The 288,358-nt window shown below is 45.9% G+C and overlaps 4 protein-coding genes across 6 annotated transcripts; 1 reads left to right on the forward strand and 3 right to left on the reverse strand.

Moving 5' to 3' along the window:
- The first annotated feature begins 21,096 nt into the window (after window positions 1-21,096).
- Window positions 21,097-134,186, forward strand: LOC119393304 (uncharacterized). Of its 2 annotated transcripts, none has more exons than XM_049416197.1 (3): window positions 21,097-21,153; window positions 131,950-132,103; window positions 132,494-134,186. In XM_049416197.1, the coding sequence occupies exons 2-3, from the start codon at window positions 132,052-132,054 to the stop codon at window positions 133,165-133,167; spliced, it is 726 nt and encodes a 241-aa protein (XP_049272154.1). In that variant the 5' UTR covers window positions 21,097-21,153; window positions 131,950-132,051; the 3' UTR covers window positions 133,168-134,186. The 2 variants fall into 2 exon arrangements, with proteins under 2 accessions (XP_049272154.1, XP_037516175.1); XM_037660247.2 differs by lacking the exon at window positions 21,097-21,153 and adding an exon at window positions 129,904-130,342.
- LOC119393303 (high mobility group protein 20A) lies at window positions 116,215-129,625 on the reverse strand. The gene is made up of 8 exons (XM_037660246.2): window positions 129,281-129,625; window positions 129,134-129,183; window positions 128,187-128,393; window positions 126,203-126,320; window positions 122,358-122,404; window positions 120,573-120,657; window positions 118,614-118,829; window positions 116,215-116,602 (listed from the first exon to the last, which is right to left on the reverse strand). Exons 1-8 carry the CDS (start codon window positions 129,339-129,341, stop codon window positions 116,460-116,462), a joined length of 927 nt encoding a protein of 308 aa, XP_037516174.1. The 5' UTR covers window positions 129,342-129,625; the 3' UTR covers window positions 116,215-116,459.
- A 1,965-nt stretch (window positions 134,187-136,151) lies between the features above and the next one.
- On the reverse strand, window positions 136,152-183,218 carry LOC119393302 (serine proteinase stubble). Of its 2 annotated transcripts, none has more exons than XM_037660245.2 (8): window positions 182,682-183,217; window positions 146,090-146,217; window positions 141,080-141,250; window positions 140,196-140,272; window positions 138,911-139,011; window positions 138,041-138,309; window positions 137,455-137,612; window positions 136,152-136,943 (listed from the first exon to the last, which is right to left on the reverse strand). In XM_037660245.2, the coding sequence occupies exons 2-8, from the start codon at window positions 146,214-146,216 to the stop codon at window positions 136,785-136,787; spliced, it is 1,062 nt and encodes a 353-aa protein (XP_037516173.1). In that variant the 5' UTR covers window position 146,217; window positions 182,682-183,217; the 3' UTR covers window positions 136,152-136,784. The 2 variants fall into 2 exon arrangements, with proteins under 2 accessions (XP_037516173.1, XP_037516171.1); XM_037660243.2 differs by having other exon boundaries at window positions 136,153-136,943; window positions 145,946-146,217; window positions 182,682-183,218.
- Window positions 183,219-205,853: 22,635 nt separating this feature from the next.
- On the reverse strand, window positions 205,854-249,452 carry LOC119393299 (sodium-coupled monocarboxylate transporter 1). The gene is made up of 17 exons (XM_037660241.2): window positions 249,007-249,452; window positions 229,228-229,419; window positions 224,463-224,531; window positions 224,330-224,381; window positions 223,687-223,754; window positions 223,436-223,516; window positions 221,020-221,093; window positions 219,748-219,888; window positions 218,259-218,388; window positions 215,315-215,403; window positions 214,130-214,239; window positions 210,714-210,781; window positions 210,091-210,177; window positions 209,191-209,351; window positions 208,373-208,470; window positions 207,332-207,489; window positions 205,854-206,872 (listed from the first exon to the last, which is right to left on the reverse strand). Exons 1-17 carry the CDS (start codon window positions 249,151-249,153, stop codon window positions 206,762-206,764), a joined length of 1,836 nt encoding a protein of 611 aa, XP_037516169.1. The 5' UTR covers window positions 249,154-249,452; the 3' UTR covers window positions 205,854-206,761.
- Between the last annotated feature and the right edge of the window lie 38,906 nt (window positions 249,453-288,358).

The raw sequence follows: 288,358 nt of genomic DNA on the forward strand, positions 1-288,358 counted from the left end.
GGTTTTCTTGCTGGCCGCTCAACTACCACAAATCTTGCTAGTTTCATGACGCAGATCTCCACACCTATTTCTCAGAGAGGACAGGTTGACGTAATCTACTGTGACCTGAGCAAGGCTTTTGACGTAGTCAGCCACACACTGATTATGGTTAAACTTGCGAACTTTGACGTTGACTTGTCGATTGTGAATCTCTTGCACAGCTATCTGCTCAATAGATCTTGTTATGTTGCCGTAAATGGCCAAACCTCTTCTTTGTATAAAGTGACTAGTGGGGTCCCTCAAGGGTCGGTATTAGGCCCACTCCTATTTTTAATTTACGTTAATGATGTTTCTTTTGCCATTCGTAATTCTTCTTTCCTCTTGTATGCCGATGACATCAAGATATTTAAGGAAATTCATTCAGTTAACGACTGTCGCTTGTTGCAGTCAGATTTGTGTTCTTTTTCCGAATGGTGCAACGGCAATAACCTTTCTCTAAATACCGCAAAGACAAAATTCATGTCTATCACTCGCAAAACATCTAGCGTGTCATTTCAATATTTTGTCAATTCTGTGCCGTTATGCAAGGTTTATGAAATCAGTGATCTTGGTGTTGTTGTTGACAGCGCGTTAAACTTTTCTTCTCACGTTAAGCGTGCTGCTATGCGGGGCCTTCGTTCTCTCGGATGTGTTTGTAGAATATCTCGAGAATTCAGGTCTCCCATGGCCCTACACAAATTGTACACGGCAATATGTCTTCCGCAACTTGAGTATGCGTCCGTGATATGGAATGGCATTGCTCAATCCAGCGGTAACACCATTGAACGAGTCCAGAAAAAATTCCTCAGCATATATAACCATCGCTTTGCTAAAAATGACTCTGGATCTCGTTCAAATACTGCTGAGTCATTATCACTGCCATCACTTCACTGCCGACGAAATCGTTCTGATCTCTTATTTCTCTACAAGCTAGTCCACGGTTTCATATCCTGCCCTGTACTTCTCAATTGTGTTAATTTTCGAATTCCGCGTAAGTTAACCAGAGAGAACAGACCGTTTCATGTACCCGCCTGCTTCTTCCAACACTCTACCGTTCACAGAATACAAAGTCTTTATAATATTAATTTTCTTGATCTTGACGTTTTTCATAGTCCACAATCACTGTTTTTATCCGAGCTTTGCACTGTTTTGACATAGTATGGCACAGTGTACAAAGTCTTCCCTTCTCCGTCTTTCCGCATAGTTGTATATGTGAAATCTAATTTTTTATTCCCCTTCAATATTTCTCATATTGTCTTATTTTACTCCTCCCCTTTAGTGTTCATTTCTCTTTGTCTACGTGTTTTTGCTCTTTTTATTTCTGAAGACTGTCTGTATTGTATTGTTTATTTTTATTGATTTTATTTTTGCGTGCGCCTGCACAAAGACCTCACGGTTGTTCCTGGGCACGTTAAATAAATGATTGATTGATTGATTGATTGATTGATTATCATTATTATTATTATTATTATTATTATTATTATTATTATTATTATTATTATTATTATTATTATTATTATTATTATTATTATTATTATTATTATTATTATTATTATGACGTTATAATCCTGCTCAGTTCTGTGCCGTTTTATGCCACGTTCCACCGCGATACTCGGACAATGATGCTCGGACAAGAAAAGCCGAAAATCGTCGTTCAGAGACACTTCCCCGACGTTATCAAATGAAAAAAAAAATTGGTACGAGGCAAAAGCGATACTAAGGATCACCGTTGTCCTTGAAGCTCGCGTTTCCCTGCATTATCATCATTTTGGCCACGCATGTCTTACCCCATCCGGAGAAATGAATTCAGTTTCACTCCACATGTAGTCGGTGCTGTTCTCGTGAAGAACAATGGCAATTTCACTCGGTGTGATGTCGCTGAATGGAACAGAAAAATAGTATCGAGTGAGACATTCCATTGAATATGCGATAATGCTGGCAATAAGGAATACGTAGGCTCCTATAGGGTGAATAACAACGTTGCAGTTGCTTTTAGAACTCGTTACGAAATCTTTGTACCGACTTTCTAAGGAGTTTTGTAACGAGTTGTAAAGAAACTAAGATAAGCAGATATAGCTATTTCCCACTTGAGTTTGGTGAAATATGGACAAATCAGCGACACAAGTTTACTGTAAAAACCTCACCTACAAATAGCGTCAAATGTTGTGAAAAGGTACCTTCAGGTAATGAGTTCTCGGCGAGATGCCACCGATAAAAATACGTATCAAAAGCGTTTGGTCACTTCAGCTACTAAGCCGATTATGTTATCTTATATTACAAATCTTATACTGCAAATTGATTTGAGCAGTATAAGATTGTAAATGTACTTTTTATGTGTGATTGTCGCTTGCCCTACTGCCTTAGATTCTCACCGCAATGCTCGTACAATTTTTTGAAGACTCTTGCTGAACTTAAACGTCATGAAAAATGCTCCTACACCAGCAGGCCCGTAGCCGGGGGGGGGGGGGGGGGGGGGGGGATGACATATGGTGTTTTGATGACACATGGTGTTTGATCGAAAATAAATAATAAAAATAGGCATTTTTCTCACATTGTGAAGGCTTTCAGCAAATGCCCCCCCCCCCCCCCCCCCCCCGAAAAAAATTCCTGGCTACGGGCCTGTACACCAGACACTAACAAATACGGAACGTTCCCCGAACTAGGACGCAATACGGCAACCAAAACCTTCGTTTCACCTTACCGCAGGCCCGTAGCCAGGGGGGGGGGGGGCTAGGGCACTCCTCCCCACGAATTTTGGTGAAGCAGGCGTTATTACCAAAATAAATAATGAAAATAGGTGTTCCCCTCAAACACTAAAGGTTTTCAGCAAGTGGGACTTCCCCCCCCCCCCCCCCCCCCCGAAAAAAATTTCTCGCTACGGGCCTGCCTTAACGTACACATTAAATCATCACAGTGCAAACATTCGAAATATTTTTACAGCCTCGTTGAAGAACTTTAAGTCGTATCTTATTAATGCACTTCAGTCTTCCTTTTGTTTGTCTAGATGAACAGTGCCCTGAGAGCTTCACATTAGTTTTTGGCCACGAATCCGTGCACGCCGCTGAACGGTCGTTCATTGTTTTCTGGAATACCCATTTGACTTTTGATTTGCTTGCTTCACTAAGGCAAATGTTCGCTCTTTTAGATTTTGTCACTTTGCCGTGCACGTATATGTTCGCCTGTGAATGTGCACATGTTTCTGCTGCTTTTTTTCTTTTGTCTTTTTGTCCTATTGGGCCTCGTGCACTTCTCAAGCTACCATTGTATCTTTTTGTTCGAGGCGCATTTCCTGTATGTTGCTTCAATAAACATTCATACGTTCATAATATATAATCAGCTATCATATAATCGTATAACATATAATCAGGGACGAATAAAGCAGTACGCTATAGCGTACAGCACGGTATTCGGCCCATTTGCGCATTATCACCAAGCGTCAGATACATGGCCGGGAGAGGCTGGAAAGCGCTCAAGGCGAAACCGAATCACCTTTCTACGCAGTGCGCTGCTGTCACTACCCATTCGTTGCTAAGCAACGTGCCGCCGCAGAAATTATTGCCGATACGTCTTCCCGGCAGGATTCGGCTCAGGCCCACATTCCATGGGAACACGCTTGCTGTTACGGGCGCTCCTCCTATGACGCGGCCTGTGACCGGGAGATGCGACTGGCCACATTCTTGGAGAAAAGGGAAATAAAAAGGCAGGGGGGATTGAAAAATCGAACCGGCTGAAGGCAGCTGCTAGAGCACATTATTCCATGAAGCAAAATACGAAGTAGTTCGGCGTTGCCGGCAAAGTTGTTTGTTATAACTTATAGAATCTATTACAAGGGCTGCCACACTGACTCTGCAATGTGAATAGCTGAACTTACACAGTCGGGCCCGCCTATGCCACGCAAGAGAACGATTTAAGATATGAGGCCGAATTATATCGGACTAGTGCACGTCACACACGCTGTACTAATGCAGTTAGAAGGTTCTCGCAAGAATACTTGGGAATCAAAAGGAGAGGGCTATTGTTACTCCCAGTGTTATTGATTATATAAACTTTCCTCATAGGTGGACGCACTCAGCATGCCCACTGTTGAGACTTTTGTTGGGGGAAACGTGCGAATGAATTGTTTCCAGGGCGATGGAGAGTCTTGACACTCGAGAAATACGATAACGTTAAGGCCGTGATTTAATTCCACATCTTTGTTTCTCTTAGAGGAAGAGTGGTATAGTTATATCAGCTGAGAACAGAGGCAGAAAATTAGCAGTTGGTTGATAGTACGTTTGGTTGATAAAAAGCAGTTTCACAATACGTGACACTAGACCAGAGGTTGACGCTTTGGTATCACTGTAGAACTACTTATTTTGCGTCAGCTTTGCTCATCGCGGTCACAAAGGCGTGTTGTCTACAATGCCTTCGCCGGTGCATCTGTAAACCGTAACTTATGAAACCTGTTCTCCGAAGAAGCCCGCGACTCAAAAAAAGCACTAAACGTTAGACAGAAGACCTTTTATAGCGCTCCTGAGCACGTGTTTGCTTGGAAGCAAGTCAAGAAAAGTAAAGCTTATTCATAGCTTGACAGAGCAATGTTTTTCACCCAAAAATTGAGAGATTAGACGCGATTCCTGTGGGTCTGCAAATCAGTAATTGAGAAATGAGGTCTTTAAGAAGGTCTCGCTGAAAATCAATCCTCTTGAATAATGAAAACGAGAAGGGCTCGTATCACTTACCGGTGTACCCTTGCCTATAAGCGTCGCACATATATAGGCACCACAAGCCGAAAACAGTCAGCCATATTCGACTCATTGCCACCACTACCGGTCATGTCACTCTTGCTGTTAGGGAACGCACGCTGGTTTCCTACGACACCACAGCTCCATTTTCGGTATTTCCGTACGTGAATACATGCTCTTCCCTTGTGTATGATTCTACTGAAAAGGAAACCACCAGTGCAAAGGTCGGCTTACGCGAAAGAGTGTAACAGAGTATTGAGATGGATGGGAAGCCTAAAGAATGAGTTGGCGAAGAAGTGGGAGTTGGTGTGCCGCTGCGTGTCTGGGCAAAAGCTTACAAATTTCGTCGTGAATCCGGCGCAGCTGGGTCGCCGCCTTGAATACGTAAGTTGAAAACGTGCCGCGAATGCCCGTCTTAATGCTGCCACAAAAATAAAGGGGAGATGTGGTAGCGTGGGAGGACACAAGTCCCAAGTACTACGTTGTGACTTGAGTTTCTGGAGAAAGGGGCTATTCGCGAAGCAACTGATGTAAACATATAGCAAAGCATTGCCATTTTGGGCTTGCGCAGCCGGCAACAGTATTTGAATACACGGACTCTTGAAAGCGCAACAGAACAAAAAAAAAAAGAGAGAAAGAGAGAGTTCTGTCCACCAAACAAGCTTCAACAGGGGCGCCCTTTTCGCAGAAAAGTAAGAACACGCTATTTCGTGCGCCTGCATTTTCCAACAGCGTGCATACGTTCTAATTGTAAACAGCTCTACGAACCTTATCGCTACCACACGCAGCCGAATTTATCCAGAAACCTTCCTTTTCCTTAAGCTTTCTCTCTTCCCCACAGAAAACTCTTATAACTTAATACAAGAAAACCAAACCGAGCTTGTTTTGTAAGGTCACCTTAATTCTGCTTCAGTGATCTACGGCGAAAAGCGCAGGACACGCCCAGGTCGTGCACATGTACTCGTGGTCAAAAGTTAACGGTTTGAAAATGTCGTAAAGTGGTTGGAATCAACATCTTCGCAAAAAACAGCGCGCCAATGGAGCGCTGTTTTTGGCGGAGACTTCTAGGTTCTTACTTTCATGTTTATTTTAAAGTCTCGATTCCAAAAAAGTTACCCTGCGTGTTCTTTTTTCATTTTACTATTATTTTTCGCATCAAAACAATACATGATATCTGAGAAGCACGCGGTAAGAGCTATCTCCCGATAGCTTGACAACGCCGTGGACACCCATAACAAACACTTGGGCAGTATCGCATGAAAGCAAGCAAAAACGAAGTAAAAATTTCACAGAGTTTAAAACAGTAATCGGATATAAAGGTAGACACATGGAAATGCATCATTGAGCAACGAAGCAAGGAGATTATAATACAACTCCGTAATGTAAGTCGCGAACACACAAAAAAAGACGTGAAAAGGGCAATATAACGAATATACTAGACAATAAAACTGGAGACAATATAACCTATGCTAAAAGACAATGTAACTAAAATTATGGTGCTTTTCTTTAAGTGCGTGCTCAGCTGCTGATCCTGAAGTCGCAGGTTTCCTCCCGGTATCGACGATCGCATTTCGATGGAGGCGAAATGCTGGAGCCCGTGCACTGCACGATGTCAGTGCACGTTCAAGAACACCTGGTGGTTGAAATTTCCGGAGCCCTCCACCACGGCGTGCCTCATAATCATATCGTGGCTTTAGCGCGGAAAACCACAGATATTATTGATTTTAAAAGTGCGTAAGCCTCTACAAAGTTTTAACGTGCGAGAAAAGTGGTTGCACTGATGCTGATTCTTGGTTTGTATTTCTTGGTGAGCACGTGCCATGGCCATTGTCGTCTTTGCATATTGGCGAAGAAAAAGAAAACTGGCTTGCAGTGTTCCGCCTTGTCGCGTCCTGTGAGCAAGCTCTCTAAAATATATTCGTTTAATCTGGGTACCAGGACACAAAGGTTTGTTGTTAAATGAAATGGCTCATTCTTTAGCAAAGGCATCGCTTTTGGCGCCGATTATTCGTGTTTTTCCGGCTAACAGCTTACATCCGGATGGCAAGATTTCGCTCACTAACATTCAGAAAAAGTTTCTGAGACCCAGTATTCACTGCTCCTCCAGAGTATAAGCACCTCTTATTTTCCTTGCGCAGCGATTTATCCACGTCAAGAAGAATGGAAGTAGCCATAACGAAATTTCGTTGCCGAGTTACCTCCCTCAATTTTTGCTTACATGGAGCAGGTTTAGCGACTTCCCCACTGTGCCTCTTCTGCAATCTGGAGAAAACTATTGGTCATTTCTTTCTTTTAGGGGCGTAGCCAGAAATTTTTTTCGGGGGGGGGGGGGGGGGGGGGGTGTTCAACCATGTTTTATGTATGTTCGTGCGTTCGTTTGTATGAGTGCGTGCATATATACACAAGCAAAATTGAAAAATTTCAGGGGGGTCTGAACCACACCCCCCCCCCCCCCTGGCTACGCCCCTGCTGGCATCGCTGTTGCAGCTACTACACAGGTCAGAGGATAAAAGCACTGGCGTCGTTTGCGAGTGCCTTCAGCTAGCCAACGAGTTGGCGTAGCCTCTGCCTTATGGTGCCAGCTAACATGCTCTCTATCCGTGTAGACGACCCCCCGGAATGTCTCCTTGGGCGTCCTCGAAGACGAGATTTCTAACGGCCCTGCATCAGCCAGCAAAACTTCGCCTTCGGGCCAGAGGTCCTTCTACGAGACGTGCGTCGCGAGCTCCAAAATGAGCAACGTTCGCGAGGTCTCCTATAATGTTCTTGTCTGGATGCTGGGCTTCACCAATAATCGATCGACGTAATTTCTTTGACGGAAATGACGTCAGTAAAAAAAAAGCCACAGTTTCGCCGTAAGGGCGAAACAATGAATGCGATAGCAAGAAAAGCGGCCCCGTGATGACGCCCTGCTACGCTGCAGAAACATCTGCCTGCCCCCCCCCCCCCCCCCCGGCAGCAACCAGCGCGCGAGCAGACAGCGGAAGGACAAGGTTCTGCCTGCGCAAATATTAGAAGCGAGCGAGAGCTGGCTGACGACTTTTAAATGTGCCCGTTGCGCTCCTCGCGCCATCTCGCTGGTATTGAAGAAACGCTTATAAGCGCCTGCCGTCTCTGAGTCCTGCCAGCGTAAAGGGAGTGTATATAACGCTCGCCGTTAGCTACCTGAAGGATCTGCGCTTTGTGGCGTAGTGGTTAGCGCCACGCGCTGCGGAGAGGGAGGTCGCTGGTTCGATTTCACGCTTCGGAAACATTTTTCCGAATTATTTTTCTTTGGGACTTTTATATATATATATATATATATATATATATATATATATATACTTATACATATACGGTGCATGACGGCGGCGGCAAAACCCAGCCGAGACTGTCCATATAAATGCTAACGCAGTAATGTTTTTTATTACTGTGTGTTTTTCATTTGCGCATATTTCGCAGGCGCGTTCCTTGATGCAGTTAAGGATCACGCTTTCAGCTGCTCTGGACTGTGGAATTCCTAGATAGATGACTTCGCCAACCTGTGTGTCAGCGGCCCATACCCACTGTTAACGGCGGCAGCCCACGAATTGGCAGCCCACCATTTTTTTTTTTACGGAAACCAAGCAGCCCACGTTGGCATAGAATGTATACGATGCAGCTACATGTGGTTCGCGTCCCAGTTTTGAAACGAAACACACCATCGCTCTCTGATTAGTTTCGGCGTTCTGCTTGTCTTTCTTCTTTGTTTGAACATATTTATATATTGTCGAATAATCACCTAGCTTGTTCTTTCTATTTAGTGACGTCATTTGCGAAGCTAAGACCATTAAGAAGGTCGTCTTAGTACCAGAACAGCATTTGCGCCTGAGTTTAGAACTGACTTTTTTTTACGAAACTTAGTCCCTGCTTCACTGAAGACACTATAGTGTAAAAATCGTCAATGCATAAGGAAAGAAAAGGATGGTTGCTTCGTTGCATTCAGTTGACCCCACAACCAAGAACTGATTCATATTTCAATTACAATTGCATAACTCCACAACTTTCACTATGCGCAGCAGTATTGATTTGCAGCAATATTGTCATTTTTACGAGTGAAAAACAGCGCTAAAAAGACGGGACAAGAAAGGACACGGGACCACGCGTCGCTGACTAACAACCAAATGTGTTTTATTCCTTCAGTTAGCATAAATATACTTCACCACTATCGCAATGAAACTACAGAAAGTTGAAGACTCAGCCTGCGCAGAGGCAGTAAGGCGATCAATGGGACATGAATGCTATTTCCTTCGGATGGAGGGAAATCGAGGGGAGGCTTACACATGCCTCGCCGCTATTGTGGATGTGTCATTTTTTATTCTTTGAATCCCGGATAAGTACATGCATGGCATGTATGGTGAAATAAGTGTGATCTGTTGATTAGGATTCTAAGATTGATTGTATTTTATTTGGGACTCGCTCCATCAGAGAAGAGTCGGATCACACTGCTTTGACATTGATGACGGATTGCAACCGAAATGCAACACTATAGGGCTACTGTTCGCACATCCATATAACGTATCCATCCATATCCATACCTTAGCAGTAGCGCCATGAGGCATGGCGCTACTGCTAAGATAAATTTTGCCTTCGCAGTAAGCTCACGTCTCGCGTGCATTCGCCGTGTGCTTCGCACGGCGAGTGGGCAGCGTTTTAGGCACGTTTTTTTTTAATTTATATATGAAGAAACATGAAAAGGTAGGCTATGTTAGAGCCGACTGTCCCATAAACATAATAATAGTATTGAAGGAACGCACAAAATACTAAACGTGCGGACAGTTCTGCTCAGGTGGTACATATGGTTGCTCATGATCTTCCTGAAGTTGATTGCATTGTTAATCTCGTCACTAACGCGCGTAAAGAATGCTATGGAAATCAATACTTTTCATCTAGAGAGAGAAGAGAGATCTAAATTTTGCATTTCATTGTGATCATAACGCTTTCTCTGTGCGACTTCTATAGCATGACGTTGCAACAGAACACCGCTACATTTTCCCAGAAGCTTTTATTGGATATCTTTTTTTTGTTTGTTTGGGAAGAGGCACTTTGAATTTCGTGTAGGTGACAGTAATGTATCAGCGCTATCGTTATACAGTTCGTGAAAAATGTGGTCGCAGAAAATACTCCTAAACAAGTTAATGAGGCAGTGAAACATACTTTGAGTTTTCGTTAATTGCTTTTGTTCTTTTCTGCCCGTCTCAAGATGCAGATTCCAAAGAAAGTCGGTGTAGTAGTAATTAAAGTTATTATGCAAATGAGCAGGTGAGAGTCATCGCCCTCAAGCCGGCGAGACCGCATTGTTGTTGCTGTTGTTGCAGAGTTTCTTGTGTCCTGAAATTCCCTCTGTCAGCGACTAGCTCTTGCAGACATTCTGAAGCAAATCATAATCGAAAAGCGTCGTCTCCTGCACAGTTAAGACCTGCCAGTTCCAAGTATGTCGGAGGGAAGTTTTTGGAGTAGTTTGACATTTTTTTCGTTCATAGACCTACGCGAAAACGTTGCGCTCTATGAAACACCGAATGCGTCAAACTTTTTGAAGAGGAAAGCAGTTTACTTCTTTGGTCAATAGCGCACAGCGGTACTATTTACATTTTGCGCCTAGCGAACTTCTAAGAGAGCTCCTGTTCGTACTCTGGGATAGTAGAAAGACCGAGATGAACTGCTATCAAGATGACTTGGGCTAAGTGGTACATGTTAGGAAAAAGAATAGAGAAATGCTGAAAATACGAAAACAATACGAAAGAAAAAACGAGGCACGCTTTCGCGCACATTTAATGGGTTTTCGCCGTTGCACAATACCGCTATTAGATCTCGCTCTGTGCCGCTGTTTTTTATGGCGATTTGGCGTTTATGGCATTCGGTTACGGCGATTGAAAATCTTCACTTGCTACGAAATATGCTTAAGACTTCCGCCGGTTCACATGCTTGGCATACACTTTCGTAATTGATGGCGCCACGTTTTCATAGCCGCTACCTGCCCAATGCCGACTCCGTGTTTGCAGATGGGACAAATGCGAAACATATTGGCAGCTATATGTTGGCGTACGCGATCAATAACGATCTCGGTGATTCTCCTAAGCGGAGGCTTTGCGACTACACACATAGTCCGTTTACACGAGACGGCCTTATCTTCTGTCCTTGTGGTATCCCTGAAGGCTTGAAATACGGACGCTCTATTCGGACACGCCGGAATATATACTCTAAGAAAAAAAGTCCCTTGACTCTTTTTTGTGGCTTCTGACTTGCCACATATATAACTTTCTTTGAAGAGCCACATGAACTCTCTTTGGAGAGTCGTGCTACCCAAAAGAGACTTAACGTGTCTCTTTAAAGCGAGTCATATGTGGCAAGTCAGAACTCACGAAAAAGAGTCGCACATACTCTTTATTTTTCGTAGAGTGTAGACGACTATTGCAAGCGAGTATTCCGTCACGGGTCTGTCGATCTGGGTTCCGCAGGTCCCGCGTCGCTTGACCTCGTCTCGGCGTTCTCGCTGGTTATTCGCGTCTCGGCGTTCTCGCTGGTTCGTGTCTGGGCGTTCTCGCTAGTCCTCGTTCCTGCATTTTCGCTTGTCCTCGTCGGAGCGCTGGTACTGGGTTTCTTCTCCTCCTCGTCGGGTGAGGATGCCATCTGTTCGCGGATCCAGTCGAGGAAGTACGCCACCTCCGTGTAGACTCCGGGTTTTCCAGCGCGGGCGCACCCTTCTCCCCAGGACACGATGCCCACCAGCACGGCTTGGCCGTCAACGTATTGCACCGCCGGGCCTCCCGAGTCTCCCTGTATAACGATGAAGGCATTCCTGATTGAAATCGGGGCGTAGTGAATTTCTGTCGCCAGTATCGTGCTGCGAGTATCGTAACATTGAGAGTGCACGCATAAACTATGTTGCGATAAATTAAAACTGGTCAGAAACAGACGTTGCTAGAGTGTGTCCCTCCCAGTGACAGGCCGAGGTCAGTGGAGTTCAAGATTCTTTGATGCGTCGAGAACTGGAATATTTGAATCCACATGCGCCAGCAGCCAAAGAAAAACAGAGTCGATGTTGGCACATATACTGTGTTACGTTATGGCATGTTTGTGTTTCATCTGTCTGAAAGTTTGGCGTGGCTTTTGACGCTGTTCACTCATGTACCATTCCGGGTCCGTGTTCAACTAGCTGAAGACAATTCTGCGTGTGTAAACCATGTGACCTAGAACCCTGTATTTATGCGTGTGGCACGCAATATCTACTTGTCTGCATTCAAAATGCTATACTTTCTGAATGTACCGGTATATCATGATGCTATTGCGGGTAACACTTACATTTGCTTGATGTCACTCCTCGCTATGTCGGTGGAAGCTACCTACATTTAGGTTGCTATACTGGGGCAGACATATATTCTTCAAAAATGTTTCAGAAATGTTAACGAGCACAACCTTTTATATTTACTATAGTAGGCTAGCGCTGGCATGTGCCATTATTGAACAGCTTCGTAAACATACCTGGCAAGAGTCCTTCCCGCCGCGCCTCTCACCGGCGCAAAACATGCTGTCGTAATGAATGTTGCCGCCGAAGAAAAGAGACCAGAAGGAGAAGTAGCGGTAGTAGCACGTGCCGTCTCCTACAGTGGGCACGGACACTGCCTGCAGCACGTCCGAGGTGTAGCCACCTGCGACGGGCCAGCGATGTGACGCCGCAATCAATACGTCGTTCAGAGTACATATCGTGATTGCGGCTTCGCTGATATGTGAGGTAGTACATCTCTTTTCCAACTGTCTAGGGAGAACATTTTCTATGAGCTAAGAGAAGAACAAACAATTGTTTACCTACCCTCGGGAAGGATAGCAAACCTGGTAGTTGCATTTGACTAACCTCTTCGCGTTTCCGGCCACTTTGTCTCTGAGCAAGAAATACTTGTCGCCGTTATCAACGGCTTATGCTATATATAATTTGTATATTTTGTCGACACTCCTTCACAACTTCATCTGAGTAGAGCAGCGCCTCTCACCCACAGGCGTAACTGCGCCTCCAGTGGCTCTTCCTTACGACTTAAACGCTTCAGTTTCGACTGCGAGTAGTGCGAGTTTGTGTATGCGTGCTCCCGTGCTCCCCCTCTCCCTCTTTATCTCTCTCTCTCTATACCTTTAACTTTCGAACACTCCTATCCCATTCCCCAGTGTAGGGTAGAATACCAGCTTTTCTAGACTGGTTAGCATCCCTGCCTTTCCTCTCTTTCCTGTTGCTTCTATTCTGACAGCCTAACCCTCGTACTTTACGTAGAACATTTCGTCTGTTCAGAATTTCTCCTCGAATAAAACCGGAACTAAAAGAATTGATGACAGCGCCACCCTTTGACTGAAACTTTAACTTTCCGTGCGCTTCGGTGATGACTCGAGATGACCCCTGAACCAAAGTTTTCTAACTATATGCTTTCGGCGTACACTCAAAGGCACCAGGTGTTATGCTGTTTCTCATCAAGGCTACCCGTCGTAGCAGTGAGCGACGTGTGCTAATGAAAAGCAGTGCCTTCACACTTAGAGAGGCCGTGCTGTTCCTTACACCGTGAAATCGAGAAAAACCTTAGTCGAGCTTTTTCCTTTTTTTTTTTTTTTTGCACAAGAGAATCTCTTTATTTGCTGGTGTCTAGAGTCGTTTATCGTGCAAGAACGCGTCAAAAGCATCCTAAAGGTGTCGCTGAAGCATAGATACCCAGTCAAGGAACAGCGCTTCCGTCCAGCTGACAAAGTCGAGGAGTTCCGAGTGTACCAGTGCTTGTGAATGCGCCCATGTGTCACTAGTTGTTCAGAGGCACCACACATCATATGTGGTACAAAACATGCGTCAGCTTCAACACTTAGCTTTGTAGGCTTCTGGAGCAATTTTTTTTTCGTCCATAAATTTTATAGCGGAGGTGGTCTTACCTTCTCTCGTTGTACCCCAGCCAGCGATGACAATGTCGTCCTTGATCTTGAACCCTTTCGGAGGAAGGCATACGGTGCCTATGTAGCCTTCCGAGCCGGCAATGTCGACGGGAGAGTCAAGCTTAAGGAGGCCGATGTCGTTCCGAAAAGTCCAAAGACGAAATCCCTTGTGGGCGAATCGTTTGAGTCCCTGAAACGACAACACCAGGTTTGTGTCCTAGAAGGGTACCAACTACGGTAGCTCGTTCTGTAAGCCAGATTTTGTTGCATAGGTGTTGATATCCAGGCTTTCGAAAACCTTTGCGAAATGTTGACTCTTTCCGTTCTTTCATTTCTATAGACGTCGTTTCATGGTTGAGGGGACAGAATGGCAGAGAAGCCGCCTACCTGTCTCACTTGTTTCTGAGCATTGTCGAGGCTTAGCTTGTGAACGCCTGCGTCGATGCTGTAGTCGCCAGCCTCTCTACTGCCGAAAAACAAAAAAGATCAATATGTCAGCGCAACGCTTGGCCCTATACAGTCAGCTCCTTAGCCAAGTGTAGCTGCTAATGTCACGAACTCGCTCGAAGTGCGTCTTCGTTCCTCTACCAAATTCATCTAGTGCTTTTCAATAAAACCTTCTTGCACTTGCTAGCTCGAGCAGCCTTCAGACCGATACTGACGTTTTTACAACCCATGCTTTCTAAACAGTAATGTCAAACCTTTACAATGAAAAGGTGAGCGCGAATAAAACGGCACACAAGTAAATATTGACACAGGACGACACGCTACTAGCAACTGACTTCGCGTCGTCCTGTGTCAATCTTTTCTTGTGTGTTGTTTTATTCGCGCCCCCCTATTCATTATGAACCAACACCAACTCGCCCAACTTTTTATTATACTGAAACCTTTACAAAAAAGCACCAGGCCTGCGCTGAACATGCAGCACAGTCACAGCGAAAGCTGTAAAAGCGACCTTTCTAGAGCTTGTTGTAAGCTCTCTTGGGCAAACTAATACAGCATTAGGTGCTCGTTAAAGAACCTAAGGTGGTTAAAATTAATCTGGAATTCGCCACTACGGTGTGCCTCATAATCATGTCGTGGTTTTTGCACGTAAAACCCCGGAAATTGTTATTTCCGTAGCTGTATTTTACGCGAGTCATGACGTGTGGTCACACTCCTAATGTCTCGGGAAGTTAGATTTGTGTTGTTTCCCCACCCTCCACTTCATTCTCTCTACTCATCTCTATCTTGAAGATCAAATATTCAAGGTGCACTCATTGCAGCTGAGAGTGAGCGTGCATGGAACGACTGAATGCAGGAAAACAACAGAGTGCTCACTTCCTTAGGCAATGCGCTGCGGTTATCACCCAACGAGGGGCTATGAGTGCTCCACCACACAAATGCCGTCTTCCCACTCGGAGAGAAACCTGTAAAAAAGCGTGTGTATGAATGAATGAATAAAACATTTATTGCGGAAATTGTATCGTATACTGCGGTTGCTGCTAGAGAGGATAGGTCCCTATTCCGGTACTCTGTTCGACTGAGCTGCCTCCCGCGCCCGTTTCGCGAGGCACCGCTGATCCTCGAGACCTGGGCTAGACAACGCCTTTTCCCATCCTTCCACGCCGGCTGCGTAATTTTTGCGATGTTTCTATTAGACTGGCAGGACCAAACCATGTGAAACAGCGCGGCGTCCACTGAATTTACGCATAGCACTAAATTGTTCCAGATGTAGTTTGGGTCAGCACGGCCGGGCTGCTGTAGGACATGGTTTGGAGCCTGCGCAGACGGGTCTCCCCTACTTTAGTAAGCCTCTTAGCGGGATGAAGGAGAGTTTGTCTTTTCAGGCGATATAGCTGTGGTATACCTGCGTATGTTGTAGTCGGTGTTGGTTGTTGAATGTTTTAGCAGTGTATCTTGTGTATTTGGGGAATATACATAAACTAGAATACCTTTTCTCGGCTAACGATGCTGTCAGGTGATGTCCAAATATCAAAGGGTCAAAAAAGAATTCCTGATACGGTGGTCGAACTTTCTAACATCGCGAGTTTTGTCTTTGTTCAAGTGACAAAAAGGTTACCATCATACACTCTAAGAAAAAAAAGAGTCAAAAGAGGGTCATGGAACCGTGACTCTCTTCGGGCGTCCATGTGACCCCTTTTGGAAGGTACAGGCAGAGAAAAAGAGTTAGCAGTTCGGAAGGAGTCACTGGACACCCCTGAAGCGCGTTTCGATTGGCTTCCGTCATGAAAGAGCCGCCGTATACGCCATACATATCGCGCGCTTGCCCTTTGGCGCCGTTGTGGCGCGTTGCTCGCCAACGGAGACAGGGTTGGCGCCGGGGTGACGCGTGACGCGCCGCTTCTGCCTTCTCTCTCAGTCGTCTCAGTCGTCTCAGTCTCCTCGTCTATGCTATTGGAGTGCGTTGCTTTGATAGCGCGGGTTGCGTGTCTTGAAGTTTCATCAGTTCATGTTCATGCGCGTTTACGATGGTGTTGACGCCGGCTCCGCGCACGAAGTTACGCTTGCAGGGCGGAATATTCATGGAGCTGCGGATACGGACAACGGACGCCTGTTAACGGTGAGTGTACTGCTTTCGTAGGCACAAATTATACAGCTTTAGCTGGGCGTCTGCAGCAGCTCTGCGGAAGTTATCTGCCAGCCATTTCCAACAGCAGCCCGTGTCCGCGGGGCTGTTGCGGATGCCCAACTAAAGCTGTCGGTTAACGAGTTGCCACCTTATGCGCGTTGCTGTACAAGCTCCCATAAAGTGAGCGATGCAAACAATTATCAAGGGTCATTTCTTGCTGATCGCGCGTTGTGTCTGCACTACTGAAGGTGCAAGATGTCGTTTTGAGATGCACTTTTGTCTACTTCATAATATTTCCATCGACCTTGAGTGTGCTGCGTGCTTCCTCGCGTGGGAACGTGAAAAAAAAAAAAAACGTCTGTGTACAGAACGCTCAGACGCACTATATATAATGGTTTTTGTTGGCATAAAGACGGTAGCTTGAAGTGCAGATATAGTACGGTGGCTTCCAGAACGTATGCGGTAGTCATTCAAGTTGGGCACGCCTCGCCGGTAAGGCGAAAATGCTAGACTTTCGACGGCGCCCGTTGTTGCGGCCGTCGCCGAGCACCTTTTTCCCTTCGTTTCTGTTTGCTGTTTTCATGGTTTGCCAACATCTGCGATGACGCTATAACGGAATCAAGTGAGTGTACGTGATTGTGGGAGTTATGTGTGCTAATTCTAGCATATGACATGTCTGATCTCGACGTAGACGGCGTCCGCACGCGCTGGGTGTCGTTCGGGCCCTCGTACTCGCATGTATTTATCTGAGTATGAGTTACGTTTGTAAAACATGCGGTCAGTAACCGCTCACGGCGTGCCCCTGACTGCCGGAGGAAGTGTTTGGGTGTCGGGGTAAGCCGGCGCGAAACCGTGTTTATTCTGAAACCAAATTTTGAAGCGATTTCTCAGAAAAAAAGTGCTTTCATTCGTGTATAGCCAGTGCCTATTGCGAGACGAGGTTCCCGCTGCCTTTTCCGTGAAAATTTGTTTTCGTTCCTTCATTGTGTCTATGTGAACCACGTATTTTATAGGTTTTGCAAACCATTACTGCAATTTCATTTTCCCATCATAATATCACGTTCTGCTTTTCAGATACCGTTGTTCATGGTGCTCACGCTGAACAGGAGCGACAACCTAGCAAGCCACAAGTCTGAGACCTCCAGCCGTCACCACTTTTTGATTTATTCTTAATCATAAGGAATAAAGATTGAAACATAATGCCCATTTCTGCAGATTATTTTGCACTATATGACACTATGCACATCAGTCACACATTTTAGTTGGCTATACTCATAGAAGCATGTAAACGAGGAATACCCAAACTTCTTAATTGGAAATCAAATACCATCTTTTCGCGCTTTCTATATAACTTTGCTGGAAAATATGTGTTGTTTTGACGAGTTTTTTTGAAATAATGCTTAAAACTGAACTATTCCCTGTTTGCAGTCGCTGGGCAGAACGGCAAGTATTATTGGACATGCTAAAATGAATACTCCACTGTTTTCAACAGTAGTCGCGCAAAAGTAGAGCAAGGGTCAAATGAGTAGCTTAATATACTCGTGGAGTCGCTTGACGCTTCGGTGGGGGTCACGTGACTCCCGTAGGAGTGTTACCGGCAAGGGTCGTCTGACTCCCTATAAGTGGTAACGTGATCCTTCGGATGAGAGTCTTTCAACTCTTCCTAGAGGGTCGGGGGACTCTCCTAGAGCGAGCCGACCCTGACCCACCAAGAGAGTCACCGTGACTATTGAGAGTCCTATACGTGGCAAGTCAGAACTCTCCGAAAAGAGTCACGCATACTCTTTTTTTTCTTAGAGTGTATAATCCTATCAGGGGTCTCATCTATTAGTGGACTAATCAGTCATTTAAATATGTAATCGCCCATTGCATTTTTGTTCAACTAATATAGTAGTCGGTGTTAGTTAAGAGGATTGAAGGGGCAGCGTATTCTACGTACTTCTCATTGCCACTAAGTACATGAGGCGTGAAATGTTTGTCGTCCTTGATGGTTCGTCCTACTGCATACAAAGCTTCCGGGAAATGCCCTGCAGATAACATACCAGCCACGGGAATTCTCTGTAGAGCGCATCCCGGCCTCCAACAATCCTTTCCGATGCTGTTTGCAGTAGGTGGAGGTTAGCGTTGCTGACACCGCACTCTTCGCCTCCTTGAAAGGAAAGCAAACACATATGCAAAAATCGCACATAGCCATGTTTTTTTCATTGATTGATTGATTGATTGATTGATTGATTGATTGATTGATTGATTGATTTGTTATCCTACAGCTTCTCATTCCCTAATAATCTAATGTTGACGTCGTTTTTCTTCTAGAGATGCTGCTATTCTAGATTTACCCAGATAGCCAAAATGAACAACTTATTCGAGTGGACATATATGTCATTCCCGAGAACATTGGATCAGAGCGCATATGAACAAAGCGGGTAATTACGCAGCAATGGCTGCATCCAACGGCTTCGCTGGGATCAAAATATTGATTAACAACGAGGCCATGTCAGTGCCTGTGATCGGATCTTTTCGTATATTTTGTTACATGGCTGAAACGTATTGTAAATATATAGGTATATCATGACGATTATATCACTTAGCGGAATGATCTTGTGCGTAGCTTCATAAAATTTTAGGTGCTCCACTGGTGCGCATCTTACAAGTAATCTACGAGAAGTTAACCAATGTGATTGTGTAGCCCTGGGTTAGTTAAACTTGCAATAGTCAGTTATGACAACACTCTGAAGTAGCCAGGTTTGGGAGTAATAATCATCGTGCCCCCTTTATCTACTCTAACGCTTTAAATTTAACCACACGAGTCACTGCAATGAATATGAACATGGTGAAAAAGCACAGTGAAAACAGAATTAACCACGACTGCTACACAAACTTATTTGAGTGATCAATACCAAATATGGCTGCAGTTAATGTTCCGAACATTATTCGAAAGCTGCGATGTAAGCATATTGAGAACAGTATCGATTTTTTTTTCGCTCTCACCTGCGAAATGCAATAGAACCGCAATCGTCGACACCCCCAGTATCTTTTCACAAAGAAATGCCATGTTACTTCACGAGGTGCTCGCCGCTGTTGTGGTGGGTGGCACCTGGCGAAGAGGTGAGGTACTCTGGGACAATCTCTTAAATAGGTGACTGTCTCTCTCAATAAGGTCACATGAATAAGCAATACCGGGCCACTGTTACAGGCGCACACCATTCCACGACATAACAAGGTGACGGCACCCGTACGCACTCACGCATCTGGAACACGCCGTTACTTAATACCCTAGCCGCGCAGTCTTGGCAACCTTGAGCCGATTTCTGTCACAGGAAGACCCCGGCCATTGCACGCCTCGTTTTGTTGGTGTTTACCTCAACGTGTCAGCGGACGGCGGGTGTCAATGTGTCTATTCGGAAACACTATATCAATGCGATACTGCGCAGGGCAAGGATGCACGGTGTATAGATATGGCCGAGAATATTTATAAGTCTCGGATCGTTCGGGTTGTTTAGTTCATGAGTACTGTTTTGGGGCGCATGTTGTCTTTTGAGAGCAGGGCCGGCCCGGTATGGCCATAGAGAACGTGCACCAAGACTTGTGGAACTTGAGAGAAGTAGAGCTTGAGGAAGGGTCGATGACCATCGAAAATTTTGTCAGTTGTCAACTTATTCTTGTAAATGAATCTCGGCGTCGCTTTCAGGGCGTGCAATATATATATATATATATATATATATATATATATATATATATATATATATATATATATATATATATATATATATATATATATATATATATATATATATATATATATATATATATATTGTGTGTGTGTGTGTGTGTGTGTGTGTGTGTGTGTGTGTGTGTGTGTGTGTGTGGCTAAAAACAAAAGAAAACGTGGTTATTCGCCCGCCATGGATCAATAACCTGCATAGCTAGGAATCCAACCCCAGAACGTAGGCAACACTGAGTTGCGCGTATAGGCACGTGACCAAGGAAATCGCCGTTTGCTGATAGTATCTCGACACGTGTGACTGGAACGGTGATATCAGCCTTTGGCACCGCTTTCTTTCTTTTGTTTTTCTTTGTCCATCTTCCAGCTAGTCACTGTCTGTGATGCCCGGCGCAAGAGAAGTTTGCTGAGTCGTAGCGGTGCCATGCGCGCTCATTATAATTTCGGGGGTTTTACGTCCCAGAACCACGATATGATTATGAGACACGCCCTAGTGCAGGGCTCCGGATATGTCGACCATCTGATGGTCTTTAACGTGCGCTGACATCACAGAGTAGATGCGCGGTAATTGTAAATACTAAAGCAAGACTGGTAATTGAGACAAGACAAGCGAAGTGTGTAACATTATATTTATACTTTGCTACCGTCTACGTGGTGCGCATGTTGTGTAATAACACCCGCTGCTCTAGAGCCTTCTTCCATGGTTTTAGAAGGGGCGCCACGCTTTGGCGTGTGCGAACGGTAATCTGGCTAATGAAAAAGAGAGAGAGAGAGAAAGAACTCTGCAAACCTATACTCAAACACACCCTATACAACATAACATAGGTATATCTGCAGACCAAACTAAGGCAGGCCGCGTAGCTTAAATCGTAGCGCCGTCATGCAGCTTCTTATTTTACGCTACCTATTCTCGATTTTTAAACATCGAATGAGGTATGCCTTGCCTCTGAAACGACGGCGTCCGCTTCCGCGGCTCTAAAATGCGTTCGCTGAGACGGTCTTCCGAGCCCGAAGTGACTTGACGAAAAAAAAGTAGATTTGAGTAGTGACGTATTTTCACTCGTATCGCAACCAGATGGAACTGCTGTCGATACGATGGCGCCGTTTCATCAACCGCACGACGCTACTTTTGATAATCGCTGCTGCTCGTGGCATATGTGCTCGTAGGATTTTCGTCATGGCGACTTGGACCTTGTCAGGTGTGTATAAGTTTGTCTTATTTCTGCCCCTGCTGCGACAAAGAAAGGATGCACAAACCGAACATCTGCTGTCTGGGGATATTAATTAGTGCGGTCGTTCATTCGCCCTGTTCTTCCAGCGGTTGAAAAGAAAAAGCTAGTAGCCATTTCCTCGAAGCGCGATTTGGAGCATAAGGGGGCACTGTTGGTCTCTGATTTTTTTTTTCACGGTAATAGTTATCTTATTTGATCTGATCAATGTGACAAGCCCAGTTATTCGTGCCGTGCTTACGGAACTAGGTCTGCGGTGACATGCCACAGCGAAGAATTAATAGCTTCTTGCGAAGTAAGGGTTGCGCTACTGTTCGTGAGCTTGCGGTAGTTTACTTGTTCCGACGTATCTGCATGGTATACGGATAGCGACGCTGCTTCACCATAAAAGCAGTGCGAAGTATTTCCTGATTGTGGTCAACATGATCCACGTAAATACTTAGGTGCGATCAATCGGACCTAGCACTGAGAGCGCGGACTTAGGCAGCTACGACTCAGGCTAAATATCGCATAACGATGTATTTTTTTTTATTTTGGTTTTTATTTCTCTGCAGTAACGTCAATCACGATTAACGCATCAGGAACGTTGCACAACTGACACATCAGTGTTCGCACTTACCTTGTTCTTTACGTTCAGGAGAGTTGCTTGTTGGGCAAGTTGGTACATACTTAGTTAACTGCAAAAGAAGCCACAAAACGTCGAAAACGGAAAAAAAGCAGAGTGGCAGAAAACAGAGACAGAGCGCAGAGACGTGGCACTAACAACTGGCGTTTATTTCAGAAAAACCTTCCCCCCCAGACCGTACGACGCATGCGCGGATGACAAACAAAAACCAAACAACCCAAAAGCCAAAAAGCACAAACAGCTACTCCAAGCAGATCACCTCTGTGCTAGAAACAAAAATTCTTTTCTGCTGGAAGACCAGTCGCCTGGTTCCACTATTGAAGCCTGGCAAGTCACCGTTGGAGCTCTCATCCTACCGCCCGATTGCACTTGCCAGTTGCGTAGGCAAAGTTATGGAGAGGATGATCCTCGGACGCCTGGAGTGGTACTTGGAGGGCAGCAACGTCTACCCAGATGCAATGGCAGGATTTCGACGTGGTCGATCATCGATTGATAACGTCGTTGACCTGGTCACCTTCGTTCAACACGAGAAAGGCCGTAAGCGTCTCTGCGCTTCTTTGTTCCTCGACGTCAAAGGGGCGTACGACAATGTTACACACCAAGCCATCCTCACCGCTCTCGAAGAGGTAGGAATAGGTGGTCGGATGTATCGCTGGATACGTAGTTACATCTCAATGCGATCCTTTTTTGTGAGCACCGAAGACGGCCAAACCTCTCCACATTACAGCTACCGTGGCGTCCCCCAGGGCGGCGTACTCAGTCCTGTATTGTTCAATCTTACGCTGATTGCCCTCCTTGAGCACCTGCCAAGCACAGTGAAGATATCAATGTACGCGGATGATATCTGCATTTGGACGTCCGCCGTAACACGCCTGCAGTTGCGAGCGAGAATTCAAAGAGCTGCCGCTCAAACTGCCCGTTACCTCCGTAATCGAGGCTTGGAGCTTTCTTCCGAGAAATGCGCCCTCGTGGCTTTTACGCGCAAACCTATGAATCATTACGGCGTATTCATCAATGGCCAAACTATACCGTATATTCGGTCGTACAAGTTTCTGGGTGTCATAATCGACAGGGATCTCTCATGGAGCCATCACGTATTGTACATAAAAAAGCGGTTGATCGGCATCTGTCATCTATTGAAGTTCTTCGCAGGCAAGACTTGGGGAATGTCACCAAGTGCTATGCTACAGCTGTACAGGGTACTTTTCCTCGGCTTCCTGCGCTACAGCTTGCCCGCGTTAACCAACGCAAGCAAAACAAGCCTACGAATACTACAAAGTGTTCAGGCCCAAGCGCTCCGAATTTGCCTAGGCTTGCCTCTTAGCGCGTCGACGGTGGCTTCTATAGCGATCGCCAGAGACCACCTCATCAAGACACATATTGATGTCGAAGCACTCAGGACACATATAAGGCATCTTGCTCGGACTCCCCGTCACCACCTAGCCTCTTTACCAGTAGACCGACCATGCACCTCTTTTTGCCGAACGGTAGCCGCATATCGCGAGTCTTTGCCAACAGGCTTCACGCCCGCTGCGAGACCTTCAGTTCCTCCGTGGTGCCTGACTCAGCCTATCATCAGCCTGGCGATACCCGGCATCCGTAAAAAGGCAGATATGTCGTCACCGGCTCTTAAACAGCTCGCTTTGCTCCTGTTATATGAGAAGTACCGAGGCTCAATGCACGTATACACCGACGGCTCCGTTATGACGAACAGTTCAACCGCAGCTGTCGTAATACCTTTGAAAGCCACGACAATCAAATTTAAGACCTCTCACCTTACGACATCGACAGCAGCAGAGCTCGCAGCGCTTCTTGCCGCATTACGTTTCATTACTGATGAACGGACACAAAAATGGACGATCTTCAGTGACTCAAAGGCGGCACTGCAATCCCTTCTGTCACCTTTACGCCGCGGCCCGCACGAGCAACTGGTATTTCAGATTGCAGAAGAGACTCACCATTTAATTGAGAAAGGCCATGAAATAACCTTTCAATGGCTTCCAAGTCACTGTGGAATTATCGGCAATGAACGGGCCGATCAAGCTGCCCGTTCAGCCCATACAGAAAGCAGTCAAATAATAATACCGCTCTCTAGGACTGACGCTGCATGGAAGCTCCGCGTGCTTGCTCGTCAATGCACCACGTCGCAATGGAACGAGCCGCACTTCAAGCATGCGCGACTATATTCCCTGGACCCAACTCTCAGCCTTCAAATTCCTCCAGGCCTTCGCCGACGTGACGCTACCCTCCTGTGCAGGTTATGGTTGGGTGTCGCATTTACGCGCGCATACGCGTGCCGCATAGGAATGGACGACACCACATCATGTGACCACTGCGGCAGTGATGAAACAATTCAACATATTCTGTGCGACTGCCCACAGTACTCTTCACAGAGACAGTCACTTTGCAACGCGCTCGATAAGTTGGACGACCTCACTCTGTCGGAAGAAAGAATCCTGCGCCATCGACCGGACCAAACGTCACAGAAAAAGGCTGTGCAAGCGCTACTGCGCTTTCTGCGTTCAACTGGTCTCTCAGAACGGCTCTGACTGGAACGTCTTGCGTGTGTGTGCATGTGTGCATTTTTTTTTTCGTTTTCATTTTATCTCACTCTCTCTCTGTCCTCTTTCCGACCCCTATATCCCCACCCCTGTGCAGGGTAGCAAACCGGTCACTCGCGCCAGGTTAACCTCCCTGCGTTTCCTTTCCATCTATTTCTCTCCCTCTTTTCTGGTAAGATAAACCGAAGCCGCGCTAACGCATTTGTCTGGTCCAAGTTTCCAGATATGGAATGCCTCAATAATCTCCCGTTCTCGCTGCGTCTTAGCCTTACCTAAAATTGTCACCTTATCAAACAGAGGCGAACAACCACACAACTTGCAGTGCAGCGGCAAGTTACCACCGGTGCCCGTGGGTAGAAGATTTTCATGCTCCCTCAACCTAACATTGACACATCGACCCGACTGTCCAACGTAAAACTTGTCACAACTTAAAGGGATGCAATACACCACACATGTGCAACACGCACGGTATTTTTTGACATGTTTTATGTCACAAATCCTGCTCATCGTGCCACGCTGCACAACCTTATTACAAAGACTCGCGAGTTTGCAGGGTGCAGAACAAACCAGTTTTACGTCGTTCCTGCCCGCAACCTTCTTCAGTTCATGTGAAATGCCATGAACATACGGCATGACCACAAGGGCCCTCTTTTCTCGATCACCTCCATCACTTCTTTGTTCTCCAACACCACCATCACTCCTGTGTTCTGCCTTGAGGCGCTGAATACCACACTTGGTTGTCATCCGCGCATGCGTCGTACGCTCTGGGGGGGGAAGGTTTTTCCGAAATAAACGCCAGTTGTTAGTGCCACGTCTCTGCGCTCTGTCTCTGTTTTCTGCCGCTCTGCTTTTTCTGTTTTCGACGTTTTGTGGCTTCTTTTGCAGTTAACTTGTTCTTTACCTATTCAACCACATGCGGCCAGCCACGAAATAATACGGACCACACGCTGGCAACGCATTCGCCAGAGCAACGCTCTCGACAGCACACGGCTCGCCACTAGACGGCGCAGGCAACAATTTTGCCACGCGCTCACGTGGTCCGTGTCATTTTGTGGCCAACTGTGTACAACACTCATTCCGTGTGTTTGCACCTTAGGTGGGGCAGAGCTGCACATCGACCTTCCTTAGAGCAGTGTGCAGAGGTGGGTCGGTCTTGTTGGCTACCTCACACGGGGGAAAAGAAATAGACAAACAAGGAAAGATGATAGCGAACGAACGAAACCGTGCACTCAACACAGTGGTAGCGGAAAACCACATGTGGCATGCGACGATAAGCCTTCGGGACCAATACGTTATGTTTGTATCGAACGGATGCCACGCAATCATGCCAATTGTTGTCAATTTAACTACGATAACTATTAATAGTAATAATTTCTGGTGTTTTACGTTCCGAAACCAAGACATAATTATGAGGCAAGGCGTACTGGGGGGCATCGCATACATTTTGACTAACTGGGGTTCTTTAACGGACACTTATATGTGAGCGCACGGGTGCCCTTGCACTCCGCACCGATCGAAATGCGGCCGCCGTGTTCGGGAATGAAACCCGCGTCCTTGAGCTTAGCAGCGCTACAAACTAGGATGAATGACTTGTCTAACTCCAGCGTATTCGAGCAAACTTAGACAATTTTATCACTAACGAAATGACAAATAAATCAGCGTTTTGATGCAGTCCGGCACTTCACGTAATTGACTGCACTGTTGAAAAGCTGCACGATCAAATTGTCAAAGCTACAGGAGGTGTGGTAATCGACCCCTTAGGTGTGCGGGACAATCTGATCAGTTGATTTCTTGCCAAAAAAAATAGGGTTGATCTTGTACAACAGAAATCTGCGCCGATTCAAGAAGACTAGTATGTGGTTACGTGCGTCACATGTCGCGTGTATTTACTTTTCTCAGCGCTTTGCCGGACTGGTACTATATTACGTTTAATGTGAGGTGCACGCGCGAGCCGTAGCCACGGTATCCCCCTTTTTTTTAGGTAAAGGCGGAAAGAGATCAAGCGCTCCAGCAGAACGCATAGTGTGCATAGCCCCGTGGTTGCTTATCGTAGCGATATGCTTGCCTTCTAATCATCTAGGACAGTCTTGGCCCCTAGCGCAGCGTGCTTCGTCATGGCGCACCGCTGCCTTATCTTCGTAACCCTATTCTCTTTTTTTCTTTTATTCGTGAACTGCTCTGCAGGCCAGCGCAAAGAAGGCACGACGGGAAGTGGGCCGTATGCGAATAGGTGGATAGCAAAATCGTGGTCCTTGCAAAGGATTGTGGGCTACGGCGCCCGTCTGCATCGACTTCCGTTTCGACAGGCACTGTTGCTAGTGCCGTCGCTTTGTGTGTGTTCCATCTAGCAGTCGCGAGCCCCTTTTCTCACAAATTACTGCGTAATACTTTTGGACTGCTGTGCAGCTTAGTTGAATAAAACAAATTCAGTCACTACGAGATTTTTGAAAGGTGCGAACGGTCATTTCTGCACCTCGGGACACATGCATGTTGTTTAGCAGCAAAGGGTGTTTAGCGCATGTATTGTGACCTGTAAAGATTTGTTGCACATCATAGTGTCATGAAATATCCGCCCAATCTGTTTTCATGTTGCGAACTCGTAAAATTATTTACTTACTTTTGTGTGGCAAAGATACCATCTCGGGTTCGATGTAGTGAATGACAATAGTGAAAGGTTTCTTATTCTAAAAGGGAACAATTAACTCTCGCAGTTTTCTGGTTTTTCTTTAGAGCCTCTGAGTCTTCCTTTACGTGAGATGTCGTTCCCTCGCGCACTCGGGCATTGTGGTTCAACGCATGTGAAATTATGCGCACTCAACATACATTTCTCTTTCGAGTTCCACTAAGGGGTATTGGCACTTCCCGCTTGCAAGTCTCTTAAATACTAGAGACGCCATACCATGCAACTTGTTGCATCAAAAGCGACTTCGATCGTTTTACGTCCTACGATATCAGTAACTGAGAGGCCGTTTTGTTCCGTTGGCATTTTACGCGCTCAGCAGTATTTATAAATTTGACAAAAACATGGTTGATCCCGCCGTCATAGGAATCGGAATAACACGAAAGTAAAACGTGCCCTTATAGAAGTAACTGAATGTTTACTGTACATTGATATAAGAGAGCTTGCACAATATATATTGATGTTTGGCAGCTATAGCACAGTTTAACGTGGATGCACCCACTTTGATGCTTGGCGGTACACCTCCATGCCGACAACTAACGTTCATGTTCAATGATTAAACAAACCCTTGTGGTAGCTGTAGTAGTTAGCAGTGAAAGCGTAATCAGATAACGAGTTGTGATAGCCAGAAGAGCGTCGCATATTGAACGCAGAATTTGGTCGCCATCCTGCGGCATGTTAAAATGTGATTGAACACCGCGGCCGCACTATAGAGGGAAACGCAAAGCGCGTCGTGCCGCCCCGGTAACCCAGCCGCAATTTTTCTCGGGGCGAGCCCGTAAGGCAGGGAACGCGGTGTTACAGCCAGGTGAGGCAGGCACGCGTCGCAGAGCTATTTTTGGTTTGATTAGCGTGATGCTATGAGCGAGGTCGACGCTTTTACGACGCTTGCGTTAAGGTCGCCACCTCGCGGTGTGTTAAGGCATTCAGAAAATTGTACTTCTATTGAAAACGCGCCGAATGGGACGAACTGTAACGCGTTGCAGGTACTAATCGCGGAAGCCACAGTAACGATGAATTACTTTACTTTGCCGGTCCCAGAGGGCAACACCACCCCAACGACCGGGAGAGTGGTAGATATAAAAGGCGCGTTTGTAAAGCTTCTACAGTCTGTGACCACACAACTTTTGTCTTTCTTTCATGTCCTTATTGTTTGATGTACATGTCTAATAACAGGCAATAAAGCAAAAAAAAAAGACCGTGGCGCAGTGGATAGCGTGCCCGGCATCTGTTCTTGCGGACCGAGCGGTCGTGGGTTCGATCCCCGGTGACGGAACTTTTTTTCTTTGCCATCTGATCGTGTACATTTTTTCGACGTCATTTCCGTGACGGAAATACGTCACTGAAGTCTTGGTGGACCCCGGCATAAAACACTTTCGTGTTAAAAGTAGGCAATGCAGTATACGCAATGCAAGTATACTATATCGGCGTACTCGATCGGACAGAGCGCGCATACTTTTGTCGGAAGTCTTTAAGTGATTTGGGAACGTACTACGTATATTGACATTTGGCACCATGTGTGTGAGCGACTCTGAGGTAGCCACCGTTTGAGCTCGCCCCGCCACGGTGGTCAAGTGGTTATGGCGCTCGGCTGCTGACCCGAAGGTCGCGGGATCGAATCCCTGCCGCGGCGGCTGCATTTTCGATGGAGGCGAAAATGTTTGAGGCCCGCATACTTAGATTTAGGTGCACGCTAAAGAACCCCAGGTGGTCGAAATTTCCGGAGCCCTCCACTACAGCGTCTCTCATAATCATATCGTGGTTTTGGGACGTTAAACCCCAGATATTATTATTATACCATTTGAGCTTGGAAATTCTAAATCAAACTAATTCTTCAAGATATTACTGCCTGTTTTAAAGCATAACCGTATACATACACTCGCATGCTGCGCTCGAGACCCACCTCTCACCGTTCCTCGTGTTTGCCCATTTCTACTTATCGCTTCGTTCTCTAAACTGCAAAATATCTTCTAACCATTCGCAAAATAATTCAAGAACACAATCACTGGACAACCTGCAACAAACGAGTCGCAGAAGTGCACGCGTTTCCTTCCCGATTGCACTGAACAGCAGGCACCTTGACGCAACGAAGAGATAGGCGTCGAACCGGAAGTACCGTAGCAGACGACGCACACTTTTGCTATCCACCTATGGCTGAAAGAACGAAATCTTCAACACCTGTTTTATTTTTTTTTTTGAGGGGGGGGGGGGAGGGGGGAGGGGTCGTCATACGAGCCAAGGCTATCACGTTGCGACTCAATGAACGCGATAGTAATAGCTCTGCTGCTAAACGCGGTGCAGTGAATGAACAGTACTACAGTATTTATTTAACCATTTCACAGGCTTTAAATACATGCTTCGATCATCATTATTATTATTATTATTAGTAGTAGTAGTAGTAGTAGTAGTAGTAGTAGTAGTAGTAGTAGTAGTAGTAGTAGTAGTAGTAGTAGTAGTAGTAGTAGCAGTAGTAGTAATAGTAGTAGCCGTTAGTATGTAATAACAATAAATTTGCAGTTATAAATGTCTCAACAAACTACATATTCTATGATGGATATCGAAGCGAAACGTATAAGCTAGCACTTTCGTGGGGCTGTTTTTCCTAAAATTTGATAAAAACTTTCCCCAAAGGTTTCGCATTCCGTTTTCAACCAGTCATGGTAAAGAGACGACAGCTATACTGACGGCCTGGCCCACGCAGCTGTTGTGCCGGGAGTGTTTTATTGATACAATTCTGAACATCATTTCTTTTTCACATATGTGTTTCTAATCCGGAGCTCTGGATTCAACAGTGCCACATATTTATCCATATGAACTGATATAATGGTACTTACCGCTTTAGCTATGTGACAGTACTCTTCGACAGTGACTTGTTTCGTGTGCAGCGCATAAATTTCTTCCTGTACGCACTATCAATCGACAAAGTTTTTGAACCATGCTCTCATAAAAAATCACAAATATTCGCTGAAGTTGGTAACAGCTGATAGCCAGGGAAGGAAAACTAAGACGGGAAACACATGTAAGTCTTTATTTACCTATGTAATATATATGGTATTGAGAGTGAGTAGGCTTCGGTACATGATACAAACAGATAATTATTACTTATTACAAACGACGCAAACCTAGGTCGTGCTCAAACAAGTGTGCTCTGTAGTATTTCGCAACACCTGACCACAAGGGAATACACATAAAAGTTGTATTCGCATGCGGAGTGCCTACTACTTACTACTGCTACTGCACTTGAAAGTTGAAACATAGGAACGACGGCACACAAACACAGACGACTCACCATGTGATGGCACAAGTACAACTTTTATTGAACACATTGCAGCTCTGCCAGCAGAATGTCAGAAATCTCTTGTGGTCTCACCCTGCCAGCATGAATTCCGTGGGTGCCCGTTTCAGCCGCATTAAATGCATACATCGCCCCGACGACTCGTTATCAATTGTTCTCATGCATGCTTTCTTAGTGAGGCAGGCGCACTCTTCGAGTCGAGCAAGCAACGTGCTTAGGCGGCAAGTAACCAACGTGGCTACGCTTTTTATTAATCGAAATGCTGCCAGGGAATATAGGTGGAACAAGGCTGCGTTGAATTTGAGAGGTGAACGATGTTCTCCCTTCAATGTTGAGTCTAAAGCGCTGCTTGGTGAGATTCCGAGTTTTCGATCCGAACCTCATCACTGTCGGAACACTCGCCTCTGTCTTTTTTTTTTTACGGATGTTGGTAAAAGTCTCATATTTTATGTAGTAGGCTCGCTTGTATCACAGACTTGCTTAACTTTTGTTGGCGTTTGACGATTGCTAGTACTTCCAACATTTCTTATCTTGGCTTTGGGCACTTACATGTCAACCCCCCCCCCCCCCCCCCAATTCACATACTTTCCAAAACAACGAATGTCATGAGTTGAGGTTTCACACCACATCGACTAGAATTTTAGTAAATGTTTAAAAACACGTCACGCTGTTTCATTATTGTATTTACGGAGCAGCATTCATAAAGACTCCAACGAAATATTGCCTGTACGCTTTATGAAACGCCGCGTTTTTTCCAGCGTTTAACTTAGTTCAGATTTTTCCGAAGCGAGTGTTACTCACAGTTCTTTTATGTTATCTGTCAAGGCCGCGAATGAATCACCAATCGCGTAGTCAATGCTTTCTCTCGAGTAGTCTGAAAATTATCGCTATTGATACCACGTGTATAGAAGGGGAGCAAAGAGAAAAAGAGGAAAGAGAAAAAATACCGGGAGGTTAGCCAGCATGCGTACTGTCTGGCTTCCATGTACCGCAGATTTTGGTAAATTGAACAAAGAGTGGTAGAGCAAGAGACGAGCTTTAAAAGAAGATATGAGAAAAAAAAGTAATGTGAGCACACAAACATGGTATACAGCATGCTACAGCCTGTCACGCAATCCGCGTGACTGCAAGTCACTGGCTAGTGTATTCAATCAAAGACGTTGTCCCGTAAAAAGTTGAACGTTTAGACGATCGCACCCATACATTCCAGCAGGGCGAAACTGTTGCTTTGTTGAAAAGAAAACCGGATGGTAAAGGAGCACGAGTACATAGAGATGGTGAGAAAGGGCTCGTGAATGAACTGTGAAAGCAGTATCTAAGGGCTCTGGTGATAGCCAGCCAATGTCGTCGCCAGGGTTCAATTGGCGGCGGTGATGGAATTCAGAACCATGCTTTTCCTTAGATTGGGAAGTGACTGGTTATTGCGGTTCATTCACGAGCGATTCATAAAGAACCGCTTGCCATCTTAATGCCATCTTAATGCCCTCTTCTTTTCCATTCGGGCTATAATTCAAGCGTTGTTGCCCAGTCATTTTACAATACTTGACCAGAGACTCGCAAAATACAAACAGCTTCCACGTGCTCAGCCAATTTAAGCTGACATTCTCCCGTTCTTCATGATATCTCTGTCCCCCGTTGCCATGTAAGCCATGCTTCAGGAGCGTGAAGAGGAGAAACAGTCTTTTCGGCGCTATTCGTTCCTCTTTCTTTTTGTACTCTCGTGCCTAGCCTTCTATGAAGCACTTCGCAGCAGCTATCTGCCAAACTTCTTTGAGTTGTCCCGTATCCAGTCGACATAATGCGAAACCTTGGTGTAAACCCCGGCGTATCGCGCTCGAGCACAGCCACGGCCGAACGATACGATGCCGACGACAATCGCCAGTCCTTTCTCCGTTTGGGTCGCTGGGCCACCGGAATCCCCCTGGAAGAACATATTCAAATCAAATCATCAAGCAGATGTCAACTTTCTGCAACGCCATAAATCTTGTACGCAGGATGTAGAAGCGGGGGCTATGGGTGGTTTTCATTTCTTCTTTTTTTTTTTGAGAAGCGAAGTAAAGAGTTAATGTTTCTCTACGCTTTCGGCTTTTGTAAACTACATCACTTGGAAAAGAACAAATAGAAATTGGCGTGTGCAGTACGAGTACAGCTCGTGTGCCATCTGTCCTCGTTATGTGACCTTATAAAGCAGGAACATTAGGTCAAACATTACGTGTTTGCGTTTCGTGACACCACCTCTGATTTTTTGCACAGTGAACTGCCTTCTGTTTTTTTTTTTTTCCTTCTTACCCATTGCGGCGTAGCAGACGAGATGTGTGATCGTCTAGTTAACCACATGCACCAATTATGTTGTTAAGTCCAATTTTTTTCTCTAACTTGTAATGTCTGATATCAGGGGTAATTGCAATGACTGCCCTTTTTCTACAGTCATCTCTTCGTTGCAGTAGCATTGTTTCAGAACAATCTGAATTGCCATTAGGTTTTATATACCCTGAAGTTTCCCCGATACGCGAACTTACCTTGCAGGACCCTCGTCCACCCAGCAGCGCCCTGGCACAGAACATGATCCTTCGGTCATAGAGCGAGCTGAGTGTGATCAGCTGACCGTACTGGTAAGTGCAGAAGAGGTCGCTTCCCACAGGGACTGTCACCACGTGTAAATCCTGTGATATCTTTCCGGCTGCGAGTAACGGAAGAAAAAGTAATAGAGAAATGACAGGACACCCCGCGTGTTTTATGTTGTTCGAAAAAAATTCTTACGCGCTAATTGTGGTCTTATCTGGGGTTTATACAATCATAGCTTCGACCTTGAGCATGAACGCGACGTTTTATTTTGCCCTATACCAAACCCTTAAGGAAACACTTCTAATTTGCTGCTTTACATTCAGCTAATTGTAACATTCCTCAATATTTGTTCGTTCGCTGTTATGAAGTCAGATATGCATTTCAAGTTTTTGGTCTGTCCGCATACAAAAGTGTCGTGACGTCAGCAAATGTTGTACTTGCATTTGTTCATTTAACTCAACGTCACGTGGCCATTGGCGAGTAATCAATTATATGGATGTGCCTCTCCTGTAGAAATGTCGAACAATGCAATTCCACCCGTCACAGCTACGAGATGCGCGGGAGGCAGGAATGAGGAAGTGATTGCTCATCGCAGTTCAGACAGTCAATCCCAACACATTCTGAAGCAACAAACCCTACCACAACTGCCGACGGAAGCAAGGACGGCAAACACGACCTAGCTGTCCTTACACTCCCTGGTCTTTCCCCAGCCGGTGATTGTGACGCTCCCTTCCATGCGGTGGTACTTGTCCGGCAGGCACACTGGCGCCACGTAGCCGTCGGAGCCCGCGAAGTCGAAAGGCTCGGCCAGCTTGAGCAGCGCTATGTCGTGGTTGGCTCCGTCCGTGCCGAACTTAGGATGGCGTCGGATGCTCGACACCTGCACGGTGAGACGCCGTATTGTAAACGAACGTCAGAATGATGATGACTGTTACTATTATTGTGTAATCACTTTAATTATAATACATCTTAACACCTATAGCGCACCAAAGAAACGTCGTTTCTTTGTGTTCCTGTCCCTTCGGTGCGCCATATGTGTTAAGGTGGATCACCAACATGCCCAAGCTCACGTTCTTTCAAGTATAACGCATCTTTGCACGATGATCAAATGGCGAAAAAACCGAGTTTTTGCTTTGTATCACGTAGGAGAGCTTTAAGTAATTGCTTTACATAAAAATCAGCAGATCCCACGTACCGTGGGAATCAAAGTTATGCGAAGCATCGATGGTGACTGTGGCGTAATTTTTCACATTGAGCGAAACGTTACGGAATGACGCTAGAGAAATATGGAAGTGGTATACACACACTCATATGTTGAAGAGTTGTATATGTATTATATAACCAGTTGTTTACAGTTGCTTAACGATGCCAACAGCAACATGGGTGTTACCAACACCAGGCGCGGTAAGCTGATATGTAGTGCGTATATTCTTCAATACTGGAGAGCTCGAATCCGAACAGGACAAAGGAACACAGATGCACTGGACAGGCGTTACTCGCAACTAAGATTCATTCAGGAAAGTTTCCCTAGATATATACACAGCCGAGTGGCACGCGCAGGCGCACTGCGCGTAGGTTACAGTCAAGGTTACATTTGTTATGCTTACATTTGTCCGTTGTGACGGAGAACGCGCGCATGTTTCACGCACCCGTGAGTATGTGTATAGAAGGGGTTCTTGACAGTTCTTGAACAAGGTCATCATCACCGTGATCAGTCAGCACCAGCAGCCGGACGGGACTTCTTAATCAGATCCGTTCGTGATCGCGGCTATGAGGAGTTTAAATGCAGTGAAGTGCGAGGTATAGTGCAGCTGGTGGAAATCCTGGATGCCTCTTACGATGAAATGATCTATATGATGCCTCCTGTCGTGAACGTGGCAGCGAGGTCTTTTGATGCCCTCTCGACATCTAATCCGTCTTTCACGCAGTATAAAGACCGAGCGTTGTTGAGTCTTCATAAATCAATGTTGAAGACACCGGGTAATGATGAGAGGCCTCGTTCTCTCGGCAGGTTTATTGTAGGAATCATTGACGCCGGTTTTTGCGTAATCCACGTGGTCCGTAACGTGGACCACGTGGACGGGTAGATGGTAGTTGAGCGTCTTCCAAGGGGTTTTCTGTCTTCAGTTTCCTCACTTTTCTTGCGTCCGCCGCGGTGGTGTAGCGGTTAAGGTGCTCGGCTGCTGACCCGAAGGTCGCGGGTTCGATCCCGGCCGCGGCAGTCGCAATTCGATGGAGGCGAAATGCTAGATGCCCGTGTTCTGTGCGATCTCGGTACACAGTAAAGGATACCCGATGGTCATAATTTCCGGAGCCCTTCGCTATGGCCTCTCTCATATTTATATCGTGGTTTTCGGACATAGAAACCCAACATTTATTATTATCCCTTTCTTTGAGTGTCAATGTGTGTTCGCGGTTACTGTGTTGGTTGAGACCCTGTATCACCTGTGGCACATACCCGTATAATATTAACTCTGGTTTACGGGTATGTGCCACACGTGACTGAGAGAAAAGGTTTCATGACGTACGCGACAGGTATTTTGCGTTATTCATGTCATGAGCAGTGAATCGTGTTCGTCATGCACTGATCCCCTGCTATGCCAATTTTGGTATATTACAAGTTATGGAGACGACCAGGAGAGCGCCCAGACGTAGGCGGCTAGATAGATAGATAGATAGATAGATAGATAGATAGATAGATAGATAGATAGATAGATAGATACGTAGATAGAAACGGCCAAAGTGCGTGAGGTTCGCTAAGAAATGCTTCGCATTTAATAGGCTTGTCTTTGAATTGCAATAGCTATGGTTGAATCGTGAGATGCGGATTTAAGATATGCGAATATGGATATAATATGGTTCTAACAATTCTGAAGCGCCTCTCCGTCTCCACGTGTCCGTATGCGGTACCGTGTACAACCAATTCACTGGTTTTTGTCGGGATCACTGAATGCGTAGTGTGACTACTGTCTTCCTGCTTCGTCCTATTGAGGATAACCAAAAAAGAACACCTGTGTTCTTTAGTGGATTTCCTGTTGCAAAATGTTTTTCATTTACCGCAGTTTCTTCGCTTTATAAGGCTTGGCGATCTGAGCGCGGACGACGCCACAGACCAGCATCACATACAACTAACACAAACAGCAGTCGGGATACGAGAAAACTAAGTTCATTCAACACTTTCCTAATTTCGCATATGATTCAGTTGGGAGCTACACTACAGATTGTAGATTCTGCCGAGATCGTAACTCGGCCTTAAGGACTGCATGTGAAAAGTAAAAAAGTATAGATAATATATTCTTTGAGCCGTGTATTAAAGATTAAGATACCAGCTCTTTCACTTCTATATATTCTTCCGCCTGAAACCAACCCATACTTTTCTCGCATAATAAGACTAACGTTTTAATGTTTTACTTACATTTCGGCGTTGGTAATAACTGGTTCTTTTTCCAAGATTGATAATACCAGCCACGACAGAGAAGCCATTGGGAAACCTGCGGCAGTTTAGTGTTGAAGTAATTTTTAAATTATATGTTGATTGGAAGCAGCGCCGGCTACTCCTTCTCAATGATGACATGATTATTTAAAATCACAGCCATCAAAGGAGATACTTAAAATCGCAAATAGACACAGATGGTCAGGCAAGGCATAGCAATTCACATAATCACGATGCCCATTCACAGAGTGACACTAAAGACGACACAAAATACAGTCCAGGCCCATAACACCAGACAGAGTTCACATAAAATGCAGTCACAAGGACGCCAATGTCTTAACAAGTAACGCTAAATGCAACACATCACACACATAAAACATAAAAGCACTTGCAAGTACCAAATCATAGCTTATTGTGCTCAGCTTAATTACTAGTTTGCTTACTAATAAGCTTACTTACTAATAGCTTACGCAATAGTAAAAGCTTACTTACTAATTACATTCAGCCATGAGACGCAATTGCTCAATTCAACATACTTACATAAAAAAAATCTATGAATTACGCAACCTTTGCTTCAACCCACCGTGTTATTGCGAATCAGTCCTTTATAATAATTCCGTACATAACTATAACCTTCGTCAAGGCCTACCTGCGAACACAGTGTGCAGCAGTCAGGACGATTGTAGGTTCAATGATTGAACCACCGCAGAAGTGATAGCCATTCTTCTGTAAGGACACCTACAAGGTAGACGCAAATAATACATGAACAACAATACACAGCGATCCGTTACGCACTTATTCCTGACGTCATCTCAAAGTTTACACCAACTTAGATTTCTAGGAGCACTAATTTTTGAGCTAGTTGGTATTCCACCACCGATCACTTAAGCGCGCGCAAACAAGGACAAAATGTGTTGTCGTCACCTCCCTAAGGGGGGCGCCAAGTCTGCTAATCACCTAAGGGGGGCGCCAAGTCTGCCCTAGTGGTTTACTCTATACCGGACCTATCGCGTCATTGTTTACGGCGCAAGGTTACGGCCATGCAGATTTTTTATAATAATGGCGGCCGAGGACCGCTGATGTTGCTTTGCAAGAACTGTTTGCTTCACACCTTTACTTCAACCCCGCCCACACCCCCTCCCCCGGGAGTAAAGAGGACCAAAGGGAGGCCGTTGTGGAAGAACGTCATCGTTTTTTTTTTGTTTTTGTTTTTTATCCATTGTTAGGGTGGACAAGTGGACGTGTTGTTATTGCATGATCCGAGGTAAAAGGCGCAAAGGCGACGACTCACAAGAGTGTGTGTGCGTCTCTCTCTAGTCCGTCGTCGTCTTCGCGCCTTTTACCTCCATTGCGAAGCTCGTTTTCTTTTGGGCGCGACCGGGGGAAGGGGGGGGGGCGGGCGGCAATAGCTGCCCCCCCCCCCCCCTCTAATGTAGAACTCTGCGCACGCCTATGCCTATAGATCTGCAACTGCCTTAATTTAACGGTTCCGTGTGTGATGTTCGTGCATAGCACTACAGGTGCAAAACTCACCTGCCATGGCGCTTCGCCTAATCTTGCTCGCGAGCCGCCGATGATTCTCGATTGAATGTCCCTGGTGACTCCGCACTGAACTGGAACGAGATGAAACGTCAATAACTATAGTGTTCCAGAAGAAAAATTTGCGCGAGTTGGTGAAAATTCATCTTTGAAAACCAACAGCGCTAATTAGACGAGGAAGGAGGAAAGAAGATCACGACACGAACGCAGTCTCACAAAATTGGTTATGTCATAACTGATGTCAAGCCTCCCAGGCGTTCACACACCCCATAAACAACCGGGCGCCTGGTGGGAGGACGCCTTTTGCAGTATACCAGTAGGATTCGAACCACCTACCTCAGTATAGCCGAAGCGGACTCCCTACACACTTGGCCATGGCTACGGTAAATGTTGAGAGACAGCGCTCGTGTTGTGATCATCTTTCCTCCGTCCTCGTCTAATTAGCGCTGTCGGTTGTCAAAGATGGACTAGTGCTCGCTAAGAAAAAATTCACGGTACACTTTACTTTGAACATGCGCTAGTGTGTGTCTAACTGTTGATTGGTTAATTATAGTGTCTATTTAAGCGTCTAATTATTGAAACTTCGAGCACGCACGATGTCTAGGTCGGGTAACTGTAACACAGTGGCTATAAGAAATTATAAAAAATCACAGCATATCGAGTCGAGTCGAGTCGAAAAAACTTTATTGCGAGGGAATTCAGGACCGCCCAGGCCCCCTGGGTCCCCGCGCGACCCCACCACACTCAAACGTTCATGTCTAATAAGTCCATGACGTTGGCAGCCCGGCGGGCGGCGATCTTCTGCCTTGCCGGGTCCGTGGAGCGTAGCGAGGTCTCCCAGTCCTCCCAGGTCTTGAGTGGCACCGACCCGCCGGGAGGAGGAGAAGACGGACAGGCCAGGAGAATGTGGGTTAGGTTTGCCCTCGGTGCATTGCACAGAGGGCAGGAAGGTGGGGTGGGTCGGTAGTGGGAGAGGAGGGAGGGGGTAGGTAAAGTCCGCGTTTGCAGACGGCGCCATAGGTGCTGTTCCCTGGTAGTAAGGGAAGTGTGGGGGGGTGGGTATATTTGCCTTTCAGCACGAGCATTTGCAGTGAGCTCAGCAAAGGTACACGCACGCTCCTTCGAGAAACCCTCCATGAGATCCACCTGTGCCCGGTTTCTCGACCCTCGGGCTAAAGAATTGGCGGCCTCATTGCCAGGGTTTCCCGAATGCGCGGGCACCCAGATGAGCTCAGCGCTGCGGGAGGAAGGGGGGTTTTGGGTCAGCATGTGGAATGTGGTAGGGTGAACTCTGCCCCTAGCATAATTTAACAATGCAGTTTTTGAATCACTGAGGATGTAGGTCGCATTGGAACTGCCGAGCGCTAGCGCAATAGCGATCTCTTCTGCTTCTTCTGGTTTTGTTCCATGAGGTAATTCTTTTATTAATGGAGGGGTGTTCGGTGTGTAGGCCACCGCTGTGGCTCCGTGCTGATCGCATGCAGCATCCACCCAGATAGCATCCCGTTCCCCGCCATACGCTTTATGGAGAGTTTCTGCTCTGGCTTTCCGTCGCTCGCGGTTTCGGTCGGGGTGCATGTTACGGGGGAGCGGTCGAACACAGAATGTTTCGCGAATTTCCTTGGGTAGGGACTTCAGGGAATCATGATTGGCGGGGATGCGAATTTGGAGCTTTGAAAGTATATGTCTTCCGGTAGGGGTGCTGGCTAGTCGGAGATATTGTGCCTGCAGATGTGCCTCGGTTAGTTCTTGTATGGTGTTATGCACACCTAACTCTGCCAGGCGTTCGTTACTGGTGTTTTTTGGGAGGCGGAGCGCTGCCTTGGTGGCTTGTCTAATTATAGAGTTTATTGTTTGGATTTCGGTCACATTAAGGTTGAGGTAAGGTGTAGAATACAATATTCTACTCATGGTATACGCGTGTACCACTCGCAGAGTATCTGCTTCTCGCAGGCCGTGATCTTTACCTGTCACTCTGCGTATTAGCTGCGTGGTAGCTGCCAGCGTGCTCTTTAAGCGTTTGATGGTTTCGGTATGCTTCCCATCTTGTTGCAGGTAGAGCCCCAAGATGCGAATGGTAGGAACCTGAGGGATCTCCCTACCCTGTACGCAGATTTTGATGGAAGTGTGGTTTCTGTTACCTTTTGGTGGAATCAAGAAAAGTTCTGATTTTTCTGGTGAACAGCTGAGGCCTACCTTGGCGACCTCATCCTGTATTACCATTGCAGCTGTCTGTAGTGTTTCTTCGATTTGGGCGTCCGATCCATATGTAGTCCACAAAGTAATATCATCTGCGTACAGGGTATGGTCAAGATGGGGGATGTTCTGCAGCTTCCGTGCAAGCGGAATAAGTACTGCATTAAAGAGGAAAGGGGATAGCACAGATCCTTGCGGGGTGCCTATGTTAGCTAGTGTGTAGCGGCGTGTACGAAGATTGTCTACACACATGGTGGCCGTTCTGTTTTGTAGGAAAGCCCTTATATAGTTATAAGTTCTCTGACCAACCCTTAGGTCTGTCAAAGCATTTAGAATGGCTTCATGTTTGACGTTATCGAATGCTTTTTTGAGGTCAATTGCCAGGACAGCTTTGGTATGTGCAGGTATGAGGGGATCCAGAATAGCTGTTGTGAGCTGAAGCATGGCATCTTGCGTGGATAAGCCTGATCTAAAACCAATCATTGAGTCTGGGTATTGACCGGTATCGTCCATGTGACCGTTAAGTCTAGCAAGAATGACTTGCTCTAAGAGTTTACCTAGGCTAGAAGTAAGTGAAATAGGTCGCATATTTTCTGCGGTAACTGGTTTGTTAGGCTTTGGTATAAGGATGACCCTTCCATGTGTCCATTCCTCTGGCAATGTGCCGCTCCGCCAATGCGTGTTGAAAATATCAGTGAGATCTCGCAGGGAGTTGTCATCTAGGTTTCTAAGAGCGGCATTTGTTATGCGATCTTCGCCTGGAGTGGTGTTGCGGAGTCTATGAAGGGCTGCTCGAACTTCTTCTATTGTGATGTCCCTGTCCAGCTCACTGTTTGGTAGGCCGGCGAAGTCCGGCAGAGGAATGGGAGTGCCCGGCGAGGTATGGAGGGTCTTAAGCTTCTGTAGTAGTGCTTCTGTGTTGTATTTATGATCGTGTGTTAGTCGAGCAACAAGATTCCTATTATGGTGTTTACTTTTCATGGGATCAAGTAGATGTTTTAAAAGATGCCATGCGCGAGTGGTAGTAAGATTGCCTCTGAGATTCTCGCATATCTGCTGCCAATTCTGCCTACAAAGTTGTTGGCTATATTCGTGAATCTGCGTTGATAGCCCAGATATCTTACTTTGGAGCTTCCTATTGCGTTTTTGATGAGCATATCGTTTCATGAGACTTTCATGTGCTTCTATCAAATGGGCCAATTTTGAGTCCATAACTGGAACTTGGTGTTCCGGGATATACTCCTTCGTGCACGCCGCTTGGTCTTCAAGAACCTGTGCTGTCCATGTGTGCGCATCCATCGGCCCTGTTTGCTGATTTCTTTCCCGCTGCTTTCTAAAGTTATCCCAATTAATTAGTTTATGTTTCGTTCTCGCTCGAGATGCCTGAGGACCACTGAGTTTAACTTCAATAATATAGTGATCACTGCCTAAAGTATGTGTCGTTCTATTCCATTCTAGGTTTTGGATGCGCCTGCCCATAGTGAGATCCGGACTTGTGTCCATCATTCCTGTTGTTCCTTGTCTGGTTGGACAATCAAAATCGTTGAATACCGTGAGCTGTGACTGCTGAGTTTGTGTCATGAGTACCTCACCTCTGCCAGTGGTTTTCTTGTATCCCCAATCGATGTGAGCGCAATTAAAGTCTCCGGCCACTATGAGTGGAGTCTTATTTGCCGCTGCGGTGATTTGTGCTATTAGCTGGGCGCAGCGCGTTGCTGGCATGCTAGGTGGACTATAGATATTGGCGATAAGTAATGAATCTTGTCTGATGTCGATTGGGATAACCTCAAGGACAACATTTTGGACTATATGAGGGAAATTACGTTGTGTATGCCTTATGACGCGCTTGGTAAATGTGGACACAACCGGAGCACTATCATTTGGCGAGTGATAAGCAATGTAGCCTGGGAGCGATATGCTAGTCTTAGGGTCCTGTAGGAGAATCAGATCTGGTCGGTGCTCTTCGTTTAGTATCAGCTGAATTAGCGCTTCTCGCTTGCGGCGTATGCTGCGACAGTTCCAATGCCAAATTTTTAAAAGTGGAGGTGTTTTAGAATTAGGTGAATCACCTGCCATTCTGCTGCCCAGTAGTATTAGGAATAGGAGGGGAATATGTTGTGTGGGGTGGCGACGCCGCCTGCACATGGTTGCTTGCCTCCGCCACCATTACGCCCAATTGTGCCCTGAGTTGGGCACAGAAGGTGTCTAGTTTGTTATCTAAAATTTTGAAGCGTTCATCAATAATGCAGTCGATCCGAGCTTCGAGAGTTGGGAATCGAGCCTCAATTGTTTGGAGACGATTTTCGAGGAACTGCTGAAAATCATCGTGCATCTGTTTTTGAAAATGTGCTAGTTTCGCTGTTAATTTTGCCTCAAGTTTGGCTTCAAACTTAGCCTCCAGCTCAGCTGTTTTGCCTGATTGCTCCAATTCAGCTGGTTCTTCTGATGACGGAGGAACTTCCTTTCTTTTCTTTTTTACAGGTGGTGTGGGGGTTGGGGATTCTGTGGCAGGTAACATCTGACTGCCTATGAGTGAAGGGTGACCAGGGGGTGGTTGTGAGGGTTGGGTAATGGCCTGTCGCAAGCCTCTTACCTCCTCTCGAAGGCGGGCCAGCTCCTCGTCCCGGGGGTCTGGTTTACTGGTGACTCGTTCTGCCCATGTGAGCTCCTCGGGGGTCTTCGAAGGGGCTGATGGATGCCATCCTTGGAAGCCCTCTTGATGCAGCTGCTGTCTCCCGGTAGGTTCCCTGCGGGCTGGTGGCTTCGTTGTGATCTGTCGCTGTTTTGCTTTACACCACCCGGTTCCTGTAAGGTGCTCTCCACCGCATAGGATGCATCGGGGCACGCAATGACGACTTCTATCTTCCCCGTGATCTTCACCGCACCTTGGACATCTCGGTTTCTTCTGTTCCGGGCACACATCATATCTGTGTCCAGGGGCTCGGCAGTTTGTGCACGCTTCCGGTCGCGCTCGGTATGGCGTGCACAGGTGCACTCCACCATAGTAGATTATTCTACGGGGGACGGGTCCCTGGGAAAATGTTATAAGGATAGACTTGGACTTGCCCATCCGTCTTGCTAGTAGGATTCCCGCTTCCGGATTTCTCGCTTGCAGTTCTTGTAGAAGCTCTTCTTCCGTTTCATCCCAAAAAGCGTTGGATATCACGCCTCGTACAGTTTCCGCTGCAGGGGCTATGTACGCGGCTACCACGTACGCTTTTGAATTCAAGGTGATGCTCTTTATTTTCACCAGGTTGAGGGCTGTTTCCTGGTTAGTTGTGGCTACTGTGCACGTATTGTTCGTTGGGTGAACGCGTATTTGCACTTCTGTGTCCACCGGTATCTTCGCTGTGGCGCAAAGGCAACGGAGTAGCAGCTGCGGCTGTATGTTGGGCATGAAGAGGCCTCCCTGTGAGCGGAAAATCACCTTGATGGCATGCTGCAGCAGTGGAGCCATTTGCCGACTTCTTCGCGTCACTTGCTGCGTTGCACGCAGCTGCGCCGGGTTCGGGCGGTACGTAGGACGCCATGCCGACGCGGTGAGCGTTTCGGTGCGTTCCTCCGGTGCCTTCTGTTTGTCGCTCGCTTCGGGTAGATCCTTCATGCGCGCTTTTGACTGGGACTTGCCTCGATAGGTGCCGATGATCGTAGTCCAGTCTGCTGCGTCGTAGTCTTCTTCCCGGAGGGTGGTTCCTTCGACTTGTACAACGTCCATCGTATCGGTGCGCCGCCGAGCTAGGCCTCGCGCTTGGCTCAGCGCGGCCTGTGCGGCGTGCCGGTCTTCTCAATAAATCGGGCTGGTTCGGCGCAAGGATAACCAAACTTGGTGGGTGGCCTCCACTCACCTTCCGGTAGCGTAAAACTAAAATTGGTGATCCTTGATGCTAATTTACCAAAGCGGCCGCATCGGTTTTGCGGAGCCGATGTAACGTGCATCCGCACCCGCCGACGATGAGACGCTCTCCCACAGCATATCCACGGAGTGAATGATGATGAGTGGGCGAAGCTGCGGAGGTTCATCGGTAAACCGTGAATCTTCCGTGAATTCTGCCCAGTACATCATCACCGACGTGAGATCGGGCGCGTTTATACTAAAGGTTCGATGAGTTATGACGACTTGCAGCTCACTTTAATTTTACATGTACGCTGTGAATTTTTATTGTTTAGAAAACCATTGCTTTAGAAACATCTGGCGTTCTTTCGTTTTGCTTTTACAAAACATCTGGCGTCTTTCGTTGGTTTAGTTCATCAATCAACGGCGTTTTGAACAAAATTTTTATTGTTTAATCACGCACAGGAGAAATCTCACCAGGCACTACCTTGGAGGTAAACAATGGCTGCTAATGGGAATGAGAGACAGAAGAAGTCGGCTTTTAGCTAACACTTACACTTCTACTTCTACTAACGTTTCCTACTGGAACATGCCAATGGCTGCTAATGGGGAATGAGAGACAGAAGAATTCGGCTTTTAGTTAACGCGCACGCTGCGAATTTTTTATTGTTCAACAAAGCACAGGAAAAATCTCCCACCGGCACCACCTTGGAGGTCAAAGCGTAAGACTGGTTACGCACTACGACTACTACGACTACGACTACGAGGGACAAACGGGTGCCGCCTTAAGGAGTTTCGCCCCTAAAATTTTTAGCTACACGTTTGATGTAGCCATAGAAAACCGACGCTTTCGCCTCCTGTTTTGTCACAACCCTTCATTCAGTTTTTGCACTATAATGGCTTACGGAACTTCGCCACCGAGATTGCTTGACTCGTGTCCAGCCCGTATATCCCACACTTCAGCTGCGACCTCGTGGTTTAATGCTGCTATGGGAGCCCGCGTTTCTTCGACCAAAAGATGGACACCGTTGGCCCACGTGGTCGCAGCATCAGTGACCCAAATTTAGGGTCCTATAGATCACTGGATAAGTAGAATGGAAATGGTGCTCATCCGCTGAGTATGAAGTCGAAGGCTCTGCTCCCGGTCGTGGTGGTCGCAATATAATGGGATGAAATTCAAAACAGCTTATTTACTCAAATATAAGTAAGCAATTAAAGAAAACGGTTTGTCGAAATTATTCCGGCGTCTTTCACAATGGCACCTATCACCTCGTGTATTACTTCGGGACATGAAACCTTTCATAAGCCTTTCTTTACTTGTTTTTCCCCCTTTTACGACAGCACCAAATTCCACGCGAGTTGGTGTGCTCTCTGTGTAAAATTTTGTTAGACCTCTGAATCATGCTGAACCTTATATCTTCATCCTGTCGTCGTTATCGTCATCGTCATCACCTTTCTTTTAAATGACAATTGCCGAAAAACTGCCACTGTAACGAAGATCGGTGAATGTCTGTCATAGCATAAATTCCTGTACAAAAAAAGAAATAAACAAACAAGCTAAACACTTATTATGGACAATCGCTTACCTTCGGAGCTGTTTGATGATTCCGCGGTAGCGGCTGCGGCGACGAAGAGCAGCGCCACAGCCCACATGACGGAAAAGGCATCAATGACGGCACCAGCTTGCCTTTTGAGAGCCTGTCGAGCGCACTCTGCACCCGCCCCTCGCATAACTTCCTGAATTGCGCGCTGGGATGCGAGCGCGCGTCCCGCAAGTCTGACGCTTTTGTGGACCGTAAGTGGAGCGTGAAAGTGCCGCCGCCGAATTCGATACTTTGCTCCGCGTGAAAGTGAGGTAACCATGCTTGAAACAAGACATTAGACATAATGTATACGGCTTTTGCCTATATACTTTAGTTTTTGTTGTTGTTTTTGTTTTGTTTTGTTTTGTTCTTCTATAACAGTGGGCTTCGATGAACGCAAGCGGAATATTTGATTACAAAATCTGCGCTACAGTTACTGCAAAATACGAAGTTAGGGGGAGACATGAAAAACCAACTAGCCCAATACCTCACTTTACTCAAGAATATTTGAAGGTTCTCGCTAGTCTAGGCCACTTTTTTCAAAGAGATGTGCTTGGTACACCTGAACTGTACTACACAGCATGATTACTACTGCAAAGAAATAATTGTAATCAGAAGCGTGAGTGCCCTCTCTGGCCTCGTACACGGGGGAACCTTCCGCACTACTCTTTCCGGGTCACATTTATTAGCAACCCTAATTAGCATTTGCATTTCGCTATTGACATTTTGTATAATGTTGGAATGAACGTTGCACAAACAAACTTCCACATTCTGATCACAACAATGTCATATTCATTTTATGTACCCATTCTCCTCTCAATGAAGTCAATCCGGCTTGACTTTACCCACGATCGACACCGTCTGGGTTGCCTACACTGAGCAAATGGGAAACTGTGCGTCTGATTGCACTAGCTTCTGCATTAAACTGTATCCCAAACACCAGAGAAGCACTGAACGACCTTCAGTTTTCAGTGTTGCGTTTCAACTGGTATCAGATGGCGCTTTCAGTTTTTCAGTTTCAGTTTATTTCATTTAAATACAGACATTTTAGTACAATATAATAGACACTGGGAGGCATAAAGTCGCACACTGTAGAGAGACGTCGTGAAAATAAAAGCACGAACATAACATTCAAAAGAAAGCAACATGAAATAGCACGTTGAAAAGTTTATAAGCCGAGAAAACAGTGCGTTTTTTTTCTCTCTCTCCACTTGGAAAGCTTCCATACGCGATTGCAACGTCATCTTTATAATGTACCAACACTCGAGTTAAAAATTGTTATATTTGTTTTTTCTTTATTTTTCACACAAATTTAAACAGCTGTTGACAGCGCCTGTGTGTGGGCATGCACATAAACATTTGTCGATTGGCATTCACTTGTTCTTGTTTGGCGCAAATGCCCTAAGGTTCAAGCAAAAATTATGAAAGTACGACTTGGTGGCAGCTGAGAAAAATTTAAAGGATTGCTAATTTATCAAGCGTGGTACAGTGCGTCTCCAAAAATCAATGTCGGTATACATTGAAGAGTGCGCTGGAACAGCTCTCATCTATTTCTTCTTAACTCGCTGAATGAAAGCCAATGTCTTGCTAAGGTACCTGGCATAATTGAATTATTTTTTTTATTGACGTGATGTCAGGAGATGTTGGCGCACAAATAAGGCACCGGCTGCTCCTTAGCTCATGGAGTACATAGGGTCCATAAACATAAAGTACATAGGGTCCAAATTTTTAATCACAATTTACCGTACATACAATATACAATTTAGAGTAACAGTCAAGACACAACATAACGGTCAAAACAACACATTGAATGATTCATTTGCGAAAACGTACGGTAGCTGTCGCGACATTATTCAGTCTATGCTATACAATAACAGATAGATAGATAATAAACACTTCATTCGCATGGCTGTTTTTATCGCTCCCTCTTAAAACCCTGAAATCTTATCGACGCCCCAACCTTCCTTAGCTTCTTTGACCGAGTCGCGATCACGATTGCGGATAACTACAACAGTGATTATTTATTTATTTATTTATTTATTTATTTATTTATTTATTTATTTATTTATTTATTTATTTATTTATTTATTTATTTGTCTCTTTTCGTGAGTGTTTTCTCTTTTTCTTTAACGTTAAGGAAAGGTTCAAATGTGTTCAGCGTAGAGAGAGAGAACCGTTCTACGCTGAGACTATGATCAACACTTCTTGCGCCAAATTTCTTAGACAGCGGACGAAACAGACACGGACGAACAAAGGACAGTTTTGTCCATTGCCTAAGAAATTTTGCGCAAGAAGTGTTGATCATGGAGTACCAACTAGCTCGAACCCACACCTCGTTACGCTGAGACGTCGGCATGACGCTTGTGCGCACGCGCCATAGCATTCCTACTAAGCTGTTACTGCTAATCGCTAGCGTGCAGTCTTACTAATCTATAATGTGAACCTAGTGAGCCGAACGGATTTTCAGCTTGCCGCTAAGACCACGGAGTTTGGGCTGAACTACCTGTTACTCTACCTCTCAGCACTTTATGTGTTCCAGTAACCGTTCAACCGCGGCTTCACCAGGCGCGAAGATCGAACGAGGACGAACGGGGGTCCGCAGAGTTGCCCGTTTTCTGTGGGTACGAATGCAAATACGGGTATTTACACTTTCGCTCTCGGTGAGGGATCGAAAGTTACATCCGGTGGTGCACGCGAGCTGACCGAGTTTGTGGACGCGCATAATCGCGCTTTTCCGACGCCCTTGCGCCCCACACGCAGATAGTCAGCCGTTTATGCAGGCCGCGTGAGTGCGTGTGTTTCCGGTTTCCGTCGCGTGCCTGGATGCACACACACACCTTTCCCATATGAACACCTCCCCCCCCCCCCCTTCCTGCAAACCCCCTTTCTCCTCTACACGTCCTCTGCTCACGAGACCTACATGATCGCGAGCGCGTACAAAATCCCGGGAAAAACGACTTCAGCTGACAGGTGCAGTTCCTCGATTTGGTTTGGTCACGTTTATGCAGAGAGTGCAGCGCGAAATCACGATTTCGCTATGGAAATAAGGTTGCAAACTGATGGTGATAAAAGTTTCGTTTCCCTTAGGTTGGATACATAGAATCAGGTCAGTCGAGGTGAGATTGGCAAGGAGTTCAGAACCGAAGTTAGTGCTCTACGCTGCACTTGATGAACAAATATGACAGACTCGGTCTTAATATTGCGCTCAAGCTGGCAAAGTAGCTACGTTACAATCGATCTACGAGCAGCGTATTTGTTGCTGATATATAGAGGAATGGTCCGTTTTGGCTACCTGTCGGACACGCTGGACACAAAAGCGTTGACTAGACTTCGTCTTAATGGCGATGAGGCTATAGTTAACGTTTGTTCATTTTGCTACCCTCCATGCGGGTAGATAGAGCTAAACAGAGAGAAAGAAGGCAAGTGCTTTGATTGGTGGCTTTTGCTCGACGCAGTGCAACGTCTCTTCAGATGGGCACTCAAGCCTATCGCTTCCGAGTGCTGTAGAAGAGCACGTGTGGCTTTCTGGTCTGTTAAGCTGTGAGGACAGGCTATACAGCAGGACCGTTGCTTCGGTAAAACTAATCTTCCATACTGGTCAAGACACGCTGGAGATCTCGGCGGAGTTTGTATAAGCATAGAAGAAATTTCCTTTCTTTGGCTCTCTCGGCGATTTTAATGGTCGGTGTTCGGAATTTCGCCGCCACTGCAATGGCTCTGATGTAAAAAGTGCGTGCTCGTACGCAGCCGAGGCCAAGAACGAGTTTCATTGATTAAAAAAAATTAACTTTAATGTAACTTCATTAGATTAAAAAAAAGCATTGTATCAATTCTAAGTGGGGTATTCTCAATGTTGAAATTGTTACTTGTAAAATTTCATTCAGCAGCCATGGCTATTAAGAGGATTTGAAATAGACAGTGGGTTACAACACGAAGGTCTTGTTCTTTTGCAGACATACCTTCGTGACGACGTCGTAGTTGTTCACACCGATCCACTACATGCATAACAATTGCTTTTGCATCGTAGCGATAAACGAGATTCGCAGAACGTCACATTTCTCTTAAACAGCTCATAAAACCGAGAACTAAACTCATAGCAGACTGCAAACCGAGAAATCAGGCTGGAAAAGCGAGCGCAGTCGCGAAGTTCATTCTTGTTAAACTGCTCGGGTGCAAAATGCGTCGCGTTACGAAATCGGGCTTATGCAGCCATGCGACAAAGCTTTCATCCGATATCCGAGCGTATAACTCGATGTTTTCGTTACGTAAATGTATTTGCTTGAGAAAACGGCGAGATCGTCTCTAGCTGCCGATTGTAAGAAATATCAGCGGGGTAACCATGGCGGGAAAGACTCGCTCTGAGCGCTTTGTCAATGCAACGCTAATTGTGAACATAAGTCAGCGCAAGCGCCGGTGGCTCTCTATCCAGTCCAGGTATTGGGAGACCCTAGTGTAAACGCCAGGAAGACCCTTGCGACCGCAGCCTTCTCCCCAAGAGACAATGCCTGCCAGAACGACGCGGCCTTCGTGCATCTGCATCGCTGGTCCTCCGGAGTCTCCCTGTGTGCGCAGGAAAGGAAATCAAGCTACGATGAACGCTGGCTCACTTACATCTAGCACCCCTGATTTCGCATAAAAGTAATACGATAACTAAGGGTTTGCTACACCCACTGCTGAGATGAGCTATTAAGCACCGCACTCATAAGGCGGGTCTGGAATATAATTCGCAAAATGTTAGTTCACAAAGCTTGTTCACTATTAATTAGTCATCTGCACAAGTAACACATCCATCATTTGCAGTTAATAGCATCTGGTATTGCTTAATGTATTGCCGCTACTTCCTTGTGAATGCAGATCCTAAGAGCTGAATGCACAACTCTTTTAGCCATTAGTGTTGTTAGCTATTAATCAGCCGCCACAGTCACACAGGTAAGGGCAGCGTTGTTGCATTTTCCCCTCGTGACAGCTGACTTTCTGAGACGCTGTCGTTATAAAGCCGAGCTTCAGATCTAAAGTAAATTGTTCTGAGAATTTTGGAGAAAAGGAGTGTCAAGTTCTTTTTTTTCCAACTCTACCTTGCACGAGTCTTGTCTGTTGACAAAATCGGCTGCGCAGAACATTGTCTCCGGATGGAACCTCCCACCGTAAGCCTTGTCGCAGGTAGAGTTGGGTAGCACAGCCATCGTGGCCACTTGTAGCACTGGCGACAACATGTTACCATCTGAAATGCCGGCATTTGCGATGTATCAGAAGAACAACGATGTTGGAGTAGTAAAAGTCTTTCTGTTTCTTAATGCGAGCTGCAACAAAATTTATTTTTTGTTGAATTGACTTAAATTGGTAATACGTACTACCGGAGCAATCCTAGCAGAGATTCAGGGCTGATAATAGTGCGCTTAAAAAAGAACGAACGACCATTTAGCGTACTGTGTATTTTAGCATAGTAGGATGCGGCAAGCTGTCCCTAACTGTCCTAAATTGAAAGTAATAACTACTAGCAATTGCCTCATTTCTCTGCTGGTACCATGAAATAACACGCGGGTACGATCAGCGCATGGTGACACACCCCCACTATTAATGCATGAGAAATTCAGGCGTTAGTATTGCCGTCTACGTGTGCCAAGCAAACTCCGCCTGTATCATCATTGTCACAAGGCGTGGGTTCGAGCTAGTTGGTACTCCATGATCAAGACTTCTTGCGCAAAATTTTCTTAGACGATGGACGAAGCAGACGAGAGAGAAGTTTGCGCCCGTCCGTGTCTGTTTCGTCCGTCGTGTAAGAAAATTTTGCGCAAGAAGTGTTGATCATCATTGTCATCATCATCATCATCATCATCATCATCATCATCACCACCACCGCCACCACCATATGCACTACCTGAAGCAATGCCTCTTACGCAACCCAAATTTGTGCCGCAATAGTGATATAAAGATGGCTATACTCGCCGACAACTTTTCTTGGCACTGAAGGGAAAGCTACGGGGGCGGAGCGTCTGCACATGTACTGCTACGCGAAGTAGTCCGGTTTGGCGCGCGTCTCGTAACGCCGTGGAGTGTGATGGCTAGCGTTGCACTTCGACGCAAACGCTGCTTAGCGTCTAATGTACGGGTAAAAGGCGCGACTTTTTCACGCACGCAAAAACGCAAAGTGACAACGTGTAAAGTAAAAGAAATGCAGATATCTCGCTTGTGTGCGCTGCGTTCCGTCACAAAAAGCTACATGTAGAAAATGAAGGAGCATTTTATATATCTCACGAAGAAAATACGGACGCAATTCTGGGACTACATTCATTAGCGGTAGGATACGTGCATTGTGGCTCTGTAGCCTTCGCTTCAATGCCAAGAAAAGTTGTCGGCGAGTATAGTGCCTCTATTCTACGAGACACAGCGCGGGAAGGTTTCAGTATTATTGTAACCTTCTGAGGCCCTCTTTTAACCTCTTCGGAGAGGCTGTGCAACAACTTTGTAACAGTGCAACTAGAAAAGAATATTGTCTTCATAGTCACTGCCTGCAATCAGTATGCGGACAATAACAGGCTTGTCAGTGTACCTTCTTTTTGCCAGCCGAATCCGGAAATGGACATCAGCCCGGACACGTTGTAGATCCTGGGCGGTAAGCAGATGGCTCCTATGTGGCCACTGGCTTCCGCGAAGTCAAACGGCTGCTTCAGCGTCAGCAGCCCGATGTCATATTTCTGGTGGCCGTATCTTCCGAAAAATTTTTCGTGTCTAAATCCTTTCTTCACCTAGAAAAAAAAGGACGCCAAATTTACAAGCTTCGTAGGTCGAAGTGCACTTTTGGAATCAACTTAAGGCAGGCAAGTGCGTTGCCCCTTTCACGATAGCATTCATGAATAGGCCTATACACAATTATGCTTTAAAACGTCGCTGCTAGCGTGTTGCTAGTAAGCTTAATTTGATCGCATAGTATACTGCAGTCGTTTCGGTAAAAACAGCAGATTGCACATGAAATTTTGACGAAACCCCGTTCCCCAATATTGTCAAAGTTACGCAACCCTACATGGTTGGCGTTTGCCTGTAGACAATTAGATTAAATGGCCGACAAGAACATTGTTTATGACGTGTGAACATTGCTTTTGTGAATGGACATTTTTGTGCGTGAATTCTGCATTACTTTGTTATTATTGATAACTACATGACGCAAATTATTATGTAAGAGAAGAGTAGGCGGAGCCGTACCTAGGCACCAATCTCTCTCAACACATTTAATAATAAAAAAAGAAGTTTAATGTTCCGAAAGACTACATAACGCATCGCATTATCACCATCAAAATATATTTTGAAGAAAGCGTCTGATGAAATTATTGTGATTTTCATTCGTTTTTGGCTTCGTCTCTTTCCTTATTTTTAAAGCGAATGCTTGTTTGCCTTATTGTTCCTAAAACAGCTAAAAACTCGGTGACCTGCGCTGTGCCTGATGAAAATTGTTTCTTTAATGCGAACGGTTTCGCATATTATAACTCTCTTACTGATCACCTAAAAAGCGTCAGTATGGCCTTTTCCTGCCGTTTTAAATGAATTTTCGGCAATCTCAATCAACTGCAGTCTCGAAAGCGGCGAAATGCTTTGTTGTTGAAATGTTGATTTCTTGCAGTTTCTGTAATTATGTGCGTCGCCGCGAATGTTGGTGTCGATGCGAAGGGTCATACACTATTTTCTATTAATTTGTGTGCCTAGACTAAAAATACCAACCTTCCTTTTCTGAACGAAGTCGTCGTCCAGCTGACTGGTGACCGGATGGCGCGCTCCAGCGATGACGTCTAAGTCTTTGAGAGTGTAACTGAAGAAAAGAAAAGCGATATTGAATTCATTCACGTCAGCGCCGGAGTTTTAGATCAGATGCAAAAGACTGCCAATTTTCAACTCACTGTCGCTGTTGGACCAAAATTTTGGTATTAGTATGAAAACGCAACTGTGATTGTCGTACTGTTTGAACCTGACAGATAAAGTTGTAGTGGAACTGACCCTCGTCTTGATATTGCCAGAAGAGACACTATGAAATTCTTACTTGTTCAAAAGACACTTATTTGCACAACGCTTTCACAAGCTGGTAACCTAGCCCGTTTAGTTGTATGATGTAAGTTGTACGTGTGTGCTTATTTAGACGTCATAAAACACACTGAAGGTGCTCACCCAAATAACCCTATATAGGGATATATATATATATATATATATATATATATATATATATATATATATATATATATATATATATATATATATATATATATATATATATATATATATATATATATATATAATTGGCCTTTCAAATTATGCAAGGTGTTTTTGTCTGTTATACGAGAACTTCCGTTATTTAAGTAGCTTTGCGGCCGATTCGAATCGGACTTATGCAACTGTGGTTTATTTTTAAGTACCATTGTCGATTCGCGATAGTTATTTGCAAGAGATGGCTGACATTTAGGAACGCGCATAGTTTACGGAAGGCGTTTTTCAGTAGCGTTTGTGGGCTATTTGAACAGTTACTTTGGCAGCTATGAATGATAGGAAGGCAACGGCTAGGTTTGCTGAAAAGGCCCCGCCACGGTGATCTAGTGGTTATGGCGCTCGAGTGCTGACCCGCAGGTCGCAGATCGAATCCCGGCCGCGGCAGCTGCATTTTCCATGGAGGCGAAAATGTTTGAGGCCCGTGTGCTTAGATTTAGGTGCACGTTAAAGAACCCCATGTGGTCGAAATTTCCGGAGCCCTCCACTACGGCGTCTCTCATAATCATATCGTGGTTTTGGGACGTTAAACCCCAGATATTATTATTATAGGTTTGCTGAAAGCATTCTATTTAATTACAAATATATGTAACATGGTGCATATTATACTGCAAAAAATATTCACTCAGGCAATATTCATGTCCGAAATACCTGAATTTGTAGTTTTCTTCTTCGACTATTTTTTTGTGTGTGGGGCATATCTACTTATGTGCTCAGTTTTTCTCATTTTCTTAAATTACTCACTTGGTGATGCAGTGCGCTGCCGTTACAACTTCATTTGGAGAGATCAGGCTACCGCCGCAGAAGTGCTGGCCTTTCCAGACAAGGCTCACCTAAACACAACGTTAAAAATGAGTTTTAGAAGTCACAACTTCACCTTGAACAATTTGTTGCTGCGGATTTAGTTAAATTACTTTATGTAACTACTATGAAGAACCTGCGACGAAGAAAAGGCGCATATTACATAAATACCACGAATGCGTCGGCTCCTTATAATAGTCGTCTAAGCAATCAGAGTCGATATATTGCAGGCACTTCTATCGCTTGATTCATTCTTTACTCATGCTCCACCACTCACAACCAACCGATAATGATGATAGTAAATATTGAGCGTCACACTGACCACTTACAAAGCGCCAAAAGATGAGGGCTTGGAATAGAATCATTATATTATCCCGCCACTATTTTCACAATGCTGTTCCGCATTCATTCAACGTAACACCCCGGCTTCAAGAACGCGAACACCGCTCGTAGTTAAGCACAAAATGAATGTTAGAGATGTCATCTCAAACGTGGACAATATTCGCAGATATATTGGACTTGAATTCTCATGCCACAGTTTGCTCCGATTTACCTTAGCGAGTAAATGGAATTGATTCTAACCAACTGCTGCCCTGCGGACGACTGATCGTTTGCATCCTCAGATAATCGGCATTATCTAGGTGGCGGGTGTATTTCTAAGTGGCAGGTGTATTTTAGAATTGTGGGACGAAGTTCAAATAAAACTTCGTACGAATTAACCCTTGTTAGGTTTTCATGTTACGTAACAATAATAAAACGCGTCAATTTCTCACTTTACAGATGTATGTTCCTAGCTTTCTCACTTCTGTAGATAAGTGGAGTCGTCTAATAAGCGATAAGGAAGTCAAGTATGTCAACTACTTTGTCACGTCGTTTTCAAACATGGCTCAGATGTGTGCTCAGTCGCTTCATCGTGTAAGAGGGACCAACTAGTATTTTGTATACAGGCTGCAAGTTCGGGAGAACTTTCTATTTCGTTACTTGTTACAGTGACAGTTCCCGTCATCCTGCAGGGAACAATGTTATCAATAACCCAGGCGAGCTTGTTTATGTGTGATAATGTCTAAAAGATTGTAACAACGCTCTCTCGTTATCATACCTGCCATGGAAACTCCCCGGCCATAGAATCCCTTCCTCCTACGATTCTGGCCATGAAATGCCTGCTCCTGCCGCAGAAGCTTGCTGTAACGAGATAATGCAAGATCTGCTTTACTTCTGCAGATACTTTCGGTATACTCTTCCTTGAAACAGTGATTTTTTTATAGGTATGAGTGAATGACATATATTTTTGTGTTATTTGTCTCTCATTCCGCAGTTATTTTATTGTCATGGGGCCGGATTGCTGCCCTAAATGGCTGTTTCTAAGTTTGAGAACTTGCGAATAGATTGTTTCTTCATTAATATTTTATATTAATCCAACATCTTCCTACAGCCACGAGACATGTATTTCTCTATCCACTTGGAAAAAAATAATCCTTTAACGAAAATTTTTTGTACTTAGCTAGACTTTTGGCTTTTATTGTTAACAATATTGCTGTGATAGCTGCGCAAACTCGGCTTTTCCAACAGTATAGATACCTGTCACATTTCGCGCTGTTGCCAGGCGGTACGTCTATACCTTGCCTGCATGGGAAAGTTGTGAGCTCTACGATAAGCACGTGATAACGTACCGACTGTGATTTATGTTATATCTCCGTCTGACGCCTTAATACAAAAACAGCATCAGAAACCTTGGAGAGCATATGTAATAAGCCGATATAGCTATACAAGAACAAGCCATGAACACTTACCGGCCATTAGCGGCTTGCTTCCGACGATCACAAAAACACAAATTACAAAAAGATACATGTTACAGCTGAATGCGACTTTCGTTTGGATAGCAACTGAACCTTCATGTGCTGCGCTAGTGGCACTGTCTGAATGTGCCCAAAAATGTAGGCTGGCGCGTGCTTAAATAACGGCGGTGTTACAAGCGAAGCTTATTTGTGTCACCGGAAAGCGACAAACTAAAATGTTGTTTTCTCTCTAAAAATGTGTGTTCTTCTGTTTACTGTTGACAAGGCCGTGTAGTGACAGAAGGAGGTCATTGCATTCCCGGTAACTGGTGTCGCGTGGGAGCCATACCTGGCAAGGGCAAAGCTGGGTCGCGAGGGAAAACCACATATCCTTCGTTCTTTAAATGTCTCTGTGGCACTTTAATTTTTTAATGCACATTACACTAAAATGTTCACTTGTAGTGAACAATACGAAACGACGACGAAGCAGCCAAGAAAGCAAGACACAGTGTTAGTGGTAGCCACGAGACCCGAGCTTGCGTTTGCTTGGTTTTTGTGCCCTTGATGTTCCTCGTCGTTCCTTCACGTTTGTACGTGAATAAACCACGTGACACAATGAACAAATACACAGCGATCTCATTTATTATGTCAAAGTTATCACCATGTATATAATTTTTTTTCTTAAAGAAGGTACTTTCACCACGGTATGCTAAAGATTGCCATTTCTGGTATACGCTATACTAAGCGACAAGGCATTTTTTTTTTCTTTATGCGTTGAAGATACTCCTCAAGTGCGCCTGAAATGAGCTGCAACCGTGCATGAAAGGAATCAGTTGGTACCAATCATTTTAAGAAACAATACCAGTGACTGTTTTATCCTATCCGGAAACGCACATTCAAAGCAATTTGTCTGAAACCAGTATTTTACGGTAAGCGATGCAAGAACATTTCTGTGTGCACTGCTTAGACAAGCATGCGTGCATGTTTGTGGATTGCAGTTAACATTCAGGCTTGTTTTTATAATACCAGTTGTGATACTAAATTTATTATGTAATACTGTCCGGATATAAGAAACACGGAAGTTCTTCCCATGATCACAGCTTGTCGGCGTGTTCTTGGATCCAGTCAATGTAGTTGGACACTCTTGTGTACACGCCCGCATGAGTGAGGCGAGCGCAGCCTCGTCCAAATGAAACTATGCCCACGAGCAGCGCCGTTCCGCTTTGATACTGGATTGCAGGTCCACCAGAATCGCCCTGCGAAGGAAGCACGGTAAAGCTTTTGACATCCCAGTGCAGCGCCGTAAATTGAAACAAGCGCGTGCTTAAAGGGCAAAACTTACGCAAAACGTCTCCTAAAATTACTTCTTAAAGGTGCAAGAAATTCTTGTGGTAGCGAACCTCTACTACCAAACATTTGACGCAGTTTCGATAGGCGATCATTGACATACGTCGCTGTGCGTACCTGACAAGAATCTTTGCCGCCGAACAGTTCGCCGGCGCAAAACATCGTCTCTTTGTCGTAGGCAGTGCTTAGAGATACCGGCTGTACATACTGCATGGCGCAGTATACGTCGTCGGTCACGCGAACAGACACAGCTAGAAGTTCTGTTGAGAGACGGCCCCCTGAAAAAAAAATATTGAAGGACAGTTCACCCCTGTCAAGAAACAAATTGTTTGCCTGCTTTGCTCCATAGCATGTGTTTTTATGCTAATAGCAGCGAAAATACCCGACTCACCTTCGCGCGTGGTGCCCCAACCGGACACGACGATAGCGTCGCGCATCTTGCGGTCAGGCTCTGGCAGGCACACCGCGGACACGCAGCCGTCCGAGCCCTCAAAGTCGAACGGCTCCTCCAGTCTGAGCAACGCTATGTCGTCCCTCATTCCTCGCTTGCCGAAGTTCTCGTGTCGAGCGGCCGACTTGACTCGACGACGCTGGTAGTGCGCGCTTCTCTTCTTAAGGTCGACGTTGCCCGCAACGACGTCTAAGGTAGTTGGGTCTCTCCTGCAGAAAATATTTCGTTGTGCGATTCTTTAAATGAGTGCTAAAGTGTAACATGACCATTTTTAACCAGGTTTTCCTTCGAAATTCAGTGCTCTTTTTATTTAATTACGCTATTATAACATAAAGTTGACGCCTACTCGTGTCACTAATTGCTCGTCGTCGCATGACACGCAATATCAAATCACCAAAAGCATCAGGAACGCGCAGCTAAAGAGCACGAACACATGCAAGTTCATGCACACGAGTTCTTGGAGCCATATACAGTCGCACAACATGCGCAAGTAGCTAAACGTATATACACAATTATTTCAGTATAGAACATAATAGCTCTTTAACTAATGAAAGAGCTAGTGCGACAGACAATATAGTCAACTCTTGTGCCTGGTGTCGTAGCTATATTTCTCCATTTCAATTATTTTGCTTAAAAATACTGATTACTAGTGGAAAAAATAATCACTCGTCTCCACTTTCTTAAAGTTCTTCCCCAAACTTTTACCGTCAGGGTGTCAGTTTGTCGTCACAGATTCCAAATACGCGAAATTCTATTCTGCATCCCTAATCTCTCATTTTCCATCCTTGAATCGGATAACGTCTCACACACATTTCATCCGATTTCGTTCGAGAGACGTCGGAGTCTCCCTCTATGGCGTGCCTCATAAACATATCGTGGTTTCAGCTCTTAAAACCCTATCAATTATATTATTATTATTATTCGAGAAACGTCAACGGAAAATTTCTTGGCCTGGAATATTTCGTGCGAGCTGAGATCTAGAATATGAAACATTGGTTCACGTAAATGGGTCAGTGATGGAAAGGATCGACATCAACGAATTTGAATGAAATGGGCACAGACAAAGAGGAGCTCACTTTCCGCCGAGGCAGTGCGCAGCCGTGACGACAGTGTCCGGAGAAAGGATCGATCCTCCGCAGAAGTGATAACCGTGCACTTGGAGCGATACCTTTAAAAAATGGATAAATAAACACGACAAAGAGTCATCGTAAACGTAGCGCTGAAGGAAAGTAGTCGTGCAAAGTATGTTGGTGCACTGCGTTTAAGAAAAAGCGAGCGCAGATGCTTCTGCCTAGGCCAGAAATATTGCAAGGCAAAGAATACATGACAGATAGGTAAAGCATCGAGTTTCTCTGCTTGAAGATGCTTCTACGAACTTACCATCTTTAAAATTGAAATCGTCCGAAACGATACGACACATCCAACCGCAAAATGCCTGGTACGAGGCGAAAATGCTTCTCGTGAAAAAAAAAAGTCATACGTGGAAATCCTTGCGTAGTTGAGCAATTTCTTGCAATGTCATTTGTTCGGTTCACGCAAAAACCGCTGCTTATCGCTTTAGCATAGTCTCCAAATGCCTACTATTCTTGTAACATAAGAAGCTACAGCCAACCGGGGCGCAACGTTGAGCGGCAATTCAAGAGCGTTTTATACATGCCAGGCCCGTAGCCAGGGGGGGGGGGGGAATTTTTGATACATGGTGTTTTACCGAAAATAAACAATGAAAATAGGCGTTTTTCTCAAATACTTTAGCCTTTCAGCAAGTGCCCCCCCCCCCCCCCCCCCCCGAAAAAATTCCTGGCTACGGGCCTGATACACGCTTAGCGAAGGCACGACTTCAATACGCAAATCAAGGAGATTCCCTGCTTTTTTCTTGCGATGCCACAAAGCAACCACAATAAAAAAACCACGTGAAGAAGGAATGCGTACCTGCCAAGGGAACTCGCATTGCTTGGCTGGCCTTCCTCCGACAATCTTTCCTGACGAAATGTTCCTCAGACCGCAGTCACCTGGTGAAATGAATAAGGCCAGAATACAGTATACGTTTTTTCATGATGTAAGAAATCACTGCTGCGGCAGTTATATCGTGCAGTGCACAACAAAGCATGCTGAAATAACAATCGACATCAAATAAAATTACGGCGTTTTACAGCCCGGAGCAACATGTGAGCTACAAGACACATCGTAACGGGATGATTAGGAATAATTTGGCAAGCTGGTGTTATTTATTGTACACCTGTACGAAGGTTGGTGCAGCAACTATGATGGAACGCATAGGGTTATTAGTGCGAGCTTGGTGTTACCGTAAAAAGGTAAGCTTAATGTGGATGAAACAGAAGATATGGTTCATGAAAACGTGTGCCTTTATGACATTACATGGTGGAGATGCGGACAGCGGGGACAAATAAGTTAACCGGAAAATTTCTGTAGTAATATAATTGGTCTCATTCATTGGGCTCTTATGCTGACAACCTATGGCGTACGACATGAGAAGCTGTTTTTACTATTACGTAATACATTATGAACAAGGCTGGGGTACATTATGGAAGCCTGAAAACCCGTGTTCAAAGTCCTTTCGCTGTAATCGTGCAGTAGAAATACATCGCTTGTGTTATACTGATAACGTGCAAATCTCTAGTTTCTTGGCCAACTAGGGGAAACGATAACACGTCATAAGTTTAAGATCAGCAAATAAGAGCATGTATAATTATCATATTAGTTGAGGTAAATCTTAATCATAAATAATGCTAAAGCGACAAAAATGTGCGCGGCACACAAGTTTCTTGGACGAATAAGTTTCATGCGGTATACATTACCCGCGGCAATTCCGAGCAAGCAGAGCAGTGCAACAAGAGTGAACGCATCGCGGCTTTCCATCGCGACGACCATGGAACGCGAGTTCTTTGCCGATCTGGCCTAAACTCAAAGTAACCTACCTCGCTTCTCTAACGCCTTGTCCAAAAAAAAAAAAAGTTCAATGACCGCTAAATGCTTGGATTCGTCTCGGTTCATCCTTCTTGTTGGTCACGACAGCGCTGGTACTGGCGTAATTTATCTGTGTAGCCAGCATTGTCATTGTACGCTAGTTTACGGTTGTGATTCTGGCCATTGGAGGAAACATGAGGGCTCTACGTGACGAAATATCTCTTCTCCGCCTCCTGTCCGTAAATATAAAAAAGGGTAGGCATGCTGGTTAGAAAACGTACGTGCAGAAAAAACTGTTTGTGCTTCCTCTTCTTTGTAGCTATTTCTGTTTCGAGCAGCGAAAGGCCTGCAAACACCTGAGTGCATTTAGTGACATACATACATACATACATACATACATACATACATACATACATACATACATACATACATACATACATACATACATACATACATACATACATACATACATACATACATACATACATACATACATACATACATACATACATACATACATACATACATACATACATACATACATACATACATACATACGTGCTGTTGTGTGTACGTATGTACGTTCTTCCATGTTGTTGAAGTCTCTTTGTATAGTTCGTCCAGAGAATTCCGCATATAGCAACCTTCGTATAAAGTACCAACGTGTGCTTTCTCAATCTTCGCGCTTGGCTACATAATACATCAGTGTCATATTCTCCTTTCCTTTCTTTTCTCTCTCTCTCTTTCCTTTTCTTGCTCTCCTTTTTTAACACGAAAGTGTTTTATGCCGGGGTCCACCAAGACTTCAGTGACGTATTTCCGTTACGGAAATGACGTCTAAAAATATACACGATCAAATGGCAAAGAAAAAAAGGTACCGTCAACGGGCATCGAACCCACGACCGCTCGGTCAGAAACATCAAATGTCGAGCACGCTATGTACTGCGCCACGATTACAGTCTCTGGAGGCTTTACAAACGCGCCTTTTATATCTACCACTCTCCCGGTCGGCTATGTGGTGTTCACCTCTGGGAGTGGTAAGGTAAAGTAATTCGTCATTGCTGCGGCCTCCGCGACTAGCACCTGCAACGCGTAACGCGTCCGTTCCGTTCGGCGCGTTTTCAATAGAAGTTGAATTTTGTCAATGCCTTAACACACCGCGAGGTGGCGACCTTTGCCCAAGCGTAGTAAAAGCGTCGGCCTTGCTCATAGCATCACGCTAATACAAACCAAAAATAGCTCTGCGACGCGCGCCTGCCACACCTTGCTGTAACACCGCGTTCCACGCTCACGCACTTGCCCCGAGAAAAAACGCGGCCGGGCTACCGAGGCGGCACGACGGACTTTGCGTTTCCCTCTAGTCCGGCCGTGGTGTTCAATCACATTTTAACATGCCGCGGGATGGCGACCAAGTTCGGCGCCCAATATGCGACGCTCTTTTGGCTATCACACCTCGTTCCCTGATTACGCTTTCACCGTTAACTACTACAGCTACCACAAGGGTTTGTTTATTCATTTAACATGGACGTTAGTCGTCGGGATGGAGATGTACCACCAATCATCAAAGTTGGTGCATACACGTTAAACGATGCCATTAGCTGCCAGACATCAATATATATTGTACAAACTCTCTTATATCAGTGTACAGTAAGCATTCAGTTACTTCTGTAAGGGCACGCTTTACTTTCGTGTTATTCCGATTCCTACGACGGAGGGATCAAACATGTTTTTTTTGTAACATCTCTCTTCTATCATCTTTTAACCCCCTTACCCTTCCCCCAGCACAGGGTAGCCACCCGGTCTAAGAACTGGCTAACCTCCCTGTCTTTCCGCTTGTTTCTTCCTTCCTTCCTCCCCCGTCTCTCGTAACGTGTTACCTTGGGCCTGCCTGACAGCCAAGCGCTAAGTGGTACTGAAAATAACAGGAGAGCAGTTCGTTTAATAGCAAAGTCCGACAGCGTCATCACGTGCAGCCTAAATTTGTTGCATTTTCTTCATTTCGAAGCTATATTAAATAGAACAGATGAAATGACGCTGTTTACCATCCCCGTGCGATAAAAAAAAAAAATGAGGAACGCTGTAAATTATTGGACATTCCGGTACGATTTCTTCACCTTGAACACATATGTTATACTCAAAAATAATATGTTGGTTAAGTAACACAGCGACAGAAATTGTCCATGCGTTGCGTTTAGCAGGCTACAACGAAAGCACGAAGCTTATTGCATGAGTTACGCTCCGTTTTTATTGGAAATCCTAAATTCGGCTTTATATACCGATATATCTGACACTCAATCTGACTGCGCATCTTGGTGGCGACCGAATGAAGTGGTTATTCAACTATGGTCGAAACGGTTGAACATCCTGTTTATCGCATCCAGACTGATGGTATGGAGGAACACAAAAGGGGTAGCACGCTTTCTGTTCTTGTCGACATTCATGGTACAAGTAGAACTGGCCGTATATGTTATAGTAATTAGCTGTTACTTACAAAAAACACTTGTCAGTGGGAGCTTGTAGACGTAGGATGACTTTACTACTTTCGATTCTTTGCCGTGCTGACGCAGCCTGATTGTCCTTAAAAGCCATGAGGTTATCTCGTTATGGTGTGCTTTCGAAAGGGGGGGGGGGGGCGTGTCTTTTACAAAAGTATGCGAGGACAGTTTAGTGTGCAGCACAGCTATCATTGCACCTATCTCATTTTGTATATTTCGTAAATCGTGTTTTGTTTGGAACGAGCTTTATAATAACAGACATTGTTGAAGTCGACGACTTCGGAGAAGATGTCGGCTGCTGTCTCGAGCACCTGCAAACGCTTATGTCTACGTTCAGGTAAAGACATGCCCTGGTTCGATGGCAACCTTTCCAGCGGCGCCGTCCCACAATGAGGCCGCCTCGCAAGAAGGGCGACTGCGACGCGACTGCGACTCCCCTGCAGGCTTCCACATTAAGCACGACGACAGGCCGTCTCGCTCTTCCTACCATAGGTGCCACGGTTTCATAAGCACCTTCCAGGAAAATACGGGGTTCAGCACCCCCGTCCAAGCGCCGAACCCCAGGAAAAGCTTTCTGGCGGAAAGGTCCATTCACAATGGCGTCTGCCATGATGAATTCCAGCGCCATATGTAATAGTGTGATAGCTTAATCACTTATACCTAATAATAACGCAGACCTAATGGCGTATATCTGAGACCACAAGTGGCCTACTAGCATCGCGGCTAGCACCTCAGCCCACGACGTTGGAGAACAGAGATCAGCCCACCACATACAATGAGATTTCGCAGCACTTCTACCTAGGCAGGAGGGTCTGCCCCCCTCCTCACAGAAAATTACACAGAGCCCAGGCAATGACAGACTCCTACAGACGGGTTCGCATTCAAATTTCACTTTATTTCACAAAATTTATCCGGATACTTACGCTAGCAGCTCGTGCCCCCGTTGCGGGGAGGTAGCTGATTTAGAGCACATGCTCTGGCGATGCCCCTCTTTACTGGGCAGCGATCAAGCCAAGCAAGCCAAGTGGTGCTCGGCCATCAGAAGTCCCAACAACGGGGATCAGCTTCGGGCTGTCCAGAGACCGACCTTGTGTCCTTGTCCTTGTGTGTTACACGCGCTGTTCACGTCACTATGGAATACCAACTAGCCCGGTCACACACCTTGCTTCAGACCACGACGGTCAGGCTTAGCCTGCCCGTTCCAGCGTGGGAGGAGCCCACTGCGCGCTAGTCGCGTCTCTCAGGACTCTTACTATAATGTTTGACCAACCAGCTAGCTTACAACTGTTTCATTGTTGCGGCTGTCTGAAGTCAAGTATTGAGTACTGATTACTCGACGTCTTCTTTGAATAGGACCAAGCCGGACTTTAGAAAACTGAAACAGTCATAAGCAAGTTAAATTCAATCAAGCTTGAGCTAAATATAATGTATTATTTGTTTATTTTTATTTTACCCAATATTTTATCCAACCAATCCATATCGGCATGATTACGCCTAGTACGTTTTCTATGAGGTATGTACCATGTTTGGCGCATATTGTGGTGCGAGATCGTCAGCTCGAATTATACATGCGAAAGGTGCTCTGCTTTGCATTTTTCTGTTTGCGCTTCATTTTCCCTAACTGTACAACGTTGGTACGTCCCTATAAAGCAAGTCCGCTAGCGTGCGGAGGAATGAGCATGTATCCTGATTGTTCAGCAAATGCCTTAGTCACTGTGGTAACTGCGCATCTTCTAAGCACGTCCTCACTGCTCCCGATTGACAAAAGATAACTGGGCAAAATAAAGCATTTTGTTCACGGCATATTTCACTTAGCATTGAGTAATTTACCGCAAGCAATCAAATTCCAAGAAAGTTCTTCCTTTATAATATTCAACTATAGCTTGTCAACTATGTTGAACCGGCCGAAATTGGACCTACGCGTACACGTGTGTTTCGTGTGTGTATATGTGTACACGGAAACCGAAATGGGCGGCTGGGCAGGCGGGCGCAGTCGAGTAACATTTCATGCTCGATACCTTAGTAGGCATAAATTTCGGTGCGGGCACGTGACTGGTGTGCCACCCGCTTACTACGCTCCTGGTACACCATGCGCCTCTGTGTTCCATCTCTGTTCTGTTCTGTAAGAGAGGTCCTAGATCTGATTGGGTGTACGTTGCACCATTGCAGCGTTGCACCAGAGTGAATCTGATCGATTCTGCACTCTTAAATGATATGCTTTTGCTATACTAAATTATACTTTAAAAAAGTTTATTGGTCGATTTTCTGCGACGCCATAAAAGCATGGTTGTTCAAGAACTTCGGTGTAGTGCTGCAAGTCTTTTCCTCAGCGCTTTGCAGTAGTAGCCGACGTGTGCTTTTTGATCCATGGTACGTAGCGGGACACTTCGGTGTACACTCCGGGGTAGCGCGAGTGGCCGCATCCCACGCCCCACGAGACCACGCCCACCAGCTGAGAGAGACCTCCGCGTCGCTGCACGGCGGGTCCTCCCGAGTCCCCCTGCGAAAATGATCGTTGATATAAGTGAAGGAGGCTGGCACAGAGCATGTACTGAGCAGTACTAACTGTAATGGCGAACACCGGTATACAAAATAAGCACGCATAGGGGAGAAAGGAAGGCAAAGAGAACGGACTACCATTTATAAAGCTCAGGCAACCCTTTCTTTTACATTAAATCTAACTGTTGTACTGATCAGGCACCAGTATGCAGTAAAAAGTAGCCACGCACTGCTAAAATCAAGCGAAAGCACATAGAGCCATTGCCTCCGGAATAATGCTGAATGGTGTACTAAAACTGGATGGTGGGCTGAGTGGTGCACTAGTATTGACAACTGCAGAACGGAAGTTCTATGTTCTCTCTTTTGTCTTCTTTTTTTGATGTCGCAAAGCGAAGCAACGATGCACATTTTCAACATTCACGATACCCGAGTGCTGGCAAATGTTGCTTCCGTGTAGGTGCGCTTTTACGGTTATACTTTGATGTCGACCAAGCGAAGAGATTTCTTGTCTTTATTGTTCTCCAGAGAGAAGAGAATCAGCCTAGGCTGGCGTATTTTTTTTACAGTTCTTGTGCTTCCATGTACCCTCTCCGTCGGAGCTAGCGTTCTAGCATTCTCGTAAAGCTACTTTCGATTTGTACATTTGCTGTTGTCCTGATTGTATATTCTGGTGCGATAATCAAGTTCAGTGTCACAGGTGGCAGAGCGATAAATTGGGCTAGTTGGTGGGGGTTCATTATTTCTTCTTGCACTTCGGATTACAAGACGGGGACGAGACAGGGACTACGGGACAGGTGGTGAGCAAACTCACAACTCGTTTATTCACATCTAGTTGTGAGTTTGCGCACCACCTGTCCTGTAGTCCCTGTCTTGTCCCCGTCTCGTAATCCGAAGCGCAACAAGAAATAATGAGCCACAGGTAGACCGTCAAATTCACCGTCATATAGCTGTCAAAAAGCGCAGCTCTCAGTGCTCGTAGTCGTTACCTGACAGGAGTCCTTCCCTCCACCTTCTTCCATGGCACAGAACATGGCATCAGCGTCGAAAGGGTTCGGTTCACCGAAGCTGGCGAAGGCCTCCTTGTAGATATGGCCGCATTTGCTGTCGGGTACGACTGGTACGGCCACCGCCCTTAGCTCTCCCGCCTGTGGTCCGCCTTGACGAGAAAATCAATTAACTATAGTTACTGAATGATTCAGTGCTGGCTGATTCGTTTGTGCTACGAACGAGTAGCTAACAATTCCCGAAAAGCTAGGTTTGTATTCACAGTTCCTGCGCTACAACTCTTCTTGTTAGATCGTTCCAGCCGATATAAACTTTGAACAAATTCTTAGCAAAGGCATACCACCAACGGCAAGCGGCTCTTACGGAAGCAAGAAAAATGCTATGTGAGTTCAGCCCCTCTTCTCTTTTGTCTCCTTCTGTCACTTTCCCATTACGCAATGTAAAACAGCACACCAGATGCAAGCCGCCCTGTCTTTCATTTGGGTTTTCTCTGTCTCGTTCATTCTACAGCTTCAATATTCAGGGTGTACATAGGGACTGTGTTGTTGCGCTCAGTTAGTAATACCGCGGGCATTGTGTAGTTTACGGAGCATAAATTTGAACACAAACGTTTTGTAAACGACTTGTACGCGTTGTCAAATGTCCAGGTTCGCCTGAATTTCAACAATGCCAAGAGCGACCCTCCAAAAGATACATTTTAGAATATTCTGTGCTTATAGAACCCCTGAAAATCGATTGTATGTCGCACTCCGTTAACATTACGCCGAACAATATTTCTAACCAGTCATTGCCTCTTATCACTTCGGTTTGTGGCCATGGCATGCCTATGGCATAAAAATGTTCACTGACAATTTTTACAAATATGGTGTCAGGTAAGAATGGAGATATAAGTATAATTAGTTCATTCTTGTTTGTTCTGAAAACCTCATACGTTCCATTTATTAGGACCTCACCGGCGAACAACGTGCCGTAGCCGGATACAGTCAGCAGGGCCTCGGCTCTGTAATGCTCTTGGGGCAGGCACACCGGCCCCACGAAACCGTTTGAGCCTTCGAAGTCGAACGAATCGTTCAGCTTCAGCACCGCAATGTCGTTGCTCAGTTTGTCGTTGCCTACGTAGCCCTCGTGCACGATTATTTCTTTCACCTGCATTCATTAACACACCAAAAGTTGGCGGCAAAACAAACAAGCGATGCTTGAGTTCAATGGAACGTTTAAATATCGTAACTATAGATTTGGTAATGATGATGATTGTTGGAGTTTTAAGTCCCAAAACCACAATATGATGTCAGATGCCCTGGTGGAGGGCTCCGGAAGTTTGGACCACGTGGGGTGCTTTAACGTGCACATAAATTTAAGCAGACGGGCCTCTAGCATTTTTCCTCCATCGAAATGCGGCTGCCGTGGCCGGGATTCGATCCCGCGACCTTCAGGTCAGCAGTCAAACACCATAACCACTAGGCCATCGCGGCGGCTTGATTTGGTAAGCTTGACTCCCATTGTATACAAAAGATAACAACCACTGCTTATTTTTGTACAGCGCCCTTTTTATTATATTTTTCACCCCTTCTCATGTTTATTGACTTCATTGTCAATTCGAGTACTGGTTAAAACAGAAAGCGCTGCTCATGTGGAGGATTATTAAGCTTATTATATCAAAGAGTTGTGCTTTTGCGAATCCCCAGAATCGAGATAGATATTTATCCCATGCGTAATTTTTGTGGACGTGGCTAATACTGTCTATCCGTAGGGAATTATCACCTCTATACGAAGCGGAATCACTCCATCAAATCGTACAGAACGGTGAAACTGGGAAATGGTCGAGTACGATTATACAAAAAAATATATATACATGTAACAATCCATGACGTTGGCATCAGAGTCGAGGCCATTTACATTATTAGCACAGCCACGTTAATGGGGTCGTCAGTTTTGGTGAACCCTTTCTTTTTACTTTTTGAGCTGGACTTCTGTAATGATCTCTCTGTAGCGGTGTAGCAATACCTTGAATCTAGCATCCCTCCAATCTTTCCGAACCATCAGTTATCTCATGTACCTCCTCCCGGTGTCTTCGCTTAAAATATTTGGAAGGGAGTCGCTAAGAGTTCATGTATTACGGTTTTACTTGATAGACGAATGTGAGAAACCGTAAAGCGCATAGATTCCTTTTACGCAAAAAAAAAGACATTTAAAAGGTTTGCAATGTCACAATCGCGCGAGACACACTGAAGGTAATCTGTAGCTATTTTTCTGTTTTACTCGTAGTAGTTTATCGCGTAATTGCTCCTTACCCCTCTCTCCTGAGCAGTGTTGTCCAGTGGTTCAGATCTTCTGAGTGTGCCAGCCAGAACATTCAGCCTCCTTGCACTCATTCTGCGTACATAAAAGGCGCACATGTAGCCCTTGCAGTAATCAGTGTCTCCATATAGCAAAGGTCCTCGTTGTAATAAAATCGAAGTACGCGCGGCGTCAACTGCTCACAGCCCAAATGCGTCTCTGGCCGGAATAATCTGTGTTGGCCGAATTAAGAGGCAGGCCTAATGAATGCAAGCATTAGTTTGAAGTTAGCGCTCGTCCCACCTGCATTACTTCCCTGCGCCGTCGTGTTTTCGTGCATCTTTACCATTATGTGATGTATACTCACATCGGTCATGAGAAGATATGCATCCTTTCAAGACAAAAAAAGAGGGTTTTGAAATTCGAATGCAAATTCTTTAACAATAAATGGTAGATAGAGAAAACACTAGGAATTGATACACCTGGCTGTATTGCGCATAAATGTGCTCCGAAGATTAGTTAGAGAAAATCACCACTCTGCACACATATATATTCTTTGGCCCGACTAAAGTCAATATACTCTCCTTTAAGAAAAACTGGTTGGAACCTCAAGAGAAAGAATCTAGAATCTCGAGTGACAAGCGCGTATACATTTATTTTTTCTTCTTTGCGTCGAAGTACACTAGCATTCATAAGTTTCGGTGGTACTTTCTTTTCCGCATCAGAAAAATTGTCTGCACATGACTGTGAAGCCCTGTCATTGTCATAGAGCCCTACTTCACTGGTGGTTCCTACAGGCAGTTTGAAAGCAACCATTTGTCCTACTTGCTCCCTATGATAATCGTGAGCTAATGCTCCACGATTTCTAACGGTAAAAGAAAATCTTCAGGCGATAGCTCAGACGCAGAGGTGCTGGAGCGATATTTCGGCTTTCGACATTATCAATTTCCATGAAAAGCGATATATTAGCCCAGGATTTCGCACCCTTGAACGCAGTGTGCTGCCGTGACCACCTCCGTTGGCGAAACGATTGCTCCTCCGCAAAACACGAATCCCCGCATTCTGAGTGCCACCTGGAAAAAAGATAAACGACGTTCAGCTTTGACGGTCCAAATCTTACTGCCCCATGGATTGCTTTTTTTTTTTCCTGCGAGGCACCAGATAATTAAGCTGCCATGGAAAAAAAATAAGGCAACTTCGCACTAGTGGAGCCGAGAGGGAAGGATGTGCGGAGCTGGGCAGCCCGCCTTGTTTCCCTTTATTTTTCTGTTACTTTCTTCCTCTCTTTCTTTCTCTCTGTTTTTTGTATCTTTTTTTTTGTCTCAGTTTATTTCTATCGCTCTCTATCTATTCCTTTTTCTTTCTCGCTCTTTCTATCTTTTTCCTTTCTTCCCTTTCTTACTCTCTCTATTTATTTATTTCTCTGTCTTTCTTTGATTATCTCTCTTTCTTTCCGTTTTTCTCTCTTTTTGCTATCCCCTTTTTGTATCTGTTTCTTTCTATCTATTTCGCTGTCTTTGTATATTTTTCTGTCTTTCTACCATTTATGTCTCTCTAATCTTCTCTTTCTCTCTGTACCCGTTCTCTCGCCCATCAGGAGGAGGAGGAGGAGGAAGGAAATTAAGGAAAGGCAGGGAGGTTAACCAGACGCGCGTCCAGTTTGCTACCCTACGCTGGGGGGAAGGGATGAAGGGATTAAAAGAAAGAAAGAAGAGGGAAGAAGGCACTGCCAGGGTACATATGCACCTGTCCATGGAATGCCTACAAGCGGTCGTTTAAGCCGGTCGATTTTAAAAACAGCAGTAATGCTCGCGTCGCTTTGCTGGCCTGCGATGCGTAGGGCCACGATCCGAGGATCTTCTCTTCGGAAAACGGTCTGTCATCTAACTTGTTCAGCGCATCGCGCAGAACGTTTTGTTCGTTCACAAAACGTCCACAGAAACACAGTAGATGTTCTATCATTTCGTTGCTATTGCACGAGTCACATTTTGAGGTGTCTGCCATTCCTATGCGAAAAGAGTACGCCTTCGTGAAAGCTACTCCTAACCACAGGCGGCACAGTAAATTTGCATCACGGCGGGGGAGGTGCGATGGAACTTGGAGCTTCCTCGATGGGTCTAGTTCATGCAGGCGACGGTTCCAGACACTGGGGTCACTCAACCAAGTTTGCGTCATGGTGTCAGCGAACGAGCGTAGACCCTTTGCAGCGTCTGTCCTCGACAAGGGTATTGGGGTTGTCTGGGCATCCTCGTGAGCGGACCGAGCAGCATCATCAGCGAGGCTGTTACCCACAATACCACAATGTCCCGGCAGCCATTGGAACACAACATCATGTCCCTTCGATAAAGCTTGGTGAAGAGCTTCTCTCATTTCGTTCACTAACTGCTCGTGCACCCTTCGTCGTAATGCTGATTGCAGACTCTGAAGGGATGCCTTAGAGTCGCAAAAGACAGCCCACTTTTGAGGCTGGGCTTCCGCGATATAAAGGATAGCAGCACGTAAGGCGGCAAGCTCCGCTGCTGTTGATGTCGTCCCGTGTGACACCCTGAACTTGACAGTCACCTGGCAGGCCGGAATAACAACAGCACCTGTGGAGCTGTCGGCTAAGACTGATCCATCAGTATAAATGTGTGTCCTTTGGCCATACTCCTCGTTGAGTAGTGACAATGTCGCCTGTCGTAGAGCCACTGTCGAATGAAGGCTCTTCTTCGTTATTCCCGGAATTGTGAGGCGTACCTGTGGTTGTTGTAGGCACCACGGAGGCGACAGTGGTCTTGCTGTTGGAGTAAAGCCCGACGGAAGGCATTCTCTATGAGTCGAAACAATCTTTGAAAACATGGCTTGCGGTCTCTGAAGTGGCAACGCAGCAATATGGTGACCGGGAACTCGGCAGAGATGTCTAATGTGTGCTCTTAAATTACTTGAAGAGAAGACTAATTTCCATAGTTCACATAATGCGGTTCCTCTGCGGGAAAACTTGGGGCACATCGATACGTTCCATGATGCAGCTTTACAGAGCACTGTTTCTGGGATTTTTACGTTACAGCTTGCCGATGCTGGCCAATACATGCAAGACGAACATCCGCACCCTCCAAAGTTTGCAAGGCCAGGCACTACGCACGTGCTTAGGATTACCACGCTGCACCTCCACGCACGGGACAATTACGATCGCAAGAGAGCATCCGATTCCAACATACGTCACTACTCGCCCATCAGAGTTATTGCATCCCACGCAGGACAAATCGTCGCCCGTGTTCTGGTAGCGAAGCAGAAGATGAAGAAGAGGACGAAGAAAGTGCGCGCCGGTTCATGATGATGATAGTTTTCTGTTCACTCTGCACGGACGTACTATCGGTGGGCTTAAAGAGCTCCGCCGTTAAAACATCGACGTACGTCAAGGCAATCAAACTAAATGGCCTAGCAGTCATCATATAAGCTTCTCACAAAGTTATGGAGTTGTTTGTGAATCCACAGTAAGGTGCTGACTAAAGCGACAAACTTTTGTTGTAATACGCATGTGTTAAATAACGGCATAAATGCGAAACACGTAAAATTTCACGATGATGTTGCATTTCTTTAACTAATTGCAGTCCGCTGTATGTAAAAGGTAATGAAAATTAGGCACTCTTAACGTGATTGCCGCTGACAAAGCAACTTGCTTCGATTCAGTCGCTGAAAATTTTGGGCCTGTCTTGCTTTCTTTGGACGCGAACAATTAACTTCGTTCTGAGACTATGAATGTTCCTTGTCCGAATTGTCACAGCCATATAGTATTATATTTTAGAATTATAACGGGCAGTATGTGCCTTACCAATTTTTTTAACTGTCTTCCCCTGGTTATTATTTTTGAGTTATTCGTCTCGTACGTTGCAATAGCCCTCCGCATCTATGGAATAACTGCCGTACTCGGCGCTTATGCCGTTCCGAGTAAGGCACGGAGTAATACTCGAAGGGATTCAAAGGGGCCACGATAGCTCCACGCAACCCCAGTTGGCTACTACCAATAGTCGCGTCTTACTAGTGCCGTGCTTTGTGCATTATAGATCGCGTATGCTTCCTCTGCTTGAACAACCATTTCAAATTAACATTTTAATTTATGAGCGTCTGACGATCTAAACCTTATCCCTGAAAAGAAGATGTCCTCGTTTTAGTCTATTTTTATATACAATGTAGTTCCAAAACACCGGCTCTACAGACACGAAGACGCTACATAGCAACGACACAGCACTGGGCACAGCACTGGGCACAGCACTGGGCACAGCACTGGGCACAGCGCTGGGCATTACACTGAACACAACACTGAATACAGCACTGGACACAACACCGGACGCAACACCAGACACAGCACCGGCAGCACAGACGCGAAGACTTCGCAGACAAGCGACTGCTTATAAAACGAAAAAAAAAAACGGTAGGAAGTGGAAGATGGAAGCTTGCGATGAAAAAATCCGTAAACAGGGGATGGGTGCTCGAGCCGACGTTTCGACAAGTGGACTTGTCGAAACGTCGGCTCGAGCACCCACCCCCTGTTTACGGTTTCTTTTTTTCGTTGCTTATAAAACGATGGCTTATCGAAGCAAAAGATGAGGTACTCTCCGCTTTATGAACTTTATTACTAACCAGTTTTACATTACGCCTCCTGGGTATTAATTGCCTCCAAAGATAGCTCGCCATCAAAATACATCGCCGGATACAAATAGCGTTTGCTCTGTCTACTGCAAGCTTCCTCTTTTCATGTTTGTTTCTCGTGCTTACGAGGCAGTCCGTACCTGCCATGGAAATTCGCCGGGCAAAGCCTCGCGACCACCTACGATGCGCCTTCCGGGCGTTCGGCTCTCCCCACACTTAGCAGCACCTGCGTGTGAAGTAATTCAAAGTAAGATTACGGGGTCGATTTACCGTACCAACACATCTCTTACACTTTGCGTTTATACCGTTGTACTTGCCATGTTCTGTACGAGCTTCAGCAACTGCCAGCGTGTGTGTGCGTTCAGCTGCCCTAATTTGCTCTGGGTTTTAAAAAAGTGGACTGTAAATGACGTTTCGCAGTTTCCACAGAAAGATTGCGACTATACAGCAAAGGAAAGAAGATATTGAACTAATAAAGATTCTCAACGAGGTGACGCAATTGTGAGAACACATCGGGAAATGGGTACCACAAACATCGCTCTTGACATAAATACCAATGCATCCCATGCATCCCTGTACGTTATGCAATAAATACCATGCATCCCTGTACACTGTGTCTTCATGGAAGCAACAGTTCGCTGCGCTTTATATAGGATAAAAAACTTGCTTTTTTGTGACACATGTCTCCTAAATTTCCCAGTAACATTGGTACCTGAATATACTAATATAATGCTCATAAATGGGGTGCCAAATTTTTGAAATTTTTGCAATAAAAAAAAAGCCTTGAATTGCATGTGGAATTTTGCGGCGCTCTGATATCGACAGCGTGCTGATGTCGTTACATATATGAGTACTGAAGCTGAATTTTCCGGCCATACATGTATTTCTTGCGCTAAACAACATCAACAAATAGCAAGGCACTCCTGCCTTTATGTATCATTTTATGCATTCAAATAGTACTTTTAAACCTAGCTTTGGATATAGACCAATGAAAACGCATACGCCAATGGGCATAAGCAAAAATGAAACGCTGCCTTCCTTACCATGTGTGAATCGTGTGAGCAAAAGGAACAGGAGAAGTGATAGCGGAGTTCGGTAAGACATATTTAAACCCTTTCTTCTAAGCTTCAATTCACTTTTAAACCCTACGGCGGCCACAGTACGGAGAACTGGCTATGAGTGGATCTGCGGTAAACCGAGTGACGCAGCACGAGATTGGACCTCAGTGATTTTGTGTGTTGTTCTTTCAGTCGCAAATATAGGGGCACCTGAAGCGAACGGAAAACTGCAACTTGCAAGAAGCCAACCATGTGAAGCAAGCAGGCCTCTTTGTACCCTTATCGATTTGTGTGAAAGGTGAATGACCTCTATTTCTCGCTGCATGAAAGAAGCGTCTCGACCAGCTGTCGTAGAGTATATAAGTATGCTTCGTGCGGGCACCCTAACTCTCTCCAAGTCAAGTTTCCTCGTTTATTTTTCTCTGTCGCACCGCTTCCAAAAATACGCTTTTTCATTATACTGCCACACGATATGCATGTCGGCCTTTATACTGTAGCACAGAAACCGCAGTGTCACCGCTGTTGCAGAGGAGATGAAGGGTAAAAACATGTATTATGAGTCTCGTGCAAGACATAACGCTCTGTAACAAGTGACAGACTCTTGATTTCTTTTCCGTCTGGTCATTCCGTTCCCGCAGACCCGTACTATTCATACATTCATATTTTTTATTCCTACCACTGCTCAACAGCGCTTAAAGCAACTTCTTTGTACTTTGTTGGTTATCATAATTGAGAGATAGTTTAATGTTAACTGGATAAGTTACAGCCCATAGCGACAAGCTTTACGTGGTACGCCAGACAAGACAGTGAGGAACGAAAGGGCATGCTGCGAACAAGCAGAAAACCCTGACAATTGTTTACAAAGCACGCGTGGTGGAAAATAGCTTTTTAACCATTTCTTATTGCCCATTTCTTAGTACCCCTTTTGTTCCGAGTATTGAAACAATATTTGCCATATATATCCCGAAGTGTTTTTGAAAATCGTATACAGCCAGTTTATTGCCGATGGTGAATCTGAATATCCGGTTAGGTTCTCCTGAATATATTTGTACACGCTAACATTTCAGTATTATGTACTGCGAGCTGCACCACTCCATTCAGAATGTTTAGTGGAAACAATTTTTTTTCACTGTACTTGCATTATTCAGATTGTTGCTTGTGATCGAACAACTGTGAAAGTGAATAATTATTATTCAAGTTTAAGAAAATATAAATTAATATAACTCACCAGGCGCCAAGCAATAATACAGGTGTGTATCTCTATTGATGTGGTGCTGAAGACAAGTTTAACACTAGAGTGCTTAATTGGGCCGGTTGGTACATGTTCAACGAAACAAGAAACAGCGCGAAACACAGCACGGTGAATGAGACGGACAATTTCTGCATCGGCTCAGTGGTCAGGAACGCACATATGTGCTATAGCAGTAAGAAAGCAAAGCATTTGATTTTCAGCTCACTTTATTCATTTCCACAATCAGACACAACCTATTGACAATCGCGGTTTGCGCATCACATCAACGTGGTATTTGGTCCTGGTCTAACCCACAATAACGCTAAGCCTATGGTACGCCACAACGGAGTGCTGGAGAACGCGTTCGTATTTTGTGCTACATCGGTAACAGGCTTGCGATATTCCCTACAAAAAATTGGTCTAGTATACAAGGCGAAAAGAGTGCGCCTGCCTTAAAGGTTTGCCATACGTTGAACTTCGTATCAAGCGAAGATAGAATTACGAATTTAATACAATGGCCGATGCGATGGGGTGAAGGGGAAGATGGCGAACATGTGGTGATCCCTTAGAGGCCAAGCGTGGCGACAAACTCGTCTGCGGAGTTGCACTGCTGCAGCTGCGCCTGCCACGACAGCAACTCCTCGAAGTCTGCGCGCTCGGCACGCGCTCGGGACTCGGGCACCTCTGAACGCAGCTTGTTCACCATGCTGTCCATCACCGCGCCAAGCCACATCACATTGCCGTAGAAGCGAGGTGTCCCGCTGCCGCTGCGAAACGAGTCCCACGGCATGTGAACAACCACACTACGTGTGAACCATCCTATGAGTAAACAGCTACATTGTAGGGCGTTCACATACACGAGAAACACCTCATTAGTATGCAGGCCGATATAACTTCAATACTTATGTTCTACTTAAAGGGGGATACATCAGATGCGATGAGCTCTTAAATACGAACGCGGGATCGAATCACGGATTTGGCGGTCACATTTCGACGGAGGCTAAATGCTAGAGGCCCGGGTACTTAGATTTAGGCCCACGTTAAAGAAGCCCAGGTTTTCAAAATTTCCGGAGCCCTCCAATACGGCGCCTCTCATATTCATATCATGGTATTGGGACGTGAAAACCCCTGAAAATATTATTATCCCGAATGCGAATGAGCTATTTTTTCTAAAAGTGGCCGACCCTATATGGCACATGAGCGTGAACTCCGGTGCGATGCTTCTTCAATCTATGTTTGCTTATTAAAACGACGGTGCGATGTTTCTTATGTCGGTCGGTGCAAAGCTTGCAGCGATACCGCCGTGCCGCACCACAGAGCTTCGCTAGTCGCCCAGCTTCACACAGTGGAATGCCTTCGGATTTTTTCTAATAGAAAGAGAGGTACCCAAACCCAGCGCTTTTTGTTGTGGGTACTCAATTCTAGAGCATGTAGCCTCACTTTTCTGTTCTTTTTTCACTTCCCTTTCCTCTCCCAACGACGACGCTGCGCCGTGCCCCCTTATAGATGGCAGAAATGAGCGTCTCTCCTGCCCGCAAGCCGCTACTGTACACCTCAACTTCGCGTTCTGCGAATTCTTGAAGATCACTCCACTAAACATGCCCTGCCGTTCTTGATGTGAAAAACGGAGCACACACTCCACCGGAAGTTGTCAGTTTCACTATACTGCGCTTTTCGGCACTTTTCTTGCTCTGAATCTGTGATCGAGTGGCCTTGGAGTTTAAACTATACTATCGGGCACTGATGTAGAGGGGCGTTTCTTAGTCATTCTTCATTATTATTATTATTATTATTATTATTATTATTATTATTATTATTATTATTATTATTATTATTATTATTATTATTATTATTATTATTATTATTATTATTATTATTATTATTCCGTTCTCCTATGCCCTTCCGAAAATTGTACACCGCGCTATGTCTTCCTCAACTGGAGTATGCGTCCGTGATATGGAATGGCATTGCTCAATCCAGCGGTAACACCATTGAACGAGTCCAGAAAAAATTCCTTAGCATATATAACCATCGCTTTGCTAAAAAATCTCGTTCAAATACTGCTGAATTATTATCATTGCCATCACTTCACTGCCGACGAAATCGTTCTGATCTCTTGTTTCTTTACAAGCTAGTCCACGGTATCATATCCTGCCCTGTACTTCTCAATTGTGTTAATTTTCGAATTCCGCGTAAGTTAACCAGAGAGAACAGACCGTTTCATGTACCCGCCTGCTTCTTCCAACACTCTACCGTTCACAGAATACAAAGTCTCTATAATGTTAATTTTCTTGATCTTGACATTTTTCATAGTCCACAATCATTGTTTTTATCCGAGCTTTGTACTGTTTTGACATAGTATGGCACAATGTACAAAGTCTTCCCTTCTCCGTCTTTCCGCATAGTTGTATATATGCAATCTAATTTTTCATTCCCCTTCAATATTTCTCGTGTTGTCTTATTTTACTCCTCCCCTTTTGTGTTCATTTCTCTTTGTCTACGTGTATTTGCTCTTTTTATTTCTGAAGACTGTCTGTATTGTATAGTTTATTTTTATTGTTTTTTTTTTGCGTGCGCCTGCACAAAGACCTTACGGTTGTTCCTGGGCACGTTAAATAAATGATTGATTGATTGATTGATTGATTATTATTATTATTATCATCGTTGTTATTGTCGTTGTTGTTGTTGCCTTGGGGCTCTTCATAGACGTTCATTCTTAATTTTAAGAGTGTGTGCTTTTTGGGGGTCTTTCTTCGGTCAGTAAATATCGCACTCACCCATGACCACCCACTCTTTCTTTTCTTGTCTATAAGTGACGTCACATCAAACAATGCACTTGGAAGATTACACTGTACTTACAGTCCCCAAGGTTATTAACTATCACGTTGCATAAATTTACAAACCTGTAGTTCGAAGCAGGACTGTCGTTTGCGTCTCCTCGAAACGCCGACTCGTCGTTTTTCTTGTCCCCTGCAATGAACGAAAGGTTGGAAAGAAGAAAAACGAAGCACTATGGTTCCTTCTCCTCGAGTGTCCCTATATAGAACGTTCTCCATGGTTCGTACGGTGTCTTTGACACACGTAAGGCAGCGCGGGTGAATCGAGACATTCCAACATTTGGAATCTAAGGAGTCTATCAAAGTGAACTTTGCTTTTCCCCGTGGACTGGCATTTGTGACAGTTTTTCTCGACGGATAGTAGATATATATAGACAAATTGAATCACTCGGTATGTGCCCGAATCCACAAGTTCTGCGCTGTGTATGTACGTATCTCACGGATTCAAACGCGACAATTTAGGGCTAAATAATCACGTACTTTTGTTTCCGCCAAACTTATTTCATGTCATATCGGCGTAGTTTTGACATGAACACTTGCATAAGAGGCAACATTAACTTTAGCGACATGACGCGGTTATCTGTACGCATTTCAGTCTTTACACAAGGTATTTTGATACGGCGTTTCGCACTGCGCGACCGGGTATATATGACACTGGGTACGTGCTCACTTTTGCTCGTAGCTCAAAACTAAAAATGCTCGAATGAGACGTGCCTGCCGAGTCGATGTCGAACGACAGGCATCCGGCCAGGTGCGCTTTCAGGCCGGCGCTCTCGATTGAGATGGGCGTCGTCCTATCGGGCAGCCTGTACTCGAGGCTCGCCTCGTCGGTCACGGCCACCAGAAGTTTGTCGGCGTCCACGCCCGTGTGCCGGAATCCGAGGGCGCGTTCAGCCACGGCCACACAACAAGCCGCCTGCTGCACCAGGCTGCGGCCTTGCACCGCGCTGCGCAGCTACACCATAGAGACAATTGGTGGTCAAAACTATAGCATAATCAACCAAGGAGGCTTGGAAAAGTTATCAGTGGATCATGCGCGATGTTGGGGGAGAGGGGTTATCTGGTGTTCCCTCCTCCATCTCTTTTCTCTTTTCATTAATGAATGAGATAGCGACATAGGCGTGCGCAGGGCCCTCCATTAGAGGGAATCATGTTTCGCCGCAGCGCCCGCGCTCACTCCCCCCCCCCCCCTCCTGTCCTGAACACTTCAGTACGAAAAGAAACAATAGCAGAACAGACTGTTGGGCTAGTTGACTGTCCATGAACACCATTTCTTGTGCTTGTCGACTTTTATCGCTTATTCTTTTAGTGTTAAAGGAAACAAGCTTCGCAAACTCATTATCAAAGAAAGTTGAGCTAGTTAGTTCCAATGCCAAAAACTCACAGGAGCAAAGTGTGGGGCAGAACAGAGCGCTATACTTAAGCTGGCAAATTTTACTCAAAGAACATGCGAAGAAGGCTCAAAAATGCTGGCACAATCGATACAAAAACGAAAATGGAGCGATCGCGGTCTCCGGCTTTCCAGGCGTAAAGGTGACCAGTAAAGAGTTCTTGGAATGCAACATCAGGGTCCCCGGCCGCCATTATCGTTAAAAACCTGCTTGTTCATTACCCTGCACATTAAACCTGCACATTAAATAATGACGGGACAGATCTGACTAAGTAGACTTAACGGCCCCCGCCTCCCCTCCCCCCTGTGTGCATGCCTATGTATATCACGACTCTCACTCATGCTATCGTATAGAAAGGTTCACAGTTGCACTCAGAGCACACTCACCGATATCCGCGACAGGGGTTTTCCGGCGTAGCACAGCTCAAAGACAATGAAGTGTCGAGTTAGGCAGCATTGATAAGCGCCTGAAAGGAGATCAACAGAAGGCATGAGAAACTAGTTGAATAAAATTATCTGTAAGTCGATAACTTACTGTTAAAGTCCATATTCTACATCAAATTTAGACAGACCGCGGTGACGCGTATTTCAGAACCTATACAATCTAAACTTCAATATAGCAAAAGATATGGCGTTACGATGATAACGACTGCATGTCGCTCCCCGGACTACGCGATTCAAACTTGTCAACTTGTCTAGAAATGGCATGATGTTTGAAATTATTAGCACACACTTGTGAATTTTGATGTGATGCCCTTCGCAACACATCAGTAATAATTTACATTTAATGTCCCTTAAATGCCTTAAATAAACATTGTCCGAATGACAATGGTCATTTCTAAAATAAAACCTAAAAGCTGGTGGAGCTGCCTGCTTTGCACTAGCTCGGCCGCCACGACCGCAATGTTTTAATACGATCAAGCAAGCCATGGTAAACAAAAGTTTCTTTGAGTCACCGTGCTGACCAAGGAGGAGAAGCAGGAGAGCAGGAGAATTATGGCTACATGTGAATATAGCCTTGAAAGTTATTCATTCTTGCAATCGATAACTTACGCTTACGTTTACAGAAATTAGAGCCTGGGATTAGTGACTAACCGCGCCGAGATTAAGTTTAGAAGTTACAGCTTCAGCACAGTAGCCTCGTTCGCTCTCAGTATAAATTTCCATCTGAAAGTCGGAGTGTCTTTTTCAACCTTTTATCAGCGCCTTTAATATACTCTTTACTTTTTCTTTATTACTATACATGAATTAGCATGTCCTGCTGGAGTTGTTACAACATGGTTCGATATATAAAGCGGACCTCGTACGTGCCTGCAGCTTTTAAGTTATCGCTGTGAAAAGTGACTAGTATCCGTACCCTTCCATGGGCGGAAGGCCGCGAACAAATCGGAGGCGTCGGAGCTGCCTTCCGTACGGGCCATCTCGGAGGCAAGGCTTTCGGCCAGAGACTCGTTCGAGGAGTCGAGGCCTTGATTGCCGCTGCGCAGGAGCCACTCCGGGAACTGATCGAACACGCACACGATCCTGCATGCGGAACGCGCGGAGATCAGACGCAGCGAAGATGCGATGGAGGAAACCGCACTCACGCGACATGCATACTCGCGTGTGTTCACGCGTGATACGAGAATATGCGCGAACTATTAGGCCGTATGGCAATGAAACGATAACACGAACATTCAGGAAGTGTTATGAACAAGATTGTGAAAAGAACGATCGTTGCTTTATAAGATGATCGTGGCTTAATGCGGTTGGGACTATAGCAAGGTAAGGGTTGCGTGTCACAAATCAACGTCAGATCGCCGTTAATATGCCACAAAAAAGTACAAAGCCAAAATGAATGGGCGTGAGCTTGTACAAGATACACCTATATTCGACAACTTCGAAATTATACTGACCTGCACTAACAGAATAATGACCTTCGTTTTGCAGCGCTAACTTTGAAATCTGTCACGACGCTGAAGATGCGAACTAAGCCTGAAACACACTCCAAGGTGTTAAAGCAAGAACGTCTCGCCTAATGCGCAACAAAAAATATTAAAAAACACAGGCTTTCGTTACGATAGATATCCGAGTGATAATGAGGCCGACCGTTTCGTAGTGACCGCGGCTACGAAGCAAACTAAAAATTTTCTAACCTTTCAACCTCGATGAAGTTCGGAGCCCTGTAGGCCATGCCGTGCTTTAGAGCACTCAGCTTGCTGTAAAACAGAAAGATAGTTATTGTTGGCAAAAAGACGTCTTCTATGTAAGGGTTGCCGTATGAATAATAATAATAATAATGGTTGGAGTTTACCGCCCCAAAACCACTATATAATTATGAGGGACGCCGTAGTGGAGGGCTCCCGAAATTCCTGGGGTTATTTAACGTGCACCTAAATCTAAGTACACGGGCCTCAAGCATTTTCGCCTCCATCAAAAATCCTACCGCCGCGGTCGGGATTCGATCCCGCGTTGCCGTACGAATACATTTTCATTTCTAGCCAGCCAGCTGTAAGCGCAAGCTGTAGCGTTCCACTAGTAACAGGCGGCGATAAGCAGAAATAAGGTTGGAACACATTTGTTGCATTACAATATAAGCATCAGGCACTGCATCGCGCCCTCTACTTTCGTGTCATAACACAAGGCTTGATATCGAAACATTCACATTTATTTTATTTAGATAATACTCTTTAGGTTTTCTTCTTTTGCTTTCAGGGAACCTTTACGCTTGCTGCATAACCGCGATAGTTAACTAAAAGGCCTGTTTTTTTTTAATGGCACCAGGTTATTCAGCCAAAAAGCCCAAACACTACGATATTGTTTTTAAAACCCTCTCGCCGTGCATAACAACGCATAAAGAGACAGCGTTAGTCGTGAGTCAGAGTTGTTAACATTTATGCCATTGCTTAATCTGCCAGGTTATTCTAATCATGAACCTGTTCAGTGTGGTAAACAATCAATCTTGTAAGAACAACGTTGGTACTATATGACACGACAGTTAACTTCTACGCAATAGCATCGTTCCAGTATAGGTTCCAGCTACAACTAAAAACTTTTTTGTGTAGAGTTTCCTCTGCTATGTTAAATCCACCTTGACCGAGATTAAGAATGACATAAGTTGGTACACAGACATAAATAGAAGTTATATTGAAAAAAAATCTGTTTTGTATCTTGGTGTAGTGCAGACAACTTACAGGCAGCACTCAATGGCAGAAACGATGGTGTCGACCTCTTGATCTGTAAAGATTCCCGTGACGGGCAGCGATCTTGAGTACGGTCCGCCTCAGCAGCGAGGCCACCCGAAAGACCTCACTGTGGCGACCGTGCGCTAACCATTTGGAATGGTGCTGTCTCCTGGATAACCCAGCAATAAAAGTAATGACGGAACACGCACATATGTTTCCAACAACAAGCAGTTGCTTTTACGGAAACCTGCGATGACGTATAGAGTCACTAAAGAACTACTGAAACAAATGACATCTTACATGCTAAATTATGCTAAATTTTTCAATGACCACTGCCATTAATTTAACGCAAGTGGCTTACCCACTGGGTAGAAGGGCGTGGAACGTCAGTGGTGCATCCTGGTTGCACAGGTCCAGCAGTCGGCCCGGAAATACCTCGATGGGCTGCGAAGCATGTATATAAATACGTTAGTTTCCCGCAAATCGACCTCGGTCGGCGCATGGAGGGCGCGTGATGGTGCTGTTCTATCCCTTTTTCTGTGCTTAAATGGTAAACAACACCGCACAGTATGTTCATACGCGATGACGTACCACAGTGGCGATGCCAACAGTTCATGAGCGCGATCATTTGAATACGTGTGTATTTCAATCCTTGTTTCATTCTTTGTTTCTTTCTGCACAAAAACAGAAAACGGAGCAAAGGCAAAAGGCCTGACAAAAGCCTTTGCTCCAAATGCAGTGAGGCGCGCAGGCCATCATACACACTTTGTAAACACAATTACTAGGAATGAGAAAGAAATAAAAAAGACGAATGTGGAAAATAATGTAACGCATGTAGTAACAATAAAGCATCACTAGTGGTGTGTGTGTGTGTGTGTGTGTGTGTGTGTGTCTATATATATATATATATATATATATATATATATATATATACACACAATATGCACTATAGCACTTGTAACGTTAAATATTCTAGAAAAACGCTATATGTGAGTGCTCATCGCTCATATATACAGCGAAGAGAACGAATAAACACAGAGATGGTTGGGGAAAAAAAAGTCACAGTTTCGCCGCAACGGCGAAGCAATGATTGCGATTGCAATAAATTGTAATGTAACGCGAAGAACGGAAAGCAGCTCGAAATTGACAGCGCGTCGCTCGAGCCCAAAGGACGCACGAAAAGAACGCACACAGGACGAGCGCGAACTAATGCGTCACAGCTCGACACTTGAAGCGCACTGCTCAAACATAAAGCAGGACGCACGAAACAAACGAACAGGTACACACAAGACGAGCGCTAACTAATTGTCACAATTGTTACTTATTTCTGTTTGAACAGCGCGCTCCTTTCGCAAACGCGGCCGCTGCAGCGAGCGAAGCGAAGCACCCCACCGGCCGCCCCTTCTTTCCTTGAGATAAGCGCACGAAAGCGACGACGCCCTGTGGAGCGAACAGCAACGGCGTTCGCAGGGGCGGGGCGACGATCTTTAAAGCGCGCAACACGCGCGCACGTCGCGCCATCTATGTGGCCACTAAGAAAGCATGCTGAATTACATGGTGTATATAAATAGCTCGCCGTTAGCAGGCTGAAAGACGGTGTTGTCGTGGCCTAACGTCTAACGCGGCGGGCTGCAAAGCGAGAGGTCGCCCGTTCGATTCCGCGCGTGGGAAAGAATTTCTTAATTTTTTTCTTTGTGGCCTTTCTATATATATACATACTTATACATATACGGCGAATGACGGCGACGGGGACGGACATTTTCCAGCCGAGACTGTCCATATAATTGCTATCGCAATAAAAGACAAAGATACATTTAGGAATAGTCACACAGTATAGTATTTGCTCCAGTAACAACACATGAGATTCAACATAGGCGAATAGGAAACATAGAACAATAGTCAAGGAAATATAATGTTATTTTTAATCAGTACCAACCTAATAATTTGCTTGGAGCCTGTGCCATTTATATCTAGAAGACTCAATTTTATTTAGAAAGGTGGGAACCTGAAATGATGTGTGCTGCCGTCCGTAAATCGTTCGAATCTTTGGACGTGTCACCAGATCACGTTCGAGCGCCAGCTAGAGCGCTTAAAACCACGGATCGTAAATTTCGCACTGATGCCAAAACATTTTTTTTAATATTAAGTGAGGAGTTAATGCTAAAAAATGTTCGTGGTGCCCTCAACTGAATATGGATGTCCTCGAACGTTATCTACAGTGAAACCAACGTTCACCAATGGCTCATATAAGTCGTGTTCAGTGTGTATGAATATGCTCACATACCGCCCTACCTGTATCGTTTTTTTTTTTTTTGGTCCCCACCTTGCACCGCGCGAGATATGTTGTTACAACTGGCGATTACAATCCAAAAGTAGTTATACGCTATTCTTTTTTTTTTTCAGATTTCTCGCGAGCTCTAGCTGTTGTTAACACTTAATCAATTGATCACTCTCCGCTTCCTTATTCACAGCATCGAGGAAATGAGACCAATGAAATAACGGGCCAGGTTGTGGGCGTAATTCACTGATGAACTGATCATATTAAGCCAGCTTGTCAGAAAATGTATATCTATGCACATCTATTCTGAGTAAACGTGTTAAGTAAACAAAGGGCTAATCAGTTTCCTTCTGGTTGTTAATGTAACCACAAAAGGAGCATTAAAAAGCATTTATCATCAGGCATGTTCGTCACAACCTCCCTGCTGCCAAAAATGTTGCAGAGTTATCAAGTCTCTTGCTCACCCGTTTGACGGACGGTTTACTCTTGATGATTACTTGGGGAGGCTCTGAAAATAATCAAAGTGGAATAACGACAGCTTCACAACAACAGCAAATCATGATACCGATAAACAGTTATCTATATGAAGCACACATAAGAGTATTTTATAGCATGCAATAACCTTTCTTACTGAGTGAGCATACACAGATCGCTTTTAACCGTGCGGGTACTCAGAGGGTACTTAATTTTTTTCATGTTCGACGAAGGTGCTCTTTGTTGTTGGTGGTGGTGATGGCGGCAACGGCAAGATGACAGTTGAATGGCTTAATATTGACTGGTTTTGCGATGCCTAAGAAGCTGATTTATATATGAAAGTGAAAGCCTTAGATCCATGATCAGACGCGAAAATTGACCGTCGGTGGCGTCGGCGTCCCGTGTCGGCGGCGTCCCGCGTCGGCGGCGTCACCACGACTGACGCAAAATATCATCACGTGATGACGTCATTATGACGGAACATATCGCTAAATTTGTGACGTCTTCACATGACATCTTCAAAGGCGTCCTGACCACGGAGACAGTACAAAACCACGATAGGTGCAGAAAGCTTTCGGAAGTGGATGGGGAAGCATCAGTACATCGACCGAGAAAAAAAAGAAAACGGCTTTCGCCTTCGAGTCGTCTTAGGCGAATGCATTTAAGGGACCCCGTGATTTTTTTTCCCACGTGACAACCGAATAGTACCCGCAAACATTAACTAAGAGCCTTTATATTCACGAGGATATATGCACGTACCTCCAGTAAACGACCATGTCGTTGACCACGGTCCTTCGCTGATTTCCGAAGGGCTGCAGCCAGCGAAACTAGATGCGCGTTCCCCGATTTCACGCTTCACTGCCGTGGTGCAGTCGAGCACGTCTTCGTTCTTTTCTGCGACCACAGGTTCGTTCTCGTCGTCCTCATCGGAGCTGCCTAGGCGTTGCGTCACCGGTGAGTCCTGGCCGATTCGCAGTGGGCTCCGATCGAGAAGCGGATACGACTCGGCGAATTGCGCCCACGACGCACTCGACACTGGTCGGCCTAAGTGCGATCCTCGTCGGCCACCGTAAGCTGTTACCAGCGTAAAAGCGAGCACCAGGCCCGTCAGCAAGCAGGAGCACGCTATGTAGATGACGACCTGCAAATCGTTTTGAAGGATAAGACTGTGGTTCTACTTCCCCTTGGATGTATATGGCTCTGAAGATTAAAAAAAAAAACAAAAACAAACTTAGCATTGTTCAAATATTTTCATACGCCTGCTTCAAAACCAGTAGAGAAGGGTCAACGAGCACGTTTTTATGACGTATGGTGTCCGACAAAGCATCGGGATGTAAGCTAGCTATTCTAATTCACCTACGCTGCCGGCTTAATTATTCTGCATCAAGAGAAGAGAAGAAAGTCTTCTCTTCCCCCTATTTCACGAAATGTATTTTGCGCCACAGTCGAGCATAGCTAAGCAATCTAAGCACCAATTCGCCCAAAAGAAGTCATTATGAACGTGGTGTAGCGCTCTGCTAGATCGGTTCACTTTTGACCACGAGGCGATAGCACGTGACGAAGTCATCAGATGACGTCATGACACGACATCACTGATGAGTTCATGTCACGTGGTTTTGGTACCGTTGTCAACGCTGGATGCCGGATTTTTCTACTCATGAGACATACAAATATGACGCACCTGGTTGGTGCGGAAAAACTCTTGCAGATCTACTCGACTCGTCGTCTCGTCTGGGCGATGGGTGGCGACGACTCTGCCCCGGGAATGGAGGCCGCCACTGATCACCACCTGTGTGTAGTAGCCAGCGCGAATGAAAGTACTTTCTCAGGGTACGAGAATCTCACTCGCGCAAGCTATAACAACTTACACAACAAGAGGCAGGTATACACTACGATGGAGACAAGCACATGTGTACATTTGAACCTGTAAATCATGCAGCCTGTGCAAACGTAGTGCGTTGCTTTGTCGTGTATCGCTTTCTGCTACCTATAGACAAGACCTCCAGTCACACCATTCGCACTTTCAAACAATAAGTACTAAAATAACTTACACGCTTTCTTTAGGTCGCAACTTAATCCTCTAGTCAGAATTAGTGCGCACCTAAGTGGTCCATAGTTAAATAGTGACGTGCGTATAGAGTTCGTATAAATAGAAACGGGGACCCGTAAATAAACTAAACACGTCAAATATTTACCTGCATCACTTATCTTTAAACTGTTGCGGACGCATCGAACGTTACACAAGTTCCTATAATGCTAGATGTGCTTTGAGTGTTTTCTCGAGAGACTGCAATTGAACCGAATGCCATCAAGTATTTTCGCGTCATTCTGCTTATTTTTAAAGGTATTCAGGTGAGCATAAGTCAATCATCTAGGATAAACCTGGCTTTTTTTATGAGACCGTAAGGACAGGAAAGCTTTCTTCAGTAGTGTTTGTATGAAAAGCCTCGAGACTGACAGCTTCGGTGAAGGAGTCCTCACCCCTCAAGACTCAGTCAGTGTAGCCTATACTCATCGTAGCGTACATGAGAAGTGCTGTCCGCGATCGAACAATGTGATCGCGATACTCTCGTTACCAGCTTGATTATCGTCACGAGTGATGAACAAGGAGCACTATGGAACAGATTTGGGTAAAAAGAAAATACAGCAAACCCTGCTAGATTCTGGTAAGCGGTGACTGGGGAGCGGGACCATGCGACCGCTTTCGTTGTCGCCTTCCTCCACGAATAGCCTGTTGTGCACTCGCTGCTGCAATCCTCGGTTCACTGGGAGAACGTGGCTCGCGTTGAGCGGAAACTGGAACTGTCGCCTTGTGGGCGATGGCGCCTGGAACAGTGGGGCTGGAGGATGCGTGACGGCGGAGCTCAGGGCTGTTATTGAGACCAGCACGAACGACAACGCTAGTGAGATCATTGTGCCCGACGAGGACAAAAACCGTGGCAACGGCAGTGCAGTTAGATGGCGACTGGATGAAGTGTCTTGGCCACTGCAGCAGCGGCGATCATGCGCGAGCTCATGGTGATGATGATAAGACACACCGGGAAATTGCCCACATTGACGGATGAGCCAGTTTAGGTGACCACACATCCCGCGACTCGCGGGACTGTCCTGCAGTGAGGGCTATTAAGGCGAAAGCCTTAGATGCTTCAGCAAATGCGAAAATTGACCGACGGAGCGGGCAACGACGCGAGTGATGCAAAATATCATCATGAGGTGATGACGTCACCATACAACATCATATTCGTCTTATACAGGTCGCCAAAACTTGTGAGGTCTTCATGACGTCACTGTGACGTCATGAAGACGTGGGCCGATCACGGAGTTAGTGCGAAACCAGGTGAGGTGCAGAAATTTTACAATGCCTCCTATCCTGGTAGCTGTACAAAACCACGTGAAGCGCAGAAAGTTCTAGAATGTGGAGGAGGATCTACACATCGACTGAGAAGAAAAATTAGATGGCTTTCGTCTCCAAGTAGCCTTAGGCGAATGCATAAGGCACCATGTGAGATTTTTCCCGCGTCCCGCAAGAGATGCAAAAATATTCATGTATACTGTATGTCCCGCATTTCACACTCTATTATAATTGTTAATTAGCATCTTGTTAGCTACTATCTGGCCATCATGTTTTAGGATGGAGGTGGTGGTGGTGAAACTTTATTGCCCAAAAAGGGGTCCTGAAGGACACTCGGCTCGGTGCCAGGTGCAGAGGGCATCTCCCACGTCGAGACAGAGAGCCCGAAGCTCTCCGCCGCCTCACGGGCCTAGGATGTGTTAGCTGCAAGCGCTCCAAGCTTCCGAGAAAGTCAGCTAGCCGCGCGGTTCAAGACGACGACGAATGCTTCTGGCGACCCGCCGTTCCTTCCTATGCGGACGGCGGGCCCTCAGAACGTTTGAACACGCGCGCGCCGTCGCGTCGTACTACCCGCTGGCAGTGTCCGAACGGTGGCAAGACAAGCGGTGACGTGTGGAAACTAACCCATAGCTGTTTTGTGGGCGGCTGTTTTTTTAATCCCCGAATTTTTACGTTGATATTGATAACATTCTTTCCTGTCAGAGCATATTTTTATGTATAAAATAGTTTTGTTTGCACCGATATGCATTTGTACTTCAACTTGTGTCATTTACTTTATTTCCTGCAGGTCGGGGCATATCCCAGTCCCGCACTCTTGCACAAAATTTACCCAGAAATTTAGACGTCAAACACATGCGCGCTTTGCTCAGACTATGCCAGCTTTGATCATATGCTCTGGCGGTGCCCTGCGTTACGGATTCAAAACGTTACATCGTCAAAGTGGGATGCTGTGCTACGCAGTACGGATTTACGCAGCTATGGGCAGTCCAACGGGCCCACGACGTGGCGGACAGGTTAGGCCTATCTGTCCCGACGTGGGAGCGGCCCGCTACGTGCTAGTTCACGCCCCGACGGACCTAAATAAAGTTTTTCCATACCATACCTGTTTCAGAAATGACAAAACATTGCAAGGGAAAATTTCTTTGGCAAAAGTAAAAAAATAAATTATTGTGAACTTCTCATCGCACTATGTCAGTTCATCGTGCTGTGTGAGTAGCGCTCTAAGCACTGACATGGTTCCGCCTATTTTCCCTCAAATTTAGTGCGACTACTTCCCCTTTTACATTCTCGGATTAAGGTTCTTTCATTAAGCGGGCGTCTTCCCGTGATGGCGTTCCTCGATTGACATAGCGTTGCATTTTTGCACGGCCGGGCCAGATTAGCAAAACCGATGCAACGGCCGTCGTCAAAGACGCGAACGGTTAAACATTTCTGGTCGTTTTCTACACCGGTCACTCGTGTCTCCCACATCTTAGGAAACTGGTGCAATCGTGACATTTTTTTTCTATTCTTGAGGTTGTCTTTCTTGTGCCTATTAAATCTCTTTTCGCTTCAGCAAGATCGCTTCACGAATAGAGTACCAACTCTCCCAGGAAATCATCCTTCTGAACTTTTTCTGTTCGCTATTTGTTTTTTGTTGTGTTATTTCTGCTATTTAATTCTACTCTCTTATTTTTAACACGAAAGTGTTTTATGCCGGGGTACACCAAGACTTCAGTGACGCATTTCCGTCACAGAAATGTCGTCGAAAAAGTATACATGATTAGATGGCAAAGAAAAAAAAGCTACCGTCAACGGGCATCGAACTCACGACCGCTCGGCCCGCAAAAACAGATGCCGGACACGCTATCCACTGCGCCACGGACACAGACTCTGGAGGCTTTAAAAACGCGCCTTTTATATCTACCACTCTCGCGGTCGGCTGGGTGGTGTTGACCTCTCGGAGTGGTAAGGTAAAGTAATTCGTCATTGCTGCGGCCTCCGCGACTAGCACCTGCAACGCGTTATGCGTCCGTCCCGTTCGGCGCGTTTTCAATAGAAGTTGAATTTTGTCAATGCCTTAACACACCGCGAGGTGGTGACCTTTGCCCAAGCGTCGTAAAAGCGTCGGCCTCGCTCATGGCATCACGCTAATACAAACCAAAAATAGCTCTGCGACGCGCGCCTGCCTCACCTGTCTAGTTCACTATACTCACCTGGCTGTAACACCGCGTTCCACGCTCACGCGCTCGCCCCGAGAAAAATCGAGGCCGGCCTACAGAGGCGGCACGACGCGCTTTGCGTTTCGCCCTAGTCCGGCCGTGGTGTTCAATGACATTTTAACATGCCGCGGGATGGCGACCAAGTTCCGAGTCCAGTATGCGACGCTCTTCTGGCTATCACACCTCGTTCTCTGATTACGCTTTCACAGTTAACTACTATACCCCAAGGGTTTGTTTAATCATTTAACATGGACATTAGTCGTCGGGATGGAGACGTACCACCAATCATCACAGTGGGTGCATACACGTTAAACGGTGCCATTAGCTGCCAGACATCAATATACATTGTGTAAACCCTCTTATATCAATGTACAGTAAGCATTCAGTTGTTTCCGTAAGGGCACTCTTTACTTTCGTGTTATTCCGATTCCTATGACGGAGGGATCAACCAAGTTTTTCTATTCGCTATTTGTTCTTGTTTTTGTTTTGCTAGTGAAACGGAGAAAGAGAAGCAGTAAGACTTGTATTGACAGAAATATTTATTTTGCTGACAATCAATTACGTATTCACCTGAATATGTTTAATGCACGGATGTCTTCCTGTTGAGTGTCTATCGGTTGTTTAATTTTGATGTCACTGCAGTTTTTTTCGACCCGTCTTACAACTGTTCTAGCTTTTTACGTGACTTGCGACCTCTCTTTCTCGGTTCTATCGTTACTGTCGTTTGTATGTGCGAGATCAGGAAATTAGTAATCAAGAGCACGTGCCCTCAAAGGCATTTTGTTCCTAATCGTTTGCTTCTGGGTCATTGTTGTTTATGTCCAAAGAAACATTAAATGCAGTCACTGTAGAATTCTTGACATGATGTTGTTACAAAGTGCAGAACATTCTTCGGTTGCTGTAGTTATAATTATCTTGCGTAAGATCACGCTATGTGCGAGTCCAATGAACAAAGCGAGTGGCTGTCCGCTTGCTGCTGTCCAGTCACAAGAAAGCACGGCGCTAACGGCACCGCGTCAGCAACGGTGTCCGGCTAAGACTGCAGCGCTGCCACGTTTTGGGTGATCCAGGGAACGTAGGTGGGGACTCTGGTATAGAACCCGGGCACGATCCCGCATCCCAGGCCAAACGACACCACGCCGACTAGAGCGTAGAGGCCGCTGTTGCGTTGCACTGCGGGACCCCCGGAATCTCCCTGAAGACAAAGAAATGAACAAGGTTTGATACATGCCCTTCAGTGAAAGGCCTACACGTGCGTGTGCTCGCCACTTGGTTTTGCCAGCCCTGTCCAAATGCGCCATAAAGACAGTCACGAAAATTGAGCTAAAATGAACCCTTTGCGTACGTAAAGCGGATCTATTTGGTTTCTTCAATATAGTTGATATTGCTGCACACAGTCACATTCCCGAAGGTGCGCTATGATTGGCATATGTTTGACAGGATAACCGATGTTCGGCGTTCGGTAAGTAATGGTGGAAAAATTGCTCTTTCATTTGCGTAATGACCCGCAACCTGAAGTAGTTATCTTGTTCATGTGCCTTGAATAAGGTGACTAAGTTTTACCGATTTAGAAATGCAAATTTCATAAGAAATAGTACGTGTTCAATCAGGGAATGTCGCTGGAGTCGATGTTTCGACAACTGTACTCATATTTGCCTTCGTCAGGCTGCCATCTCCTTTCTTCAGCAGCATATGTGTAAGAGCAAGTTTTTAAACACTGCAAATAAGGTAGTTGCTGCACTAACGCGGATGTGTCCTGTTGTGGAAACGTTGGCTTCAGCGACATTATTTTTTATTCTGCCATCCATAGTCGCTTCAAGCCTCCGTCTACCTATAAACTTCTGTTCTTACTTCAACGAACGCGTATGAATATATCGTAAGTCGATATTTAACTACTCTGTATTCCCGAAGACTCGCTCGTATATATGTAGAAGACGGCACCCCACCGCCTTGAATATCTCTCTGGTGTTTCCGGCGCCTTGAAATAATATAACGGAACTTCGACACATTTATCTAGATGTCTATCATAATTCGCGATTGAAGCGCCTTTGAGCTGTGAAACCTCTATAGACGGGGCGCTGAAGGCAGCTAACACCTGCTTGACTAAGTGTAAAAAATCTACATTCTGCGTGCTGACCAGAAAGACGCGGGTTCGATCCCGACCGTGGTGGTCGTATTTTGATGGAGGCGAAATGCTAGAGGCCCGTGTACTGTGCGATGTTAGGCGGTCGAAATTATCCGGAGGTCGGCAATACGACGTCTCTAATAGCCTGAGTCACTTTGGGACGTTTCAGTTTCAGTTTTAATATAAGATGAACGTACAAGAATTCATTACAGATATAATGCAGACGACGTTAAACGCCGTAAGCCAACCAACCATCCATATCCTATGCTTTATATGTGTGTATTTCTTATTAACACTCTGAACTGATGAAACTGGCGCAAGCATGCATGCAGCTATCGTTGTAAGCTCACCTGACAGGAATCCCTTCCAGGCACGCCTGCGCAGAACATGGTTGTGGAGTTGTAGCTGCTCAGCCCGGATGCTGTGCAGACTATGGTCCCCTGTACAGGCACTGACACTGTCATCAGCTTGGGCGATCCGGGTCCACCTGAAACACACGCGAAAGATCCCGCACTAAGTATTCACTATTATATCTTCTTCAGTTTCTCGTTGATGCCTGCCATTGCCTAGCGCTCGATTCTATTAGTTGGCATGCATTTTGCAAATTGCGTAGACATGTACTCGTCCTCGTCTATCGATAGAGACTCCAGTGTCGGTCATAGCCAAACTTTCTGTCTGTATGTGTTAAAGTGGAAAGTTGGGCAAGTTGGTACAGATTTATGATGTTAAACAGCGCAAATTACAATGGACTGGTTGAACAGAAAATAGGACAGGCGCTGACTCGCAACTAAGTTTAATCAGATACGGTCGGAAAATATATACAGTGGCTCACAAAACACAGAAATAAAAAAAAAGAGAAGAATTGTGTATCTATGGAAGGGAAAACTTTCATGCATACTTATATTCGTAAGGTGTGCGTATTCTGAAAGACAAGCAACGTGAGCAGGTATAAAATAAACTGACATGTGGCTATTATGGGCGTCGGCAGGGGGGTGCAGGTGCAAAAGGGGCACTTGCCTCCCCCTTGCCCCCAAGTCACACCAGCGCCCCCCATCCCCTTCCCCGCCGCGATTCATCATGGATTTGCACACCCCAAGACAAAATCCTGTCAACGCCCACGGTGGCTATATCGCTATCTGGAAGAAGGGTTTCTTGCCTTTCTTTCTTTTTCACAGGCAGCTGAATGATCCTTCTCACTTCCTAATGTTATGTATGAGCTTATATGAGGTCGACAAGAGTGTGTAGACTTAATCGACAAATCGTGTGCCCACGTAGTCGTTGCAGGATAACTCATTTAGATTGCATCCGTACTCTCTGTTTCATTGCGAACACTAGCGGAAGATCCATTGCTATTGTTTATTTTTGTCAACGATGAGGAGGAAAGAAATTAGCCAGTTCCACGTCTGTGAAATCTGAGTAAGCAGCGAACCTTCAAGCAAGCAACACCACCTGGCAAACGCAGATTACGTTCTTTCTTTCTTTATCTCTTTCTATATCTTCTTCTTCTTTCTTTCATCTTTCTTTATCTTTTACTATATTGCCCTCCCTCCTCCTTCCCCTCCTCCTGACCCTCACATCACTCCTCACCCTCACTTCTGTTTCCCACCCCTTGCTATGCTGTACATGGCTATGCTATCGTTTGTCCTCTCACCTCCCCTTTTCACCTTCCTTTACCTCCTTCTCACCCTAACAAGACTTCCCTTTGCCATTCCCTTGCTAAACTATGCTATACAAGGCTATGCCATGCTTTACCCTCTCCCTTCCTTCTTTCCTTCCTCTTCACCTTCACACCACTACTCCTCTCCCACCATACTGCTGTATGGTGGGACCTGCTTTCTCACCTCCTCCTTTCCCTCGTCCTCAACCTTACATCAGTCCTAATCACCCTCACTTTCCTTTCACATTATCTTGCTAATTATACTGTACTAGGCTATGCCATGCTTTACCCTCTCCGCTCCAACTTTCCTCCCCCTCATCTTCACATCACTCCTCCTCACCCTCACTTTCCTTTCTCACCGCCTTGCTATACTATACTACGCATGGCTATGCTATGCTAGGAGCTGCTTGGCACATACGCGCTTTCTGTGGCGCATAAACACCGAGTTTTCTGAAACGGCGGCCGGCTCAACCACACGCTTAAACAGCTCCGAAAATATAACCGGTCACATGGCCAACGCAAACGCCGTAAAATAAAGTAAGCGCATGCGTGTATACGCACCCATTCGTGTCGAGCCCCATCCAGTGACGACGACCTGGCCCCTGAGGCGGTAGTTTGTGGGAGGAAGGCAGACGGCGCCGATGCGTCCTTCGCTTGTGGCCAGGTCGAACGGGGTCTCCAGCTTGAGCAGCGCGATGTCGTTGTTCACATCGTTGTAGTTCTCGTGCACGACTATCCGTGAGACCTGTTTTGATAAAATTTCTATGTTCAGCTTGGCGACGGAAGAAGGGGATCGCGAAAGACATCCAGGAATAAACGCACTCAACTGGATAGTGCGAGATAACGCGAGTAAGAAATCACTTGTTGTGCTTCTTCATCGTATAAGCATCTTCACTTCTGACGGTTCGTTCATTTATTAAGTCCATTCGCTCTGCGGGTTTTTTCTCTAGAGCACGATGACAGTAACGCCGTTGATGACGGGTGTGGAAGAAAACGAAGTGAGAACGCGGGATCCTCACCCAAACTAAAGGTCCTGGGCATAGAACGTAAATTAGCACTAAGAACTCGGAAGCAATATTTTTGTAACTTGTTTGGTACGTAACTATACTCGGGGACAACTTTTCTTGGCAATGAAGGAAAGGCTACGGGGCGGAGCTACTGCACGTGTACTCCTCCGTGAAGTAGTCAGTTTCGGCGCACGTTTCAAATTTAGTTTCGGTTTGTGAACCTTCCGTACCTCCTGTGACGGCCTTTCCATTATTCCAGCGGCCGTGCTCGAATAATAACACTGCATATACCATTCCATTTCCTTCGTCTGCTTAGACAGCCATTTGTTAGTGAAACTTGCCACAAGCTCCTACGGCGAGTTGTCGGAAAAGCTGGAGGGTGACGAGCGCTCACCTGAAGACGAAGGCGACATTTTGACTGTGAGGTGCACGTAAAAGGTGCGACGTTTTCACACGTGCAAAAACGCGAAATAACACTGCATAAAGTAAAACAAATATAAATATCTCCTTGGTGCGTGCTGCGCCTCTTTTCAAACAACGCCCTGTAGAAAATAAAGCAATGTTGTTGTTCTTTCATTCTCACGCTGAAAACACGGACGCAATTGTGGGACTACATTCTTCAGCGGTAGGACACGCGTAGTTAGTCTCTGTAACCTTCCCTTCATTGCCAAAAAAATTTTTCCGCGAGTAGAGCGTATGTAATGCGGTCCTGTACAAAGACTTAGCGGCCACATACGTCATTTCTTTTAAATTTTGGCTGTTTGCGCGGATGTCCCGTCTGAGTGCCCTTTTGGCTCAAGGTTACTTGAAAGCCACCGACAATGAGAGCTAAACGCATTTCATGCTTAAAGTGTTTTTCTCTCTGTCTTAAAGGGCAAATGTCTGTCACACTTGTATTCTCCTTGTCAATTCATTCAGGCGACCATTACAATCATAACTGCAGACAGTGTTTATACAAGGAAAATCGATATGTCAAATATGTACGCAATGCTTTGTCAAAGGGATATTCACCAGCTCCGATCAATATATAAAAATCACTGAAGGCTTGACTGTATGCATCTTTCTTAGTAATGTATATTGCGTTCATTATTCCAAGATTGCTCAAGTGGATAGGTGACCTTTATTATCCAATCAATGGAAGCCTACACGGAAGTCACAAGCAGCAAATTCTGTAAGTAAAAAAAGCACAGCATATCCACGGAGTGAATGATGATGAGTGGGCGAAGCTGCGGAGGTTCATCGGTAAACCGTGAATCTTCCGTGAATTCTGCCCAGTACATCATCACCGACGTGAGATTGGGCGCGTTAATACTAAAGGTTCGATGAGAGCACGGTGTAAGAAAAATAATTTAGGTGTGGACACTCCGCCCGACGGCGCGTCCACATAATGTTCGCCTCTTTCCTCCTCTCGGCCCATAGAGTTTCCTACAATACTTACTAGAGGGAACTCTGGCGCTAGTGTCTATGGGGGCTGCAACGCATGGCGCTTCAGCCAGCATGGGAATGATGGGTAGTACACAAATTTGTCTAAACTTCGTACTTTCGGCTCCGTTTGGCTCCGCGTCGGCTGCGTCCGCTTTATCGAAAAACGAAGTTCAGCAAAAGTCAGCAGTTTCACTCCGCCGCTTTAACTTCTTTAGGCTCAGCAATTCAAATCTGGTCACGAAGTTCACAACGATCCATTCTTTTATCCGAAAGAAAGCCAAAACATAGCAATAAACAAAGCCACAAGTACGTTTGAAGCCGCAAGCACGAAGACTAGGCAAATTTGTGTACTACCCATCATTCCCATGGTAGCTGAACGATCGCAGCGCCAGAGTCCCCTCTAGTTAATTTTAGGAAACTCTATGTCTCGGCCCCCATGTCGCAGCGCCTCCAACGCAACCGCGGCCGGCGCATGTACTATAGAAGACGAGCTGCGTGCGTAGCGTCCGTAACGGCATTGCGCACGTGAGAAGTCAGCGAGCACAAAGACTGCTCACGTGCTCTAAGCAACACGCCGCGCTTTTACGTACGCGACGCTCTTAGGGAGGCTATGTGCGTCGGGTGCGCCGTTTACACCGTGGCCGCATGAAAACTCGCCGTGAAAAAATGCAATGAGGTGAAAAAAAAATGAAGAAAAACGCGCGTTCGCCTCGTCGCAATAGGTTTTTTAAGCCCCCATGTCGAAGCGCCCCCCACGAAACTGCGGCCGGCGCATGTATTAAAGGCGAACATTATCTGGACGCGCTCTCCTTCGAGGCGGGCGGAGAGTGTCCACACCTAAATTATTTTTCTTACACCGTGGATGAGAGTTATGACGACTTGCAGCTCACTTTAATTTTACATGTACGCTGTGAATTTTCATTGTTTAGAAAACCATTGCTTTAGAAAACTTCTGGCGTCTTTTCGTTTTGCTTTAGAAACATCTGGCGTTCTTTCGTTTTGCTTTTAGAAAACATCTGGCGTCTTTCGTTGGTTTATTTCATCAAACAACGGCTTTTTGATAGGGGTGTGCGAATATTCGAGTTTCGAATTCGAATCGAATAATAGCTGATCGAATAATTCGATTCGACTTTCGAATAGCTAGTATTCGAAGTTTCGAATTATTCGACAGGACGAATACTAAAACGCGACAAAGGCCAATGGTGCAACTTGGTTAGAATGGGGTGGCTAAAACTAACGCTAACGTCGTTGCAATAGGCCTTTCCTTAACCCATATATGCCCAGTGTCCTACATATAGGACGCTTCTTTGATGCACTCTAACATCGCCATTCCTTTAGCTGATGACTAGCACCAGCTACAGCACATCAAGCAGGCCTCATTCTCAACGTGTGCAAGCATAGACATGCTTTTCATGCTGCTACGTGCCGACCGCTTTCTCCGGGCAAACGCATGATTTGTGTGAAAGACGTCGCGGAGAGGAAGAACTGCAATGTTGGTGTGCACGTGAAATGTTTCAAGGCTTACCACACCCGCACATAGCACCCCTAATGGCCATTGTCCTGTACGTATAGGACGGCTTGAAAAACTGTGTTGCGTTTACCTGGCACTAAATAAAGAACTTGTGCTTTCTTTTGAGGGTAGAAGTACACTTTTTGTGAATTTTTTTTGTTTTGTCCATTTTTCTGAATTTGGGCATATATGGGTTAAAACTTACCGATATCATGGTTCGAAAGTGAGCGCATGTTTATTTTAAAGGAGATTATGTCATTTGTATATGTAAAAAAAAGAAAGAACACATGAGATTAACTGTCAAGCCCTTCACAACTTCGCTTCCGAAATCAATCCACGGACTTCTTGTGTAGTTCGGTCGCCTATGCCGTAAGCTCCGTAAAACGTCCCGACTTTGGCCTGCAAAACCCTCGGTGATTGCTTCACATTTCAAAATTTGTTCTCGCTGTGCACTCGCCACTGCCGCACCGCACCGTTCGTTCAGAAACTCCCATCGTTCTTGCGCGGAATTAAAACACTGCTGTCAACGGGCGCCCGAAGATGTTTAAGCCCACAGCACCCATTGCGTTGAAGCATAACATCACCACTGTAAGATGAGCCATATTATGCTACCATATATGAGGAAAAAACTAGCTACCGTACGCTCTTCTGTTTACCGTTAGGAGGTTAGGAGTGGCGCTGCTTACTGGGATGGCGGCTCCTCTATAAACATGCTTGCGCGCCTATAAAAGGTTAAAAAAATATCTCCCGAACAAGCGCGTAATGAAGCTGTCGCCACGCCATAGCGTCAGTGATTTTACCTTTGTCATGCCGTAAATGGCGGTACACCTTTCGTGTAAATATACTATTCGATATTCGATTCGATATTCGATATTTTTGGTCACTATTCGGCACTATTCGATTCGAATTCGATTCGAGATGAAATTTCACTATTCGCACACCCCTACTTTTTGAACAAAAATTTTATTGTTTATTCACGCACAGGAGAAATCTCACCAGGCACTACCTTGGAGGTAAACAATGGCTGCTAATGGGAATGAGAGACAGAAGAAGTCGGCTTTTAGCTAACACTTACACTTCTACTTCTACTAACGTTTCCTACTGGAACATGCCAATGGCTGCTAATGGGGAATGAGAGACAGAAGAATTCGGCTTTTAGTTAACGCGCACGCTGCGAATTTTTTATTGTTCAACAACGCACAGGAAAAATCTCCCACCGGCACCACCTTGGAGGTCAAGATCTGGTACTAGCGTTACGACTGGTTACGCACTACGACTACTACGACTACGAGGGACGAACGCGTGCCGCCTTAAGGAGCTTCGCCCCTAAAAAGTGTGCTCTCGCAACGAACAAATGCGAAAGGAGATAATAATAATATCTGGGGTTTTGCGTGCCAAAACAACGACATGATTAGAGGCACGCCGTAGTGGAGGGCTCCGGAAATTTCAACTACCTGGTATTCTTTAAAGGAGTACTGACACGATTTTGAAGTGCAGCAAAACGGACGTTTTTGGTTTCCTTGGCATGTAGTGTTAACGCTTTCCCCACACCGCATCCGGGAAACACGTATACATATTTAACTTTGATTTTAAAGTTTTCGTCTCCCAGCATCTGCAAGGCAGCTTCACCGCATGGAGAGCCCTATGACGTTTCAAGTCAGCTCACTTGGTTTGCGAAATCTGGGTTCTGCATGCAGCCTAAATCACAGAAATCGCTGTCGGAGGCACTGGACGACAGTTCACTCATCATGAACCACGTTCGACTGACAGCAAAGGACAGCAGGTGCATATTTCGTGGGTTGCAGTCTGCCCGTGACGTCACGGGCCGACTTGACACGTCACTATGAAGCCGCCGTCTCGAAACCGAAACCGTAACTGCTGGTTGAAAGAAGCGGTATTAAAAATATATGCAGTGCATCCCCAGGCACCACGACACTCTTTTTAGGGTTATCGACATCCGTGCTTTCATTTAGAGCAACAATCCGAAAAATTTTAAAATTCATGTCAGTACTCCTTTAACGAGCACTGACATCGCACAGTACACGGGCCATCGAAATGCTACCGCCGCGGCCGAAGAGGCGTCTTTCAGGCCAGCAGCCGAGCACTGCAACCACTGTTCCACCAGGGCGGATAAATGTGAAAGGAGAAGCTGAAAGGACGGTACACTAGTACGTCAAACCAACTATAATTTTTTTTTGATCGCGTGTAGTATCAAGCGAGCACGTTTGCCAACCGACTAAAAAGTGTTTGAACAATTTTATAAGGCTGATTCACTTACGGAGCGGCGCTGACTGTAACTCGGCGGGTCCCGCAAGTCCAGAAGCCCAGCTTGAACAGAAATCGTGTCTGGAGACGTTCTGCGATTGGTAAAGGTCGTTGTTTTGCTCGTTGTCATTCTCAGTGAAATTAAGTCAATAAAGTCTCATGTCAGTGAAATAAAGTCGAATAGATTATTCAGCGCCATTATTATGCTAACCGTGCTATAGTGTATAGGCGCAGCAGCGTCCAAAGGGCGCCACAGCACTTTGACTTACTACACAATCACCGCCAACCGACACCAGCGAAAATGAAATTCTATTCCAAATGACCTCGAACAACGCTTCATCGCTCGCAATCTGACAATCACAGACCGTTATGCAGTGTCGCGAATGTCCGCGCCTCGGTAGTCGACCTCAAACGCATGTCCCGACATGCGCAGAGAATGCTACGACATTTTTTAGCCGCGAAAGAGCACATTCACAGAGCATAGAAACACACTATTTTTTCCTAGCTGCAAAGAAAGCCCGCGAAATAAAAAAAGAAAACCACGTGAAAATCATTCGCGCGCAGCTAAGGTGCTGCTCTCAGCCGTAGTTTGAGCGAACGAAATTAGCTGCGGCCGCGACTCGCCGGCTCCGTTGCAGCGTAGGCCGATAAGTGAACGGTGGTTTCTTGGCCCGCGCTCGTTACAACTTGCACCGTCATACGCGCCAACTGGTTGACGCGGGCCAAGAAACCACCGCCAACTTATCGGCCTACCGCTGCAACGTGGCCGGCGAGTCGCGGCCGCAGCTAATTTCGTTCGCTCAAACCACGGCTGAGAGCAGCACCTTCGCTGCGCGCGAATGCGCTAGTCACGTGTTTTTTTTTGTTTTTTTCCGCAGGCTGTCTTTGCAGCTAGGAAAAAATTGTATACGTGAGACTTTCTTTATCGCAAATAATGCAATGGGGGTTTCTGAAGCCGCTCTCGAACTTTGCGAGTCGCATTTCTTGCCTAAAGTTGATATTTAGCAATTTAGTTAAATAAACCTAATTAAAAAATAATTAATTACAAAACAAAAAATTGTCTGTAGTGCGCAAGGTGGCTGTCAGCAATTTGCAACTGATTTCACCCGCCTGCCTCAAATATTGTATTTTTAACCCTTGGCTAAAGGTAGCTGGGACACCCGGTGTGTATATATATATATATATATATATATATATATATATATATATATATATATATATATATAGTGAAACGCTCTTTGGGGCACCCTAGAAATACATAGTAAGTGCTACAACCGCCTTACGAGTCAACGCAATGCCCTGCTGTGACAATGATGTCGGGAGCGATGACGCTGCCTCCACAAAAGTGAAAGTTGTCGCTTTTCCTCTGGACGGATACCTGCGAACGGGTAGAACAACAATTAAGGAATTAGAGGAAGAGCATAGCGAGTTGCGTTTCGTTCCCTGTCATTCGTTCTCTCATATGCCAGAAAATTAAGAGAAAACGTACATCTCACCTGCCATGGGTACTCGGAATCTTTAGCCTCCGTGCCTCCCACGATTCTGTCGTCCTTGAACCGACGGGAACTGGAGACGCCGCATTCGGGTCCATTGTCGCCAGCTTCAGAAATGACATACTTTATTTGTTTATTAGCCAGTGTTTCTATTGGCTATTGTCAACGTATATTGAATAAACAATTATAGGGTACCGACAATAAGAAACACGCGCTTATCTTATCATAGGCCCGTACCACTTCTATTCATATCTGCTTTACTGTAAGATATATCTGCGTATACTTACATTACGTCTGATATACGTCGAAGCGTCATGTCGCTTTGTACATTGCCGTATTTTTCGTATAATAGTCTCACTGTTTTCGCGAAGAAAGATGGTAAGTAGGAGGCTTCGATGATCACAGGAAGGTCGAGGTGGGGGCTTTAAGTTTGAAAGAACCTTATAGGCGCTCAATAAAAATGAAAAAAAAAAAATCAATACCACTGTGAATCGAGATACCAGCGTTAGACACTGTAAACTCGGACAAAACATTGCTTCCAAACAACACTTACCTTAGCAATAAGAGGACAGCTTTTACAGAAGCGGGAAATGCAATGTCATTTGTTTATATGCACTAGCTGCAGGGGGACGTAGCCAGAAATTTATTTCGGGGAAGGTGGGAGGGGGTGCTCCAATCCCCCTTTAGGCATTGTCGTGCGTGTGCGTGTAGTTGTGTACATATCTTTGTCCAGAAATCTGCGATTGGTTTACAGAAGGTGATCCCTTCCGTAGGCACTGTAGGTCCCATTGTAGCCGGAGCTGCCCGCGTAGAAGCTTTGGGATCCCTTGGATGAACTGAAAGCGCCCGCATTGGATTGGCGATGATTGTGAACATGCTTCAAAAGATTTCAAGTGCCGTGATCGCTCGGTGGCATAGCCGTGCGCAAGGGAGGGGGGGGGGGTCAGGGCGGGGGCGGCCGGCCCCTCCTATTCCCCTAAGAGGGGGGGAGCGAAATCTGCCCCATACATTGTCCCCCCAAGTCACCTAAGAGGGGAGGGCGCAAAATCTGCCTCGTACATTCAGAATCAGAAACAAATTTTATTGTTATTATTGACTTAGTAGAGGGGGGGGCGCTGCGATGAACCTTCGCCCCCCCCCCCTTCCCCATGGGAAGCTCTGCGCACGCCTATGTTCGGTGGCCTAAATATTTGCTAAAGTTGTTGCACAATATGAGCTACAGATATCCCATTTTTCCGATAGGCCAAGCATTTCAAAAGCACCGAAAAAGTAGCCAAGCAGGGGCGGCGCCAGGGTTTCTTTACAAGGGGGGAGCAGCTGCCCCCCCCCCCCCCCCCCCTGCGCACCCCCTACGCCCCCCGCTGGCGCTTCCAATAGTCTGGAAGAGTAGCCAATTTGGCGCAAAGTTGCCAAGTCTGGCAACCCTGACCTATAGTCACCGGAGGTACGGTTCCACTTTTCGCTAGTTTTTCATTCGGAGTGGTTCACTACGTATCCTGTTATAGACCACATCCATAAGAAATTATCTTCAGGCCCACTTCTACATAGATTTCTAGGGGGCACGACTAGCAAGCTTCCATCGGAGACATGAAGCACCTCCTTTCTGGACTGTTTCACGGGAGTACAAAGACTGACGTCTCTGCCTCGGCAGTGCACTCTTGGGGTGTCACGCATATTTACAACAGCGCGGAGGAGATTATGGCAGCTCCCAAGAAGCCCTCGTTGGAAATGTGCATAGGCGGCATAGGCTAGAAACCGGTGAGGTCCAAAGCGATCGCCTAAACATTTCGGTCAATGTACAGTGGAAGTAGTGAATAAAAAGTAATAAAGGAACAAGCCGAGAGTACCGAACGGCATTTACGAGGAACGAAGTGTGACCGATGAGGAATGAAAGTCCGAAGAAAAATACAAGAGACGGCGGAAGGGAAAGGCTTGAAAGACTGGTATGCAAGGGCTGCAGCAGATAGTGCCATCTTTCCACTTCCTACACAGCCACCTCTCACGAAGACGAGGACAAGTCGCACGCCCGGCGTTCTCACAAGCGCGCAAGAGTCGCTGAGTGGCAAGACGTGCCGACTTCGTTTAGAGCCCAAAATGTGACAGTGCGCAGTTGCAGTGAACGATGCTTTGGAGGAGAACATGAGCAAGTGTCTTGTTTTCCTTGTACACCACCTGTCATCCTATTTTCACGCAAGAAATATTTAGCACTTACCGCACGCAAGGGAGCTGGAAGACAACGTTAGCAGAAAGCACAGGGCGAACATGTCCCCTCGTGGAAAATGTGCTGCCTGAAAACGAACTGCTCAGTGTGGCACACGAGGCGAGCCGAGTTATGCCTCGTCGCCGCTCAGGTCCATCGATTCCCAAGACGTATGACGTCCCGGACATATTATATAGACGTACAGTAAATGCGGGTCGCATAGTTCCCGCACGCTTTCTTCGGTCAAGGGGCGAAACACGTGCTCATCTTCCGAGCGCTCTGACGCGCCGATCCACTGTGCTCCAAAAGGTCTCACGAAATCGATCGATTGAGCAGTCAATCGAGTGGCATTACGAAAATGCGGGTATCGTTCAATGACTTATCACTAATCCGAGTGCTGCGCTGTGCGGGGTTAAACGTTCCAGAACTGCACAATGGATTATGAGCGTCACCGTATAAAGAGATATACGGATAAATTACGCGAGCGTCTCAATTGCAATCCGCCTCCATAGGCGCGCGACTGCCGCGGCCAAGAATCGAAACCATATCCATGCGCTTTGCAAAAAGCCCGACGCCGTTGTTCTAAACTACCATGGCGGGTGCCGTGAAAAGGAACGGATCGAAGAGCATTTTCGCCCTTGCATGTTTCTTTTCTTTCACTTGTTCGAATCGGGTACGTTTGTCGTGTTTAACCTACCACGTTTTTAGTCACCTTAATATCTTGCTTTTCTGCGCTGATTTGGGAGGAGCACGCGAATGTGCGCACTAACTTTTTACATAGCGATAATTTCTGATTTCAATATGATTCGACAATATTCCATGCTCATCTGTATATTGAACTATGTTGTCACCCTGCTTTTTGTTTAGGGATAGCAGTCATGATTGTTGTTACTGGCTACTTTTGTGCGTGTGGCGTCTTGTCAGTGGTGACGAGTGACACTATAAAAAGCACCTTTATAGAATAAATCTCAGTTGGTAGTGCAGCACTGGTTCTGTGTGTTCATGTTTCTGTCGCCCTTGTCCTGCATGCTGTTTAACTTCGCAGATGTCGCACCAACTTGCCCAGACCGAAGCACTCCTAAAAGGAAGGTTATTAGACTAAGTGACACGTCTCAAATTTCGCTAACCGTTTCGCGAGAGCGTCTACTTTTGACTACCCTCAGCCATAGGCATGCACACGAGGGCGGTGTGGAAGGGAGGCGCCCCCCCCCCCTATTAATTTAGGGGGGGGGGGCAAGTCTGCCCCCCCCTCTTAGATGTAGATGTAGATTTATATTTTGATTTTTGTGTCCCCAGCAAAGCTTGTTTCCTTTCGAACTTGACCAACGGAGAGGGGAGGAGGGCTGCGGTGAACTTTGCCCCCCTTAACGGTGAACCCTGCGCACGCCCATGCCCTCGGCGCACCGTTCGTGTTTGCGTGAAGTGACACTACGGTGTCGGGCTCTTGAACAGCGATCCGCAAGAGGTATCACCATAAGCAAGACATCATCATGTAACATATGAGGGGAAAACTCAAACATGGTTTCCAACCCCATTATTTTTGCTGGATCCAGGCACAAATAGCAGCATTTCAATTATCTTAATTTCCACCCCCGGCAAAGTCGCATTATGTATGGAGCCTCTCCCCTCTGGCAACTAACTAGGCGTATCTGTCTAAAAACGTTAAATGTACGTTATTTTGTAAATGTTAAGCACACGGTTTACAAGGCATGGGTTTATTTCATCAGAACGGTTAACCGGGCAAGTTGGTGTGCTTTCATCTTGGACGAACAAACAGCGCTGTCGTTCCTTTGCTAGTCCTTGTTTTTTTCGCGCTGTTTATTCGTTCAACATGGGTTTATTCTTCCGCGACCAAAAAGCCGCGAAATGGAAGGCCGCCGGGAGTCAATAAAAATGCAAAATAGAAACAAATATGTGTTCAACTCTGTATCCAATGGAATTGAGCACCTTCTGTGACATACTTGTAAAACATGCAGGCTAAGCGTGGTTAGAGATATGGGATCAAGCTGAAAGGTGCGATGCGCCTTTCCCAACGTTCCACTCGCCTGTTATGCCTACAGGATGAAACGACTCTGTCCTCACGTACGACAGGGTGATCAGACATGACCTTGATAAAAACCACACGGGCACTTGTCTTATCTTTCCACAATTTCGTCATAGAAGAGCAACTTTTAAGTTGTTCTATACTAAATAAGCCTTCACATGTACTCTCTGAGAAAGTCAAGGAGGGAAAAGACGGGAGAGCCAAAAGCGCGTAACGCATGAGGGCAGTTCCATGACCTCAGGCTCAATCAATTGTGCTTGACAGCGCCACGCTAGCCAGTTCGCGATGGCGCTCCCTCGTCGTTTGTTGTCGCTGGGTCAGGCCTGTGCAAGCTCGTGGCTGCTTATCTAGACACGAGCGTACTGTGTGACCAGAGGTTAAAAGAGGCATGCCTCCTTGGCGCAGCCTGACGAGGGTGAATCTGGGAAACATAGGAGTAGCCAGAGGGAGTTAACTTCTCCGCCCCCGAAGTTTTTTATTTGTGCATGTGTACGTATGCATGCACACAAACACACGTACGAACATACATAAAGGGTGGCTGAATCTCCCCCCCCCCCCCCCCAGAAAAAAAAATATATATAAAGGGTGCCCCATCTGTCTCTAGCCAGAGTTTAAAAATGTGGCGACGCGCCAAATGCATGTTGATGACTATTGCATGGAGTAGTTACACTATTCTTGTTTTCTTCTTTGACATTTTTAATTAACTAACTTTTCAAGCAACAGAGCTGGGCAAAACATTCTAAAGAGAAAGTTATAGAACGCTTTGCACAACGTCCGATTAGACAGTTTCTATTTTTATATATATGGGGTGTGTCCAGATAGATCGAACACGAGGTCCCGGTCACCATTCCCGATTTTGATGAAATTTGCTGTAGATCTAGGCATTACACTCAAAACAATGGTTTCGAAGTTAGTTTTGCGAAAAAAATTTTGTTCGCCTGAAAAAATAAATACAGATTTTGGCCGCAAAAAACACTTTTCCGCCAATTTCGCGATTTCTGAATTTTTTCGCGATTATCGTTTGTCAAGTCGATACGCCTGTCAAGTCGATATCCTCATAAAGAGAGAGTGCAAGCATGACGCGAGAGCCGAAAAAACGACGCGAGCATTTCATCTTGCTCCACAGTGGTCATAAAGCTCAGCTAGCTGCCTCGCGTCTTAATCGGCGGGTGATTCTCCAGCGGCTCGGAGGACTTGACTCTAACCTTCTCAGGAAACAGTGTCATGGCCGTATAATTTCTTTTGTAGCGTTAGCTACACTTGCCAAGTCGGAGCCGATTTCGCGTAGAGGGTCATGAGCCGCGCTGCGCATGCGCGAGGATCAGTGATGTCCCACAGCTGGGTCACCGGAGCTTGCATCTCACGCGCTCTCCGACACCGCCGCGCGCGGCTCGCCGCTGCTGGTCTGCGCATTCGGGAGGAGTGGCGTCGTAGGCGCGGCAGACACGCTGGCGCCGGCGCGCGCGCAGACTCCGCCACCGGCGCGCGCGGCTCACCGCTGCTGGTCTGCGCCGCATTCGAGAGGAGTGACGTCGTAGCCATAGACACAGTGGCGCCGGCGCGTGCGCAGCTGTTCGCCTTCGCTGTGCAGTCGCCGTCTGACACTGCGCTGGGGCCGCTTGATAGCGCCTCTGACTGGCGTTTGCAGGTGGGTAACGCCATGGAGAAGGAGAGCGCAAATGCTGCTTGACGACGCAGAAGAGCCGAGAAGCTTATCTCATCGGATCTCGAAGTAGTTGCCTGGCAATTAGCGGTTCAGCGTACGAAGAATGAACAAAAGAAGGCTAATAATCCTAGACAATCTGGAAAGCTAAGAATAATCAGCTGAACCTTTGCTAACGCTACGTATATCCTGGCATAGCCGAGCTAAGCCACTGCAAATTTTTTTTTCGCACGCCGCAAACGTTTGTTCACGAAAGTACACGGCTGCTACCAGGGGCGCAGCCAGAAATTTTTTTCGGGGGAGGGGGGGTTCAACCATACTTTATGTATGTTCGTGCGTGCGTTTGTATGTGTGCGTGTATGCATACTCAAGCAAAACTGAAAAAATTTCGGGGAGGGGGGGGTGTAGTTGAACCCCCCAACCCCCCCCCCCCCCTTGGCTACGCCCCTCGCTGCTACTGTAAGCATGTCATATCAAAACAACAATCATATGATTCGTAGTCCACACCGCAGAACATCGATAGCGTGTACGGCTTCGTTTCGGAGTGCATGTGGACCATTATTCATCTTTAACATGACAGAATGAGACTTACCTCGAGGTAAACGTCTACACGGTGTAATCGCGACTTGGGAAATGCATTTCGCTTTGAGTCGGGCGTCGTCGATCGTCTGCTCTTCACCGTAAACGTGATTGACGAGCCTTTCTCCTTTTATCAAGTTCGCTTTTCGGAAGTGCCAGTCAAGCTTGAAGTCCTTTTGAAGCCGCACTGCAAGCGGTACATTGTGAGGCGCCGCGAGAGCTCTGCCCGTGCACGGAAGCGAGCGGCAGCGCATTGGAGAGAATGGAAAACGCGCGTTGGCCTGCACCCAGTTTGTATTTTTATGCCAGAGATGGGATTCCGAGGAGATACGGCGAACACAGCGGTGGCCAGAGCGGTCGACGTCACAAAACAGAGATTGGTGGAGTGGTGGCGCAGAACGCGCAGACAATGCCGACGCGCAGACAATGTAGACGTTCAGACAATGTCAATGTAGCCGGTCTACAAGGAGACACTGGCTGGCTGTTACAAACGTGTCACTTCGTTATGTGTGCGTCTACCCCATTTTTTTCTCTTTATTTTCTTTCTTTTTTTGGTTAAGGCACTTGACAGCTGCCTACCCGTTACAAAGGGCAGGACCACAATTCATCATCATCATCATCATCATCATCCACTTGGAAGAATGATGATTACAAAGCCACCAGCCGTTTTGGCTCACATAGCCAAAGTGGGGATTATTTCCAAGCTGGGGATTGTGACTCGCATGTACACTCAACCACTAAGAGATGCCAGCAGAGCTACCACAGCTTCGTCCGGGCAAGAGAGCCGCACATGCCTTTCACAGGCACTATTTACAGAACTGCAGCATCCATTTCTTGTGCAGATTTATAAATTTGTAGTATTCATGCTTCTAGTTTCTTAAAACTTACTGCTTTGTGTAAGACGATCGATTTTCGAAGCCTATGCTCTGCATTTCAAGTTCCTGTAACTGAACTTTCTCTGTCAAATGCACCAGGCCAATGGCTGACACATAAAACCATATCTGGATGACACAAGCGTTTATATAGAGACCCTGGAGTTGATTTTAAGTTTCTTCCCAACGAAAGCAAGACCGAACACTGACCAGAGTAGTGTGGTTAGAGGGATTAGAACACGTTTAGGCTTAGCAGAAAGCCTTCTTACAAACTGTTCCGTAATCCATTTACCATAATTCATTTGTAGAAAGTATAAGATATGGCCTTACTTTACCCACTTCAGCAAGGCCCACTATGTTGCCAACTGTACTGAGGTCTAAAATTTGATCATGTAGTCAAGTAAATCATCAAGTAAAGTTTGATTATGCCAAAGCAAGTTTATTTGTTTTTTTCTTTGCTTTGGTACCTGCTTTGCCTTTGCAATAATTACAATAAGGTAAATATGTAAGTAAAAAGAAAACACCTTGACAAACCAGTTTAAATGTACTACACAGTGCAGAAAAAACCTGCATTTGACAATTTGTGGATGGTTTCTGGTAGAACTACTTTCCGCTCCCTCATCTTCGAAGAAAAGGTTAACATAAAAGTGGACAATAATTATGTATTTTATCAGCCAGTCAGCCCATCTACTAAGAATGAAATGCTCTGTAGAGAAATGCGTGTATTTGGTTTAAACCTGTGACGTAGTGCACAATCATGCACACGCACTTAGCCGGCCGGGAGCCGCAGGGGCGTAGCCAGGGGGGGGCGGGGAGGGGGGCAAAAGAGCAAAATGTTGCATCGCTCGAAGCCAATGCAGGCAGAAGACTTCTGGTTAGAAGCATTGTCACATAGCAGCAAGAAAGATGATCGCTGGACTGCAATAGTAAAAATAGAAGAAACGCCCATCGTCTGCAAGCTTGACACAGGCGCGAACTGCTCAGTCATATCGTGCAGTCAACTGGAAAAGATAACGAAAAAAAGCCCCAAAACTGTGCCGTCGTTCTAAAAACTTGTTTTGGATTTCAGAAACAAGCAACAAGGTGCATTTGTCTTCAGGTGACCGGCCCTGGGGGAGCGTTTGAAATAGAATTATTCGTCGTGGAAGACAACGTATTCGTGACACTGAGCGGCTCAGTCACCTAGAAACTGGGCTTAGTTCGTCGAATTGCTTCAGTGGAGCAACGAGACACCTACGACGTAGTGAAGCCTCACATAGACGTTTTCACCAGACTGGGAGAGCTTAAGGGCGTCATCTATACCACCTGAAGCTGAAACCGGGTTCACAAGGAGTGGTCAAGTCAGCACGCCGGATCCCATATGCAGTCAGGGACAGAGTAAAGGTGGAACTAGACCGCATGGAAGCAGCTGGAGTGATTGTCGAAGTGACGGAGCCAACAGAATGGTCCAGCCACATGGTTATCGTCATAAAGAACGACAAGGTACGGATATGTCTTGATCCATTGGATTTGAACAAAGCGCTTCTAAGAGAACATTATCCTATGCCAACGCTAGAAGATATTGCACCGTCTCTGAACGGAGCATGGTACTTTTCAACTTTGGATGGTGCTACCAGATTTTAGCAGATAAGACTGGATGAGGAAAGCTAAAAAATTTGCACTATGAGCACTCCGTTTGGCCGCTATAGATTCTACGCATGCCGTTCGGTATTTCTTCGGCTCCAGAAATATTTCAACGTGCCATGCACAAAGTTTTGGAGGGTCTTGCAGGCGCAGCAGTCGTTATGGACGACATTCTAGTCTGGGGTCGAACTAAAGAAGAGCATGACAAACACCTAGCCAGCGTGCTGCGAAAATGCCAAGAGCACAACTTGAAACTAAACTGAAAAAAATGCCACTCCTTGCAGGAAGCTATGAAGTATCTCGGACACGTGCTAACGCGAGAATGGTTAAGCTTGGATGCAGGGAGGCTGGAAGACATCCTTCACGTGTCGGCGTCTGGTAACCGTAAAGATCTACAGACAGTCTTGGGTATGGTGAATTTCGTCACCCGCTTCATTCCAAGCATGTCAACAATCACAGCTTCGCTCCGAGACCTCTTGAAAAAAAAAAAAAAAACTCTGCATGGGTTTGGGAAGACAGACATCAGGCCAGCTTTGACGCCTTGCGTGAGGCACTCGCAAAGGCTCCCGTATTAGCGTACTACCAGAAGGAAAAACCAATCATCCTATTGGTAGACGCCAGCCAAAGTGGAATTGGTGCCGTGATTATGCAAGATGGGCACCCGTTAGCTTACTCGTCCCGTTCGCTGACGGAGACGCAGCAGAGATACGCTCAAATTGAAAAAGAGATGCTTGCAATCGTCCATGGCTGTGAAAAGTTCCAAGACTACCTCTTTAGACAACCAGAGGTCATTGCGGGATCTAATCACAAGCCACTCGAAATGATTTTCAAATAACCGCTTTGCCAGTGCCCTCTCTGCCTGCAGCGTATGCGTCTGAACTTGCAGAAATACCATGTAACTGTAAAGTGCCGACCGGGAAAACAGCTCTTCATTGCTGATGCGCTATCGCGTTTTCCAAACCAAACAGAACTTGATGAAGAGTGTGCTCATTTTCATGTTAACGCTATTGCGTGCCTTTAAGTTTCAGACAGACGCCTGGATCAAGTCTTGAAGGAGACGGACAGTGATCCAAGCATGCTACAACTTTTCCAGTATACAAGCACAGAGTGGCCGCACGACAAGGCTGACGTCATTCCCGAACTACGGAGCTACTGGAGCTTCCGCGACGAGCTGCATACTCAAGATGGCCTCGTGTTCCGGAGGAGTCTCCTCATCCTCCCGGCCAGGCCGCGTGGCGAGGTACAGTCGAACCCGGGTATATCGAACTCGCCAAAAAACGTTTTATTAGTTCGATATATGGCATAATTCGATATAGGCCCGCTATAGGATTTTGACACAAAGGCACATAACAATAAGAAAAGTACTTTATTAATATGGTGGCTTACTTGCGTGCCCTACTTTGGAACAAAATAGTCCTGGATTTTCTTCTGTGTCAACGACTTCGCTGCCTGCGACAGCACACACGCCTCCACGTTGTCCAACGAGTCGGAGCAGCTGAGGCTGCAACCTTCCACATTCACGCAATAGCGCCGGACCAACGCAAGTGCACTAATCACTTCGGAGGATGTAGGCAATGGGCCATCGTCAATTTCCTTATTGTTGTCGCTTTGGCTCGTGGTCGGCACGACGTCTGCAACGTAGTCCTCATCTTGTAGCTCACCCATGGTGGCGACATCATCGTCCGCACTGACGAACTCGTCGAATGTCGATCCGTCGATAGCTCCCGGGAACTCTGCCAGCTCGCTCCAAACTTCGGCGGAAACACCTGCGGTGTTTTCAGTGCTGTCATCGGAATTTGGGGTGTCATCACCAGGCATGTGGAAGCCGGCACGCCTAAAGCAGTTCTGGATCGTCTCCTTCGTGACATCTGCCCACGATCTACTCAACATAGAAAGAGCTCCGAGCAAGTCGATCTTAAGCTCCCTGCCGACACGAAGGTTCACAGAGCACCAACAGGCAACACCACCAGCACGGACCACGCTGAATGAGGACTCGAGGAAAACAGGCAGCTGCAGGCACACAAGCATAAAGAAAGAAAAAATGGCGCTCACTTCTACCGCCTCTGTACCTCGGAGAAAGCACGACGGCCTCTGATTGGCTGTAAGCGCTGCGAGCGGGCCAGGATCATTTCTTGCAGGGGGGTGTTCGCCCGTGCACAACCAGGTCTAAACCACTTTTTCTAGGGTGGCGCCGGCAGTTTTCCCCGCCACCGCGAGGGAAAGCCAACTTGCTGGGGCACTTTTGAGGCACATGGAGTTTGATATATCGGTTGTCGTTGCTATTTTCGTTCGATGTAACAGTAACTTTTGCTATATATTCTCAATGTAAATTTACCGTGTTTAGAAATTGTTCGATATGCGGGATAATTTGATATAAACGGGTTCGATATAGTCGGGCTCGACTGTACTTGGTTGTCTTCATGCTGCGCACACAGGATCAGAAAAAATGAAAGCATGTGCTCGTGACGTAATCTTCTGGCCAAGTATAAACAGCAATATTGAGGAAGTAGCCCTACGTTGTCAAACCTGCCAAAGATACAAACCAAGAAATGCGCGACTGCCGCTGCTAATTAAGTCACGAGATTCCAACTCTACCTTGGAAGTCTGCTGATATTTGCCATCATGACGGCGCCGAATACTTGGTTGTTGTCGATTTCTATTCTTCCTTTTTTGAAATCAGACTCGTGCAGGCGTCATCAGCAAACAAGGTTATTTCAGCATTGAACGACATATTTGCAACACACGGCTTCCCGAGGCGAATTTGCACGGACAACGGGCCCCCATTCAGCAGTTCAAGGACTACGTCGGTAAGACTGGTCTGCAACACGTCCGTTCTAGTCAAAGTTACCCTCGCTCGAATGGAATGGCAGTACAGGGAGCCAAGAAGCTACTTAAACGGTGTCGTTTCGGCACTACTGAATATTGTGCTGCTTTGCTTGAGTGAAGAAACTCTCCTCGTGACTCTTCTCTAAAATCCCCAGTGCAGAGACTCATGGGCCGTCCGACAAGAACACTCCTTCCGGTACCAACCAGCCACCTACAGCCACGAACAGGGCCACCTCCGAATGTGCAACGACGGCTTCAAGACATTAGTTGTACACAACGCCATTTCTACAACAGTCACACGGCCCGTTCCAGAGCTGTGCACTGGCTCGACCGCGGCAATGTATAACACGCATTCAGGGACTTGGTCCCCTGTCACTGTCGTATAACTGGCTGAGACCCCTCGAGCATACATGGTTGCAACCGAGGACGGGCGACAGCTTGTTTGGTCTGAAGACCACGCGACACCTCTGCCGCCGGTTCGAGACAACGGTACCTACGTCCCATCCGAGTCTACAGAACTCCGCTGAAGCCAATGCAAGCGTCAGCCGCCACGGAGATACCCAGAACCAGAGTTCTAACACTTTTTTCATGTTCAAAAAAAAAAAGAGAGAGAGAAGGGGAGATGTGACGTAGTGCACAATCATGCACACACGCTTAGCCGGCCGGGAGCCGCCTCCCGTTCTTCCATGTATATAACCACCGCCTTCTGGAAGAAACGTTCTTCTTTGATGCACCATGCTCAGGCGCATCTACAAAACTTTGGCTCATTGCAAGCCTGTGTTTATTTCATTCGTTTGAGTTTTACCCGCTCTCAAAGCGTGGCTCACTCGAAAGAGAGGGCGTAGACATTTCTGTTTTAAGTTTAAACCCACTCTCGTGCTCCGCAGATGTTTCATACTTAGCACACAATCGCACCCAAGCAATCTATACACTGCTTTTTTGTTTGCAAAGCAGAAACATGGTGAAGTGCCCTTTAAAGAAAAGATGTGCACAGAGGTAGGTGATGAGAATGTATTTATTTTATCACTTCGACACGGTAAGCATGACTATGTACAGCACGTGAATGCTCCTAATTCATTTGCATCGGCACACTATAAGCAACTTTGTATTAAAACCATACATGAAAGTTGACAATGAAGATGTACTTTATCAGTAAGTTTAGCGATTTATTAGGAATTAAAAGATATGTACAGCATGCAAATGCTTATATTTGTTTTGCGTTAGCATATTACCGGGCTGTGTTCATCCTTGGTACTCCAAGCGATTAGCAATCTCTCGAACAGAAGCAATTAATGCTTCATGCTCTTGTGGTCGGTCCAAGATGATACCGTGAAGTACAGCCATATAGCTGTCTATGTTTTCCAGTGTAGCTGTTTCATTTGTTCCTGCAAGAGTTACGAAGAATATACATGTTTAAACCCATATGCGTTGGTTTGCTGATTGCTATGCTTGAAATTCAGCATTTCAAAGTACCAGCCAGTGACAAAGCAAAAAAAAGTATGCCTAAAAAGTAGAAAAGTGCTAAGTGAACAGCAACAAGAACAGTAACTGGGACTGAACATTCCAGAAACACATACCTACATATTGAACCACAAAGGACACTGCGAAAGAGAGCTCTGCAAAGGAATCTTGACAAGTTGAGGTTCTTAACATGCATCTGGATCCAAATACATGCACAAGCACTTTCTACGTTCTTTCTCCATGAATGTGGCTACCAACGTCTTTGAGCCACAAGAACTTAAACTACATTATACTTAAAGTTGATGCACCAGAGCACAAAAAACTTCGTAAAAGTATGAAGTTTTATTTTCAGTCAGACAAGGGAAGAGAAGTGAAGTGTCGAAGTATGAAGACGTTCTTTTGGTTTTCGCATTGTAAACATTCGCGGGATTCAAGAATCAATTGTGTGAAACATGTGATGGTATCTCTAAGAAACATAATGCATGACTGAGAAAAAAATAACAGAATTAGCCATGTGTTGCAGCAAAACAGTGATTCTAAGAGCTCGACTGCCCAACTGGTGCAGGAAAAGAATGAATCCCGTGGAATGGGTGAACCAACGAATTGGAGGTTTCACAGACAAAGGAAGCATGAAAGCACTGTCCAAAGCTTGCTGTATGTTTCAGAGTGATAATGGCTTTGAGTATGCTGCCAACCATGCAAAAAACTGACAAAGGAATGCAAGCATTTACTTTATAATATAGCTGAGTAGAGCTAACGATCTCACATTAACAAACAAAATGAGTATTGGAGTTGAAACCCCGTCAAAGGTTTTCGAAAGGGAGCAAACAACGTTGACCATCATGTTTGCAAGAAAAAAAAAGAACAAGAGTGCATAAAGATACACTAGACAGTCACTGAGTCTATGCCTTGTCGGCTACAAAGATCAAAGCACGACATTGCACAGCAAATTGCTTAGTCAAACCAGACACATTATTGAGCAGGTCCTGCAAACGTAATTTTCAAAAACAAAATGGGGCAACATCGCAGTGTAAAAGCAGAAAAAGTTTGTAGGTATAACTGAAAAGTAACACAATTACTGAAAAGGGCAAATAAATAATACAGTTTTTAAATATTTGACATTGGTTAGACGTACCCTTCAAAGCACTATTTGTCTAAACATGGCAGAAATTTCACACACCTTACAAAGCACCAGCCAATAATTCAGACTCCACCTGCTTTGCCATGTGCTAATTCAACTACCAAGCCAAGCAGAAAGAGCAACGTATTTGATTTAGGTGCCCGTTAAAGAACCCCAGGTGGTCAAAATTTCTGGAGCCCTTCACCATGGCGTCCCTCATAATCATATTGCAGTTTTGGGACGTTGAACCCCAACAGTTATTATTATTATTGATATTGTTTTGAAACAACTGCACATCCTCAAAAATGAGTCATGCACATGCAGAAAAGGTAGTGAATCCATTATGTAATTACCAATTGCACCCATAGCCAAACCGTGGGGCAAGTCAAGTCAAGCAACTAAGCAGTAAAGGTTGCATTAGTGGTTTGTGTGCTATGTATATTCTACACACCCAGCATTTGTTCCTTTGCATCTTAAATAGTGACACTATTTTGGGTTACTTCCTTGGCTGATTAAACAAATTTTGTAGATTGGAATTAAGCACCTTCAAGTGCGACGAAGTCCACCCCCAACCTCTGCCCCTTCAAGGGTGACGACAAAGCAAGGAAAGTAATGAATAATGACTTGCGGTAAAGAAAGTCATGGTCATTCGGTTTTCACAGCACAGCTGACTCTTGTTCAGGTTGACAGATGCTGATATAGCTTTGGTTGGCGGTACTTTCAAACGGGTCATTGATATTTTTGAATACATAGTTTCTGGCAAGTGTGAATTGTCAAATGGCAACTTTATTTTTCACTAATGTGGAAGGACTCACCAGGCAATGGCAGGTTCGAGAAACTTGCAGCAAGTTTTGTGCGTAATGTGGCCAAGTGCTGCTGCAGGGCAACATTGTTGTTCTTCTGCTGGACAGTCTCCACTTCAAGTTTTTCGATTGCTGCCTTCATGGTATCTATGTGTTTGCCTAGAATGGCGTTCTGCTCCTCGTACTCAGTGTTGGACTTACGCAGCTGTCGGAGTTCTGCCTCACACCCTGAAACATTGTTAAAGTGACTTCAACGACAATACTGCGACACAGCAGTTGAAGCGCACAATACGATAATTTAGCATATAGGTACCACAGTCACGGAATTGAGCATCACAGGGAAATTTCGAAGTAGAATGCCTAGTAAGTTCAATTAGTACTCTAAAGTGCCACGTTTCACTGCAATGCATCTGGTTGCTCACAGTTGCAGGCGTAAACTCTAACCTAAAATGCCGAAACTGTGCCAATCCAGCAAAGTGGAGAGGGCCTATGCCAATTCAGAGGAAACAAGTGACTAGTATTAGTATAAGTTAGGTCTAAATTGACATGTTTCATTACATTAAGATTGTGGGAATCGAGCACGCCCTGCCCTTTGGCGGCTCGTTCCCCAGCTAACGCGTGTGCTGGCCCCGTGCGGCTCGAGCGCCGGGAATGGCCGTTATTCGGCGACATGGCTACCGTGGCTACGCCGCCAGGCCTTTCTGCTTGGTGCGAGCCATGCATTGGTCTTCCCCGCACTGAGCCATGCATCCGGACATGTTCGGAGAATGCTCGCGCCACCACGCTAGTCTACGTCACTGCGCAATGCCTGTCCTCATTGGCCGCCAGTGACAAAACCCTTTCCCATGAGCTCGCTTCTGTCTGGCGCTAGCTTGCCGCGTGAGATGCTCTCAGGCCTGCACGAGAGGTTGACGCGCTGCTCTGGCAGGTGGCTTCTTGTCCGTGCGCTCGACTGCTGCCCTTTGTGCGATAGTCGTAGCGCCGCTGGCAAGCGTACTCAACCGGCCTTGCGGAGTTTCCCTTTTCGGCCTGCAAGCCCGTGATTGTCGCACTGTGCTGCATCTTGGGTTAATAAACCCGTGTTTGTTGACAACCTGCCTAGAGTGCCTTTTCCGCGCCGTGTCGGAGAGTCGACGAACCCGGCCGTAGCACCTTTGTTTGCTGCGGCAGTGGAGAACGTCGCGTCCCTTCCTGGTCGCTTCATAGGGTAAGCTTCATGCAAAACCTATCTCCACAAGATAGTACACACCGCAGAGCCACAGCAGTGCTTGAATATGTTTAGAAAAAGAACCACCCTATAGAGGCATCATGTCGGGCGAGGAGTCATACTATGTGGCAGAAGTGTAGAATCACACCAGGTGTCACACCATGTGAATTGCGTAACAAGTGGATGGTTTAAAGCTGTCCACCGATAGCACAGGGCTCAACCCTGCGTAATGGGTGGGATTTCTGTCGGTGGGATCCCACCAATGGAAATGATGATTTTTCATTGACTTCAATTCATTTCAATTTACATCCCAACTAGTACACTACAGTTAAAAGACAACAATTAATGTCCTGTATGCTTTCCCTGGCCTAACTCTCTGTTCGATTTGGTTGTTATTATTGCAGAGTATTACATAACAAATACAGCAGCAAAAGTTTGCGTATTTACCAATATGCAGAAAAAATAACCAATACAGATGTCCAAGCAGCGTAAGGCAATGGGCTAAAGGAAGCTTTTTTGAAAGTCTACTGAAATACCGCGCAAACATAACTCACAATGCCTTTTTTTTCTTCTCAGTTGGTCCAAACTAATGCACTATCTCACTGTGTTAGGTCTGTGACTCACTGCATCATTGTTCCATATTTGTCGCACCAGAGTTTATTTTACCGTTTCACATTTAGCCACTTATTAAAGTAAACAAACAAATCAATGAACTAATGAATCGGTAAGACCAATGCCACTAGAGACTCTTAGTGGATACTGACCCTTGTTGTGTTCGAGGAACTCCTCTGTGAAGATTGGAATGTTGTAGCCAGGTAGTTCATCCTTCTTGCTGTCTTCAATTACAACCTACAAAACAAGAAAAGGGTGAGAATGTTTTAATAATGGTAGTGTTTGTGCTCTAAAAGTGGACCCTCTACTCATGTAGTAGACCTATCATTATGACAGGTCTACTACTACAACTACTACTACTACTACTCCTAATAGAGAAGAAACTGCCTGCATGGCCCTGTCAAACACAACGCCAATTAATAGCATACTGCAAGTATCAACACTTTCATCAAGACAAGATGTCAAAAGAACAATCAGCATCTCTTGAACCTTACTTAAAGGCCAACTCCGGCGATTTTTCGAGGTCGATGGATCTCAGTGAAATTCGCTGGGTACGTTCTTTTGCACGTTTCCGTCATTTATGCCAAATTACAGGCTTGAGACATGCGCAGATTGTTTGCAAATGAATTTTAAAGATTGTCTGCAAACGCCCTCCTGGCTTCCCACAGTTATTGGCAACATTGCGTCTGTGACGTCAGTATTGGCAAGGCGGCGGAAGTGACGCAGCCGAGGGCACTGCTAACTTCGGCGCTTAGGCCGCTACAGCGAGCGTCTGCTGTGCACAAGGCGACAGACAGCGTTGGTTTGGCCGTCGCTTCGCTGGTCGTCCCGGCTGTCACAGTTTTCATACTCCGCGCCGGCGTGACCGGAATGCCTTGCACGACTTCCGGTTCGTTCGTAACAACGTCTACGTCATACGTAGACAGTACACTCGGTTGGGTTTCGGTTTCGGTGTTGTGCTTTTTTGCTTATTTAAAATTATTCTCCAATTTGCCGAGTATTTCTGCTATCGGGCCCGTAACAGGAGCGTCTCAGGAACATAAAAGCACCATTACTTTGACATGGCCAAAAAATCGCCGGAGTTGGCCTTTAAGGCTAATGCAAATTAATGTTTGGCTAAGAGTCAATGTTTTTTTCCAAGTTTATCCTACTATGAATGCATTCATTTGGTACTATGTAAGAAGACCATGTTGCATGGTTTTGTATTACGTAGCGCTTGCACTGGTGTGCATTGTGCCCCTCTTGGTGGCACATGTACAGGCATACTTAAGAGGTTGTTCACTGTTTAAAATACAAAATTGTTCAGAGTTTTTCGTTAAGTCACACAAGTTGTGCACTTGTTAGAATCGAGGTTTGAAGTGCTCTTTTACCTCTTTTTCTTGTTTTGGTCACGAAAATCGGGTTCACGTTAGAATTGAGGGCTCATTAGACGCGGGTAAATATGGTACCTTTTTATACAGGAATACTGACAAACTGCCATTTATGATCTGAGAATACCTGCCAAATGCACTCCACCCCCTCCTAATTCTTTTAATTACTTTAGTATTATAGTTTGATCACTAACTGCCCTAGGTAGATGCATTCGCTTGCCACTTCCAGTGCCTTGCTACCTATCACAAGCTTCTGTTCTCTTCAGAGACTGTTGAACATAACTTTAGCCTTCTGCATTTTAACGTCTGAACCAATAATTCTGCATTGCCTGTCCAATTCAGTGATCATGCTTTACAACTGATCCCCTAAGTTACTTAGCAAGGCAATGTCATCAGCAAAGTGCAGGCTACTAAAGTATTCTCCATCAACTCTTATCTCCAATTGCTCCCAATCTAGGACTCTGAAAACCTTCCATTAGCATGACAAATAGCATTTGACTATTTATCTCGTCCTACTTTGAAACCGAGGGAGGAAGCAAGTAAAATGCTACCAGAATCAACACTCACGTCAGCTGCTGTGCCATTCGTCGTTGCTGCTGCACTGCCATCATCACCTGAACATGATGCAAATGAAGTGTTAGACAATAGTTGTTCTCTGGTGCAGCTTTCAACAAATAGCACATGCTGTAAAGCACCCAGAACTACTTGTGCAATGTAAAAAACAAAATACATTTATATAAGCATAACTTCTTTGTCCACGAATATGGGAACCAGGAACGAGAGCTGTTCCTTGTTCATTACATACGGTGTATGCTTCAGGACAAGTCCCACAATTATGAAAAAACAAAAATGGAGTTGCACTGACTTTCAGTTTTAAAGATAATAGCATTAGGACGTCCATGTCGTCCCAGAAGATGGCAAAATTTCATGGCATCCCAGAAGATGGCAGAATTCGAGCGCATTCTGTGCAATATAAAATTTGTTACTTCAGTTCTTGAATGTTGCAACTGCACTGCAGTGTGGCAACCATGAGTGGTGGCGAAATCAACGGATACTCCAGGGAACGACTCTCTCAGACACAAAAGCAAGTCTCGAATGCTATGCTTTTGACCAGTGCAAAATCAGGAAGTGCTTGCTAGAGCTAGAAAAGGCCAAGACTGCCATGCGGCATCCTGTTTCTTTCATGTGCATTGCAGCAGTTTGATGCAGTATTTTACTTCACATATGAAGGAACGGTGGGCTAAATTCAACGGCAATGCCCTTACAGTGCAGTTAGGTCCTAGAACATGCACAGCAATATATCCAATGTGACCTTGCACAATTTCTAAGTAGACGACACAGCGGTGTCTTTTAGGGGCGAAGCTCCTAATGCCGTGGGTCTGTCCATCCTCTGTTTGTAGTGTTGTAGTAGCCACCTCTAGCTCGTGAAAAGCGCGCGTTCTGGTATGCAGTAGAAGAAGACGACGACGTTGACGAGTGTGACTCTCGTGCATGTTCGCCTGTGTGGCATTCTTTCTTCTTTATTGCGCGCGTTCTGGTATGCAGTAGAAGAAGACAACGTTGACGAGTGACACTCTTGGCACGCTTTCTCTTTAGCTCAGAGTCGCCAGATGGAAGACAAGGCTGCGGAACGGAGGGCACGGAAGGCGGCGGCAGTGCGCGCTCGCAGACAGAATCCTGAGGTGAGAGCCCGCGAGGCCGAAGCTGCACGTCGACGCCGCGAAGCACATTCCGCCGTTCGAGCCCGCGAAGCCGAAGCTGCTCGACAAGCTGCACAGCTGCGGCAAGAAGACCCCGCCGTTCGAGCCCGCGAGGCTGAAGCTGCTCGACAAGCTGCAGGGCTGCGGCGAGAAGACCCCGCCATTTGAGCCCGCGAGGCCGAAGCTGCTCGACAAGCTGCACGGCTGCGGCGCGAAGACACCGCCGTTCGAGCCCGCGAGGCTGAAGCTGCTCGACAAGCTGCAGGGCTGCGGCGAGAAGACCCCGCCATTTGAGCCCGCGAGGCCGAAGCTGCTCGACAAGCTGCACGGCTGCGGCGCGAAGACACCGCCGTTCAAGCCCGCGAGGCCGAAGCTGCTCGACAAGCTGTACGGCTGCGGTGCGAAGACCCCGCCGTTCGAGCCCGCGAGGCCGAAGCTGCATGGCTGCGGTGGGAATCGGATCTTCAAAACGTGAAGCACCGTGAAGCGGCGAGAAAGCGCGCGTACCGGCAGGCAGAGCCCGAGGCTGTGCGAGCACGTGAAGTGGCTGCAAAACGCATCAGGCGGGCTCTGCCCAAAGGCGCCGACGCGCGCTTCCAGCAGGACTTTCTTGATAACAGTTTCGGCGATAGTTGCGGTGTGTGCAACAGATTGTGGTTCTCAAACAATCTAGTCACTATATCTTCCATCAAGAAGGACCACGCTCGCGCCAATGCCATCACCGTGCTGCAGCGCGAGTTCGCTTCGCCCCACTCATCATCATTCACCACGTGGATATGCTGTGATTTTTTAATTTCCTTATATCAAAGAGCGAATGCCAAAATGGCAGTCACTGTTGGTGAAAAGAGTTCAGAGGCACTGCTTTGAAAAAGAAATTTTATGGTAAAATCTGCACTCGGAGCTCAGTTTGTTGGCATAGAAGAAAAGTGTAATGGACATGCCACGTCTCATTCAGAAGTTCAACCCTTTCTCATTTTTACACGGCTTTGCTCCTCTTTCAAAAAAAAAAAAAAAGAAAGATTTGATTGCGAAGAATGGACCTTTTCCAAGCACACGAGTGCCACCAATGGGAGTGCAAGTGCTCATGGGAAGAGCGTGTATGCCGCAGCAGCTAGCACGCGTGCCTCACGCTTTAGCTTTTCACCCGCGTCGTGTGATCACTTCTCAGATCAAGTGAATTTGGCAAGCTGCAACATATTACTGTGTAATTTGATCATGAACTTCTTCTGTGTTGAGCTGCGATGGCCTCTTAGGAACGTTACACAATTTCTATTTGGGTAACATTTTTGTGCGCCACAATTCGGCCAGCTGAGCGTTTCCAAAGCTTCATTTTCTTTTTTTTTTTTGCACCAGTGCGCCCTACCAAATAAATTAAAAAGATACAACTCAGTTTCCTAGACGAAGTCCAGGAGCGGTTGATGCAATTCATGGATCCATTTGAAATCAACGTCCATCGATATTGTCGACAAGCACAGGGTGAAGTTCTGAGATTTAAAGATTACACGAGAGAGTACAGTCGGCATTTAGTAAAATAAGATAAACTGATTAGACAGCTTGAAGGTAAACATTAGACAGAAGTCCGTCTGGTTGGGTAAGTAAACTGAGAAAACTTTTATTTTATCTCCAACCAAAGTCACGTGAACACGTAGAAACCCGACAATTCAGAACTGGCTTGGTTCCTTCCTCAGGGGGGACTGTGGCGACTTTGCAGCGGCGTCTTGTAGGCACTCGCGCAGCGGTCAATGACCCCACGCTTTGCCGCGGAGCGTAGTCCGTGCACGTACACCGGGGGGAAGGGTTTTGAGGGAAGTCGCCGCAGCAAAGTTGCCACAGTCCCCCCTGAGGAAGGAACCAAAACGGTTCCGAAACGTCGGGTTTCTACGTGTTTACATGACTTTGGTTGGAGATGAAATAAAAGCTTTCTCTGATTAAACAGCTTGTGCGTTGCTCGAACCATAGGTAACAATAGTAACAATCAATAAGCTTCTACCACCCCTTCGTTGACACTAACTGCAGGTGTTGCGGTTAGTGTCAACGAAGGGTAGTAGAAGGTTATATACGGCCGTTGTGTTTTCGCGTGTTGGCTCGCAGGTGACCGTATATACTGTAGATATCCACTGTCATGAGCAATATGAAAAGGCGCACTAAAATTACCTCTGAAAGGGCACAGCGGCTAAATGCAGGTTGCAAGTGCAAAAGTGTTTGTGGCACAAAATACTCAAGCGAAAAGTTATCTCTGGCAATTCAGTATGTCACATTCACATCAGTGCATTACAAGTAATCCTTAAATAAACATCAATTCGGTGTTCCAGCTCATATTCCACACGCTAGAACGTCTTGCCGGTATCGGTACGTGATAAAGCGCGTGCCGCATAACTGCTACATGTGATAGACATTGGCTCAGTAATACGTATACACTGACTGTGTTATTCCTTTAGCATTTCATGCCGAGATACACGCGGATGCGTTCAGATATGTGTAGTATTTACGATTTAAGAATAGTCAAGAAGCAGCGACGTGTTCCTTTCATTTTGGGCTCAAACGGCACCAACGAGCAGTGGGCGATCAAACAGCCACCTCGCTCGACGTACACACATTTCCCATAATGCTCCGCGCCCCCTTGGGGCGCCCTGGGATTGCTTGAAAAAGGTCAATTTGTCACACATCCACACAATGTGAATTATAGGAGGAAATTAATATGCCTGCAAATACCTTTTGCTTTTTTTTCGTGCTGCTTCTTTGTGAAGATTCTGTATGCCTCCGTCTGCTGGTACTGCTCCAGTTCCTTCGAGTAACGCTCCCTGTCTTTCTCTGCTTCATCCAAGTATTTCTGCACAAAGCAAATATAACTGTTCAAATTGCTATAAAAGAAATGTGATAGGAAAGAGACAGATGTTTATTAATAATTAAATAAACAAAAGACAACCCCTGCGATGCTCCCGGCAGTGAGCACCTCACTGAAAGCACCACAGGTGTCGGCAACACAACAGTTCTATTGAATTCAGTCAAAATACAACTTCAGAAGGCTCATTCACCATCCCATGAAAAGCCACTTCACATTTGGCCCATTTATGGCTGTGTTAATCAGAAGTAAGCTTTTCCTTCTGTCAATAAATATCTCGAATGGTATGCCATGAAGAGTGAGGTATTGGGAAGTACATGTTGGCATAGAGGTGATCTAAGGTGTGTATCAGTAAGTGAACACCATAAAACAGTCGTGCGGCAAAGTGGAAAAATATAGAACACTCTTGCATGTCATATGTGTTTCTTTGTGTTTCTGTAATGTGTGTTTCGTCTTTGCGATACAAGGCACTCATTTACTACAGATGCAGTCAGCAGGTGGTCTCACAGTGCTGCCTTCCCATACTTTAATGGCAATTGTTCAATATTGGAACATCATTTCGGTGCATGGAAGCACCATGATATGACCACAGAATATGCCGAGTGTAACGTAAATTTGGCTCAGTATGCCTGCAGTATGCTAGGCATGTCTGCACACAGGTTGCACATTGCACATAAATCTATGAACGCACTAGAGCCCCACTTGAAACCTGACTGCAAGTGTGGTCAAACTTGCACCAGTGTACAAGAAAGCAAACAAAAAGAAACCTTGAATGATGCTGCTTTATTGCTCTACTAGCAATGCAGAAAGTGTTAGAAAGGATCACAATGCATGAAGCCATTGTCTTCTAACAAACTTGTTCACATCAAAAACAAAATTGTGCGGCTTAAAGGGATGCTAAAGAGAAGAGATTTGAGCTTGCAGCATTAGTAAATTGGCCTTTACAATGCAAAAGGGACACTATGACTGCAGGATGTTTGGTAAGCCGAAAAGGGTAACGAAAGATGGGTGGCACCGATGCCACCTTGAACTGCCAGCAACGGATCACTGTGAAGTCATGGATTTTGGCAGCCTCTGTTCTGGCTTGTTAGATTTTTTTTATTGGTGAATCTTGATTACATACAACACTAGAGGAAGCAAACTGTAAATTTAGCAAGCTTCAGAAGCATTTACTGAGTCTCATATAATACCCCAAACAAGAAAAAAACAGTTCTTTAAAATCTGCGCTGTAATGCTCATGTACCAGGGCTACGTACACAAGGTAAACATAAAGATTCTTAAATTTTACAATAGCGGGATTCGAACTTTGGGCCTCTATCACTTAAGCTCAGCGATCTAGCCACTGTGCCACAGGTGTCTGATCAAATAATTCCTTCGGTTTTACATGCCAAAACAATCATATGATTATGAGGCACGACGTAGTGAACTTTGAGCACCCGGGGTTCTTTAATGTGCACATAAAGCGAAGTACACAGATGTTCTTGGCATTTAATCTCCAACGAAATACGGCTACTATGGCTGGGAATCGAACCCATGTCCTCAAGCTTAGCAGCGTCACATGTCTGATCAGCTGAATGAATGTCTGCATGCAAGCACATGTGTTCAGACCGTCACAGAATTTTCACAATGCTGATGGCCTCCTAAAGGACCTCGTTCATGTAAGTCAGTGCATTGACATGCTTGGCACGTCTTTACAATGCCGATAGAGTGTCGTCAAGTTGCAGTTGAATCAAGGGTGGGTGCACATATGTATTATGAGAAAATGACTGACAATTATTACACGGTTTCTGTTGTAGTTACTTTTAAATTATGTTTGCTAGATTACAGTGCATTATGTACTAAGCGCTGCCTTGCCTGTTTCTCCTGGGGACTAAGCTTGCTCCACTCAATGGCCAGGAGCTTTGTGACATCTGGAAAGTTGGCCGTAGGGTTCGCAGCGCGAACAGCCTCCCGCCGATCGTTCAGGAATCGGACGTAGCCCGTGAGTGGTCGTTCGGGAGCGTTGACATCACGGGCCCTCTTCCTCCGTTTGCCTTTAGTCCATTTAGTCTTCTTCTTTGGCTGAAAAAGAAACGATAATACCACGGTTATTCCTGTACTCAGCTGCAAGTATCCCAAGAGTGCCTTCCCAATCTTTTGTTGGGGTAGTTCTAGCATAGCTAAACAAACCCGTTGCAGCCCTCCCACTTATTCCACTGCCACTTTAATCGTTTGTCAATTCCAAGTAAATGTCCGTCAGCAGAAATGTGCCCTTTTTAATCTATGAACGGGCGAGGCAATGCACAAGATGCCACAAAGGACGGGAAACATCGAGAAAAAGCAGGAAAATTCAAGCAATCTTGTGAGACTATAAGTCCACGACCTCTCGACTTAAATGCACGAGTGAGTGAGCTTATTTCGAATGTAAACAAGTGCGAGGACTCTTTAATGGCGCCAGAATTATGATTATCAACCAGATGGCATGCAGTTACTCGTAAATACACACCACTTAAGTTTTCTAGAAGATCTGAATGTAAGTGCCAAAGTTGTCACAGTTAATGCAGTTGATATGAGCCTCAAAGCCCGAGTTACGGATGTCATTCGGGCCATTTCAATCGCAACAGAGCTCATTCGGCAACGAATTTCTCGATCACAATTGGTTCCTTACCGCAAGCTTTGAGATGGATGGTGCGAATCGTTATCCAGCACTTAAATCGCGATCGAAAGTGCTCCGTGATAGCGGGGTGTACATCGTTTTGACATCAACGTGAAACCTAAACTGCTACCTTACTGCTTCGCTGGGCCAACTAGCTTTCACTTACGTCACTTGGCTCTGCAGGATCCGTCGCTGTGGAAGCACCGTTATCATTACCTGCAGAAGGATGGTAAGATATCTTGTCAGAGAACGGGGCACAACACGCACCTTCGGGAAAACATGTTAACAGCTCAAGCGAACGCAATGACGATACCTGAACATCCCACGACTGCTGGCTCTTCGCTCGTTGCTTCAAGGTCTTGCGATTTTTCCATCTCGCTCTGACGATTCAAAAACACGTAAATGCGAAACCAATATGTTCGATTTTATGCGAGACACTGAGATCAGCCTTTGATCTGTTCTACACTGTTTAGCGCTGCACTATGGTTCAGCACGAAATGTACCATCTAATGCACAACAAACAGTCACCAACGTAATCTAGCAGCTTCAGCCAAGTACACGCTTCGTTATTTGATCGGAGATTGTCAGTTCAATAGCACCTATTCAAAAGGGGACCGAACAATGCGGACCTTTTCGTGCCCGCAATGCCCGCAATGCTTGAGCTTGGCGTCCTGTCAGTCTTGGCTTGGATAAGCTTGGTTCGAGCAGTTCGAGTTTGGCTCGAGTATTTCCAAGATCATAAAAAATAAGCCTTATAAAAAAAATATACCTAGATTTTTTTATTTAAGTCTTATCAATGAAAATCGGTCATACTGTTGAGCACTACGTTTATTACGGCTTATTCCCTGCCATGACAAAAAAGAAAATATATGCACTACTTAGTTCCAGTTGTTCCCCGGTATTTCCCTAGTTTCTTCCCTAGTTGCATAAGTGACAGCTGTTTCCAAAGGAAATTTCTCTGCGTAGTGTTTACGTTTTTTAACTTATATGAGCTCGTTATCACCAAGCGTCTTCAACTGCTGCTTCAACTTCCGATTGACGCTGCGGGCTGTGCACCACATGTTTTTCTGCCGGCACTTTTCCGCCGGTTTTTCTGAACAAGTATGCAACTGCGAAGCCGCGTCTCTTTCAAGTTGCTCGGCCATTTTTGAAGTGTTGCTGACGTGACTGCGTGCGTGTCGCTGGCGCCCGCACGCAGCAGATTGCCGGCAGTATCAGCGACTAAAAACAGTGACGTGATGCCAATGGTGAGGCAAAATATCGTACGACAAAAATGCACAGCTAGACGCGTTAGCGTGCTGCAACTGCTTCAGCAAAATTGCGCTGTTTCGGCATTTGCTTTTGAAGTCGGAGCCACGCAATTCAAGACATGATGGTGAGTTATGCGAATTGCACTGCATCAAAGACAAAATGTACAGTGACCTTGGATGTGTTTGTTCAGTGACACTTATTTTCATTATGTATACGCTAACTTGCGCACGTCACGCGCTGTGATTGGCGGCGTTATATGGGCGCGAAGCCGTGGAAGATTTAAACCGAGTAATTCGGATCTCCGCCTTGCGCATGTCTAATGACTGTATCAGAAGGCAGAATTTTACGCCATTTACTGGCATGATTCGGTATGAAAATTTCGTATTGGTTCGGCCTCTGAATTAAACCCCTTTCCTACCTACGCGCCAAGGGCGTAGTAAGAAATTTTTTTGTGCAGGAGGGTGTGGGGGAGGGGTTAAACCACCCTTTATCTATGTTTGTGCGTGCGTTTGTGTGTGTGTGCGTGTATGCACAGACATAAAATCATCGAAAGTAACTGCTGTGAAAGTTCACTTCGTTGAGCTTTCGTGTAGTCTTTGTGCCGTCAAATCACGCTTATTTGCGAAGCAAATATCCTTAAAAAGTGAGAAACTTCATTTATCACCGTCAGTGATTCGATCTAGCAACTTGCAATGTTACAACCTGCAGTGTAACTAAATCACTGGACTTAACGGCAGATGAACCAGAACACTCGGTGCTGAACTCGCAACAAACCTTCAATGGCTAGACATGCATATCCTTCCGTGAACCCCAAGTATGGTATGGTATGAATAACTTTATTGGGGTCCTGAGGATTCAGTCCGGGACTGATGCGGGCCGCTCCCACGTCGGAACAGAGAGCCCAAGCCACTCTGCCGCCACACGGGCCCTCTGGACAGCCCTGAGTGGCCGCGCCAAATTTTCGCCTGCCTCCCCGCCCCTTGTATAAAAATTCTGGCGCCGCCCCTCTAGAACCCTTATGTCATGTCGCACATTGCTTTCAATCTTCGATTACAGATATAGCGAACTTGCCACAGCTAGCACAGCTCCAGAAACGCTGTCGGCCATCATGTATCGCGATATCTCGCGACAGTGAATCCGGACATCGTCTAATTTCGCAGTGTCATATTCACCTTCGTGTCAGCTCTTATTGGTCATTAGTGCTGCCTCTCCGACTGGCTTATAAAGGCGTCATTACTGAATTTGCCAATGCTGAGAATAGCATCTTATCTGGGAAAGTGGTCGCCCGAGAATATCGCCTAAGGTTTGTACATTCTCGGATGTATGCGGACGCCAGCAATTATTCGAGAATGAAAAGTGCATTCATGCGCCTGTAGCGGACGCAGGTAACCCATGAGACATTGACGCCTGACGTCTGTGCTCTCCATTGTCTCCTTGATTTCAGTGTTGCTTCCATTTATGGGTACTCCTAAATCCTGCATAGTACTCGCAGTTTATCGCTATGTACCACGTGACAATACCTTCAAATTTCGCTTACATTCTAGCCTTTTCGAAGATAGTTTGTTAATTTATAGGGGCCTTCTTTGAAACCTACATGTCGTGTGAGTTATTTCACGCTGTTTTTGGTTTTACTATGTTGAAGAAGGAGATCATGTGTTGGTAATCTGAGCGCTCGCACTCATTATCATATGAGCCGTGGTTGTTTAAACTTTGCTCGTTGAACACTTTCAGAAACAATTTCCTTGGACCTCGGCCGCGACGAAAGGACTGATCTTGTTTTTTCGGGACCATGAGAACTTGTACAATCCGGAACACAAATTGTACAAAAACCGAATGCTTCGTGACAAGCATTTGAACGCTATTTCTGCGATCATTGGTTGCACGCGTGAGTAACACGTTGTTCCTACTTTTTTTTTGGAGCGGAGGACGGGTCGGAGGGGGTCCGCAAAAAAACATTTGATTGCGATTTCTCTGAATATAGTAACTCGTTTTAAATCAGTCAATCAAACGTAGTCAATGGTCAATGAAAACCAAGGAAACCATAAAATAAATTTATTTTTTTATTTAATAGAAACGACAAAGGGGAGATTAGAGTGGACGCAAAAGCTTTTGACTTGTGGGATCTGAACTCACCTTTTCGTATTATACCTATGATGTGTAATACGAAGTGAATGATGTGATGACAGGATACGATGCATGACTGTCATGGCATTCAGTCATAATTGTGCTCGTCGTGGAAACTCGCTCTTTATTCCTTTTTCGTTCTTTCTTTCAGCCGAGGAAGCGAAAGCGCGGTTTCGAAACCTGCGAACGTACTTCTTCCGGGAGAACCATAAGGTAACAGCTTCGAAGTCTTCCGAAGCTGGTAGCTCCTGCGGAGAGCCTTACTGCTCCCAGTGGGAGTTTTTCGATGACCTGACGTTCCTGCGCAGTTGCCACCACCCTCGAAGTAACACCGACGCCACTGGGCCCGGTGGCACTGCTCAAGGAAGCGACGAGACTGATCTCATAATGGCGAACGACGAAGCCTGTAGTAACGACGCTGACGCTGACGCCGTTGCCGTTGAAATTGGCGATAGCGGGGGAGAGTCCGGAGTTCCGCCGGAAGGCGACGCGTACGGCGGCGAGGGTGCGAACGCCGCAGAAGTTTTAGCCGTACTCTCGCAGGAGCCGCCCCTGAAAAAATGGCGGAGGCAGTTCGAGGTGGCGGAGAACTTCAGAAGAGAGGAACCTCAGCAATCGGTGCCGCCCAGTCGGCAGGACTCGACCAGTGATAGCTCCAAGGACGAGAATTACTACTTCGCCATGATGATTGCTCAGGAGCTTCGTCTCCTGGAGCCGATGAAGAGGGACATGCTGAAACTCAGGTTGTTTGAGGCGGTGCTGCAGGCAAAGCATAATGTCATGTTTGAGCGGCCAGCTTCTTCTGCCTTAAACCCACACGGCTGATCGGTGCTGGGGGCCATAATATTGGTCGTCACGCTGTTTATGCGATGCGCTCTTTTGTTGGGCCACTTTTCATAGAAAGGATGTTTGTACATGGTTTCGTTTTCCCCCTTACTTTTGTATAGTACAGATAGACATGAAGCTGCTGGTTGTACTTCAGCATAAACATTTTGTCAGCACTGCTTCAGTGCTGAGGCCACTATGTGTTTGACTTTCCTTGAACAGTAGAACCCAGCTGATACGTTTTTCGCGGGTCCGTGAAAATAAATCGTAAGAGCCGGGAAACGGGAAAAAAATGAGAAATTAGAGTTGTGATGTGAAGCACACAATTTTATATCAAACCTTTCGCTTGAAGAAATCGTGCAGCGTCGCCTGGCGCATTTTCTCACGCCCATCAGTACAAGGCATCTGTCAAGCACCTGCAGTGCCATGTGGCTTTTAGCCTCGTCACTGCGCGCAAATCTCCGCAACAAATCCAGCGCTGTTACAGCCGACGAAGCTGCTGGCTCCGCCAATGCGTAGGAGGCGCTGGCTCCGCAAACAGGATGACTCCGGGCTACAAGCGCTAATCTCGAAGTCCGTACTTTTGTTAAATAGATCAAAACCAATTTTTAGCACTCATGCATGTCATAGACATGCATTGTTCAGATGAAAAATACAGATCTCGGAGGTCGCGTTTCTGGTGGCGGAACATAAATATTCATCATAGTTGTCGCTCTCACTGCTACTGGCGGCCAATTCGATCGTCAAGCCACCAAGCGTACCAAGCCAAGCCATGTGAAAAGTCAACGTGGCCGCCTGGGCCGTCTTGGAGGGCCGGTTCGCAACGTACAATGCGGGAACGGTTCCACACTCGCGACGTTACAGCGAGGTTCCCAATGCATGGGATCCTACGGGAGCTATGCCGGGGCCAGCCGAAAATGACGTAACAGCCAGGAAAACGCAGTACCCGGGAACGTAACAGCGGGGCTCTGTATACATGTATACATGTGCCTCCGAACTCCCTCTATAAGCAGGTACCAGACAAGTGCAGATTAAGGAAAACCAGCAATGCGTGCAAAAAACACAAATAAAAGAAGACACGCGTAAGTAAGAACATATTGCCTTCGTCCCGTCTTCACATACGTTGCTATTTCCTTACGCGTTAAACGTAAACCTCCCAATTCATGCCTTGTCGCAGCAAGAGATACTTCGGTTCGTGCTCCAGTTATTAAACTGCACCAAAAATTAACGCGGTTTCCGGCACCCTTCAGCAAATCAGCAATACATGCCCTTAGGATGTGGACGCTCTGAGACTGAGGTTGGCCGACACGTTCTCCAAGTACCTGCACTATACTCTGATACCTCTTTATGCAGCACATATCGTGACGAAACTTGTGCTCACTAGTTGTCACATAAAAGCCGCAAGAACACAAAAGAAACCCACTTTAAAGCCAAAATTCATTTTTATATATAAACGCGAAAGCGACAAATCAGAAGCATTTCAAAACAATTTTATTTACAACCAGGAAGCACGGATAAGTCGCTTGTTACGACAAACAAGCGCCGATTTTATGTCTTGCCGTGTCGACACATGGACTAACCGTTACATCACGAAGCTGAGCCAGCGTCAAGAGTTACAGGCAAGAAATCGCGTTAAGCACGGACAAAAAAAAAATCAATTCGGTAAATCGCGACACGGAGCGGTTATTGGACGCTTTCAATGTCTAGTAATTATGCGAGAGTGGTTTGTACAATGGCATCTGATGAAGAATTTGACATAACCCGTCGTTCTTTGGCACGTCTTAGAAAGTTACGGACATCAGCGGCCGCATACGATTTCGGCAGACCGACGTAACGCGGGCGATATTTTTTTTTTACTTTGCTTAACCGTTTCTACATGACATAGACCATAACCAACGTGCCATGTACCTGACAACTGCAGTAACGACAGAAAGCTTCTGAACTGCGCGGCGAGGACTTAAACAGTACCGTCTTTTCGTTGCTATTGCCAAATATGCGTTGGCTGTGTGTACTTGTGCTGTCTGTGTCTCTTACTAAAATTGCCGTCAATATCGCTCGAGTATATATGAGTTCATGCATTTCACTTGCGTTTACTGGCCTGCTTTCGATAAGAAATATGCGTTTTTACTGTAAAGAATCAAATCGATCTTTGAAAGTTTTCAGAACAAGGCTCCTCCTCTCCTGAATTCGCAATGTGCATAATTTCTCATATTCCTGGTACGGATGTTTGCGTGCATTTGAGAGAGATTGTAACGATTCCCTCAAAGACCGCGCTTATTATTTTTTTTACTGTGTTCGGAAAGTGTGGGAGCGCTCTGTTGGGACCGCTAACGAATTTAGACGCAACGACCCTGCAAAATACGAAAATAACCTTGTGATACAACTTCATTTTTCTCTGCCGCGCTGGTGTGTTTTGGCATGCAACTTAAAAACAAAGCATTCCCCCAGAAAACGGGAATACTAACAACCTAAGACGCGAAGAGTGCCACAACATGTAAACGCAATATTTTCATAAGAAGCCGCACAGTATATTCAGGGAACGAGTCCGTATAAGCCCGTGACCCACAAACAAGTCCACTGTCCTTTAGACGATGCTTGTCCTGGCACGCGAAGCACTACTACGAAAAAAAAAAAAAAGAAGGAAAGAGAGACGATCACTGCACACAAATTTTGTACAGAACTGTACACGAAAAAAATCGCGGCGCCCATTGTCTTCGCAACAATACAGTCCTCGGGCTGCCACGCAGGATACGTAATTGAAAAAGTGCTGTACACCTAAAACAGCCAACAATTTTTACAAGTTCGCCAAGGCGCCAAAAAGACACGTGTCAACTGCCAGTGTTGCCCGAGAGCACTTGACGCAGCACTATTCTCTTGCACTGTCTTGAGCATTCAGGTCCCATCATCAGTGGGTTCATAGAAGTCACACTTTCGAAATACATCTGTTCCGTTTGCAGGGACGCTGAATATTGGCGTGAACTACCCGACTCTGAACTGACAGCCTCGTTACAATGGGTGGGCTTCGTACCAAGGAAGCTTCGAGGGCTATATTCATACGAGTCAGATCCTTCTCGCGGCTTCGCATCCTGCTACTTATGAAATTCGAAGGCTGACAACACATCCAGTGCTCAACGACCTTCTTGTTGTAACCTGAGATGTTACAGCTGGGTTGGATTTCTCGTAATGCTGTGTATCATGGCTAACCTGAGATTTTAATGTGGTCAAGTTTGCAAGCATTTGTCCAGCTGCGAATGATTATTAGCCCTTAAAATAGTGGGGGCTGTACTTGGTCTCAGATTACGTATTTTGTTATGAACCCTGTAATAGGTGGCTTGTCTTACACACAGCTACAGTTAATCCCTAGCCTACGAGGATTTATGCCGTAATTCAGTTTGATGACTTGTCGAAATTCCGCCGATTTTATCTCGCAGAAAACCGCCAAGGTGTCCCGTAAAGACTTAATCAGTGCTTGACTTTGTCGCACCCACGACATTTTTAGGCATTTTGCAATACTATCACAGCCACTGTCAGCGGTCGCGCGCACTGTACCACAGAAACACTATAAAGGGGCTGCGCTGGTCGGGGCAGGAATCACTTCACGCCCTTCGACGGAGCTCTCAGTTGTTGACGTAAATGTTGACCCAGTCGACGTACTCCGAGACCCGCGTGTAAACACCGGGTAGAGAAGGTAGCGCGCACTGGACTCCCCACGAGACGAGACCGATGAGGTAGACGCGGTCATTCTTCTTGAACGTCAGCGGACCGCCCGAGTCACCCTGTCGGAGTAAGCAAAGATAGATGAAAATGACGTCGGTATATATGCACGGAGGAATGAGCATTACAGATCACAAGTGACACATTGACAGTCAGCTCAAGTCAGCTCAAGACGTTATCGTGTCACGGTAAGTTTCAGTGTTTTCCACCGCCGCGACCAACGCACGTCCTACCAAAAAGAAAACGGGTTTGCAACGGCATCGCGTGCCTGCCAGTTAACTGTCTGGATCCGAGACTGTCTGAATCTTTACCATTTACAGACTTCGGTCATGAATAGTGAGTGAGTGAAACAACTTTATTGAGGAAACCCGCGGATTGAAGCCTGGGCCTATAGACCGTGCCAGGGGCGGTGGAGAGACCCTGTCTCCCAGCCGCCTCTCAGGCTCGCTGGATGGCGCATTGTTGTTCTTGCAGATCTGAGCTGATGAGCGTCCTTTAATTTTGCCCGCTGCGACAACCGCGCACCACACGAAGCGACGTATTTATCAAAGCTTCTGACATGCCAGTTCTTACCTGACACGAATCTCTTCCGCCGTCCTTGTAGCCGGCGCAAAGCATCGTGTCGTAGATCTGCTCCTTGCGTCCCTTGTCCTTGAACCACGTCCGGCACTTTTCATTCTCCAGCACCTCCACGCTCACTTTTTGCAGGACGTTCGGTATGTAGGACTGCCCTGCAAGCGGTGTAGCAGGAGTAACAAGAGTTCTTTCATTGGCCCCTGCCACCTTATAACTGCTAAGTGAAGCAAGGTCTGCTTGCGTAATCTCTGCTTATTGACTCATTTACCGATTAACGGCTTAAAGCAACACTGGGGCTATGTGAACGCGGTAGTGGAGGACTAGATTGATGTTGGCAGTGTGGTGTTCTTTGGTGCGCGTCGAAAGCTATGTATGTACAAAGGCGTTTTGCACGTGGTTTCGGCCACATCCAAATGTGGCTGTCATGGCTAGGGCTCGAACCTGCGACCTCGAGCTCAGCATGCTGACCTGCCGACATTGCTACATTACACGATGTTGCATGTAGACACCAACTTGATGAACCACATACACCGTGCGCCTGTTTTTGTTTCTGTATAGTGTAGAGCATGTTACAAGCACGTACCGTACTTGAGCCTTCCCCAGCCGGAGACGGTGGCGAATCCGCCCGTGAAGTTCTCCCCCTTGCTGGGGAGGCAGATGGGGATGATGTGCTCGCGGAATACGACCGGGTGCGACAACTCGAGCAGCGCTATGTCGTTCTTGAAGTTGCGCCTGTCGAAGCCCTCGTTGACGACCTTGCGCCGAACCGTGTACTCCTCGTGCGGGTAGCGCTCCGCCGTGTCCCGGATGCTGTGCTCACCCAGGCGGACGCGGAGGTTTGACGCAGGCGTCCTAATGAAGGAAACGTTTCAGACAGTCTCTTTGTGGCGGCACTTCACGTATACATATCATGATGGAAGAAGTCCTATTTGTGGCTGAGTAGGAGTAAGCGTAACATTCGAACTTATCCATATTCAATGAACTCGCAGTGTCAGAGAGAGAGAAGGAAAGGAAGTGATTCCGAAAAGGAGGTATCAAAAGCGAGAACGTAGAAAGTTGGTGATACAAGTCTGCCCACAAAACTCCACGGCAGCTGCCCCGCTGTTTCTGTTCTTCAAGATATCGTCCTCGAGAGGCACCGATATTAAAATAACTTCGCTTCCGCGTGACGTCAAGGGAATATGAGAACGTAATTGACTGACGCGTCAATTCGAATTGCCAAAGTTCGACAGCGTTATCCATCGAAATCTTATGAACATCGTCAGCGACCGCATAGTCGCCTCCTAGTTACATTTTCTGTATAGTTCGTGGACAAAAAACTATGAACAGTTTCTTTAATTTTTAGTCCTGAGGACGCCACAGCCAAAGGAGCATCGTTTTCAAAGGGTATGTTCGGAGGCCTCGTAATAGCATTGCAACCACTACATATAGCGTTTTCATCCGCAGCGTTTACCTGTCGACGCAGTGCGCTGCTGTGAGCACCCAACGCTCATGCACCAGAGCACCTCCGCAGGAGATCTTTTGTGACAGGAAGCTCCTCTTCACGACAGCCGCCTGAATTAAAAAAAAAAAGGAACAACAACGTAAATGCATATTTCAGGGCTACGGTTGTTGGGAAAATACCAGCGAAGCGAAAAAGTGGTGGGATTCGCACGGCACAGGATCATTCGCGATAGTGCACGCGAACGTTTCGGAGAGGTCAGCGAACATCACGGACGATTGCGTCTAAACGTCGAAGAAATTGTGAGCTGGGCTGGTTCGGCGTCATTTCCGACGAGCAGTAATGACGCTTTTTTTTTTCTTCGTTAGTTTCTGAATTGGAACCTTCTATTTTTGCGAGCGTGTTGTAACGTAACTTCTCCATTTTTAAACGTAAAGTAGTGCACTGAGGTTGTTCTAAATCTCTTCGGCCTTTTACGCGGTGCAGAATCTCGTTACAATTGGCCTTTATTGCTCTTCCACCACATCATCTGCTGACCGAGTAAATCGACAGAAAAAGGGTCATTGACCGATATACAGACGTTCACACTTATGTTTAGCGCTCTCTGGAGAACAAAGAAAGAGCATTATAGTACAACAGCTATTATGTTCGCCGTACCGAGTTTATTACCATTATGTCGTACCGTACCGAGCGTTCTTGTGGCTTGCACTGCTCATGAGCATTCTATTTTAAACCGGTCAGCAATGCACTGATGTCAGTTTCTTTGTATAGCAGCGCACCAATCTAGCGCTCTATACGGAAGTGCGTATGACGAATGCACTGTTTGTGCAGCCACGCCCATAGTACATTGCACGTATTGCCGAGTCAGTCGTGCAACCGATGAGCACAGCAAGCGTCTTGCGTGAGAAAGGTTCGCTCCCCCCCCCCCCTCGCGTTTTTCCGTTTAACGATATATGTCCCATGGCTCGCAAGCATGTTCTTTAATTTCCGAGAAATGAAAGTACGTTTTAAGATCGTTGAGCGCGGAGAGGTTTTATCTTTCCTGGAACGCCTTGGCACATTCGCACTAGAACATATCAATGCTAATGAATATTATGTGTGAAAATGAACAATGAGGTGTTGACATGACGAACATGTGCGCTGAGATTGCGGACCATTTCCGATATCCTCCTTCCAAGTGAGGCGTCGATGTGTCAGTGACAATGGCAAAGTCGGGGTCGAAAAGAATGTATATGCTGTTAGTGCTCTGAATGATTTATTGCGTCTTGATGAGCACAATAATCAAGTCATCGCTTACCTGCCATGGCTGCTGACCAAACTTAGCGTTTTCGCCACCAACCACTTTGGAATTGCGCAGATAGGTTTTGCCGCACACTGAAACGAAGTTGGAATGTGATAAACATACAGAAGGCAAGCAGGTAAAGTCGGCTTAAAACAACGCCGTGCCAGCTTTGCATAGTGGGCATCATAACTTCATAGGCACTGTTTAAAATCAGCATATGCAAAAACGAGTCATTATTACACATTTGAGCTCACAATGATAACGCACTTGTACAAGCTGAACAGCCGCTTTAGCAGTTTCCTCAAGGATAATAAACAGTCGGGGATGATAACCTGATGATAAGCGAACATAAATTACAGACACGGGCCTAAAGCAAACTAAATATTGCCGCACGCTTCTTAACGTACGTCCTTGAAAATGCACTTGACCACACAATTCACGTATGCGCTAAAATGCGCACTGAGTTTGTTTTACTATTTCTTTTGCGCAAATCTCGAGCTTTCTTAGGTCACGGCAAAAACAAAAGAAAAACATCATGTCAATAATAAATTTATATGATTTATATGATATAATAAATTTATATGAACTTGGCACTGCGCGTCTCGAAGACGCCCTACAACCTTTTCAATTAACACGGGCTCACTCAAATGAACACAAAAAATAATAGTAATAAAACAAAAAGGTCTACATATACTCCGCGAATACTCAGAAATTGCATCGATTTTTGAACAAGCGTATCGGGTCGAGTTGGTAGCAAGTTGCTAAACCTAGCAACTTATCGCATGACTTAAGCCCTGTAGCTTTCGCCCCGTTGCACGGTGTTAACGAGGTTTAACGCGGTGAAGGTATGCAGATCATTATCAGTAGCACTGAGTTTGAGATGTTTCGGCAGATCTTACAGGCGTCCTTGACCATGCCGGCCTTGGACGGCTCGGCGTTCCTTGGGACACAGCAACTCCAGATGACGCCTCCGTTGCACAAGTCGACGGGCCTTTTGCCTTGGATCCAACAGCTGATGCCGAGGCCGCACGAGTAGGCGTTGCCGCGGTAGAAGCACTTCTGCGGGAACGCTGCTCACGGTGGTAGTCCAATATAGAGAACAGGAGGGAGGGGAGTGAGGAAGAGAGAGAGGGGGGGGGTGGTAGTGAGGAAGGAAGACAGGAAGGGAGCAAAGAAGAAACGGGCAGTTAGAGCCAGCCTCGCTCCAATGTAACCATCTATGACACAGAGCAAACAGACACACGACTCAGATGCTTTCTGGTGTAGTCTTCACGGCGCGTGCATAACTTATAGGCGACTCTCTAGCATGTACTTTGTTAAATGTACTCAAGAGCTGTAGCTTCGAATGATAAGCATGACAGGTGAGGGGCGCCACTTGGGTAAGTTATGAGAAATGCCAAATAAATAGCCTTCGCCCGTGAAGTGCGACTTGCTGCACCGTCCTTTCGCACTCTTCAGCTATGAATAATACTTTAGGTAACGAATACCTCCAGCAAGCCAGTCACTCATCACCCCGTCTACAGAAATTCCTACATTGCCCTCTTGCATACTCGTAATGTAGCTGCTATGTTGTACTTTTGTACTTGTGTACTATACAAGAATCTGGTTAATATGCAGTACCTGCAGTGTAAGAAACAAACAGAACGTTGCTCGAAAGTGCTGTAATTTATACAACATGTACTTGCCACCCTTACTTGACGTGCTTTGTTATTCTTCGACTGGTTTAAGCGACCGCTTGTAGGCGTCCAATGGACAGACACATATGTACCCTGACAGTGCTTTCTTCCCTCTTCCTTCTTTTAATCCTTTCATTCCTTTCCCCCAGTGTAGGGTAGCAAACCGGACGCGCGTCTGGTTGTCCTCCCTGCTTTTCATTCATTTTCTTCCTCCTCCTCCTTTGGAAATAAAAAAAAAAACGCCAGGCCTGCGCTGAAACCGCAGCGCAGTCACAGCGAAAGCTGGAAGAGCGGCGTTTCTAGAGCACATTGTACGCTCTCGTGGGGCTACTAATACAAGTACTCTAGCAAGGTACCCACTACGCCATAAATCACAATTTGTGTGAAGTTGGGAAGCACCTAGTAAGCCATTATTCTTAATTCTGCGGAGAAGCGAGGCACCAGCTACACGTCTTTAAGGCATTACGTGCACTTTGTTGACGCGACGACTGATGACGATGAAGAATTTTGGCTCAGCCCTTTGTAATGGGTTGGAAGCTTTAAACAGCCCACCAGTTATGCAATTTGCATTGGGTGACGCCCGGTCGCTATTTCCCTCTCCCGCAATGCTGTATAACATACGTTGACGTGGGGGCGAGAGGCGGGGGCGGGGGGGCGAAGGACTTTACTGAGACCCCGAGGAAATGGATCATGCGCTTATGGGCTTCCTTGGCAAGCAATACAAGTGCACCTGCAAGGAACCCACTACGCTATAAATCATCGTAATTTTTTAGAAGTAGGGAAGCAGGCACTATGCCATTTTTCGTCATTCTACGGAGAGCCGTGGTACCTGCTAAACGCATGTCAGGCATTATGCGCACTTTGTTGATGCTGTGCCTGATGACGATGAAGAATTATGGCGGAGCCCTTTGTAATGGGTTGGAAGCATTCAACAACCCACTCGTTGCGCTATTCGCATTGTGTGACGCCTGGTTACAGAATTCGCGTTGTGCGACGCTTGGTGCTTATTTTACTCTTCTACCACGCTATATTGGATATGTTAATGTGGTTCCTTCCCGACATGAAGCCTGTATAGGACGTTTTTGCAAAGCAGTTTCAAGCACAGGCATGGCTCAGAAGTTGAATACTGGGCTCCCACGCAGAGGGCCCAGGTTCGAACCTCGTTCCATCCTGGAATTTTTTTCTTATTTCGAGCGATAGTGGTTACGGACACCGGCGGCGGCGGCGGCGGACAACTACGGCAACAAAAACGGCCGCTGAAATGATATCATAACAGCTTTCGCTGTAAAAGGAAACAGCAAACAATATTCCAGAATCGAACAAAATAATACTTCTATTTTACCTTCGAACCAGCTGTGGTAGGCTAGCGGCTATAGTGCTGCATTGCTATATGCACGGCCGCGGGTTCGATTCCAGGCCTAGGCTGCCGCATTTCTATGGGGGCTAAATGCAGATTCACCCGTGTATGTTAATTGCCCGTTAATTAACCCAGGCGGTCACACTTCTTTCGGAGACACCACTGCGGTGGGTATTATAATCACATCGCAGTTTTGACACGTAAAACTCCAGGGCCTAAATTCACAAATTCTCTTTTGTAAGAGCGTTTTCCAATTGGTCAGCCGGCTTCGCTAATGATATGTCTCGCATCGCGATTACACAAACATTTAGCGTAAGACGTTTTTGTGAATACTGGCCGAGAACTTTTTCTATACCTTCGGCCAATTTATAAACATATTCATTTATTATTTACTCCTGCACTCTGAGTAGCTATATAGTTAAGTTCATCTGGAGAATGAAATATTCCGTCATAGTTCTGGTTGTATATACAATGTAGTAGTCTTCACACTTTCAGACAAACATAGCGAAGGTACTAATAAAGGTACAGTTTTGGAAGTCGTTGAAACGCAAGGAAAAACTGCGCAAAAAAGTATATCGCGACTTTGCGTGTCCTTCCATCTAAAGGTTGAACGTCTTAGATACGTCTGTAAATTGTTTTTGTGGAGACGCCTTTGATACTATTGAGCATTCTGAGCTGGGGCTCTGTTGCACGCTTGCAGAGCTTAGCATTTATTTTTTTACAGCGAAAGCTGTTATGAGATCACAAGGGCCGTTTTTGGGGCAGTAGTTGTCCGCCGCCGCCGCCGCCGGTGTCAGTAACCACTGTCTCTCGAAATAAGTAAATTCCAGAACGGAACGAGGTTCGAACCTGGGCCCTCTGCATGGGAGCCCAGTTTTCTACCTCAGAGCCACGCCGGTGCTTGAAACTACTTTGCAAAAAGACCCTATACAAACTTAATGTCGGGAAGGCACCACATTAACATATGTAATGTAGCGTGGTAGAAGAGTGAAATAACAACCAAGTGTCACACAACGTGAATTCTGTAACCAGGCGTCACACAATGCGAACTGCGCAACGAGTGGGTTGTTGAATGCTTCCATCCCATTACAAAGGGCTCTGTCATAATTCTTCATCGTCATCAGCCACAGCATCAACAAAGTGCACATAATGCCTTACTGGTGTTTAGCAGGTACCGCGGTTCTGCGCAGAATGACGAAAAATTGCATAGTGGGGCTGCTTCCCTACTTCACAAAAATTATGATGATTTATAGCGTAGTGAGTTCCTCGCAAGTGCACTTCTATTGGTTGCCAAGGAAGCCCATAAGGCTCCCATGATCCATTTCCTCAGGGTCAATTCACTCTTTCTATCTCTTTCTCACGTTAGCGTATGTTATAAAGCGTGGTGGGAGAGTGAAATAACGACCGGGCGTCACACACTGCGATTTACGTAACTAGTGAGTCTTTTAAAGCTTCCAACCCATTACAAAAGGCTCAGCCATCATTCTTCATCGCCATAAACTGTCGCATCAACAAAATGCACATAATGCCTTACAGATGGTACCTCGCTTCTCCGCAGAATGGCGAGTAATGTCGTGGTGGGTGCTTCCCAACTTCACAATAATTATGTGGCGTAGTGGGTACGTTGCTAGTGTAGTTGTATTAGTAGCCACAAGAGAGTTTATAACGGGCTCTAGAAATGCCGCTCTTCGAGCTTTCGCTGTGACTGTGCTGCGCTTTCCGTGCAGGCCTGGCGTTTTTCTTTTTTCTTTCTCTCGGGTGTGGGCAACATTTAGGGGACTAAACTTCGGGCAAGTTTGTGTGAAGGGTGGGCACGCGTCACAACCATCGATCATTCAACGCAAAGTTGGGAATCTGGGACAAAGGTGCCTAATACATGGGGAGCAACTTATGCGCATCCTCTGAGGTACTCGGAACCTAACATGGAAAAATGTAAACTGCGCAAGCTACGGTTCGGGGCTTTGAACGAAAGGAAGGGAATTTTTCCGAGGGGCTTGTTTATATGTTACACACAACCTGATGAATCGAACAGACAGTTAGGCCAGGGAAAGCACACAAGGCGTTAATTGTTGTCTTTAACTGTAGTGTATTAATTGTGACGTGAATTGAAATGAATTGAAGTGGACGAAAAATCACCCCTTCAGTCTGTGGGATCTGAACCACAACCTTCGAATTACTCGTCCGATGCTGTGTCAATTGAGCTATGACGGAAGGCTCTTTCTCGTCCACTTCGTTGGGTATTTCTGTGCGTGTAATCCCTGGGAGTGCTAGCCAGCGCCGCTCGTAGCCCATGGGCGGCGAATTCGAACGTTGTGGGATCTGAACCACAACCTTCGAATTACTCGTCCGATGCTGTGTCAATTGAGCTATGACGGAAGGCTCTTTCTCGTCCACTTCGTTGGGTATTTCTGTGCGTGTAATCCCTGGGAGTGCTAGCCAGCGCCGCTCGTAGCCCATGGGCGGCGAATTCGAACGTTGTGGGTTCAGATCCCACCAACGGAGGCGATTTTTTTCGTCCACTTCAATTCACTTCAATTTAAGCCACAATTAGTACACTATAGTTAAAGACAGCAATTAACGTCTTCTATGGTTTCCCTGGCCTAATTGTCTGTGCGGTTCATTTGGGTGTGGGGACTTTGTATTATTACACGGCGGGGCAGGTGGCAGGTAAGTGTTTCAGGGTATAGGGGAGGAGCTGGGCAGGTTCATGCACGCATCTTAGCAAAACTCACACAAAATATATCGCGCCACGTTGATGATATTGGTAAGCGTTTGGACATCGACCGCCTTGCCGCGGGGCTGCGCCGCCGTCATGGGGTGTGGGGAGATCCAGGGATTGTCGAACGGACCGCCGGTCAGGTGCCAGGCGCTGTTACCTTGGCGCAAGAGGCCCTCGTGGCTGCCCGCTTGCACGGTGGCCAGCCACAGCGCCGCCAGTGCCGCAGTCGCTGCCACAGCCGCCGTCAGCGATGACGTCGCGGCCGTCCGGCGCCCCGGGCACATACTGTGGAGAGAAGGGGGCGAAAACGTGGTGTCAGGGAATGGAGTTTCACTATTGCATAAGTGACAACAGTTGCGCGGGGACTTCTAAAAGCACGCTTAAAGGGGTACTGACACAAAAAAATGTACCGTGTTAGTCATAACACGGTACATTGTTCGCTGCAGCGTGCGACAGATAATTAATTACAGGTTCCTCATTACCGACCGGTCTCAGTTTCGGTTTGAGAGAGCTCCAAAAAACGACAAACCGCCGGGTGCAACTATCACCACCTAGCGTGTGCGACGCTCGACCACGTCAGCACGCAACACTGTGACGCACATCCGCGCGGTCCTCATCAAGAAGTCCTTTCAAACTGGAAATGGGAAAGCAGTGTCGCCAAACAGAACCCTGGCTCCCGCTTAGTGCGCCTCACAGGAGCTGTTTGGGGTAACATTGGCTGTGTTTCCTCGACGAATTGTTTCCATGAAACAATTCGTCGAGTGAAGAAGGCAAACTCTGACTCGAATACGTATTTAGACTTACAGCAGCGCACAATCGTGATGTCTGTACTAAGAACGACAATCCCTCCAGCATGCCCATCACACCGTCTATTATTCCGCCATCAAGGCCACGCTGCCGCAAATAGAGGAAGCCCTGAAACATTATCGCTCAATTCCGCAGAAATCACTTGTTCAATCTTCTCGCTTCACTACCCGCATCGTAATTAATTGCCGTCCGTCGAAAAGACATGCATGATTTCCGCGTTATCTGTTGGTTCATTTGAATACGAACATGAAACAAACTCGCATAGCGTGCCATACACATTTTCCCTTTATTTATTGTATACGTATAGAGAAATCGTAGTGTTTGTAACAGGCTCAGGTTTTCTTATTTCCCGCATAGGAGTGCATGTGCTAGAGCAGTTTAGTAACATTACTTGAAATTTATAATGCGTTAGAGTTATGTGAAACTAACCGCTACAAATGATGTTTAAGAATTTTTACCCGTAACGCAACTGTAACTTTTTTATTCTTTCTTCTAAGGTTATAGCCCAGTCAATTCCAGAGGGGCGAGCGCTTTTCGAGCATTGTTAATGCTTGTTGGTTGGCTAGTTGGTTTTGAAGCATTGTAGCGAAAAACAGCGCAAGAAGACAGGGACGGAAAGAGGCACGCACACGATCGCTCGTGTATGTGCCCCTTTCTGTCCCTGTGCTGTTTTTCGTTACAATGTTTCGGGCATTACTGTAACCACGCGGCATTCTTTCAATGCTGTTCACATTCACTCAGTTAAAGGCCCTGACACAAAAATTTTCGGTTGTCGTTTTTTTTTTGCGTCAAATGAAAGGCCAAGTCCTCGAGAGCCTAGAAAATGTTGTTCTAAGCGTGAGTGTATCATGAAGAAGTAATTCAAGTATGCTTTAAAAGCTAATTTTGGTTTCTACTGTACCCTGACGTCACAACACGGTATGAGCTTCTCGTCACATGCTCGCTCATGATGTCGTGGCGTTTCCACAGCCGCTCCGCTCCCTGGCTTCGTTAGTGGCGCACAAGCAGCCATTTTGAATGTTTTGATACCTGACGTCATCACAACTAGCCGTACTGGTGCGCGAAGCCACCAGAACTGACACTGTAGCTTGACGTCATGATAGTGTTGATGTAAGTAGGTGCACCATGGTAAAATCGACTTTAATGCCGAAATAAGATATCTTATCAACGTTTACTGAGCGTCACACTTGCGCAGAGCCGACTCTGAATTCAGGACATTTGTATGGCAGAGTAAACCCGCTTTCGAAAACTGGTGTCAGTGCCCCTTTACGTAGTAGGGCACAGCAGTAAGCCATCATTCTTGAGCGTCGCAGTAAGTAAACGGCCGGAAAGGGCGGTATATGTACACATGAGAAACAGACAAGAAACCTATATTTTGAACCGTACACAAAAACGCTTCGTGCCAGAACGAGCGAACGATGCGCCTGCTGCTCAGCGTTTACTCAACAACCGGAAGCCTTTAATTTCCACATCGCACCTGCGGTCATTTCGTCATGACTTCAGTTTGCGCGAGCATCGTCACGATGCACCGTATACGCGGTCCTGCTGTGACAAGAGGCCTCGCTTCAGTTCACATCAACAACCCTTTGAAGGTGCATGCGGTGGCAGCCGCATCTTTGCGGAACGCTGCATGGTTCGCTTCGCTGAGCTCTTGAGTTCCCGTTGTCTCAGTGCGATGAACACAGCCTGCCGCTCCGCTCAACTGCGAGTTACAGTATTCGCCGCTACTGCACGAAGTATATATTCACGCATGCGACCAGGAAGTGTACATTAAACGGAACTGGTGGTGCAGTCCCCATGTAGGTGTGCTATTAACGGCTGTTGCCCACGCGAGGATGGTTGTTCCGGTACTCTGTTGTATCGCGCTGTTATTGCAGTGAAGAGCAAACAGCCCGAACAACGCAACAAAAACTTGGAGGACGTTTGAGCTTCGCCTTCAAGAGTAGAACGCGATAACCTAATTGGGTATCGCGCGCATCGCCTTCACAATTGCTACCCTCGCTTCGGTTCTCGGTGCATGCCCCAACCGCGTCGCAAGGAAACGAACGTCTGGGCGCGTAACATTAGCCGTTTTAAACTATATATCCTATAGAATGCCTACTCCAAGTACAGTTTCACAGCGCCCACTACGCCACAATTCTTTCTTTTGTGAATCAGCGAAGTGCCCACAACGCGTACGTAAGGCAACGCGCGAACCTAAGCAGCTGCTCACTTTTTGTATGCTTTTGCTGATGATGATGATGATTATGTATGAGCGCTTTGTAATGGGTGGTCCTTTAAAACACCCACTCGTTGCGCAATTCACATGCTTTGGAGCTGGGCGCGATTCTACACATCTGCCACGCAATATTACATGCGTTAAGGAGACTCCTCCCGCTCCATGACATTCATAGGGTTTTTTTCTGAAGCAATTTCAAACAATGGCGTGGCTCTGCGGTAGAACGCCTACTTTCCACTTAGACGGCCTGGGCTCCATTCTCACTCGAGCCGACGATTTTTATTATTTCTTTTAATTGTATCCTTCTCGATTTTTCGCTCACAACCAACGAAGCCGACACCGGAATTTCTGCGAAACGAGCTCTTTAACGCTATCGCGTTAAAAATGTTGTCGGTCCCTCGACTCGCGTCTACTCTCATTGAAATTTCAGGAAGTTACCTCGTTGGCCAATATTTTGCTGTCATTCCATGAATATAAAATAGAACCTGATTTACTTTGCCAACAGGTATTTTGCATTACAAGAATTTAAAGATAAGGTGCGTCAACATACAAACGTTAAAGCAAACATTAGTCCATGCGAATACTACCGGGAACAAAGCCCCCTTGCATGTTTTGCAGATTTTGCGCGGTCCTCGGTTACCAGAGACCTTCAAGTGGTTCCATGTAGTATACACACAGAGTTAACTCACAGCCGTTTATAAGTGGCACGATTACGAGCGAATTAAGGCTGTCACATTTTTCTAAACGACAGCAAGTGCATCCGCAATGTCTTTCTTTGTTTTGTGTAGAAGTTATTGATGAGGACGTCGGCATCCTCGTGACAAAGTTGTAATCAGCTGAATACCGGAAGATTTATATTCTCCTGGCGCTGAACATGAGGTGGAATAATGCGATGATTTTATGCCACTGATAATAATTTTGGCGCTTCGTTATTAACAACGCGTTTGTCTGCATCAGTTATCACTAGGATTGGCCTGTCCTGAATGATGGATGGTGATAATGGAATAAAAAATTACACCATCTCCCGCTAAAGGGGACCATGAGGCGATGCGAAGCCAGAGCACTTGCACGATCGCGTTTCGTTGGCGTTCGTTGGGCATGCTACCGACCTCGCGTCGTGGAACGCGAAGAGGGACGCTACGCGCGTCGTATCTTCCATCTAGCCCGGCCGTTAATTCTCACAGGGCGAGCGGGCAACGCGTTCGACAGGCGGGCGAGAGTGGGGCAGCGTAGGAGAGGAGGGAGAAGGGGAGGGGACGCGCATGCGCTCGAGCTCATCGCGGCGTTGCGCAGGAGAGAATTTCGGCATGTCTAGCCCGCGTTTCAGTGGAAGAGTTGAAAGGGGGAGGGGAGAGGAGTATGGGAGAGGGGGAGGGGAGAGGGAAAGTGGAGAGGGGAGGGAGGGGAGAGGGAAAGTGGAGAGGGGAGGGGAGAGGGAAAGTGGAGAGGGTGAGTGGAGAGGAGGTGTGTGGAGAGGGTATGCGCATGCGCAGTAAGGGTGGTCACGCCGCACACCACCACCACGACCACCACCACCACCGGATTGAGCTCCGCCTTAAGATACTTCGCATCTAAAATCGAGAGGAAGGAATCATCTTTAGATTACACGTGCCCATTCTTGTTTCACACAATACGCTATAGTAGTGAATCGTCGACAAATTACGATCGCGCCACAAGGAAAAAAAAGATAACTTACCCTTCCGAAAACGCAGCTTCTTGAAACAAAGGAGGCCGCGGATATTAGCGTGTCGACAACAGACGCATAGCGCCTCGCACGGCTAGAGCGCATATGCACGCACTTCGGACGGCGGAGATTCGATGACGCGCGCGGGGACGAAAACACTGCGTGGTCGGGACGTCGCCGTGCAAGGTGCGCAAACGCAGCTGCACACAGAGTCCTACATTTCCCTCTCGATTTTCCTGCTCTCTCTCTCTCTCTCTCATTTTTCCCCATACAACATTTCCCTTCTTCAAAGGGTAAGTAACCCGTTACAGTTCCTCTTGTGTGCTGGTCAGATGAAATTACTCGCTGTCCACAGTATAGCGGCCCGTTAACGACGCTACCCTTTGTTCGCTTTAGAGAGCGTAGAGAAGGAAGGAGACGATGGGGGACGGTTGTGGTGGTTATGGAAAGGAGGTTATTGGTGTAAGACTCCGTATTTAGCGGGGAAACCCCCAGAGCGAGTTGAGTGACCCCAGCGGGGCTTTCTCCGCGGATTACAACCGCGCAACTTGGAGGGAAGGGCGTGCGTGGAAGTCGGTCAGTGCGATCCGCTGTGTCGTTCACCCGCCGCCGCCGCCGTCCGCGCGGGGAAAACACGTCGTGTTCGCGGATGCAAGATTATCGGAAAGAGGACACACCGCTCGCTGTGTGGATTCAGAAAGTTGGCTGCGAGATAACGACGCGACTCTTTCTGTATATATATTGTTATTCTAACAGCGGAGCTCTTTAAAGGGACACTAAAGAGCAAAACGCTTTTTCTCATATTAGTAAAGTACTCTTTCACGATACCAAAAACACCACGCTTGCTTCGAGAAGACGCTTAGTAAGCGAGAAAACGCGCAGAAACAAAATGTGGGTGGCGACGCCACCTTGAAGTTTCCGCACCATTCGCCGTGACGTCACATGTTTTGACGGCGCCTACTAGGGACTACGTAGTTCCTAATCGGTAAAAATGAAGTACATTGTCCTCTGAGGGGACCATGAGCCTAACATACCAAGTTTGGGGTAATTTTGTTGAGCCAATCGAGTCAAAATACGATAAATACAATTTAAAATCCGTGACGTCACGCGGGAGATTTCGGCGCGAAATTTAAAAATGAAGTTTTGAACTTGATTTTTCTCCTCTATTAATAAACCCATGATGACGAAATTAACGACATTAGAGTTCTCAGAACACAATTTATCGATCTAAACTGATTCATTGTTTCTCTTTAGTGTCCCTTTAAGCTCGCCGTGAGTCCGTGATGGGTGAACAGAAACGATCCGTCATCATGAACCGCCACGCGCTCTCTTCGACCTTTTCGTCCTCCCTCTCGGAATGCGTGCGCCGATATGTCCGGCGTGGGATGCGAATGCAGTAGCTCTGATGGGCGAGCGAAAGAGTAGGGAGAAAGGGAGGGAGAGAAAGAAATAGAGAGAGAAAGGAAGAGATAGAAAGAAACAAAAGGAGAGAAATTCTTGGCGAAAAAAAATTTCTCGGTGAGGAGGGATTCGAACCCGCGTACCCTCGATCCGAAGGCGAGCATCGTAACCACACGGCTATCCATGCACGCTAGCAGAGCATAGCGTAGCCTTGTGTAGTATAGTATAGCAAGGGGGAGGGAAAGGGAAGTGAGAGTAAGGAGGTTATGAGGGAAAGGAGGAGAGAGAGGAAAGCATAGCGTATAAAGAATGATAAAAATATAAATAAAGAGAAAGAGAGGCAGAAAAAGAAAGAAAGATAGATAAATAGACAGAGAGATAAAAAGATAGAGAGAAAGAGAAGGAATAGAAAGAAAGAAAGAAAGAACAGAAAGAAATATATATATATATATATATATATATATATATATTATATATATATATATATATATATGGAGATAGTGATAGAAATAAGTTAAATAAAATATATAGAGAACAAAAAAAAAGAGAAAAAGAGAGGAGGAAAGAAAGGGAAAACTAAAGAGAAGCCAAGCCCGCCCAGCTCCGCGCTTGGCACCACTAGTGGCAAGCTGCCTAAATTTTTTCGTACTTTTACGCCGTGTATGCGCCGGACTGAGAAGAAGGGTGGAAGAAGATCTCTCGGCAGCGTTGTCCTGTTTGTCATTGCAGTGTTTATTTCATACGGTATCTACTATTTCATTTTTCGCTTTATTTATTTTTTTATCATTCTTCATAATTCAAGTTATCTTGTTAAATTTTAAACAACAAATTCTTGGCCAATACCCCGGAGTTGGTATGTGCCATGGTGTAAAAGGAAAAACAAACAAACAAAATTTGTCCTGTGCGGTCTGGTCATCCAAGCCTTTTTTTAATAAACCCCAAACCCCTACTGTGGACGTAACAATTTTTGCTGTAACTTGCCTGTGCAGCACTTCATTTCATGTACACTTTCTGTAATATATCTACATTACGTGCGTATTGTATATTGTATATTGATTATTTTATATTTCTGTATATGATTTCCATATGTATATTTGCATACTGATTGTCAATTTATTATTACGAAAATTACATTGTATAACTTTTTGATCACTGCACTGGATTCCTGCTTTTGTTTTGTTGTACTTGCATGTCCAACCTCTATGCCCACCTGCTATGGTCTCGGAAAGAGACTGGCAGTATTGAATAAATAAATAAATAAATAATTAAATAATATTTTCTCGATATTTAATTGTGTGTAAAAGAGACCGGTACTTCTATACATACCGTCTGCTTCAACTGAATGCCGTTTAAAATGAGGAACAACGTAGCCATTTTGTAGGCATCTACATGTGATATCTACTCAGATTCCGCACTGATGTTTTTGTACCTTGCGTCACCTTTCTGCGTCCGTTGTTATCGATGCTATTGCTCTGCGCAGTCGCGCATAGGCATACCTTTGTCACATCGCTTTTGCTTAGTCTGACTTCTCATTTGAGTTCATTTTTGCCTTTTGGAAGTGCGATATTTCCTTTGTATGTATGCAACTCCTGCCTTGTCCGCAATGAAGCAGCTAGGTATCATAGTGCACGCAGCTATACCATGAAATCGGAGAATTAATTTAGGAGTAAGCTCGGCAGTGATGAGAAACCGGTGAAAAAGTGGTGCGTGGCACCTGTAGTGTAATATCTGGTCATAGCTGCGCCATTATTTACATTTTTAGAGGTTTACTCAAGGAAACGCTACTAATTATGTAACTTCGTACCGCAATATTAAAAGAGAGTTGTGTCAAAGCTAATCAGGCAGATGTGTCCAGGCGAAGAAAAATAGCCGTGACAGCGCTGCCTCACGACCAAACAATAGCAAGCAAGTTTTACTATGCTTGTGTCAACGCAATCTAAAAGGTATCATGAGTGAATTAGGCACTAATTATTTCGCCTTCGCTACTTGCTTAAGCGACACTGGCCCGTAGTTATCAACCAAGAAAGAAAATCAAACTAAAAACGATTGAAACGATTGATTTGTGTTGCGTAGTAACGGACCAAATACGGGCATAAGCTTCGCAGAAAATCCATTATCCTCGATTAGGTTTAATTGATTTAGTTATTTTATTTATTACATAGTGCAGACCCTTAGGTCCAAGTGGTTGGGCAGTTTCCATATCGCATGATTAATACAGAAAGCGACATAAAATACTTACTTAAGGACGTAAATTCACAGTAAAAGTACAGTAAGTATATAGCTTGCTGCTGAAGCGAACGTGACGACGGTAAGTTTTGCTAATTTTGTCCACTTCTACGTAACTTGTCGCGCACGAATGCCACAATGCAGCGAACGATGATAGCCGTGGTCAGTTGAACGCAGCTATACATCATGCAAGAATGCATGTTTGCTAGCTGTTGCTCTGAAATTAAGAATCTAAGAAATCTGTCAAAATATTTCACTTAGCCTATACGAGAAGAGCGCGAGAGCAGAATTTTGTGACGATTCACTTCACGTTACATTTCCTAGTTCCTTTTAACATTGTATAGGGAATTGCTGCAGCTTTCATCACAACCGGCAGCTCGAAGCGGCGGGTGATTACAAAATGGTCGCTACAAACAGCAACGCGAGGCACATTAAGCGGTTCATCTGCCAGTTGGTAGGCGGCCACCGCGTCATCGTTTTTCCCGAGTGCGAATATTCCTGAGGCGCTCCGCATCGCATGCGTTGACCCTTCTCAACGGGTGCACGCGCTGCAGGTCAAGCGGGCTAGCGTGGTTTACAATTGATCGTGTCACGCTCGATCGTGCGCGTTGTACAATGCGCGCCATAGATGGGTACACGCGTACTACTTTGTGGCCAATATGGCCGTAGCACGGATACCGGTTTCCTGCGGCCTTCTCCGTTTGCGATTCAAGAAATGGTGTGGCGCCGCGTTCTGCTCCTGCCGAACTGCAATAAGACGAAACGGGCCACGGAACTGGGGTGGCCAGGTAAGCACGCGTGACTTTCTGCCTGCTGCATATGCTGATCTGCATGTTATTCGTCAGTTGAAATGGCTACAGTTTACGCGTATCACGCTAATGGCCGGTCAGCGAACGTTATAAATTTCTTTATGCCAAGGCCAACATCGTACATGCGCGCACTGTGCCCTGAGAGAATGGAATAGTTGGTATGCCTATAGACTATGTTACGTAAGGCATATGCGCGCCGCCATCATGGGCTGTTAAACGAATGTTTTCTTATTTTTGTATCCCCTGACGCGAACTGATAAAGTCAGGAAACTCCGAATGCACCAACCCAACAGTTTTCATGTGTATACGCCCACCGTAACACTGTTCGCTTAGTTGTTCAAAATAAAACACTGCAAGGTTAACAACCCAGCATGGCGGCACCGAAACCCGTCCGTAAAATAGGACAGCCTTCTGGTCGAATAATCGTTTTGCTGTGTACACTTTTACATTTTGCACAAAGGACACCATGAGTGAAACGAGACGAACAAGCACTTTGCGTGAAAGGTGCAGCGCAGAAAAAACAGGACGATGTCGTATCAACCCGCCCATATTGAAGTCTTACTTAATTACAAAGAAATGTTCCGGAAGCCGTTCATTGTTAACAGCGGCGCTGTTTAAGCGCGAAGAAGCCCGGTTAGTGGCGAACAGAAATTAACATATGAACAGGCACGCCCTCTCTTCGTCCTCTTCTACATCACTCCCAGAACACGCGCGCCTATTTGTCCGTCTTGGGATGCAATAACCCTGATGGTCGAGTGAACGAGTACAGAGGGAGAGAGAGAAAGAAAGAGATAAAAAGAAAGAAAAAGATAGAAATTCTTGGCGAAAGAAGTTCCTTGGCGAGGCGGGATTCAAACCGGCGTACCCACGATCCAAAGGGGAGCGTTGTAACCACTCGGCTATCCAGGCACACTAGCAGAACAAGCATTCATGGGAACCATATGATTGCGTTGCTATGGGCGAGAGAACGAGAAAAAGAAAGACAGAGAGAAAGGAATAGAAACAGAGAGAGCGAACGAAACAGAAAGTGAGAGAAAAAGTATAGCGTAACCATGTATAGTATAGTATAGTATAGTATAGTATAGTATAGTATAGTATAGTATAGTATAGTATAGTATAGTATAGTATAGTATAGTAAAGGTGTGGGAAAGGGGAGTGAGGGTGAGGAGGAGTGACGTGAGTGTGACGAGGAGGGGAAGGCCAGCGATCCGCTGTTTCCTCAGTTTTCGCGCCACTAGTGCTCAGGTTCCCCAATTTTTTTGTACTTTTATTCATTCCCAAACATAACGCTGCCACTCAACTGCTTGTTTCTGTCAACACAGTTACGTTGAAAACAAGTAAAAGAAGTATACAGCATGCGCGCATTGACTATATGTCATACTTAAACGTGATACCGGCATGCGAAGCGGCGCATGCCGGCTCGGAATCTACCGATTGAGCCGAGTTGTTCTAAGTCGGGTTGTTCGTAAAAATACGGAGCGTCGCGCGGCTAACATGAAAGATGTAGCCACTATATCAAATGAAAATCGGAACTTCATTTCCTACTTCGCAATCTTCAGCCTAATTCCGAACGGATCCCCAAACGTCGTTTTATTCTATTTTGGATTGGTTAGTGGCCTGTTTATTAACAATGCCTTTACCTGACCATACGGTATTCCGTGAAACTCTCGACTACATCAGCCCAATTACGTGCACGGTACAGCACAATGACCACTCCCAGTTCTCACATTTTTTCCCCGGTAATTCGTCAACCGCATCGTGCACTGCTCGCGTGCTGAACTTTTAATTCATTCGTGTATACCTACGTACATGTGCGCTCTCATTTGCATTTGCCTTCTTTTCTCGTACAAGCGCAAAGGAATCGGGTTGCATGTAAGAGGTAGCGAGAGCTGAAGTGCGGCAGAATTTCGGATGGAGGAAGTGAATGTCACGGACAGCTGAGCATTCAATTCTGAGCATGCCACCTCAAGAGCAAGAGGAGGTTAACCTCATTTTACGCTCCATGCATACGAAACATCTAATGCATTCGATATGCGCTTCCTTATTGGCCTGTGGCAGAAGTGAGGACGGCGTGGTCAGCTACATTATGCAAGAACGTGAAGCAGGAACACGATGAGCAACTCACATTTTTTCTGTTAAGATCGATAGAAGCTTTTAGTGATATAGTATCGCCTGGCTTGCTACTCCAAGTCTCCAGTGATGACTATATGGCAGATACAGTGATCACATATGCACGCAAAAAGTGTAGTCACACACATACACATGTAGACAACAGTTTATTGATAGTGATGCCCTTTTTGATCCTTTTTTGAGCTCTTGAGTGCCTGATAATGCACTACGTCAGTCGGAAATCGAAGTCGAAGGATGACCTTTTGACGTCACATACGTCCGTCATCGCGAAGCAGTATCGAACAGACAGTGGAACATTATTAAAGGGGTCCTGCAACACTTTTCCAAGTAACCAGTGAATGGCTACACTAAAGGAATTTATTGCCTCACGAATCGACCGCCGCGAATTTTTTTTTTTTTTTTTGGAATACGACAAGTACAAGCGAACTTGTCGCACGCTGTGATTGCTTTCTCTCTTCCCTCGTCCCTACGAGCACTCTGGAAGCTAAGCGGGGAGGGACGGCACAGGGTAAAGAATTTACGTCACGCGGGCGTCGTGACCTTGAGATTTTTTTTTTCTTTTTTTTCTTCGAACGACGCGGCTTACTTTCAGTGTGATAGCGAGCGTGCACGCGGGCACGTGGCGGTGTCCCGCGGCGGCCGCAGTAACTATGCAGCCCACAATGTCCGAATCAGCCAATGGTTGTGAATTTGGGTATATGGCATGGTCATTTGGGCATATGGTATCATTTGTAGAAAGAAGAGGGAGCGATTTGTAGCTGACTTTAAGATTTAATCATAAATTCCAGGCCGCGTGCTGCGCTATGTTTGCCTCACGTGTTTTCAGGAGCCTCGACTACCAATTGGCAGCGTTTTCTGACCATGCTGAAGAAGTGGGGCTAGATCCCTTTAAGGGGAAAAGGGGATCTTGGAGCCTCTATGGTTGGGGCCCAGGGCTCCACTGGCCTTGAACGCCCTCCGGACTTGATCCAGGAGCGCGAGTTGCACTCCGTGGTCCGAAGTGGTGAGTTGTGCCATCCACTGGTCCGTACTATAGAAGCAGTATCGGAGGCTTCCACAAACTTTATCATTTCACAGATCGCCGAGGTGCACTTCATGACTTGTGTTCTCCACCGAGGTGGTGCCTCGATGGCATACGCCACTACATATGCGTCTTATCTACAACAGGCATTCGAATCTCTGGAGCGCCCGCCCTGCCGGAAGCGTTCCATACACGTTCAAGCAGGAGAACCCACGCTGCGTGTGCTTGTACACGCTTCTCACGGTGCTGCACGTGCCAAACGGACGCACCTTCGTGCCGCTTCGTTTCCTGGCACGTCCGTCTATGCAAACGCGAGATCGTCGATGCACGCTGAAGCCCGTGCACTGACGCGCGAGCGCAGCGGACAAAGGCGCTGCTGCGGCATCGAGCGAGCGGTGGCTGCGGCTACTGTTCCGGTTCCGCACTAGAAAACCTCTGGAAGCCCAGAAGGTATAACACGGGCACACACGGCGACCACTTTCCTTCTCGGCGGGCGACCATACGAGCGCACGGCCTCTCCGCTCTAGATACTGCCGGCGGCCTCCTCCTACTGCCACGGCGTGGTCGGCTCGGGAGCTATGCCAAGTTCAAGGTTGTCTGTCGTGGCAGCGACGCGTAAATACCTGGGTGTGCGTAAGACGAGCCTTGTGTACTTAAAGCCAATAGCGTAGTAGACACAACAGTGGATGGTTATTGTTGCTTGGTGATAGAAGACAGTATCCGGTAATGATACGGTGACTTGAATGAGTAGATAGGGTTTCGTGTTCCGAAGTCTGTGTAGTAAGTAATTAGGGACGCATAGTGAGCTGCGTGGGAGCACTTTTGAATACATGATGTTCTTTAACGTGCACTTAAGTCCAACTGCTATGCACAAGTTCTTATTCTTTTCCCTGTTTCTTCCTTCTTTATGCGCTCTGTCTTCCTCTGAATTTGATTTTCGTGAGTTTTCCAGATCAAAATTTCAACAACAGGGTTGTTAATGCTTCTTTGCTTGCCTGTAAGTATTCGGCGCCGTATCTAAGATTAAGATCATTGTTCAACGGAAGCGAAGTTATACCGGTCATGCGTTCCTAGAACCTTTGGGAGGTACTAGGGATGGGTGCTATATAAAGAGAGAAGTAATTGTGTCCGTGTTCAACAGAGATGGAGCTGTATGGTTCCAAGATGTAACTGCACTGTAGAAAGAAAAAGACAGGACGCCGACCAAGGAGGTGGTCGGCGTCCTGTCTTTTTCTTTCTACAATGCCATTACATCCCGACCAGACGAGATTTCGTCAAATTCTCGATTTCATGTAACTGCACTGTTGCGTTCGATGGCGGTGGAAAAATATGAAGTAGATACGGTGTATGAAATTGACGGCGCGTAGGAAGGTGAAGTCAGTATAAAAAAAACTGCCGAGGCGCCGCACGGCGCCTTGACAGAGTTTCTTCTCAAGTGGACTAAGCGTGTGTGGTTTGCAGAGACTGGTGGGGGACATGATGTAAGACTTCAGGCGCACTAGACTGGCGCACACGCTTGTGTGCCATGGAAGACAGCCGGAATAAAGAACTCCGAGAACTACAGGCGCGTGCGCGCATTCAAGCCGAAACGAATCATTTCAACGTAATGGAGCGCGGCCGTACTCTGTATACGCTCAGCGTCTTTCCTCGCGCGCGCAGCTAATGCCATGGGCGTGTATGTTTATTTTTCGCACAAGCAGAGACATCGCGGCGCCCCCGGCCGCGCGTGGCTTTGGTAAGCCGCAGAGAGCGTCCGAGCTCTTGCGCCGGTGTGTCCGGGAATTCACGAAACGGGATCAAGGTCGCTTGCACTCACCTCCCAGGGGCCGGGAGATTGCGCTCCGCCTACGTCAATCACGTCCACCCCGCCTGATGTGCGCTGCGCATGCGTTCTGTACATACACACAAATACAAGAAACATTTTCTTACGAGTCGGCGAAAAACTAGAAAAAGGTCGCTCACTCGGAATGGAAGCGTGTTCTGCATACGGCTTACCTAAATGATGTTATGGGTGAGGACTCTGGCAACATTGTAAAGAACTAGGCGCAGTCAAGCTGGAGTAAAGCGTGGGCGGACAAGGAACTACAATTGCACAAGCAACAGTGCGTACCCATTTTTCAGGGTGGGACCCAGCTAAGAGAGGTTTGTGTGTATAACTCTGTCGGGTGTGTTTGTCTTAGTGGCTGACCTTCATCTCCCTCGAGCTCTTGGCATCAAGACGCACTAGACTGTAGTGTTACTATTTGGAACACGTCGGTTTCCGCCTCGAGGAAGGAAATGAGGTGTCACTCGCGTATTAGTTCACCTGCGCAATGAGAAAGGAGGAAGCCTTTGAAACGGAGCAAGACACGCATGCCTATTGTGGGAGAGCTGCAGCAGATCAAAATCAATAGTATGTGGCGAAAAGGCTTGAGAACTAAACCAGCACAAGACTGCTGTGTCATGGCAAGCACTTTAGCAAACGTCCCGAACGGACTTTCAGTGGTGAGCCGCGGTCAGTCTTTTACTGTGGCAGCCAAGACATTTTTTTTTTCTGGACCCGAATAAAGTTTACTACCTACCTACCTACCTATCTTCTTGACTATTCGTTTTTGCCGCTCTATAATCGACGTATGTACGATTACGGCCGCCCGTGCAGTCATGGTCTACGCTTATGCCTAAACAACAACGTACACTTCTTTAATGTTCATTTTTTAGTGTACTGGAACAAGACATTATCGGATGACCTAAAGTTCCCTAGATTTTTCATTTTCTACGAAGAAGAGAAAAAACCTTAGGGACTTTAGGCTGACCACATCCGGAGCAGTGCGCAAACTTACGAACTGCCTACAACCATATTATTCAGCGCGCATGTCCCTAGCTTTTGTTTGCTGGTGTCCGTTCGGCTTTAATTTAGACATTCTTCTTACTGCTGTAATGTTTTCCTTCTTATGCACTGGAACAGACCTTATCGGCTGGCCAGATACAGAGTCAGAGCAAAGTTGGATAATGCATCCAACAATATTAGTCCATGCTTCAGTGCTCATGAGCTAGCTCTTGTTTGCTTACTCCCTTTTGCCCTCGATCCTTTAGTCATTCGCATTAAAACAAACGGGTATATCTGGAGAAAAACGCGAACTGCGGAATCCGTAGTTGCAGAAGGGAAGCAATAAAACGGTCACCCAGATGGACCGACAACGGCTCGGCAGTGACGGTGGACCGGTTCCGCGAACAGGGGGGCGAGGTTTCTGTGAAGCGCGTTTATCCAGCTGACACAGTGGGCGTTTACACGCAACCTTGCCGACGTAAATCGTCCGGAGACGCCGCAAATAGGAGCAGCAGTAAGTATATGTGAGTCTGAATTCGGCCGTATGAAAAAAGTAAAGGAACAACCTGCAGTAAAGGTGTGGTGCTGCACCGGATGGTGCAAGGCGGAACAGCACAAAAATGTGTAGCCAGAGCAAAATAATGGCTCTGGCCGCACTGTTTCCCGCATTGTTTGTTGTGCGATACATCGAAGGCAGCGTTTTGGCGCCTCCTTGGTCCACGTCTAATGTTTATGAGTAAAAATGAGGGGGATCTTTAAATAAAGTTCTTCGTACCGTAGATGTAGTGAGGCTTGTTGGTATACGGTATTATTCGCAGGGCAACACAGGAACTACTCTGAGAGAACATGTAGGTATGTGTCCCGTTTTTCTGGTGAAGCGGTAATCTAGAGATAGCGTTAGTTAATTGATATCCAACAAAATGCAGCAAGTTGTAACCTTAGTACATGATAACAATAGAAATGTTTAAACGCTTGCGAACATATATGCAAAAAAAAGCAAAATTGAAAGCTTTTGGTCGGATTTGAACAGATGAGCTCTAGCGCCGAATCGCAGTACACTGACTATTACGCATACGCCGCAAGGGTGAATAGAACGCTCTTAAAAATGCCCAGCGTGCAAGCTATTGCCTACACACGCTTTGCGCGTTTGAGTTAAAATCACGGACGAATGGGCCCCACCAGCTTTCAAACGCGCGTCAACAATTTGCCCAAGATTCGCATTACGTAAAGTCAAATGAAACGAGAATAATAAATTACAATGTGGAACAGCTTCCGCAAGCGATAACTCGAGAGCACGATCTCGCATCGATAATTATACGGTTGCCAAAGATTGTTTGGGCGCCACACTGAGCGTGCAAGGCGAAATCATGCCAACGTTAAGCGCACCGGTGAAGATAAAACGAAGGAGCGTGTAGTTCCATCTCGTTCATATTTCAATTGTCCGTGACTGTACGTGTCACTCATATATACATTTGAGTCTGTCGTACGCGTGAACCACAGGCGGTGATTACGAGGTTTTTGGAATTTCGCTCTGCGGTACAACTTCCCCGATCGTGCAGTGATTCACACTACGATGATTCCTCCATAAGTGGAGTGTCGATGTTAATCTTTAAAGTAGGCTTTGCGTTCTCAAACCGCTTTGAATACGCCCATTATACCCGGCTAGGTACCGCGTAGTGACCCTTCTTTCTCTTTTTTTTTTAAACTCGTAGAAAACACAGATTAACAGCGGAATGAAAGAAATACAAAGCGTGCCTTGTTCTTCTCCAACCTTCGGAGACCCCATAACCCACGACCCTTCAGTTTGCAGCTTCAGATCTCGCTTTAAGAGGAAAATCCAAAGTCGCGGTTGCGGTCACACGTGTTGCGTGGAAATGCGTGCCTTACGCAAGGGGCGTCGGCCTCTCTTAATATTTGTGCTGGCGTCCTTCCTCCGTACTTTCAGCGTCTACAGGCTGCACATGCACACGGCCGCAAGGAGATTATAGAAAGTTAGTCGCGGCTAACGCCCTCTCTGACGCATGGTCCCTACGCACGCTCCATGCAGCGACCACAGCGTTGAGTGGCTGTAATCTGCACCTGATACGTCCATTACAGGACCACGTATACGCCAGGTACGTGTGCACGGCGTGATTTCGGCGGGTATAGATATCGGGCTGGATATATGCGGCCTCCGCCGACATGCGGGGTCAGCAGTGTCACAAAGTGGCGTCCGCTCCGAAACGGATCCGGTCCCGCTTATCTGCCAGGCCGCGATCTGCAGGCAGCGGCGGTCCGAGGATGCAGCCGGGAAAAAATTTTCTCTCGTGACCCGCTAACCCCGAGTTGTGGTAGCTTGCTGCCGCGCACAGCAGGAGAGCGTGAGATAGAAGAAAAAGCTACAGACCTGTGTGTTATGCGTGCAACCGCACTGTTCTCTGCGTGCTATGGCGTCATGAACGAAGGGTGCGCCCTTTTGTTTGTGTTTTCTTTATTCTGGCCGTTCTTTCGCTCGTAACACGATTTGGATTCGAGCCGTGTCTACCAGCGGCAGCCAATACATCATCGGAAGGAACCAAAGGAGGAAGTAAAGAACGAAGGGCTAGTCACGGAGCGAATTACCGGAAGCGTTGCGCGCTGTAAGGGCAAGGGGCGCTTGGCTGTGTCGATCCGTGCGAGACCTCTATGGGATGGAGGCGAACCGCGGTACACCTTCACGAGGAAATGAGTTAAGCGTCACGGCGTATGAACGATGTGATGATAGTTCGTGACTCTGGCTTCACCGCATCACTCTTCACAGTGGCGTCTGGAGTGAGACGAATGGAGTCATGTGACACCCTACTGCCCATTCCCTTGTAATTAGTGGAGCGGTTAGGTAATCCTAGCAGGTCGTGTGGTCAGTTTTATTGGTCGCATTGAAAATGGCTTAACTATACGCTTCCAGACAAGCCTTTCGTACATGTGTACACCACTGCTGAGGCGTGTGCAACGTTGATTAACGCGGTAGCCTCACTGTCACTTCTCGATAAAATAGGAAAATTCCAGATTCAACACCGGGATATATCAATTGTCAGAGCAGCACAAATGAAGGAATAATATGCACAAACCGCGACAAATTACTGTTGATACTATAAATTGCATATTCGCGTAACTATAGGAAATACACACACACACACACACACACACACACACACACACACACACACACACACACACACACACACACACATATATATATATATATATATATATATATATATATATATATATATATATATATATATATATATATATATATATATATATATATATATATATATATATATATATCAAGAGTACAGAAACAAGTCTTTCCTACTAGCCTAACGAGGAGTTATAATGTTAATACATTTCGCTCCAAGAGAAGTTAGCATAAACGAAAGGTAATTTTACGTTTATTTTGCCGTTTCAACGTTCAGTCACGCATTCTACGGACAGTTTTGTGCTTATATTAAAACACTCATGAATGAATTAATGAAACAGGTGGCATGCACCGCACTCGTGCGAACTGTCTCTCATTAAAGCTCGCACTACGGGCTGTGGCTGCCAGCAAACCTGATGTTTTTGTGGCTTCCATGTTCTGAAATTGCCCGTGTCCTTTGTGCGGATAAAACTACACGCGAGTGCGACCGATTTTACAGCGAAAGCTGTTATGAGATCGCGACAACAGCCGATTGTGGTGGCGTAGTTGTCCGCCGCCGCCTCCGGTGTCGGTAACCGCTATCGCGCAATTTGTCAGATACCACGCGTTGTGGGAATCGGTTTCATGCGAAGCAGTCAGCGAGTAGCTGTCGATGCTGCATTTTTTGGCTTTGAGCCAAGCGTTACGAGGTGGATCGACGTGTTTCTTTTTTTAAATCGAGTATAGTTCTGTGCACATCGTGGGCTTACCAGACACGTCGACTATATACACTGACGTTTAAAGGGTAACTTATGGTCTGGTGAAACGTCAACATTCACGTTAGAGCACAGACGTCAGTTTTGTCGAAACGAAGTGGACGCTACGGTGCGATGATGGGAATAGCGCATTTTTCTGGGGTTAAGCAACTTTAATATAGCTTGCTGAGTCAATATGAGTACGTATGTAATGTTTATTAGGCTGTTATAAAAGCGGAGCCAGCACTGGAAGCACAATTGACGTTAACCCGGCATGACACTTGTATAATAAGAGCGCATATGTATTGTTTATTACCTGGTTATAAAATTAGACAGCGAGCACTTCAACCACAATTGACGGTGCACCGACTTGACGCCGGCATAGAATCTTTCCTCAAAGCAGTTTCAAGACATGGCGTGGGTCTGTGGTAGAATACTTGATTGTCAGGCAGACATGGGTTCGATTCCTGCTGAGATCTTGATTTTTATTTTTTGCATTCGTCGGGTCAACGCTAACGATGCGCGATTTTCTTGACATTCTCGCGTTTAAATTACCAATGTCTGTTCTCGCCGTTCCTGGGTAGATATAAACTTTGAATACCTGTTGCGCATACCCACATACCGCAGCCCGTGGCATACGCGTATGTGCCACACGTGATTGGGATTGAACAAACGATTTGAAAGAGGCTAGGCCTTTCCCATAGCTCATATATGGGCCATTTCTGAAGCAGATTTGGCGCCAGAGGATTCGAAAAAGATATCGATGCCGATCTTCAGAATGAGTAAAATCTGGACGCCGATTCTGTAACATAAAGAGAGAAAGAGCAAAGGAAGGCAGGGAGGTTAACCAGAAGGTTTGTATCCGGTATGCTACCCTGCACTGGGGTTGGGGAATAGGGGGTTGAAAGCGAGAGAGAGAAAATAAATAATAAAGGAAAAAAACAATCACAACCACCCACACGAGAGCGTTCCGTGCAGAGGCGCTCTGACAGGCCAGTGGATCGCAGAAAGGCTAGTAGTGCTTGTAAAGCCTTCTTCTGCGACGTTATGTCCGGACGATGGCGTAGTAGTCTTTCTTCAGATAGAGGCTGGTCGTCTAACTTGTTGAAAGCATGGCAAGAGATTGTCTCTGTGTGCTATACTCCGGACAGTCGCACTGAACATGTCGAATTGTTTCTTCGTCGCCGCAGTGTTCACAAGCGGTGGTGTCGGCCATCCCTATGCGGAATGCGTACGCATGGGTAAACGCGACGCCCACCCATAATCTACACAGAACGGTAGCGTGACCTCGGCGAAGTCTTGATGGCAGTCGAAGGCTTAACGTCGGATCAAAGGGATCAAGCTGCCCGTTCAGCCCATACAGAGGACCGCGACCTGTCGATACCTCTTTCTAGGACAGACGCTGCTCGGAAGCTCCGCATGCTCGCTCGCCAATGCACCATGTCAAATTGGAACGAGCCACATTTCATGCATGCACGACTACACTGTAAAATAAAGTTTTTGTTGAACTGCATGGGGTGCCTCACGATAAAAAAAAACGCTTGTAGCCAGTCACGTCTGCGTAATATACCCGAACAAATCGTTATTAATCGAAATAGACGAGAAAAGAATGCGAGTGCAATTTAGCAGTCACCAAAGTTCAATCACGAGTCATAAAGAAATATGGGACGAAGACAGACAGGTGCGGGTGCGTGCCGCAACAAGACGGTCCGCGGGCCGCGTGTTTGAGAACCCTGGCGTAGTGGGTATACCTTGCAACTGTACTTGTAGTATAATTACCCCAAGAGAGTTTACAACATGCCGTAGAGAGGCCTCTCCTCTAGCTTTCACTGTGACTGTGCTACATGTTATGCGCAGACCTGGCTTTTTTTCTTCTTCTTTTCAACGCAGAAATTTGGACTAATTGGTGGGTGTAGAACATGTGCATATTAGCAAGCGCAACAAAACAAACACAGAAGAGACACGTAAACGTAATCTAGCGCCCGTCCTGTTTAGGTGTCTCTTCTGTGTTTGTTCTGTTGCGCTTGCTAATATGCGCAGTTTCTTCTTATTATATTTTCTTTCTTTTCTCTCTCTCTCTGTCTATCTTCTTCTTTTTTGTATGGCGGTCGGGAAAACTGTTGAGATGTGTTCAAGCGTCGAATGCAGCCGTGCGCTGTGCCACGATATTCCATAGCGAAGCTTCATTTCCGAAGTGCCAGATGTAGAGTGCTGGCTTAGCCGGTGGCGGAGTTTACATTTTATTCTAATGACCGGCACCATTTCCAAGCTTCCATGCATGTCACGGAGCAAGGTACAATGTATAAAAAAAATAATGTAGTGAATGAGTGGAATGGGGCAGCGCAAAGTCTGGCAACAGGGACAGGACACGGTGATGTCACGGTTCTGCGAGATGTGGCCGTACAGAAGCCAGGCTCTATTATTTCGGCGCTGCCGGTGGGGCCTCATTGTTTTATAGGCCCTTGTGTTTGTCGTTCCGGCCGACAGCGCAGCGTGATCATCGTGACTTGCGTAGTGATGCCCTGAATTATCGACGCACAACGACGCTGTACGGAAACGAACCCGAGACGATGTGTCTCGCGAGGTGTAACCTCTCGCGACACGAGAGAATTTCTTACCAGATTTCGTGTCGGCATTGTAGATGTTTAATCTGGTGAGCGCGAAATGCTTAGCGGAGTTCCAGTCCTGCTTTTGTAGACGCGTCGGTTTTACATATTTCGCAGAACTATTAACGCGAAAGCCTGAGAGGCCTCATAAAACGCGAGAATTGACCGTTGGCGTCAGCGTCGTCGGTGTCAACGCGAGTAATTAAAAAAAAAATCATCATCGCGTGATGACGTCACCTTATGACGTCACCATGACGTCACAAATCGCCAAAATTTGTGACCTCGTCATGACGCCACCATGACGTCACTATATCGTAACATAGCATGCCGTCACGTGATGTCGTCATCACATGACATCGCTTGGCCAAAGGTGGGCTTATCACGGAGGCTTTCCAAAGAAGCTGAGCTGCAGAAGTTTTCGGGGGGGGGGGGGGGGATTGGGTGGATCAACACATCGACTGAAACGAAAGAGAAGATGGCTTTCGCCTTAGAGTCGTGTCAATCAATTGCGTAAGGGACCCTGCGAGTTTTTGCCAGACAACCTTCATCACCGGCCATTAGACAGCGAAGCAAATCAGCGAAGAAAATTCCGCGTCACTGACAAGCAGAGTCGGGAATCGGGTCAAGCACATTTCGATCCAGCGACTCAAGCTTCTGTCATGTTGCTGCTACTTTCAAGCTTCTGTTTGAAGGCACCATAAATCCATAAAAATATAAAAGAGGAGTGTAAAAGAGGAATGATAATTTTAAGCTGAATGCGTCCACATGGAGTACCGCGTATCACACCTATATTATGAGCGGAATAGGTGAGTTGAACCCGCCTGCAGTAAATGGGCTCACTCGATCCAATCGATTGCTGGGATGCTTGTAAACACGGTCGTGCCGGGCTAACTCATTTCGAACTTGTTATTCGACCTGCTCTCATCGATTTAATATAAACGAAGCTTGTGCGCGCCAACGGCAAGGACACTGCTGACAGAGGGCGTTAGGGGCAGAGCACTGCAGCGACTGAAGTCACAACGCTGTGGCGATGAAAAGGTAATTCAAACTACGAAAAGAATGAACCGTGATGCGTGACCGCATTGTAACAGTGGTTCAATAGATCCATAGTGATTATGCAGATGATGTCTCGGTCTGAAGCCAACTAGGATACTTCTGCTCGTCAGCACCGTGACTGCTTCTGTACGGATGATAAATGTCCTAAATAGCGTTACGGGCTGTCTCATGATGCTACGTCCTTCATACATGTAATTAATTACAAGTTCCTGTAGGTAAACATATTTTGAAGTTTACGCGCTATTACAATGCCCACTTTTCATCATGCGATTGCATCGGAAACGGAAGGAAAAGTGAATTACAAAAAAACGCTGCACGCATTGTTGGAGTCAGACTGTCGGCTGTAGAGGCGGAATCGTTCAGCGTGCGCATCAAGGCGCGCTTCCGGTTTGGCGTACGTCCCGCTTCTAAAAGCACTGAGGTGAGAAAGCGAACCATGCTTTTATAGTTATCTTTTATTGCTATGTGAAAGAGAAAGACACCCTCGTTTATGCATGTGATTGTTATTTAGCGCAAAGAAACGGGCGTTACTTCAGAAGTTCGACATAGTGATCATGACTAATTGCAAACTGGTTCCACTAAGAATGCGGTGGGATTGGGTGCGTTAAATTATGTGGGAAGACAATAAAGCACAGGAAAACCTCAACATTTCTAGCTGCGGATAACTTAAGTTGACGCTTAACGCTGTAATGCCTCTACAGAGTTCCACATCAAGAAAAATTAAAGCATATAGTTCAGTTTTATTTCTCGCTACGATAAATAATTTTGATTTGTACACGAGAAAATCAATGTTTGCTTTGTAAATTTAATACAACATCAAATGGTAATTAAGAAATTAATTAATTAGTTAATTAACATCAGAACATGAAAATACTCTCCAGCTTATCAAAAGTGTTACTTTACCGGTCATGTTAATGTTTCCCATGTATAAATCAGAATTTAAAGGTATCGAAATAGCGTACCGTATGTGGTATATTGGCTCTTATATATAGGGTTAAGTAGCTCATGCATGGTCACGCAGCCAGTGAAACCAATGCAATCTTAGGGGTAATAAACATATACCGAAAGTATTGGCTTGGAGGAGAACGGAGTGCCGGCACGCAGAGAAGGTACACAATCTCTCTCCCGGTGTGAAGCGCTGGAGTTTTGAAAGTGTGCGGCTGCTTACAGTCCGTTCAACGGCATAACGATGCAAAGCACGATAGATACACGGTCTGTCGTCGCTTCTCAGTTTCACGAGTCGCACGTGGGTGTGTCTGACATTCCAGTACGGACATGAATGGCGCCGCCGGGACATAATAGGCTGTCGCAACGGCTGCGCCTAATAAGAGAAATAGAGAGAAAGAGAGAGCGAGACAGAAATGCTTTAATGACATGCTGGAGATGTTAGCCTGACTATCCGCCTGACATGCTACTCAAGATTCTAGGTGATGATTATGATAACCCTTAAACAGAGGCGAAACAGCCGAGCTGCGGCATAGGTGGGCAGGCACGGACTGATGCAGGGCCGGAGCCTGGGCGAACTCCGACCGTGGTGCCCAGTGGTGTAGCCGGGGGGGGGGGGGGGGGGCACACCGGGCCCGTGCCCTTTCCCGAATATTTTTTTTTGCCATGGCATACACAGCACAAAATGGCACTCGACCACATATGCCTGCCCTGACCCACTTCAGATCATGCAGGTGCCCCCCCCCCCGAAAAAAATTTGTGCCTACGCCCCTGGTGGTGCCTATCCCCAGTTTGGTGTTAAACGCCTATATTTACAACCCGCAGCGGTGGTCTAGTGGTTATGGTGCTCGACTGCTGATCCGAAGGTCGCGGGATCGAATCCCGGTCGCGGCGGCCGCATTTCTATGGAGGCGACATGCTGGAGGCCCGTGTACTCAGATTTAGGCGCACGTTAACGAACACCAGTTGGTCAAAATTTCTAGAGCACTCCCCTATGGCGTCCCTCATAATCAAGTCGTAGTTTTGGGACTTAAGACCCCAACAATTATTGTTATTGCAACTCCCCCCACTCCCCCAATTCATGGTTTATTTGGGTATTCAGAACCTCGCACATCACCCCAGTGCGTTCCTTTCATTGGCCTCCTTTAGCAGCTTGCCCTCCTCCTGTTACCCTCTCTCTCATGTGGAAGCTTCCTACCCTAACGAATGAATTCATCTGCATAACCTTGTTCGCATCCCTGTGAAAAGAGCGTCATGGCGCTGTGCGGGGCGTCCCTTTGCTGAAGCAGCACTACACCGCGAGGAATATGTAAGAGTTCACCGAGGTGGCGGTTGGGTTTTCCTCTTGGTCACGAGGACGCACAAAAATAATATAATAAACGCTCCAAACGAGGAGAAGAACGCAACGCGGAAAACACGAATGTGAGAAGAAAAAAAAAGAACGTAAGAAGCATACCCGCGGCTGCCGTCGAATGTACAGTGGTGTAGTGTAGTGGGCTGGTGTGAAGATCGCCCCAGATAAGTCCCGCCGTGAGTGTGTTTATATCGTACCTCATATCCATGTCCGCGTAGACTCGGACGATGCGGCGTGCATGCACGGCTGAATGCAAATGAAGCGCAGTGCAGTTTACTGCACGCGTCATGCTCCTTTTCGGAGTCTCAGTTGAGTGCAGCGTTGCGCTGATGAGGAGCAGTCAGCATGTACAGTCAGCGTCGAAAGTTTAGATACCACGATACACAATGAGAAGCTGAATATTCCCGTTGACTTGAATTTACACTTCTGGCCTGTTCTAAAACGAGCTAACAACATGTACTGTTCAGTTCGACCGAGTATAGTCATAAACAGCTGCGAAATTCAAGGTTTTCTCAGACTTAGAGATCTATCAACTTTTGACACCAAGTTTGTGCATAGATCTCAGTGCATTTATATTGGACTGGTTCTCAGGAGCTGCGGTGTTCGTATGTACAATTTTCGGCATAAAATAAATAAGTGAAACTGTATCGTTGCAAACACTCAGCATCCTGATGTGCATTTTCGAACTTTATCTTTTTAAAGTTTCCAAGGATTAGTGTGTGTGTGTGTGTGTGTGTGTGTGTGTGTGTGTGTGTGTGTGTGTGTGTGTGTGTGTGTGTGTGTGTGTGTGTGTGTGTGTGTGTGTGTGTGTGTGTGTGTGTGTGTGTGTGTGTGTGTGTGTGTGTGTGTGTGTGTGTGTGTGTGTGTGTGTGTGTGTGTGTGTGTGTGTGTGTTTGTGTGTGTGTTTCAGGACGTATGAAGGCAATAAGAACCTTCGAATCTGCATAATCACTGTGAATAACATGAAATATTTTTTTACGATGATCACTTTGCAATGTCACAATGCCCCTGTGAAGAGAGAAAAACAAATTTAGCCGTATCAACGCATTGTACGTAATTTCCCGTGATATGTGAATATCCACGTTTGCCAAACTCCTAGACATTTGTATCGGAGTTTCCTCTGGTAATTTTTCTTTTCATAGCGTGTTTGTCACCACCGTTCTTTATTTTATTAAGCAGAGACTAAACATCGGTTCTGAGATTTTTTTGAAAACTTTAAAATCGACTTTATGACCTTCAGCGTTACTTCTCTTGCGATCTGTTTTCTCCAATCCTCTTTCTTAGTTCATTTTTGTGAGACAGATATTTCCTTTGGTGTTTCTTTCGTTAAGACCTGAAAAACACTTGGTGCTGCGTGCAACTGGTTTCGCGATAGCGCAAGCACCGTTACCCCGAACGTCCTTATAATTCATCGCGCCGCGCTGCGCACGTGCGCGAGGTGCAGAAACAAAAGGAAAGAGATCGAATCGGGACGGACAGCTCTGACACGTCTATAACAACGGGCGCGCGTAGCACACAGCGCAGTTAAACCGTTTTGTCGGCGCGGTAAAAGTGGAGTAGGTTGATACGCGTGTGCGCACCCGTGCTCGCTATAGCGGCGTCGCGTGCGTAGCTATATACTTTACCTCGCTTACTTTTGTTTTGTTCATTGAACGCACGGCTGAACGAACTGCGTAATTACAATGAAAGACATGTCCCGGCTTTACATCGCAGGGTTCGATCAGAACACCTTGACTACATGGAATTAGTAACGGTGCGCAAAATTATTAACGGAGCGAGCTAGAGAGAGGTACATTGAAATGACTAGCTCTGTACGCTGGGGATGTATAACACGTCTGACAGCTCTTTTATTTTTGTTTTTGCTATGCTTTGACTAACAGAGACTGGCACATGCGATTATTGTTATCGGAGATTCAAGTCGAATGACTTGAGCGGATTGAGACTGGTTCTTTTGCACTGTTTGGGGGAGCGGACGTTTATCGAGAAAGGTAGCTATTTGGGCCTGTTGGTGTAACGGCGGTACACATCACGTGACGCGCGTTGCGGATAAGACAAAAAAAATGGCAAGAATTGATACCCACGGCGTGCCGTTGTTTCATTTGTTCTTTCTGATACCGTCCGCTATAAGGTTCTTTCTGATACCGTCCGTTCATCGAGTCACTGATAACACCGCCTGCATTCGGTGACTCAAGAGAGATCTTGGTGATGCAGGAGTCCCGGCTGCAGGAACAGAACTGTGATGCGTTCGTTGATAGAATTTTTGTAGTACAGCAGTGATTAAAAGGGGGAGTGAAGCCACTGCTATATACTTAATGTATGGCGCCAGGAGAGGTTGCTAATGATGTTATCATAAAAAAAGAGAAAAAAAAGAGAAATGACACAACTTTGCACCTAGAATAGCATGCCAGGCCGTCAACCAGGTGAAATCCCTTCTTTCTCTCCCTTAATTTCCTTCCCCCAGCGTAGGATAGCAAACCGGACACGCGTCTTGTTAATCTTCCTGCCTTTCCTTCTTTTTCTCCTCCTCCTCAGTTTCCTTACAGACGGCATCGCGATATCTCACAACCACGGTGTGTCATATAGGTAGTGCCCATCACTTTCCGTTCTTTTACAGCGAAAGCTGTTATGAGATCATTTCTCCGGCCGTTTTTGGCGCCGTAGTTGTCCGCCGCCGCCGCCGCCGCCGCCGGTGTCCGTAACCAGTATCGCTCGAAATAAGAAAAAAAAAACTAATTAAGAAAATAATTCCAGGATGGAACGAGGTTCGAACCTGGGCCCTCTGCGTGGGAGCCCAGTATTCAACCTCTGAGCCATGCCGGTGCTTGAAACTGCTTTGCAAAAAGGTCCTATACAGGCTTCATGTCGGGAAGGAACCACATTAGCATATGCAATATAGCGTGGTAGAAGATTAAAATAAGCACCAAGCGTCGCACACCGCGAATTCTGTAACCAGGCGTCAAACAATTGCGAATTGCGCAACGAGTAGGTTGTTGAATGCTTCCAACCCATTATAAAAGGGCTCTGCCATAATTCTTCATCGTCATCAGGCGCAGAATCAACAAAGTGCGCATAATCCCTCACATGCGTTTAGCAGGTATCAACGCTCTCTGTAGAATGACGAAAAATGGCACAGTGCCTGCTGCCCTACTTCTAAAAAATTACAATTATTTATAGCGTAGTGGGTTCCTCGCAAGTGCACTTGCATTGGTTGCCAAGGAAGCCCATAAGCGCATGATCCACTTCCTCGGGGTCTCAGTAAGATTACAATGATTTATAGCGTAGTGGGTTCCTCGCAAGTGCACTTGTATTGGTTGCCAAGGAAGCCCATAAGCGCATGATCCATTTCCTCGGGGTCTCAATAAAGTTCTTCGCCCCCCCCCCCCGTCTCTCTTCCACGTCAACGTATACAGCATGACGGGAGAGGGAAATAGCGACCGGGCGTCACCCAATGCAAATTACATAACTGGTGGGCCGTTTAAAGATTCCAACCCATTACAAAGGGCTGAGCCATAATTCTTCATCGTCATCAGTCGTCACGTCAACAAAGTGCACATAATGCCTTACAGACGTGTAGCTGGTGCCTCGCTTCTCCATAGAATGACGAATAATGAATGGCTTAGTGGGTGCTTCCGAACTTCACAAAAATTTTGATTTGTGGCGTAGTGGGTACCTTTCTAGTGTACTTGTATTGTAGCCCCAAGAGAGCTTAACGGGCTCTAGAAACGCCGCTCTTCCAGCTTTCGCTGTGACTGTGCTGCGGTTTCAGCGCAGGCCTGGCGTTTTTTTTTGTTAACGCTCGAGAAACCCAATTTTTATGGTGTTATGCTTAAGTTACATTCAAACAAGGGGCGAAATTCGGCCTCGTTGGTAAGACATGAAGCGCATAGGCGTGCGCACGGGGGGTTGGGGGCAGGGGGGGCGCCCCCCCCCCCCTATTTACCTAAGAGGGGGCGCAAAGTCAGCCCCACACATTGACATAATTGGGAGGGAGAGTGCTGCTACTCGGAGGGGGGGGGGGGCGCAATGTCAGCGCCATACATTGACATAATTGGGAGGGGGGGCGCTGCGACGAACCTTCGCCCCCCTCTGAAGGGGAACACTGCGCACGCCTATGATGAAGCGATATTCAGCGCAAAGTAACACGAGGGCGAGAAGAGACGACACGTATCTAGCGCACGTTTTGTGTCCTTCCTTCTCTACCTCGTGTTACTTTGCGCTAAATAGCACTTCGTTGCGTTTAAGCTTCAATGTATTATATTTGAGCTACACATACTCGACCCTTAGCCTATAGCATAAAGAGGGCATTTTCCACGACTGCAATAACGGTCTCCACGATTACTATACTAGAAACTGTAACAGTAAGCACCCTAGGGTGGTGGCTTACGTACATTACCCTGTCGCAATCAGCCGTCTCTCACAAACTCGCAAGCAGCCTGTCGCCATTTCAGGGAAGGAATAATTAGCACGCCCGTATGGATCACGGTGAAGAACCAAGGCATCGTTAAAACGTGCATTGTCTGTACTCCAATACACGAGTGCCAGGTGGGAAACCACGCGGCTCTCGCTGCCATTCGAGAACGTGTACACCGGGCTACGTCATCACGACCACGTGTTCAGCTAGAACCGGACGAAAGGGCTCAATTAAAGGACCTCCGACGACATTTTATAACGTTGTAGAACAGACGGCGGTACCCAGCCCCACACTGCAGCTTACCAAAGAAACAAGCCGTGACACAGCGGCGACTTCAAGTGGGCAGTCATACCTACACGGCCCTAGCTCTATACGTACACACGCGCGATGTATACCGCTACATATGCCAGAGACTGCGAATTCTGCAGTATGCCAAACGCTCTCTACCGTGATGTGTGGGAATGCAACAAAAAAACCCAGAGACAACGCCCATCTAAGCACCAACTGAAGACCAGGGGGAGGACCAGCAGACAAGCCCTGAGGAATAACATAGCGCTGATGAACAGAGCTTTGTTACCAGCACTAAACCCACGTTTACCTGGAACGACGTCGGAACCCACTGCCGTACATAAAAAACTTGGTCTCCAAAATAATTTATTCGCTCACCTTGCCTTATATGTGCCCTTGCTCGTACGCAATAAACGTGATATGTATACCGATAATAACTTTATCAGTCCTGTGAAAATTTTGGTACGATTCGTTTGCATAAATGTTAATTTTGTATTGCTTGCTTTCGTTCCGTTTTGTTGTGTGCTACTTTCATTACCTTCAGTATGACCTACCCCTCTCGCGGTTGTGGCTCGGTACTGAGGCAACAACAGTCAACGTGCTCCGCTGGCATCTCGACCGTGTCGTTGACTCCGTGTCTAGAAAGCGACGGAACAAAGAACGGTTCTTCTATACGCATCTCGTGCGCAGACGACTCAGTGTAAAAGCAACAGCGAATCGAGCCAGCTAGCACACTGTGGGTTCAGTGGCAGACATCTTCTGCCGCACGTGCACAACGAACGTCGCATTTGACGCATACGTAACTTACACGCGCGCGCAGGGAAGCGAAGGCGGACGCAGAGAAGCCGCTTTCGTGCGTGAAATCCGGACCAGAAGGTGCGTACGGTGAGGCAGAGGGAGAGGGAACCATGAGAGGGCTTCCTTTTGTGTAAAAGCAACACACACGCACGCACGCACGCACGCACGCACACACACACACACACACACACACACACACACACACACACACACACACACACACACACACACACACACACACATCGTCTTCTTTTCGCAGCGGCGGCTTCGCGACCTATATGCGGATGCCCCACTGAAACCATTCCGAGTGCCCCCCTCACCTGCCACTCTCTCAAGCCGACTTTTTCGCGACCATCTCTTCTTCGCTGCGATAGGACGCTCCATGGCCGCGCTGGAGCCTTATTTTTTGCTTCGCAATCTTTCATTTTTTATTACTTCGCAGCCAGAAACTGTACCTGCATTTTTTAATTTTTTGTTTTTTGAGTTTGCACTTGCGGGGTCTTCGCTCTCTTCAGCGGACGAGCATCTTGCAGCGCGCCTCGGCATCCCGGCGTTTCCGAAAGGTTTCGTTGTGCCACTTTTTCTTCGTCTTCGCTATGCGGCCTCGCTCCCTCGTCGGTCGCGTTCGCCGTGGCGGCGATGCTATAAGCGTTACGTGTCTCGGGCTTGCCTTGCAAAAAGGGATAATGACCTTGAACCACAACGGGTCTCATCTCCTCTCTGCCTCCTCGCCTCGTTTCGTACTATGTAGCCCGCCACACTTGCATCGTCGAATAGCGGACAACAGACCACCGCGGTGTTTGCGTAATGGGACGTCTTTCTCTTCGTGCAGCGGGTAAGGAATATCGGGTCAGCCAGGGGCGTAGCCAAAACATTTGTTTTTTTTTGGTGGGGGGGGGGGGGGGGCCAACCAACCGTTATGCATGTGCGTGCGTGTGTATGCACACACACACACACACACACACACACACACACACACACACACACACACATATATATATATATATATATATATATATATATATATATATATATATATATATATATATATATATATATATATATATATATATATATATATATATATATGCAAAATTCACAATTTTCTGGGACCTTTGAACCTCTCCCTCATGGCTACGGCAATGGGGTCAGTGGTTGGGGTCCAAAGTTCAGTGGTGGTGCTTCGATTTAAAGTGGTTGGCGGTCGCGGTAAGAAATCCGTTCATTTATCATTAGTTACGTATTAAAGAAGGCAATATAAGGAGATTACTGCTGACTGGCACTCTAACCGTCTAGGTGGTACGCATTTAGGCTGGTTGGTTCATGATTACAAGTGAAAAACAACGCTAAAAAGACGGGACAAGAAAGGACACGGGACCACAGCGCCGTGGTCCCGTGTCCTTTCTTGTCCCGTCTTTTTAGCGCTGTTTTTCCCTCGTATTCTAGCTGTAGTTTCACTTCACTTGTATGCGAATACAATCTCTACGAATGTCAGGTCGGCCAATAACGTAGCGAAAATAGGCTTCAATACACTGAAGGCAAGAAGTACGAGCTTCATTATTGCTTATTATGGCGTCTATATATGAAATTGAGGCGCGAAACCCTGCCGAAGGTTACGATAATTGAAGACCTTGCAGCTACCCTCGCCGCCATAGCGTTTACATACATATCCAAATGCGGTGCTGCATGTGCGGCCTTTAACGCCACATAGTGCAAAATCAGAACAATGTTGAACTCCACAGTTCTTCTAGGTATGGCACAAATTATTTACGTCGTGCAGAGCAATATTTCTTCGCCATCAGGCATTACGTCCTTTATACTTTAGTGATGAGCTACTGAAAGGCGTATAATATCTGAAATTCTTGTTTAGTGGGAACGCGACAATTGTCGAAAGCATGATTATTGCTGGGTGATTCCTATTGGATAAAATAACTGTACACAAACACTCGGAAGATGATCATCTAAGTCAAGTAACAGATTACCTACAGACCTGTTGTTACACGTTGTTGGGGACACTTATTGTTTATCTGGATTAGGTTGCCTCATTGGTCAATGCTACGAAGCTCCTAGGTGTTATCAAGTTGTGAAGCCTCCGAGGTCTGCCCCTGGTATAAGACGCATTAAAACCACCACGAGAACGCATATCGGGGATAGCGTAGAACCACTGAGGCAACAACTTTGTTTAAGTTATCTCCGAAAGCAACTTACTCAGCCAAACATCCGTCCATGCAAATTGGAGGTCTCCGCATTGTCACCAGGGCCACACCGGCGATAAAGCTTCTGAACAGGCGCCTATAGGGAACTTTCCAGGCAGAAGCGAAGTGCTTGCAGGTAATCTATCACAATATCAGCTTATGCAAAAAGAAAAGAAAGAAACTGATTTTGCTTATATCTTTTTATGTCTTTCTGCGTATGTTGCTTGGCGGGCTAAAATATTTGGTAAGGAGAATCATCTGACTGTGATCCATATAGCCACTCCATAGCCACTGCAGCACTTCCGCCGAAAACCGTGTCGCGAAAAAAAAAATAGATACACAAAAACGCTACGTGTCGCTCACAGCCCGTGATGAATTATCTGCAAGTTGAAGGCTTGCAAGGAGGGGGAGAAGAAAAACGGAAGGCTTGCAAATTTTCTGTTGTCTATATGAAGGAGCCAGGACTCTTGAAAAGAACCCGACGAAAGCCAATTGCTAGTATTTTTAAGCTAAGTGAGATTTGGAAATGTTACACAGGGTGCAACTGCACAGGATGTTTCAGGCTGTTTCAAGAAATGTGTCCAAAAATTCTCAAAAGTAAGGGAAGTGCGTTATGTGCTCGCTGCCTTCATATTTACTTTTTTCTGTAGCGGTAGACACATTACGATGACTAAAGGCATCAATATCGGCGGTAATTAAACAGCGTCAATTAATTAGCTTTTAATTAGTGGACAGCAGCGGTCGGGTGAAATCGGATAATTGTAGCCCTTCCTGCAAAGAGCCCATTGCCGCTTTGAAATTTCGAAAAGCGGCAACTTGTAATTTTAGCAGAGTGATGAAATCTCACCAATTTCGCCGGAGAAACAGAAACCGAAACGCGGAACAGCGCAGCTGCCATATTATTCTGAGACCTCCTGAATTAGCGAGAATCGTTATATCATGTGAAGGCAGGTAGCGCAAAGAAACACGGACACAAGCGAAGAATAAGTACACGGGATTTGTGTCCGTGTTTCTTTGCGCTACCTGCCTTCACATGAGTTCCCACAAACTAGCCCAGTTATCCGTTCTCGTTACATCAACCATCAATCGACTTCGCTTCGTGGGTGTGCGGGCTGCGCTTGTATAACACGCATGGCGCACATACGTTGACGAATGCATACGAAGTACCACCATTGCAGTCGTTGTCGTGGACAGTGGCATCACTCTGGTCGACCCTTAGTTCCGCTCATCGGCGCTTTGGTTTGTGTTTCTAAGGTGAATTTGGCCAAATTTCATTACTCCACAATAATTACCATAGACAGTTTTTTTTAAATCTCAAAGCGGCAATGGGCTCTTCGCAGAAAGGACTTCGATTTTCCCATGTGACCTGACCGCCTGTTCCCGCTAATTAGAAAGATAATTAATTTATTTATCTAATTACTGTCGTAATTGATGTCTCTATTCGCCTTAAGATGTCTGCCGCAACAGACACATTTCTCGAAACACCTCGCTTGTATATGTTTTAAGATATCTTTAATTCTAAAGCGTTGTATTCTCCCGGGGCTTGGTCGGCGAAAGCCAGGCCTCTGTGGTCTGTTGAGGAAACGTCAGTCGCACAAGATGTGTCTCCACGTTACCACAGTAATCACAAGCAGCTTCGTAAGCCATGTTTCGTACGCAAGAGTAAGGCAAGAATGAGAGACTGTTGATGCCGTCAGATATACTTTTCTACGAACTAGTCATGACGCCATTCATATCGACTGTGTCCACTCGATCGTATAGCGCAGGGGTCTCAAACTAACCTCGGCTAGCGGGCCGCAGTCACGAAATCTAGCCCCGCAAGGGCCGGGGCATCGAAAAGGCGACGAAGGTAGGAGAGAGGAGGGTGGATGGGGGCCGAAGAAAATGTAAGCTAACATTGCCATTTGAAAGAAGGCCTTTCTCATATCTCGTATAGGTGACATTCCTGAAGGGTATTTCGGCGTCAGGATTCCAGAAACGTATCGATGCCGATCTCCAGAATTAGGAAAATCTGAACGCTGATTCTGAAATACAGAGTTGTTGTACCACGGTTGTGTTTCAACGTATGGTGACCGCATGAGATGCGTCATGAAAAAAAGAAAAGATTGAGACCAGTCACGTTTGCGTATGATAGCCGAACGAAACGTGATTAATCGCAATATACGAGAAAATAACGCGAGTACTATTTTGCAAAATCACAAAACTGCAGTCACAAAGTCAAAGAAAAGATATGGGACGAAGACAGTTATGTGCGGGCCGGGCCGCAAGCAAAAGGATTGTGGTCCGTGTGTTTGAGACCCCTGGTATAGCGTTTTTTCGTTGTTGAACGATTATATTGCATTATATATACAAACAAAAGTATCAACCCAGAAAATTTAGGTATTCTAAATATGCCCCAGGCCAGCTCTAATAGAAAAAAAAGATCTGAATCAGTGACGTCACATTGACTTACTAAAACTGTTGTTTCAGCGCGAAATTCAATAAAGGCAAGTTTGTCCTCTGGAAAACTTCTTGTTGGGCAAGCTGGTATCTGTTCATATTATAACTCCTTTAGGCACTAAAGATTCATGCACGACAGAGCAGCGCGAGGGAACCGATTCTCCTACCTCCGCCTCACTGCCTGCTGTGGGTGACTGCAACTGTCCCCGTGTTTAATCATTGCAAGCGTCAGTATAATAATAATATCTGTGGTTTAACGTCCAAAGACCACGATATGATTATGAGAGTCGCCGTAGTGGAGGGCTCCGGAAATGTCGACCGCCTGGGGTTCTTTAACGTGCACCTAAATCTAAGTACACGGGCCTCAGACATTTCCGCCTCCTTCGAAAATGCAGCCGCCGCGGCCAGGATTTGATCCCGCGACCTTCGGGTCAGCAGTCGAGTGCCATAACCACTAGACCACCGTGGCGGGGGCTTGCAAGCGTCAGTAAAAAGTGCAGGCAGTGTAAATTGTAGGCGTTGATTGATGTGTCCTTGAAATATGCGTTCCATGCTTATTTCAAAGACAGTAAATGCGCCAAGAAATAGTAAGTGGACAAGAAAATATTCATGAAATGCAGAAGTGCTTTCGTGGGGCAAGTGACGGATACATTACTGCTAATGTACACCGTAGCATATACAGGATTAAAAGAAAAGAACCGTGGCCCTAAATTTACCTGGAGCGTGTTAAAATGATATGTGTGGTAATCTGCTTAGAACTTGATAGAAATATTTGATAGAAGCTGTGGTTTTTCGCTTATACGTGAAGAAAGATATTAGACGAAAGACAGGGAGAGATTTCCCTGAACGAATTTTCTTGACTTCAGTGTCTTAGTTTTTTTTTTTTCCTGCACTGTTATTTTTGCTATGAGCATATAGTGAACCCAACTACACTTTCGCGTACAGAAAACCAATCTGCACTTTAACAAGTGTGGGTCAAAAGCATCAAATGATAATTGGTTAGCGGTAGATGCTGCCTTAATTAGAATTACTTCGTTTAGAAGAGCTTGGACAAGTGCTACGGAATCTTATATCGTATTGCCTTCGTTGCGAAGAACATATATAGTAAAGTTATCTGCATCGTTTTCTCAGGCTAAATACCGCTTATAAATGGGTAGTCGCAGTCGCCCTTCCCTACCCTCTACACGTATAGTTTCGTTTTCTTCTGCAAGGCCAAGGCATGGCTTTAAAAAAATAAGTATCAGCAGGTATTTTTCGAGATCCTGAAAACATTCTCTCAGAACTAACTGCAGAGCTGGTTTAACTATGCGAGTAGTGTGGCAAAAACAGCTTGCAGCGCGTACGCATGTGTTTTGTAAGCATTATTACGGCTTCTTAGAATGGCTATATGCCTGCACTTTTAATGTGCGTACTTCTCAGTTTCTATTCGCTTGACCCATGCCACAGAGCTGGGTGCATTCTCCTCGTGTCAGTCATTCCATCATTCTAAAAATATCAGTATGATTTAACTCATAATCTGTCCAAAGACGGCAAATGACGATCTCGACGAATCGCAAAGGTACCACATACTGCAGCGAAAAATCTACCCTACATTTCACAATACTGAGAACGTCCTCGGTGGCTAATGCAGTTGGGGGCAAGTAAAAGTGCTCTTTGCTCACCTTTTCGACGGCTCCTCGCACGCATGAAGAGCACAGAGTCAGTGAACGCCTGGGGGCCACAGAAGAAGCACAGACATGTCAGACCGTCCGATGACGGAACACTTTCATAGCGACAGCGACTCGAACACCGGCTGCCACTCCGGCAGCCTATGGTCCGGCCGGTGTCCCACAGTGCGGCGACGCACGGAGCCGTACACGTGGTCGACCCCCGCGCAGAAGCTGCCAGCCTCCAGTTGAAGTGGAAACCACCACTCGATCGCGACGAGTAAAAACCAGCGGCCACTTTCTTCGTCCCTCGCAGTGGCTGGCGGGGAGCACTAAAGAAAAAAAAATGAGAGCGCTCCCTCCTGACGGTCTACACCGCCGAGGGGCAACCAGCGTACGTCAGCGGCACGACTCCTTCAAAGACGATGATGGCACGCCACTCATGAGCGAGCGGCCGTCGCAAACGACCGCCGATGCAAGGAGGGCTGACTTCTCCGGGAGCAGGAGGAAGACCTGCCGAGGGCGGGCGGGCGAGCAAGGCCGTGGCTGAGGACTCCGCTAAAAACCGCGGGCAGGATTTGGGTTAGTGCTGCCACTGCCGGCCTGTCACTCGGTCAAGTGCACGCTCGGCGCGCGCGCAACGCGAGAGGGCGAGGAGGTGCGTACGACGACGGGCCGACTGCGCGCTTGCGACCGACGGCGTGGTAGAGTGTTGTGGCGGAGCCGCTGCGCTCCCGCTGCCCCGCGCCGGCAGAAGAGAAGGGGGGTCAAGCGAGGAGGGGAAGCCCACCGCCACACGCTGTACTTCTCGAATCCAGGTCAACCGACGGCTTCGACCAGAGGAGAGCCCGCTACCTACCATCAGACAGGCTCGCATGAATCCCCCCCACCTGCTTCTCACTCACCCATCCACATCCTCTCCGGTCGTCTGCACGTTCCTCCGTCAACTGCATTACGTTACCTCGCTTATGCACTTGGTTCCTTCCTCTACTTGTTTCGCTGTTTGCTGTCGTGGCACGGAGGTTACGGTGCGAGCTGACCCCTCGTTCCTCGAGCCTGTGCCTGTTCGCTTTTCTTCCACGCTGACACGCTGGACTCTACAAGCGCGGCCTCGGCGCATTATTACAGCAGCCACACACACCCCTATTCTAAGCGCCGCCCGCTCTTCTTATTCTCTTGGTCTATTTTCCATCTCGGCCGTTAATCTTGGCGTGCAGATTCTATTGTTCGGGCCGTTCTTGTTTTCTACTCACGCAGTTATGATCGTGGTCGTCCCGTTGGAGAACCGGCCCTCGGCGATGCCAGAAAGGGAACGGATCGTCGGCCCAGCGTCGTTTGTCATTCATGCTCGCTCTAGTTTTCTGTTTCTTCGCCCGGTCTAGTTAGTCAGTTTCTCGGCAACGCAACGCGTATAGATGGCTTAGTGCTCGTGTAGCGAAGGGCTTGATTTTATATATGCGCTCGTGCGCGTGGCCTCGTTTTCAATCGTTGATGGTGGTTTTGATTACCCTCTGCACTCACTGTTTATTATTCCTTCTTTCTTTTTATGGCTCCTGAAACTCTCACGTGCGCCATAAATGCGTCCGTCCTCTACGGGGGATAATTTTACATTGCATCTGCTTAATTTTCTTGGTCATATATTCACCTTAATCTGCAATAATGTCGCCTCCCATGCAGCCTCACAAAAAATACTGTGGGAGCCTCGTTAATTTTTTCCCGTACACGTATCATTTAAGGGTCACCTATTAAAAGAAAAGTGCATTTCATAGTGTATAACAGATGGGCTTTGGAGAAAGCGTGATTTATCTTACTTCGTCGTGGTCTAAGAACAGATAAGCAGAGGATACCCATCTATACCCATTCAAGTACGCAAAGAAAAGCTCCTTTGTAACTCTCGACTTCGACTGAATGCAAGTGTCACGCAATTATTAGTAACGCAGTGTGGGCAAGCCTTTGTTTCTTTTCTGGAAGAGGCAGTCAACTATCGGTGTTCATTGGCTGGCATGTGAACCCTTCCCTTCAGGTTCACTGCAACGGTTTGGTGACAGTATGCTAGAAAAATCTAAGGAGATAGGGCTAACCTTGACTCGGTGCGTGAACCCTGCACGTTTTGCATCATGGCTAACCTCCCTGTTTTTCCCCCTTTTTCGTCCTTACTTCCTTCCTTAACATTTCAGAGCAACGCAAACACCGAAGTGCTCAAAGTACAAAGCTGCGCCGTTCATAAAGCTTGGCTAGCAGCAGCGCTCAAAGACAAAAAGGGAACACAGACAAAACATTATACAGAAACTGCGGGGACAAGTTTACGGTTACTGCGCCGCTATAAAGCAAAAATAAAAGCGAATAGTAACACAATGCGCCTTCCTTTAGTTTTTCTTTTTTTAGGTATTGTTTTTGTTCTCTCTAAACGATGCCACGAACGTGAGTAAACAGAGGTTAGAGGGGAGAAGGTATGAATACAATTAAGAGACGGCAGTGTTCATCAAATTATTTGTTTACATGGGCGATGTGCGTACAATATCTGGGCATATACACGTCACCTATGTAACAATGTGCAGACCTGTAGGTGCGGCAACCCTTCGTTAAAAAATGTCAAAAGCGCTCTTATTGCTCGCAGAACGCTTTCACTGCTTTCTAATGGCATATGGTCTTCAGCTTTAATGAGGATATCCAATACTTAAAGAAAAAAATTCATTGCATATGCAGCTTTTCTGGACACCAGCGGCCTAGTTCGCGTGAACGACACCACGTGGCGTATCGACCTTAAAGAATTCAAAAGTCCCGCCATGACGTATGCAGTGACGCGGCACTAAATAAAAGAGAATCAAAAGAAACAGTACACACGCCCAGAGACTGTCGCTTCATCTGGTTGCGCAGAAAAGAGAGCGCTGTTTGTCGGCGTTGTCTCGACGGCGACGACTGGCAATGAATCGGCAGTTTTTCTAGACGTACCGTGCCAAATGTCTGGCTGCTATAGACGCGCCCACGATGCATGAAGAGAATCGTGTTTTTATTTCTTTGTTTGTTTGTTTGCTTGTTTGTTTAGTTTCTTGCGCTGCCGTACCAGTGGGATATTGGAGCAGCATGCTGCTTTCCGAGTTTCTTTTTTCAGTTAGCGGGAACCATTATGTTTGGGTACGAACAGGATATTGTGGTTGCATAATAAACCGAATTTCCTTTGGTGTACCACTTGGGCGATGCTCGTTTGCTCCTTGCGTTACTTCAAATTAGGACTGGATAAGTTTGTAAACGCTAGGAATGAGAGTAAAAAAAAAGGAATTTAAAGATAGTTTTTATTTGTTTTCATTTACTTCTTATTGAAATGTGGCTGCCACCGCAAGCTTGGCGCCGTCTAAGCGGGTGTGCAAAAATGATACAGTCGTTGAAAGATGATCTTGTACACCGGAAAATGTGAACTTGGTTAGTTTTTTTGTTAGGAATGAACGTATAGTAGAACATATACGACTGACGTGTTGTGTAATAATCTCTAGATCTGCCGTCTACCCCGCTAAAAAAGGGACTTATCTATCCTAGTTGCATTTCTTCTTTTTCTTTGTTTTTTTCCTTTTTTTCTCACGGTCGGCTGACTCATATGCTGGAGGTGATTGTCTTGAATCCTGTTGGCGCAGGTACACCAACAGGTTACTCTAATGGCCTGGAAGCTCTCCATTCATGTGCTGTAGGCGCAGTCTCTTTCAACTTTGCACTACAGCAAGCCCAAAGTCGATCATGAATCACCTACTGGCCCAATCGTCCACTTTGATCAGCACAAAGAAATTCAGAAGAGCGAATTTTGGCGTTTTTGCGCTTAACAACGATTGTTAATGCAACATAATATAGTAACTATTCCTACAATCTCTCAAGATCACATCTTTATTCTGTATCACTCCTGATGTAGAATACAAAATGCAATTGACTTGCTCAACAACGGGTCACAAGACACATCAGAGAAAAGCGAACCCTTTAATTTCCCCTACTTTCGTTCACCCAGCATATGAAAATTTCTTCAGTTGTGAGTGGAGCTCCTTCTGTTGCCACGAAGATGTGCAGGCGTTCCAAAGGAAATCTTAAGCCTTTCTTTCCAGGAGGTTCACTTAAGAGAACGATGGTGTTTATGCGCACAGGAATTTTGATTAGTAGTTTTTCGCTCGTAGCAATGACTGAAAAATACCAGTCTTCAGCCAGATAAAGCCTAGCGAAATCTGCTTTTTCCCTTAATATCTACTGCTTTTCAAGCAGTAGTCTTCTTCCTCTGAAAGCCCAAAGGAAAATAACCCATGTCGAATAGAATGATTACAGCTCTGCTCGAGGGTCTTCAAAACGGGAGCTTTTTTTTGTACTTCATGATGCAAAATATCAGCCGCGTATTCAATCCTGGAATCTTCTGGCTTGATAGGAATTTCAAAGCTGCGAAGACGTTCCTGGTTGGGATTCTTTTTTGGCTCAAACGTGTAGGCCCACCTTGAAGGTCCCTTCCGCTGTATCGGGTAGATTTGTCTCTATTGTAGATAAGGAAATCATAACAAAATAGATAGTAAGAAATATATAATTCCATATTAAATTTTACTGCAACATAAAAGTTGCAATAGAAATACGCGCGAAAGCGACTAAGAAAAATTAATAATATTTCAGAAGACACGATAACTGGCATATAGCCTCGACTTTAATAATAGGGATATCTGCACACAGGTGTGAAGTCTGGTTAATGTGCATCGACAGCACAGTGCTATCATAGATTCACGCGTTGTAGAAAACACCCTCTAGACATGGTATTCCCTCTCAGCTTTGTCTGAGTGGAAATAGGTCAAAGAATTGAATTCCCGTCAATCTGATAACGTGTTATTTTTTTTCTTATATTAGGCTCTAAATGTGCCCTAAATGGTGGCTCTGCGCTCTACAGCACACACGTGTGCTGTACAGCGCAGAGCCACCATTTAGGGCAGATTTTGTAGTGGCGCGGAAATTACCTCCTTGATAGTGAGAAAGCTCAAATATGTATATACAATAACCTTCTCAATATTTACTTATGGACAAATATTTGGCATCGTGGAACATGAGGTGAGCATGAGTGAGGTCACGCCTTTTTAGAGTAAATACTTACTCTATCACAATATATATTCGCGATGTGCTTTCTTAAAGGGACTGACAACCGACCGAAATGTGTCACAAGACCCTGGCTGTGAATTGCAGTGACATAAACGAGCTTTTTTTTCACCATATGATTAGGATTTGTATTGTTGAATTGCGCTTTGAAAGTCACAACGGCATGTCGCGTTGCCTGACGGGCAAGCATTCATAGTGCACGAATGAGATGTGCAGAATGCTCTACGCAGTCCGCTGCTATTTACTAAAGAAAAAAATGCGTTTAAAATTAATCCGCACGTTATTAGGCATTCTCGATTTATTCTGTGCTTATAAAAGACTAAAAGGGGTTGACGTTGAGAGGTTGCATTGCTTTCGCGACTACTAGCGAACGCATGTGGAGCAACGGCGCATGCGCGCGGCGCTTTCTACATTGAATGAACTTCCAGGTAGCCCACATCAAAAACCGGAAAAAATGCATTCCATAACGTTTGGGCTGTGGCATGGGCTTCGCAAGACACAGATCTACGTAGGCGGTGTCACGGCTGAAACGTTAGTAAAGGCATCTTTTCTTTTTTTAGTGACACACACACACACACACACACACACACACACACACACACACACACACACACACACACACACACACACACACACACACACACACACACACACACACACACACACACACACACACACACACACACACACACACATATATATATATATATATATATATATATATATATATATATATATATATATATATATATATATATATATATATATATATACACATTGCATTACCGACACGTTTAAGTCATAAACCTGAGGCGAACACGCAAGGCGATCTTGATCTGTTCATTAGTTTGATGAACCGTAATTAGGCTTGACTCGGGAACACAGTGTGGAGGGCAATCTAGTGAGCGTCGAATACTTGGCTCATTGAATCGGTAAGCAGAACTGTAAAGCGAAAAGCGCTTGTTAGTTTTGAAGTCTTCTTCCTCGCTGTTTTCATTCACTCTGTTGTACATTGCTGCTAACATGGGTACATGTTAAGGGAAAGTCATCAGTAAAGACAACATGCATGTGTCCATGCCTGCACTTCCCTCTTAGTTACTCCCTCTTATTACTCTTTCAACAGCGTGAAATGGCGTTGCGGCAACAAAGGCAGTGTGTAATCGGCTAATATTCCCTATGAAATTACCTATGCTTTTCAGGAAAGCAGCGTACACTGAAGAACGTGCTGAAAGGGTGTCGTTTCGCCTCACAAAAACAGTCCTGATATCGTGCATGCCTCTCGATTGCATTATCGCCGCGCGCCCGGCACTTCCAGGTCACAAATGGCATGCACGTTATGAGCGTGAGACAGCATTCTTCATAGGAGAGTGGCGAGTGCCGAGAATTCAAGAAAGGAAACGCAAGCCAGCATCAAAGCAGCCGGTTGAAGCTCCGTCGTTGCTATGGCAACGGCGCGCGCGGCCGCGCTCGCTTCCGATGTCTGCTTGCCTACCGTTTCGCCGTCTGTTCCGTGCACACCGGTCCCCGCCGCCGGCCTGTGCCTGTCAGCTATGGGGAGGGGGGGAGGGGTTGGGTAAAGGGAGGGGGCGGGGGCACTTGCTGAAGGCCTTGACAGTTTGAGAGAAACACCTATTCTTATTATTCTTGTCGGTAAAACACCGCCTCCGTCAAACTTTTGGGAGAGGAGGCGGGCCCTTGGGGCATACCCCCTAGCTACGGGCCTGGCCTCTGGACTCCTAGGTGGCCCCGGTCGGTCTACGAAACTTCTTCCGAAGTACCACGGCCTGTACCGTGTGCTCTAGCAAGCCTCGTACTTCATATACGCCGTCAAGTTGCTTGAGACTTATTGTAATCAAGCAATGTCGAGGCATATGGACCTGCTAAAGCCTCACTGTCACTGTGCAGCTGTCCGTAATTAGCCAGGATAGTGTTACGTCCAAAGCCCGGAGACAAACGTAGAACAGTAGCAAGCTCTTTATTGCTACATCGTGCCGCAAGTACGACGGTACAAAAGGAAGTGAAAAGTGAGGAGCGTGGGGCAGCCGAGACATGCCAGCTTTATAGTTATCGCAGTCGGGTCACATGATTACTGGGCAGCTTAGCTGGCCGCTCTTATCAACAACACGTGGCGCTATCGCATACATGACATGTCCTCCCGCTTAAATTGTGGGGAGCTACCATTACACAAAATTAAGATGGCGTGTAGCGATCTGGCGCTCGTCGATTGCGCACGGGATATCTTCGCACTGGTGGTGCTGCCTCGGAGGCTGCGGGCGCTGACGTCGGTGTCTCCGCAGTGGCGTCCGCGAACTCCCAGAAGGTGTCCTTGTTCTCCTCCCCCTTGGAGTCGTCAGCTGCACCCAGGAGAAGCTGATCTTGGTGACGATGCCACACGGCCAGGCCCCTTGGCGTGTGTACCTTGACGGCATACGAAACGGGTCCTTTCTGCCGTACCACAGTACCCGGAAGCCATCTGGGTGGTCCCCTGTAATTTCGAACAAGAACACAGTCGCCCACAGCAAACTGTCGAGCTTTGAAGCTGCCTTGGCTGGACTGAATAAATTGTTGGTGACGAACTAATTCCTCTACATCTGGCTTGAGAATGTCCAGCTTGGAACGAAGACGGCGACCGAACATAAGGTTAGCCGGCGCTTCTTTTGTCGTAGCGTGGGGTGTATTCCGATAAGCAAGTAAGAAGCTGTTAAGGCTGGCCTGCAGGTTTCCAGTGCTGAAATCTTTCTTCATGGCAGTCTTTAGGGACTGAACGAAACGTTCTGCCAAGCCATTCGAACTTGGGTGATAAGGCGCTGTTGTGACGTGGCGCGCTCCTATCTCCCGAACAAACGTCTGAAACTCGGCAGACTTAAATTGTGGCCCGTTGTCAGACACGATTGTTGCCGGATAACCAAAGCGGCTAAACATTTCGCGAAGACGATGAATGGTTGCCGTGCTAGTTGTGTTTTTCATGATACACACCTCTGGCCATTTAGAATGCGCATCAACCACAACTAAGAACATGTGCTGCCGGAAGGGCCCAGCGAAATCGATGTGTACTCGCTTCCAGGGGGATGTGGGCCACGACCATGGGTGCAAAGGAGCACTGTTAGGGGCACTACGCTGCTCCTGGCAAGGTTTGCATTCTTTGACGTGAGACTCAAGATCCGCGTCAATTGAAGGCCACCAAACATAGCTGCGGGCCAACTCTTTGGATCGCACAATACCTGGATGACCGTCGTGAAGTTCTTGTAGAACCAGAGACCTCAGCTTTGCAGGCACCACAACACGCATTCCCCACAGGAGGCAGCCTTGGTGTGTGGTCAGCTGTGTTCGCCTGTCAAAGAAAGGCTTGAGCTCCACGTCGTCCGTAAAGTTAGGCCACCCCGTATTTGTGAGCTCGAGTACTCTGCAAAGAAGTTGGTCATGTGAGGTTGCACGTGCAATATCTTTGTGTGTGACCGGCATTGATTGCAAGCGCAACGAGTAGAACGTTTCTTCTGCGTCGTTAGCGGACTCATGACGAACTGGCAAGCGCGACAAGCAGTCAGCCTCTAGATTTTCATTTGCCGGTCGAAACTTCAAGGAGTACGTGTAGGCAGACAGCGTCACTGCCCAACGTTGAAGTCTTGCTGCTGCCAAAGTTGGTATGCCAGACTTTGGGCCTAAAATAGTCTGCAGTGGTTTATGGTCCGTTATCAGTGTAAACGGGCGCCCGTAAATGTAGTAGTGAAACTTCTTAACGCCGAAGATGATAGCTAGCGCTTCTTTCTCGATCTGGCTATACTTCTGCTCAGCATCGGACAGCGTCCGTGAAGCGTAAGCAACAGGGCGAATGGTGCCATCAGCAAAAATATGAGAAAGTACAGCACCTACCCCGTAATGAGATGCGTCGCAAGCCATTTGAAGTGGTCTTTGCGGATCATAGTGAGCCAGAACTTCTGTAGACGCCAACGCAGCCTTAATGTCGTCAAAGGCCGTTTGACACTCGCTGGTCCACGCCCATGCTTGGTCGTCACGCAGCAGTTTGTACAGGGGATGGGCCAGCGTTGCCAGTTGAGGTAGAAATTTTCCGTAGTAGTTTACGGCTCCGAGCAAAGAACGAAGCTGCTGCTTGTTCTGTGGCGCTGGTGCGGCTACAATGGCATCAGTCTTGTCCGTCGTGGGATGTATGCCATCGGCACTCAACTTGTGCCCCAGGTAGGTCAATTGCTTCTGAAAAAAAGTGCATTTCTCAGCTCTTAGTCGAACTCCCCGGTTTTCCAAACGGGTTAGAACTGCTTCCAAGTTCTGCAGGTGTTCGGCTCTAGTCCTTCCGGTCACTAGAATATCGTCCAAATAGCATGCGACACCTTTGAGATCTTTGAGCATGGTGTCCATTATTCGCTGAAAAATACCAGGCGCTGAAGACACGCCGAAAGGGAGCCGGTTTACGGCGAACAGTCCTTTCGTCGTGTTGATCGCCAGAAGACGACGCGCCGGTTCCGCTAGCACTACCTGTTGATAGGCCCTGTTCAAGTCAATTTTAGAAAATTCTTGTCCTCCACTGAGTGCAGCAAAAATTTCTTCAACACGTGGTAAAGGATAGCGATCGGTGTCTAGCATAGGGTTCACAGTTGTCTTATAGTCGCCACACAGGCGGATGTTTCCGTCTTTCTTTACCACCGGCACTACCGGCGTGGCATACTCGCACGTGGCTAATGGTGTGATGACACCCATTGACTGCATTTTGTCAAGCTCTTTTTCAACTGCTGGAACTAGTGCGAAAGGCACACTGCGCGCCTTCAAAAACTTTGGACGAGCGTCCGCTTTGAGAAAGAGTTCTGCCCTCTCTTCTGTGATACATCCCAATTCTTCTTTGAAAAGGTTGCTGTACTTTTGCAAAAGCTTGCTCACCTCTGCTTTTGCTTCCGTGTTCGTTGGCTCCCGTGCGGAGCAGAGCTTGTTGCAGGAAAATACAGCGTTCCAGTCGAGCCGCACGTGCTGTAACCACTCTCGGCCCAGAAGTGGCGGTCCTCCCTGCTCAGTGACATACAAGGGTAACAGAGCACTTTGGCCATTATGTTCAACAACAACTTCAGCCACTCCTGCTGGTTCGACTAATGCACCTGTGTAAGTGCGTAGGCGCAAATTTGTCATGCGCAACTTCAAAGAGGGGAACAACTGCTGCTGTTGCCTGCGAGAAATTACGGATACCGCCGCTCCCGTATCCAATTCCATTTCAAGCGGAGTCTTGTTTATCAGCAGGCGTACGATTATGGCATCTTTTGCCAAGCACGTCATGCCGTTTAGCATCACTTCTGTGGCGCAGTCAAGAACTTTCATGTGTGCTCGTGCGTGAGACAACTTAGCGTTCTTATCAGACTGACATATACGCTGAATATGCCCTTTCTTGCCACAGCCGAAACACGTCGCCGACGCATGTATGCAGTTTTTGCTCACGTGCTTAAAAGAGCCACAACGCCAACACATTTTTGACGCTTTCTTTTCGCTGGCATCTTTTACTGCAACTGCTTTCTGCCCTTGCTTTTGTGCAGTTACACGATTTACGTTAGAGACGCTCGTTGACCCATGTACTTCTGCTGCACTTTTTGTTGCGGAATCCATCGCTAAAGCTTTTTCAACTGCCTTCTGAAATGTTAACTTCTTCTCTTCAGCAAATAGCACTCGCTGAATATCTTCTCTTCGTAACCCACAAACGAACCTGTCCCTCAGTGCCTCGTCTAAAAAATTATCGAACTCGCACGAACTCGAGAGCGAACGCAGTTCCGCGACAAATTCGGCAATGGATTCAGTCTCTCGCTGAGACCGCCGATAAAACTTTGCTCTCTCACCAATTACTGAAGGCTTCGGTGCCAGATGGTCGCCAAGCAATTTCCTGAGGGTGTCGTAAGACTTGCTTGACGGAAGGTCAGGGGCGGTAAGTGACTTGAGTAGGGCGTACGTCTTCGCCCCTATTAGGCTCAGGAACGCGTGAACCTTGTCTGCCTCCGGTACTTTGTTGAAGTGGAGAAACGATGCCAACCGTTCGTCGTATGAAGTCCAGTCGCTTGCGGAGTCGTCAAAAGGCTCCATGTGGCCAATTCTTCCCACCACTTGCGTCACTGGATCTGCCATCCCTGCTGTTCCGGTAGCTCGCAATGCGGCAGCGACAGCCCCAGGAACTTCAAACAGGGTAGAACCTTTCTTCCGTTATGCCAGCGCCGCTGCAGGTTCGAAGCAACTCGTCGCCAGATGTTACGTCCAAAGCCCGGAGACAAACGTAGAACAGTAGCAAGCTCTTTATTGCTACATCGTGCCGCAAGTACGACGGTACAAAAGGAAGTGAAAAGTGAGGAGCGTGGGGCAGCCGAGACATGCCAGCTTTATAGTTATCGCAGTCGGGTCACATGATTACTGGGCAGCTTAGCTGGCCGCTCTTATCAACAACACGTGGCGCTATCGCATACATGACAGATAGCTCTTTTTCGGTGGGGAAGTAAATGTAATGCATAAGAGCAGCACTACTTGCAGAAGCAGAGAACGCTGCTCCCGTAGAAAAAAGGCGACGATTCAACAATACAAGCTTTGCGTTGGTTCTACTATTACTGGTTACGTTTCTGCGTCGTCTCTAATAGTAGAGTACTTCTTTAAAACGCTTCATTATATTACAAATGGCTGCCCTCATGCTTGCCTTGGTTTCGTTTTGTATTGCCTTCTTACGGTTGAGGTTAACTAAAATCTGGGTTCCTTTTCTTCGTTATTAAGTAATGGGTTGCGTGGTAATAAATAATAAAACATGAGAAGTTTACTTGCTCCATTTCCAAAAGCGAAACCGAAACTGCAGCAAATATCTTGGTTGCAATGCTCCAGCGAAAAAACAAGCAACTAAATCTTGAGCAGCGTTGTACTAGTAACAATAATTGCTGGAGTTCTACGTGCCCAAACCATAATATGTTTATGAGGCGTGCCGTAGAGGGCTGCGGAAATTTCGACCACTTCAGGTTCGTAACGTGCATCTAAAACCAAGTACACGAGCCTCTAGCATTTTCGCCTTGTTCAAAAATGCTGGAGCCGCCGTCAAACCTGTGCCCTTTGGGTCAGAAGCCGAGCACCGTAACCGTTGTACCACCACGGCAAACATAAGCAATTCTGAGAGAGACAAAAAAAGAAGAAAAAACAGCATTGGAATTCGAACCAAGGCCTCAGCGATTACGCGCAAACAGCCAGCACGGATGATCAACCCATTCAGCCACAGCGCGCGGCGGCTAGCCCGTGATACGATAGCTATTATAAAGATACTACGGTCAAACTCTCCTTGCAACGCTCCTTGCAAGTGTCCCACCTTCCAAAGAGCAGGAACGGAATGCAAAAGTGAAAACAGCTTCTTTCTGTTTGCAAAAATGCGCTGCAGACCATAATTCGATGTTTCACAGCGCAAGGAACGAGACGACATTGGAAAACACCCACAGCGCTGAAGTTATAACTGTCTATATTTTCAAACTTACAGCAATATATATGCGCTCTTCACCAGGAAAGAGAAAAGAATAGAGCAAATGAAGCATACAAAAAATTCCAGAAACAAGCGTAGAAGCGCAAGCAATTTTGAAACGTGATAAAAAGTGCACGAGTGCAGCTTCGCTTGCTCTTTCGAGCAACGAAAGTGAATTTCTCGTGATCGTAAAATATATGTGATATCGACGATGGGTTGTTGTTTCCTGCGACTACAACTTTTTGTACACCAGGCCTGCAATTGTCGCATGACCAAAATCACGTAACATCGCACATCTACTTATGTGACTAGAATCACGTAACTACTAGCCACGTGACTAAAAATCACGTGAAATCAAGTAATTAGTCTCGCCACTAAAATCCCGTAACGTCACGTAACAATTGACGTGACGTGTCGGCGCCAAAAACTTCGGAACAAGCGGGTGGCGCGGGGCAACCTCAGCGTCCGCACTGGACTCTAATAAAGATGTACTTTCTCTCTCACGTGACCAAAATCCCATCACGTAACTACTAGTGGCGCGACATTTCCCCTTCAGAACCACGCAACAAGTGCGTAGTCTGGGGAACCGACCGAAACCTGAGAAGAATAGATTATCCAAGCCTAGCCATATCCTATAATACTATACTAGCAAAACCTCTGCACCTCTAGCAATAGCTTGGTATTACTAGCAAAACTTTAGAAGAAGCTAGGTCGAACGCTAGCTCCGCTTTCGGTTCCAGCCTTGCGCATCCAGTACATGCTGCGCATATTTTCATTTACAGATGTTTAAAATGGCATCTTATTGCGGTACGTTGAGGTGGGCTGCGAGTGCGTGCGAAAAGCTGCTGAATCACAGGACTTTCATTTTGTAACTGGGAGCACCAGTTCTTGGACTTCCCGAAAGCTTTGATCCACACACTTCATATCACACGGACCTATCCGATGCAGCGCACAGTGCTTTGTGATGTTAAAGGAGAAGGCATGCTGGTTTTTTTCTGTTCACGTAGGGCGATAAATATGACAAGAGATGAATAAAAATCCCAGTTTCACCGCAAGGACGATGCAATGAGTGCGATAGCAACAAATGAAGCAAAGCTGGCAGCTAACTCTTCTAGCTCCAGTCTTGCGTAACTCTACAAAATGGTGCTGTAAGAGAACACAGCCACTCCAGGTAGGAAAGGGGATTTCGCACAGTCTCTTCGAGTTGAGAGCGCAGCATATATAAGGGTAAATGAGCCGTCCTCTGATGCTTGTCGAGATAGCGATTTTGATTTCATTTAAGTTAGGGCGAAATCATTGCACTGCTGTTTGAAAAAGACCAAATAATGTTTCCTATTCCTTGATTGGCTTAATTATCTGTTGGTTTCATTAGCAGTGTCTAACAAAAAAAAAAGAACCCCTCGAAAAATTCCCGTTCGTTCGTTAAGATTACGACAGACACTTGCGTTAGCCCTAAAGTAAAGAGCAACTGCAAAAACGTCCAACTTTGTCATTTAATTACTATGCCTCGCTTGTCTAAGCTTAGTTCGCTTCCTTTGCGTTGCTGAATTGTAGGTACCTGAGAAGATCGTAACGACATCATGAGAAGGGAGAAATAAGTTTCCAGCACAATACGCGTACAAAAGTTCGAAAGAGCTTTGTTCACCATAACTTGATCGGGCGTTCTGTTGCTTAGGGCGTTTATAAAAGAATAAAGTAAGAATTACAAATGTAGATGTCAACGATGTGATACGCGTGGAGTGCTTAAACATACACTAAAAAAGTGATATAATAAAGAGAAAAAGAAACGGCAGCTCAAGATTACAGTCAAGAACCGAAACCGAAATGAAAGTTCTTTTTTGTTTAGGTGGCGTCATCCTGTGCGATGCTGTGGAACTAAGTCACGGGCTGAAAAAAAAATGCTGATCCGTCGCCAGGAATCGAACCGACGACGGTGCGGTGATGCCGCACTCTGAACTTGAGCGATTAGCTCGCTCGGCCACGGTGGACGCCTTGTCGCCTGTGGTAAGCAAGGGTTTATCAATTTACCACAAACATTTGAACGACCGCGCTTCAAAAAACGCGTTAGGGAACAATGTTATGCCAATTGCGGCAAGTTGAGAATGGCTTCAAACGAAAGCTGAGTGTCAGGACTACATGTGATTTCCTGACCATTACCATAACTTGCTTAGTTTTACGACAGTGACCGTTTTTGTCTCGAAAAACAGGCCACATTTTTCGCCGTTTCCATAGACTCCCATTGTACAATCTTTAACTGCTCTGGGAACAAAATTGAAGCTTACTGCAACATGATCGCTGCAGTCCTCTCGCGCGTTTAGGTTCCCAGAAGCGCTCTGTGGTCTGCGTTTTTCAACATTCACCCTCTACACTTAATTATTCGGGAAAAACTCGCCAGTTCCATTGAAAACGCGCTAGCTTCGCGCCGGGGCCGCCAGGGGCGCTGGCTGTGATGTGTCCACGAAAGCTGGATATGACTCTTTTTTGTGTGTCCTGACTTGCCATGTATATGACGCTTTAAAGAGACCCGGGAACTGTCTTTAGAGATCATTATACTCCCGTCGGAGAGTCGTGTGACCCCAAAGAGAGTTAACGTGTCTCTTTAAAGAGTCATATGCGTGGCAACTCAGAACTCACTGAAAAGAGTAAAAAATATATTTTTTTCTTCTTAGTGCGAATGTCACTCATGTATGCCGTACATTGGGTACACATTCAAGAACCTCAGTCAGTCAAAACTTATTCTGGGTCCTCCCATTACAACGTGCACCTTAATACATGGTGCGTTTTACGCTTAAAACCTCATTTCGTTAATTTATATCAAACCTAAATTCACACAATAAAATTTTAACGTAATTTTCTCAGCAGTATAAAGCCCGTGATCGATGCTGTCAAATATGGCACCGTTTACAGGGTAAGTTGTTGCATCCGCGCCGTGGCAGCATAGCAATGTGCGCCATGGTCAGTCTTTTCCCATCCAGAGAATTCAGCCAGATTTTTTTCGAAGGTGGTCCTGCAACTATAGATCACATACCTTCGAGTCCTTACGATCTAGTCTTTCTCTATGGTTATGGTGCTCGACTGCTGACCCGAAGGTCGCGGGATCGAATCCCGGCCTCGGCGGCCGCAATTTCGACTGAGGTGAAAATGCTTGAGGCCCGTGTACTTAGGTTAGGTGCACGTCAAAGAAACCCAGATCGTAGAAATTTCCAAATCCCTCCACTACGGCGTCCCTCATAATAACATCGTGGTTCTTGGACGTTAAAGCTCAACAATTAATATTATATTATCTTCGAGTCCTTAATATGTATCTGGTTTTGTCGTGGCATTAAATGAGCTGCACCTGATCAAGAACAACGTCTGCCGTGTTATTAAAACTTATTTATTTATTTATTTATTTATTTATTTATTTATTTATTTATTTATTTATTTATTTATTTATTTATTCATTTATTTATTTATTTATTTATTTCGAAATGGCCATCAGCGAGGGAGGCTATGATAGAGTTACTGTATATGCTACATAAAGGTAGCATATACAGTAATTCTAGGCAACAACACCTTGCCGTGACGGCTTTTGGGCTTATCCTACTCCTAACAATAATGGTTGTCTTTGTTACTTGTGTACCCTTTCTCAAACTTCTACCCCCAGTATATTTTCCTGTGGCGAATGCTGCGCTACGCTGATAACGCGCATGCCGTTCTTGGTCAGGACATGCCAGGCGCGCTGCGCTAGAAGAACAAAAGCAAGAAAGATAAGCAAGACTGATTACACTTACATTGGAGGGGGAGGGGGGGAGCAAGATAAGCTCGAAAGAGTGCAAACATTTCTTAGGGTGTACAGCGTTTTACCAGACGTTGAGGAGTAAAATGATGTGAAAAGAAGATTATTCAATGTTTCGAAGCGCATGACGCAATTTCGAGCACCAACAAATCCGGCTGTGCACTACCCGCCCACCAGATTATTTATGCACAGTCAGGTATTTAAATACCAATAAGTTAGAAACTCACAGGGGCCGGGTGGCGCAGGGTCTACCCTGCGTCTTCTCTGGACCCCAATAAAGTTTGCATCATCATCATCATCATCATCATCATCCCTTGTGCACTCGTCTAAGACGACTGGAAGGCGAGAGCCATCTTCATTTTCGCCTCAGTCGATGCATTGATCCTTCCCCGCCGCTCTACGAAAGCTTCCTGCCCCTAACATGGTTTTAGGGGCGAAGCTCCTTAAGGCGGCACCCGTTCGTCCCTCGTAGTCGTAGTAGTAGTCGTAGTGCGTAGCCATTCTTACGCTTTGACCTCCAAGGTGGTGCCGGTGGGAGATTTTTCCTGTGCGTTGTTGAACAATAAAAAATTCGCAGCGTGCGCGTTAACTAAAAGCCGAATTCTTCTGTCTCTCATTCCCCATTAGCAGCCATTGGCATGTTCCAGTAGGAAACGTTAGTAGAAGTAGAAGTGTAAGTGCTAGCTAAAAGCCGACTTCTTCTGTCCCTCATTCCCATTAGCAGCCATTGTTTACCTCTAAGGTAGTGCCTGGTGAGATTTCTCCTGTGCGTCATTAAACAATAAAAATTTTGTTCAAAACGCCGTTGATTGATGAAATAAACCAACGAAAGACGCCAGATGTTTTGTAAAAGCAAAACGAAAGAACGCCAGATGTTTCTAAAGCAAAATGAAAAGACGCCAGCTGCTTAACGAAAGACGCCAGATGTTTTCTAAAGCAATGGTTTTCTAAACAATGAAAATTCACAGCGTACATGTAAAATTAAAGTGAGCTGCAAGTCGTCATAACTCATCGAACCTTTAGTATAAACGCGCCCGATCTCACGTCGGTGATGATGTACTGGGCAGAATTCACGGAAGATTCACGGTTTACCGATGAACCTCCGCAGCTTCGCCCAGTCATCATCATTCACTCCGTGGATATGCTGTGATTTTTTTTCCACTGCCTTCAGGATCGGAGGCGCCTCACCTGCTGATAAGGCTGCAACGGGGGCTAGTTGGTACGACTTGATCTTGTAATGCGCTACCAGGTATGACAGGGACCGGAAAAAAAAACATCACCCTGCGTTGTCTTTCGTATTTCTTCGGCCCGTGTCATACCTGGCAGCGCATTAGAAGATGAACACCTCACCTGGTTTTGCACTACCGCCGTGATCGGCCCACCTTTGACCAAGCTGCGATGTCATGTGATGATTTTTCGCATCACTCGTGTAGACGCCGCCGACGCGAAACGCCGGTCAATTTTCGCGTTTGATGAGGAATCTAAGGATTTGGCCTTGATAACTAAGATATTTGTAGTTCTGATTAATGCACTTGCCCCTGCGCGCACAAGCAAGTGTTTATATGAAATATTGCTTTCGGGCTCTTCGCACAAAACATACACGAACTTGCACTTCGAGTTCAGGAAATTGTATTAAAAAGAGCAGTGTACGTTATGTAGGTTCATATCAGGGGCGTAGCCAGAAATGTAGGGGTGTGCGAATAGTGAAATTTCATCTCGAATCGAATTCGAATCGAATAGTGCCGAATAGTGACAGAAAATATCGAATATCGAATCGAATATCGAATAGTATCGAAGCGTGGACCGCCAGTTACGGCAAGACAAAAAAAAAAAAAATCAAGGAAGCTACTGCGTGGTGACAGCTTTGCTGCGCGCTTGTTCGGGAGTCTTTTCGTCATTTTTCCAGCTTTTATGGGCGTGCAACCATGTTAATAGAAGAGCCGCCATTCTAGTCAGCAGCGCCACTTTTAACCTCCTAAGGAATAACAGAGGGTGGTATGGCAGATAGCTTTTTTTTTTCCTATGGCCGTGCAATACGGCTGATTTGACAACGGTCACGTTATTGTGCTCCATCGCCATGGGTGCTTTGAGCCCGAAAATCTTCGGGCGCCCGTTCACAGCAGCGTTTTGATTGCGCGCCGAAACGATGGGAGTTTCTGATAGAATGGAATTTCAGAACGAGTCGTCAGTGCGGCAGTGGGGACTGCGCAGCGTGAACAAATTTTCGCATCTGAAACCAATCATCAAGGATTTCGCGGGCCAAAGTCGGGGCGTTTTACGGGCCTTGCGACATATGCGACCGAACTATGCAAGAAATTCGGAAGCGAAGTTGAGAAGGGCTTGCCACTTTTCTTGTCTTTCATTTTACGTGCTGAAATAACATAACCTCCTCTAAAATAAAGGTGCGCTCGTTTTTGAACCAGGAAATTGGTGAAAGTTGTAACGAAAGGCCTAATGTAACGACGTTAGCGTCCAGCCCACCTTCACCAAGTTGCACCACTGTCGCGTTTTAAATATTCGTCCTGTCGAATTATTTGAAAGTTCGAATACTAGCTATTCGAAAGTCGAATCGAACTATTCGATTAGGTAGTATTCGATTCGAATTCAAAACTCGAATATTCGCACACCCCTACAGAAATGTTTCTTTAAGGGGGGGGGGGGGGTCATCCATACATTATGTATGTTCGTGCCTGAATTTGTATGTGCACGTGAATGTATATATGCAGTACGCATGAAAAATTGCAAAGTTCCGTGGCAAAGAGGGGGGGGGGGGCGGGTTGAACCCCACTCCATGTCTACGCCAATGGTTCATATAACAACATTCGACCAATGGTGACGGCGAGGAGACTCCCTAGACAGGACGTTTCTGTGCTGCCACCTGGCGCATAAACGTACGACAGCGTGAAACCTGTTGAAGCGTAGTCTCCGAGATCTCCTACGCAGCGTAATGACCTCATTTCTCCCTCTCCTGTCGCGCCTAGTCTGAAGCGCCGGTCACAGAGCCACCATAGTTTCATTTCGTCCGTATGGGGGGCGTGAGCAGCGCATTCAGGACTGATTAAGATTCAGTGCTCAGTTCCGGTATGTGTAGCTGGCAGTTCGCAGCCCTCACTTTTTTTCTCTCACTGTCCCGTTAGTTTGTCTTTTACTGAAATAATCTGTTGTCTTGTCAACGCATCCAATGGTTAAGCATATTCAGAAAGCCAAACTGGTGTTCTTTCAAGTTTTACGTCTACCACATTTATTACATATTCAACTTGTCTTTTCCGAGCACAGCTGCGGAGCTTGAGCGGTCGTTTAATAGCAGCAAGTAAAATAAATAAATAAATAAATAAATAAATAAATAAATAAATAAATAAATAAATAACCGGTTTTTATTGGCACAGTGTGCTCGCTGTTAGTGTTTCGTTCGTGTAATAAGGTTTCATTATCGTTTTGTTACGAACATCAAAACTTTTTGACAGTTCTCTCAGATGACCAGTCGAACGTGTAATTTGCTTGTTTGCAGAGAGTAGCTTATTTTTGGTTTGGCTACATATGATTGAATGACAGGCCAGGAATGGATGACAGGTAATGGTGAGTAATGTCCGGTCAGTAATAAAGAAGCAAGCTTGATTTGGAAAGGAAGATTGCGTCTTTCTTGAGATGCGACATCAAAACACACACACACACACACACACACACACACACACACACACACACACACACACACACACACACACACACACACACACACACACACACACACACACACACACACACACACACATCCGCAGGGTCCCTTATGCATTCACTTAAAGGGACCGACAACTGGCCAGAAGGTATGATAAGATCCTGGTAGAAATGAAAAGACCGCGAAATATAGTGACGGATTGTAGCATCCTTTTCGCTTTGTGAGTAGGATTTATATTTTTAATTCGTGTTTAAAAGTAACAGTAAACCGGCATGTCGCGCAGCCTAGCGGAAGAGCCTTTAAGCTGAATTATGGAGTCGATTACTTTGCTGTATGAAGTCACGCGGTCTGATGCAGTCATGCACGCCCATAATTACTCCTCAAAATTAGAGTATGTATATTGTGATCCATCCCCGCTATATTATGTTTTGCTTACGAGGTAAAAGTAGTTGCACGGCGAAAAGCGGCGCTGCCTTCGCGGCAGCCAGTGGAATATGTCGAGCCGTGACGCATGCGCGTGGAGTGCACGCATGCGCAGTAAACCGGCCCGCTGGAACACGAACCGTTCTCGCTCTCACTGTTTGCAGCATGTGTTGTCACTTTTGTATACGACTTCATATTCTCCGCAGATAGAACAATTCTGATTACAAATGTTTCACGGCGTTTTCCACGTTACCATTCCGTGATTAGACACTCTGACCGGTAAGCTTTCCGTTGCGCTAAAGAAAATAGGTACCATAAAGATTGGTTGTCGGTCCCATTAAGACGACTCGAAGGCGAAAGCCATCTTCTTTTTTCTCTCAGCCGATATATTGACGCTGCCCCGCCACCCTTCGAAGCTTTCTGCACCTAACGAGGTTTTGCACTGCTTCCAATTAAGAGCGGAGGCACTTCACCTAGTTTTGCACTGCCTCCGTGATCGGACCACCTTTGACCAAGCTACGATGCGATGTGATGACGTCATCATGTGACGTGACGTCACGATGACGCTGCAAATTATGGCGATCTGTGACGTCGTCGTGACGTCGTCTCGTGATGGTTTTTTTGCATCACTCGTCCTCGACGCCGCAGGACGCGGTACGCTGCCGACGCGGGACGCCGACGCTCAAATTTCGCGTTTGATGAGGCATCAAAGGCTTTCGCCTTAATAGCCACTTATGATTGTCTTGTTCGAGTGAAAAGTCGCGGAATGTGTTTTTTTGTTTTTGCTTTCTTGCTCAATGAAGTGAGAAAAAGAAGGTGAGGGTGGGGGCTGTTTGCTCACAAACGCTTTTTAGGTATAAAAATACTTGCGTGAGGTTTACCATCATTTGCATTAATTATTATTCTGTGCGCATCAAAGAACCATTCCACGCTTTTGAGAGTTTTGTGATCTGTCGTAAACAGCATTAGCTTTCTTCCTAAAGTAACGGAAACTAAAAGAAAGGAACGCGATTTATACAGTTCGTAAACATACAGACACTTTTATTGCGGTGATTCTGTTCGTTTCCTCTCGCTGCCTTCCTACGGACTGTGTAACATTTCGTTCACTTCATAGCTTATTCCTTGAAATTTACCATTATTCCTCTATTGAAAAAAAGAAACAGAAAAAGAGTGCTGCACACTGGTTCCAGGAATGAGAACGACCAACACTGAACAACATTGCTGAACACTTTTATTCATTTTTTTATAGTTTCAATAAAACATATATACAAAAACATAACTATTTGTTGACAGTGCTCGACGTATAAATGGTGCGATGTGTGCGAAGTCCATGTGATTCGTCGTTGCCTACAAGAGCGCGTCACTATCAGTCCAATACAAGCAAAGGCATAACTGCCTACTAAACATATTGTAGCCTTTCGTAAAATCATGAGATCCGGTGCTTCAGTATAACGAATTTAAACGGTATAACAAACAAACACATTTTCAATTGACAATATCTTCACAACAACATATAAAAATGCATTCTAAGTAATATGTCTTTGTTTTCAGTGCTTATTTATTGTATACATGAGCTATACTGGAAGTACTGTGACTGCACTCGCAGTCTGTACCAGGAGAACACGCTAATTCTGTTCCGCAGCAGATATCTCGCTTGAGCTTACATTGAGGATCTATACTGCAGCAGGGGGTGGTGAAATATGCCACTTTAAGAGCGTATGCTTGTGTCTTGCCCATGAAAAAAAATGAGGCCCTATAATAAGATGTGAAATGGAGCGTTCTCTCATCGCTTAGTTGACATTCGCTATCTCGACAATAACATGACGTTTATCTATCACTGCCTGGTATTGTTGGTCTGACACTCCCATTAGAAGGTGGAATAAAGCGAACAGATAATCCTATAATATATTCATGTTACCCCCCCCCCCCCCCCGTTCCCTCGAACAATGTTGCCCCCTTCCTTGAGAGTAGGGTGACTTTAGGCCTTGTAAAGATGCTCTTCCAAGGCTTGACTGGGTTAAACAAAAGGACTTGCTGGGTTTTTGTTGTTTAAAGAAAACAAAGCAGGCAGTTAACAAGAGATACATCCAGTAAGAGATGCTGGTAGCATGGCTGAGAAGTGCACGTGACTGCAGTGTATTAAATAACGACTGCAAAAGAAATTATATAGGGGAGAAGGAAAGAGGAGAAAGAAAGATTGAGAAATAAGCTGGCCTTAAATTTACGATTTCTTTTAGACATAACCTTATCACGACTAGTACTCTGACGATAATTTTTGTTTTTGTATCACTATCATTCGCTTGTGACGATGCAGGTTCAATAAAGTGAATGCAAAAGTTAACGTAACGAAAAAAAAAAAGAAAAGCATCTGCATGCAGCATAATTGTCTATCGTCCTGCCATACATATTTCAGTATGTAGTTTGAGCATTGCAGCTTTCGCATTCGGTGTAATAAGTGACTGCAGTATTATTTGTTAAATGCCCTCCGTCAAGCGCGATGACTAGTAATGAGTCATATTCTGAAGATTGGTCATGACTTTTACAAAGCTGCAGTGATTGCGCTTGGGACCGAAACTATACGGAAAACGCAAAGTGGACACACATTGTTATTTTTATAAGTGGCCCTAATATTGTCCGAACGGTAGAAAGTTGAACGAGTAGCCGTGTGCAGATGTTGAAATTGCCTGTGAATCGCATCTCATTGGGCATACATTGAGCTAAACGGCCGCGTAGCTGACAAGATGTAGAGCATAAAATTCGAGGTACGCGACTAAAATAATGAAACGTACTCCTGTCTATTGGAGAGTTGCTGGTCACCTTTCGACTACAGAGCTGATAGATCTGAAAAATGGAGCTGACGATAACATCCCAAATTGACGATGAAGAAAAGGCGACCCAAGGAGGTGTCTACCATTTATAATTCTTTGGTGCTACAGAGTGTAGAGAGGGCCATGATAAAACAAGAGAAGTGATGTTTCACTAAGCGTTGGTAGTGCAGTCAGCTTCCGCAAGGGATGGCCCACGAACACATAACAATGACAACTGTTTCAGCGAGAACCAGAGCATAGTTGTAGTCCTTGAATATGTCAAGTATCCGCGCCATACAAGAGCTCGTGCGCTGATTGATGTTTCATGGAAATACGTATCTGAAGTTTCGTGCCATTAGCTAATGATCGCAAATCGTTGTTTAAGTAGAGTGTCATGACGTGCTCACATTGAACTAACATACCTGGTGCGCGGTCCTGTGGCAGTTTCAATGCGCCAAAATTATTCCAGCCCCACTGAGCCCTAAGGAGAAGTAAAGTAGAAAGGAAGAGAAAGCGCTCAAGGAAGCATTTTTGAGCTGGTGATGTGCAGTGAAAGGGGGAAAAAAGCACGGGACATCAATCGAGCTAGATAGAAATGGAACGATAAAAATCCGCAGAACGCCGCAGTACGTAAAACGAGTCACTAAACCGACAGAGTTGCGAGGCACATCATTTGCACAGTATTTGGTCGTTCTCTGGAAAATGACGGCCTTGAATCATTTCTTTGTCTTTGTACTATCTCTACTGCGGGGCACTTTCATAATTTAAGGCGCATAAATCGAAGTATGTACGTGTAAACGACATAGACAGTTCGTCAACCTAAAATATCACAGTCTTTCCGGCCGCCTACATAGCCGTGTGTTCCGTGCCGTCGTCATTGGTCATAGCGTAGTTCACGTGACCATTGGTGTAGCTTACGATCTCGCGGAGTTTCTCTGGTTTCTCGGGGGAGTTGTCCTGGAATAAAGAAATAAAGAAGTTAGGCAGAAGCTTCCTACTAGGCAGTAGCGTAGCCAAATTTTTTTTCCTCGGTTGAAGGGGGGTTCAACCAAACTGTATGTACAGTCGATCGTTTGTATGTGTGCCTGTATATATACACATGCAAACTTGAAAAAATTTCGTGGGGGGCGTCTGAACCCTCCCAATACCCCCCTTCCCCACCCCTGGCTACGCCAGTGCTACTAGGGAGTTATACTATAATGCGTTGCATTCTCGTCAGCTGCTTATTGGGCTATTTGGGTTCGAACCAGTGCTGTAAACACCAGTACGGAAACGTGTTCGTAATGAGGAGTACTTCAAAAATTACTATGTAGGGCTTTGCGTGAAGCAGGAACGTGATCGAAATATTCTTTTCTTCTTTTACCTACGTCAGCCTTGGCGTCCGAATCAATTCAGCATTACCAAGATGTCACTCACCTGAATCACCTCTATCTTCATGGGCACGCTTTTTTGCTCCTTGGTGACCTGTTGTTCCTTAGTACTCTGCTCTTGGTCTTTGGCTCTGGTCCTTATGTAGTACTCCCTAATACCTGGTGCTAACAGTTTTGGGTCTACATCAGCTGCGTTCTTGGTACCTGTGTGGGAACATGAAAACGATGATCACGTTTTTTTTTTCTCGGCTAGTTTGCAGACGTAAACACGCTCTATGGAATTAGGTCCTTTTTTGTACATTTAATAGAGGCACTCTCGCAAACAGCACTCTAGCATGGCTAAGCCAGAACAAGTTGGACCAGCATGGCAGTAATTCTGCAGCCTTAGATTAGCTCAGGGAGAGAAAGAAAGAGATAGAAAATGCAAAGGAAATGCAGGGAGATTACCCATGCCACACCTCGTTTGCTACTCTATTCTGGGGGAGGGGAAGCGGAGAGGAAAAGGAAAGCGTCGAAAGGGCCGAAACCTGGACAAGTTAAGCAAATTTCAGCGAATATTAAAGCTTGCGCGGATCAAAACCGCGCAAGTTTTAATATCCGTTGAATTTTGTATGCGGGATTAAGTGGCTTCGCAAGCGTGAGACACATTGAGCTTGATGTATAATTTCTGTAATCGCTGTTTGATGCTGACGTCGCAAGTCGTACAACTTAATATAATAATAATAATAATAATAATAATAATAATAATAATAATAATAATAATAATAATAATAATAATAATAATAATAATAATAATAATAATAATAATAATAATAATAATAACTGACTGCGTTTTACGTCCCGAAACAGCGATATGATTATGAGGGACGCCTTAGTGGAGGGCTCCAGAAATTTTGACCATCTGGTGTCCTTTAACGTGTACCTAAATGTAAGTACGGCCTCTAGCATGTCGCCTATATCGAAATGCGGCCACCGAGGCCGGGATGCGATTCCTCGAGCTTCGGATCATTAGTCGAGCACCATAACCGTAGACCACCGCGGCGGGTAGTCGCACAACTGAAAACGTTGCAAATACGTTGGTACTCACCACGAATAAGCGTGACGGCTACAGCTACGAAGATCGTGGAAAGGAAGCTGATTACTGGAATCCACATGTACGACACGTGGTAGAGATCGTATACGCCACTGAAAACAAAGAGCCAATGAAACGTGTGGTCTGAACATTAGCGCACTTAGCCTGCTATGGAGTCTTGAGTTGGCTTGTTTGACGGCCTGGACATCACACTGCTATTTGGCCAGCCTTTTAAGGGATTCGGTGCCTGAATTTATTTTTCTTGACTAAAGTGAAAATTTTTACAAGTGTTTCGCCGGCTCTCCAGAAACAATAAATTATTCAGTCATTAAAAGATGATTGATTAGAGTGACATGACAGCTTTCCGAAACAAAGCACAATTTCTGGAGACGTGTGCGAACAATCAGCAAAGAATAGCGTTAAAACTGCACGTTCTCCAGCTTTTGTGTTTAAATGCGAGTCAGACGTGTGGACACACTTCGCTGTATCGTAAAATGGAAGAAAATGTCTACTTTAAAAATGTCTGTGAGCGCGTTTCCATGCGTGAAAGTACACCTGATCGCCCCATTGAAATAATCAACATGGCATTTTGTGGAAATTAAAAAAGGCGCTTAAGAAGGCCATATATCGAATTATTTTCCTTGAATCAACACCACTGCTATCGTTTACCAATGGGTAAGCAAATACGCAATTTCCATAAGGCCAATTTTCCACCAGTCTTTCGAGATCGCTCTATCACTTCCAAAATTGCCGCGAACAGTGCGAACATGGTTTGTGAGCGAACATACAAACACAGCACAGTGTTGTCTGTCATGCGGATCAGCGCTTCTCACCCCGTGTAGTATGTTCGCTGAGGGGCCACTTTGAGCGTGTAGTTGAAGGTGCAGGCTTCAACGGTGGTGCGCGCGATCACAGGCTTTCGAGGGTAGACCATGCCGCCAATGGCAACCCAGAAGGAGAGTACCATGCCCGTCAGCATAGACAGGATGACAGTCTGCAGTAAAAAAAGAAAGAGCCAGCGCTTATCATGTGTGCATACTCCCAATGAACTTCGATGCACTGTACTGAGCACAAGTTTGTACATACAGTCGCCAGTCACACGAAATGACGCATTCAAATTCAGCTTCTTCCCGAGGGCAATTAAAGAATGGAACGAACCACCATAACCAGTCCTCATATCATCCTCCATCAGTGCTTTTACTACAGCTTTATAATCACTTATTTTCTCTCATACGAATGCGCCATATCATGTATTTTATTCTGATATGCCCAATGTCAGTGTATTTTGTACAGTGATCAACTGTGCTGCCTTGCCGTTTTTCTGTTGTTGATTTCTATTTCCAATACGCACAGTATAAGTGTGCTTGCCTCTCTTCGCTGCATGTCACTTTATATAAATACTGCCTGGTCATTTCTTGCTCTACTTGTAGCTAAACGTTGCATGTTTTCCTGTAAACTGGTATTTGCTTCCGCTCCTGTAAAAGCCCTCTTTGGGGTTGACAGTACAAATAAAATAAATAAATAAATAAATAAATAAATAAATAAATAAATAAATAAATAAATAAATAAATAAATAAAACACTTGGCCCCGTCGATCTGGTATACCTGGCTTTCCGCTCTCCCGTAATAGCGCATATATCGTATTCCACATGCGTCATTGCCTACCCCGCACGCCTAGAAATAATGAGGAAACGAAATGGCAAATTATTGTTGCTAAAAACCAAGATGCTCACCCGGCTTTCGCACCATGGGTATAGGAGACCGAGGAAGAATATGCCTCCGGAGGCGCCTATGAAGCACCCAGTCGTGACGAAAGTTGCCTGGAAACGAAAACAAAAGTCAGTCACGTTTACCTTGTATAAGAGTAAAAATACAGTAAATGAGCTGTGCCTACTCTGGCATGGCTGGAAAGCCGCGTTATTGTCGGTAACAAGCTGAGCCGCAGTGCACGTCGGTATTCAGGTGAAGACCAATCTTGAGCACTGGTCGCGTAAATTTTAGTTCGGATTTATGGCTGGTGTTGCTAAGTCGTGTGAGGGGACACACTGTAGCGCGGCTACTTTTTGACTTCGCACTGCTGAATCTATCTTGGAATTGTCATTACCATTCTGCCATAGCTCTGTTGTTATACCTTATTTCCGTAGTAGCTCTGTGATCTTTTATCACCAACTGATAAAAGAGTTCCCATACTGGCAGCTCGGTGCCGAACTTACTGTATATTCTATGCGTATACGATTTGTTCTTCACTCGATATTTAACTTTATTTACCCAACAGATTGAGAAATGAATACAACGATTGGGTGAATTGGCAATTTCCTCCAGTAGCCGCAAAGCGTCATACTTCAGACTGACTCACCGAAAGGATAGAAGGTAAGGTGCCTGCGAGAAATGCGATGACTATCGTGAGGAGACCGTAGGCGGCAGCTGAAATGAGAGCAGAAACAGTGTTCAGAGCAGTCTCAACTATAGCACAACATTAGCGTACGTCTTCAACAAAAGTTATGTCGCATAAGGCTGTCCCGACTTTCCTTTATTCTCCATCCTCTGAAGCGCAAGCAAATTTCTTTATTGACAGGTATTTATGGGCCTCTTCTGCGACGAGTTATGAGTATGGCGTTCCAAACTGGCTTGCTCTGATGGTATGTAATCAAAAACAGGGTCGTGAATTTGCGAGCTAGAAAGCGTCTCTGAAAGCGTTGAACGGTCTCCTCTCGAGCACAGTAATAAGATGTAACCCTTTAGGCGTCTCTGTTGCGAATAGCAAGAGGCCTTGTAAGTGCGACTCCAAGCCAGAGGCAAGAAAGTAGGAAGGCCTCGAGTCAGCAGAACTTTTAAGATCAAAAGCGGCTATAGCGTCAACTATGCTGAACGTGATGATATGCTGCGGTAGTGTGCGTTGACCGAGTATTCGTGCTCCCCCCCCCCCCTCTTCCTTCCGTTTCTCTTTGCTTCTCTCTCTCTCTCTCTCTGCTTTATCTTCCTACTTTCCCATATCCCCAATGCAGGACTTCAGGTAAGATTTTTTGTTCTACCTGCTTTTGTAATTTCCTTTATTTATTTACTGTCAGTCGCGCGACAGTCACTCATAGCGCAAACCACGACCAATAATGTACGACACAATTACACTTATGATTTGCGAATACAGACACAAGTGTTCATCTCGGATTGCACCATACACAGAATTGGACTTCCGAATTTCAACACAAATGAAGTGGGCAAAAGACGTATACAACGCACTTCAAGAACTACGATATCAGGGTGTGTCCAGATAAGATCGAACACAAGGTCCCGGTCACCATTCCCGATTTCGATGAAATTTACTGTAGGTCTAGGCATTAGATCCAGAACAATGGTGTCGAAATTAGTTTCGCGAAAAAGAAATTTTGTTCGTCTGAAAAAAAAATATAAATTTTGGCCGCAAAAAACACTTTTCCGCCAATTTCGCGATTTCTGAATTTTGAGCGTGCCTAGGGAGAAAACAGTGATCTCCTTTGTCACAATATTTATTCCCCTCAAAGAAGAAGTGATGTACGATCTTACGAGTCTATTATTTCTCTTGCTTGTCGAAGCACTTTTGAAGAAAAAAATCAATAACTTGGCAAATTGCGCAAAATACCTGTATTTCAGGAATTTATTGCTGCAAACAAATAAAACTGAGAATAATAAAAATCGGTACATATTAACTTTGATACCTTCGCTCTCTTTTGAAAATAGTTCTCGTAGTTTTATCGCGCTCCGTTTCACCCGATAATTGGGCTAAAACGTAAGTGATTTACCAAAAATGCCGAACTTTGACAATAGTTTTCTCAAAAAGGCCATTTTTTATTTTTTTTTAAATCGCTCTGATTGAAGCGAAGGACGTCATCTACTATTCTGAATAAAAAAACGCTGCATTATTTTGGTAGCTAACAAGTTATAAGGCGTCGAATGTGACCAAGTCAGCCTAGCGGCCGCGTCGTTCCTTATGTGCTGAAACTCGGATATAAATTGTCGAAAATACTTGTACGTGACATGATCACAAATCAGCAGCTCCACACCAACAAATGCGCAGCCAGGTGTCATGGTTCAGCAAGCTTTGTCTTGCGATCAGCCGCTTGACAAACCCGCAGCAGCGGCCGCTCGATGCTGCGGGCGCTCACATTACATGTGTGCCGCTTCGACTGTGGATGATCGCCGCTTGCGCGCCAAACTACGCTCAGACGACGAACGAGAGAAGGAATGCATCACTGTGAAAGTTCAAGGCTGTTAAGTGCCAACAAAAGCCATATTATACAATGATATCTCTGCCTGGCAATTTTGCAGTGACCACCTCCAGTAGTGTGCTCATGTGTTGCTTCCTCTCTTCTGATGGCCCAAAGATGATTAGGTTCACTCTATCAGCAATATATGACACAAAAGCAAGCCACTTACATCTAAAGAAAGCTGTCATACGTGCTTCCGATGGTCGAACAACTCAAACTGCAGTTGTTCTCCATCTAGTACAACACTTGTGCCAGCCGGCTGTGAAAAGAAGTGTGTCCAAGTCCTTTGTTTTATTAAAGCACCGCTTTTACAGTACTGTATTGTTGTGCATCTGCAGATGTAATATTCAACGCAAGCCGAGCGTTTAGCACATTATATTGCGGCTGCGGACATAACAGCAGGGGGAAAAAAATACATGCGTGCTGTATTGAAGGCGCTAACTGCGAAAGTTGCCGGCAGAGTTTTCGTTGTATATTATGACATTTGTTGGCACTTACCAGCCTTTAACTTTCACAGTGATGCATTTCTTCTCTCGTTCGTCCTCTGAGCGTAGTTTGGCGCGCAAGCGGCGCTCATCCGCAGTCGAAGCAGCACGCATGTAATGTGAGCGCCCACAGCATCGAGCGGCCGCTGCTGCGGGTTTGTCAAGCGGCTGATAGCAAGACAAAGCTTGCTGAACCATGGCACCTGGCTGCGCATTTGTTGGTGTGTAGCTGCTGATTTGTGATTGTCACGTACAAGTATTTTCGACAATTTATATCCGAGTTTCAGCACATAACGAACGACGCACCCGCTAGGCTGACTTGGTCACATTTGACGCCTTATAAGTTGTTAGCAACCAAAATAATGCAACGTTTTTTTATTCTGAATGGTAGATGACGTCCTTGACTTCAATTAGAGTGATTTTTTAAATAATTAAAAATGGACGTTTTTAAAAAACTATTTTCAAAGTTCGGCGTTCTTGGTAAATTATTTACGTTTCAGCCCAATTATCGAGTGAAACGGAGCGGTTTAAAACCACGAAAACTATTTTAAAAGAGAGCGAAGGTATTAAAATTAATATGTACCGATTTTTACTATCCTCACCTTTACTTCTTTGCGGCAATAAATTCCTGAAATGCAGGTATTTCGCGCAATTTGCCAAGTTTGTGATTTTTTCCTTCAAAAGTGCTTCGACAAGCAAGAGAAATAATAGACTCGTAAGATTGTATATCACCTGTTCTTTGAGGGGAATAAATATTGTGACCAAGAAGTGCACAGTTTTCTCCTTAGGTGCGCTCAAATTTCAGAAATGGCGAAATTGGCGGAAAAGTGTTTTTTTTTTTTGCGGCCATAATATATATATATTTTTTTTCAGGCGAACAAATTTTTTTTCGTGAAACTAACTTGAAAACCATTGTACTCGATGTAATGCCTAGACCTACAGTAAGTTTCATCAAAATCGGGAATGGTGACCGGGACCTCGTGTTCGATCTTATCAGGACACACCCATCAGCTAAAAGCTGGTATAATGACACAATCATCACCCACCAATCGCTTTCGTTGCCCACATGACGCCTTTCGGAGATAGCTTGAGTCTGGGCTTTAAGAAATCCTCCCACGTGATGGCGGCCAAGGCGTTGTAGCCAGACGACATGGTGCTGAAATATAAGAAAGGAAACCGATATATTGTCAGATAATGGAAGAGAATAACTAGTACTGATGTACTCCAGCAGCTGTAGTGTCAGCCGGCGTCACTAACGGTGCTCAGTAATGGCGATGGATGTGGAACATTCAGCAAACAACAAGCGTCAGTAAGTACGTGATATCCAGCTATGGTACTCCCAATCAGGCTACGCTAGAGCTCTGCGTACGTGTAAGTGGACGCAACGACAGTTAATGGTTACTCATTTACATGGCCGACAGAGCTAGAGTCACTGTATATGCTACCTTTAGGTAGCAGAGTTGCGCATAGGTCCGGCTAGCAACCACAGCTATGCGGGGAAGTCGCGCTTCGTTTTTGCAGGCGACATGCCTACCGTGTCGCCGATTAACCTGTCTGGCGTGTCGATGACCGGCGATAAACTTTGACTGTCGATGGCTAGTGTTAGTTCAGTTCGCTGCAGCGGCGGCGTGAAGAAATAAAAAAATTGGCCCAAGCGGCAGCTTCTCCGCAATGCATGGTTGCTAGCGGCGTTGGAAGACAGATGCGCAACTCTGCTACCTAAAGGTAGCATATACAGTAACTCTAGACAGGGCATCGCACGCGCTCCACGTTGTGGTTGTGGGTTCAAATACCACTGGCGGCAAAAGTGTCTTGTTTTGTTATGTCTGTCAACCCTCAATATATAGAGCTCAGAAAAACTCATTCTCATTCTGTTTTTCTTTATCTATTCTTTGTCGCTTCTGATGGTTATATTCCTGAACAAAATTACTTACATGCCACTGATGCTGACGGGAGTTTTTCGTACTTTTCCATTTGCGTCAGTATCACGCGATCAGTGCCGCTCACCGCGCCAAACGTTACCCGAAGAGTAAGATTTCAGGTTTGTGATTCGACTGACCGACATAATTGATCGGTGGCTTCATTACGACTTTTATATTGTTGATGGTGTTAGCATTTTAATAGAATCACTGCCGTTAGCGTTGGTCAGTGCGACAGCTGACAGGTGCTTAATGACCGACTAGACTTTCGATCAACTTTCGTGCAGAGGTAGATTCGTGCGAACGTCATACCTGAGTGACCCACTGTAGACAGCCGTGACAAACAGCCCTGTCATGCCCGGCAGGTGACCCAAGGTGTCCATAACAAAGTACGGCATCATCTGCGAACAAGAAGGGGGTGTAGGCTCAGCCATATGTGCATATAGCTGCTGAGACATTAATTTTTTTTTGTTGGTTACGACTGCGAAACAACAATGCGATCAAAAAAGCGGTGACTTATAGCAGTCACTAAATTTTAAATAAAGATCTCTGGGGTACATTTACTAACGCTTAGACGACTTAAGACGAAAACTGTTAAGCATACATGAAGATGTATTGGTTGGCATTCTTTTCAAAACCTTTGTTGACGTCACCACTTCTTGTCCATGCCACGATGGCACTCTAGAACAAATGTGAAAAGTGATGGAATGCATTAAGACACATATGCTAGTTCACAGATGAATTCACTTTTAAGTTCAAGTGTTTTTCTTGAAGACCTCCTGACGCATCTTTATCGATTCGGCTTGACGCTTCCGCAAAGACGAAGTGAGGGCGCAGTGCGCGTGCCTCGAGCCACACTTCTAACATAATTTTTTTCCATATTTGTGTTGACGCCAACTACGCCGGTTTTTCGACTTTTGAGACATATGCGACATTCGCCTTAAAATGGCACTTAACGTCAGCAAGATATTGTTAAATGTAAGTACAGTGCTCGTCAAATGAAACCCGAACACCGGCAAGCCTTCGCAACGGTATTCGCGGCGAGATCGACCTATAGGTGGCAGCACCATCACCCCGCTAGTGTGGATACTGGTTTCGTGTGGTGTGTGTAGAAGTGCACGGGGCTTCTGTTTTCACATCGTGATTTTGTGTTCCGTACCCGCAGAAAACTCTTCGTTATCGATGGTGAGGTTTTGTTCGGTGCCACAATGCCGCACATACTGCACAGAGCCAGGGATAAGCTTCTATTTTTATCCCACCGACTCGGAACGTCGCCGACTGTGGCTCGTTAGGCTTCGTAACGGCAAGACGCCTTCCAAGTACGCGATGATGTGCAGCAAGCACTTCGACGACGGTGCGTTCGCATTCGCAGACGAGAAAGAATGGTGAGTAGTCAGTGATAACTTCGCTAATGTGTGCATTTATATGCTTGTTGCTGCTGTGCACTACGAGCGTGAAGACGGTCGCAGTAAGCGAACGCTCGGGGAAGCTTCCCTGTGCTTTGATTTTCCTACACTTCCGCAGGAAAATTAAGCGAGAATCAATCGAGAAAGAAGAAAATTAATTCATGGAATTTATTCTTTGTCATTCATGTACCGTCTGCGCTGTGAATGCAAAATTTGTTCGCGCTTGGCTATGAGTCTGTTTAAGCGAGAGTCCCCGAGCCCTTTTGTAGTTCGTGCATGTTCCATTGTGTTTACACGGCCGCGAGAACAGTTCTCAGTGTTCCGCAGAGCAAGTACGTGCACCGAAACGCGGCAAGTGTGTATGCATGATCTGGTGCATAGTAAAGGGTATCGTTTTATGAGCCCTCACTCGCCACGTAAGCGATGAAAATGCGCGAACGAGTTTATCGCCACTGCTGATCTTGATGAATATATTTTTCTCGCTCGCTCTCTTTTCTTTAAGTTTTCGCGGAAGAGATTGAGGCCTGACGCACTTCCGACACTGAACTTGCCAAAGCGCGAATTTGACAGGCATAAGCTACCTCGCAAGTACACGAGTGTCTTTGTATATACATTTCGCCACAAGATATAATTGCCCAAGGCAACTCAGTTTTGCGATTTCCGTGTCATTCCATTTTCTGTTCTGTTTAGGGGACAATTTAAGTACCGAAGTGTCAGACGTGACTTGACAGAAATACTTCTCTGCAGTGGGACCAGGACCGTACACAACTAAAGCTCGTCGCTTAACCTATAAACGACAGTCCCGAAGTTATACACCTAACCACAACGCGCAAGGTCATGAGAGCCTTTTTTTTTAACCACCGAGCCTCTAAAAGGCTATATTCACATGAGATTTAATACTTATCATCTTTAGGACAACGCCAAGTGCACTTTGCAATGCGCTTGAACCACACAGCGGCACCTACACTGATATGACTCTCGTGAACGGACGGTACGACGACCACAAACAGCACTCTCGACAAGTGCACTCACTGATCTTATTACAGTACATATACAGCCGATCAAGGTCAAATGCTTCTTTACATCGTGTTAGGCATACGTACGAGCGGTTAAAGTTGCACCAACGCAACGGAACAAACCGCCTTTTGAGGCCCTGCATGACGTACGCGCACATGCAAACACTACGCGGCTAGCAGACGACGCATGGAGCAATCCACACTAGGCGCGCTTCAGCCAGTAGCCGCCAGGCGGCGACTCCGCTCGATCTCGCGGCCAATAGTGCGAAGGCTTGCCGCTGTTCGGATTTCATTTGACGAGCGCTGTACATACTGAAAGAGCTTTGACTGGCTGTAGTTCTTTAACGTGCATCTGAATCGATGTACGCGATGGTACTGTATTTCGCACTCTTCAAAACGAGGCCGATATGCGGCCGGAATCTAACCCGCAATTCTCGCTTAATAGCCAAAGGCATAGCCACTCCGCTGTCGCAGTGGGCAACACGTGCATCTTTTATCAGAGTTGGCTTCCTACATTCGAAAATACGTATTTTGACTTATTTATTATTATTATTATTATTATTATTATTATTATTATTATTATTATTATTATTATTAGTAGTAGTAGTAGTAGTAGTAGTAGTAGTAGTAGTAGTAGTAGTAGTAGTAGTTGTTGTTGTTGTTGTTGTTGTTGTTGTTGTTGTTGTTGTTGTTGTTGTTGTTGTTGTTGTTCTCGGTTAAGGACTCACTGTAATGAGATAACAGTAATGCTTGCACGGTTCGTGTTGTCGCTATTAAACAAGACATGCTTTTGCAAAGGAACGAGACGTGTTGAATATATTCTTCGCTCATCACCTCGTCGTATTTGTTGATTACGGACGCCTTGACCGGGTCGCACTGGTGATAAAGCGCGAAAAGCACGAGGCCACAAAACGCAGATAACGTCAGCGTTCCTCCGACGCCCAGCATGTTGACGTACAGTGCCCTGCAAATAAAAGAAAAGGAGTACGTTGTTCAAACAATGCATTTTGTAGAGTGCACTTAGCTCTGTGAGCATACTTCACGAAGAGGAAAGCACGCTGTGTAGGCTGATTAATGTCAATGGTGATATTATATTCCCGACAAGCGCTTCCCAAGTTTTCAGATAAGGAAGCAAAAAAAAAATACTGTCGCAGACAGCGTGGTCTCTGAGGCTGCGTGTGCCATAAATATACATGTTCCACAATCTCAGAGTTCGTGTACTGCATGTGTATTGCGGGGACAGCGTGAGAGGTGGAATGACCTGTGCCGCCATGCGATCTAATCTAACACTCGTAGTGGGAAGAGAACGACTGCTGTGATTCAAACTTAGTGCCTCGGCGCATTATTCATATCTCAAAGCTAATTTGGTGCGTACTTTCATCTGTCAGTAGCTGTAACGCCATCTCGAATACACATTTGAATATAGCACTGCCTACAAAACAATTGCTTCCATCTACAGCAACAGTCACCAATATGTTCCAATGTGTCCTCGAATTTAGCTTCGTAACCATGTACGATTTCCTAGCGTGTCATGGTGTACAGGGTCGTCCATATCCATAGTTGCCAGTTCCGCTTATAATAAGCTGATTTGGGCTTTTTTTTTCGCCGAGTCGCTTGTAGAATTTCCCAGTTGCTTGTCCTTTTTCCAGCAAATATAGTTATTTTGGTGATCACCACGTTCATTAATAGCGCGTTTTTCTTTCACTAATAGCGCGTTTTTCGATGACTTAGTTGAGTGTTCAAGTCAAACATACGTTGGGGGAATCAACAAGTAACGTTAATCATGCGCGGGCAAACGTGCATTCAACTGAATGGAGATATATCTTAAAAAAGTAAAGATATGGTTTCGTTCATAGTTGCGCATATTTTCGCTGTACAAAATAATTGAAGCGATTTTTTCAACGCCCTCTCGTATTTGAGTGACATTTTTTTATTATAATTTAAAATATTTTTAAGAATGGGAAAATTCATAGAATTTACGTTTCTTTTGGACTTCTTCTCAAAAGTCGCGCCGCTATTTTTGGGCTTCTTTTGTGATTATTATTTGCTTTTTAGCTCGGTAGCATCTGGCAACTCTGTCCATATCTAAGGTTAACGCCTCCTTAGTACCAAAACGTCATAGAAGGTGATGGTTAACACATAATTAGGAAAATTATTATCGTGTTTATCGACACTATGATTAGACGTCATATAACAGACATTTCTCTCGTGAAGTGGAATATAAACGCTCTCTGGGTTAATCGGCTTGAATACTAATAGGGTGTTCACATTAGATGTGGTCGACCCTGTACCTTATTACGCATGCGTGTGGGCCCATACTCACGCGCGAGCCTTGTTAATGGACTTGAGGCTGCAGTAGCGCTGGATCATGGTCTGGTTGGTGCACATGCTCATGGTCCAGGTTATCGTGGACCCGATGACGACACTCCAGAAGGTGAACGTCTTCTGAAAGTCGAAGCTCATGCTTGCCGTCGGGAAGCAGTGCGGGAGAATTTGTTAGCATACACACCGTGCAGATGCAATCGCGGCGTGGCACTCGAATCATAGCTGCATCGCTATTCTGATTTGGCGCATTCTAACCATTGGTATTCTGGGGCATCGCGATCTTAGCGTGTGGAAGAATGACAGCAGTATAGCTAGTAAACTACGTTCAATGATTACACGCAGCACAGAGAGAGTGGCTTCTATCAGCCCGCGGTTGCTTGAAAATGGGTTGAGTTTGAGAATATTTTATATTCATAAAACGCCGTTGGTGTTGTCTGGTCTTTCACGACGAATCCCGTGTGTGTTGTCTTTAACTATAAATACCTAACAACTACCTCAACATTCTGCGGTTTTATACAAGAGTAAGCAGTTGATGCGATCCACTCATAAGTTTATAAACCTACGTCTAGAATTAGGCGCCTCGCACGGTAATCAGGCGTCATCTACGAGTGCGCGTAATAACCGAAACATACCCAAGCCAAGGTCCCTGTGATAGATAACGTGGACACATCGTTAAGCGTTAACAGATGCAAAAAAAAAAATGTATACATCGCTGAGTTATACAGAGAAGTGCTGAGTCATCAACTAAGTGCTGTTAATTTGCTGGAAATACACGCTGTGTTTTCTGGCAGACGTCACCACGCAATGGCAACATCGTTTTCTATATGTTACCATGCTTCTAAGGCTCTTCGTATAAGCTTGAAATTTCTGACGTCATTCGTTCCCTATCGGCCGTGCCCAAGTGGTGGCCATCTTTGTTTTTTCGATCATTATAACTGACCATCTGTGCCTTAGGGGCTCGACTTCACCGCGTAGCATTTCACACGTACGACAGCACTTTCGTGACTGTGTAAACGCGTGTTTTTATTATTACAATATGCGCCTTTACACGTCGGCGTGTCACGAGACATTATGCAACCTGCACTCTAACAATTTAATGCTTCTTTTATTTATTTATAGCGTAAAAAGCTTTCACTTTGTGCGATGGGTTTTCTACATCTTGTACGCCTGTAGTAGCCAATATGAAACGTTGAATAACGTGTCATGTACCTATGATGCGTACATTCCACACATATAAACACCTATTGAGATGGCATGCATATGTACCTACTCAAAAAATTCAAGCAATCCATGCTTGTCCACAGTGTCAAAAACTGCAGCAGGCCCACCAGTTATCATCAAGCCCTGTAAGAACGAGAAGAAACAACATAATTTGAAATACGAATACCACGTCATCTTAGAAACGCACACGCATGTGACAAGTCAGTTTTCACACGTTTTCAGTCGACGCCTGAACCAATCTACGAGGAAACAAAGTGAAGACACAACGTTTTCTTTCTATCCCTCTACGCAGTGTCCTTATCGATTTGTGGAGCCACATGCCCGCTCCGGTATAACGAAGTAACAAAAGCAATACTACGTTTTTCTTGATGCCGCTATATGAGAAAAGCATGAGTGAAATGACTTACAGAAGGACTGAAAATTGATGTAACAATTCGCTTACTTTCGTATAACCGAAGTCGTCTTGCTGTTCCTAAGTTCATTAATAATTGATTGCGAAAAGAAACTTGGCATGGTTATAAAGCAAACTGTGGTTCGTCTTAACACAATTAGAAGCAAAGTGCTTCTTCTTAACGATAGTGTGATTTAGCACAAGTTAAAAAAAAGCGATGTGTTCATTTTGAATGCAGATAAATTATTCTCTCGATGACGTGTGACCGCTTAAAACCCACTCGTAATGTCACATTCATATGCCCATGAAGGACGGCGCCCTCTTTCCGTTTGTTTACAACAATAGATATATGACCAAGTTTGTTATCATCGAGTGCGACCCTGACATCATGTACACTCGCTACTGTTACATATTCTACTGTGGAGGGTATCAATCTGGGGCTCCAGAGCTTATCTTTCACTGTCCTATCGTGTTGCTCTCTTAAAATGGGAGCGTCCCTATGCGCTCATTCAACTGATAAACTCGCTCAGTAGCGTCGCATCAAGGATCAGCGTCTACCCCGTTTCCTTCACTACTCTGCAGTCATTGCCGTTCAAACCTTCTTGCTCCTGGACTTAATCACAGCAGGGCAAAAGTTACATGCAGCCCTCTTTAATCACACTAGATAATGCAATCAACTATTTGCTCCAACCCGAAATTTACAGTTTATTTCATTGTAAGACATTTAACGCTCACTTAGTGCTGGATTCGAATCAAACAGACTATATTTGTCTCTCCTGTGTGCACTTTTGAGAGCGGCAGTGAATATCCACCGCGGTGACTCACCACGGCGTTGCGCTGCAAAGCGCGAGGTCGTAGGTTCGATTCTGCGCAGCGGTTGCTGTATTTCTGTGGGGGATTACGGAAATGTCAGCACCTTCGTGTGCTGTGCTTTGAGCGCATGTTAAAGAGACCGAGATGGTCGTAACTTAAGTGCCCTCTTCCACCATATGGCTTCTATTAAAGCGCACGGTGAAGTCCTGAAGCGTTAATTGAGCCCCGTCATTTAAATCAAACAACCATTGAGCTACGAAACACGATTTAGCTGAGTGCATTAGGGGAAACTGTTTTGAGCGCCTTTAACTAGTAAAATACTGCGCGCAAAGCTAAATGTTCAAATACCTCCAAACAAGAAGCTTCTTTCGGCCAATAGACATTCTTTGTTGGTAATTTTCCTATAGAGTATACAGCGCACTTAAATAAGATTTTAAAAAAACTACAAAAAATATCACGCTCGCGTTATTTACTCTCGCTGAAAAAGAAATGACACATACACTTGGATGAAATGCCTGCATAATAGACTAGGAATAGTTCTGATTTTTCTCACCTTGATACCGGTTTGTACTTTATCGAATTTAGCTTTTTGGGGGCAAAAAAAAGAGAGAAGAATTTAGGAGCCCTTCCCCTATCGGGGAAAGCGGGGGCAAGCAAAGCTTGGCGGTGGTGTACTTGACCTACTGATTCTTTCTTTCTTTCTTTCTTTCTTTCTTTCTTTCTTTCTCTTCTTTCTTTTTCTTTCTTTCTTTCTTTCTTTCTTTCTTTCTTTCTTTCTTTCTTTCTTTCTTTCTTTCTTTTTCTTTCTTTCTTTCTTTCTTTCTTTCCTTTTCTTTGTTTCTCTTTCTCTCTCTCTTTCTTTCTTTCTTTCTTTCTTTCTTTCGCATTGTGCAATATGCTCCCACGTAAGCGTTTACTTTTATTATATAGGTAGCGGCCGTCCACGGAATACTGTTCTTGGGCTGAATCGGCATGGCGTCTTTCATGTTCTTTCCAGCGTTCGTCAGCCCACGGACTCTATGTAGCCGCCGTGACACAAACTACACCTGCTTCACAGGTCAGTCAATACAAGCTTCGCTTGGAAAAGCGGTACTTCATTACGATATGCCTTTCCTTCATTTCCTTCTTCCTCCTCTTCCTTCCTCCTCATTACGATACAACTCTAAAAATAGGGCGTTTAGCGTAGTAATGACAACGGAGTGTAACGCTGCTTAGTTGAGTGTATGTAGAGAACACAGGTGCAGAAAACAGGGTTGTTTACCTTGATGAGGACGATGAAGAAGCCGCAAATCATGAGCAACATCTGTATGACGTCGGTCCAGACTACAGCTTTGATACCTCCCTGCGTAGAGAAATAGCCCTTGTAGTCCTCCTAGCTGTGTCCCTTGCCCTCCCTCTATTTTTCTTCTAGTCCCCATTGATTGTTCGATGAAACAGGCATGATTGCCATGACATTGATTGCTTAAGCAAGCTCGAGACAATTGACGACACATGGCACATGACAATACTCACAATTGTTGTGTAAAAGGCGCAAACGCTTCCGTTCAGGAGAATGGAGAGCCACACTGGAAGACCAGTCACTGCACATAACAGTATATAATATAGATTATCAGATATTACATTGTAATACACAATGTCCCAACATCAACAGTTCACGAATCCAATTACCCTCACAACCCCTTGTCTTTCCTTTCTCTATTCCAAAAAAAAAAGGGAGGCGAGAGGGGGGGGGGTGGACATTTACATGGCTCAAGGCTGAAGGTATTACTTTGATACAAAGCAAAACGTACTTTTGTTGAACGATAAAAAAAAATAGTACATGTGATTCACGCTCGAAAGAACCGTAGATAGGCATTTTTAAGCGATACATGTAGTCAAAGTCACGATCTTTTTTTTCCTTAAAGACAGCCATAAGGGAGAAAAACTGGTTCCTGATTACGCCCGCACGCTTTTCAGCTTATCGGTTCTTGAAATCAATGAATGAATGAATTAATTCGTTCGAATAAAAAAGGAGCTGTTGACTTTTTTGCGACTCCGAGCCCGTATATTGTAATTTGGTTTGTTTGGAACCGCCATACCCTCGTTCTCCGATTACAGACTAAGAAGACAGAGTTTGTGCACACCGTGCATAGACAACATCAGATAAGGCACTCACCCGATCCAAGTGCGAGTGATGGACCGTATAGCACTACTCCCAGGTAGAAACACTGTAACGTATAAGTAGGTTTAGCATTTCCAGTTAACAAAATAAAACAAAAACATGCAGTCAGAATCTAACCGCAAATTACCATTTGAATCACAGTGATGCCAGAAGTGAATTTTCGTATGAATGTAGAGTTGTACCGCTTCTCCAAATACTGCACAAGAAAAAAAAAGATCGCCATTTAAGTACCAAGAACAAAGTGCACTTCGCACTGAGGAAGCGAAACCTTCTCTATAAGACTCCTTTAAGGCGAAAGCCTTAGATGCCTTATCAAACGCGAAAATTGACCGTCGGAGTCCCGCGGCGTCGTGGACAACACTAATGATGCAAAAAATCATCGTCACGTGATGATGTCACCACATGACGTCATCATGACGTCACAGATCGCCAAAATCTGTCATCGTTATGACGTCATCATGACGTTGCTGTAACATCTCGTGACGTAACGTCACGTGATGACGCCATCAAATGACATCGTAGCTTGGTCAAAGGTGGGCCGATCACGGAGGCAGTACAAAACCATGTGAGGAGTGTGGGGTGCTATCCCCCCCTGTAAAGTCATTTGCGCCTCATGCCGCACGCTCGTCTCGCGTATTAGTCGCAGTTAGGTTTAACAGCCACCAAGCGAGAGTTGGCGCTGTGCTCGCGCGGAGTAGGGTTAGTATGGTGTAGAGTCACTGTATATGCTACCTTTAGGTAGCAGAGTTGCGAATCTGTCTTCCAAACGCCGCTAGCAACCATGCATTGCGGAGAAGCTGACGCTTGGGCCAATTTTTGCATTTTTCCACGCCGCCGCTGCAGCGAACTGAACTAACACTAGTCATCGATAGTCAATGTTTATCGCCGGTCTTCGACACGCCAGACATGTTAATTGGCGACACGGTAGGCATGTCGCTTGCACAAACGGAATGCGACTTCATCGCATAGCTGTGGTTGTTTGCCAGACCTATGCGCAACTCTGCTACCTAAAGGTAGCATATACAGTAACTCTAGTATGGTGGGCACAGCAGCGCCGCCTGGCTGGGAGAGGTTAGACCGGCGCACAGGAAACAGCAGCAAGTCCTTTTGGGGTTTGGCAGCGTGCATGGACGGACGTGGGGAACAATACCGTGGCTCGCTTCTCGCGGGCTTCTCGCGGTGAGTCGAACGTCGGCGACGCCGCATTCGCGGTACATTGTGTGTGTTATGTTTTCTGTGTATTGTACTGGCATTGTATAAGGTTACTTAGCGTGTTACTAGTTATGTTTTAGAGTCGGCTGGTGAACTCGCCGTGGTGTAAAAGCAGGTTAATAAGTGTACATGTGTTTGTTGGTTGACAGACGGCGTGACTGTGTCCGTGTGTTCCGAGAGCATGGCAATTGAGACCCCACAGGTGCCTCCGATCCTGGAGGCAATGCAAAAACACGTTAGGTGCAGAAAACATTCGGGGGGTAGCTGGACAGGATCAGTAGATCGACTGAGAAGAAAAAGATCACTTTCGCCGCCGAGTCGTCTTGGGTGATTGCATAAGGAAGCCTCTGACCTTTTTTTGGGGTTGCGGATAAATAGCGAGCTGTAGCCAGATAATCAGACGAACAAGGTCTGATTTCCCGGCTTTATCGGGGCTTTACCGCAAGTGTAGCCTCACAGCAACGAGGAACATTTGGCTTATATGCCGTGCAGGTAATCATAGTCTCGAAGCGATGGGATAGCCAAGCAGGCCCTTTTTTTCTAGTTAACCTCACTGTCTTCTCCCTTTTAACAGCGGATCTGTTATAGGGCTAGGCCTGATGACAGATGAGTGTCCATGTCGCATGTCACACTCCGGCAAGTATGTAAGATACACCCATAGGTGGCGTAATTGCCTCGGTCGCGGACGTAGCTGTAGCCGCACAGTGAAACGGGGAAGCAGCGGCTCGAGAGTGAATAGAGCCTAAAGTGACTGTAGCAAGGGTGGGTGTGGCAGGGGCTGCCACATGTCCTTTCCGGTGCATATCTACGTTACAAATAACGTAATCACAGACACGAACACACTCACATAAAATCGCGAGGGAAACACAGGAAAACCGCAGTTCCAATGTCTCTGCTGATTTCACACTGGGTGGAACCGGAGTAAGTATTTAACGCGACAGCGTTGAAGAGCTCGTTTCGCAGAAATTCCGGTGTCGGCGTCGTTTGTTGTAAGCGAAAATTCTAGATAGATGCAAATAAATGAATAATAAGAAAGATTTCTGGTCCGAGCAGTGACGTAGCCTAAGGGAGAGGGGGGAGGGCACACACCGGACCCGTGCCCCTCCGAATTTTTTTTCTTTTTTTTTGGCCATGGCACACACAGCACAAAATGACACTCGACCACATCTGCCTGCCCTGCCCCCACTTCAGATCATGGAGGTGCCCCTCCCCCCCACCCCCCCACCCCCTCCCGAAAAAAGTTTCTGCCTACGGCCCTGGGTCCGAGTGAGAATCAAACCGAGACTTCTGCGTGGCAAGCGGTTGTTCTACCACGGAGCCCTGCCATGTTTTTCTTCTTGTGCATGGAAATATTACCTGCGATTATCTTCAACCCTGCACAGCATAATTACATTAGGACATTAGCCCATTAGATCAGCACATAAGAATTACTTTAATATCCACAGCACCCGCATTGTTCCATACAGAAGGAGGAACTTCAAAAATGAGGCAAACACACACAAGCGTCCAAAAGTGCAAGCCACTCCGAAAGGGAGTCGAAAGTCTCAACAACACTGCTCGCTTGAGCAGCTTCTTCCAGGACTTCGCTGAGATGACGCTACCCTTCCGTGCAGGTTACGGTTGGGTGTCGTATTTACCGATGCGTCCGCGTTCCGCATAGGATTGGCCGACACCGAAGCTTGTGACCACTCCGAGAGCGATGAAACGATTCAGTATATTCTGTGCGAATGTACACAACACTGTTCGCAGAGACAGTCGCTTTGCAACGCGCTGGATAAATTGGACGACCGAACTCTTTCGGAACAAAGAATCCAGCGCCATCTACAGGACTTAACGTCACAGAAGAAGGCTATGCATGTGCCACTGCGCTTTCTGCGTTCAAACGGTCTATCAGAACGGCTCTGATTGGAACGTGCTGCATGTGTGTGCATGTGCGCATTTTTTTATTTTCTGTTTTTATTTTATCTCTCTCTCTCGCTCTCTGTCCTATTTCCGACCCCTATATCCCCAACCCTGTGCAGGGTAGCAAACCGGTTACTGGTACCAGGTTAACCTCCCTGCCTCTTCCTTTTCATCTATTGCTCTCTTCTCGGAAGACAGACCTCTTCGATCGTGGTGGCTAGCTCTGCGTGCCTGTCAGTCATGCGACTTTTCCATAGCGAATAAAGTCCTAATAACATAAAGAAATCATATGGTGTATTATTGGTAGTGCTCTTTTTGAAAGGGAGGAACCTAATACCATGAGCTGTGATAGCAGGTCTTTACTATTGTTCTCCTTAGAATGTCCCAGGATTAAAATGCTTGAAACCACTTTGTAAAAAACGCTACAAGAAGGTCATGTAGGAGGAGGAGTCTCCTGATTGCATGAAATATTGGGTGCCAGAATTGGCGTCAAAACGAGTGAATTGCGCAACGAGTGGGCAGTTTAAAGCTGCCCGCCCATTACAAAGTGTGCAGCTACTCAGGTGCGCCTGGCGCCTTACGGACGCGTAGTGGGTATTTCGTCAATTTGCAGAAGGAAGAATTATGGCGTAGTGGGCCCTTCGCAACTGTACTTGCAGTGGGCATTCTAGGATAGTTTGAAACGGCTAATGTTGCGTGCACTAACGTTCCTTTCTTTGCGGCACGGTTGAAGGCGATGCGCACGGGGCCCGATCACGCTATCGCATTCTACTCTTGAAGGCGAAGCTAATAATAATATTTGGGGTTTTACGTGCCAAAACCGCGATATGATTATGAGGCACGCTCTAGTGGAGGGCTTCGGAAATTTTGACCATTTGGTGTTGTTTAAAGGGGTACTGACACGAAAATTTTCAGTTGTCGTTTTTTTTTTTTTGCGTCGAATGATAGGCCAAGCCCTTAAAGCCTGGAAAAGGTAGTGCTAAGCACGAGTGCACGCTGAAAAAGTAATTACAGCATGTTTTTTTTTTTTTAACTAGTTTCGGTTCCTACTGTTCCCTGACGTCACAACACTGTATGAGCTTCTCGTCTCGCGCTCGCGCAATATATAGTGACGTTTCCACGACCGCTCCGCACCGTGGCTCTGTTGGTGACGCACAAGCAGCCCTTTTGAATGTTTTGGTGACGCAGAAGCGGCCGTCTTGGAAGTTTTGGTACCTGGCGTCATCACAACTAGCCAGACTGCGTGAGGTCACCAGAATTAGTACTGTAGCCTGACGTCAAGCTAGTGTCGATGTCAGTAGGTGCGCCATGGAAAAATTGACTTTAATATTAAAATAAAATAGCTTATCAGCATTTGATGAGCTTCACGCTTGCTGACAACCGTATCTGTGTGCAGGAGATTTGTATGGCAGAGTAAACTCCCCTTCGAAAAAAGGTGTCAGTACCCCTTTAATGTGCATTGAGATCGTACAGTACACGGGCCTCTGGCATTTCGCCACCATCGAAATGCGACCGCCACTGCCGGGATCGAACCCGCGACCTTCTGAAGGCGAAGCTCAAGAGTCCTCCAAGTTTTTGTTCCCTTCCATCATTCTTATTTCTTTATCGTGGTTTTAGTGCGTAAAACCCCACAAATTATTATTAGTATTCTCATTTCTTGCGACCATAATAAACAGAAGCAAACCATCTGTGTGACTAAGAGAAGGGCATCAAGCCGGTAGATTTCAGTCTGCAATATATGTTCCCAGTTTACAAGCGATTTCGTCAGCTGTTCTTACTTGGTTCACGCTGATCATGTCGATCTCGTAGAACACGGGCAGAAAGACGTGAGCTGCCAAGAGGATGCCGATGACGACACCGATGAAGTTGACCATGTACTGGGAGCCGTTGATGAAGCTTTCCGACGGCACGCCCAAAATGGCAATCGCCGACAAGAAGCTCGCCATTATAGACATTGTCACTGGAAATACCTGCGAGAAAATTAACATCAGAATTCGGGTTTATTAAGGTGAAAGCCCTAGACGCCCCATCAAACGCCAAAAATTGGCCGTCGGCGTCTGCGGCATCAACATGAATGATGCAAAAAAATCATCACGTGAGGACGTCATATTGATGTGACGCCACGCATTGATGTCATCACATGACATCACCGCTTCGTCAAAAGTGGGCCGATCCCGGAGGTAGCGCAAAACCTGGTAAGGTGCGCAATGTTTGCAATGCCTCTTATCATGTAGGCAGCGCAAAACCACGTTAGGTGCAGAAAGCTTTCGGAAGGAGGCGGGGGCGGATCAATACATCTAATCAGGGGCTTTAAATAGAGGAGCTTTAAATACATCGTCTGCGAAGAAAAATAAGATGGCTTTCATCTTCAAGTCGTTTTAGGTGAATTCATAAGGAACCCTGTGAATTTTTATACGAGATAGTCCAGGGGTCGCGAAAACTTTGTCAATAAAGGTCAACCGTAAGTGGGAACGTTGGAATGGACAGGTATAAATAATGTGTAATTTAGCTGAAGTGAGCTGAACGACGACCAAAGTAACGACACAAAGATAGTGACTGATGATAACCAATCGCGGCGCGGCGACCATGAACATTGATTCATTGAACATTGAATCGTTGCTTCAGATACGTCGGGAAACCGAAATGAAAGCGGGTACAATTTTTTTTTATCTGTGACGTCCACGAGATAATAAGCACGATCGTGGTCTGCTTCAATAACTCAATGATCTCAATGTTCAGTGATTCAATGTTCAGATACGTCGTGAAACAGAAATGAAAACAGGTACAACAAATATGGCGGGGAGTTCTTAGGTGGGCTAATTGGTTCATGAACATTGTCGCAGAAAACGGGACGGTGAGTACACAGTGCTGTGTCCTGTGTGCTCATCGTCCCATTTGCAGCGCTTATCTGCGACTATCAATCTAATTAATTTGTAGCCTCAGAATAACAGTATCGTTGCTGTCATGAAAGAGAAATAGAAGAAAGAAAATGCAGAAAACAGCCAGTCGTTATGCAGATAGATAGACATGCGTCGAAAAGAGGATGCGAGAGCAAAATGTCTGAGGCCCGTGTACTTAGATTTAGGTGCACGTTAAAAAACCCCAGGTGGTCAAAATTTCCGGAGCCCTCCACTACGGCGTCTCTCATAATCATATCGTGGTTTTGGGACGTTAAACCCCAGATATTATTATTTATTATTAAGGATGCGAGAGCGAAAGCTGGAAGCGCGAGTATCATATTTCGACGGAAAGTACCAAGAGACTGCTTCATCTCTAGTATCCAACTCGTCGTGTAAATCCCATTTTCTTGGTACGTTTCATGCGATATTAATAGCTAATTTCATTGTATGACAAGGACCAGGACCGTGATTGCAGATCAAGAACGCAACGAAGAAAGTGAATGTCATGGTAATGGCAGGTGTTGGTTTCCCGTGCTCTCGTGTTGTCGATGATGATTCGATGAGATGAGACGATGAAATGAAGCGAAGGTATTAGATATTACAGCGACGTCATCGGCACTTTAGAGATAATGGTTCTGATGATGATGAGGATGTTGTAGGTTGCCGGCGGACCTAGCGTTCCCACACCGATGAGGATTTTCGGCACAGGTAAGCCACTGGTACGCCACGGAGCGGAGGCTGGCGAGTGCAGAGGAGCACAATTCTGCATGTTTTCTGACAGGATGTAGGTTGCAGCTATCTCCACGAGTTCTCATAAAAAGCTCTGGATTGCTCATTCGGTAGCTCATATAGCTACCAAATGCTGTCTGGAGACACAGCATCTCATTTTACTCACGGAAAATGTAGAGGTTTTGTTTGCTTTAAAGGGCTTCTCATCAGGCCTATCTATATTGAGCTGACAAGCGAAATTATTACACTGCGCGCTCACGATTGTGTCTGCCAAGAGTTAGATCGCTACGCGCTGCTGAAGGAGCTCAAATTTTAAAATCAAGGTTGTTTGCCCCTCTCGTGGGTGCCGTGCTCCCAGATGGGGCTGAAGAACGTGTTGTTGGGCGAGTTGGTGCTTGCTGAATGACATAATGCAGCGCTAAAAACACACACACCACAATGTAAGGAACACAAACCGACGGGACAGGCGCTTTCCGGACAAGCGCTTTCCGGACAGCGCCTGTCCCGTCGGTTTGTGTTCCTTACATTGTGGTGTGTGTGTTTTTAGCGCTGCATTATGTCATTCCCAGATGGGGCGATGACGTACAACACCGAGTGCGCCTGCGTCGATGAAGCTGCCCACGTCTCGTTAGGTGCGCGTGCGTAACGCGATCCTCCGGTTCCGGTATGGGAGAACGCAAGGAAGGGGTTTGGCTTGCGAAGGCTAGGCAGGGCAAGTGGAAAGGATTCGAATCTCGCCTCCTCACATTGTGGTTGTGCACCGTTTCAAAATATTTTTGAACTCTGGTTGTGATGAACCAATTTGAAAAATTCTTGCGGTAGAGCGCTCTCTGTTGGGCACGTAGCAACTTCCAGTGCGTAACTAAAATTTTATATAAATTCTGGTGAGGGGCCATTTAAGAAAATGAATTATTCAAGCATGTCGCTCTGACCAGCTTCTCTGCGCTAATAATGAAGCATCCATATTTTGCATTCGCTGTGGCGTCGCCTTAGCGAGGATATGTAACACTTGGCTCAGAATACAACAATATGTACCATTGCCAGCTTCGTGCCGACTGCTTCACATAAGATCGACTCTACCAGCGCGTGCAAACTGCTGGTGATTTCCAAATGCGAAGGATTTCTTGGCGAACCCGTGCACATATAGGTTTAGTTTCACGTTAAAAAACACCAGGTGGTCGAAATTATGCATAATGAATTTAAACAGCGCGCAAGAAAACTAACACTCAATATAGTTTACAACAGAACGCACTTGAGCATGTTGGTGTAGCATAGTGAAACACACAGTGCGAAATCACGACGGCGACACAGGAAGGAAACACACACAGCGCTGAACTTACAACAGTTTAGTGTATAAATTTTCCTTACATATATATACAGAAAAACAGCCGCATCAATGCGCATGTCAAACCAGATAGACTTCGCATCATCTTGAACAATCAGATCGGAGAAACATTAACTTTTTATTAGATAACAAGATTGACGGCGAACCGACAGATTCATCACTCAACCTTTGAATCATCTCAGCTTCGATAATCTCACGCATATGCTTCTTTCTAGGTTTGCTTACCACATCAGCTTTATTAAAAATTGGCACACACGTGCAGTTTTTGCACTGCAAAGCATGAATACCCCCCTGACATTTCGTTACATTACTAGCATGCTCTCTGAATCTCTCATTTATACATCGGCCAGTTTGGCCGATGTACTGCTCACCACAGCTCAGCGGAATAGCATAAACTACACCCACTGCGAAATCTTGAAAAGGAGCAAGGTGTTTTTGCGCAAGAATTTGCCTCTTCACTACTTCTGTCGGGCTGCCTTAGCCTATACACAAAGAGGCTAACTTTAGCGGGGCCGAAAATACATTTGACACCTGTGATTTGTCAGCGATTCGTTTAAGATTATGTTCCAGTTTGTGAATATATGGAATGGCCACTTTCTACTTTCTTCTTTTTGTTGCTTGTTTGCGGCTGCAGTGGTCGCACCAGTTTTTTTAGTAGTCCTTCAGCTACTGAAACCTGCACATGCATCGGATAGACCGCCAGAGATAAGAGTACTTATTGAGTCTGCACTGCCTCCATCATTAGTTGAGGACATGACTTGGACGAAACATTTCTAAAACAAAAACAAGCAACACTTCTTTTCACCAATTTGGAATGTGCAGACTGAAAAGGTAGGAGCGGTTTACCTGCCCTAGGATCATACCTCCAGCACACGTGCTCAGCACTAAAATTTAGCAGCAAGTTCCACTGGCAGGTTTAATGCGTAGCGTTGAGGCGACAATTGACGATTACGGATGTGTAGATTTCCAAAATGACACTGGTATTCATGTCAGTGAATTTTTAGAGCTTTTGTCCTTATATTTAAAATATACCTACATAATATGGGATGGACAAGCGTACTTGCAAAAGCAAGGCGTGAGAGGAACGAAGCAAGAAATATCACGCGACCGCGCGACCTGCGCGTTCACTTCGTCATTGCGCGTTCGCGTGTCTCGACCTACTGATGGCTATTGAGTAACGCGGAAAGGGCGCGCTATGGAAGATGCTGAGCCAGGGCCTAGTGGATTCTGTGGTGGGCCGAAGAACTATGCAACGCCGGACAAGCATGAAATGAAGCACAACGAGCCCAGAAATCTTAACTAAGCTGAACAGAACAGAACAGAACAGATAAGCCAACGTTGTCAAAAGGCAGACATGTTTCTCATTCCATTGTGCTTTTCGCTTCTCCGAAGTACAGACTGCAGCTGCTGCACGGATATAATCTACAGGCGGTATTGAAAGAAGAAAAAAAAGAAAACATTCGCCGCTTTTTACAGCCTGCTTTGTTTTCATCATTCCGATTTATCATGTATGAAATGCAGCTGCTCGGTTGAAATTCCGGGAACATTGTCATAGTGCGTAAAACATTCGAGGAAGCATTTATTCGCGTGCTACAGAAGAAGTCATTTGCAACGGGAGCATCTAGCAATGGTTGGCTGGCATCTAGCAATAAGATGGCGCCTGCTGGATGCTTGGCTCCGTCGAATGGTGCAAACCACTCTTTAGTGACGCCAATGCCGCATGCAGTACGAGGCCTCAAGAAGATATTAAACAATAAAATTAATAAATTAAAGGTTGACTGACACTGCAGGATATGAAGTGATGAATGACTAAATAATACAGTGAAAAATGAGAATGCTAAAAGAGGATGAACAAGGTCGACATCTCCATCGTTGGATTGCGATTACATTAATCCCATGTTGCTGTTATAAAAGCGGATAGCCAGCTCTATCCAACATTATCAATCATTTGGACATCCTGAGCTGGCGTTAGCCGCAATCATCCGTCATTTAGCCAACCGTAACCAACTTTAGACAGTGGTGGTAGTATGCGAGTAAATACGGTATTTAAATTCGGTCAGGCATATTCATCGTAACCCGCTATTGAACTTGCGTGGAAGAGGCCCAAGACTACCTTGTCATCAAAATTAGCGAGAAATTCTTGTCTCGTACAGAAAATTGCGTAGAGTAACACAACGGGCACGAAGTTGTGCCCACTGTGGCCCAGTTGCCGGTATGGCTTACTGCTTATGTGCACGAGGTCGCCGGCTCGATTCCGGGCCGCGGTGGCAGCAGTGAGGTGAGAGCGAAATGGCCACGACGCTCACGCGCTTGTAACTCGGGTGCACGTTGAACAAGACCAAGTGGTCAAAATGAATCCGGCGTCTCTCACTGCGGCGTTGATTGGGGGCTTTTAAGGCGAAAGCCTTCGATGCCTCATCAAACGCGAAAATTGACCGTCGGCCGCTTCAACACTAGTAATGCAGAAAATCACCATCACGTGATGACCTCACCATACGACGTCATCTTGACCAAACGGACCGACAAAATTCGTGACATCATCATGACGTCACATAACGTGACGTCACAAGATGACGTTATCACACGACGTCGTCGCTTCGTCAAAGGTGCGCCGATCACGGAGACAGTGCAAAACCAGGTGAGGTGCAGAAAACTTACAATGCCTCCGATACTGGAGGCAGTGCAAAATCGCGTTACATGCAGAAAGATTTCGGAGGGCGGCAGGGAGGGTGAATACATTGACTGAGAAGAAAAAGAAGATGGATTTCGCCTTCGAGTCGTCTTAGGCGAACGCATCAGGGACCCTGTCAGTTTTGTTGCTTCGGGGCATAAGAGCCCAGGAATCAAAACCTGCTGCATTACTGACATAAAGAAGCATACGGGACCAATGTTTCGTTCGAAATGTGAGTTTCAACCACTTTGATTCAACTGGTTATCTGCAGTAGCCATTTGTCCGCGCTCGTTGGTAGGAACCCAGAAGCTGCGCTGCGGAAGGTCTTGCGACAGTGCAAATGCTTGCTTTCGAGGTCGCTGTTACTGCATTCAACTTAATGCAAAATTCGGGGCCTCGTTGAACGGTGTTTATAACGAAAGACGTGGCCTCATAATGCAGCGAAAAGAAACGATTGTCCTAGAATCTGTGCTGGTTAATGAAGGAAGTGGATCAGTAAACAGAGCACTGCTATGTTACGGAAACTAGGACTGCTATGATATATCGGTATAGCGCAGTGCTGTGTTTTCTGGGCGTTGGCTGTAGAAAGCAAGGTCCCGTTGATTATAATAAACAGCAAATATATATATATATATATATATATATATATATATATATATATATATATATATATATATATATATATATATATTCATTTTTAGTACACCAGTGGTGAGTAGTGGGATTTACGCACTTTCAGTGGCACATACCCGTTTATTATGATGACAGTTTTCTGATAGGCTGCACAAATTTCTGTGGCACATACCCGTTTATTTTTCGAGATAGGGTCGAACACATTACGGCTAGCCTAAACAGCTTCGCTGTTAAAACTGCTGGGATTTTACTTCCCAAATCCACGACATGATTATGACTGACGTCGTAGTGAAGGGCTCCGGAAATTTCGACCACTATGGGTTTCTTTAACGTGCACCTATGTCTCAGTACACGGGCCTCCTGCATTTCGCCGCCATCGAAATGCGGCCGCCGCGGCCAGGATTCATTCCCGCAACCTTCGGGTCAGTACTCAAACACTATAACCACTGGACTGCTGTGGCGGGTAGTCGAGTACAACCTCAAGAATAGATAATCTCTCTAGTCGAGTACAACCTCAAGAATAGATAATCTCTATTCTTGAGGTTGTTATCGACTACCCGCCACAGCAGTCCAGTGGTTATAGTGTTTGAGTACTGACTCGAAGGTTGCGGGAATGAATCCCGGCCGCGGCGGCCGCATTTCGATGGCGGCGAAATGCAGGAGGCCCGTGTACTGAGACATAGGTGCACGTTAAAGAAACCCATAGTGGTCGAAATTTCCGGAGCCTTTCACTACGACGTCAGTCATAATCATGTCGTTGATTTGGGAAGTAAAATCCCAGCAGTTTTAACAGCGAAGCTGTTTAGGCTAGCCGTAATGTGTTCGACCCTATCTCGAAAAATAAACGGGTATGTGCCACAGAAATTGGGTAAATCCCATCACTCACCACTGGTCCGCTAAAGAGGAAGAAGGCAACAGTTAGCCCAACACTATAGAACGAGAAAAGCAACGGCGGCTGCAAGAACCCGAAGCGATATGGAAGGCCTACGCCAACGACGACGTGCCCGTAGATCTATGAGGGGTTGGAACGCTTGGTTTCAGCTCAAGGTTGTCTCTGGTTGGGCATCCATGTCGTGTTCGTGAGTGTATAAGAGGTGCGAACATTTGGTTTCGGCGCGAGTTTCTGTCTCTGGAGTGTGGACATCCGTGTCGTGTCTGTGCCTGTGTGTTGTTTAACTCGACCCTCTCTGCGCTGAGAATTAGCGTACAAACAACCTAGCATCACCTAGCTAAAGCCTAGGAACGACCTAGAAGCAACCTAGAAACAACCCTCATCACCAGCTAAGGCCTAGAAACAACCTAGAAGCAACCAGATTAGTCGTCATAATCGTCCAGTTTCACTGTTTCAAGGATTGCGCGGCTTAGTGCTTAGTGCAAGCTTCGCCAATTTTTCTTTATTAGAGCGTATACTCAACTTTCACTACATTCGGCGCCATGTGTAATACGGCAACTGCGGCCGGGAATGTAAAATCCAAAATTCCCTACGTCTCCCTAGCAGGTACATACGCTCAGGTACGTGTTCTTAGCGAACGACTGAGGGTGCCACACCTGTTCTTTCAATATCTTCCTTCTGTACTCTGTGCTTGCTTTTATTCGCCCGTGTCCCGGCCTTGAGAACTGCGACGACGTTATCGATAGAGAGGGGAAGAGAGAAGGAAGGGAAAAAAATTCGCCGACGATTACGATACTCCAATGCGAATTCTGAGCGCAGCTTCGTGTTGGGGCAACGCCAACTGTGTTTGAAGTTTTGGCTATTCGCAGTTGTAGCAATGTAACATTCGTTACATATTGCCACAGAAACTGCCGCCGTTCGAGTGCTACGCACACCACTCTGTGCATTGCAGGCGTCGCGAATCAAGCGAAACACCGACAGCGCTCGAGTGCTACGCACACCACTCTGGGCACTGCAGGCGTTGCGAACCAAGCCAAACGCCGACAGCCCCGTTAGGACAAGCCAAGCCAGCCGCAGTGCACGTGCCGGCCCTGCATACGCACGAGCTCCGACCGAGGGGCCGGCGCGCGTGACTGAGGAAGAAAGCGAGGTGAGATGCCAGTGGCTCGTGATATCGACAGGCTCCGCGTTCGCTCTCTTTCATCCTCGTTCACTCTATCCGTTACGCCGACGCCGCCAATGGCGACGCCGCTCAACGCAGGAACGGGCGCCGAGGAGCTGCGCTCTAAAATGGGGACGTTTACTAAATTTTGTTCAGCTTGCTACCCCAGAGCTTAGCTGTCGAAGAAGTGTATAAAAGGATCCTTAGGGAACATTATTCGTAGTAGACAAGCACGGTTTCACAGGTGTGAACACACATGCACAGAAAGCACGGGTTATGCCGTTCTTGGTACATTAGAGGTCACGGAATGTAAATGCGCGCTACACCCAAGGTCGATAATAAATTGGCTTGCCTTATGCAGCCAGGTAATGCGAAAGCGGATTGAGCTTTCGCTTTATTGTTGATGTCGTTAATCTCGCTGCTCACGCGATGATGACAGCGTGGTGACATCGTGATATATATCGCACCCCCTTAACGACGAAATTATACAAAATTTATTACAACAGCCGCCATTAGTAGTTAATTACACCTCGTATTGTTCTGTCTAGTGGATGTCATTCACGGCTCTGCGCTGTCATCCTTGGTTTAGTTGCCGCCGCACATTGTTCGTCATAACGAGAGAATTATTCCGCGGAGGTAAGAATTCGTAACGGTCGACTTCATTTGTTATGGCGGTGACTTTGTTGGCTGCGCGGAGCGACTTGGCGTTTTCCGTCAGCGTCCACTGAGCACGGGCATTTTGCCCGGCAATATCGTCACTTCGGGCCAAACAACTCAATAAGCCTCGTCATCACTAGCAGCGACGAAGGTTTTGTTCAGGACTGGAGGTGCATTTTGCTGAGTTGTGTGCATGTCTGTGTACGCATTGGCGACGTGCTCCCGGGAACCACGACTCAAGGCAGACCGCAGTCTTCGCTGGCTTACTCCTCACACCAAGCTTAAATATGTACACTTATCGAGCTTCACCAACTGTTTTCTGTAATCCCTATATGAGCCTTTGTGATGCGCCCACTGCATAAGTCAGACTCCGCCGTTGTGAAGAAACGTTAGCTCTGTCAAGCTCGCGATTTTTTAAAATTTTCACTAAGCAAAATGAAGTTAAGCGAACAGGAGAAAGTGCCTCAGACAGGCTGGCCGACGTTTCGATAGTAACAGCAACAGACGCGCCACCGCTGGACAGGACGTCATCACTAACCCCTTAAAATTAACACGCCGGGGATGACAAGGCGCCTTTGACAAAGATAGGTCCCACTATCGAAACGTCGGCCAGCCTGTCTGAGGCAATTTCTCCTGTTCGCTCAACTTCTCCGTGTGTCCATCTGTCGGCTCCCTTCTTGACTTCGGACACTAAGCAAAATGACCGAGAGATTTAATTTTGCTCTCGGAATTATAGACAAAACCTCATCGGCCACTACTCGTTCTCCCCTCCACTTCCTATTCCAAGCTAAACCAGCAACAAGTTGCAACAGCAGCGTAGACCCTACCACCAACACCAGGTTCACCTTGTGGTGTTCAAGAATGCCTGTATAGTTATTCCTTCGAAAAATACGTCGCATTCTTTAAGACGAACCCGAAAGCATCACAGAATTTCCCAGCTCAAAAAAAAAAAAGACAGTTGAGCTACTGTTACGTCTTGTTGTTGATTAAACTCGGAGCTGAGAGCTCGGGCTAACTCGTGGGCCGCCTCGTTGCCAGGAACGGACGTGTGCTGTGGAGCCGCCCGACTGCCGGAACATGGACGAGCGTCTGCAATAATATACGGAGATCGTCGAAAATGAACGTTTACTTAGTCGACTGGTGCCCCCACAGCATAAAAGTCTAAACAATAGGGAGGCAGTTGCATGGCGGCGCCTGCAAGCTAACAATCTTATAAACCCGGTCTGGGCATCATGTTCAGACAGATGATAGGCAAAACAATAAATGCAAGTACTGTGGGACGCGAGGGACCCTCGACTACATAATCTGGGAGTGCGATAGCTCCCTAGGGGCTGAATCAAATATAAGTTGTAGAGAGGCCTGGGAAGCCCTGCTGCGGAGCGAGGACTCGCTTCACAGCAACAAGCCATCCGCATGGCGGAAGAACCCGAGAAGAATCAAGACATCTTTGCCTGCTTTTCATCGCGCATATATCTGCCGGCCCTCGTCACCTAGGCCTGTGTGCCGGGATAGGGACGCAGGGGGCCTCCTTATCTGGCAGGAAATAAGGTTGTTATCATCAACATCATCAACTCGGAGCTCAGAATAGTGACTTTGCGTCAGCGAAACTGTTCCGAAAGGTCTGTTTACCTTGAGCCATTGTATCGAACATCAAGAGTGGCAGCCAGACTGATTCAACGAATAGGTTGTTATGCACATGATCCGCTTTCATATTCTACTCAAGCAGGATAAAGGCGAGAAGGGGGATAAATGATTGTCGTCATGACGCTGCTTCATTTTAGCGGAAGTTTTAACGCGGTAGCGTTAGAGAGCTCGTGTCGCAGAAATTCCGCTGTCGGCGTCGGCACCGTTGGTTGTGAGCGAAAAATCATCCGTGAGCGAAAAATCGAGAAAGTAGGAAATAAAATAAACGGTAAAATCTTCGGTCCCAGTGAGGATCGAACCCGGGCCGTACGCGTGGCAAGCAGGTGTCTTACCACAAAGCCACGATGTTGCTTGCACTTACTTCGGACAAAAACACTACATAAATGTCATGTAGTGAAAGGAGTCTCGACGCATTTTGTTCGGCAGGTGTCACGACGAAAACGAGCCCATACGGTAGGCGCATTCGCGAGGCCATCAAACTACGTCGAAAAACGCCGGGATAGTGCAGCCATCGCCGCTAAATACACACACGAACTTTCAAACAGCTCTAAAAATGGACAACTATGTCCATCTAGAGGAAAACATATCAAGCAAACGCAGCAAACGCTAGATAATGTGCTGCCATCTGTGAGGCATTGTGAGAAATATGTCTCGACTTTTCATGGCATCCGAGAGGGCCGGCGCGCGGCGTATATCTTGGTGGCCATGCGACTCTTGCTTTAGATCGAAAGCCTGTAAAATTCGCGCGCGTGTGTGCGTGTGTGTGTGTAACAATACACATTAATAAGTATGCACTTAGTGGTTGAAGTGCGCACTAGGGGCCGGATTTCGCTATCGCGTTCACCTCTTAAAGGCGAAGCTTAAGGGTCCCCCAATTTTTTACGTCAATGCTGCTTGCAGCATTGACGTCGAAGCTCTTCCTGTGTTCAATGTCGGCGTCATGTATCACCCGCTGAGTTTGGCTATAATTTATTCCATATCCAGGCGTGCATGCTCGGCCGATGACAGCAAAAGCTAACGTTCGTGGCTCTCAATCTTTGTGTGCGTACATTGGAACGGTCGAGAGCCCCTGTGTGAGGCAGATGCCGCTGCGACCATATGCAATGACGCACACTAAATCTGATCGCCCGCCTGTAGACTGGATGTGCTCCTCCAAGTGTGCTCGTGGTTGTGTCCATCCCTCTTCTCTTCTCTTCCTCTGTCTCTCTTTTCGCCCCCTTATACCTCTCGCCCAGTGCAGGGTAGCAAACCGGACGTGCGTCTGGTTAGCCTCCCTCTCTTTCCTTGCTTCTCTCTCTCTCGTTATCTCCGTCTTCCCGCGCTATAGTGCCGAGAGGCAACTGATTCGCATAGTCGATCGTTCATTATCGGAACAAAAATATATACGCCAGTATTCCCCGCCAGTATTCCCCAAGAAACTCGGTGCGAGAGGCTTCAGCGTTAATCAGGCTTCTGTGGTCTATGGCCCTTTCTGCGCATTCATGTAAACACCTCTGAACCCTTTACAGAAGGTTCTTTCAAGCTACTGCTTATTTAGCCATAATCATCGCCGCTTGTCTGCCGATAAAATATTTAGGGATCGTAACTCACAAACTGACTTTCATTCAATGTAACGAGCTCGTAAATGAACAGGTTATTAGATGTGAAGCATCTTATAGCGGAGTTCAGTCCGGTGGTGGTGGTGGTGGTGGTGGTGGTGGTGTGCGGCGTGACCATCCTTACTGCGCATGCGCAAGCCCTCTCCACACACCTCCTCTCCCTCTACACTCCCCCTCTCCCATCCCCCTCCACTCCCAATTTCCCCTCCCCTCTCCCTCTCCACTTCCCTTTCCCCTCCACTTTCCCATTTCCCCCTCCCCACTTCCAATCCCCCTCTCCACTCCCCCTCTCCCATTTCCCTCTCTCTCCCCTCTCCACTCCCCCTCTGAAACGCGGGCTCTACATGCCGAAACTCTGCTTCGCATCTCCTCAGGTCCCGTTTAGCGGGAGATGGTGTGATTTTTTTACAGTTCTTTCACTTAACATCAACAAACACCCATACACACAAGCGCACGCGCTTGTGTGTACGCTGAATCGAAGGTCGCGGGTTCGATCCCGGCCGCGGCTGTCGCATTTCGATGGAGACGAAATGCTAGAGGCCCGTGTACCGTTCGATTCCAGTGTACGTTACAGAACTCCAGATGGTCAGAATTTCCGGAGCCCTCCACTACGGCGTGCCTCATAATCATATCGCGTTTTTCGCACGTAAAACACCAGGTATTATTATTATTATTATTATTATTATTATTATTATTATTATTATTATTATTATTATTATTATTATTATTATTATTATTATTATTATTATTATTATTATTATTGTTGTTGTTGTTGTTGTTGTTGTTAGCGTCATCATCATCGAGCATCCTCCCCATGGCGGTATTGCCGCGTCGATCTTCACATTGATCGAAAGGAAACATTCACAATCGCGACAATGAATTCCAGTGTGTTCCTGGATTGTTTTGTGAACAATTTGAGAACTATTGGGGATGTTTCCCTTTGATCAATTGTGAAGTGGTAAAAAAGCGCCCTTCACAAATCACTCGAGAAATAATAGAAGCGCATTATATAGCAAGAGCTGGCGTCACATGTATCAGCGCCCCTTCTTTGGCTTTATCTGAACAGGATGTAGCCTTTCTTAACCAGGCGAACCGTCTATGAATCTTTGGGCTGTGACGTTGCGATGTTGCGTCTAATCTTGGCGTTACGTTAGGGTCGTTTTTTGCATGCTTGCGCAAGTCTACATATTTGATGCATTTTGACAATAAAGCTCAGTTGGAAGTTAACGCTCTGTCCTCTTGTGTCGCTCTGCTCGGACGTTTCTTCTTTCCCCGAAATGCGCTGTAGCAGTTCAAGTACTTAGTACGTAGTTCAAGTTAGCGCTCATCCTGTTGCCTGTGTTTCCTTCTTCGCTGTCGCCTCTTTTCTTTACGCTCAAACTGAGCTGCGCTGTACCAATACGATATCACAATGCACCAACTTGCCCATTCTGCAGTACTCGACGACGAACCGACTCGCCCAATCTTCAACACTTGTGTACTGTGAAGACTTATTTCACCTTTTAAAAACTCGGATCAGTTATTTACGAAAGAAGAAAAAAAAAAACGTGGAAGTCGTCATGAAAAAAAGTTATACATCTAGTCCGAAGCATGTTGCGTATCAGTTTTCGACCACATTTTGATAACACATTGCAGGATTCCATACATGCTGACAACCTCAGTTCGGTGATGTATACACGCTGTTGAAGGAATAAATTTTAAGATGGTCTCGCTGGACGCTTGAAACGAGCCATTAAAAACAGACACGCATGCCAAGTTGAGTGACAATACGACCATAGAAGGTATGCAAAGAAAAATAAAATATACGTAATATAAAGCAGGCGTGCGTGAGAGTTAGACATAACAGCAAGCCGTCGCATTTAATCACGTAGAGGTCCAAGCTGTCCCAGAAAAAAAATTGGCCTTCCGTTTTCACTCCAGCCTACTTCTTTGCGCAAGAGGCAGTTCGTGCTCGAAATCTGCTTCGCACAGTGCATGCGTAAGAAGTTAAGTTTGTCAGGGCACTAAATGAGTATAAACCTCGAGTAACAATAAAATAAACACTGCACGAAAAATACGGCCCGCTGTCCCTGTAAGTGTTACGAGCCGTAAAGATGTCGAAAAAAAAAATCCTGCATGTAGGGTAATCGCCCTACCGTCGGCCCCTCAGTGAAAAGTGCTTACGTAACCTGCCCACGAAATTATGCTGACATCGCAAGTGCGGTGCACTATAATTGCGTCTCGTGTCGACACACGACGTGCAAGGTTGCCGCATACGCAATCGTAACAAGCGAAGAGGAGGTGAAAACGGCAGGCGTTGGGGGCCCCGCGGATAGCGTGCGCAATGGGAAGGCAGCGGAGTACGCTGCACCCAACTTCCACACGGTGCGTCGTATACAGCGCGGTTCTTGAATTGCGAACGAGACGCGTGTGTTTCATCCGTGTCTTTCTTTATTTTTTTCTCTCGTTTCATATCTTCCCCTGTATGAGGACGCTGTACGATAATCTCAAAGCATGAACTTATTCTGACAGTCCGACCGAGTTCAGTTCGTATAAGAAGCTGTAAACGTATCACCTGCTCTTATGTATCAGATTAAGGCGTCGCGTGCGTCGACAACACGTCGCGGAAACTACGAAACAAAAATTATGGCACCAATTTGAAAGTACTGTGCAGCTTGCCTCGAGTGAAGGGCAAGTGTACTACCGGCAAGAGCGCTTAAAGGTTTACTGACACCAATTTTCAATAATAATAAAAATTCAGCAGATCGCACGCTTTGCGGGTCATCGGTTTCATGCGAAGCAGTCAGCGAGTAGTCGTCTACGCTGCATTTTTTGGCTTTGAGCTAAGCGTTACGAGGTGGATCGACGCGTTTGCGTTTTTGTAAGTATGGTAGCTGTGTGCACATTGTGGGCTTACCAGGCACATCGACTACTCTGACGTTTAAAAGCTAACTTACAGTCTGACGTAACTTGAGCACTCACGATGGAGCAGAGACGTCAGCATTATCGAAACGAAGGGTACTTTACGGTGCGGTGATGTGAATATCATGCGTAACTTTCGTTAACGTATTGTTCCGGGGTCCGGCAACGCTTGAATATAGCTTGCTGAATCATAGGGATACAAATGTAATGCTTATTAGACTGCTATAAAAGCACAGCGAACACTGAAACCACAATTGACGTTAACTCTACATGACGCCTGTATCATAGGAGTACATATGTAATGTTTATTGCTTTGTTATAAAATTAGATATCCAGCACTGCAGCCACAGTTGACGTTACACCGACATTACGCCTGCACAGGGTCTTTTTCCAGAGCAGTTTCAAGTCCTGGCGTGGCTCTGTGGTAGAATACCTCACTGCCACGCAGAAGGCCTAGGTTCGATTCCTGCTGGGATATTGATATTTATTATTTGCATTCGTGGAGCCAACGCTGCCGTTGTCGGTTTTTCTTAACGCCCTCGCATTTAAATTACCAGTATCTGTTCTCGCCGTTCCTGGGTAGATATGAACTTTCAATCACCTGTGGCGCATACCCGCATACTGCGGTCCGTGGTATACGGGTATGTGCCATAGTGTCTGTAGGAAAGGGCTTGACAATGTACGCGACAGGATTGTCACGTTATTCATGTCATGACCAGACAGTCTTATTCGTCAAATGTCGTAATACGTTAATTTATATGTGTGATAGTAATCCTTCCTAGTTACTTCGTACTTATATATTTATTTTGAGGCCATTCATGCTCTGTTTTTGCATAAATAGAACGAAATCTCAGGCTAGAAACGTAGTGTAAATTCGTTTTCGGTTATGTTCATGTTGAGCAAAGAAGAATTATACTTTTGACGTGGGTCGCGGGAAACGGCACGTCGAACGATTCGTCGAATATAGCAGTGCCTTCAGAAAAGGGATCATATGCAGTAGTGCACCGCAAAATGAAGTTAAACGAAGACAAATTTATTATGCAGGAGGTTCAATTCATCCAAAGCTCGATATATCTAGCTCTTTCTTAGCCCCTAGTCGCTACATATAGCAAAAACAAATGGTGTACACAATTGTGCACATAGCATCTGAAAGGGATAAGTACTAGTGATGCAGAACTATCGATGGTACTATCGATACTATCGATAGCTGAGTCACTATCGAACTATCGATGGTGAAATATGCTATCGATAGCGCTATCGATAGTAAGTACTATCGATAGTATAAAATCAACAGCGCGAACTCATTGCAGAATAAACTTGGTTCCCCGCGCGCGTGGTACATAGTGGAGCCGCGCGCGTGGTACATAGGGCAAGAAAGTTGACACGCTTGTGTTCTTCACCAGAGTGGTTCGCTGACACATGATCATAAAGTCAAACTATTCAGCTGTAGCAGAAAGGAAGCCCTTACATGGGGTGGAACTGCGCGGCTTCAGATTTATATTGCATTTTATGATTTCAAAATAAAAATATTACCAAGAACTAAGTTTGTTAATTGTAAGATGTAACTGGTTGCTTTTAAATATGAATTTATTGATGGGCATATGCCGCCATTTTCACTGCGCAAATAGTTTCTCTCGCCAAAAATTTGCTCATAAATTAAGCGAAGCTGATAGTAGGCTATCGCGAATATTTTGGCAATTTGGCCTGCCAGCAACAGCATCGTTATTAGCACCACTATGGAAAGTTTGTCACGTGGTTGTGACAGTGAAGAATGCCGCAGCAAGACTGGGAAATACGAAGCTCTTTATTTGGTCGAACTTGCGCCCAGAAAATCAAGACTCAAAATACAAGCGATGCACGCTGCGCATTTATAGCGGCGAGAACAGTAACCGGCCGTCGAGTAATCTGATAATCGGTGGAACACTTCGTCTTTTATACATCAGCCATCAAACCTTCCAGGGTTATCGCTGGTGCTCGAGTAAGCTCTCGAATAAGCCTGAATATTCGCTTCCGGCGCGTAATCTTAACAAAATGATCGCGAACAATCGCAAAGCTTCTCAAACATTGCGGCGCGGTCTGCGTCAAACGCTGCTAACAGTCCGTGGGTGAAACCCGAATACATCAAAACAAAGCAATAAACACGCGTGGCAGTAATATCGCTAGTAATATTACCGATGGTACCGATTCGACTATCGATAGTTTGTCGATAGTAGTACTATCGATAGTTTGTTTACACTATCGATAGTTTCAAAGAAACTATCGATGCTATCGATAGTCAATTTACCGATAGTTCTGCATCACTAATAAGTACACGGGCCTCTAGCATTTCACCTCCATCGAAATGCGGCCACCATTAACCGGGATTCGATCCCGCGACTTTCGGGTCAGCAGTCGAGCACCGTAACCACTCGGCTACCATGGCTGGCTGACACCAATTTTGGAAGCTGAGTGTACTCCGCCATACAAAATTTCTGTACACGGAGACGGCTCTGAGCAAGTGTAAAGCTCGGGAAATGCTGATATTTTCTTTTGACATCAAGTGAATTTTCGCAAGGCGCACCTACTGACATCGACACTAGCGTGACTTCAGGCCACAGTGTCAATGCTGATGACTTCTCGGACCAATATGGGTAGTGGTGATGACGTCATGTACCAAGAACTACAATATGGCCACTACAAAACATCGCGATGTCTTGCGTGAGCAAGTGATGAGAAGATCATGCTGTGTCATGACGTCAGGGTACAGTAGGAACCGAAACTAGCTTTTGAAAACGCGTTGTAATGAATTTTTCAAGGCGCATTCATGTTTACCAGTAAATTTCCTGGGCTCTTGAGGGCTTTACCTTTCATTTGATGAAAAAAAGCGACAACTGAAAAACTTCCGTGTCAGTACCCCTTTAAATGTACGAAGGCGGCGCTGCAGGCAACACTTTTTGCTGGGGATAACCGCATGCCCCACATTTCGCGACGTTTTTCAGAGCCCCTGCGTCTTCTCTGGACCCAAATAAAGTTTGCATCATCATCATCATCATCATCATCATCATCATCATCATCATCATCATCATCATCCCAGTACTTTTCAATGACGTAATATTTCGCTCCCTTATCATAGGTAACAGAGCCAACGCACCTCTCCTGTTTGTGTTGGAAATCTCACCTCTCTACCTTCCTCTAATAAATTATCTCTCTTTCTCCTTTAATTTAAAGTAAATATATACGACAACCAGTTCCCCGAGCCCTTAAAAGATTTCACAGTCTAGCGAGACGCGAACAACACACAATGATTGTGTACTAGAATGGTCACCTTGACGTAATAAACAGCCAGGCGCGTACTCAATCTATATTTATTAATTAAATGCAATCCAAAACTGCTCAATATGCAAACGGAGGTGACGTCAAGCCTTCAATTCCGCTCTCAGAGCATTCGTCTCCCTTTCTTTAACACACTAATTTACCTTGAATCTGATACACGCTATTAGCAATTGGTCGTAAATACAGGGTCCGGTAATATATTTCACTGCGGCCCTATGGGAGAGCAGACAGCAAAATAGCAAGCAACGGAGGTTACCCAAAACCCCCAATGCGACTTCGGCGCACGCTAAGTAAACTTCAAGGAATTTCAATGCGACAGAGATACAACTGTAGAATATTGGGCGGCTGATCAGAGTCGGGACCGAACCCGAGTTTTGCGGGTCAGCAGCCAAGCACCGTAACCACCTAGCCACCGCGACGGCTCCTGTCCAAAGCTTCTGAGCCCGTGAGGTAAAATGCGTGCCATGCGGGGCACTGGCGCGGAACTCTATGAGTGTGCGTGTCATGAGCAAATTTCGTGCGCAGTGCGTATCGCGCGCGAAGTGGCCTGGGCTGCGCAGACCACCGGCACCCAAGAACTTGCTGTCGTCTTAGTCAATATACCACCTTCTTTTGGTGATTCTAATATATTTTTGTTATCTAATAATCAATTCGCAGGCTAGAAAAAAATACAGGGAAGATAGAAAGTAGCTTCACGGTTAGTCCTACAAAAGGTTATTTAGTCCAGCGAGGAGTAACTGCAGTAATGTGCGTGTCGTGCGCAAATTTTGGAGAGTAAGTGTTTATTTAGCTCTTGGTCGGAAAAAGAGGAACTGAGGGATGAACTGCGACAGTTTCTCGCAATGCATCGTCCATGTTTTTTTTCGTCCGCGTCGTCGAGCGAAGCGGCGGAACGGCATTTTTCTATAAATTAAGAAAACCTTAATTTTTTTTTAATTTTATGCCTTTTCTATTGAAGTACTGCAAGGCAGCACTATATCTCCTCGTGACAACATTGCGCGAAACTTAGAAAGATCGAATGTGTCTAATCATGCGCACCGTGTATGCCAAAATGTCGATCCATGAGAGAAGTCACGAAGTTTGCTCGAAGAGCTCGCATCAATCATCTCTTACCTGTAACTGTTTATTCCCCACGAGGAACTCTTTGTTGTTGGTGCTGCGGCGGCCCTTCCATGCGAAGTAGACTCCGATGAATGACGAAAGGCCCAGCACGGCCACGAGCACGCAGTAATCGGCCGCGTGGAAGTAGCGAATAGCCATGACGACGAGGTTCCGCGCTGCCGAAACACTGGACCACGGCTATACGCACAGCTATGCGGCCACGGCTATGCACCGTAGCAGTTGTCGTCTGACAGGCACGCGGTCCTCGGCTTGTGCCCCACTTTCTCTTGGGTTCCAAAGTCTCGGTGCAGCGCTGCGGAGAATGCAAAACGAAACTCCCGGTGTGTGCGCGGCTCTGAGGTGCTTTGTCTTTTTCTTCCGTAATACCGGAGTCAAGCGGTAAGGTGCTCAACAGGCGGGCGACAGACAGCGAGCAATCGCGAAGATACGCAGATACAATTCCCGCGCGAAGCGCGCGTGTGGCGCGTATTCCCTTTCCACCGCTCTCTCCCGCCTCCGACCTTCGCGCGTGCAGGCAAGCGCGCGAATGGAAGAGTTTCTCTGTCGAAACGGGCAGCCGTGTCGGCAGTGCGATTGCACATGCGGACGCTTCTTGTCTCTATTGCACGTGACAGGGCTGCTTTATAAGGCGCGGGGAGAGAGTGTACATGCATGGCACGAGTGTACCTCGCTTATACGAAAGGACGATCAGTGGAGGGTATTGCTAAAGTATCGCCGCTTCGGGCGCTCACCTCGACGAAGAACCACACCCTGGAGGACACCGAACCAGAGAAGTCGCGGCCTCCGAAGCGTCGCTTTGACAGCTGCGAGGCATCGAGACCACCGCTAGCGCTTATTGAGGAGTTGTCGAGGAAGTGAATGAAGGGGGAAAAGAAGGTGACTTACGGGGTGGGCAATCCGTGCTCTGACGCGCAAGCTGTCACGATGCCGGAATTATACCTGTGAGGAACGCTGGAAGTGACGTCACGTATACGTACATGCACGCTGTAGGTTATGACGCTGTGCCGGAGCCAAAATTAAAATGGCAAGAGTTTGTGCTATCGTGATTCGATTGTAACCGCTGTTACGTCGACGACACGCTCTCCAGTTATTAAGGCTGAACTGAATTACACTACCAGAGCCGACGCCTTGAGCCTGAGAGTTCAAATACGCATTGCTCACATCGTGTGTCATAGGCTGTATTAACTGCATTTTATGTGCACGATAGTGTTATGTGACTGGACTGTATCTTGTGTTGTTTTTCGTGTCGCTACGTGAATGGACTTCGTGAATATGTGATAATTCTTATGGCTTGAATTGCTTACATAAACTCTACCTAGGCGCTCTTTTATGTAATTTTTTTTTCATTGCCGTGATTTTCACGAATTTTGTTATCTGTGAAAGTTATCTGTACCCGGCGGAATATAAAAGCGCCACATCTCCTAAAGAACATACAATTAAAATAAATGTTCAATAATAATAATAATATCTTGGGTTTAACGTCCCAAAACCAAGATATGATTATGAGAGACGCCGTAGTGGAGGGCTCCGGAAATTTCGACCACCTGAAAATAAATGTTCAGGCTGTCGCACTATTGATCACGCGAAGAGTTAATTATGGGAATGTGCATTTTTCCGCGTGTAACTGCATCGCAGGGATATTAAGACTGGCCAAAAGACATTTTCAATGTGCTGCCATAGGTTTTGGGATACGAATATGTGTCCTGAACAGCGCCGGCAACACGGAGAGATGCATCATATTAGACTGCATATATACTGTCCCGTAAGGGCAATAAAACTAATGACAAAAAGGTTAACCAAACAATACCTCCTGTCGGTTGTCCTGTGCTTCAGAAGGAGGAGTTAGGTACAGATGAAAAGAAAGAGAAACAAGGTGAAAATCAAGCGACATAAAACTATAAATAGGGCGGTGATCGAGAACTTCTAAACCAGACCCGGCTCACACAAAACGATTGCCAGGCCTCTTGCGAGAAACACAGGTCTTATTTTTTTTTCCTGTTATTCCACGAAGCGCGACGTTAGAAGGCTTGTGCGTCTTCTTCTACTATAGGTTTGCGCAACCTATATTGTCTGCATTAATTAACGACTTGACCAGCACAAAAAAGCCTTAAAGGGAACGCCGACCTGGTATCTTTCAGCCCAATGCAGATCACGTGGGTGTAACCCTTTTTTCGATTAGTGGGCCTCACCACCGCTCGTTACTGGACTTCATACACGAAGCAAATTTATATGTGTATTTCTGAATAAATATTATGCCTACGGGCAGACTTTCGAAAAAAAGAATAACACAGTCATTATCTTGGAACACAAACATAAAATGCCTGTGGAACTCGCGGGAGAATTCTTCATCAAAATGATGCAGGATGAATGCATACCTGAACCTTCCGTTTGTTTACTAGATTGCGAGGTACCCATGCTTAGAAAATTTTTTTTACGTGACCTAGAATCCTGCGTATGCATGGTGATGGTTTTTCGTGTGTTCAGCTTTGTTCAATAAATTTCAGTTGTTAGACAGCGCTCATCCTGAGCCCTTGTTTCCTGTGTGTCTCCGTCGGTTTTGCGCTGGTTTTCCAAGTGCGCCTGTATTATCTGTTTCAATGCTCTTAAAGTACGCCGCGGGATGTACGACTTGCCCCAGGTATAGTCAACAGGTAGTCAAAATTATTCCTGAAGGTTTAACGTTGGGCTAGTTGGTGCTGCATACACGATGCACTAACTCGATTCAGCCATTCAGCCAACAACTCGATTCTTGTTTCTTGCGATCGCAAAAAACAGTAATGGCAGAAAAGACATACACACTGAAACAGCTCACCTTTACGCTCAGACAAAAACCTTTAGGCGCAAAACCAGACGAGGATGGTGAAGAAGACGGGAGACATACGGGCGCTGACATGCAACACTTTACTGGGAACCGTGAAGCGGAATATGTCAGGAAACTGATGGCCGTAAGTCACGTCTTACCAACGGGCGCAATCAGCGTCGTGTTCAGCGCGGTGTGTGTCTGTTCTGTCGTCCTTTTTTTTTTTTTTTTGCGGTGAGAAACATCAAATCGAAAGTATGTCGTAGTTTTGGCACTGAAAATCCTACGTCTTGTTTTTATTATTATATGTATATAAGGAGAGGTTGGTGCCAATTCGCCGGCTACTGCTCTTCTCTTGCATAATAGTTGTCGTCGCCAAGTAGAAAATAAACACAAAACTACACAAAGGCACATAGTAGAATACTCGCACACTCAGTCCCAGTTCTTCAATAATAAAAGTGTCGATTCAACACGAAAGGTTTACACCACACAAATACTCACACAAATGCAATGTCCACACGTAACATAAAAGTTCGCTAAGGCGTTCTCACAGCTGATCATAAGTCACTTGCAAATTGTCTCTTCAGTGCCGCACCGTAACTGGAACAGTTATGTTGTTCCTACCGTTGTCAAGGATAGGCGCTGCAAGAGAACTTCCCCACATCTTGCATAATACCACGCTTACGCAGTGGAATTCTCCGCTAAGCTCTAATCGTCAGCCACAGATCCTTGAATCGTTACTCCAGCTACAACTGCCAGTCAAGATTTCTCGACATGACGCTACAATGCTGTGTCGCTTGTGGGTCGGTGTAGCGTTTACCAACTCACAGCTACCGCATTGGTATGGAAGATTCATCCACGTGCGACAAATGCAACTGTGTAGAGACTGTTGATCATCTCTTGTGCCACTGTTCCCAATTTGGACAAGATCGCCGGACTCTTCAGTGTGCCTTGAGGAGACTCGATGATCGACCCTTTACTGAAGGAAAGATCTTGGAAGCCTGGTCTCACGGCACATCAGCCCAGAAAGCCACGCGAGCCGTCCTACAGTACTTGAAAGCAACAGCATTGAGCGACCGCCTGTGAAAACCTGCGCTGTATGTGTATTGTGAAGTGTGTCTCTCCTTCTCTCTCTCTCTCTCTTTTGCTCCCTTATTCCCCTCCCCATGTGTAGGGTAGCACACTGAACTTAGTCTCAGGTCTCTCTTCAAGTCCACGCATTAATCTTTCTTCCTCTCTCTCTGAACTTAGTCTAGTTAACCTCCCTACCTTTCCTATATCCCTTCTCTCTCTACGTAGCCAAATATACCGGTTGATAATAATGCTAACAAAATTTCAAGCAGATCTAATACCTTTGTGATTATTTTGATCCTTGCAAAACTTGCTCTAGTGCGCGCGCAGCAATTTTTTTTTTTTTTTAGTGCGCTAAGCGTCTAAGGTGCTTCCGGTTCTCACGTGTGCCTTGTCGCTATTGTTAACCGGCTGAACTCTGCTCCGAACTGTACACTTCTGCGTATTTGCAACCGCAGCGGAATGAAGGGAGACCGCAGACGGTGTTGCATAGCAGCTGAGACATATAAGGAATGTAACACTATACACCTTGACGCTCACCCAGTGTTCAGCAGAACGAAAACGAGAAGGCCTATTCCCTGATATAAAAAAAAAGGGGGGGGGGGGGAACGAAAGCGACGTGAGATTGAAGGAATCCATCGGATGTTTCTCACTAGCCTGCGGCCGACAGAAGGAAACCAAATCTTAGTGTGCGTTTTGTTTCATCAGTATACACGCGTCGCAGGGGCAGCTTCCCTGCGCGTTATGTTGTGTAAAAGTACACAGATTATCGATATCATTTCTTGAATGCGCAGGTTAAAACGTACAGTTCCAAATATAGAAAATCCCCGTTCAAATATAGAATTTGGCAGTTTCACCGCAACGGCGAAGCAATGAATGCGATGGCAACAAATTGTAATGTTATACGAAGTACAGCTAACTCTTTTAGATCCAGTCTCGCGTAACTCTACAAAACGCTGGTGTAAGAAAATACAGCCGCTCCAGGGAGAGACCGATTTCGCACAGTCTCTTTGCGTTGAGAGCGCGGCACGTAGAAGGGTATACCAGCCGCCCGCTGATGCCTGCCGAGATAGCGCGCCCTTAGAATCAAAATTCACAGTTCCTGCTCGAGCGACACCCCCCAGGCCCATTGCGTCCCTTCATGCTCGTTCACAACGTGCGGGGAAGATGGGTCGGCTAGTTTGATCTCCGCTTCAGCCGCGTTCGTCGCCCCTGCTCACGCGCTTTTGCCCGTGTGTAGAACATACGATGCGCGGAGGGATGCTATCGATTTGGACATTATACGGAGCATGACGGCGACAGCAAAAACCCGTCCAGAGTGTCCATATATTTGCTATCGCAATAAAATCAAAGAACGACATCATACCACGATGAAAAAGAGGAAGAATAGAGCGGGACGCTATGCAAGAGACATTAGCCATTATGAAATAAAACAGAAAATAGCACACTGAAGTGGAGGCGCAGTCTCTTATGGGTCTTGCTTTGTGTACTGGGCTTCGCCAATATTGGATGCGAATGTTGGCGAGCGTGTTTATTTGGTGAGATTATGATATAGTCTTTGTTCAAAAATAGAACTGGCGCTTGATTGGGTTCCTGTTTACGTTTCTCCTCCTTGTACATACGCATACTTTAATGGTTTTGACTACAAGTCCGCATTGTAACAACTGCGGAGCGTAGAGTACGCGGAGCATACATCTGTATTGAGTACACAGCATACAAAGACGAGCGGCAACAACATCAAGAAAACCTACAAAAGCTCGATCAAGTCTCCTTGAATTTGATACGTATGCTGGGTGTCTGGCCTCGGCCATCATAATGGCGTAAAGCGCAGGGCTTCTTGCTTACATATGTCATACCTATAGGTTTGCCCTCCGAACATGTGTATGTATATTCGTGGGTGTTCTTTTTTATATTTTACAATGACTGGCGCGACTTTCCACCTTCATCGCCTAGGACACCACCACAAGAATTGCATTTTTTTTAACATTCTTCTGTCGACCGTCTCCTATAGCTTTTTTGCCCTAGATCCCATTCTCTGTGTAGTAGCATGTAAACGAATATACTCTGGAGCAATCAATTTTGGAATGCCGGAAAGCTTCACGCCAGAAAGCGACGAAGTGCTGTTGAAGTTTCTACGAGCGACCCGTTTCGTTGAACGATGATGACACTCCTGCGTGTGTGTGTTTCTACTTACCTCCCTCCCTTTCTCATTCTTACTTTTCTTACTTTTCTGACTCCCCTTACCCCTTCCCCATTACAGGGTCGCAAACGGAATGCTTATTTTCTGGTTAACATCCCTGCCTCTCCGCATCACATTTCTCTCTCTTTCCCTCTCTTTCTCTGGCTAATCACTCTGCTTTTCAATAGAAAGCTTTCTCTCTATCTCTATCTCTCTCTCTCTCTCTCAAATACCGACAGACTCGATGGACTTTCGCGGTTCTGTATGCTACATCGCGAATGGTGTTTGTGGATCACTTGAAGAGTTGATGCAACGCAAAACGACACATGGACACTAGAAGGCACATAAGGACACCACACAGCAGGGGCGTAGTTTGAATTTTTTTTTTCGGAGGGGGAGGGTGTTAACCATCCTTTATGTGTGTTCGTGCGTGCGTTTGTTTGTGTGCGCCTTATATAAACATACAAAATTGAAAAATTACGCTGGCGGGGTTTGGGGCTTGGACCCCCCCCCCCCCCCCCTGGCTACGTCAATGCCACACAGCGCCTTCTCGTATCCGTGTGTCGCTTCGCGCTACATCAAAGCTGTTCACATGATTCATCAACAAGACCACATTACAAACGTTGTAATATTGGTGGGCTTGCTGCGCATTGCATAAGCTTGTGCCCGAAGAGGGCAGCGTACCGTGCGCTCGATGTAGCATATACATATACAGAGGGCAGCAACAGCGGCGCGGCATGGCGGGAAGTGGTCGTTTGGCTCGCGTCTGATTCAATTTCCCCGCGATGGCGCGTCCAATGATCGGACTTCAAGGCACGCGCTAGACAAACACCGCGCCCCTTGCGTTGCGTCATATACGGTATTGGTTTGAAATAGCTCCTTCTTCGATCGTACCGCGTGTACTTCTTTGTTCGAAGAGAGGAAAGGCCATCATGTCGAGCTGTCGCGCATCGCAATGGCTGAATGACCGCGTTCCGCTCCTGAACACAAGGTCGTGGCTGCGACCTCGGCTGCGCCATCGAGAATTCTTGCAATCATGTGAGGGGAACGGCCAAGGTGGTCGGGAATCACCACACAACCGGGATGCGCTGTCAATCAGGCCTTGCAGCCACAACACGACGAACGGAAGGTTTTCCTGACAGATAGACAGGTCCTTTCTGTTCGTCGTTCTGTGATTTCAACGTGATTTGCCAGCATGTTCATCCAGTTCCGTTACGTTAATCAGTCGCTTGATAAAGCAGCCGCGGTCTTGTGGTCAAGGCGTAAGACTCAGCTGCGGGAGGTGAGTTTGCTTGAAACCCCCAACCGGATAATTAACACAGGTAAAAATAATCCCGGCTTTCCCCTGGCCTGGCGCTTGGCTTTTCTTGAGGTGTCTGCGCTAAAAAAGGAATCCGTTAATTACGCTTAGCCTTCTCCCTAGGCGGGGTGTGGAAAGCCAAGTTTCGAATAATGCCCAGCCTTAGGACGCTCGTCTACGTACAGGTTTCTAAGTAGTGCTTTGAAGTCATTCTTATAGCAAGGATTTCTCTAATGTAGAATACAGAAAGACACTTATTGATATTATTGCTTCCTGAGCATTGAAGTTCGGAATAGTTTTCGAGCATTCTGTATTGTTGAGCACTCGTTTTTCACCTACGAGCCACGATTAATTCGCTAAACATAAAGTCCATTATCATGCGTGTCCTGCATGTGACTCGTGGTTTTTCAACAGTATGTGCCCATATTTCCCCCCTCCATTACGATGACTACATTTAATCGCATATGCGAAACCATTACCTGTTGTTCAAACGCTATACAGTTGCACCACAAGGTACGGTGGAAGCCACTAAATGAAATTCAACAGCTGAGCTATCCTGGGCTTCTACCGCCATGCGCAATCGAGCGTTCAGAAGGAAGAGCGCGTTACGAAAGCTAGCTGTACCATGCGCATTGCGTGTATCGGATCGAGCGCTCGTAATGTTCCGAGAACACGTTAGGGGAAATCTTCGACGCCCGAACGTACGGCGCACACACCCTTCAAACTAGACACGATACATGCCACGTGACCACTAGAGAGCGATTGCGATTTTCCGCCAGTTTCGTCACAGTCAGCTGGGAAGAACATCGAGGACATCCCTATTTTATGGATCGGTCGTGACGTCCGTCAATCGAATGTTAAGTATGAGTGTTAGCATTGCCTTCTTTTACGCCTGTATTGTCTCCTTCCACCGTTCGCCGCAGAAGAGGTTTATGACTACCCGCCTACCAGATTTCTTTCTCTTGCCTTCATCTCACATCGGCAGTAAAGATCGGGCGTTGCCTCAGAGGATTTCTTGAAAGTGGTTCCTTAATTATATTGAGAACTAGGCGTACAAAAAAAAATAAAAGAAAGCAGTTTTGCTTTCTGCAAGGCCGTATACTGTTGAGCACTCTCGTGGTACGGTCAGAGAAATAATTTTAACAGCGATAATATTGCCTTTCATAAGCGCTTCCATAAGCAAACCGTTACACTAGTATAAATGCAATTCACGTATTAAAAGCGCTTTTGGCATCGTTACTTGCGTTCTAGAGTTGCACTTCGCATTCTCATATGAGAAGGCACTGCGATGAACACAACACTTTCTTTGTTTCTTTTTCGATTTCCAAGGTTGCTTTTTTTGTTGTTGTAGTTGTTTTTTTTTTCAATGCAACCCAGCGCCGCAAGGTTCCCTTTTTGCCAAATTGTTATCTTTTAGAGGGAATCTTCCCACCCGTCCCCCTAATTTTTTCACTATTACAGTACAGATAAAAGGGAGTGGTAACAGGGAAGGGGGGTTGCTCTGTTATGGGCGAGTAAATCACCAAGAATGATATATTGTACCGATCGGAATAAGGCGTTTGACATTGTACCTGAAGAACAATTGCGCGATGCAGCACGTGCGCTCCTTATTTCGCCTCTCTACGGCAACATCTACTCCTCGGACAAGGCCGTCGCGAAGAAGACCGGAGCCGGGAAGCGCCTGCTACGCTCTTTTCTCGTCCGGAGACACAAGTAGATGAAATATGACGAGTCGGCCCCCAACCGAACGCGCTGGAAACGCTCGGCTGCCTCTGGACGATGATGGGTGTTGCACCGGTGACCGCGACTGAAACAAAAGATGGGAAAGCAAGCAACGAAGGAAAAAAAAAAAAGCAGAGTAAAGCAGCTCGAATCGTGACTCCTCGCCTGAGTGCCCATCTCGTGAAGCAACCGGCGCACGAGGAAGTGATATCTGCTCGTGGAGGACGCTATTCGCAGAACTCCCTCTCCCTTCTTCCTCGCTTCTTTCGTTCTTCGTCTTAGATTTGTTTATTTGGCACCTTCTTCACGTCTGTACTACGCTATGTACAGCGAGACGTAAAGAAGCGGGACACTCCGGGTATTCGTTTAACGATCGCCACGCAATATTAAAAAAAAAAAAAAAAAAGATGTCTTGCACGTCCGAGCGCAAAGCTGTGAATAATGACACGCCGAACGATGGTGGGCATTTCGTCACGGATGCACTATGGAGTGAAAACCACCGCAGATCATAGGTCAGTTGCTTGTCCGGCGGGAAGACGCGGTGTGTGAAAGCGATCATAAATGGTGGCGTGTCCCCTTTAATAAGGCCCTCGGTTTTTCTGTAGCGGTACAACGAGCTGGCGCATTAAGATTGAGAAATTTATTGGGCGTACGTTAGCATACGAAGGAACGGAAGGGAAGTTCCGCGGCGTGACAAAACTTTGCCGTGAATAACTGTATGGTTCATCTCACCAACTTAGCCGAGTGTCGGAATGTAGCTCTGGGTTGCGTGAGCCAACAGGAAAGTAGGACCGGGGCAAAGGCTCCGTTCGCTTTCGAGGCGTTCGGGCGTATGAGTTCGTGTGTTCTTTTGTGCTCCGGAGATAGCTTACGTGGCTCGCATGGGTGCGCCTTGTTGAGAAAATGTAGGCGACGGCGAACATATAAAAAACGAAGTGTGCGGAAGAAGGCAAATACTGCGCATATTAAACATTGTGGGAGTGATGTGACATTTGCACCTGCGTCGTAGCCAGGAAGCGCAAGGTCGAGAGAAATTATCTTACCGAGCAGGTACAATTGGCATCAAAAATTTAGAAACCACTATGTCTGATAAAACTTTGAATATTTTTAGCAATTTACGCATGTATGCGGTCGAATTGCACATGCTGTTAGTACGTTTTAAAACAGGCCGAAAATCTAAATTCAACGCTGCCTGCGGAAGCAGCGTTAATATTTGGTTTTTTCTTCCGTCTCGTGGTCCATAAACTTTTGACGCTGACTTACGTACTCGCTGTACTTTAGAGAAAAACACCAGCACTTACACATTATATCGTGAAGTCAGATGACACAAAACTCCTAAGATGCAGAAACCGTAAGAACACGAACGTTCCCTTCGATTAGCGTTTAAATTACGCCTTTCAAGAAAGATTCGCCGAACATTGATTCCAATAATTGCGTTAAATGTTATGCGACTTTAAAGGGCATTCCACTTGCTCAAGTTCAAGAGAATGGGCCACCCTTTAGGTGAATCTACGCCATTTACGCTAAGGCGGAGCAATACCATGTCACGACTGCTAGGTTAGCCTCTCCTGTAGCATCATCATCATCATCGTCACCTATACTCTTGCACGGCCTCCGGCCTCCAGTCAAGAAGCACGGCCGGTCTGAAGGCGCGCGCATGCGGAGCGAGCGAGCGCCTCCGGACCGACCGTACTTCTTGACTCTTGAGACATGGGGACTGCAGCTTAAGGACCCAATTGCTTTGCAAATCGCTTCTTATTGCTTACCGGGATGTTATGAGCTTGACAAACCTTATTTTATTGATCTGCCGTTGGTATATGCCCAAGTAACCGTGTGCTCGCGCTCGATGCAGTAAAAATGCCTTCATAGACCACGATAAAGATGCCGTAACGAGTGGTGCTTTGCAACTCTGACGTCGAATATTAAATTTTAATGTCATTTCGGCGGTTATGAAACGCATGAAACATACATTCATCATCCTGCCTCCATCTTGCGGACTTCCGCAGAACTCATTCTCCGTAATCGAAACATACTTGGTTGTTGATTTGTTCACGTGTAAGGCTAAGTGGCAATGCACAGGGCCTAATCTGTTGTAACTTCCTCGCTTTCTTCATGTCTGCACTTAAAGCAGGCACAAAGTATACATCCTACATTCTTCGCATACGGTTATAGGATGTATACACAAGCACTCTGACAGCGGAGAGTTTTGCTGTGTTTCACATCAATCGTGTAACGCGGCGGGAAACCTTTAACACCCTCACACCATTTCACGTGCCGAGTGCAAGTACCTTGCCACTAACGGTCTTGTTCCCTCCTCCAGCAGGATCCTGCAGTTGCATTTCGTTCGCATAGTTTCCTTGTGTTATCTTCATAATATATGTAGTTTTACGTGCCAAAACCACGGCATGATTATGAGGCACGCCGTAGGGAAGTGCTCCGGAAATTTGTGTTCTTTAACGTGCACTGACACCGCACAGTACACGGGCCTCTAGCGTTTCGCCTCCATCAAAAGGCAAATGCCGCGGCCGGGATCGAACCCGCGACTTGCGGGTCACCAGCCGAGTTCCCTGTGTTATACTCGTCGAAGTTGACATTGTTTTATTAATTTTGAAGATGCGTGGGTGCGCATATCAGAACCGCCTGAGAAAGCTTGTCGCGCTTTACAGTGATGATAATGATTACTACGAGTTGACGTTTCACATCCTAGTAATATTCACATTAACAAACATCTGTCATTACATTTGTGAAGTGTTGTTCACTATAGTCATAAAACTCATTATGAACAAATGTGCAGTTTGCTGGTTCGAACTTCTTCCCATTCACAAAATAAAGGGGTCCCCGAAGCGAGAGGATTTCACCCGACGCGGCCACCGCAGGCAACAACTAGTGGACTTGCACCATAGGTGACAAAATATGAACACATTACATGAAGTAACAGTACATCAAAGTAAAAAGATATCATACGTGGGAGCTATTGTGCAAGTACGAATGACATCAACTTAGCGGTAAAAATATGACCCTTCTGAGGAGCATATGACGCGCTTCTCCAATGACACAACTTCTCGTGTTTTCTATCTACTGTGGCTTCAGGGATAACACTAGTCCGAGTTTTATTTGAATTTATTTATTTATTTATTTATTTATTTATTTATTTATTTATTTATTTATTTATTTATTTTGATAAAGCGTAGTTGACCATTTGTTCGGTAATCATGACGAAGCAAATGAGCATGAAATTAACGCAAGACAAGACAAAGAATGCCGCAGAAAAAGCGCCTAACTAACAACTGAATGTTTTATTGAAGAAAAATTATATTAACAGGCGGCCAAAAACATGTATTCACAAAGAGAACAAAAATCCTCATGTACATAAATATGCATTTTCTTCAATAAAACCTTCAGTTGTTATGTGCTCGTCGCATGGCCTTCTTGTTCTTCCGTTGCGTTAATTTCATGCTTCTTTTTTTTTTCGCCATGAATCGCCAACTCGCCCAACAATTTTTCGATGTTCAGTAAATATACGAAAAAAAAAACATTCGTATTTATAAATATCGACTATTCAATATTATAACCAAATCAAATTTGACAGTATTGGATCGAATATATTCGAATGTTATATTCACGATTCGAAGCAACACGAATAAATGTCGCCCGACAGTATCGATTTGATCCACTGCAGTGGCCCACCTAATTATACACATTTCATCGCGTGGTGGCGGGTTCGATTGCCAGCGGCGTAAACTGCTCTGCACCCAAGTCTGCTGATCAGCGCGGCTTATAGTGGCCACGCTGCCTAGCTTAAGGGAACATGTTCGATGCCCGGCCGGCGGCCGCGCTTCTAAGGCGAAATGCAAGAAAACACCTGAACTTAGAATGAGGTGTTTGTTAAAGAACACCAGGGGCCAAGCTCAAAAAACTTATTCTTTTTCATAATCGGGGTTTCCCATTGGTCAGCCGGCTTCGCTAATGATATGACCCGCATCGTGATTGGCTGGAATATTCTCTTACGAAGATTTTTAGCGTGAGACGTTTTTGTGAATACGAGCCCAGCTGGTTAAAAATTAATCCTCGTTCATTTGAATATACGCTAGCTTGCGGATGTATTGCAATAGTACTGCGTGCGAAGCGTCAGCAAAGTACATACAAGATGAAAACAAACACTGTGTTCACTTGTGGTTCACTTACAGGTTTCTACATGAATTCACTGATGAAGCCACGGTGCTCGACACTTGCAGCCAATCTTTATCTTAATTAACATTTATACAAATGACTGCTTAGCGGTTTTCTTAGATACCTCGTGTTTGTTTACACAAGTGGCTGTTTGTGGACCTAGTGGCAGTAATGAATACTACACGAAGGAAGTTATATAGGATAAAATACAGGTTATTGGCAGTGTACATGCCTTCATATTGTTTTTCTTCTTTCGTAGGGCAGCTGAATTACTACGTAGAAGTATTTCTAAATGCCTTAGATATTCATTTAAGTTTGATGACACAGGTGCATACTATTTGCCTGAGCTGGTTTATGGAGTTTAACGTCCCAAAGCGACTCAGACAATGAGAGACGCCTTAGTGGAGGGCTCCGGGTAATTTCCATTACCTGAGGTTCTTTAATGACGTACACTGACATCGCACAGTACACGGGCCTCTAGCATTTCGTCTCCATCGAAATGCGACCGCCGCTGCCGGGATAGAACGCGCGTCTTTAGCGTTAGCAGCCAAGCACCGTAACCACTGAGCCACTGCGGCGACTCCTATTTGCTTAAGCAGGCATGCCATAGGAACGGACGAATAAACCGATTATTCCTATTCGTACTGGAAGGACGGAATAGGAGAGAAAGGAAAGGCAGGGATGTTAACCAGTCTAGAAGGACCGGTATGCTACCCTACACTGGAGAGGCCATAGGTGTCAATATGATAAATAAGCTAAGTCAAGCACGTTTTTGTTATCCTCTTGTACAGCACGGTCCACTGTTAAAGGGAACACTCAAATGATCCCCTTTCGTTTTACTGGCCCTCTAACAGCAAATGGACAGGGAAACATTGTTCATGCACTGCACAATTCTGTCAAAAAGAGGCAGAACTGTCAACCACCACTAGTTTTATGCAAATCTAAGCCACTCTGTTTTTGCAAAAGAGCGAAATCCCAACATGCCCTGCATACATGTGTTCCCTTTAACAGTGGACCCGTCTTACATAAGTGTTTCTCTTTGTATTTAAAAGTTTTTTAGCTAAATTAAGAGGTATGTTAAAATGCGTTAAATATATAGACATATGTGAGCCTGTCTCGAAACAGCATGTGCTTCTGACACTTTTGAATGCGTACATTTTGTCGTGTGAAAGGTTAAGCAGATGGCAGCACGTCAGAAGGAGAGCGCGAATTTTGAGACACTAGTTCCACAGCCGAGGTCGCTGATCGCCAGCTTTTATGAAATCGTCTCTTCGTGTGCTCGTAAAGATTACCTCCGCTTCTCTACATGATGCTCACGCAGAAAGATTAGAGGTGCAAGAAAGAAGTTAGCGACCTGTTATAAATTGCCATATATTGCTGCAGTCTCGAATGCCTTCATAGCAATCGCGCCATAATCGCAATCGCGTCCTCGTCCCCGTACATTACACCGCAATTTAAAAAGGCAACAACCTCTTGCGTTACAGCATGAAGCAACCTAGAAGCGACTCGTAAAATTTATGGAGAAACCACACTCAAGCTACCGAAGTAAAACTGCGCAACATTACGTGGGATGCCACCGCCGACAATAGCGTACGGAACCACCTTATAACCGTCATTATACAAACTAAACCAGTCAGTGACTAACCAGTCAGTGACTAACGATATCGGCATGCAGCAGGGCGCTAAGTGTTGAACGGCTGCAAGTCGTTATTCTGACTAGTCACCTGAAGGATGCTTGAGTTGGCACATGAACGCCGTAAATGGGGTAATCTTGAGTAACAGCTCGAACACGCCGAACAATTTTCGCAGGAGCTTCCCAAAGCATGCTGTTTCTGCACGATGCGAGATTGGCGTAGACCACAGATGTTGTTATACGCCATGGTGGCTGTGTGGCAACATAATGTTCAACTCCTAAGCGAGAGGTCGCGACCTGGGTTACTGTAAGCGGCAGCTGGATTCCGATTATGACGGACTGCAAAAGAAAAAAAAAGGAAAACAGAACACTCGGGGGTGGAGGAAATTCTCGACAGCCAACTAACCAAAAGGGTTCCACCAGGCCGTGGCCAGAAATTTTTTAAATGCGAATGCATTTCTTAGTCGGGGGTTGTCCTGCGTCCCTGGCCGGCGTGTGCACAGGTGTTATCTCTCCGCGCGCGCTCCTCCTTGCCCCTAGCAACAGCTGCGCCGCGCCTAGCAACCGGAGCAGGTGGTGAGCGGCGGAGGGTAAGGGAGAGGAGGAGCGCGCGGGCGTGTGATGGCGCTCGCATCGCGGAGCAGCGGAGGGTAATGCCATCTTCGACAAATCGCCCCGGTGCGCACCGGGCCACCAAGGTGCTACGATGATTGGACGAAACGGTGCACCGGGGCGCCCCGGTGCGCACCGGTGCGATTTCATGAAGATGCCATAAGGGAGAGGAGGAGTGTACCGGTGAGGGCGCTCACATCGCGGAGCTCGCTCGGCGGAGAGAGAGCTCGGGCGCTCTTCCTCTCCGCGCTCGGACCTATATATATCATGCAGGGAGCGCGCGCTTTGGTGTCTTGATAGCGATGGAAGTCGATGAAGCCGAATCTCTCGCGGCAACGATACCACTAGGACGAAGTGTAACACAATGCAACTCGAGCATTACGCCTCTACGTGCACACTCTCGCCTCTCTTCATTAATTAATCGCACACTCATCGGGTGCACCCAAATGCATTCGCATTTCCTCACGATCCCCTTCGGAGAGGTGCGGCTTTTTTCGGGAAAGGGGGATGGGATGAGGAAGGGGAGGGGAGAGGTTCAGCCACCCTTATGTATGAAGGGTGGAAACTTGGGCATGTTAGCTGGACATGTCAAATTTAAGAACAGTGCAACAGACAGATAAGGACTGGCGAAGAACACATGCACAGCGCCTTTATGTATGTTCGTGCATGTGTGTGTATGTGTGCACGTGTTCAAAACTGAAAAATAAGGGGGGGGGGTGTCAGAACCCTCTCCCCCTCCCCCTTCCTCCGCCGCGGCTACCCCAGTGGTTTCCATGAAATTAAGTCAAGAGATGGTCCACTTCCTTTTTTGTTCTTGTTGTTGTTGTTGGTGGTGGTGGTGCTATACGCTCGTGTCCCGTACTTTATCGGCCCCGGATTCTATCTGTTGGTAGGCTTTGCGTTCACTGAACATCTTCGACATCTTATAGCGCTAATAAGACGAGCACGGAGGAACGAATATCACGATACCAACACGCCCAGGTTTCTCTTCTGGTTCACCCAACAAATTGTGTGAATAACACTATATAGGAAAATATTTAGAGAAGATCATTCTTGTGAAGTTATGATTGGCTCATTTGCATATGAATGGACTACATTTCGACGGGTCCGCAGTCTTGAATGATACGCCATCGCATCAAGTGTAAAGGCCAGATGTCGCGGCTAACTTCAGGAAATGGCACACTGTAAACTGCATCAAAAGTGCCCTGCGAGGTTCTTAAGAGAACGGGATTGAGACAAGATGGCGCATTGTAAAGAGATTGATAGCTTCAGCTTTAATGTACATGTTCCCTGGGATAGTTGTTGCCCTGAGGTACAGCATGCCCGGACAAATGTCAGGTGTGTTCAAATAAAAGCGGGTAAAGTTCACCACTTGACGAGAAAGTCGAGTCGTGTCAGTGGTTGGGAGCCGCTTCTGAACTGCGGAACTTTGGCACTATGGGAAAAAGGCATTGGCGTGGCTGGGTGGGGAGGGGAGCGGGGTTCAAACCTCCCCCGAAATTTTTCAGCTCTACATGTGTATATAGTATACACGCGCACATACAAATTCACGCACGAACATGCATAAAATATGGTTGACCCCCCACCCCGCCCCCCCAATTTGGGAATGCGTACAAGAACTGCAGCTATGTCCGCGGAATAAGCTAGTCGGTATACACCAGGAAACATTGTTTTGTGCTTTACTGCATATAAGCATTATGCGTTCGTGCATGTCAAAAACACCTCGCGCCAGAAAAAAAAAAAGAAACAAGTGTTGGGTGGTACGATTCAAGGTCACTTTACGCGCGGCTTGGCTTCAAGACGGAAGCGACAATTCATTAGGATAAAGTAAAGCCGCCACAGAACACATCCCAGGTTGAGTTATTTAGCTATCATGGACGTCATGCATGCCATACATCGCATAGAAAACATACCTAAACGCAAGATGTCTTCAAAAGAAGAATTTTTTTTACAGCGCAATTCAAGGAAAGAAAAGAAAAGGTACACGTGCTATTTAGAGAGCCACGCCCATTTATGACCACAACGTTTTCTCTGACCAGAACTTTTTGTCTACTCTAGCCCCTTCACAAACTTATGGAAGCTTCACACGGTTATGTCTCGTAGTGCTAGCAATGAATGTGTTTCCGTAACATAACCTTATCCAAATCTAATCTCAACCTCTTGCGATACGCGGTGCGACGCGAACGCACCGTCGTGTGAGGGCATTCTGATTTGATTAGTTTGCTGGCATCAAAAACATCGAAGACTTTCCTCCCCAGGTTTTCTGCAATACTTGATTGCCGCTAACGCGTATACATAGTCACCATCATCATCATCATCATCATCATCATCATCATCAGCCTGTTTATGCCCGCTGCAGGACGAAGACCTCTGCCAATGACCTCCATTGTACCTTGACCTGTGCGGGCTGATCCCATTTTATCCCCGCGAACTTCTTCATTTTGTCACTCCGTCTAACTTTCGGCCTTCCTCGACTGTATTTCCCATCCCTTGGTAACCATTTTGTTGGTGTTACTGTCGGCCTGTTGTCTGTCCCACGCAAATGAACTATACTCGCGGACAACTTTTCTTGGCATTGAAGCGAAGGCTACAGAGCCACAATGCACGTATCCTACCGCTAATGAATGTAGTCCCACAATTCCGTCCGCATGTTCTGCGTGAGGTATATAAAATGCTCCTTCATTTTCTACATGTAGCTTTTTGTGACGGAACGCAGCGCACACAAGCGAGATATCTGCATTTCTTTTACTTTACACGTTGTCACTTTGCGTTTTTGCGTGCGTGAAAAAGTCGCGCCTTTTACCCGTACCTTAGACGCTAAGCAGCGTTTGCGTCGAAGTGCAACGCTAGCCATCACACTCCACGGCGTTACGAGACGCGCGCCAAACCGGACTACTTAGCGTAGCAGTACATGTGCAGACGCTCCGCCCCCGTAGCTTTCCCTTCAGGGCCAAGAAAAGTTGTCGCCGAGTTTATAAAAACACACACACACGCGCGCGCGCACGCACACGCACACACGCGCACACACGCACGCACACGCACACACACACACACACACACACACGCACAGATAGAAAGACAGACGACGACGACGAGCGTTTAGTGTATGCGATGTGGAACCGATCAACGACGTAGTAAGTTGCGACACGGCATTTCGTACGGAACGCCGCTTGAGTTGACGAGTGACGCACTTGCGAAGCCCCATCGAAAAGTTTCTCGTGCACGGGCTCCCTTGACAATGGGAAACCACAGATGTGGGAGTACGACTTGCGTTCATTGTCCGCCACGCCGAACGAAGTGTCACGGCGAGAGTACATGGCACGGGAAAGAAAAGAAACGGGCGTTTCCCGCATCTGTGTTGTGGGTGACATGTCGCACGCGAAATCACATATGCACACGGATTCCAGGTTTCGAAACGCATTAGCCACGCTATCTCGCCTGCGTGCCGCTTGTGACGTCTCTTCCCTGCCAGCTACTCCGCACCAGAGACTTCAAGTTTGCGTTCTTTCCTCAAGGACGCTGAGACGCTGTCATGCTTAACAAGGTCACGCTCACTGCACATCATCACCTTCTTTGTGCGCCAATGTTTCGTGCGCATCCCTCTGAGTGTTGTGGAGGCGATTTCAAAACAACGACGAGCACGAGCGCGAATATTTGGTGAGAGACATTCAGATGACGCTAATAGTAGCTTTCTTTCTTCAATTTTTTCTCGTTATTTTACGAAGAAGCAATTCATTCATAGAATTCAGGTCTGACCGCAGCCTAACACTCACGTTGTTGCTCGTTTGCATACACGTGTGTGTGTGTGCTTAACACAACCATACATTTCGCAGTAGTTGGACAGTCGGTGAGTTTTTGAAGAGTTTGCGATGCATTTGACTTGAATAATTTTTGAGTTACAGCGAAAGAGAAAGATGTAAATACGCACCGGGTATGTAGGCCATCATTTTGGTAATCGGTGCTGGGACTCTGTTGCATGAATTTCAGGTCTTATATTAACATATGTGGAATTCACCGCGTTGCAGGCATGACATAGGAATGGCCTGCATGGTTCATCATTATCGAGGAAGGAAGGAAAGAGAAAATAAGACTGCAGGCATGTCAACCAGAACAAGCGTGTGGTTGGCTACCATACGCTGGCAAAGGATCTTCAAAGTGTAATTAAAGATGAGAATGGGGTGGGAGCCGGATTTGCGCATGCGTGCGGGACGGCGCCACTTAATGAAAGGTCAGGACAAAACGAAGCGTTGTTATGAATCATCTTACAAGGACACTTGATGTCGGTAGACATCGTCTTTTCTTCTGGACGTATTACAAAAAAATCCGGCCATCCGATCGCTAAGCTAAAATTGGAACGGTGCGTGACAGTACGTAAGTTTATACAAACTTCTTACTAATGGCTTCGGTCGTTTTGGTCCCTGTATTAATTTAAGCTCTATTTTTCTAATAATTTTCAGTAAGCGAAGATAATATTTTAGTACGCATGCGTGCAGGAATGTCGCAGTATCTCACTGAACGCTTAGTGTATGCAGTGAAAACAGCCTCCCGCAGAAGAAGGCTGCAACAAAGAGCCTTTACACCTGCTCCGAAATCAAGAACAGGCCGAGAAAACTCCGTGGATACGAAGCCCTGATTATACGTACGTCGCCCTCTAACGCATACGTTTCGTGAAATCACTCTTCTCCCAGGAACATCTTTGCCTTACGAGCACGGTTGTCCTATCAGCGCGCATCCCGTAAGTGCACTTTTTTTTTTTTTTTGGTTGCACACACTTCCGCAACGCCGACCTCGGAAAGCTTGATCGAGCGTGACCCTCATCCTGCAGAAAGCCGTCGCTCCGTTACTGTACGAAATACGGCGGCTGTACGCTATTCAAAATCCAGCGAGGCAACTTGTGTTGTGATGCAGCTGAAGGCATCCGACAGGCGCCGTGTACGTGCAGCCGTTTTGCAACGTGCAGGCTCGCTCTTCTGAATGAGTGTGTCGCACTGGGCGCCATGATTTGCTTCCATGGGCATTCTCGGTGCGTCGAGCAACGCTGGCAGAACGCCGAGCGCGGCCACGGACCTTCGGTCTGGGTCGGTCATTGTAAACGAACTGACCTTGAGACTCAGTACGGACGCGTTCCTGTGCATTACGAATGAACGTTCAGTCTTCGCGCTTCCTGCCGGCTTGTATACGTATACTGTCCGAGAAAAACGCCGCGATGGTATTCGAGCTCTCACTTCAGCCTAAGAAACTGAGTGGATCGTAGGTAAAGCAGCGCAAATGAAACACGGACAAGTGCACACAGGACTAGCGCTAGTCCCTTGTCTACCCGTCCCTGTTTATTTTGCGCTGTTTTACATATATGGATACGTACCAACTGGCTTGAATTCAGACGTTATCAGAAATACTTTCTCTGCCAGTTGCCCGTGCCTGCGGGAAAAGTCCCTATCATACGTGAGTGCGTGGATTTAGAGAAGGTTGCAATGACTTCAATTTGATACGGAGCTCATAACTTAAACGCAGTACTGAGCTGCGTTTGTAGCCTTAAACAATCTGCCTACACGAAAAAAATTATTTTCCGAAACTAAGTATGATGGTATAAGCGATGGTATAAACAACCACGTGCATGCTAACTTTCTGTAACCTTTATTTAATGGGGAAGGGAGGAAGGGCATTTGAACACACTCTATTGAAATATGCTAGATGAACAATTCTCTTCTTCCTGTATACTTATTTATGTCCGTTCCCAAAGAAACCTTGCTTCTCGACGTGTTAATTAGTTGTTTATGAGCTAAAATACGCTAAGTTATTTATGTCATCAGAAGATTATTCTTTTCCTTGCTCATGTGTCCCTCTTTCGCTCCCTCTGTCACATTTTTTTTTATTAGGTGCGAAGCACCTTAGGGGCTAGGCTTGTCGGCGTCTAATGCCGTCACGGTGCGTCATGTAGTCACGGTCCATAATAAACGGGTATCCGTTACTTATACACGGATAAACCCACTACTCACCACCGGTCCACTAAAAATGAAGAAGGCAACAGTTAGCCCCACAAATAGCCGACGACGTTAGTGGAGCTGAAACAGCCTTCCCTACATGCCGTAGGGAAATGAAACCGGGCGTGTAGGGAAGAAGAAGAAGAAGAAGCACCTTAGGGTAAGCTGCGTTCCGACGCAGTTTTCCGACGACGTTAGTGGAGCGGAAACACCCTTCCCTACATGGCCGGTTTCAGGCGTGGCACCACTAGTGCCTCATCAAAAAAATTTCTCTCAAAACACTGCATCATTTACCCCTCCCCAGGTTTCACGTTAGTGGAACACCCTTCCCTACGTGCTTCGCCCCTCCCCAGTTCTCTCTCTTTTTTTTTTTTTTTCGCCGTTTTGCTTGGCAAGCTCTGCGAGGGCGCAATGAGCACTGGGTGAATCGCATACGTCAACCGCTTGACGTCATGCACTTGTATCAGGGATGATTACCGGCCGCGTGTACTTATTGATAATTTCGCTTATTGATTAGATTCATTCTACTAGAATTGAACAGGAATTTCAGAAACAGTTTTCGGACCAGCATAAAAAAGAAGCTGGAACTATAATAGAATGAGAAACCTCCATTGACGTAAAGTAGGACATAGAAACTATCATACAAAACTGTAATCAAGACGAAATGTATACTACAACATTAACCTTACAAAAAGAAATCACATCGTTTGTATGAAGCGTATACCCTCTTTACTGTCAGATAGCAGCCCTTGCTATTATTGGCTACTGTTGGCTAGCCGCTCTTTAAAAATGAAATAAATTAATAGATACGTGCTACGATTCATCTGCCACACTCCAGTATTTTCTACAAACACAGTTCCCCGCGGGGCAAATCGTCGCAAAAATTTTCTCATGCTTTACTATCGAATTCGCGGCCCTACTCAAGAAAGCAACGTTTGTAGATTTTGTATCTTATTTCGCATCCACACGATCTATCATCAATGCGTTTTTTTCCTACTCTCGGTGTGGTTTCGAAAGTTGGCGACACATAGCCGCGACACGCGACTGCTCGCGCATTTCGTGCGTTTAGTTCACGCGCCATTACTCGTTGCGTTCCGAGTTAATCGCTTTACTGCACAGAGACAACTCACTCACGCTTCTTTTGGCAAGTGGCTAGAAACCGGTAGCGACTTCCGTGTATCCTCCGCGAGCAACCCAGAGCGCGAACTGCCTTCCTCCGCCGCCCTCGCGTGTTTCGAAGACTGTCGTGCTTCAGTGATTGTCCTTGGCCTTCAAAAGTATGCTCTGGACAAACTTGCGTTTGCCAACCAATTGTTATTTAGCATTCCTCCTCCACATTCCTATATTCTATCCCTCTTCCTCTTCTATTACTCTTTCAAAGTTGCCGCCTTATTTAATTTTTTCCCCTTCGCTTTTAGTTTTCCTCCTCTGTTTTCTCCGTGGGGATGCTGCGGACGGAACCGGCTGTTCGTAGTCGCGCGCCACTTTTGCGCCAGCTTTGGCACTGTGGCGCCACCTTGCCGCGTACGGCACAACCGCAACGACCTTTGAGATCCGCATTTCAAAACGCGGGTTGGTTAAACAACGCGATTCGTCGGGAGTAGCAAAGGCGACATGCTATGCACCATATACACAGGCAATCCCTCACTAAATAGAATCACAAACACGAACGTTAACTTGGCGCAGTGGGAGGCCACGCCGCTCATCCCGGATCCTGACTGCCAGAAGTGGCTATAGCGGACCGTGCCATCATAGCTTCGGGAAGGCCAATCGTAACCCCGAACGACAGGGTTCACCCTGACTTCAGAAGTTTGTTTGTTTGTTTGCCCTAAGGAGACTGGCTCATACCCAGGAGGGGGATTGGCCACACTGACAATTATATAGGGAAATGTAAACCCTATGAAACTTCAAAAAGAAAAAAATAAGCACGAAACGCGATGTAAATAAAAAAGGAAAGAGTTAATAAGTTAACAAAGCCATAGGATAACGATTGAAAAAATATATATATAATAATAAAAAAGGAAAAAAAAGTTGGTTTCCGTGGTCGGTATCACTAGCAGCGTACTCTTCCTGCTGCTTGAATGAACTTGTGTAGCGCAGTTATAATTGCACTGCGGCTTGCCCCAAACTGATTCGCTCCAAACGACAACAGGCTAGAAGTAGTAAATTGTAAGCCCAGCCTACCAGTCGGCATTTCCAGAAACATTCTACGGAGTGAGGCGAAACGGCGGCATGATAGAAAAAAGTGATCTATTGTTTCTGGTTCATTGCAAACTGCACAGAGATTTGTTAAGGAAAAGCCAGATTTATGCAGGTAATAATTTAACCGGGGAACTCTACAGCGAAAGTTTGGCACATCATAATCCTCACCATCGTCGTCGTCGTAGTCATGATAATGATTATCGTGACGAATGAAATAGAACTGGCCCCGTATTCAAAAAAAGCTCTTGCGCTACAAAATTTTCGGAGAAAAGATTTTAATCCAATCCCGATGTTGGGGCATTAGCAAGTGCTGGCGCCTAATGGTAGAGCGCATTTTAGAACGAAAATCTTTGTGGCTTCGGTCCCTGGTCTTTTGCAGAGTCGTGGGCAGCTATGTAGGCAATATTTATTTATTTATTCAGTTATTTCTTACATACTGCTAGGCTCCTGCGGAGGCTGTTGCGGGATGTACTTTCTTTAGAACAATATTTAGATCAATACTCAATCGTTGTCTAGCTTTATCAATGCCTACATCACGTGTTATAACGAAGGAAGAGGAATGGATCGATTGCTCGTTCCTTTTTTGTTGTACGCACAACCTAAATAAAGTTTCGCAACCAACCAACAACCTAATGAGGCCAACAGACAGTGAAGCGAAGGAAGGCATAGATGACATTATTTACCATTCTTTTTCTTTTTTTACTTTATTGTGGTAGTTACGGTATATATGAAGGAGGTTAAGAAGAGACGAAACTTCTGCAGCCCTTGGATGCGCGGTTCAAAGGCGATTCTCGACAGAGTGAATCATGGCGACATACTTGAAGCGGAAAGAGACGCCAGGTCTGAAAAGCCAACGTCACCTATAACATCGTTATCACCACCACTGTCATCTCTTTGAGAATGCGGAAGTGGTACTCGCCTATGTCCCAGAGCAACTCCTCTTCGCCCGCTTCCCCCTTTCCCTAATGTAAGGTAGCAAACCAGGTGCAACCTGTTTGACCTAACGACATTCTCTTTGCCTTCTCTCTCTCTCTCTCTAAATGTAACCACAAAATTTATGGGGACGAAAACAATGTGATGGTCAGCACAGCCACGAAATACCAAGCACATGTGCCGACGTCTTCGTCACGTCGAGAACTTTCCCAAAACATTACCTGTATTTAACAAACTTGTGGCGTTCTGTACACGCATCTTCGGCAGCGAACAGCCTCATTTCCAGATTTTTTTATATTATGCATTGACCGGTTGCCAATCTTTAAATTTCTTAGAGTAATAGCGTAATGGGTGATGACGGCGTATGACTGAGCATTCACATTAAACATACGCCAACTAGGTGCATTTTTATGTTACTCATTTTAGGCCACACAAAACAACTCGAGGTCTTTGGTCCCTTTATGGAGGTCCCAGCGACCTCCATAACAGCTTGTTTTTGTACCGACATAGGTTGTTCCGAGACTCTCTTCGTGTTGGGACGACTAAGTTCGGCCCCTAAGGGATCTCTCGCCCTTCTTGCGAGCTCTGTAGCGACCGCCCACGCAATAACAACCAGAGGGCAGCTCGCTACGGAGAACGCGAGCCGGGTAGCCTTGAATGCATACCCACCGGTCTCTTGAAATCACGACGTAGCCGATACAACTCGCACGAGATGGCTTGCATGTGTACACTTCTCGAGGCCAGTGGAGTACGGCTGTATGCTGAGAGACTCCGCAGCGACAGTTTACTGCCGAAAACAATAGGCAGTGCCCGGAGTTTTCCCAAATGAAAATGGAAAGCGCGTGCCGTGCAAGTCCCCCACTGGTCCTCCGAGCAAACAACGAAAACTATAGCTCGTGTTTTGTTTGTACACTGAATGTCCATGTACACCATATTCCGCTTTGGCGCGTTTGTTATATGCCTGTGTCACGTAAACAATGGCTCGTAATGTCTGAGATCTTGACCTCGCTGTATTTCGAAGCGGTGCCGTACTTCTGTTTTTAACACAAGGCCAAACCGGCATTACATGTAGAAATTAAGAATTCGCAATCCTGTCTTCATAAGAGACTTAAGATGATGCCCTTGTTACACGCTCTGAGAGTCAGTTGAACATATCGGTGGCATTGGAGCCGAAGGCATGGGTATTACTGTTCCACAGTGCGTTACTGTTTCGAATCGGGCAGTAAGAGATGCAGTTGAATATCTGCAGCGTTATTCTGGACACGATAACTGCGTGGAATCGCTGGGAACGCATTTGCGCATGAACACAACCTTGCGCAGATGAAGCTGAAATGAAGTCTATTTTCTTTCAGCGCAGTAATAACGACACGCATACTTGTTTATATATTTTTTTTTCGGTGTCCCGTTTTTCACCTTACTAACAAGTGTTTGGCCGTTATGATCCTGTATTCTTTACTGTCACAACGTTGTCACAATATCAAAAGGTCGATTCCACGAAAGATCGAAAAAGGGTGTATATTTGATGTTTCCGATTTTCCTGATAATTTTGTATGTTGTGCACATGTGATTGCACAGCACGAAATCGCAGTTCGTTTCCAAATAAAAATTTTTTTCGACACAGCAAAATTCGACAAGTGTCGTCGGTTGACGACGACCATTTTACGAAGAATGCGTTTTCGTAACTTCGGAACCATGCTGGCAGCTACTCAAGCTATATATTACAAATATCTTTCTTTTTAGCGGAAGTAGAAGTAAAGAGGAAATAGCTCTTATCATTTCATATACTTCTGAGCAAATTGTGTATTTTTAAAAATTCACGAAAAACGCTGCGTTTTTGAAAATTAGTCAAATTTGGGACGCTATGGCTACTTATGTGAACATCTTAGCTTGCTCATATTTGCAGTATGAATAGCCCTTTATGTGAATAATGAACCTCTGCATTTGTATTTCTCTAATAATTTTCAAAGTAGTAAATTTTCACGCTCGAAACACCAAAAAGAGAAAAGTGCTCCTCCATTAAAAAATCCATAATAAAAAAACCCCAATCTCAATTTTGTTCAAAGTCCCCCAAAATGTTCTCAAAGGACTGCAGAATGATATTATGAAAAAACATGTTTTATTAGAACAAAAGCAGAAAATGTCAAACATTGTGTTTCCAGAGCGTGGTGGCCACTGCGTAAAGGACATCTCTAGTAACAAGAAAATACAGTAACACGTCTTTTTTCTTCTCTGAGCTTCGCTAAACAGCAGTAATGATCTATTGTCGGAAAGTGGGAACTGTTTTGTAAAGAAAAAAAAAGATCGTTCCAATTAAATGCATTTGCGACACCACTTACATTCCTCGTCGACGGGCAGCACGGACATTTTCATTCCTCTGGATATTTTTTTTTTTTTTTTAGTAAATGCGCTTATATAAAAGTAACGAAGCTAAACGCGGAATATGTGTAGCTGAGTCGATCATGCATTGTAAGAATGTGAGAAATCGCAAATGGCGGCAGTGTTGAACGGCGAGTACCGCAGTGCAACCTAAGCACAGCAGCCACACATTGTTTGCCAGGCTTTGTCGCTCTGCACGAGAAAATGCTAGGGTGTCGATTACGTTGGTTACACGATACATTTTTCACCGCTCGTCTCTCTCCCGCCCGGTCTCTGGATCCGCACCGTGCGGATCGTGTGGCGGATCGAGTGGCCCGCGCTACATGCCTTCGTGTAAACGGAGTAGCATGCGTTACGCGGACAGGTGCAAAGGGTTGCGCGATAGACGCCGGCCTGAGCATACTACAGCAACGAGCACGGCTGTGCCAGCCAGCCAAACACCACCTGAGATAGAAGTTAAGCATCCAAATTGTGCTTCAATTTGGTGCGATCACTATCCTACGCCCTGAAGGTGGCTATGGGTAGGCGTTATAGCCATGGCCGAGATTTTGTACGGACTGCCTCATGGTGCACAAAAAGAAAATTCCGCTGCAGCGGAATTTTCGTTACGTAGAAGATATCGGATCGAGACTCTTTTGCGGAGGGTCATGAAGCAGGATGCGCGCTCAATTCAAGAGGGAGACCAGATCTGCGAGCACGGCTTCAAGAGATACAAGGAGATGCAAAACAAAGCAGATGTAATGCAAACAAAACGTGTTTTGTCCGTGGCCAGAACTGCTGCCACCAATCTTCACGTAATCGATTCTTTTTAAACTCTGTATTGATCACATAAGGTTTGACAACGTACACATTTGGGCCAACAAAAACCACACCTCTTGGCGACCGCTCTCCAGAAATTCATTTCCATTCATGAAGAGACCTTGGCTTTTATACCAATCTCTCAATTCTGGCACAGCACATCATCATAAGAGACGCATGGAGGGAATGCCTTCTTTAGCACTCAAGATATGAATTATACTCAACTGAAATAGATGAAAGAAAAGGAGGCTACAACTGAAAGGGCCTACTGTGGACTGAGGGATGTCTAACACTGGCGTGAAGTTGCAAACCACGCGAATGCATTTAATTGGAACGGTCTTTTCCTTTACAAAACAGTTCCCAATTTCCGACCATAGATCATTACTGTTGTTTAGCGAAGCTCAGAAAAGAAAAAAGACGTGTTACTGTATTTTCTTGTTACTAGAGATGTCCTTTGCGCAGTAGCCACCACGTTCTGGAAACACAATGTTTGACATTTTCTGCTTTTGTTGTAATAAAAATGATGCAACATGTTTTTTCATAATATCATTCTGCAGTCCTTTGAGAACGTTTTGGGGGACTTTGAAGAAAACTGAGATTGGGTTTTTTTTATTATAGATTTTCGAATTGAGGTGCACTTTTCTCTTTTTGGTGTTTCGAGCATGAAAATTTATTACTTTGAAAATTATTAGAGAAATACAAATGCAGAGGTTCATTATTCACATAAAGGCCTATTCATACTGCTAATATGAGCAAGCTAAGATGTTCACATAAGTAGCCATAGCGTCCCAAATTTGACTAATTTTCAAAAACGCAGCGTTTTTCGTGAATTTTTAAAAATACATAATTTGCTCAGAAGTATATGAAATGATAAGAGCTATTTCCTCTTTACTTCTACTTCCGCTAAAAAGAAAGATATTTGTAATATATAGCTTCAGCGGCTGCCAGCATGATTGCGAATTTACGAAAACGCACTCTTCGTAAAATGGTCGTCGTCAACCGGCGACACTTGTCGAATTTTCCTGTGTTGAAAAAAATTTTTATTTGGAAACGAACTGCGATTTCATGCTGTGCAGTCATATGTGCACAACATACAAAATTATCAGGAAAATCGGAAATATCAAATATACACCCTTTTTCGATCTTTCGTGGAATCGACCAAAACTTACTGATGCTGTTCGAATTCGGTTCCGGCTATATTTGTATGCTTCGCTTCAAACTTCGGATAAACGAGTTTCGTCTAAATTGAGACTACTGTAAACTTAAGAAAGGTGTCTCTGCGAACATGAAATACCACATAGTTCGCTTACGTTGCAACTTCAGTGAAGTGTTTCTAAACACGGCGACGCACACAGACATTTTTTAGCTCATATAGAGCAGCCGGTATGCCGAGCCAACGTGTCAAAAAGCTGCACAGTCTTTTACGAGTAGCGCGCTGTGCTCTGGATGGACCATGTGGCGGTACGAGCACCTCGGCGTTGTCACTTGCATGGCAGCCCGTGTGCGTGTTAAGTGCCCGAAATTTTCTCTCGCGGTATCATTAACGCAGGAGCAAGGGTTTGAGGGTATACACAGCACTGAAGTCGCGAATGTCAGTAGTGGTGGGACCGAGGCGTTGCTATCTGCGCGCTTGCGTGCGCAGGCACACGACAAGCAACCACAGCAACCGCTCTCTTTGCTACCGTGAAATGTTACGTGCGGTGATCGCAGGCAGTAAGCCGCCCTTTTTCTGCCGGATAACCTCCATGCTCTTATATATATTTTTTTCATCTTTCTCAATAGTAGTACTACAAACGCTTGGTTGCTCAGGAGCATGCTCATCAATCTTGCAGATTGTGCCTTCATTCACTTCTGTTGTGAGACCCAATCATGTTTTTTTTTTTTGTTCTTTCCCGAGAGACATTATAAAATGAAAAATGTGGTTTCACAGACGTGTTCCTATATAAGTGAAAATAAGGAAAAGAATATGTTTTAAACAATTGGTTGTTCAGTGACGTTTACACTTATGAACCATTTTGGTTATGTGTTATAGACACGAGCTTGCAAAATTACCTAAACACGACAGATTGATTATCTGCCACGGTAATTCCACCGAATATAGCGTTGCGCTGCACTGCGGAGCTACAGGTCTTAGGCTCGATGCGTGCTGCAATGGTCGCATTTCGGTAGGAGTGAAACGTAAAAACTCTCGTTTACATAGGTTTAGTCACATATTAAAGAATTCCAAGCAATGAAGATTATTCGGGAGTCGACACCCCCGCGGTGTGCCTCATAATGAGATTCTAGTTTACCTGACGTGAAATCCCAGAATTTCAGTGTTTAACACGGCGTACGGATTGCATTCACCGCGGCCTCTGAATTACGATACATATATGTATACAGTGCGCACCAAAGTGTGTTCTAGTTAAAGTTTGCGTAGCTATTTCCAGAAGCACTTAAATAAATCAGATGAAGCGAAGAGGCCCACAGTCTCGGAACCATATACGATATAGAGAATGCGGAGGCGTCGAAATGGAGCGTTTATGTGTAGGCCCTCTTGACATCGTTTGTGCCTCCTTTTAGCTTTCACTGGCGGGCCGAAGAGTTCTTCTTATTCTTTTCCTTTCCCTTCTATCATGATAAAGAAATGAGCCTAACTCGCTTCCTCCCACGCACAAACGTTCGTTCCCCTCTTGAGGCGTGGTGCAGCCGTGTATAGGCACGATTGTTTGCCCAAACTACGACGATGCGAGGCGATCATCCACGAGCAAAACGTTCTCTCTCAATCGAGCAGCAAGAAGGAGCGTGGTCGCCTTCATATATGCCAGGCAAGAGAGCTCAGCGGCCGCCCGCGTTGCACAGGGAAGCACTAGGGTCATTTCGCGACGGAGCTCTTCCCTTGAGGGCATAGCGCGCGGACCCATCACTTCTCACTGACACCCACATCAGACGACGCCCGTATTGTCTGTCTGCATTTAAGATAGAGAACCTATTCGAGTGGAAGGTTTCATGTGTGTGTATATGTATGACTACACTTCGAGCTCGCCTCTCTTTATCGCTATTGAAGGAACAAAACATAACACCGTGTGCTCTCCAGATACGCGGTTCACTGTAAACCCTAGTGTATACAGATGGTGAGGGGTGATCGCGATCTGTTGTAATGGTGCGCCTGTGTTATCTGTCTCTCTGTGTCTGTTGTTGATATGTTGATGGGCCGAGTGTATTGTAAAACTAGGCTAGCAACGCCGTGCTTTATCGTATGTAGAACTACTCAGAGATGAGTTGACACACAAAAAAGAATTCATACACTAACTGTTGCAGGGAAGAAGGTGACCAGCCTTGCATGCGCTACCACAGTTAGTAGACGTTCGATTCGCAGCTATGACATCGCGGTGGTGGTCTACAAGCGTTATATGGCGAACACCATTTGCGTACGTCAGGCAGGCCACCTTGTCGGCTGCGGTTCTGGCGGCGTTTCAAACAGTCTAGTGTAATTGGTAGTTGTGAGAGAACCATTACTGTAATGGTTGGACTTTAACTCTCTACACTATAGCTTAGAAGATACCATACTCATATGCTGAGCACTATACCGAAGGGTCGTATACCTGATGCTACGGTTGTACTTCGATGGGGGAGCAATACAACAATGGCTCACGCAGTTGAACTGTGGCGTAAATGAAATAAAAAACGAACCCGAAAGCGATCGAAAGATTATTCAGCTGCCAGTCCCCACAGCGTCCTCACAACCAACAGTTGCATCTATCGCACGTGAAAACCTAATAGTTGCTAATTAGCCTTCCCATTACCTACGAGTAAACTTAAAGAATTGGGATCCCAGAGTGTTGTTGGCCTATTTTCTGTACGCCTGCTTTTGTCGCTGTCTAGGTGTAGCGTATAACAGTGTGCCTTACTGCACTCTAAAAAAAAAAAAAGTCATTACTTGTTACCTTTTTTGGCGAGTCCTGACTTGGCGCATACGCTCTAAGAAAAGAAGAGTATGTGTGACTCCTTTCGGAGTGTCCTGACTTGCCACGTATATGATTCTCTTTGAAGAGGCTCGCTAAGTCTCTTGTGGGTCCCACGACTCTTCGAAGAGAATACAATGATTTCCAAAGAGAGTTGACGTGCCTCTTTAAGAGAGTAATATACATGGCAAGTCAGGACTCTCCTAAAGGAGTCAAATGACTCTTTTTTTTCTTAGGGTGTATATAACTCTCTTTAAAGATACACGTTAACTCTCTTTTGGAGAGTCGTGCTTCTCACAACTCTGCGAAGAGAGTATAATGACCTCCAATAAAGAGAGTTTTAACGTATATCTTTAAAGATATTTATATATGTGGCAAGTCAGGAGTCACCAAAAAGAGTAGAAAGTAATATGCTTGTTCTTAGAGTGCACGGGGAAAAGATTACGATGGGCAAAAGTAGTTTCATAAAGTCCGAAGTGTCGCATAAAGTCTCATAAAACACTTTTTAAAGTGTTTCTTATTGTGCTCGGTGTTTGTTCCTTTTTACAATGCCTCCTCCCAACCAGACGGGATCCCGTCAAACCGTGGATTTCATGAAGTCCGAAGTTAAAGAAAACAAAACGGAAGCTTCCGCACATTCTTTTCCCTAACCAGACATGTGTCTTCGTTTCTTTGATTGGCTCGGAACTCAAGAGAAATTTCCAGAAAAGCAATGTGTCTCACTCTAGTTTGATTTAGAGTTTAACCATGCTTGGCTCAAGCATCTTACCAAACAAAAAGCATAGGCGATATTAAGGCGTATACCAAGCGCTCTTTGTCTTATTTGTTTCCCAATCTCTCGCTTCAGCGGCTTTACGCGCTCCGAGTGTCCGGTACAATTCTCGTGTACATTCGGCCACAAATGTGTCTGCGGACCCTGTAGCACGGTCGGGCCAGACCTATTATTCGTGCAAGTGGTCAGTGTACGCATGAACGCCCGGCGCTCGGGTGGTCAGCCGGGCATGACAACCGAATCGGAAGCGAAATTCGACTCGGAACGGAGCGTGAGGTTTCCCGCGAACTCGAAATGACAGGGCGTATCAGTCATGCAACTTCTGCAGTATCGGTGGCCAAAACCATGCGCCGTGTGCGGTTCCGGTATTAGTCTTTTTTTTTTTTTTTTTGCCTGTACCGTACAGTTTTTGCTCTCAATAACACGCCTTACGGTAACGAGTATTTTGCTTCTATTTTCGAGGTTAACTATGTTAATACGTGGCTCGATAACTTTTCGCACATTTCGAGCACCTCTTGAATCGCCCTGCTGGTTATCAGCTTGTACATATCCGAGAACTCGTTATTATACCATGCACTTTTGGAATCACTTCAGGTTTAGAGAAAGCAATTTTCCAATATAGTGTACGTCATGCGTATCGCAACCATTCGTCTAGCCATCCGCTCATATATAACTCCTTCCTCAGTTAAATACAGTTGACTCTCCAGACATCCGTGTATATATAGCTGACCTCTCCTTTCGTTTTACTTTCTTTCACTTTATCTCTCGAACTAGCTATACAGCCGTCACAGCTGGCGGTTTGAGCTGTGCGATATGCGGAATGATAGAGGGAGAGAAAGCTAAAGGAAAAACAGGGAGGTTATCTAGAGGAAGTCTTCGGTTTGCTACCCTGTACTCATAAAGGAATGGGACGACCAATGCTTTGTGAGCGCATGCATGGTTGAGTTAGTTGAAGGTTAGCGGTGGGAACGCGCACACACACACGCACGCACGCACGCACGCACGCACGCACACACACACACACACACACACACACACACACACACACACACACACACACTCACTCACTCACTCACTCACTCACTCACTCTCTCTCTCTCACACACACACACACACACACACACACACACACACACACACACACACACACACACACACACACACACACACACACACGCACGCACGCACGCACGCACGCACGCACGGTCTTCATTTGCGATGATTTTTCAGGACTAACTGGGCGCTGTATTCACAAAAGCACCAGGGCATAAACACTATCTGTAAGTGGCGTTCCCCTTCCGTATCGAACGGACGTGGGTGGCAGATTTTGTTTCTGTCCACCATTCCACATGCTATGCTATCTCCTAGGGGCTAGGTGGCCATTTTCGTCAATGCCTCATCATGCGAAGACAAAAACAAAGTAAATTAGAGGAGGAATATTTCTTGGAAGCGTTTACGTTGGACAATACTCCAGATATGTGCGTGCATTATGCCGCAAACTGCACCTTTGTATTTTAATTTCAGATTTACGTGCTATCAAAGTTGGAAATATCATTTTCGAACACCATGTAGTGCTCTGGCAAACCAATAAGGCCATCGCGGAACGGCTCTGCAAGATCAGTCATCCTAGAGTGAATGTATGTGGATCCCTCTGGCAGCCACATACGGCAACTTTAAATCAGCCGACGAAAGCTGTGCACTTTGTTTCAAAGGTAATATGACCGGAGCACCAGAGGTCGCGCTATGCGAAGCCTCCACACCGAGTACGGGGTTCGTATAATACGTTCTGTGCATGCCGAAACAGCCAGGTGACGTGCTTTTCAATCGCGTATACGTCGGATAACCTGTCCCGAATGCGTGCTGCTGCAGACGCGTGCAAGCGAGAACTACAGAGGCAGGCAGTGTCGATTCTAGCATTTCCTGATGCCTGAATCGGACACGCGACCTGGGAATATGGAACGACGTCGTTCAGTTTCGTGATGGATCCGCGCATGAGGTGCGGGTCACTTTCAGCCGAAGCCCGGCATACTATGTACTTTCGTTCGCGCGAACGACGCATGCGAAAGGTTGAGCCAGAAGACAATTCTGGCGTCCAGTCGGCGGGGAGCGTTGTCTGCTCCAAATTGCGGAGCTAGCTGTATACACGCTCATGACCCCGGGTCATCTCCTATTCGACTCGAACGCAGGAGAGAATGCCCTCTTCGTCTTCTTATCGCCTTCTTTTGCTTGTCTTTCCTAAAGCGTCCTAATGCCCCTGCGTTGCGTACGCTTTTGCCCGTCAGTTTCTTCTCGGGCTTGTAACGACAGTCGTGCTTCTTCCACGCCTTTTTAGGCTGCGAAAATCGCTTCCTTCTCAGCTACTCTCTCGAACGGGAGTTGGCTCCTCTCACAGTGCACTTATTCCATAAAACATTACCATCTCAGTGCTCCCGTCGGCCTGCGCACTCGCTTTACCCAACTGGTGAGCTTAATTCTCCTACACTGATGATTTCGTGAAGGCCACCTTTAGCTACAGGCGACCGTGTATTTCTCATACGAATGACCGGCAGCGCTACCTGGGATGACTGTTATCACTATGAGACCGTTGAACACGTCCTGTGTAACTTTAGTCACCGCAGTCTACGGAGAGGTGATCGCAAATCACTGCGAGAACAAACATTTTTGCAGACCGCATACAATATGCAACGTTATTGTATGATGTTACAGGAGGTATACGGCTTAAGGCGAGACTGAAATGCCAGAATAAAACAGTGCCCCCCTCTCTTCGTTTATGCTGCTACCAAAGTATCCTTCAAAGGCATGCCAACCGTTCAAGTGCCTCTTCTTTGACGGCTTCCGTGAAGAGGACATGCGAAACACAGAGAAAGCGTCCTTTATGAGTGACCGCCATGCAAATTTGCATTAAACGTAGTTCTCTTTAAAACGACTACTTTGTAGTCACCGCTAGGAACCGTTCTAGCGTAAAAAGCTTTGTGAATACGGGTCTTGAATTGTATAGGACACCTTAAAAGCTGCTCTGTAGTCTGTGCCTTCTAATTCTCGCGTAAACTATATTTTAATCCGCTTTCAGTGCTGCGTTGCAATCAGTGGCGCCACTTCAAAGGCGCAGTTCCTTAGCCAAGGAAGACGACTGAACACCGATTTCGTTTCAAGGTGATGTGATTCAAGCGAAGAGGCAAGCATGTATTTTTACTTCCCCTGACAGATCGACGCACATGAACTCTCTACACTCTAAAAAGTAAAGGAGGAAATGGGGGGTCGAGGTTACTCCTTTAGGGGAGTAACTAACCTGCCACACCCATTACTCCTTTTTGGGGGTAACTGCGACGGGACGAACCGTTACTCCCCGTAGAACTTGCTCCTTCAGGGAGTAACTGACTGAAGCAACGGATGCTCTTTGTGAAAACTCCCACGGGAGCAACGGTTACTCTTTCTCGATACTCCTCAAAGGAGGAACGGATAGTCTTTTTCGATACTCCCACGGGAGGGACGGTTACTCTTTCCCAATACTCCTGAAGGGAGGAACAGATAGTCTTCTTCAATACCCCCAAGGGAGCGACAGTTACTCTTTTCAATTACTCCTCTAAAGAGCAGCCGTTGCTCCTTTCCTAAACTCATAAAGGGAGGAACGGATGCTCTTGGTCAATACTCATATGGGAGTGACACTTGCTCCTTACAAATACTCCCGAGGGAGGAAGAGATAGTCTTTTTCAATACTCCCAGGGGAGCGACGGTTTTTCTTTACAAGGGGGAATGGATGCTCTCTGTCAATACTCCCACGGGAGCAATGCTTGCTCTTTCTGGACACCTAAATGGAGTAACAATTACTCTTTCCCATTAGTCCCGCAGGGAGAAATGGACATTATCTCTCAATACCCTCATGGGAGCGACAGTTACTCTTTCACAACATTCCTCATCGGAGCAGCATGCAGTTAATCATCCTCAATGCCTCTCGATGGAGTAACGTTTGCTTGTATTGAGTGCTCCTCAAGAAACCAGCAGTCCAGCTCTCCCATCGGCAAATGAAAAAAAGTTTTGAGGAACATGGTTTTCATCGGGTTGCACCAAGTCTGACACAAATGCTCCAGGAGAGGGCAGAAATCCAGATCTATTTGTGAGAAAAATACTTTATTGAAATCAGTCTGGCTGTTCACTGGCTCAAGATGGTTAGAGCCACACGGACGAGTGACGTCGGCCGCAAGACGCTCTGAACTTTCAGAACTTGACACAGGAGATCGAAGGTCCACTGAGCTTTCTTGCTGAAAACAATGTTCAGCGCCCAGTATAGCGCGATTTGTGTGGCAATGGCTGCCAAAAGGCTAGTCTCCTTAATAGCAAGGCCCTCCAGGCGCACAATAAATTTCCTTGAAGTCAACAAGCTTCCATTGTATGTCACTGTCGGCACATGGTGCGTCTTGGTGGGGTCCTACAAAACAAAAGGCACATTTTAACACAAGGCTTGTTGCTTCATTATTACAGCAGCTGCTTCATGTAGCAACAGATAAAACCTAATGCTTTACGACACACTGACAAATAAATGAAATTGCAACTTATTTGCAAAACATGGTTCGACACTGGTAAGAACATTCTTAACAAGTCAAAGCACTTGCAGTAAGGCTACAGGTTTATCCACAGGTTAGAGACTGGTCTCGTTTACACGGAAGCCAATTAATTGGTTCTGAAAAAAAAAAAAAAAACAGGGGCATTTGCTGTTTGCAGGCAGCACGTCATGCTAGCATACTTTATAAAGTAGAACCCTGCTGATACATTTTTCAAGGCCATGTGCAAAAAGAATGTAGGAGCCAGGAAATGGGGAAAAAAGTAAAAGTGAGAGTCGTAGTGAAATCGACAATCATATCTCAGTGGTTATGATGAAAAAAAAAAATGTGCAGCGTTGGCTCCTGTACCTTTTTTCCATCTGATCAGCACAATGCGAGCAAATTCGTTGTGTGTGGGAGTTGAGCTGTTAGAATGAATTATCGACTTGAGAGACTTACCTTCCTGCACTAATTAGATACCCATTGTGCCACGTGGCTCCTACCATGATAACTTGAGTGTACATTTTTTCCGAATAAACCCAGTGTCTTTGGGTGGCCAGCACCTAAAACGGTATCTTGAAGCGACCTTCCGTCGTGATCCTTTCACATCCATAAACAAGATTATCGCTGGATGCACCGGCGGTAATGCAACGAGCAATGACGTTCTCAGCTCATTTGCTCAGCATTTTCGGCATAGTACCAGGTTGGTGTGGCTTGTAAATGGCCGCATGTCTCGCAACAGTGAAAGACCAAAAACACAGCCCTTTCTCCCAAACTTCACCACCAGTGCACGCATTGGCACACTCGGCCATGATCTCATCAATCGACAGAATTGTGGAGTTAAGAGCTGCATTATCGACGAAAACATTATTGTAAGCGATTCCATTGGAGGCATAAAAGAGCCGAGCATGCACAGCATGCTAGCATGACTACAGCAATGACTTGCAAGTAAACAGAGTGCGAGAAGACCATGCCGTCTCTGGTCTTGGTGGCCTTAATTTTGCCAACACCTCGCACAAAAAACATTTTAGAACTATGTGACCTTACAGATGGCTGTAAATTGCAAAAGATGATTGAATAATTGATCATTGAATAAATGTTTAGGGGTAAAATAGACTTCAAATATTCCCGAAAAAAATTGTGAAGTTAGAGAAAATAAGCGATTTGTCGCATGTTTGACCGTATTTTTCATACTGATGCGATCCAAGTAAAAATCCTCGTCATGCGGCGTTTGATAGAAGACTTCGTCGTTAAGTAATGAGGAAAGTCTAATGAAATAATTTTTTTGTTTTAAGGAAGAAAATAATTTTTGAATTTGGCCCTCCGAACGCGGCCTGCATTTCATTTTGTTGCCACTTCGCCGCAAAGCACGTGGTCGCCCTTCCAGCTGACACTCGTCACAGGCAGCGGCAAGATGCAAGATGTATGCCAGTGGCTCGTGAGTGCTCGAAAGTCTTGTCGCGTTGATCTCAGGGCGACGAGTAATCAATTCGCGTTACAATGTGAGCTTGCTTGGCGGGCCCAATGGGATGCATGGATGCCCGAGAGCAGCCTATGGCGTCATTGGCACAATGTGCTAGAGGCCGTCTGCACAACTAGCATACACATACTGAAAGAAATAATGCACATTGTATACACGTTTTTTCGGGGTATACGTGTTGTGCAGACGGCCTCTAGCACATTGTGCCAACGACGCCATAGGCTGCTCTCGGGCGTCCATACTTCCCATTGGGCCCGCCAAGCTCACATTGTAACGCGAATTGATTACTCGTCGCCCTGAGATCAACGCGACAAGACTTTCGAGCACTCACGAGCCACTGACATACATGTCGCATCTTGCCGCTGACTGTGACGAGTTTTAGCTGCAAGGGCGACCACGTGCTTTGCGGCGAAGTGGCAACAAAAAGAATGCCGGGCACTTATGGAGCGCCAAATTCAAAAATTATTTTCTTCCTTAAAACAAAAAATTATTTCATTAGACTTTCTTCATTACTTAACGACAAGTCTTCTATCAAACGCCGCATGACGAGTATTTTTACTTGGACCGCATCAGTATGAAAAATACGGTCAAACATGCGACAAATCGCATAAGTTCACAATTTTTTTCGGCAAGGTTTGAAGTCTCTTTTACCCCTAAACATTTTTGTACTATAACACACTTTCCTGAAAATCATACTACTATTAAGATTGGTTAGAGGGAGTTCGAGATAGCACAAGAAAAAATCACGAACATTGAAGAGTTTTGTAGTTTTTGAAGATACGTAGCTGGTAGTGAAACACAAAAATTTCGGAATTAGTGAATAGGACATCTA

This window comes from Rhipicephalus sanguineus, chromosome 5 (genome assembly GCF_013339695.2).
Source record: "Rhipicephalus sanguineus isolate Rsan-2018 chromosome 5, BIME_Rsan_1.4, whole genome shotgun sequence".
NCBI lineage: Eukaryota > Metazoa > Arthropoda > Arachnida > Ixodida > Ixodidae > Rhipicephalus > Rhipicephalus sanguineus.

What these genes read in the sequence shown, in the direction of transcription:
- LOC119393303 (XM_037660246.2), bottom strand. Translation starts at nt 129,341, where the DNA reads ATGGAAAAATCGCAAGACCTTGAAGCAACGAGCGAAGAGCCAGCAGTC. An exon ending in GCACGAAAAAAAAGCAAAAG is followed by an intron (nt 122,405 to 126,202) that starts GTATTTGCAGGC and finishes CATCATGTTCAG; the next exon opens with GTGATGATGGCAGTGCAGCA. An exon ending in GTTCCTCGAACACAACAAGG is followed by an intron (nt 118,830 to 120,572) that starts GTCAGTATCCAC and finishes ACAATGTTTCAG; the next exon opens with GGTGTGAGGCAGAACTCCGA.
- LOC119393304 (XM_037660247.2), top strand. An exon ending in TGCGATCATTGGTTGCACGC is followed by an intron (nt 132,104 to 132,493) that starts GTGAGTAACACG and finishes TCTTTCTTTCAG; the next exon opens with CCGAGGAAGCGAAAGCGCGG.
- LOC119393302 (XM_037660243.2), bottom strand. Translation starts at nt 146,216, where the DNA reads ATGTGCCCGGGGCGCCGGACGGCCGCGACGTCATCGCTGACGGCGGCT. An exon ending in CTGGGGAAGGCTCAAGTACG is followed by an intron (nt 137,613 to 138,040) that starts GTACGTGCTTGT and finishes CACCGCTTGCAG; the next exon opens with GGCAGTCCTACATACCGAAC. An exon ending in GCGGAAGAGATTCGTGTCAG is followed by an intron (nt 136,944 to 137,454) that starts GTAAGAACTGGC and finishes TTACTCCGACAG; the next exon opens with GGTGACTCGGGCGGTCCGCT.
- LOC119393299 (XM_037660241.2), bottom strand. Translation starts at nt 249,153, where the DNA reads ATGGCTATTCGCTACTTCCACGCGGCCGATTACTGCGTGCTCGTGGCC. An exon ending in ATCACTCGCACTTGGATCGG is followed by an intron (nt 223,755 to 224,329) that starts GTGAGTGCCTTA and finishes TGTTATGTGCAG; the next exon opens with TGACTGGTCTTCCAGTGTGG. An exon ending in CAGCGAACATACTACACGGG is followed by an intron (nt 208,471 to 209,190) that starts GTGAGAAGCGCT and finishes CTTTGTTTTCAG; the next exon opens with TGGCGTATACGATCTCTACC.